Raw genomic sequence first — 288358 nt, 5'->3', positions numbered from 1 at the left:
AAAGTTACTAACATATCAAGTGTGTTAATGGTGAACCCTAAGTAATCAATATTAGTAGATGGTGTTAGTCTTGACTTAATTGGATGGATAATGAATCCCAGATGTTCCATCAATTGTGTTGTGGCAACCACTGCCTTACTAGCCAATTCATAAGTTTTCCCCACAATAAAGATATCATCCAAATATGCCATAACTCTATAGTTTTGTTGTCTAAGGAATGCCAAGGCTGGTTTAAGAATTTTTGTGAATAATCTAGGGGCTGACGTTAGCCCGTTTGGTAGCGCCTTGTATTGCCAAAGCTGACCCATCCAGTTAAATTTCAAAAACCGTCTGTGTTCACCTCTGATGGGTACCGTATAGTAAGCATCTTGAAGATCAATACTTGCCATAAAGTAGCCTGCCAAAACTAACTCTGTAGCAGTGCTAAAAGTATCCATTTTAAAATGAACATATTGTACAAAATTATTAAGCGTTGATAAATCAATAATAATACGGCAACCCCCATCTTTCTTATGTCTAATAAATATATTTGAGACAAATTCCTGTTGTTCATGTTTGGTTTTTTCAATTACTCCTTTAGTGAACAACCTTTGTAGTTCAATATGAGCTTTAGCTTTGTCTAATTTGGTAAGCATGTAAATTCTGTCCGGTGTATGTTGTACTGGAGGGTTTTGTATGTGTATAAACTCTATCAGATATCCCTTAATACTGCTAAGGATATACCTATCCATAGTTAAATTACACCATGCTTCCAAATGAAATTGCAACCTCCCTCCAAGTTCCGTGCTCCTTATTAATTTTTGAGGCACAGACTCACCTACCTCCATGGTTATCGGTGGATATTTTGTTACTTTCTCGGTTTCAACCGAGGTTGCGGAGGGCCTTGAGGTTGAGGGTGGGGTAGATGTTGAAGTGGAGGCTTGCGCATTTTCCATTGTGGGCGTCCCGGGCCAACCCCTAAAAAAGGACGCTGCTGCTGGTTACCTCTGGCCTCTCTCCAATTTTTCGTACTATAAATATTAGTACTTCCTTTTTTAGGAGTCCCATAAGGATGATATCGTTTGCCGAGATATCCTTTGGTCGCTCTAATTAGGCCCAAAGTTTTGGCCTCCTCTTCCAAATCTTTGACCTGTTTCGACAGGTCACCCCCAAACAACAAGGTTTGTGGTTTTATGGCTTTCTGCTTGCACAGGATTGCAAATTTTGGATCCAGAGCTGGCTGAATAGCCCCTTTCCTAATGTTATTAAGTTCAAATTGAACGTTGCAAAAAAGTGCTAAAGCGTCTTTAAGGTCATTTGTCATGTCAACGTTCTCTAGCGTACGGGCCAAAGCTGTTATACCCGCCGAGAGACCTTTAAGAGCGTTTTGTATTTTGATATCCTGACTCCTGACTGCCTGACCAACGTGTCTCCAAATACTTTGGTTAACACTGGCCACATTCAGAGCCGCACAATTTCCCGGAGGTAAATGTCTGTTTTGGTTTGCAGGTGATGAGTAGTCATGTACTCAATGCTGGCAGCCATCCTGGCCTCTAGATCTTTGCCAGTCTGTTCTTGCTGGAAATATTTGCCCACCATGTCCAGCAACTTTGTTCCCTCATCCTCCATATGGGAACGTGGCTCTGACTCTTGTTCAGAGTCTGACTCAGGCAGCCCTTGAACACCCTCTTCGGAGGAGGATGAAATGTCCAGCAGCCTTTTCTGGCAATGTGCTGAGGGACTTACACCTTTTCCTGTGTGGCTTTTATCCATATTCTGGAGCCTGGCACTGTGGAGAAGTTCCTCCAACAACCGCTCCAGCCGACTTACGTGCTCTCGGGCACTAGTCGATCGCGGGTGTTTATTTTTATCCCACCGCTCCTGCCGACTTTCGTGCTCTCGGGCACTAGTCGCACGCGGTTTTTGTCGCAGCCGGTCCCCATGCCTACCGGCTCTGGTTGCTCCCGGCCGCTCCAAGTGTCGTTCTTCGCCATCCTGGTACTCCTCGGAACATGTTGCTGACGGCCCAACATGCTGCAGCCACTCGTACTGGTTTCCGAGCTCTGCAGATGTGGTCGCTGCTGGCTGCTCTATACCCTGCAGCTGGTCATCCTTATTGCGGTATAGATAAGTATTATCCGGCGACTTCTCCACATCACTTTCGCAGTGATAGGTTTTCCGTTTTGCCTTCCCACCCGGTCTAGAATTTGTTTTTCCCGGCGCGGGGTTTAAATCTGGCACAGCTGTCTCAGTACAAGTTGCCTGTGCCGGCGGCTGCTGCTGCGGGTCCCCGGCACCTTCGCCGCTGACGTCCTGCAGCTTCTTCACAGCCTTTCTGCGTGTTGCTCTGTCCATTTCCTATACAGGGTGAAAATGCAGAGTCACTTACCTGCCGCCCGTCGGCTTTTTCAATTCTCCCGTTCAAGGGGACGTCCTCCCCAGGTGCAACGCGTTCAATGCGTGTATGCGATATGGCACGCATGCGTCGTAAGCGGGGTTCTTCACGAAGTCACTCACGTGACTCCGAAGTAAAATTGTGTATATTTTTAAGAAGGATCTGAGCGGTTTCTCTTTCTCTTTTTCTCTCTCTGTCTATCTCTCTTTTTCTCTCTCTCTACTAAGGGCTCATCGGCCTCGTTGAGACATCCGTGATTTGTCGGGTTGAGATACGGGGGTTGAGGTGTGCATCTGGCTTATTGAGACATCCGAAGAGTTGTCGGATTCAGAAATAAGTGGCATTGTATATTAAAGAATTAAGAAGTCTGCCAGGTTGAGAAACGGGGGTCCCGGTTAGCGGGTCTGCTTCGTTGAGACATCTGGGGCTTATTTTAAGGGATAAGAAGTCTGCCAGGTTGAGAAACGGGGGTCTCGGTTAGCGAGTCGGCCTCGTTGAGACACTTGGGTCATAAATTAAAGAGTTAAAAAAAAGTCAGCCAAATTGAGAAACTGGGGTCTCATTTAGCGGGTCGGCCTGGTTGATATATTTGGAGCGATTTGGAATTAAGAAGTCTGCTTTCTCTTTCTCTCTCTCTTTCTCTCTATCTATCTATGGGGAATGCTCTGGATAACAGTGAGGGGGGAACCCCCGTCCAACATGTGTTATTTGCATCCTAAGTATAATAAGAAATATAGAATGTTAAGTTACAAGTTGACCAAACGGTTGGGGGATGAAGCCTGGCCAGTAGGGGGCACATGGAATGTCGAGACAATTAAAAAAGCAGAGATGTTGATATGGGAAAGGAAGGCAGGAAAGAAATGGAAGAAAGGAATTAAAACATGGGAAGCAGAAGCAGTGAAGAAGCATGAGGAGAGTAGAGTTCGAAGTTGGATGGATACTGCATGTAAGAAGGGGATAGAGTTAAGAAACAAGGATAGCACTCGGAAAGGATGGAAAGTGTTGCAACTAGAATGCCAGTGGGCAGAGGAACAAGAGAAAATAATTAAAAGACAGACAGGAGGTGAGAAACAGGTGATGGTTAGTAAAAAATAAACCCAGTACTGGTAAATCCTCTGGAGGAGACTTCATGTCTGGCACGACAACCCTCTTTGGTAATGAAGATGAGGCGTTAGATAATCTTGGGAGATGTCCACCTCCCTATGCCCTACCAGTAGCAATGGCATCCTTACCTGGGACAGTTCCGTCAGTAACATCCCTATACCTTGAAGTTCTGACCTTACAAAGCTCCCCAGGATTGGGAGCACGGGAATGCCTTTCTGTGCGTAATTTGTTTAAGGCATTGATGCTACCAGAACAGCTGGCCATTGTTAAATGTACTGCACACACTGGTGCTGGGGACCCTATAGCAAAAGACAATGAGTTGCCGATAGTGTATCCAAACAGGCAGCCTGTACATCCCAATGCGTAGTGACAGCACGTAAACAGACGCTAGCAAATAGAACGGTCCTGCCACACATGAAGGAGGTATGTACATTACAGAGGGACGCCTCTTGTATATAAAAATAACTATGGAAACAAGAGGGCTGTGCCATTGATTCAGCACACCCCGCTTGGACAAGTTGGTGTATACGATACATTTTTACCCATCTTACCCATGCTGGTAAGGAGGGAATGATAGGATGACAAGGGAAATGTGGTGGCAGGCCTCTGAATGTAAAATTTGCCAACAAAGTAATCCAGGCAAATCAATTAAGATACCCTCGGGGGTGACGCCAATGCCATCACGATCGTTTCAATGCATACAGATTGATTTTATTGAAATGGCAAGGGCCCAGTGTCATAAATATTGCTTAGTGATTTTAGATTTATTTAGCAGGTGGAGTGAAGCTCTACCAACCACTAATAATACTGCTGAAACTACAGTAACATTGTTGTTAATCCCAGGTTTGGCCTACCTACTGTCAAAAGTTCAGACAATGGTCCTCATTTTAACCACTATTAATAAGGAAAAAGGTGCACATTGTAATATCCAACAGCAATTTCGCTGTATACACCACCCACAGGCATCTGGTATGGTGGAAAGAGTCAATGGGGATTGCAAAACAAAATTACCCCGGGGGTAAATCCTTTTTTCTGACAGGCAACTATGTTATAAAAAATTGGGGATGAAGGAAAATTTGATGGAGAAATGAGGATAGGGTAGGGACACTGAAAAGTCAGGGGCAGTCTGACTAATCATGATCTGGATCAATGTCCAATTAGGGTTAGGTAACCAGCATTTTGGTAAACAGAAGTCTTGTCAGAAAAAGGGAAAGTAAGTTACAAAGAGATGTCTTTGAAGATGAAATATTATATACTGCTGGTAAAACAATGTTTTTTGTATATGTACTGCTTGTAAAGCAATGTTTTTTGTATGTGGAATGTGTGAAATTCGAAGCAATGAGCAAAGTTGTGTGTCGCTTTAAGAAGTTTGTCCTTTAAAATGCAAATGGATGGTTTATAGTGTGCTCCGTTAAGAAACAGGCATGAATGGGGGGCAGAGCTATACTCGATCGATAAAATGTGTTGGTTGATTATAAATCTTTTGAACCAAGTTTAAAAAAAAGACTCATCCCGATTAAAGTGTTAAATGAGATTGGAAATGTCAAAATTACAGAGAAAAAGAAAATGTATTATTGATTACTGATTCTGAATGAGTTCTTTTGAGAAAGATTGTTTTGATATGATAACAGAGGTTGTCTTTTAAAATGCAATTGGAGCAAGATTACTGTTTTCAAGCAAACAAAAAGATGTTGAAGCATGTGCTGTGTGAGGGAAATGAAGGTAGATGAAAAGTTGTCTTATGACTTACCAAAGGGGGTTTGAGGGAACTCACAATGAGGGATAAAAGGTGAGAAGATAAAATAGATTGGGGAAGAGAACATATTTGGAGAATTGAATATTCAGGTGGAGAGAGCCTCTTCGGATATAATCGGATTAAAGAATAAGTTCACAGGGAAGTGTTAAGAAGGAACTGGAGATGTTGGAGGATCAAAGGTAGACAAAAGTGCTGGAGAAACTCAGCTGGTGAACAAGATTTACAACTTTTTATTGATAAAGGAAAAGCTGCTGTGTCCACCCCACAGAGAGTGGGGGGAAGCCACCTACAGGCCCTGGGCAATTAACTAATTATGTATGGTCGGCAATTAACCCATGTCTTGCCAGATCTACATTCCCAGGTTAGAGGAGCTTTGCTGGAAGCCATAAAAGCTATACGATGACGGGGGTGCTGGGACAAGAAGAAATTGAAACTGTTGAAAGAAACAACCAAGTGCTGCTAAGAACATGAACTGCTGTGAAGATTGAAGATCATCCTCGCTGGATACATTTGATTGACTGGGAACAGTTTGTGGAAACAAGGACGATGGGCTATTGATGCTCCCGTTATTCTGGAGTGGCCCAGCCCACATGGACTGAACTTTCTTCAGAATGGCAAACTTGCGGACTAACCCACATTTAAAGGATGGTACACACCTCCTTTTAAACAAGATTGAAGTCAAACATGACAAGCGCAGCAAAGATACCCTGACTGCAGACAGTAAGAGGTCTGCTAAGGCCAGTTAAATCTACCTGTTTTTGCCATAACCAAGGCACTGGTGTATATTTAGGAAACAGTATATTTGTGACAGGGCATTGTTATGTTGCAAATGCAGTGCCACACAAGAGAAGCATGAACCAGTTACACCAGCACATGGGGAATTCCAAGCGAAGCCGAATAAAGGCTGAGCAATTTTTATGATCCTTTTCCTGTCCTATGGTAGTATCTTAGTGTCATGTCCGGGGGAGGTTGGTGGCCATTTAAAATGTTTGGAGGGACTTGTGGAACGATTGTCCACTATGAATTGATTGTGTTACTAGTGTACTGTTAATTTGTGTGATGAGATGCTTATGGTCTTTCGCATGTACTCAGCAAGGACTGTAGTTGTTATCAAAATTTTGATAAAAGGATGGAATGATGAAGCCGAATTTTAGTTAAAAATATAAGAAGATATTAAATTGACTTCTGGGCCAGCTTACAGCTTATATTTAGTGTCAATTAGGCTTGCCCTCAGGTTGCAGTGTGTGGGATAATAAATACCATAACATTGTCTCCCAAGTGAGGAAGTGACAGAGAAAGAAACAGCTAGTCATATATTTGAAGTAAGATGCCATAAACCAAATGGCCAATGTTTATGGGGGAGGAGGCGACAAAGGAAGAGAGAAACAGCTAGTCACATCTTTGAAGATAAGATGCCATAAAACAAATGGCCAATGTTTTTAGTATATCTTGTACCATGTAAACAAATGCCTTTGATATGATGCATTCTGTGGAAACCTTTTCCTGTACCTCTGACCATGACTAATGTCTGTGGAATGTGCTAAGGGGACAAAAATAGTAAGATTAAACGAGAACTTACCAGTTTGAAGTTTGATCTGTATTTTATGAGGAGTTACGATGAGGGATTTCGTGAAGAACCCCGCTTCCAACGCATGCGTGTCATTCTTCAAAGCAGCGGTGTGAGGTCACAGAAAAACTATAATGACCTAACATAGTAAGATTATCAAAGATATACCAGTTTGTGATATGATCATAGGAGGGTGGGAGCGGAGGGCACGTATTCCCTCAACGTTCCTCCTCATAAAATACAGATCAAACTTCAAACTGGTAAGTTCTCGTTTAATCTTACTATTTTACTTCGGAGTCACGTGAGTGACTTCTTGAAGATTTCAAAGCTCTGTGACCTCATGCCGTGGAACGAGTCCATGCTTCACAACTGCCTTGGGTATTCGGAGAGAGCATCATTAGTAAGTTTAAAACACACTTATACAAAGACTTGTGTGGTAAAAAACAAAATTAAATTTATTAATTGAAATCATAGGCCTGTATTCTTTTGGGCAAATTATATGGTTGAACGTAAAATGGTTTCTGAAAATGATGATGATGGCTCCAAAACTGGTTTATTATAAAACCTTTGGAATGTCCTCTCGGATGACCATCCTGCCATTCTGAGGATCTGGTACGTGGGCACCTCCAGCATTTTCGCTGCAGATGTTGCTGCAGCCCTGGTGGAATGAGATTTAAAAACATCAGTATCTATTCCTGCCATCTTTAGGACATATTTGAGCCACCTTGAAATAGTTTGGGTCGTGACCCTTTTGTGCGGTTTCTTGTAACTGATTAACAAGGCCATTTCCTGACCTCGTATACTCTTAGTATTTTTGATATATAATTGGATGTGCCTTACTATACACAGTTGTTCGTCATATGGATACGCCATGAATACGATCACTTGACCCGATGAACCTGGTCTGTTTTGTTTGATTAGTTCCTGTATGATAAACACCAGTTTCTCGGGTGAGGTGATCAGGGAGTCCAGTCTCAGTTTGCTTAATGACTGGACTCGTTGAGCGGTAACTAGTGCCATGAGCATAACCATCTTCATGGTCAGTTTCTGAAGTGACAATGCTGTCATGGGCGACCAGCTCCTCAGCATGTTTAGAACGACACCCACATCCCAGATTTCGGAGTACCTGGTTTTAGGAGGATTTGCATTAAATATGCCCCTCATAAGTTTTATTACCAGGGGGTGCGTTCCCACCGTGTTCCGCTCCAATCCTTGTGCCAGATAATTGGAAAGTGCACTTCTTGCACTATTGATGGCACTGTAGCCCAATCGGTTATCATGATGGAGGCTCGTTAAGAATTCCAATACAGCCGGAATGTTGTTGGCCCTCTGGTCCAGGTTGTTGTGCAAGCAGTATAAGCCCCATTTCTTGATGTGTCCAAGGTACTGCTTCCTTGTTGACAGTCTTTGTGCAGATGAGATGAGATTCATCGTCCTGTCTGACAGCCCCATGCCGTGTAGTGGGTCTTTTAGACTCTACAAATCAACAGATCCATAGTCTTATGGCATGGATGGCTACCCCCAGTCACTGGATGAATTAATAAATTCGGGCTATGTCCAATAAGGGAACATGGTTCTAATACCATCCCCTGTATGACTGAATACCACGGTTGAGTAGGCCAATCGGGTACTATGAGAATCCCAGATGCCGAGTCTTGTTGAATTTTCCTTAGTACCCGATTGATGAGGCAGAACGGGGGAAATGCATAAAAGAGACAATTCCCCCAATGCAAAGAGAAAGCATCTGTAGCTTCTGCCCCAGGGTCTGGTTCCCAGGACACATACCTTGGTAATTGGTGATTCAACCTAGATGCAAACAAATCAATATCTGGTCTGCCATATTTTGCTGTAATTTCAGCAAATATATTTTTATTTAACATCCATTCCGTGTTTTCGTTAAATTTGCGTGACCTGGTGTCTGCCACTAAATTTAGCTTACCTGGTAGGTAAGTAGCCGATATCCATATGTTTCTTTGGATACACCATTGCCAAATTAAATTCGCCAATTGATCACAAGATGTCGATATGTTTCCACCCATGTGATTAATATATGCCACTGTGGTGGTATTATCAATTTGTAATCGTACATGCTGGTGCTTAATTGCTGAGCAATATGACTTAAGGCCATAAAAAGCCCCTAACATCTCTAGGTAATTAATGCCACGTGTGTTAAGTAATACTGCCTCTTCTTCCTTCCATCTCCCTCCACAACTGGAAACAGAGTTAGTGGCTCCCCAACCAATGGCGCTGGCATCTGTTTGTAATACCATAGACGGGTTGTCAATAATGATGGGGTTGGAGCAATACCTAATATTATGAACCCACCACTGTAGTTCAATGATAGCTTCCGTAGGCAGCTCCATAGGTCTATCAAAATGACCTTTGTTAAATTTGAGTGCTCTAATTTTGGCTCTTTGCAAATTTTGATAATGTAATGGCCCAAATTGTGTGGCCGGGAAAGTGGCCACAATTTTCCCCATTATTCGGGCTACCCGTCTAATAGAGGGTCTGTAGGTGTTAAGAAGCTCGCTGCAATCCTCCTGTAGGGCTGCGGCTTTATCTATTGGTAAAGTTATTAACATATTGACCGTGTTAATGGTGAATCCTAAATAATCCATATTAGTTGCTGGTATCAATTTACACTTAACTGGATGGATGACAAAACCTAGTTGTTCAAACAATTGTTTTGTGGCGAGCACTGTTTGATATGCCAATTCATAAGTTGTGCCAACAATAAAGATGTCATCTAAATATGCCATCACCCTATGGCTTTGTTTACGTAACAATGCCAAAGCTGGTTTCAGAATTTTAGTAAATAATCTGGGGGCTGATGTTAGCCCATTTGTTAAGGCTCTATATTGCCAAAGTTCCCCCATCCAGTTAAATTTCAGATACCGTCTGTGATCCCTTCTGATGGGTACTGTATAATATGCATCTTTTAAATCAATGCTTGCCATATAGAACCCAGTTGACACTAATTCTTTAGCAGTAATAAAAGTATCCATTTTAAAGTGAACATATTGAACAAATGTGTTTAGGGTAGAAAGGTCAATGATAATCCTGCAACCCCCATCTTTTTTATTTTTAATAAAGATGTTTGATACAAATTCTAATTTTTCATGAATAGTATGCTCAATCACACCTTTTGAGGACAATCTTTGTAGCTCCATGTGGGCCTTAGATTGTTCAGATTTTGTAAGGACAAAATGCCTTTCTGGTGTATGTTGTACTGGGGGGTTTTTGGGATAAGTAAATTCTATCAGATAACCTTGAATACTGCTAAGAATATACGAGTCTGTAGTGATTTTACACCATTCATAGCTGTAGTATTGCAACCTCCCCCCCACCATAGTGGGTCCCTTTTTTACAGAAGAACCACACCCACCTACCTCCATGGTTACTGGTGGTTGAATTATTTCTTTGGTTTTCTGAAAAAGGGGGGTTCTGGTTTGATATCCCTTCGGGGTTGTGTGTGAGGTTGAGGCTTCCGCATCTTCCAGGGTGGCCGGGCCTGGCCATACCCTAAAAAAGGCTGCTGTTGGTAATTTTGATTTTTGGAACTGCGACTGGTCTGAGCCACATTTTTAGGTCTTGTATGTGGCTGATATCGAGCTCCAAAATAGGCCTTTGCACTGGCCTTAATGAGCCCCAGTGTCTTTGCTTCGTCATCGAGTTTTCTGACTTGTGCGGTCAAGTCCTTTCCAAATAAAAGGGTTGATGTATTGGTGGTTTTTTGTTTGCAGATAGGCGCATATCTGGGGTCTAGTGTTGGCTGAATGGCAGTCTTCCGCATATTGTTTAATTCGTATTGCACATTGCAAAACAGAGCTAGTGCGTCCTGATGATTTTTGGTGAGCTCTGTTTTGTCTAGGGTGCGGGTGTAGGCCGTGATACCTGCCGTCAGCCCCTTAAGTGTTCTCTGGATCTTGAGGTCTTGAGTTCTTATGTTCCTCCCCATATGCTGCCAAATAGATTGGTTCACGGTGGGCACCTGTAATGCCTCACAGTTTCCCGGTGGCAGATGTCTGGCCAGAGTTTCGGTAAATATTTCCTGTTGTAGCTTGTGGCCAGACATATAGTTTATACTTGCTGCCATCCTGGGATCCAAGTCTCCCCCTGTTTGACTTGGCATGAAATACGTGGCGACCATGTCCAGCAGAGTCCCTGCTGTATTTGGATCATGGGCCTCTGTATTATCGGGCTCTGGCCCATCAGGGTCCTGCCCACTCTCCTCCGAGGAGTCTGAGATTTGTGGGGGTCCCTCACGGGGTACCCCTATGGGGCTTGCCTGCCCACTCTGGCAAGTCTCCTTCTCGGGACTGCCACTGTGAATGAGCTCCTCGAGCAGCTCCTTTAAGCGCTCTCTGTGCTGGGCTGCACTAGGCATTTTAGGCTGCCCCAAATCTTGCAGGCTTTCAGCAATGTGCTGTTTTCTGCTATATCCCAGCTGCTCCCGTCCCCGGTACTCACGGGTGCTGGTTTGCGGGCTTCCTTCATCGGGCCGCTGACCATACCGTTCCTGACTGTGTTCCCGGTCCGCGGTGTCTTGTGGCTGCTCCGTGTGCACCCACTCATAGCGGGTTTGTTTCGTCTCCCGCTCCTCAGCCGTGGTGTGTTGATATGGGCTGGTCGCCCGCTGCTGCACAAAGTCGGGCTCTTCCAGGTGGTGAGTCTTTCGCCAAACTTTTCCTCCCGCCCGGGCAATAAATTTTGGCGGTGCCAGAACGCTTTCTGGCACAGCTGGTTCCTCTGCCGAGGTATCCATAGTCGGCGGCTGCTGTTTCTGCCGTTCACCCGTGTTCTCCACGCGTTTGTCGGGCAGCTCTTTTGCGGGCCGCTTCCTCTTAACTCTATCCATTTTCCTGTTAAATCCAAAAATGTAGAGTCCTTACCTGCCTTTTGCTGGTCCTTTTGTACTCTCCCGTTACTGGGGGACGTCCTCCCCCTCCTGTTGACTCGTACAATGCGTGTAGCGATATGACACGCATGCGTTGGAAGCGGGGTCTTCACGAAGTCACTCACGTGACTCCGAAGTAAAACACCCTATTTAAGGCAATGTAATTCTGTTGTTCAGGGAAGGTGGCTGAGCACAGTTAAGTGTCTACATTGGTCACTTAGCTGGAAATCTCGCTCCCTTCCATCGGCCGATATTAAGTAAAGTTTTGAACTGGTCTACCAAACAGTTTGTGTGGTGTCTGTTTATTAAGAAGCGAACCTGGTTTAGTAGTTATAAAAGTAACTTTTTCAGGACCACTGGCCTTCTAGATGCACGGTAGTGTAGGTAAATGTATTGTGGTAGTCAAAATATAATTGTTGCAGTTGGTGTAAATATCTATAGATCCAATTTGGATTATTATTTTGTTAAATCAACCGAAAGTTCCAATCACACGAGGTTTTATTTTATATTTAGGAAAGTCCAAAAGCGGCGAAGGAAAATAAAAAAAATGATCTTCACCCTCCCCCCCCCCCCTCTCCCCCGGCCAGTGATGTGATGGACATGGGGGTCTGGACCAATCGCTGACAGGTCCCGCCCCCCGGAGACGTCATGTCCGTTGGCTTTTAGACGTCCCGCCCTTTCGGTTATATGGCTTTTCGGTGATCCATCCTTTCGGTGAGTTGGCTTTTCGGCGTCTTGTCCGTTCACTTAGATGGCTTTTAGGCGTCTTGCCCTTTCGGTTATTTGGCTTTTCAGTGATGCACCCTTTAGGTGAGTTGGCTTCTCGGCGTTGTTTACGTTCGGTTATTTGGCTTCCACTTCTTTGCTTCGGCATCTCGTCCTTCGACGCCACGTCTGGGTACCATTGGAAACTTTTTTTCTGCATCTACCCTGTCCAATCCGCCAAGATCCCCTCTCTTCCTTCTATATTCCAGCGAATACAAGCTCAGTCGACCCACTCAGTCGACCCATCATGTCAGTCCCGCCATCCAGAGAATTAACCTGGTGAACGTACGCTGCACTCCCGCAATAGTACGGGTGATCATTGGTAGAATTGACACAAATGTCCTTCCTCAAATTAGGAGACCAAAATTGCACACAATGCTCCAGCTGTGGTCTCACCAGGGCCCTGTGCAACTGCAGTAGGACCTCCTTGCTCCTAAACTCATTAGTGTAATTTGTCCCTAGGATGCGGGGATCGCTGGTCGGTGCAGACTCAGTGGGCCGAAGGGCCTGTTTCCGCACTGTATCTACAAACTAAGTAAACCATACTTTAATACCCTTCCTCGCAGTCCAAAACCCCAGCAATCCTGGTGTCATCTGCAATATAACAAACCCACATGTCTACATTTGCATCCAAATCATTTTTCATATTTCAAACAACAGAGGTTCCAGCACAGATACCTGCAGAACTACACTGGTCTCAGACCACCAGCATGAAGATTGTTCTACTGTCTACTATCAGTAAAGCCAGTCCTGAATTCATACAATGAAGTCACTGTTAATCCCGTACATCTTAATATGGGCAGCATGTCATGATGGCCTTACCTAAATCGATGAAGACAACATCCACCGCCCGACCCTCATCGATCCCCATCATTACCTCCTCAAACACTCGATCAAGTTAGCACGACACGACCTGCCACGTACAAAGCCATGCTGACTGATTTTAGTTAAAGTAAAATGTTCTCTTTGTATGTTCTCCCCGTGACCTGCATGAGTTTTCTCCGGGTGCTCCGGTTTCCTCCAACATTCCAAAAACATGCAGGTTTGTAGGATAATTGGCTGCTGTAAATTGTCCTCAGTTTGTAGGTTGCGAAAATGGAATAACATAGAACGAGTGTACGGGTGATCATTGGTAGAATTGACACAAAATGCAGGGGTAACTCAGCAGGTCAGGCAGCATCTCTAGAGAAAAGGAAATGGTGTCGTTTGGGGTCGAGAGCGTGGAGTCAGTGGGGTGAGGGGCCTGTTTCCAAGTGTATCTCTAAACTAAGATTAACCCTGTTTCTCTTCCCAATAACGCTGCCTGACTTGTTGAGTATTTCCAGCTTTATTAAACCTTTCGAGCAACGATGGTTTTTATTTTTGTTCTCATTTCCTCTCATTCCATTTCCCGGGGAACAGCGTGGACATTAAAGGCCTCTGGGCCTCAAGGCAACTCATCGGGAGCTTGATGTCCCCGCACCTTCTAAATCAAGGCCCTGCTTAGCCATAATGCTGCTTTTGGGAGCTCCTGTCATCTACTTCTACTGATTAGTCTGTGTTCGAGATGGACCACAGTGTAGATAAGGTCCCCAGGAGAGTCACCAACAGCGCAGTTTCATCTGCAAAACGTAATGTAGAATTCTTTCCACAGAGATGTCTGACACATCCCATCCAACACTTCACTGATGAAGTCATCAAATCAGATGGATGGCAGCGGGCAGCCTTGCCTCACTTGGCTCTTTCAAGAGGAATTGGTTCAGTGAATCTTCATCTGTTGTTAGACAAAGAATAAGAGTAAGCAGTGGGCAAACAATGTTTGGCTTTCAACCATGTGTTGCTACAGCCAACAGTAAATCACAGTCATGTTGTTTTTTGTGAAACCTGATTATCTGTAGCATTCAAAGAGAATACAAACACCTGACAATAGGGGATAGATTTGACACAGAGCCGCAGTTACAGCTGCTCTGAGGCTGACTTCAATCCATCTCCACTTTGATCCCCACGTTGAGTGAAAGATTGATTATGTTCGGTGTTTTCATTTCTCTTCAACATGTAACCGATTTTTGTCACTTCCAGAAAAAAGAAATATATTAAAAGTATGGAAACAAGGGTTTATCCAAAACCCTTTTCCCTCGAAAATCCAGTTTCCCTCTCCTGTGACTCTCAGTCTGAAGAAGGTCTTGGCCCGAAACATCACCTGAATTAATGAATGTTCTTTGTAAATCAACCTGCCATCTCGTATTCGCTAAACTGTTTACCCCGACTCGCCCAATTGATATTGGACGGCAACATGCAGGACGCCGCAGTTCCCGTCGCCGTTCCCGATGCCCATCAGAGCGCAGTCAGCCTCAAGCTGCCAGTGTTCTGGCCCGAGCAACCTCAAGTGTGGTTCGCGCATGTGGAGGCGCAGTTCCACCTGCGCCATATAATCGTTGATGAAACCAAATATTTCCACATCATAGGGGATCTTACGCAGGAGTCAGCTTCCCGTTGCTCCCCTTCCTGCAGAACCCACCCGCGACCGCCAAGTACGAAGGCCTCAAGGCCCTCGTCCTGCACACATTCAGGCTCAGCCGCCAGGATCGCAAGCCGTCTGTACTCATGGCCGAAATGTTCTACCTCATGGATGGCCACCGTCCGTACCTGCTATTTGAGCAGGCATTCTTGGAACAGATACTGGACGACGTCCGCCTCATGCTCGCAGGCGCGGATTTCGCCGTTCCTCTGCAGCTTGCCAGTGCGCCCTTCGCCTCAACGGGACCGCGATGAGGCCCCGCCCACGAGTTCCAACGTGGAGCCACAGCAGCGATCCGGGACCTGCAGTAGGCACCTTTGGTGTTTCTATCATCTCCGATGGGCGCGCGGAGGCCCAACGTTGCCGCCAACCCTGTGCGTTTCAGGGAAATGCCTCGGCCGATCGTCTGTAGTGGCGATCACGATTGGCCCGAACAACCACCTCTATGTCCAGATGACGCTTTCTCGTGGACTCTGGTGCAATTGTCAGCATCCTCCCTCCGACCGGCTGCGACACTCTTGCTGGTAAGCGAGGCCCGGTACTCACAACCGTCAACGGGACCACCATCCGAACTTACGGTACGCAGACCCTCTTACTCACCTTCGACTCCCGCCCGTACGAGTGGACGTTTATCGTGGCAGACGTCGCTCAGCCGCTCCTGGGGGCCAATTTCCTGCGTGCGTTTTCCCTTGTCATGGATGTACGGGACGGTTGAATGACTCCGCGATCGGCCATCGCCTCCACCCACCCCCTCCCGACTCACAGCTCAGTGTCGTCACCGAGGGCGATGCTCCATACGCCTCCCTGCTCTCTGACTTTCCTGAGCTCTGCACACACCATTCGAGCGGGACGGCCCCTAAACACGGCGTCGTAAAGCACATCCCCACCGTGGGTCCTCCGGTACATGCCCGGGTGTGCCACCTCCTGCCGGACAAGCTGCGCATCGCCCAGGATGTATTTAGACTAATGGAGGACATGGGGATTGTTCGGCGGTACGACAGCCCGTGGGCCTCCTCGCTACATATGGTCCCGAAGGCATCTGGGGGGTGGAGACCGTGCGGGGATTACTGGCATCTGAATGCCATGACCACGGTGGATCACTACCCGGTACCACATATTCAGAACTTCTCCATGCATCTCGAGGGCACCGCTTTCTTTTCTAAAGTTGACCTCGTCCGAGGTTACAACCAAAGCCCCCTGCACCCCGACGCCGTCCTGAAAACCGCCACGATCACCCCTTTCAGTCTGTTAGAGTGTCTCCGAATGCCTTTCGGGTTAAAAAAAACGCAGCGCAGGCATTCCTGCGGATTATGGGCCAGTTCGGGCGGGGTCTGCCTTCGTGTTTATTTATCTGGACCACATCCTGGTCGCCAGCCACTCGCAGGAGGACCACGTTGCCCACCCCTGGGCACTGTTCCAACGCCTCCGTGAGCACGGCCACATTATTAACCCCGCGAAGTGTCAGTTTGGCCTCTGCCCCATCTCCTTCCTGGGGCACAGTGTTACTCCCCAGTGCACAGCCCCATTACCCGCAAAGGTTGAGGCTATTCGGCAGTTCCTACGGCCGCTCACTGTGAAGGGGTTATTGGAGTTTGTCAGCATGGTGAATTTCTATCACCGTTGCGTGCCGGCAGCTCCTAACATCATGCGCCCCATATTCCAGTGTCTGGCGGGCAAGCCGCAGGACTTTGTGTGGTCCTCGGAGGTGGACTCGTCTTTCGAGGGTGCCAAGGCAGCACTGGCCAACGCTACTATGTTGGTACACCCACATGCTTCCACTCCCACTGAACTCACCGTGGACGCCTCAGATGCTGCTGTGGGTGGCGTTCTGGAACAACTCGTAGACGGCCGCTGGCAACCGCTAGCCTTTTTCAGTCACCAGCTGCGTGCTCCTGAATGTAACTACGACCGCGAGCTTCTGGCGTTGTATCTCACCATAAGGCATTTACGATATTTTCTCGAGGGCTGACCATTTACCACTTTTACAGACCACAAGACCCTCACTTTCGCCCTGGGCAAGATCACCGATCCGTGGTCTATCCATCAGCAGCAGCACCTTGCCTATATTTCGGAATTCACTACCGACATCCGTCACATCGCGAGCAAACTGAACATCATTGCCGATGCCTTGCCCCGCCCCGCCATCACCCCGTTTTGGCCCTCGACCACGAGCTGGAGGCGGCGCAGCGTGCAGACGCAGGCATGGAGAGCTACTGCACCGTTGTTTCTGGCCTTCGGCTGGCTGAAGTGCCTGGTGGAGCGGCGGGCACCATGGTCCTGTGCGACGTCTCCACGGGTCGAGCCCGGCCCGTAGTCCCTGTCAGTTGGCGACGCCGGGTTTTTGACGCTGTTCACGGCTTGGCTCATCCATCCATATGGGCGACGTCCGCGCTGGTGGTGGCCAAGTTCGTTTGGCACGAACTGCGTAAAGAGGTGGCTGCCTGGGCACGCGCCTGTGTCCCTTGCCAGACCTCCAAGGTCAGAGGCCATCCGACATTTCCACTGTCCGGGGGGCCCAGTTCACCTCTTCCTTGTGGTCTGCCCTGGCCCAGCTCTACGGCACCCGGTTCCATCAAACAACCGCCTACCACCCACAGGCCAACGGGCTTGTCGAGCGGTTCCATCGGCACCTCAAATCAGTGCTGAAGGCTCGGCTTACAGGCCCGGACTGGGTGGACCAGCTGCCGTGGGTTCTCCTCGGCATCCGCACCGCCCCTAAGGAGGATTTGGCTGCTTCCGCTGCCGAGCTAGTGTACGGATCTGCCCTGCGGGTACCCGGGGATTTTCTACCCACCGCCCGTGGCCAGGTTGCATCGGCCCTGGCATTGCTGGCTGGCCTCCGGGAGCGGGTGAGCACGTTGGCCCCTGTTCCCACTTCCCGGCACGTGCATGTGCCCGCGGTGTTACAAAAATGTGCCTATGTTTTTATTCGCAGGGATGCTCACCGCTCGCCATTGCAGTGGATGTGGACAGCCCAGTAGTTGTTGCTTCACCGCGATGTAGAGGTCGTCCACCGGCCGTTCCACCCGCACTGAGTGTGCCTGTTTCCCCCGCCCCTGTTATTTCCGCCCCGTTGCCTGATCCCGGCCTTGTTTTTGCCGGTCCCCCATGTTACGCCCGCCCCGCCTTCACTGACCACGCGTTAAGGTTGTTGCATCCGGGCCTCCGCTCAATTCCGTACCTCGGGTTCTAAGGGGTGTCCTGTAGCAGCACCTACTGGTGCCTGTGGGTAGTCGAGCCCTGCAGATGGCTACCACGGACACATGACCGTGGGGAGGGGTTAGTTTTGTGTGCTTTTCTGGGCCGTTGTGGTAGTAGCACTGTATTTAGCAGTCACAACATCATCGTTGTTTTCACCTTACTTTTGTAATAAAGTTCTTTGGAAACCAACCTGTCGTCTCAACTTGCTGAAACATTATCGATTAAACATGTGAATTAAATAAAATACCAGAACAAAAGGAGGCTACATATTTTGGGGTATTGGATAGAGCTACTACTCGTGGAAAAAAGCTGTTTTTTTGTCTGTGGCAGCTTTGACAGTCCAGAATTTGCTGAATGCTGCTGAATGCTGCCACTGCTAATTATGTACATCCCTAGGCATATGTCCCTCCACACAAACCCAATAGCAGTCATACCAGGCTGGTGAATCTGTGGAATTCATTGCCACAGATAGCTGTGGAGTTCAAATCAATGGGCATTTTTAAGGCGGATATTGACAGATTCTTGATTAGTGCGGGTGTCAGAGGTTCTGGGGAGAAGGCAGGAAAATGGGGTTCAGAGGGAAAGATACATCAGCCATGATTGAATGGTGGAGTAGACTTGACGGGCCGAATGGCCGAATTCTGCTCCCAGAACATATGAGCCAAACTGCTCACAGCACCAGAGATCCAAGTTGGGTTCTGACCTTGAGTGCTGTCTGTGTGGAGTTTGCACGTTCTCACTGTGAACACGTGGGTTTCTCTGGGTGCTCCGGTTTCCTCCCACATGTCGGGCATGCAGGTTAATTGGCCTCTGTATTTCCCTTAATGTATAGGGAGTGGATAAGAAAGTGTGATAACATAAACTAGTGTGAATGAGTGAAGACAATGGAGAGATGGTGCCAGTGAACACCTGAGGAGTTGGTCGTGATTCATTCATTCTGATGAGAACACTGTACACATCACTCTTCACCTGTTGCTTGAGTAGACCGCACAGGGACGGCACGGTGGTGCAGCGGGTAGTACTGCTGCTTCACAGCCCCAGAGACCCGGGTTCACTCCTGTCTGTGCGATGTTTGCACGTTCTTCCTGTGACCGCAAGGGTTTATGCCAGGTATTAGACACAAAATGCTGGAGTAACTCAGCGGGACAGGCAGCATCTCTGGAGAGAAGGAATAAGTGACATTTCGAGTCGAGACCCTTCTTCCGGATGCTCCGGATTGTTCCCACATCCTAAAGACGTGTGTATTTGTAGGCTAATGAATTCCTGTAAATTGCCCCTAGTATAGGTATGTTACAATACTTATCTTCAGCGGCGCTGCAATTCTGCCACTGGCCGTGTGCGTGATTTTGGCGCCTTTGAGGGGGGGGCGGCGGGGTTAAAACGTGTTTTTTTCCTACCTTGTCCTGGAATATATTTGGTTGGACTGCAAGCTTTTGCTGAAGAATTGTTCCGATTGGCGTTCTGTGTATTTTTTTTTAATCGCCCAACTAGTTCAGCGCTGGAGTAATTTTAAAATCAGCTTCTAAAGCCGCTGGTTCTACCGCGAGAGTCTGAAAGGTGAATCCACCGCCGCTCGCTACCCGCATTCCGCAGTCTTCCGAGCGCGGAATGCGGGTAGATTTTTCGCGTGCGCGGAATGCGACTTGATTTTTAAAATCTCAAAATGTTGTAACATTGCTACCTAGTATGTAGGAGTGGGGGGGGGGGGGGGGGCTTTCTGGAGTGCTAGTATGGGTGTTGTGGGCTGAAGGGACTCGTTTCCAGCAGGCTAGTATGGACATTGTGGGCCAAATGGATTATTGGGCTGGCAACTCAGTCACTCAAGCCTGGTATGTGGCAGCTCAGGCCTGGTGGGCTGGCAGCTCAGTCAATCGGGGTTGATGGGCTGGCAGCTCAGTTACTCAGGGCTGGTGGGTTGGCAGATCAGTCACTCAGGGCTGGTGGGTTGGCAGATCAGTCACTCAGGGCCGGTGGGCTGGCAGATCAGTCACTCAGGGCTGGTGGGCTGGCAGTTCACTCATGGCTATTCCTTGAAAATTTCATTTCAAGCAGAGTGCAGGCCACTAAACTAAATTTCATAGCACTTCAAGCAGAGTGCAGACCACCAAATTCAATTTCATAGCATTTCAAGCAGAGTGCAGGCCACCAAATTTTATTTCATAGCATTTTAAGCAAAGTGCAGGCCACCAAATTCAATTTCATAGCATTTCAAGCGGAGTGCAGGCCACCAAATTCAATTTTACTTTGGAGTCACGTGAGTGACTACGTGAAGAACCTGCCAGGACGCATGCGTGTCATATCGTCTATTGCATTGCGTGACGACTGGCAGGGTGTACGTGATTCTCCTGCCAGCAAACAGACCTGAAGTAAGTTTTTAAAAAAACTTTTCAGGTTAAATCTTCTTGCAGGAACCCCTACTTGGAGGTCCTGCTAAAAGTCCGGGGTGAAGTCGAGACGGAGGGGAGACTCTACCCCAGTCTCGAACTTCAGGGAACCCCGGTCACGGGGTATCCCGCCCACGGACCTAGGCGCTCGGAAGACCGCGGAATGCGGGTAGCGAGCGGCGGTGGCTTCACCTTTCAGCCGCTCGCGGTAGAACCAGCGGCTTCATATTGGTGGAGAACCCGCTCGGGAGACCGTGGAACACGGGGAGCAGGTGGCGGTGGATTCGCCTTCGAGCCGCTGGCGGTGGAGCCAACGACTTCATATTGGTCAGGTGCACCTGGACAGCCGCTACGGAGACCGCGGAACACGGGGAGTGGACGGCGGTGGATTCACCTTCGAGCCGCTGGCGGTGGAGCCAGCAGCTTCATTGGAGCCGGAGGCACCTGGACAACCTGCTCCGTAGACCGGGGATGCGAGAAGCAGACGGCGGTTAGTCGCTACTGATCCGCTGGCAATAAAACCAGCGGCTTCATATACCGCCCCCCCCCCCCCCCCCCCCCCCCCAAGCAGGATACCCCCCCCCCCCCCGACTTTGTAACGCGGCTATCCCTTTTATAGGGACCGCGGGGATATCCCGGCTGCAGTCACTGCGGGAATAACCAGATTGGGGGGAGGGGAGAGGTGGGGGGGGGGGGGTGGGGGGGGGGGGGGGGGGGGGGGGGGGGGGGGGGTGGGGGAGCCCCGACTGGAGAACATCGCGGAGAAGCCCGGCTATAAGGGACCACGGAGAGAAAGCTCGGGGGAGAAATACCCGCAATGGAAGCCTTTCTACAAGGACCACAGAGGGAACCCCAGCTGTAACAAACTATGACCATGAGACCAGGCTTGGTCCTGGCCATGAGACCAGGCTTGGGAGGAGCGTTGCCCCTGCAGCAGAAAGTTTAAAAAGGATATGCAGGTAAATTCCTTACTCGGTCGTTTTATGCTATTTTGTGAGAATATGTTACAGGAATGGACCAGATCCAGACTGACTGTGGAGGACCGCGGAATTGCGGGCAGTCAGCAGCGGTAGACTGCACCTGGATCGCTATTGATCAGCAGTCTCCGACCTGGCACCTGCACAGTCGGAATCGACACCACAGACTGGTGGGGCCAAGCAGAAGTCAGACAGACTGAAGATTCCGACGAGTCGGGCTGTGAAGACTCACCGCCGGCGGGAGCAATGTGATCGCATATCCTGCATGGAGCGGTTGATGGAGCAGAAGCTCCAATGTGACATGTATATGGAGTTTAGTCACCCAAGGCAGCACCTTATTGAGGGCTGCATAATGCATCTCCCTCAACAGAGGGGAGCATTAGAAGTCACTTCAAGATGGCGCCAATGTCTATGGCTGCCCGTCTGTTGCTCTCTCTGTTTTTTGTGTATTCTATTGGTGTTATACAACTAAAGTCTCTGCTGGTCTACGACCGTACATCTCTAATGGACATTCAGCGTAATGTCGGTGCCTTTGTTTACCACGGACATACTACACTGCCCCCGTTCCTCTTGGAAATCCAAACTCACCTGGAGTGGGTTTTAAGCCCGAGGAAGCGTCGCCGTCGCCGTGCAAACGTAGCGGTCGACTGGTGAAGTCTAAACTGGGTGGGCCAGGAGGTGGGAATCTCCTCGAAAGCCTTGAGCGTCGGGAACACCTTGCTCAGGGACATCTCCGGGGCCTTCAGCCTTCAGCCTGGTGCTCACCAACTGTCGACTGTCAACTGTCAACGGACGATCTCCTCCCCAACGATCGGGAGCTCTGTCCACCTGCTGCAGCACGGAGAACTGGCCTGGCTCACCATCTCGGTAGGAGGAACGAAGGAGGTCACCTGGTACACCAACTCTTCCGGGTGGGTCCCTTCGCCCCCACCCCTTCCTAATCTCAGGAGCTGCGGCGAGACGGGCCATGCCCCCAATGCTCTCCTCGGCCCCGCCACCGCGGGGTGAATCCCCGGAACCTGAGGACTCTGCACCGGGCTCAGCGATCAGCTGATCTGGTGAGTCCATCCGCCTCCAGGATTGGTTTAGTGAACGCCAGATCCCTGGCAAACAAGACTTTTATACTGAGGGATTTCTTCTGCTCACGTGGACTGGATTTCCTCTGTGTGACTGAGACTTGGATGGGTCCAGGTGAGTGCAGCGCTCTTGTTGAGCTATTACCGGCTGGCTGCTCTTATTTCAACTCACCGCGGATATCGGGCCATGGAGGAGGAACAGCGGCTGTTTATAAAAATAACTTTAAGTGCAGGCAATGCCCTCTATCATCTTCTTTCTCCAGTTTTGAAGCAACTTTATTTGAAGTGGGCCGCTCCAAACCGGTGCTTTGTGCAGTCATCTACCGACCGCCCAAGTATAATAAGGACTTTGTAAATGAATTCTCTGATTTTCTGGCTGGGATCGTGCCCAACTATGATCGTGTCCTTTTGGTTGGGGACTTTAACATCCATGTGTGCTGTCCTGATAAGCCGTTAGTGAAGGACTTTTTTCAGCCTTGTGGACTCTTTTAATTTTGTCCAGTGTGTGTCTGGTCTCACACACGAACATCGACATACACTGGACCTTGTTCTCTCTCATGGCTTGTCTGTGTTGAATTTGGAAATCTCTGATTGTGTGTTTTCAGATCATATGCCTGTATTGTTTGATGTCAATTTCTCCTGTGAAGCAATTTTGCTTGTGGTGTCTGCTCAGCGCTGTCGGTCTTTTAGCCCTTTTACTGCTGGCAAGTTCTCTGCTGCTTTCGATCAGCTCTGAGCCCCCTCTGCGTCCACTCCTCTTGGTACGGAGGAGATTAGTTCGTGGTTTCATTCTTCATGCAGGACTATACTGGACTCTGTGGCTCCGTTAAGATCGTTGAAGCCGAGGGCTAAACCTGAACCCTGGTTCAGTGCAGTGACTCGTGCAGCACGACGGGAGTGTCGTAGAGCTGAGCGAAAGTGGAGGAAGGACAGGCTACAGGTTTCACTTCAAATTCTCAGGGACTGTTGGCGTCACTACCAAAAAAGGCCAAGAGAGAGTACCTGTCTAAAATTATTGTGTCAAAGTGTAACAACCCTCGTGTGCTATTTGAAATCATTGACTCTGTTCTAAATGCCCCGCAACCTGTCTGTCTGGAAGCTTCACCTGAAATGTGTAATGACTTCCTGCACTTTTTTGTTGATAAGGTTGTTTCCTTAAGGGCTAACATTTCAGCACCTGCCTCTGACCCTTCTGTTTTGGTCCCTTGCCTGGTGGTATTCGACAAGTTTGAGCCTGTGACTATATCGTATTTAAAGGATGTGGTTTCCCATATTAAGCTATCGGGTTCTCCTTGTGATGCGGTCCCTCCACATCTTTTTAAGGAGGTTTTCCCTAGTATAGGGCAGTCGGTTCTTACCATTATTAACAGCAGCTTGTGTTCTGGGGTTGTGCCCATGAGTTTTAAACATGCGGTAGTGCAACCACTACTTAAGAAACCTGGCCTGGATCAAATCTGTTCTGGCCAATTTTAGACCCATCTCGAAATTGCCTTTTATTTCTAAATTACTGGAGAGAGTTGTTTATGCTTAGCTGAAACTATTCCTGGAGGAGCATGATATTCGGGAGATCTTCCAGTCTGGATTTAAAATCATGCACAGCATGGAGTCAGCATTGCTAAGGGTTTTTAACGACATCCTCCTGGCTAATGATTCTGGGGATTGTGTGGTTCTTGTCCTGCTGGACTTGTCTGCCGCCTTTGATACGGTGGACCATAATATCTTATTATCTCGGCTACAGCAGTTAGTGGGCATCTGCGGCAGTGCCCTGGGATGGTTCAGGTCCTATCTGGCGGACAGAACCATGTGTGTTAGCCTTGCTGGGTTTGAATCCTCTTCCGCTCCCCTGTCATATGGGGTTCCACAGGGTTCAATTCCGGGGCCCCTGCTTTTCTCGCTGTACATACTTCCTCTGGGTTCCATCCTTAGAAAGCATGGCACCTCTTTCCACTGTTATGCAGATGATACCCAGCTTTATTTGCTGCTGAGGGGAGAAGACGCCTTTTCTGTAAAATCGCGTCTGTCTTGTCTTGATGACATTAAGTCCTGGTTGGCCCTAAACTTTCTTGGATTTAATGAAAAGAAGACAGAGGTGATTTTATTTGATCCCAATGGCTGCCGTGAACCTCCATTTGTTGATTTAGGTCCATTGTCAAGGTACGTGAAACCAACAGTTGTGAACCTGGGTTTTAGGATGGACAGTGACTTTAAATTAGATCGGCAAATATGCGCGGTGGTTAAGTCCAGCTTCTTTCACCTAAGGAAGCTGGCGAAGGTGAAGCCCATTCTCGAGCGGCAGCATTTTGAGACAGTAATCCATGCCTTTATTACACCTAGGCTGGATTACTGTAACGCGCTCTATTTTGGTGTTGCTCGTTCTTCACTGGCTCGTCTCCAGTTGGTTCAGAATGCTGCTGCTTGCCTTTTAACAGGGACTCGAAAGAGGGAGCACATATCGCCAATTCTGGCCTCCCTACACTGGCTCCCGGTGCACTTTCGAGTTCATTTTAAGATACTGTTATTTGTTTTTAAATCTCTGAATGGGCTCGCCCCGCCTTACCTCTCTGAGCTGCTCCACCCATACGCTCCTGCCCGGTCCCTCAGGTCAGCTGGTCAGCTGCTCCTGGAGGTACCGAAGTCTAGTCGGAGGCTCAGAGGGGATAGAGCCTTCTCTGTTGCTGCTCCGGCACTTGGAACACCCTGCCGTTGCACATCAGACAGGCCCCCTCACTGTCCATCTTCAAATCCAGTGTTAAAACACATTTGTACTCCCTGGCTTTTGACCATGCCTGAGGCTTTGCTTCTGTTTGTGGTGTTTTTGATGTTTCTTTATTTTACGTCTTTTCCTACTATTTCTTTTGATTGTTATTTTTGGTGTGTATTAACTTTTTTGTCAATGATAAGTGATGTACAGCACTTTGTTGCAGCTATGTTTGTTTTTAAAGTGCTCTATAAATAAAATTATTATTATTATTATTATTACTTCTGGGTTGACTCTAAAGACAGGGGTTTGGCTGAAGATACCACAAGTGTGCAGGGGGTGCAGGAACAACGCAACCAGCAGCAGGAGCTTGACGAGGGCCATCGGGCTCAGGAAGGCCACATCATCACACAAGACCTCACATCTCCGGCAGCAGCACCCCTACGCACCCACCAGCAAACCACGATGCACTGAAGCTGGTGAAAGCTTGAAGGCCGTACAACCAGAACAAAGGTCTTTTTTAGGCCATAGTCCAGAACAGCCTTCCTGGAAGATGCGCCAATCCCGTACTCGAGCTCCTCTACCTCCCAGGAGCAGAAAAGCAAAATAAAGCACACATGGTTGATGCAGCTCCTGGGTCGGGTTGCATAAGTCCTCCCATCCGGATAAAGGTATGGAGCCACATCGATGACGTCTCCCGTCACGGATACAAGTTGGTAATCTTAAACTGGTTTGAATATTTACACTGGTTTGGGATAACATAAGATTAGTTTATACTACACAACAGGTATGGTGGAGTTTGCCTTTCAAGGCAGGCTCACAATATGGGATGTGGACTGATCAATGTCAACAGCCTCAACACACATGTGCAGTATAGACATTTCTGAATAACTTCCATGTGATCATTTCCTTTCACAGAAGATATTTGAAATTTAACTGGATGAGGCAATGATACACTTAGTAGAGTTGCAAAATGGGCCAACCAGTTTCCAGATTATTACTAAATCACTACAATCAGTGCTTTGACTGCACAGAGCTAACAAATCAGTGGCTTGGCCAATCTGGATGATATTGAACATACTGTATTTTACTAAATTAGCCTTATCAGCCACATGGCTATATTTGAGAAATTGAGGTTCTCACCTGTCCAGTTAAATTCAAATTAAGTTGATACCAACTGAAATTATTGATTATTGGGATACAATCAAACCATTTATTTGTCTGGGATCAGCTCTGAGACAAAAGATTATTCTCTTTTAGCTATTCTCAGCTGAAACTAACAAAGTCACAATGATGGACGAACAGTATTCAGCGTTGCTCCTCTAAAAACCTCTCATCTGTAAATCTTCAGTCATTTCCAAACCGATGCTATTGCCCAAAGATGGGAAATCTATTAATACCATCTCTAGTTACGAAGGCAGATGGGATTAGCATGACTAATCAAGTGTTCACTTATGGTATCAACTGCCAATGGACACAAGGTGCATTTTGTGTATTAGAGGGCATGTGGATATGCATAACCTGCATGCACAAGTCCAAGGTGATACACTTTGGTGGTGGTATATGTTAATCACAAAGGTACAATCAAATCAAAGTATCCGGTGATAGTTTTACCTAACCGCTTTTAGCACTGGTGTATTATCATGCAAAATCAATGACAACACAGAATTAATGTGTGATCACAAAGCATTTAATAACATTGTGGATCGATGGAACACTAACGATTGTGATGCTTCCATCCAGGTTCAATCAACAGTTGCAAAAAATACAAGGCATATTAGTGGCGAAGGGTGCATTCTTGCTACACAAGGGAGGAATGTTCTTTATGTCTTCCTCCATTTGGCCTCAATAGACGGGTCTTGCAAAATTCATCAAGATTCCCGCTTCCAGGTTTCATAGTCCCTGCCTGGGTTATATACCCATGATTCCTGCTGATGTGGGGAATGAGCATAAAACCACACGTGGTTATTTCCGGATAAAAAAGATGCTGGTTCAGTTGTGATGTTGAAACCATCCTCTGCATGATATAATCAATTCATAGAGTTACAGACTCTGAGAGACCGTTTCCTGCAGCTCGGGTTGTCTAACCATAAGCATTAGGAGTACCCACTGCAGATTGCAGGGATAGCACCAAATAGCAGCAAACAGAATAGGAGATGGGAAGTATTGTTTATTCTTCTGTACGTTTAACTCGGCACGGATGACTGACACATTGGAATACAGTTTTATGGGATTATAACATCAAGTTAAAATTCCATTTACTGTGCCTGAAGTACCTCCTCATCATTTGGCTGCGGAGAATATAAACCACTCTTTCCGGTCTCACCCTCTGACGTCTAGATTATGAAGGGTATTGTCAACTAAAAACCTCCTAGGCCTAGGGACGCAGAAATATGCGTTGTTAACATTGTTCTACGTCACTTCGCCGATAGGCACCAGCAACATCCCTGTCCTTGGCCAAACTCACGTACTAGTGGTTATGCCATAGCATTGAGTACAGCGCTACAGGTCCAGTCATTGCTACACTGGATAGAATGATCATATCTGTGGGCTATAATAACATGTTTTGTTTATGATTAGTCAAGCAGAGTAGACAGGCACACAGACCGAACTAGATGTTGCATATCCCATGGACCTTGGGTTGCGTGTGAACACGCATCTACACCAGTATGTCAAGGTCCCTAAGAGCCTCATAGACTCTGACTAGCAATATTGTTAGTTACATAAAACCTCGTTAGAAGGAATCACTACAAATCTTCTCCAGAGGGTTAAATGGGTCTGGCATATACAGGAGTGTACATTGAACTTGAGTCCCACTCTACCAGGACCACTATACCTCAGCAGCAGGCTTATGGACCACATCCTAACGGCTGCAGGATGGTCAAACTATTAATCTGTACAAATCTTCAGAATAAACCCATTGCCAGATCGGGGGTATTTGCCAACTCTATGTTAGGTATGGTTCATACTTCCTCCAGGTTGAGGGAGGTTACGATTCCCACTATTGTTCATTAATAGCATCAACATGTCTATATCTATGTCATGTCTGAATGCTATATTAATGTTCACTCATCATTGGCCCACTTATGCTGTGGACTCGTGGCGCCTGGACTCGTTTCAACGGCATGAAATCACAGAGCTTTAAAATCTTCACATAGTCACTCACATGACTCCGAAGTAAAATAGTAAGATTAAACGAGAACTTATCAGTTTGAAGTTTGATCTTTATTTTATGAGGAGTAACGTTGAGGGATTACGTGCCTGCCACGCCCACCCTCGATCATAAAGTTCAACTGGTATCCTATTTCTCTAATCCTACTATATTCAGTTAATTTACTGTAATCTGTGATTTCACACCGCTGCTTTGAAGATTGACACGCATGCGTCCTGGCGGGTTCTTCACGTAATCCCACAAAGTTACTCCTCATAAAATAAAGATCAAACTTCAATCTGCTAAGTTCTCATTTAATCTTACTATTTCATAGCATTTCAAGCAGAGTGCAGGCCAACAAATTCAATTTCATAGCATTTCAAGCAGAGTGCAGGCCACCAAATTCAATTTCATAGCACTTCAAGCAGAGTGCAGGCCATCAAATTCAATTTTACTTCGAAGTCACGTGAGTGACTACGTGAAGAACCCGTTCAGCATGCATGCGCGACATTGCGTTCACGCAGTGCAACAGCGACGCAGCGGGAATCAGGCGCTCCCACTACAGTTTAAAAAAGACGGACCGTCAGGTAAGTCTACTCTGAGGTTGTTTTTTCCTGGCAAAAAGAAGAGTTTTGCTTTATTCCAACAGAGAAAAAAAAATGAACAGAACAAGGCTCTCCAAGAAGCCTGCCCCTCGTTCGACTCCAACGGAGGAGCGTTCCATCAGTGGGAGGCAGGAGGCGGTAGGACCGCTAACACAGTGATCCGCCATCCCCGACACCGAGCCGAGCCAAGTCCCGCTATCACCTGAGCAGCGGACTGGATGTAAAGCCACACGGAAGACCATCCGGCCGGTGGTTTCCGATTCGTCGGACGGAGACGTCTCACTGCCCGCTCGGGGCAGAGACAGCCGCCTGAGCCACTTGGAGCGGCTCGTGGAGCGTATGCTTCAGCGAGACGTGCTTCGTGAGGAGCAGTTTCGCAGAGGGAGTTCAGGCACTCCCTCCACAGTGCCTCGTGCACTGGCCATCGCTTCCCCTTCATCCGAGGGCTGCCTTGGCGACCAGGGCTGGGCTGGTCAAGAAGAGGGGTCAATGGCTGAAGAAGTCGGGAGCATGCCAGGGGTACAGGAACAGGAAGAGCTGCTGGGTGTGGTAGACCGCTACGTGGCAACCCCACGTGAAGGACGGCCATTAGAGCCAAAACTAGTGGCCAGCATTAACCACCTATCCAACAAGCCCCTACAGGAGCAGGTGGTTAATGAGGTCTTTGGGGGCACGGTGGGTCAAACATACGTAATCAGGAACTAAAACTTCAGCGGATCCTCAGGCTCCTGACGTCAGCCATCACCTCGTTTGCTCGTTCCGTGGATGGAACAGAAATGATCACAAACCGCCCCCGGTGCTCACGCACTGGTCCCTCGTGGTTGTTCTGCAGCCGGTCAAACCGGCACCAATGCCCTCAGCACACTGGCCGCTCCTGGCTGCTCACTCTCGCCGCTGGGACCGACACTGGTGCTTACAGCACTGGTCCCTCGCGGTCTTCTGCAGCCGTTAAACCCAGCACCAATGCCCCCAGCACTGGCCGCTCCCGGCTGCTCGTTCTAGCCGCTAGGACCGACACTGGTGCTTACAGCACTGGTCCCTCGCGGTCGTCTGCAGCGGTAAAAACCTGCAGAAATGCCCCAAGCATAGGCCACCCGCGGCTGCTCGTAGGGCTTCAACCCCTCTGACCAACCCCGTACTCACGGTACTGGTCGCTCGCCCCGGTCCTCCAGCCGCTTCAATCGGCTCCGATGCCGCTAGCGACTGCATCCAACCCGGGACTTGTTGCTTCGCTTCCCGCCCGGCAGCAGTGAATCTTGCCGGTGCGGGGAGCGACGTCGGGCACAGCTGTTTCCTCTCCGGAGGATTCGCGTGCCGTCGGCTGCTGCTGATGTTGCTGACTGCCCGCTGTCTCCGCGGTTCTCCCCTCCAGCTTTCCCGCAGCTTGTTCATCCTGCAGTTTCCTACCTGCAAGGTAAGTAAAAAAATTTTGCAGTCTCTTATCTGCTTCTTTCCATTTACCTCTAGGGAGACGTCCTCTCCCATGTCTGACTCGTGCAATGCGTGTATGCGATATGACACGCATGCGTCGTAAGTGGGGTTCTTCACGTAGTCACTCACGTGACTCAGAAGTAAAATTGATATCATGCGACAAATTGGTCATCACAATCTGGCAATGGTGCGTCGAAAGACATATTTGGCTATCAGCAACTTACCTGCCAGGTAAGCTAAATACAGTGGCAGACACCAGGTCACGTAAATTTAATGACAACACCGAATGGATGTTAAACCCCAAAGTGTTTGCTAAAATTATTAAACAATATGGCACACCAGATATCGACCTATTTGCATCGAGGCTAAATCACCAGGTACCTATGTACATCGCTTGGGAACCAGACCCTGAGGCAGCAGCGGTAGATGCGTTCGCGCTGGATTGGGGAAATTTCTTCTTCTTTGCATTTCCTCCCTTCTGCCTCATCAGTCGGGTACTACGCAAAATACAAATGGACTCTGCTTCAGGTATTTTGATAGTACCCGACTGGCCTACACAGCCATGGTTCCCATTACTCTACGACATGGTCGTTGAAACCCCTATGATATTTCCCAGTAACCCAGAATTATTAACCCACCCAGTATCTGTCATAAGCCACCCATGCCATGATAAAATCAAACTACTGGGTTGCAGATTTTGAAAAGACCATTACTGGGACTGGGATTGGTATTGTCAGAAAACACCATCAACACCATGACAGCATCCCACTGAGTATCCACAAGAAAACAGCACTTGTCCAGCATCAAAAAGAGGGAGAAGTACTGCTTGGATACAGGAACCACCTATTCAACCTCAACAGTTACCAATGTACTGGAGTTCCTGGCAGCCCTTCACCACGATGAAGGACTCAGCTACAGTGCCATCAACACAGCTAGAAGTGCTCTGCCTGCCTATTTAACACAGGCACCAGGACAACAGGCCATGGGGTCCCACCCGCTGGTGGTCAAACTCACCCTGCACACTACGCCTTTCAGCTACTGCCCTCTGGGAGGCGCTACAGGACAATTGCCTCAAAAACAAACCGCTTTAAAAACAGTTTCATTCCCACTGCAATTAACATTTTAAACTCTGTACGGTGAGGAATAAGAATAAGCATGGCCCTTATGTATTATGTAATGCGTCTGTTTGTATGTATATCTATGCTATATGTTTAATGTTTGATGAAATGTTGGAAACTGTACCGAGCTGTACTGATAACAAATTCCACCAGCCTGGCTGTGTGGTCATTAAAATACAATACAAATACAATACAATACAATACAATGCTGATGGCACTTGTATCAGCTCAAAGGGTCCAGTCACTACACCTTCTACGACTGGACAACATGATCATTGCTCCAGACCAGGTCTCTTTCGTTATCCAGGGACTGGTCAAACAGAGCAGACCAGGAACACCTAACCCAGTCATGGAATTCCGGGCTTACCCGCCAGAACCGCGGTTATGTGCCATGACCCACCTACTGTCCTACATAGACACAACCAAAATACATCGAGGGAGTGAAAAAGCCATGGGTCAGTCACAAAAAACCTTATGTTCGGGTGACGAGCCAAACCATTTCTAGATGGCTCAAGCAGGTGCTGAAAGCTGCTGGTATAAACACTAACATGTACAAATCTCACTCCACCAGGGCAGCATCCACGTCAGCGGCCAAAAGAATGGACGTGCCAATAGACCACATCCTAGCTACAGCAGGGTGGTCAGGGGAAAGAACGTTCCAAACTTTCTATAATAAGCCGCTGGCAAAACCTGCTTTATTTGCAGAAAATTTTTTACAGTCTGCAAATATTTAATTTAAGCCCAGGGGATCAATTTAATTTCTTTTGTTGTTATTGTTAATAAATACCATTATTGTTTTTACAAACAGATTCATTGGTTGATTACGATAACACACTTCCTCCCTCAAGGACTTCGGCAGTGAGTGAAGTATGAACTGTTACACGGTTTGAAATTACAGAGCTTTAAAATCTTCACGTAATCACTCACGTGACTCCGAAGTAAAACAGTAAGGTTAAACGAGAACTTACCAGTTTGAAGTTTGATCTGTATTTTATGAGGAGTTACGATGAGGGATTATGTGCCCTCCGCTCCCACCCTCAATAATGTGGGTCAAACTGATAACTGAGGTCTCCTTTTCTTTACTATGTTTAATTCAATAACTGTGTCTGTCTGTGATTCCACACCGCTGCTTTAAAGTATGTCGCGCATGCGTGCTGAACGGGTTCTTCACGTAATCCCTCATCGTAACTCCTCATAAAATACAGATCAAACTTCAAACTGGTAAGTTCTCATTTAATCTTACTATTTCATAGCATATGAATCAGAGTGCAGGCCACCAAATAGCCTTTCAAGCGGAGTGCAGGCCACAAAATCGCCAAACAACTCATTGCATTGTCATTAAGGGCTAGCAAATCATTTATTGCAAGTACATAGTCTCACTAGTATAGTCTCACTCTGAGACCCATAATCATTAGCTTGTAAGGGGCCCAGCCCCACAGAGTGGTGGAGTTGGTGAAAATATGGACACTTGTATCAAAGGAAGGATTTTGAGTACTAGATCCAAGGCTAGCCTTAGCATGGAGTGCAGTATATGGCAGTGTTGCACAGCTAGTAGAGCTGCTGCCTCACAGCGCCAATACTCAGGTCCAATCCTAACCCACTGTGCTCTCAGTGTAGACTTTGCACATTCTCCATGCGAGCCTTCAGGGTTTCTCCAGGTGCTTCCGATTTTTCCCCATATCCAAAGACGCAGAATAATTGGACACTGAGGGCAAGGGGTAGGATCTGAAGCCTGGTGGTGGGAATGTGGGCAAAAGACATTAGTGTGGATGAATCTTTAGTTTAGTTTAGTTTAGAGATACAGTGCGGAAACAGGCCCTTCGGCCCGTTGAGTGCGCACCGACCAGCGATCCCCTCACGTCAAATAGGAACTATTTACCTTTATACCAAGCCAATTAACCTGAAAGCCTGTACGTCTGTAGAGTGTGGGAGGAAACCGCAGCTCCTGGAGAAAACCCACGCAGGTCACGAGGAGAATGTACAAATCCGTACAGACATCAGCCATAGTCAGGATTGAACCCAAGTCTCTGGCGCTGCAAGGCAGCAACTCTACCGCTGCGCCACTGTGCCGCCCATGGATGCTTGATGGTCAATGGTGGCCAGACGGGCAGAAGGGCCTGCTACTGCATGGTGTGCTTCTAACAGCTGGAGAGCATAACTAAATGAGGAAAAGGACAAATTAGGATGGCAGGTTGTGTCGTGTATCTGGCAAATAAAACAAAAGGGCAGACTGCTAGCGGAACTCAGCATAACCCAGGTCAAGCAATATCCGTGGAGGGAATGGAATCATCGACGTTTCGGTTTGGGTCGCTCGCTGCATCAGGGTTTAGAGGCAAGATCGAGAGGAGAGGTGAGACCGGGACCAGCAGGTGATAGATGGAGGAAGCAAGGGTGGATGGTGGAAGTAGTGCTCGGTGGGGAGAGGGCGAGTAGTGGAGGCAGGAGTGGTGGGTGGAAACAAGCAAGGAAAGGAGAGGGCAGATGGAGCCAGTGGGGGGGAGGGGAGGGTGAAGGTGGCAGAGGTAGGTTGGGGATAAGGGTCGATGCACTGAGGGGGCAGAGAATTAGTGGAGCCCCACCTCAATGGGTGGGAGAGGCAGTGTGTTGAACAACGCTACCTGGTACAGAGTTCAAAACCAGCAGAAGGTTCAGAAGGTGGAGAGCACGCCAGGAAAAATACAGGTGCTTCTTTGATGATGTAGACGCACAGATTCTCTTGTCCATAGTGGGATAAACAAGGACCAGAGGACATAGGCTTAAGATGATGGGGCGGGGGGGTGGAGAAAGATTTTATAGGAATCTGAGGGCTAACTTTTTCACACATGGAATATGGGTGAATGGAATGAGCTGCCAAAAAGAGGTAGTTGAGGCAGGGACTATCGCAACGTTGAAGAAACATTTAGGCAGGCACATGGTTTAGGGGGATATGGGCCAAATGCAGCCAGGTGAGACTAGTGTAGATGGGACATGTTGGTCAGTGTGGGCAAGTTGGGCCAAAGGTCCTATTTCCACACTGTAAGACTCTATGACTCTATGACTCTTTAACAGCAGGTACTAGAAGCAGACAATGGTGGCCAGAATGAGGAGGGTTGTTGATGTGTGCTACAAGTGTCAATGCAGGAACACTCAGTGGAGGGGTCAGAGGGTGGTAAATCTGTGGAATTAATTGCCATAGAAAGGCCGTCAATGGATATATTTAACGCAAAGATAGATAGATTCTTGATTAGTACAGGTGTCAGAGGTTATGAGGAGAAGGCAGGAGAATGGGGCTGGGAGGGAGAGATAGATCAGCCATGATTGAATGGCGTCATAGGCTTGATGGGCCGAATGACCTAATTCTCCCCTATATCTTATGAACATGAGTATCTCAGTAGACTACATGGGATATGGATCATGTGCAGGCAAAGGCAATTCATTTTACCTGGCACTATGTTCGGTATGGACATTGTGGGCCGAAGGGCCTCTAGCTGGGCTATGTTCCATGTACATTGTCCTGAATGGTGAACAGAGTTGGTGCCAAAGACGTCACCTGTACCGACCAGGATGAGCTATGGGACTTCAATGTTCAACAAGAACATTCCATGGGCAAGGAGTCAATGAAACAGCTTCTCTGGAGCCAGTCATCTGAGGTATAACACACTCTGTCCTGAGGTGATTTAATACTGGACAGAGATGGCAATAATGCCTCAGTTTTGATGAAATGCAGTGAGCAAACGCGATAATTCCCGATATTTTCTATCTTTCTATCTGCACGGCCAACAACTTCCGCTGTTATTTTCCCTTCAGCTCTCTCTTCTCTTTACCTTCATTTTTCTTAATCTTTGGAACTCTAAAGTAGTGTGTAGCTTTGGAACTCTAAACTAGCTGTGTCTCACGGTCACCCTAACTTGCACAGTTATTTACAGCGCAAAAACTAACAGTTTTCGCGGTTTTTAACAGGTTTGAAAGTACGCGTTTCTAGCATCAATAACATGTACCGGAAGTGACGTATGTACCCCAGTTGGATTTTGCGGCTCCGTGCGTGAAGACCTATGACCCAGTGACCTTTCATGAAATCACCTTATACTAGGACCATCCTACATACTAGCGACTATTCCCAATTTTTCTTACTGAATCCAATTAACCTACAAACCTGCACGGCTTTGGAGTGTGGATGGAAACCGGAGCACCCAGAGAAAACCCACGTGATAACAGGGAGAACATACAAACTCTCTACAGACAGCGCCCATAGTCAGGATTGAACCCAGGTCTCTGGCGCTGTGAGGCAGCAACTCTACCGCTGCGCCACCGTGCTGCCCAAACTATTACTTTTACTTGAAAACAACTCATTCCTCATGCTACAGGTCACCATAACAAGCCTGCTGTCCGCAATATAACATCTAAACTGAATTGCAGTCTATTGCCGTTCAGTTTTACCAACTGCCTCCTTTAACATTGAGAGCCCCCATCAGTCTTCCACAGCTAGCTGTCACTTAGATAAATACACTTTCAATCTCAAAACACTGAATTATTTCCAGTGTAAATACCTATTCTATGAAATTTTCCAGCCCTGTCACTTGCCATAACCTGTAGATTTTTCTTCTGCGTGGCTGCTTCGAGAGTCCTGTAGGGAGCGAGTGACGGCAAAAACCAATGAGCCTTGAATGTTTAATTTTATTTCTGTATAACAGAAAGCACGGAGTGTGCGATGGTTTAAATGACAACATTAATCTGAAACTTCATGCCTTTCTGCCCCAATCAAACAAGTTGTGTTCGGTGCTTTTTCAAACAGAATGTGATGGAACAAGGGCGGCTGTGAGAATCTATACAGTGGAGAGCGAAACCCGTGGCAAATTGTTTGAAATGCTGGAAATGTTTCATGCACAGAGCACATGCAAGCCTGTGGATTAACGCCTGGTAAAATGCCTCATAAATTAAACTGATTATGGTCTGATTTAGGTTACGTCATGCACACCAAGTTCCTTAACAATTTTACCACAGAGAGGAATAAAGTTATAAACGAGACCAATAAATTTGCCTGAATTGCTTGGTCCCAATTGCAACGTTATTACTCACTTTCAACAACCTGCGATATTTCTCAAATTTATACTGCAACCTCAATAAAATAGAATCATTGTGGATAAAACTTAAAAATAATGGTGCAATTATAGGGACTGCAAATTGAGACTTCCATTGTGTGGAGCTGTGATGCTGAGATTTTTCAGTGCTCAATCCATTCTTTACAATTCAACAAGACATGAAGGTGTTTGCTGCAGATTTGGCACGGTGGCGCAGTGGTAGAGTTGCTGCCTTACAGCACCAGAGACCTGGATTCGATCTTGACTACAGGTGCTGCCTGTACAGACTCTGTACCTTCTCCCCGTCACCTGCGTGGGTTTTCACCGAGATCTTCGGTTTCTTCCTACATTCCAAAGACGTACTGGTTTGTAGGTTAATTGGCTTGGTTTAAAAGTAAATTGGCCCTAGTGTGTGTAGGATAGTGTTAATGTGCAGGGATCTCTGGTCGGTGCAGACTCGGTAGGCCGAAGGGCCTGTGTCAAATGCTGTATCTCTAAACTAAACTAAACTAAAACTTAGAGTTTCACACACACATTTTCTCAGATTCAGCAACAGATCTGGTGGTCACTGGACCATACAGCCCTAACCTTCTACCTATTGTCATGGCAACGATCCAAACCGAACAACACAAGCAAGATCCCAGGAATGATTGGGTTACCGTATGATGGCCGTTTGACGGCACTGGGCTTCGACTCGCTGGGGGGGGGGGGGGAGGGGAACTTCATTGAAACTTACCAAATAGTGAAAGGCCTGAATAGAGAGTGGATGTGGGAAGGATGTTTCCACAAGTGGGAGAGTCTAGGACCTATTAGGCTCATTGCCACAGCCGACTGCGGAGGCCAAGTCAGTGGATATCTTTAAGGTAGAGATTGACAGATTCTTGATTAGTATGTGTGTCGGAGGCTATGGGGAGAAGCCAGGAGAATGGTGTTGAGAGGGAAAGATAGACCAGCCCTGATTAAATGGTGAGGTAGACAATGGGCCAAATGGCCTAATTCTGCTCCAAGAACTTATGAATTTATGAACATTGGATTAATACAATGATCATAATTGGCAGGAATATAATGTTGTTTACCTCACAACAAGATTGTTAGCAGAATGCAGAACAGTAGATAGGATTATTCAGTACCCTTGTAACTTTGTCGGTGCCAAAACATGGCGATACTTGTGTCCTGCCTAGAATATTTGCAAAACAAAGCATTTCACTGTACCTAGCTTAGTTGAGAGATACAGCATGGAAACAGCCCCTTTGGCCCACCAAGTCCTCACTGAACATCGATCACCCATTCACAAAAGTTCTACGTTATCCAACTTTCTCATCTACCCACTACACACTAAGGGCATTTTACAATTAATCTACAAACCCGCACGTCTTTGGAGTGTGGGAGAAAACCGGAGCACTCGGAGGAAACCCATGTGGTCACAGAGAGAATATCACAGGGAGAACGTGCAAATCCCACACAGACAGCACTTGAGATCAGGATCAAACACAGGTCTCTGGCTACATCAGGCCACAGCTCAACCAGTTACACCACTTGAGTTTTTATATTATATACCAGCCCACAAGCCCAATGCAACAAAGGATTCACCACTGTGAATTTAGAGTTATTGCATTCCGTCTCTCTCCCCGTACCTCCACCACCCTAGTCATCCCAACTAGTTTCACAGTCGTCCGGCTTAGTTCCACTGTTTCACTCATTAGTTTCACTCGTAATTACTTTCTCCACAGCCAACAATGGACCATTGTGGGCTCCACGTTTCTTCAATCATCGTTGCTAGCTTTGATTTGTCATTTGGCATTGCTTTCCTTCATTTGTTCTTTGTATCTCAAAATCTCTCGTTTCCCTCTCCCCTGACTCTCAGTCTGAAGAAGGGTCTCGACCCGAAATGTCACCTATTCCTTTTCTTCAGATATGTTTATATTAAACATTAAACTAAAAACCTAGTCAAACACTCATGAGAAACACACACAAAGACATAATGGAACATGTACACACACACACACACAAGCAAACATGCTGCAGGCTTTGTAAATGAGTAGATAAGCAAGGAGTAGATAGTAAAGAGCAGGAAAAGCAATATCCAGAACAGATCAGAGGACCACACACCACACATCCTATTATTCAACATGTACAATCAGGAAGATCATGATGCATTTAACCTGCGTCATTCCACTGTGCCATCCTGATCTAGACCAGCATCTCAAATCAAGTAGGGTCTCGACCCAAAATGGCATACAAACTGGCAAGGGGTAACCTATCCCGGGGGATCAGGGAAGCGAAGAGGCTGTATGGACAAAAACTCAATAGCCACTTCGCAAATGACAATGACACACGTCGCTTGTGGCAGGGATTTCATACCATCACTGACTACAAGCCCCCCCCCCGCTGCGGATATGCCAAAACAACCCCTCCCTACCAGATGAACTGAATGAGTTCTACGCACGGTTTGAGGTTAAAAACAGCACCCAAACACGTGCACTACTGCCATCTCCCTGTGACCAGTCGCTCAGGCTGTCTGCAGCCGGAGTTAAAAAGGCCTTTGCCAGCGTCAATCCACGCAAAGCTGCAGGGCCGGACAACATTCCTGGATGCGTTTTAAGAGACTGTGCCGAGCAACTGAAAGATGTCTTCACAGACATTTTTAACATCTCACTCAGCCAGGCAGTAGTGCCCAACTGTCTTAAGAGTGCCACCATCGTCCCTGTCCCGAAGAAACCAAACCCAGCCTGCCATAATGACTTTCGACCAGTGGCCCTAACACCCATTGTAATGAAGTGTTTTGAGCGACTAGTTATGCAGCACATCAAAAATAGTCTACCTGCCGACCTAGACCCACTGCAGTTCGCCTACAGAGCCAACCGATCCACAGAGGACGCAGTCTCAACAACACTGAACCTCGTATTGTCTCATCTCGATCGGAAAAATACCTATGCCAGGATCCTCTTCATAGACTTCAGCTCTGCTTTCAATACAATCATTCCTCAGCAGCTGGTGGAGAAGTTGGAGCTATTGGGGGTCCTGAACTTTCTGTCGTCCTAAGCCCCCTGCTGTTTAGTCTGCTGACACACGACTGTACTGCCAGACTCAATAACAACTTCATCAACAAGTTCGCTGATGACACAACAGTGGTGGGTCTCATCAGTGACAATGATGAATCGGCGTACAGGATGGAGGTGGAGCTGCTCACAGGTTGGTGCAAATCCCACAACCTCATTCTTCACGTGGGAAAAACTAAGGAGATGGTGGTTGACTTCAGGAGGGCGGGGAAACAACACCATACACCTCTGCACATCGACGGAGCTGATGTGGAAAGGGTCAGCAGCATGAAGTTCCTAGGACTACATCTGTCTGATGACCTGACGTCCACGGCCAACACCACAGCTCTGGTCAAGAGAGCCCAGCAGCGACTACACCCTCTCTGAAGACTACGTAAAGCAGGCCTCCCCACTACGCACCTACGGACTTTTTATAGGGGGACTGTCGAGAGCACATTAACCAACGGCATCACTTCCTGGTTCGGGAACTGCAAGGCGTACGAACGGCACCAACTAGACAGGATAGTGAAGACCGCCAGCAGGATTATTGGTGCTCCACTCCCCTTCCTGCTGGACATATACAGGAAGAGATGTATCAGCAGAGCCATCTCCATCATCAAAGACCCTTACCACCCATCGCATGACATTTTCTCCATCCTGCCATCTGGGAAGAGGTACAGGAGCATTAGCTGCAAAACCAGCAGGATGCTCCTCAGCTTCTTCCCACAGGCTATAAGACTGCTAAATGGACTTTGCCCCCTGTCAAGTATCGCGCACAAACCCCCAACCTGGACACACTGCAACAGAGCCACTGTTGTGCCGCTGCCGGTCGGAATGCCTGTTGAATGTTTAGTAGAGTGTTAAATTTGTTCATGATACATGTATTTTTTATTTCTATTTATTTTTCATGCACACTGAATGGACACTGGTTGAGCAACGTTTTTTTGTTTCCTCTGGGTATGCGAATACTCAGGAAATGACAATAAAGATATACAATATACAATACCTATTCCTTTCCTGCAGAGATGCTGACTAACCCGCTGAGTTACTCCAGCATTCTGTGTCTATCTTTAGAGCTATTGCAGCTGATTCTGTAATGCTATGGTGTTGGCTTGTTGCCTCAATACTGCTTTTCTGGTCCTGAGGTTCAAGACTGGCGATGGCGAACCAGAGCTGGAGATTGTTTCATCACTGCAAGCTGTGAAACGTGAATTCAATCATTCAAAGGTATCATAAAACTCAACAGTTTCGATAATATTCCTCAGAGACTGCTTTACAGGTTACAATAACTCCAATTTATAGTATGGTTTGACTGGATAGCACACAAACAGCGATTTCCACGGTATCTGATTACTTTTGGCCCGACCAATATCAATTTCATGCAACTTATTTGATCTTGAGAAATAACTCAAAATATGTTATAATAATATCTGCTGCCTAATTTACTGGTAAAAAGTCTGTCACATTTCAGTAAAATACTCTCTCGTGCATTTAAGGTTGGGGGAGCAGTGCTGATGGATTGCTGAAACGTTAGGCTGAGTATAGCTACAGGATGAGAATTAGCAGCCACAGTGCGAGACCTCTCATTGCCATCCCTGGCTGAATTCTGTCCTACAAACAAGGTGAAAGAAATGGAGGAGGGACACACAAAGTAACTCAGCAGCTTTGAGTTTTAGTTTTTTTCAGTTTTAGAGATACAGCATGGAAACAGGTTCTTTGGCCCATCAAGTCCACACTGACCTGCAATCCCCGCACATTAACACTATCCTGCACACACTAGGAACAATGTTTACATTTATAGCAAGCCAATTAACCTAAACCAGTACGTCTTTGGAGTGTGGGAGTAGATGTACGTTACCAAACAGGGCATTCTTTACAATGATAATGCAGTTTTAAAAAGACAGGTAACATTACATCTTTAATTTGTTTAGTTTAATTTTGTTTAGAGATATTTTTGCGGCACAGTAGAGTCGCTGCTTTACAGCGCAGAGTTTAGTTTAGAGATACAGTGTGGAAACAGGCCCTTCGGCCCACAGAGTCCGTGCTGGCCAGCGATCCCCGCACACTTACACACACTAGGGACCATTTACAATTATACCAAGTCCATTAAACTACAAACCTCCACGTCTTTGGAGCTTCCGGAATAAACGGGGAGAACGTACAAACTCCGTACAGACAGCACCTGTAGTCGGGATTGAACCCAGGTGTCTGGCGCTGTACGGCAGTAGTTCTACCCCTGCGCCACCATGCCGCCCGGGTCACTGGATGAAACAGTGTTCAAAATGTCTATTCTATCATCCTACTCCCAAACACCCCTCATCCGCCATCCGGCATCCATTTAAGCTGATTAAACACTGTTGCTTGGTGAACTTCCCTTGAAGGAAGCTTTAAGGGAACCACAGGGGTGTAACACAGAATGGATGGGGACATCTCTGTCCATTACAGTGAGTGTTCTGGTTGAACTATTGATAAGTGAGATGCTATCTATGCAAAATCCTCCAAACTCACTGGATGAAGAAAGGTCCCAATTACTCTCATTCCCCATGTTGGTTCGACTAAACGATTCGCATGCCTGGCACTAGACTTCCAAAACAGACCGTTTATTCTAAATTCCAGCAAGGGGAAGAGATTACCACAGCCACCTAGGGAACAATCTTTTCAAGATCTCCTTGAAAAAAAATACAACATCAGGTTACCTTTCCATGTTCTCCAGAGATGCTGCCTAACCCTGCCTGAGTCTTGTGTCGTTTTGTGAAAACCAGCATTTGCAGTTCCTTGTTTTTACAGCTAGTACATAGAAACATAGAAACATAGAAAATGGGTGCAGGAGTAGGCCATTCGGTCCTTCGAGCCTGCACCGCCATTCAATATGGTCATGGCTGATCATATTGAATGCTTAACAGAATGGGCTCTTCCCTCCAACGTCAGGTTCTATTCAAATGTTCTAAAAAGTGAGATCAGATTGTAATCCCCACCACACTTTGCTGCACCCCAGAGGGAAAGTGAATTGTAGGGTACACACGCTTGTATATCTTAGCACCTGTCATCTCTGCAGGGTTAAGGGGGTACATAACATAACATATGCATTTGCGCTCAGACGTAACATCTTTAGTTTAGATGAGTTTAATTTAGTTTAGTTTAGTTTAGCTTAGAGATACAGCACGGAAACAGGCCCTTCGTCCCACCAAGTCCGCGCCGACCAGCGATCCCCGCACACTAAAATTATCTTAGATACTAGGGACAATTTACAATTTTACTGAAGCCAATTAACCTACAGACCTGCACGACTTAGGAGTGTGGGAGGAAACCGGAGTGCCCGGAGAAAATCCACGTAGGTCGGGGGGAGAATGTACAAACTCCACACAGACAGCACCCATAGTCAGGATGGAACCCGGGTCTCTGGCGCTGTGAGGCAGCAACTCTACCGCTGCACCACCGTACCACCCTTGTTTGATGTAATGAATGCATCTCAATGTAAAAGGACAGTTTGCTGAATTCTAACTATGATGGCAGAACAAAAGAGAAAGCAAAGTCACACGGAGATGAAAGAAGAAGTGAAGCTGCAGCTTCAGGCCTGTTTTATTACACAGGGCTTTGGGGGCCAGTCAATGTTGATTAAATATTTTTCCACCTTGCCTCTTCATACTTGCGGAAGTTAATAAATGGAAATTCAATAAACTGCTGCTAAATCCACAGACACAAACCAGTGCCAAATTTAACTCCACCAGGTATAATTAACATTCAGATAATGTTCCTTTTGTTATTCAACAGAGACACGCCAACATATTGCCGTCTGGCCACAAACTTCCAGGGAAATAAAATAGGCTTGCTGCACTCTGCATTAATGAGATACATCCAGTAACAGTGCACTAAAGAAGTGACAGGTTATAATATTTTAAAACATTGATTTTACACGAGCAATACAAACCTGACTTCCCCCACTATAGTGCGTCTACTGGCTTCTTGCTTTCAACAAATCTTGATTATATGACGATTGTGACTCCCTTGATATAGTTTTTGCTCTCAGGCCAATGCTGGGGCCAAGTTGCTGCAGCTTAATTCAGGGAACTTTCACCTTAGTCGCATATTCCCCAAGGAAGGGGAAAGTCAGTAAATAAGTGTCATTAAAAGGCAAAACGCAACTGGGCGTGAGACTTGGTTAGCATGGATAAGTTGAGCTGAATGGCCTGCTTCCGTTCTGTATAACTCTAAGACTTGGATGAGCAAGAAAGTGCTATCCACTTCAGTCTGTAGCAGCTGTGGAACAACTTAAGTGGCACGGGGGTGGGGAATGTGGGGGGGGGGATGTGGGGGGGGGGGGGGGATGTGGGGGTGGCCGCCGAGAACAAAGGGGGGACATTGGGGACTGTAAAGGACACTGTGTAATTTGTCGGCGCCCTTTATTTGGCAACCCTTTGCATACTCGTGAATGCAAAACAAAGAATCTGACAGTACATGCCACATGTGATTATAAAATATCGTTCATTCATTCCTTCGTTCATTAAGCACCAGAGAACAGACACACAGCCCAGCACACTCCACTGAATGGGGCTTGCACTATGTTGCCTTAGTATGGGGTAGCATGCACATGACATAGATCCTATAGAAGTGTTTTGAAGAAGAAAGGAAAATTGCCTAATTGTCGACTTGGCTAGCAAAGATCCCACAAACAATATCATGGAAAGGAATTCATTTTTCATTATTCATCTGTACCTTGTGTGTTATTGCAGTTTGCAGATTGGCAATTATCAGATTCTGATTCAACTTTAATTGTCATTGTCCAGTGTACAGTATAGAGACAAGGATATGCAGTTAGCATCTCCCCGGAAGAGCGCGACATGATTTCAAAAATAAATGATTTCAATAAATAAATCTAGTGTACATGCATACAATCATAGTGTTTTTCCTGGGGGAGGGGGGTGGGGGGGGGGGGAATGTCCGGGGGGGGGGGGGGGGGGGGGGGGGGGGGGGGGGGGGGGGGGGGGGGATGGGCAGTCACCGAGGTACATTGTTGAGTAGTGTGACAGCAGCAGGGAAGAAGCCGTTCCTGGACCTGCTGGTCCGGCAACGGAAGAATTAGTTCTGCAATCCAGCAGCAACCACTGTACCACTGCCTGTAAACTTCCTTGGGGATAGTCTAACTTTGTAAACAGCCCACCAAAAAAGGCCTTTCTAAAGCCCAGCATAAAAGGTGTTATATAGTGGCACGGTGGCAGAGCAGTAGAGTTGCTGCCTTACAGCGCCAGAGACCCGGGTTCGATCCTAACTAAGGGTGCTGTTTGTACAGAGTTTGTACGTTTTCCCCGTAACCACGTAGGTTTTCTCCGGGTGCTCCGGTTTCCTCACATATTCCAAAGATGTACAGGTTTGTAGGTTAATAACCATATAACATATAACAATTACAGCACGGAAACAGGCCATCTCGGCCCTACAAGTCCGTGCCGAACAACTTTTTTTCCCTTAGTCCCACCTGCCTGCACTCATACCATAACCCTCGATTCCCTTCTCATCCATATGCCTATCCAATTTATTTTTAAATGATACCAAAGAACCTGCCTCCACCACTTCCACTGGAAGCTCATTCCACACCGCTACCACTCTCTCTGAGTAAAGAAGTTCCCTCTCATGTTACCCCTAAACTTCTGTCCCTTAATTCTGAAGTCATGTCCCCTTGTTTGAATCTTCCCTATTCTCAAAGGGAAAAGCTTGTCCACATCAACTCTGTTTATCCCTCTCATCATTTTAAAGACCTCTATCAAGTCCCCTCTTAACCTTCTGCGCTCCAGAGAATAAAGACCTAACTTATTCAACCTATCTCTGTAACTTAGTTGTTGAAACCCAGGCAACATTCTAGTAAATCTCCTCTGTACTCTCTCTATTTTGTTGACATCCTTCCTATAATTGGGCGACCAAAATTGTACACGATACTCCAGATTTGGTCTCACTAATGCCTTGTACAATTGGCTTTGGTAAATTGTTAATTGGCTTTGGTAAATTGTCCTTCGTATGTAGGACAGAACTAGTGATCACTGGTCAGCGCAAACTCGATGGGCTGAAGGGCGTTTCCACACTGTATCTCAAAACTAAACTAAACTAAACTAAATGATTTAAGGTTCTTTCAGTATTTTAACTTGGGCACCTAATTCGTCTTTGTAACAGATGAGGTTGGTTATAGAGTTAGGGTATTGAGTTGTGGGCGGGCTGATTTCAACAGTGTAAGGCAGCACCTGACAAAGATAGACTGGGAACAGATGCTGAATGGAAAAGCCAACAGCAATAAGTGGAATAGACACAGTATACAAAACGCTGAGTAACTCAGCGAGTCTGGCAGATGTTTCTCCTGAGATGCTGCCAGACCTGCTGTTACTCCGGCTTTTCTTTTGTCTATCTTTGGTATAAACCAGCATCTGCAGTTCCTTTTTATTAAAAAGTCGGAGCTAAGACTCAGCGTGTGTCCGTGAGGGTAAGAAGCAAACCTGGTGAGATTATGAAAGGAAATTGAAGATTTGGTCAGGAATAAGAAGTCAGGTACAAGCATTTGGCATTGAGTGCAGCCATTGAGGTTGATGGAGGTGAAGGTGAGAACAGAAGAATGACATGAGAGCAGAGGGAGGACATGAAATGGCCTTGGCAAACAGGACCAAAGAGATTCCCAAAACCCTTGAAAGTACATTAGAAGCAAGAAGCTCAGGAAAGAGTGGGTTCCATCAGGGACCAACCATCCTATGGAAGGATGCAATGGAAAGTGAATGAAACATTGCTGGAGCTCGTCATCGTTACGTCATCGTTAGTCACTTGTAAGGGTCCAGTAGACTGGAGGTATGCTAATGTTGTTCCTTTATTTTAAAAAAGGCAGCAGGAAAATACAGGACATTATCGGACTGTGGGCCTTACATTAATAATAGAGAAATTATTGGAACAAATTCTAAAGGTCAGGCCGAGGTCAGACGAGAAGGTTGTTGACTGCAACCTTCCCCCCATTGACGAACTGTACACTGCCAGGGCCAGGAAGCGAGCGGATAAGATCATCTCTGACCCCTCTCACCCTGGCCACAAACTCTTTGAATCACTTCCCTCTGGGAGGCGAGTCCAGACTATCAAAGCTGCCACAGCCAGACATAAAACAGGTGCTTCCCACGTAGCTCTACTCAACTGCCAAAAGTCTGTAGCCTCTTTTTACTCTGGTTTTATTTTTAATTATCTGTTGTATATCATGTTCTTATACTTTGGTGAGCAACGCACCAAGGCTAATTTCTTGTATGTGTACATACTTGGCCAATAAAATGTTGCATTCTTCTTTTTATTTTATAGTAAAGTACCCTTTATTGTCATTCAGACATTTCAGTCTGAACAAAATTGTATACCTTGCAGTTATAACATAGAATAAAATAACAAAACACACACTTAACACAGTTTAACATCCACCACAGTGAGTCTACCAGGCACCTCCTCACTGTGATGGAAGGCAAAAGTCTTAAAGTCCTTGTCTCTTCCCTCCTTGTTCTCCCTCTGCGTTGAGGTAATCCAGGCTTCCGATGTTGGGATCCCGTCAGGTGAAGGTAAGTCCAGCGGCCGCATACCGAGCTCCGCAAACGGGCTGGTTCAAACTCCGCAGTCGAAACTGCCGAAGCTGCCACCATCCAGTCCAGCGGACGAAGTTGTCGTTGCGGGAGCTCCGGAGAACCGGTCACCAACCTGGGACCTGCGAGCTCCCGATGATGTCATCCACTGGGCCCACGGCCGAGTACACTGGGCCCGCCTGAGTGCTTCTTTGCTTCTATGTTCACTCATAAAGACTGGGACTGATTTGAAGGAGTCACCATAGTTTTGTGCAAGGGAAATCCTTCGCACAATCTGATTAAGTATTTTGAGAAGGCCGTGAAGAAAATTGATGACGGCAAGGGACTCGGCAAGTTTTACATAAACATTAGCAAGGTTTTGTAGTGGAAGTCACAAAATACTGGAGGAATTCAGCGGGTCAGGCAGCATCTGTGGGGGAAAAGAATAGGTGATGATTCGGGTCGAGACCCTTCGTCTGACTGGGAGTCAGGGGAAAGGGAAACTAGAGGTATGAAAAGGTACTGAACAGATCAGAGCCCACAATGACCACAAAGACCAAAGAACCCACAATGGTCCATTGTTGGCTGTGGAGGAGGTTATAACTAGCAGGATGACTAGGGTGGGGGAGGGATGGAGCGAGAGGGAATGCAAGGGTTACTTGAAATTAGAGAAATCAATATTCATTCCACTGGGTGCATTACTCCAGCATCTGAAAAATGGGAAAACCAGGTAGATATGAAGAAGGCATTTGGCATGCTTACCTTCGTAGACTGATACAATGAATATAAGAGTTAGGTTGTCATGTTGCAGCCGTATCAAACCTTTCTCAGGCGGCACACAGTGATGTGTACGTATATTTCTGGTCACCCGCTGGAGCTTGCACATTATCGATTGAATTACATCCTTACGGAGAATGGATTGAGGCTCACTGTGATGGCAAACTTGCAACAGAGATGTTATTCTGTGTAGGAATAAACTGCAGATACTGATTTACCCAAAGATGGACACAAAATCCTGGAGTAACTCAGCAGGTCAGGCAGCTTCTCTGGAGAGAAGAAAAAGGTGACATTTTGTTCTTACACCCTTCTAGAGCTTGGTATAACTGGCTACCAGGATTGTAGTTTCTGATAAGACAGGGGGCTGCAAAAGCCGTGTCTGTGTGAAATACACTGAGGTGCCAGCTGCCTGAACAGTAATTTAATCCCTGTGTCTTTCACCCTATATAGTTGTATTTAAAGGGCATCCCAAAACGTCATCTATTCCCTTTTCTCCAGAAATGGTGCCTGACCTGATGAGTTACTCCAGCATGTAAATCAGCATTTGCAGTTCCTTCCTGCACACTGTAAAACTGTTAGCCCAGTGTCTTTTCATGTTCAGTCTTCATTCCTGTAGCTACAGTTCCATAGTTTCTTTGCTTTGTTAGTTATGATGTGTTTTGAGTTTTGAGTTTTTAGTTAAGGTCTGCAGATATTTTAGTGCTTTGCTCTAATACCTTACAACTGTTGTGCTTGAATAAAGATTTTAAAACGCTGCTAGTGGACTCGACAAATCATTGAGAATTCAGTGATCCTACATCACCAATCTCCAGGGCTGCTCGGTGGCGCAGCGGTAGAGTTGCTGCCTTACAGCGCCAGAGACTTGGGTACAATCCTGACTACGGGTGCTGTCTGTATGGAGTTTGTACGTTCTCCCTGTGACTGCGTGGGATTTCTCTGGGAGCTCCAGTTTCCTCCCACACTCCAAAGACATACAGGGTTGTAGGTTAATTGGCTTCAATAAAATTGTAAATTGTTCCTAGTGTGTGGGATCGTATTAGATAGTATTAGAGTGCGGGGATCACTGGTCGGCGTGGACTAGGTGGGCTGAAGGGCCTGTTTCCATACAGTAAACTAAACTAAAGGGGGAGGGGGTGATAGCATTAGAAACAGTGATGATGCCTGGAATGGAAGGTTGTAGTCATAAGGAGAGATTGGATAGGGTTAGTTTATTCTCATGCAAATAGGAGGCTAACTACTCATCACTGGGAGGAGGCTGAGGGGTGACCTCACAGGCGTTTACATCATGGTGAGGGGCATGGATACGGTACATCGTCAGAGTCATTCTCCTGGGGAAGGGATGTCTAAATCTAGAGGAGGCGTTTAAAATTAGAGGAGATAAAATCAAAGTTGGATAAGACTGGCTTACATAGATAGCAGAGGTTTAGAGGGATAGGGGCAAACGCAGGCAAGTGGGACTGGGGTAGATGGGACATGTTGGTCAGTGTGGGCAAATTGGGACGAAGGGCATGTGTCCACACTGCATGACTCTATGACTAAGTTTATCACACAGACGGTGTTATATGACGCTGTTTATCACACAGACGGTTTGTACTCACTAGAATTTAGAAGATTGAGGGGGGATCTTACAGAAACTTAAAAAATTCTTAAGGGGTTGGACAAGCTAGATGCAGGAAGATGGTTCCCGATGTTGGTGAAGTCCAGAACAAGGGGTCACAGTTTAAGGATAAGGAAATCTTTTAAGACCGAGATGAGAAAATCGTTTTACACACAGAGAGTGGTGAATCTGTGGAATTCTCTGCCACAGAAGGTAGTTGAGGCCAGTTCATTGGCTATATTTAAGATTGAGCTAGATGAGGCCCTTGTGGCTAAAGGGATCAGAGGGTATGAAGAGAAGGCAGGTACAGGATACTGAGTTGGATGATCAGCCATGATCATATTGAATGGTGGTGCAGGCTCGAGGGGCTGAATGGCCTACTCCTGCACCTATTTTCTATGTTTCTATACCATGAGCTATCAGAGGAGGGGAAGAGACAGATACAATTACCTTTAAAAGGCATTTGGTCAGGCACATGTGGGAGAATAGTAGAGGGATACAGGGCAGGTATTTCAGATTGGCCCAACTAATCTGGGCATGTTATAGCCATGGAGACAGGGGGTTGTTGAGCACAGAAACAGGCCCTTTGGCCCATCTCATCTATGCTGTCTAAGAGGTTGTTTCTGTGCTGTACAACTCTGGCTCCGTGATGCTAGGTTACCAGACTGACAGAGAGCCACACTCTGGCAATGAAGCCACAGAACCAGCTTGTATCTTGCAGAGAAGCACAAATCTATCTCATGAATCTCATGTAGAGGAAACCGGAGCACCTGTAGGAAACCCATGCAATTTCCAACAACCCGCAACGGGCAAACTCCACACAGACAGCACCTAATTTCAGGATCGAACACGGTTTAGTTTGGAGATAGTTTAGAGATAGAGCACGGAAACAGGCCCTTTGGCCCACCAAGCCCACGCCAGCCTTCAGCCCCGGCACATTAACACTATCCTACACACAGTAGGGACAATTTTACGCATATAGACCAAGCCATTAACCTACATATCTGTGCGCCTTGGGAGTGTGGGAGGAAATCGAAGATCTTGGAGAAAACCCACGCAGTCACTGGGAGAACGTGCAAACTCTGTACAGACAGCACCCGTAGTTGGGATCGAACCAGGGTCTCCGGCGCTGCAAAGCAGCAACTCGACCGCTGCCCCCTTAGTTCCCTGGCGCTGTGAGGCAACAGCTCTACCTGCTGCATCAGTGGGCAACCCAGTCATTCATTAGATTTATACGGGCCACATTTCACCAAGAACATTCCTGGTGAGTGCAGATTGAAGCCCAGCTCCTGATGTGACCATCAGGCCACATCCATGGCTGCAGTAAACTCTTATTTTCCAGTGTACGTGCGTCCAGAACTCTCGTGTTGCTGGCTAAACTTTGGTGTTATGAAAATAAGCTTAAAAGCTAATTTAATTTCAAGTGGTTTGCAAAGTAAATGTAAAAGCCATTTTTAGTTTATTTACATTTATACATAATTGCTGTATGACTGTAACATCCTGTTTGTGGATTCAGTACTTCCTAGTGTTGGTCAGTATTGTCTTTGTTTAATTTGTGATTAGGTTAGAGATACAGCATGGAAACGGGTGGCACGATGGCGCAGCGGTAGAGTCGCTGCCTTACAGCACTAGAGACCCGGGTTCGATCCCGACTATGGTGCTGTCTGTATAGAGTTTGTATGTTATCCCCGTGACCTGCTTGGGGTTTTTCCGAGATCTTCGATTTCCTCCCACATTCCAAAGACGTACAGGTTTGTTGGTGAACTCGTTTGGTATAAATTGGTTTGGTAAATTGTCCCTAGTGTGTGTAGGACAGTATTAGTGTGTGTGGATTGCTGGTCGGCGCAGGCTCGGTGGGCTGCAGGGCCTGTTTCCACGCTATAACTATAAACTAAATTAAACTAAACTAAACAGGCACTTCAGCCCAATGCCAACGCTGACCATCGATCACCCATTCACACTCGTTCTAGCTTACCCCACATTCCCATCTACACCTGACAGAACAAGGGCAGTTTACAGAGGCCAATGAACCTACAAACCAGCATGTCTTTGGGATGTGGGAGGGAACCGAAGGAACATGCAAACTCCACACAGACAACACCCGAGGTCAGGATCAAACTGACACTGTGAGGCAGCAGTTCTACCTGCTGCGCCACAGTGCCGCCCTGTCATTCATTTTTTATATATTTTATATTCATACGATTTAGCCTTAAAATATATTACAGTGTAAATCACTGTTATTTAAAAAGGTACGGCCATAATTTATGACAATTAATTTTAAAGTTAATGCATTGAATACTAGTGTTTAATGTACAGTAATGTTTGTTGGTGCAATTCTCATGCAACCAGCTCCCCCATTCTCCACGGTTGCTGGCTGGCTGAGCATAATAATGTGTTTTGCTTAATTAGTTAAATTAATGTGTTTTTTTGAATGCTTGACTGAATCACAAGTAGGACACAACTGGGACACAGAATAGGCTGGTACCCAGAACAGCGACTCAAAGAGCAGTGGGTTTTTCCTTTGTGTCTATACTGGGTACTCAGTGGCATCATCATACAAGAGGGATCATTGCACAGTATTGAGCTCGGGCAGATATTCGTAGCTTGGCCGCTGAACACGTCCATCTCTGGGTAAAGCAATTTTTTTGATACAACTGCCAGTCCACCAGCCGTGAGTGAGTGAGCTGCCAGCACAACAGGCTTGAGTGACTGAACCGCCAGCACAAGAATCCATTCGGCCCACAATGCCCATACTAGCCCTCTGGAAACCAGTCCCTTCAGCCTACAACACCCATACTAGCGCTCCAAACACCCCCCCCCCCCTCCACTTGCCATCAATATTGGAATTGGTGGAGAGGTGGAATATTGCGTTGGGGGACCAGCCCTCCCGTGTGAGGCTGAGACCCAACGGGTCCCACTTAGTCTAGTATTTTATATGAGTCAGCTTGTAAAATAGTGAACAAGTCCACGTACATTCATAAGGTGGTCAATAGTGACTGGGAAGTGCATCCAACTGAAGCCAAAACTCAATCACAAGAGCTTGTTTGAGAATGTCTAATGTCAATGAAACAGGAACTCATTTCTATTCTTAGAATTAGCTTAAGGCTATTGAACCTTGCCTGCAGTAAGTACAAGAAAATAAACATCTAACGTCACCTATTTATTATCCAACTACGACGAACAAAAAAAATCACAGATCCTTTAAACAGACTTGAATTTTTAATAATGAGGTTTTAATGCAATGTTTATCATGATGAAAAGAGAGTGGAAAAAGTCTGATTTATACCCTAATAATAATGTCATGGAGCATTTGGTAGTGTTTGTTATTCTTCTACAAACTGAAAACTGCCATATCACGTTATTTTTAAACAGGTTTCTTAACAAAAGATTTTTTAATAATGAGTTATTCAAATCCATTTATCATATAACTGGCAGAGCAATTCATAACGAGCTGAATTTGAACTTACCGACTTTAATTCCTTTTGTAGCAATTTAATACTGAGAGCAATTTAATCTTCTCAGTTTTAGTTCTGAATAGTTCAGCAAGATTATCATGCATTCAGATATTTTTTTTCTTAAGAATTCACTGATTTGATTCAAAAGGCCAATTTTGTATTGTTGGGCTAACATGAAACAGCAGTCTTGCCTGAACAGTGTGATTATGTTTGGAAGAATCTTGCACTCATTCTGCCAATGTTATCTCAGTCCTGTTAATGTTGTCGTCTGTGTTCAGTATCAGGTGTGGCCCCATGTAACTTCAGAAGTGGAATCAAATTTAACAACGTCGTGTAGCGGGCGGCACGGTGGGGCAACGGTAGAGTTGCTGCCTCACTGCGCCAGAGACTCAGGTTTGATCCTAACTGCGGGTGCTGTCTGTATGCTTTCCGGAAGTGGCGGTGCTGTTAACAGCTGCGGCTCGCCTGCAGTCCGTCTGTCTTTACTTTTTTCTGTCGTTTTTTTTGTCTTGTTTTGGTTAAGTTTTAGTTTGTTAGGTTGTGTTAGAGGGAGAGTGGGGGGAGGTGAAACATGTTCTCTGTCTCTTCCTTCGGGGGAATACGACTTTTTTGTGTCGTATCCCCCTTCTCTGCCTCCGTCTGCGCTGTTGCCTAATGGCGGAGCTGGCGGCCTCCAGCCTGCTACTGACCCCGAGGCTCCGGAGGCAGAGCCAGCCAGGACTCACCAACAAGAGGCTGGCCGTCTTCGGGGCTGAGGCAGCGGTGATCCGACTTGCTGGTACGGCGTTCTGGATTTCGGTGGCGGCCTGGAGCTGATGCAGCGGGGCTCGGAGCTGAGACTGCGGGACCCAGAGCTGGGGCAGCGGCCTGGAGCTGATGCAGCGGGGCTCGGAGCTGAGACTGCGGGACCTGGAGCTGGGGCAGCGGCCTGGAGCTGGGGCGGCTGCCCGGAGCGGAGACTGCGGGACCCGGAGCTGGGGCAGCGGCCCGGAGCGGAGACTGCGGGACCCGGAGCTGGGGTGGCGGCCTGGAGCTGGGGCGGCGGCCCGGAGCTGATGCTGTGGCGGGCCGTCTCGGAGCGGAGACGGCGTTCCAGCTTTCGGCGGCGGCGACATCACCACGGAGGTCCGCTGGACTGGAGGGTGGCATCTCCGGCCTGGATCGATCGCCTCAGCGCAGAGGGAGAACAAGGAGGGAAGAGATGGAGACTAAGACTTTGCCTCCATCACAGTGAGGATGTGCTTGATGAACTCACTGTGGTGGATGTTTAGTTTGTGTTTAATGTATGTTTTGTTTTAATGGTTCTGTGTATGACTGCAGGCAACATAATTTTGTTCAGACCGAAAGGAATCTAATTCTAATTCTAATGGAGTTTGTACGTTCTCCCACGTGGGTTTTCTCCGGGTGCTCCGGTTTCCTCCCACGCTCCAAAGACGTACAGATTAGTAGGCTAATTGAGAGGCAAGTGTTTTATTGTCAAATGTCCCAGTTAGAACAATGAAATTTGTACTTGCAGCAGCACAACGAATATGTAAACATAGTACATTTTAAACAATATAATAAACGAGAGAGAAAAATAAAGTTCAGTGTGTGTGTGTATATATATACACTCACTCACAAATACACACATATATATACATATATATGCACACATATACCTATATATACATATATATATATATATACATACATCTACATATACATATATATATACATATATACACACACATATATATATATATACACACACATATACACACACACACAAAAACCAAACAATAATAGTGCAGTAATAACAATAATCTATATTACTAAAACTCTGATCTTGACGGCTTTTGTCCCGCTGTGCTGCGATTTCTGACAGAACGCCGCCACCTACGGCCGTCATTTTTGGCCACCTCGCTCAGAGCCCCCCTCCGCCTTACGGGTGCGAAGGATCTTTCCCATCGATGACTAATCAGAGAGATATTAATGTTTTTAAAAAATCACCATTCTCTCTGCTGCCCCTGTTGGAGGGAACGGGAGGGACTATAAAACCAGGAAGTGGTGTGCCTCACTAGGTCTCTGCAAGATGGATGAAGCCAAGGGTCATGTCTCTCTGAGCTCTGAATAACACTGAACAAACGTCCACACAACTGTGAGTCCCCTTAATGTGGTTTGAAATGAAAATATGGTTTATTTCAAATAAAAAGGCACTGCCTGCAAATGGTTGTTTAGGTGCTTTGGCTTGAAGTTGAAAGGCACTACTTACTGCTAATGGTGGCTTGGGTGCTTTGGCTTGAAGTTGAAAGGCACTACTTACTGCAAATGGTGGCAGGTTCTTTGACGAAGTTGAAAGGCACTACTTACTGCAAAATGGTGGCTTGGGTGCTATGGCTTGCAGTTGAAAGACATTACTTACTGCAAATGGTGGCATGGCTACATAGGCTTGAAGTTGAAAGGCACTACTTACTGCAAACGGTGGCATGAAGTTGAAAGGCACTACTTACTGCAAATGGTGGCTTGGGTGCTTTGTCTTGAAGTTGATAGACACTACTTACTGCAAATGGTGGCTTGGGTGCTTTGACTTGAAGTTGAAAGGCACTACTTACTGCAAATGGTGGCTTGGGTGCTATGGCTTGAAGTTGAAAGGCACTACTTACTGCAAATGGTGGCTCGGGTACTTTGGCTTGAAGTTGAAAGGCACTACTTACTGCAAATGGTGGCATGAAGTTGAAAGACACTACTTACTGCAAATGGTGGCTTGGGTGCTTTGGCTTGAAGTTAAAAGGCACTACTGCAAATGCACTTACTTCCTGTTTGCACTGTATATTGATTTTAGATAAAATGATACCATTTACGGCTGTAATGTTTGGCCATCTTACTCAGTCCCCCTCCGCTGAGCAGGTGCAGAGAATTCTTCCCATCAATTAAAAATAAAAGTGTTATTAGTGTTTAAAAAATGTTGAGAATCTCTCTTCTGTCAATCACGCCATGAAAGCCACACCTTTTCCGGTGGGAGGGGGAGGGGTTATAAAACCCGGAAGTGTGGGTGTGGCTCAGTCTCTGCATGATGGGGGAGGGAGAGGTCACGACTCTGTCTGAGCTGTGAATCAACTGAACACACTGAATGTCTACTGAACTGTGAGTTTGGTGTTTTGTGTGGTTTTATGGTGGTTTCACCCTGCTTGAAATGGTATGAAGCTGCATTTGAATTTGGTGGCCTTGCACCCTGCTTGAAATGGAATGAAACTGCACTTGAATTTGGCGGCCTTGCATCCTGCTTGAAGTGGTATGAAACTGCACTGAATTTGGTGGCCTTGGATCCAGCTTGAAGTGGTTGGAAACTGCACTTGAATTCGGTGGCCTTGCACCCTGCTCATAGTGGTAAGAAACTGCACTTGAATTCGGTGGCCTTGCACCCTGCTTGAAATGGTAGGAACATGGATTTGAATTTGGTGGCCTTGCATCCTGCTTGAAAAGGAATTTCAAGGAATAGTCATGAGTCAACTGCCAGCCCACCAGCCGTGAGTGAGCTGCCAGCAGATCAGGCTTGAGGGACTGAGCTGCCACCCCAAGAACCCATACCAGCACTCCAGAAAGCCCCCCCCACTGGCCACCAATATTGGAATTGGTGGAGAGGTGGAATATTGCGTCGGGGGACCAGCCCTCCCATGTGAACATGGGACCCAACGGGTCCAACAGTCTTTAAGAGGGAACTGCAGATGCTGGAGAATCGAAGGTTACACAGAAAAGCAGGAGAAACTCAGCGGGTGCAGCAGCATCTATGGAGCGAAGGAAATAGGCAACGTTTCGGGCCGAAACCCTTCTTCAGACTGATCGGGGGTGGGGGGGGGGGTCGGGACAAGAAAGGGAAAAGGAGGAGTAGCCAGAAGGCTGGAGGGTGGGAGGAGATAGTAGGGGAGCTGAGGAAGGGGAGGAGACAGCAAGGACTAACAGAATTGGGAGAATTCGATGTTCATGCCCCGGGGGTGTAGACTCCCCAAACGGAATATGAGGTGCTGTTCCTCCAATTTCCGGTGCTGCTCGCTGTGGCCATGGAGGAGACCCAGGACAGAGGGAACTGTAGCTGGAAGCCATGGGGTATGAGATGGAGGCGCAGGCAGGCCCCGAGGAAGCAGATGTGGCTGTGGTATCGAGTCTGGGTAAGAATGTGGTCGTACAGTTGGAGGGCAGGAGGGATCACAGATGGGGGACAGTTAGAGAGGAGGTTGTGAAACTGTCTCCGGAGAGAAGAGGAGAACTTCTTCAAGGTAGGCATATCTTGAAGAGATAACGCAGTAGAGTGTACACAGTGTTTAAGAGGGAACTGCAGATGCTGGAGAATCGAAGGTTACACAGAAAAGCTGGAGAAACTCAGCGGGTGCAGCAGCATCTATGGAGCGAAGGAAATAGGCAACGTTTCGGGCCGAAACCCTTCTTCAGACTGATCGGGGGTGGGGGTGGGTCGGGACAAGAAAGGGAAAAGGAGGAGTAGCCAGAAGGCTGGAGGGTGGGAGGAGATAGTAGGGGAGCTGAGGAAGGGGAGGAGACAGCAAGGACTAACAGAATTGGGAGAATTCGATGTTCATGCCCCGGGGGTGTAGACTCCCCAAACGGAATATGAGGTGCTGTTCCTCCAACAGTCTAGTAGTTTATGTAGTTCATACAGTCTAGTAGTTTATGTAGTTCGGAGCTTATTGAGGTTGTAGTGTTTAATAGCTGACTGGCTGTAGGGAAGAAGCTGTTCCAGATCCTGGATGTTCAGGACATTGGTTTCTGCAAATTGTCCCTCGTGTGTAGGATAGTGCTGGTGCACGTGATGATCGCTGGTTGGCACGGAGGTCTGTTTCCACACTGTATCTCTAAAGAGTCAAGAGTCAAGTCAAGAGTCAAGAGTCAAGAGTGTTTTATTGTCATATGTCCCGGATGGGACAATGAAATTCTTACTTGCTGCAGCACAACAGAATACGTGAATATGTAAACAAGGTACATAACGGGGGAAGAGAGAAAAAAAAGAAAGTTCAATAAATAACAAATATAGTACAATAATAATATAGTCTTTTGCAGTTCAGAGCTCAGAGCTTATTCGTTGTTGTGTTTAATAGCCTGATGGCTGTAGGGACGAAGCAGTTCCTAAACCTTGATGTTACAAGTGTGATGGGTGTTCAGTTTATGAAGTTGGGGGTGTGAGGGTGGGCTGGAATCCCAACTGGACTGCTGAGCGGTGGGTGACAGACAAAGTCGCCCCTTTTATTCAAAGATTATATATGGCGCTAATCAGAACATTACTCACACCTGAAATCTGAAAATCAAATAAGAAGATGCTCGGCAGGTCAGTCACCACCTGTGGAGGAACAAGCAAAGTCAATCTTCCACATCAATGGCCCCTCATCAGAAAGATTCCAAAGAGAGGACATAAGAAATAGAGGCTGAAGTAGACTAATTGCCTCCTCCTCCTTGCTCCAATCTTCAATTAGCTATTTTACCTCAGTCCCATTTTCCTGCACCAAACCCACATTCATTAACGCTGTGGATGGGAAACGTTGAGGTTGGTTCTCTTTCCACAGATGCTGCCTGACCTGCTGAGTGTTTTCCACCATTTTGGGTTTCTATTTTACACCATAGAACTTCAAAGCCTCATCGAAGGTTATCCCTCATTTTAATTTGACCATAGTCTTCAATAAAGGTTAATGACTCTTGGAGGAACAAGGACCAGTCTCACCCTGGCCACTCCCTCTTCTCACCTCTCCCAGTAGGTGAGAGGTTGAGAAGTTTGAAAAAGCACACCTCTAGATTCAGGAACAGTTTCTACCCAGCTGTTATCAGGCAACCGAACTGTCCTCTCATCAGCTAAATTGCAATCCTGACCTCCCATCCACCTCAATGGGAACCTTTGAACTATCTTTGATAGGACTTTATTGGACTTCAATATTAAATATTTGCACTAAATGTTGCATCCTTTAACCTTTGTCGTTGCACTGTGGACGGCTTGATTATATTCATGTATACTCTTTGATTGGATAGTACGCAAAGAAAAGCCTTTCACCATATCTCATTACACCTGACAATGAATTGAGATAATCTAGCCTAAGCAGGCCAGGCAGTATCTGCAGAAGGAAATGGACAGACGACATTTTGGATCGAGACTCTTCTCTAAACTGATTAGAGTAGAGGAGAGAAACCTAGGAAGACTAGAGTTGAGGAAACGATAGGTATAGTGGGACAAAGCCTGACAAGTGATGGGCTTGTCCGGGGGGGGGGGGGATTGGCAGATGGGAAATGCAAGTGATAAAAGCTGGAGCTGGAAAGGAGACTAAAAGGCATCAGATTCCATGGAACTGAATTGTTCTCCACATTTGCCCAGCTGTCGGTTCCTGTTCACCTGCTCTGTTATTCCAGGGTGATAACTGCGGACAGCATGTGACGTTTAATCATTTCTTATTTGGCCGAAACTTGTTCATGTTTGTCTGCTCCTTGTGAAAGGCACTGACACTTGCAGCAGGATTCAGGTAGCATTCACCCTGCAGTTTATCCCAAAGGCTGTTCTTCACGTGTCATTCGCATCTACACGGTCGACATTGGAAGTTTTCTTAACCACACCGGTAAGTTCAACACTGTCAGATCAACGCAAGTGTCTTTACTTTAGACGTTATTTTAGCATTAGAGACATAGCATGGACACAGGCCCTTCAGCCCACCGAGTCCGCGATGACCAGCAATCACCCTGTACACTAGCACTATTCTACACACTAGGGTCAATTTACAATTTTACCGAAGCCAATTAACCTACAAGCCTGTACCACTTTGGAGTGTGGGAGGAAATCGTAACATCTGGAGGAAACCCATGCGGTCTCAGGGAGAACGTACAAACTCCATACAGACAGCATCCATGGTCAGGATCGAACCCAGGTCTCTGGATGGCAACTCTACTGCTGCTCCACTGTGCCACCCCAAAGTTTAGTCTCTGAAGCTCCAATTTTCTGCAGGGCCAGTAGTTTATCACTGACTCAGGAAAACCTCTGATCATTCCCCTTAAACAGAGGGGCTCAGGAAACAGGCCCTTTGGTCCACTGAGTCGGTGTCAACAGCGATAAATGAATCCTATCCTACACACAAAGGAAAATTTACAATATTTTTACAGAAGCCAATTAATCTACTAGCCTGTATATGAAGGAAACCCATATATGAACTTACAAATCTGTACATCTATGGAGTGTGAGAGGAAACCAGAGTTCCTGGAGAAAACCCACACGGTCACAGGGAGAATGTACAAAATCTGTACAGACAGCACCCGTAGTCAGGATCGAACCCGGATCTCTGGCGCTGTAAGGCAGCAACTTGCTGCTGCACCACCGTGCCACCCACTGCATCGCTGTGTTCTTTTTTATTTTCCAATGGGATTACAAGAACAATAGACAATATGTGCAGGAGTAGGCCATTCGGCCCTTTGAACCAGCACCAGCTAACATCAAATCTAATCAGCTCTATTAGATTTTGGCTAGGCCACAATTGAAGCTGTATGTGCAGTTCTGGTCACCTCATTGCAGGTAGGATGTGGAGACTTTGGAAAAATGCAGAGGACCATTATCAGAGTGATGCCTGGATTAGGGGGTAGTAGCTAAAACTGGACAGACTTGGATTGTTTTCATTGGAACACCAGAGTTTGAGGAGAGACCTGATAGAAATATATAAAAATGATGAGAGGGTGGATGGACAACTAGAACCTTTTTCCCAGGATAGGAAAATCTAATATCAGAGGGCATCACTTCAAGGAGAGCCAGGCAAAGTTTAAAGGAGGTGCACGGGGCAAGATGTTTACACAGAGGGTGGTGGGTTCCTGGAACACGTTGCTGGGGGTGGTGGTGGTGGAGGTACGATTGTGGCATTTAAGAGACTTTTGGATAGGCACATGGATATGCAGGGAATGGTAGGATATGGATTATGTGCTGGCAGATATGAGATGGTCTTGGCATCGTGTTTGGTACAAACATTGTGGGCCGAAGGACCTATTCCTGTGCTGTAGAATGGCGTCACCCCGAAACGTCACCCATTTCTTCTCTCCTGAGATGCTGCCCGTCCCGCTGAGTTACTCGATCTTTTTGTGTCCATCTTCGGTTTAAACCAGCATCTGCAGTTCCTTCCTACACACTGTTCTATATTCCATGTTAACTCTAGCCCACCATCTGACTACTTTTCCCAGTATAACAATCAGGAGAGACGAATGGAGGCAGAAGAGACTGCAGGTGCTTGAATCTTGAGCATAAAAGAAAACCGCTGGGGGAACTCAACAGGTCAGGCAGCATCTGTGGAGTGAAGTGGAGAGATGATGTTTCCGATCAGGAACCTTCTTCAAAACTTGACAAATAATTGGACGTTCTGATCTCTGTCATTTTATACCAGTTAAGTAATCAGAACTTTCCCATGACACTAATGAACCATACCAAAGGAACGTTTCATACTAAGACCTGAAAGGCAATTGTGAAAGGGTAGACAGTCAGAACCTTTCTCCCAGGATGGAAACATCAAATGCTAGAGGCCATAGCTTTAAGATGAGAGGGACAAAGTTTGAAGGAGATGTGCAGAGCAAGTTTTTTTACCCAGAGGGTGGTGAGTGCCTGGAACACGCTGCTAGAAGTGGTGAAGGCAGATACAATGATGGCATTTAAAATACTTTGTGCAGATAAAGTAATATTGATTTGTGTTTGGTGCTTTGGAAATACTGTATTCACCAACTAACGCTATTTAAAGAGCAGTGAGCAAAAACTGCCATTTATTTAAATCCCACAGCTTGACAAAATGTAAAATGTAGTTTGCATTTTTAAAGCCAGCTGTCACACACAAAATAATGATTTAAAGGCCCCTTGACAGCTTTCCAAATGTTGATTGCAGTTCATTATGACTTTTTTTACCAGCATTTACCGTACATCACTGAGTATTGTAGCGGCGTTGCCAAATTTATGTGGAATTATTGACAAGTTGCTTGCTTGTTTCTTACGTTTAAAATGTACAAAATGCCTTGAGCTGATGAAGCCGGTGCCATTAGAATTCAATTTGTCACGCTCTGCAGATTTCCGAGAGCAATCAGTTGAATGGATGTGGCCATCTGTACACACAGGCACCTAGAAATGTCAGAGCTATGACTTTCCTGAGCCAGGCTCAGCTCCTGCTTCATCAAGTCAAACATTGCAATCAACAGCAAGCTGTCTGCATCGTTAATTACATGGAACTGACCAGCCGTAATCCATCGGGGCCTGCAGAGAGAGCTGGTCCAGGGAGCAGATTTTTAGTTTAGGAAGGAACTAAACTGTGGCCATTCTATACCTAAAATGACCAGAGAAATGGACAGAAATCTCATTGTGTTCCACCATGTTATAGACCAGCGGTTCATAACCTGGGGGTCATGACCCCCATGGGGGTCGTTTGGGGTCGTTTTCTCCGGGTGCTCTGGTCCCAGAGGCATGTGGGTTTGTAGGTAAATTGGCCTATTTGTCCCAAGTGTGTAGAAAGTTGATGAGAAGGTGAGATAACATAGAACTAGTGTGGATGGGTGATCAATGGTCAGTGTGGGCTCGGTGGGCCGAAGGGCTTATTTCCAGGCTGTATCACTAAATAAACTAAATAAAATAAACACATGAATCTTTAAAGGTGTTCTAACTTATTCTAATAAACACTAATTCTCTTGCTAATACCTTTTCTCACTGCATTAAAGTCCTGATGATTTTTCGGAGATTTTGAGGTATTTGAGGATCATTGAAGAAATAGAATTTGATCAATAAAATCAGTGTACAGCAGTGGTTTACATCATAACAGCAGCAATTACATCCAACAGAAAGTGTCTCCATTTGCAGTTCATTGATATTCAGATTGTTGAGGTTTTAGTTTCATTCTTTTTCTTTCAATGAACGGAGATATAAGTGTTTGCTAAACAGATAGCTGTGGTTTTACAAAGTATTCAAATTTAGAAATAGTCACAGCTGGCTGAGTGATAGCATCTAGTTATTATACATTAATATACAGCTGTTACCAATTTAAAGAGCGTCCCAAGGAACTCAAATGACTAGAGGTCAGTGTTTTGATGATTGTACTGGAACATGGACATCAGTCACTGGTCCAACATTGCATGAACAGCCCTCCCCAATTTTAACATCATCACTTTTCTATGCTTCCAATTAAACATAAATAAGCGAGTCACACACACGATGACTTCTTCATCTCATCAATTAAATGAGCCTGAGCACCGAAAGTGCTGACTTCACAGGTTTGCTGTAGCTTTGACAAGTAATTACAGCCATACAGTCATAGAGTGATACAGCATGGAAACAGCCCTTTCGGCCAAACTTGCCCACACCGACCAACGTGCCTCATCGACACTAGTCCCACCTGCCTGAGTTTGGCCTGTATCCCTCCAAACCTGTCCTATTCATGTAACTGTCTCCTAGGTTTTTCTCAACTACCTCCCCGGCAACTCCACCTACCCCCTTTTGTGTAAAAAAAGTTGCCCCTCAAGTTCTTATTAAATCTACGCCCCCCACCATTCCTTGTGTCAATACTCAGAATAAATTAAAAAAAGATGGGATAAAATAAAATGTTAGCAGGTTGCGAATATTGGAGCCAAATCTAATTGTGCCCATATTCACACTCACAAATACATTACTAACAGCAAGAGTCATTTGGTTAATTTTAGGAACAGACAGCTCAGTTTATCATTGCCTTCTTGGTTTGCATTATTCCTATTTGAGATCAGTAAGTTCACACTGGAGATCAAAGACAGAAGATGGATGCTCAGTGTTCCTCTAACGTGAATCAAAGAGGTCTCAGTCATCTCCAACTTTACAATCGGTACTCTGGAAATCTCACTAATTCAATTCTTGTTTGTTGTATGTATTCCATTTCCTTTATCCCGCCATTCGTGACAACTTCAAATTGCCATGACATACGGCTTACTGCTATACACATGTACTGTATCTGAGATACATCTTTACGAATAAGTTTATTGGCCAAGTATATTCACATACAGGGAATTTGCCTTGGTGCTCTGCTCGCAAGTGACAATATGACATACAGTGACAATTAAGGATGACACATAAAACATTAAACATTAATAATAAAACATTATCGATTAAACATGTGAATTAAATAAAATACCAGAGCAAAGTCTACAGATTTTTGGTTATTGAGTAGAGCTACTACTCGTGGAAAATAGCTGTTTTATGTCTGGCTTTGGCAGCTTTGACAGTCCAGAGTCGCCTTCCAGAGGGAAGTGACTCAAAGAGTTTGTGGCCAGGGTGAGAGGGGTCAGAGATGATCTTACCCGCTCGCTTCCTGGCCCTTGCAGTGTACAGTTTGTCAATGGGGGGAAGGTTGCAGCCAATAACCTTCTCAGCTGATCGGACAATATCTAAGTGCTTATGTACAGTGATATTTGTACTGAACTGTGTACAATAATGAATTTCACTATATGTACAAGTGTCACTTTACATAAGCACCTAGATACATCTTAGATAAGCATCTCAGATGCTGTACAAGTCTACTGTATGCAACAATAAAGTACCACAGGCTGAGCAACTATCTTCCAAAATATTGGCCTTGCTGTCTCTCTTCTTGAAACTTCCAATCAACATTTGTTGCCAATTCCCAATTGGACGAGAGAAGTTGGTGGCAGGCTGCTTTCTTAATTCTCTGCAGAACTAGTTGTGAAATTGTTGAGGAGGGAGTTACAGAATTTAGATCTGGCAACGATTAAAAGATCTGCAATATATTTCCAAGTCAATGGGGTGTGACTGGGCAGGAACCTGCAGGCAGTTGTGTTCCCAAAAAAAACCTGCAAGCCTTTTCCCCTTGGTTGTAGAAGTCTCAGGTACCCACCCAAGTCACACCAGCTTCTCGTTTTCACCCAACAAGCAGCTAACAATGCCCTGCTTCCTTTATCATTGTAACTTTTTTTTGCATATCTTTCATTCATTGTTCTTTATCTCATCATCTTCTATCTCTCATCTCCCTTTCCCGTGACTTTCAGCGTGAAGAACGGTCTTGACCCGAAACGTCACCCATTCCTTCTCTCCAGAGATGCTGCCTGTCATAGTCATAAAGTGATACAGTGTGGAAACAGGCCCTTCGGCCCAACTTGCCCACACCAACAAACATGTCCCATCTACACTAGTCCCACCTGCCTGCGTTTGGTCCATATTCCTCCAAACGTGTCCTATCCATGTACCTGTTGAAACCTTTCTTAAATGTTGCAATAGTCCCTGCCTCAATTACCTCCTCTGGCAGCTCGTTCCACATGCCCACCACCCGTAGTGTGAAAAAGGTACCCTCAGATTCCTATTAAATTGTTTCCCCTTCACCTTGAACCTATGTCCTCTGGTCCTCGATTCCCCCACTCTGGGCAAGAGACTCTGTGCATCTACCCGATCTCTTCCTCCCGCTGAGTTACTCCAGCTTTTTGTGTCTGTCTCAGTTACGAGTGTTGGTCGAAGTAGCCGAGGCAAATAACCACAGAATGTTTTGTAAATGGTAACTAATTCAGTCACTGTGTGTTGGTGGGGGGATTTAATATTCAGGGTGTTCAATGGGACATCAGCACACCAACAACTCAACTTCCTTCGAAGGCTTAGGAAGTTAGGCATCTACAGATGCCCCATAGAAAACATTTTATCGGGATGCCTCACCGTGAATTGTGGATGCAACTCAAACCAACCTCCCTTCCATTGACTCTATTTACACCTCACGCTGTCTCGACAAGGCCAGCAGCATCATCACGGATGAGTCGCACCTTGGCCGCTCCCTCTTCTCCCCTCTCCCATCGGGCAAAAGGAACAGAAGTGTGAAAACGCACACCTCCAGATTCAGGGACAGTTTCTTCCCAGCTGTTATCAGGCAACTGGTTCACCCTACCACAACTAGAGAGCAGTCCTGAACTATTATCTACTTCATTGGTGATCTTTGGACTATCTTTGATTGGACTTTGTGTTCAAGAAGGAACTGCAGATGCTGGAAAATCGAAGGTACACAAAATTGCTGGAGAAACTCAGCGGGTGCAGCAGCATCTATGGAGCGAAGGAAATAGGCGACGTTTTGGGCCGAAACCCTTCTTCAGACTGATGGGGGATGGGGGGGGGAAGAAGGAAGGAAAAGGGGAGGAGGAGGAGCCCGAGGGCGGGCGGATAGGAGGGTGGGAGGAGACAGCTCAAGGGTTAAGGAAGGGAAGGAGGTCTCCTCCATTGCCAGAGTGAGCAACAGCGGAAATTGGAGGAACAGCACCTCATATTCTGCCTGGGGACCTTGCGTCCGGATGGCATTAACATTGAATTCTCCCAATTTTGCTAGCCCTTACTGTCTTCTCCCCTTCCTTAACCCTTGAGCTGTCTCCTTCCACCCTCCTATCCGTCCGCCCTCGGGCTCCTCCTCCTCCCCTTTTCCTTCCTTCTCCCCCCCCGACCCCCCATCAGTCTGAAGAAGGGTTTTGGCCCGAAACGTCGCCTATTTCCTTCACTCCATAGTTGCTGCTGCACCCGCTGAGTTTCTCAGCAATTTTGTATACCTTTGATTGGACTTTACTGGCTTTACCTTGCATTATTCCCTTACCAAGTATCTGTACACTGTAAATGGCTCAATTGTAATCATGTTTGTCTTTCCGCTGACTGGATAGCACGCAACAAAAGCTTTTCACTGTACCTCCGTACAGCTGACAATAAACTAAACTGAACATTAATCAAGGATCTGCGTAGTCCTCAAGAACGTTGAATTTGTGTGTTTGTGTTCTGATACAGAGAATATTCTATCATGCACCTTAGAGGGCCTTGTCAGTTGTAGAAAGGCTTTGTAGGCTCAGCAGATAAATGACTTGCTGCATGACCTAACCTCTCACTTCAAGCTTGTAGCCACAGAATTCATTTGACTGAGTTTCTGGTTCATTGTGTACGTCAGGGTGTTAAAGGTAAAGCACCCGGGTGACAGTAACGCTGCCTAACAACGCAATTGTGAAATTCTATATAAATGTAAATAGTTATTGATGTAGAGTAAATGTACTTTGCAAAAATAGGGCATTCTTTACAATGATAAATCATTTTTTAAAAGACAAGGAACATTACATCTTTAATTTGTTTAGTTTAATTTAGTTTGGAAGTATTTTGGTGGCACGGTGGCGCAGCAGTAGTCGCTGCCTTACAGCGCCAGAGTTTAGTTGAGAGATACAATGTGGAAACAGGCCCTTCGGCCCACCGAGTCTGTGCCGACTAGCGATCCCCGCACACTTACACACACTAGGGACTATTTACAATTACACACCTCTTACACACACTAGAGACTATTTACAAGTCCATTATGCCCCTGTCCCACTTAGGAAACCTGAACGGAAACCTCTGGAGACTTTGCGCCCCACCCAAGGTTTCCGTGCGGTTCCCGGAGGTTTTTGTCAGTCTCCCTACCTTCTTCTACTACCTGCAACCTCCACCTGCAACCTCCGGGAACCGCACGGAAACCTTGGGTGGGGCGCAAAACCTCCAGAGGTTTCCGTTCAGGTTTCCTAAGTGGGACAGGGGCATTATTAGCCTACAAATCTGTAGGTCTTTGGAGTGTGGAAGGAATCAGAGCTCCTGGAGTAAACCCACGCAGGTCATGGGGAGAACGTACAAACTCCGACAGACAGCACCCCTTAGTCAGCATCGAACGCGGGTCTCTTGCGCTGTGAGGCAGCAACTCTACCACTGCAACTCTACCACTGCGCCACACAAATTCTGTGCTGGCATTTCACAGGACTGCAGTAATAAAAATGTTGAAGATTGCTGATGTACTGCCTCCTTGTCATTAGAATAATTTAAAACCCCAGGCTAATGATTCCTCATCAAACTCCCACTTGATATGTTCTAGTCATGAGAAAGACCTTGGTAACGCAGCCATGCCTGAGGCATTTATGATGTATGGCTCCTTCTCACCAGTAACATTACAGCAGAGGAAATTCAACATCCCTGAAACAGTCCTGTATTAGATTGTAATGAAACACACCACATTGATGGAATGTTGATTACTCAGTGTTATTCTCAAAGGTGTTTTGCAGAGATCACCAAAAGAACCTTGACAAATTAAAATCAGTTTATTAATTCATGTTATTTAATTTAAAAGTGTAAAACTACAGCTATAGCAGTCATGAATATTAAATATATCGAGGGTGTTATTAGTTTGTAATTATTTTACACTTGATATCACCTTGATCCGTGTCAATAGAAACATCTCTATCTCACGTCTATGTGCAGCGTTAGATCCTCTGTTACTCGAGACCCTTCTTCAGACTGGTGTCAGGGGAGTGACAAGTAAAGCACCATACCATAGGGCGGCACAGTGGCGCAGCAGTAGAGTGGCAGCCTTACAGCGCCAGAGGCCCGGGTTTGGTCCTGACTACGGGTGCTGTCTGTATGGAGTTTGTACGTTATCCCCGTAACCATGTGGCTTTTCTCCAAGATCTTCGGTTTCCTCCCACACGCCAAAGGTGTACGTACAGGTTTGTCGGTTAATTGGATTGGTATAAATATAAAAAGGGCTGTTTCCGCACTGCATCTCTAAACACGGAAAAAAACAACTAAAAACTGTCCACTCGGACGTGCCCCGTAGTGAGAAGGTTTTGAGGCATAAATGTGCTGTTCACTTTAAGATACCCAGTCTCCAACCTACTCATGAAACTACAGAACTAAATGTGGCTGATATCAAGTTTCTGGTGTGGTGTTAATGTTGTGGGAACTTCACATAATGTCTGAGTGTCAGGAGTAGGTGGTTTGGCTCTCTTGTCGATGGCCATAGTTGGCACGGTCATGGAAAGGTTGTTGCCCTTTATTAGATCATGAGCATCGTCTAAATCTGGTTGTGGCAGCTATGTAGAGACCGATTTGTGGAGTTGCAGCAAATTGAACTTTGAATTTATTAGCAAACACCCTTAACCCTGAGGATGTAGACAGAGGGAACTGCAGTTGCTGGTTTACAACAAAAGACAGAGTGCTGGAGTAACTCAGCAGGTCAGGCAGCATCTCTGCAAAAAAGAAATAGTTTCTGATCGGAGGAAGGGTCTCGACTTGAGAATTTTCTCCAGAGATACTGCCTGACCTGCTGAGTTACTCCAGCATTATGTGTCTATCTTCGGTGTAAACCAGCATCTGCAGTTCCTTCCTGCACATTATGCCCTCTGGTTCTTAATTCCCCAACTCTGGGTAAATGATCCTATCTATTCCTTTCATGATCTTATCTTATACTCCTCTACAAGATCACCCCTCATCCTCCTGTGCTCCAAGGAATAAAGTCCTAACCTGCTCAACCTCTCCCTGTAGCTCAGGCCCTTGAGTCTTGGAAACATCCTCATAAATCTTCTCTGCACCCTTTCCAGTTTAACAATATCTTTCCTATAGCAAGGTGACTAAAACTGAACACAATACTGAAAGGTGTAGGAACTGCAGATGCTGGTTGAAACCAAAGATAGACACAAAATGCTGGCGTAACTCAGCAGGACGGGCAGGATCTATAGAGGGGTCTCGACCTGAAATGGCACCCATTTATTCCTTCTCTCCAGAGCTGCTGCCTGTACCGCTGGTTACTCCAGCATTTTGTGTCTGCCTTTGCAATACTGAAAATGTGGCCTCACCAATGTAATGCCAAAGCTGACATCTAGGCAGCATTCAAGCAAGGGCAGCCATTCTCACTTCACCTCTAGAATTCCTCTTGGGCTCATGTTTAGAGTAAAGGGCCTGTCCCACTTGGGCGTCATTTGCGCGTCACGATTTTGTACATCCCAAAATCCTGGGGCACCGCGCGTCACTGCCTACGTCACCACGCACCATGCGCGCATCACGTGAGCATCGTGACGCGCGAATGATGTTGCGTAAATTACGTGCAAATGACGCCCAAGTGGGACAGGCCCTTAAGACAACAATGTGTGAACTGAGTGCACCTAAAATAAACTCTATATTGTCAAGCAGGGATACTAGTGAGTATTGAATTGAACTGAATTGAACAACTTTTATTAGCCAAGTACATACAAGGAATTTGCCACAGTGCTTTGCTCGCAAGTAACAAGAAGATAAGTAAACAATTAAAAATAAAACATTATAATTTAAACATGGGAAGAATTAAATAAAATACCAGAGCAAAAGGAGGCTACAGACTTTAGGTTGTTGAGCAGTGCTGCTCGTAGAAAAACAGCTGTTTTTATGCCTGTCTGTGGCAGCTTTGACAGTCCAGAGTCGCCTTCTAAAGGGAAGTGCTTCGAAGAGTTTGTGGCCAGGGTGAGAGGGGCCAGAGATGATCTAACCTGCTCGCTTCCTGGCCCTTGCAGTGTACAGTTCATCGATGGACGGGGAGGTTGCAGCCAACAACCTTCTCAGCTGATTGAACAAGTCACTGCAGCCTCCGGATGTCATGCTTGGTGGCTGAGCCAAACCAGACCATGAAGGACAGATCTATGATGGTAGTAAAAAATTGGACCATCATTGCCTGTGGCAGATAGTGCTTTCTCAGCTGCCACAGGAAGTATATCTTCTGTTGGGCCTTTTTTGACTGTGGAGTCGATGATGGCTTCCCATTTAAGGTCCCTGGAGATGATGGTTCCAAGGAACGTAAATGACTCCACAGATGTGACTGTGGTGTTGTTGATGGTGAGTGGGAGGAAGGGAGGGGGAGCTCTCCTAAAGTCCACAATCAATTCCACTGTCTTATGAGCATTGAGCTCCAGGTTGTTGCGATGGCACCAGGATGCCAGCTGTGTCACTTCCTGTCTATAGGCAGATTCCTCCCTATCCTGGGTCAGTCCAATCAGGGTTGTGTCACCCGCAAACTTGAGAAGCTTGACAGAGGAGTCTGTAGAGGTGCAATTGTTTGTGTGGAGGGGAGAGTACGCAGCCTTGCGGTGCTCCTATGCTGAGGGTCTGCGGGTCCGAAATGTGCTTTCCCAGCCTCACATGCTGCTTCCTGACTGTCAGGAAGTTGGTGGTCCACTGACGGAGGGGTTCAGGTATAGTTAACTGGGAGAGTTTGGAGTGTAGTAGCTCTGGCACATTCGTGTTGAATGCAGAGCCAAAATCCACAAACAAAATCCTTGCATAAGTCCCCTGGCGGTCTAGGTGCTGGAGGATGAAGTGCAGGCCTAGGTTGACTGCGTCGTGCACTGATCTATTGGCCTGGTATGCAAACAGCAGGAGGTCCAGTAGGGGGCCTGTGCGACAGGCCTGCAATCCTTGGTTTTTAAGTGGCATTTAAGTGTCATATTAAGGATACATTCCATTGCTTGGTTTATGATTGTGGTTAGACTGACAAGCTGTGTGACTGTAAGGAAGTGTGGTAAAGATGCAGCTACTTTGGAAACACAGATCTTTGGTCCCAATGCTGAACTCGCCTGCCTACAGCCAGAAGTGTATCCATTGTACCCAGCCCTTTCATGACCGTGAATCAAATTAATCAAATGTATCAAATTAATTAAGAAGTGAATCAAATTAATAGGTTTTGGAGATTGGAGGCCACCTTAGGTGGAAGCATGGATGCATCGGGCAGAACACAATCCTATACATACACATACTGTGTTGGGTCACGAAAACAATAATGAAATAAAACATGCTTCCTACACTGTGCCCAATTGATTGGGATCTAGCTGCTTCAATTTCAATTTTTGCTTCCTTGAAACCTGTTATAACCATACGCTGGTATATCTGAAATAGAAACATAGAACATAGGTGCAGGAGGAGGCATTCGGCCCTTCGGGTCAGCACCGCCATTCATTGTGATCATGGCTGATCGTCCCCTATCAATGACCCGTACCTGCCTTCTCCCCATATCCCTTGACTCCACTAGCCCCTAGAGCTCTATCTAACTCTCTCTTAAATCCATCCAGTAACTTGGCCTCCACTGCCCTCTGTGGCAGGGAATTCCATAAATTCACAACTCTCTGGGTGAAAAAGTTTTTTTCACACCTCAGTCTTAAATTACCTCCCCTTTATTCTAAGACTGTGGCCCCTGGTTCTGGACTCGCCCAACATTGGGAACATTTTTCCTGCATCTAGCTTGTCCAGTCCTTTTTATAATTTTATGTTTCTATAAGATCCCCCTCATCCTTTTAAACTCCAGTGAATACAAGCTTAGTCTTTTCAATCTTTCCTCATATGACAGTCCCGCCATCCCAGGGATCAATCTTGTGAACCTACGCTGCACTGCCTCAATCACAAGGATGTCCTTCCTCAAATTAAGAGACCAAAACTTTACACAATACTCCAGATGTGGTCTCACCAGAGCCCTATACAACTGCAGAAGAAATTCAGAAAGGTCTCGACCCGAAACGTCACCCATTCCTTCTCTCCAGAGATGCTGGCTGTCCCGTTGAGTTACTCCTGCATTTAGTGTCTATCTCAGATTTAAAACAGATTTATCTGCAGTTCCTTCCTACACATGTTGGTATATCTATCTGTGCATTTTCTATGATGGTGTGAAACAGATTCCGTAAACAATTCAGTGTATATTAAATGCTACTTTTATTGTTCAATCCTGATTAACACATCTTGGTGGTGCCTTTAGAGTAGGGTTTTACCAATTCACCAAGTAATTATCATGAGTTGCACACGTGGCAATAAAGACAACCCCTAAATAATGCCTCCATAAATGTGCCTTGAACATCAATGGGGAAGATTATGAGATCCAACAGCAACTAAAAAAACAAGCAATGTATTAAAAATGTTTACAATGAAGAAACAATAAATTGACATGTTTAGAGCAGTCCATCAAAAAAATCCTATTTGAACTAACCAAAATGCGAATACCACTCTGAGTAGAAATATAGTCATAGAGTGATACAGCATGGAAACAGGCCCTTCGGCCCAACTTGCCCAGACCAGCCAACATGTCCCAGCTACACGAGTATCACCTACGTTTGGTCCATATCTCTCCAAATCTGTCCTAGCCATGTACCTGTCTAACTGTTTCTTAAATGTTGCGATAGTCCCTGTCTCGACTACCTCCTCTGGCAGCTTGTTCCATACACCCACCATCCTTTGTGTGAAATATGTGCACTCAAATATCACTGCCAATGCCCAATCTGCCAAAGACTCCTTTGGTCACCTAGTCATGACTGGCTCAGACCTTCACGGCTTTCATTCCACTTACATCCGTTTAACAGTAAATAAAGATGGCCGTAGCATGTTCAATAATGGTAATAAATAAAAAAGGGTTCACAAATTATCCATACTTTATTGTTATAAAGTTTTTCTCCTATTGTACAGTAATATTCTGCATGTTCTTGTGACTGAAAGTTAAATAAAATATGCAATAAGCTAGTTACATTTCTTTCTAGTTTTGTTATATAACAGATTTTGAAACAGATGGATGCTTGGCTGCTTTGCAAGGTGTGGATGTTTAGGATACCAAATGGAATCAAGAAGCTCAAGATCAAACAGAACTGACAATACAGGAAAACGTGTCATCAAAAGAAATGCAGTCCTTATTAAACGCATGTATATACCATGATTAATAGTCAGCTCAAAGACTGAAATAGTAATTGTAAAATTAGAACTCAGCCTTATGATCTTCAGAGAAAAACTGGGTTGATCCCTACAATAAACAAATGATAAATCCAAATAACCTATTTTATAAAACTGATGATTGGAAGCTCATTTTACAAAAGGAAAATGGCAAATAAAGTAGATCTGTGTCTCTTTTTCAATGACACAAATATTTGTTTTTACAGATAATGGCTTGCAAGCTCCATAATGCTCTGACTGGTAACTATGCCAAGCAAATCTATACAAGACATTGCTATGCAAATTTCCTAGTACTCTCATACATACCAGGGCCTTTAATACTGCATTTTTATTACTACATTTAGTACAATTATTTAGTCTTTTTTTAAATAATCTGCTTTGAAAATTGTCTTTACTGGTTGAGAATTTAAACGCTGAATTTATCCCATACCTCCAATCTCATCCAAATGCAATTAATTCGTCATCCTTAGATTGATAAATTAGAATTTCCAAATTTGAAGTTAGCATCAATTCAATTTATTTTTCTCAGCATTTTGAAAGAAAGGCAGCATATGAAGTTTATATTGTGTCAACCACAAATATAACAATCTGAAATTCAAACTAAATTAATCCACCAGATACTTACCCGGAAAATGGTAAGTAAATTTAAATGGATCATATTGTAAAAAAACAGGTTTGATTTCTTTGTGTAAACAGAGTTTCTATACACAGTTATCAGTATGACAGACTCTCAAGAAATGAATTATTTTCAGGCATCTAAACACTCATCACATTATTTTATGCCTAAATTGTAGGAAAAGCATCCCTGGCAGAAGAAAAGCTTCTTGGTGAATCACTAAGTGAGACCTGGCTACTAAAGACTGTCCAGTTAGTAAAGTTTATTCAACCTTTAAAGAATAAGTAAGGATGATAATCATATAACTATCTGGGAACAGAATTTTCAATTAAATGGTTAAACTATCAATGCTTTTCACGGCATAACTTATTTGAAGTGAATTTTGTTGGGATGAACATGGTGGTGCTCTGATTAACCTGGTCGATTTTAATTTACATAGCTGTCAGTTCTGTGTGTCTAGATGCATCAGCTTGACGATTCATCAGGCTCTCCCAAGCACCATTTTGTTTTGCAGAGTTGCTTTGACATTGAATACTTTGTGTATGCAAAAACAAAATAAAACAAACTTCAAGAAATTTTACATTTACAATACATAAAAAATTCAAAAAATACATGGGTTTTGGTAAAATATACATGCTTAAGTTCTGCCAGAACCAAAGATTTATGATGCCTACCTATACAAGGGATTGCTTAACCTACAAACATATTTACACAAAGCACTATGTTAGAACAGTACCACAAAACCAAATGAATTCATCCTTTAAAAATATTATTGCAGCACTCTGCATGTATATCATTGTTTTGGATGGACCTACAAAAGCAGCATCACCTGTACAGAGTTCAGTGCAATTCTTTCCACAAGTCTTTTTTTAAATTATAACCTATAACTTATACAAAGATTGTTGTACTTTACAACAGCAGTGGGAATAAACATTTTAATCGCAAAGATTAGACATTTTATCGCAAACATTTTAGACACCTCCCAAAAATTCCATTGCTACACCAAAGCTAGTTTAACTAAAAATGTGTTTGAGCTTTGAGAAGTTACAATAAGGCTTCTCCGCAGTCTTGTTTCAATACATGAGGGCCCCAAAGTCTGCTTCCTCTCGTTCACAATTCAAACTTTGTGCTGCATTTTCCACATCTTGACTCTCCAGCTTTGCATGCCCAAATTTCTTTGGCATGCCACTCGAGGTAGGACCTCCAGGGGTACCATTTACTTTACGATCATCAGTATACAGACCATGTAGAGCCTTCATCGTTATACTTCACAGCCACTGATCAGAAGTTATGGGATCCTCAGTCTCAACATCCTTTACAAGGACCCTTGCATCACACAAGTTTCTTCCATCATCATATCAGTATGCACATCACAAGGATTCTACAGAATTAGACAGATTGACAAATATAGGCATTTCTCTCTGTGTTATGGTGGGAGCGAGCAATGGGATAAGGAGGCTAAATCACTGAATATAATATTGGTGCACTTTGTCATTAATAATTAAGTTATTCAACCTTGCTTTTTTTTTTGAGTAATGCACTGATGAGTTTTGGGACATCCACATATTTCATTTGAATACTTGCTTCTATAAAGAAAATGGAAATCCCTGATATTACAAGCACAGAAAATGCAATATATTCTCGGGCCTGAGCCTGAACTCTTTGGCTGTTGGAAAAAAAAAATCAGTCTGAAATGCACCAATGTAGTATCTTCGCACCAGACTAACTGTTAATCGACTTAGTGAAATGAAGACAGATGTCATTATTTTCATTCCCTGCAGCTTGCTTCAAGTGCCATGACTGGGAGGATGCTGGAGTTCCTGACTTGAAAAGATAGGGTGGAGGAAAGGATGGAGATGAAGAGCTGAAGCACCCGCTCCTGCAGGTCGGGGGGCAAACAAGGCTGGGTAGAGTGCGTGTGGGACTGGGTGAAGGGCCAGGGGACCGCCGTGGAGGGCCGATGCAGGTATTATGTGTATTGGGTGGCTCGTTAGAAACGTGGCAGGGTGGCCAGGGTAAATGGATGGCGTTAACTGGGACAGAGAGATTGGGGTTAGGTGAGGCTGGGGTATGTGGTGGATCTGAGCAAGGGTCTGGGGGTGTGCGTGTGCGTGCATGCCCATGGCCGCGGCGGCAGCGGCTTGATGCTGCAATATAGCGTGGTGGACAGTGGTGATTGAGGTCGCTGTCGCCGCTGCTGAAGGCTGCTGGATGTGGAACTGCTGGAGAGTTGGGGCAGGAACAATGGCAGTCGAGGTAGGGAAAGACTTCACTTGTTTTGCTAGAAGCTGCTGTTGGATGTGCTGTTGAGCTGCCTGCTGCAATTTGCTGTATTTCTCCATTTCTTCAGGAGTGAATGTTATGGGCTGTCTGTCAAATGGAGCCACTGTTGAATCTACATCTTCTTGGGAATCCTCTTCAATCTCTGTGACTTCAGCTTCTGGAATATAATTGGAGAACGGTTCTGGATCTGGTGCAAAATGCATCATAACCGCTTCATCCGCGTCGGGTGGTCCCACTTCCGCAGGTGTCGTGATCACTTCGGTTGGTGTGCTCACATCAGCAATATAAGATTCTGAGATGACCTGATCAAACTGAGTTTCACCAGAAATGGTTTGGATTTGTTCAGTTACACCCAACGTTTCTTCACTGTCAGACTTGTCTTCTCTACTTGGATTCTCTTCCTGCATTATCCACACCTGACTGACTTCCTCCTTTGCCACTTCTTTAGGCTCTGCTAAGTACAGCTCCTCTTCTTTGCCCCCCTTCTCTGTGCAAAGATCTTCCAACTTCTTCATTGCGGGCTTTTTGACTGTAGGGAGTTTTCCTATCAAAGGAAGCATTGCCTTATTGCCCAGAGCTGGGGGAAGTTTAGGCCCAAAATAACCCTGTGGGGGATCTTTCAATTTAATTCCTACTTTATTATATGTCGATGCAGTCTCATTACTTGATTCGGTTTTCTTTTCAAACCTTCTAGACTGGATTTTTTCCAACAGTTGCTTAGCTGTTAACGAGTTCCTTTCTTCTGGCGTGCGTTCGCTCTCTGAGTGCACCTTTCCCGTACTGCTTGAAGTGCCACCGAGACTTTTGTGGAACAAACTACCTGATTTTGTCCCATCTCCTATGTTTTCCTCTTTTTTCGAATAGTCATCTTTTTTGCCCTGCATTCTGCCCCTGCTGTAACAGGGAGATTTTGATCGATATACCCGATCCCTCGAGAAAGACCTGCTGGAGGTTCGCCGACTGGACCGACGATCGCCAGAGCTGTCGTGGCTGTGCGATCCTTTATCCCTGGACACGGACCTCCGGGAGGTGCGGTGCCGCCCGCTGTCCCGGCGCGTGTGGCTGTAGCTCCGGCTCCTCTTCCAGACCCGCTGCGTGGTGCTATGACTGCGCCGCTTGCTCCGGCTCCTGCTGTGACTGCTGCTCCGAGTTCGGCTCCGGCTGCGGGTCCGAGCACTTTCTCTGCTGCTACTCCGGGATCTGCTCCTGTTCCGCCGATAGTCATCATCCGAAGAGGAATATTTATGCTTTTTCTCACGGTGCCTTGACCTTCTGTAGTCATAATCTGAACCATGTGATCGTTTAGAGTGATTTGATCTACCACTGTAGTCACTGTAACTGTCAGAATAGCTTCTTCTCCGACTGTATCTACTGCAGTCCGAGGATACATCAGATCCAGAAGAATATGACCTATGAGATGACCGCTGGGATGATGAGCGATGCCTTCTTGATCTTCTGGGGTAGCTTCTCTCACTTCTTGAATCATATTCATCACTGTAGTGAGAGGATGACTTTTGCCTGGATCGTTTTGCATGAGATTCATCGTAGCTGTCAGACTCTTCATCTCGACTGCTCTCCCGGCTTCTGTGCCTGCTTCGGCTATCTTTCCGACCAGACGTCCGTTTCTTTAGCTCGCTACCAGATCCAGTCTTCTGTTTTTTACTCACAGGTTCCTCAGAGACATCTGCCTTTTTACTCGCGTCTTCGACAGCGGCAGCTGAATGCTGACAATCTTGTGACCTGCGCCTTTTCTTCTGCGTGCTGCTGCTCTCCTCTGTAGACTTAGTTGCGGCCATCGCAACAGAGAGTTCTAAACCAGTCTCTTTGCTTTTCTCATCTAGGTTTTTGCTTTTGTGTTTACGCTTTTTTCTTTTTTTTTTTTTGATGTCTCTGCGTGCGTTTCACCATCCTTTGGCTTTTCCTTTTCCTCACCGGCTTTTTCCTTCAAATGTTTTCCTGATTTCTTGTGCTTCTTTTTCTTTTTATGCTTATGCGACTTCGCACCCTTGTCTTTCTTATTGGTACTTTTGTCATTTTCTCCAATTTGGGCTTCACCTTTGCTTACAGTCAGGGGAGGCTGGTCTAGAGGCTTGACGTCACTCTCAGCTCCTACCGTCTTTGATGGAGCTTTACTGGTGTTTATGTTCATTATCTCCTGCGACTCCTGACCAGTACTTTGTGCATTACGTTCATGCACATTCTCCTGGCATCTCTCTTTGTTTTTACCTTTGGTATCCCTATTCCTGGTCAGTTTAAATTCAAAGTAGAGTGGATTGCAACTATAAGAGATGCATGGCTCACTCTTTGTAACCATCAACAACTCTGAGGGCCACTGAAGAGTAGTACTGTCATCTTTACCCAAGACGGGGAAAAATGGCCCCGTTAGCTGTTTGGGTCCGGTGAGGATTTCTTTGTTTACTAAATGTTTACTTGATTTTCCTTCCTCACAAGCACTAGGTTTTGATGGCGTGTTGCTGCAGTTCTGTTTGCTTACAGCTTCAGGAGACTTGTCTTCTTTGGGGTCGGGCTCTAGGTCGGGACCACCATCCACAGTGTCACTGCTCTGTTGTAAAGCAGGAGTCTCATTTTTCTCTAGCTCCTCACTGCTTTCCTGAAACCTCAAAGTAGTTTGTAAATCAGGGTCATTTTTTGTGGTTTCTAAGGTTTTCTTACTATCACATCTGTGCAACTCTTCTGTTGCTTTCATAAACAACAGAAATGGAAAGTTGGGCTTCACTTTACAATGTGCCGGAGGAATGTAGTGATAATACTCTGGTTCTGACTGACAGGCATCATCCTCTTTCCCCATCATCTTTTTCAATTTTGATAGTGTATTATTTATGGAGTCATTTTCGCTTTCGGATGGACTAGCTGCTTCAACCTTATCAGGGACTACTGGAGTTTCGACCTCCATTGCCTTGGGTAGCACTTGACCAGAGGACACATTCTCTTCAGGGCTTGCTGCTTCAGATTCACTGGGCTCTTCTGCAACATCACTGAATACTGACGCTGAAACGTCAAGCTTGACGGCTGCCTTTTTCGCAAAAGAAAATGACACTCCCAGCTTCTGTAAGGGAGTGCCAGAATTGTTCTTAAGCTGAGCGATGTTAAAGGGTTGGACTGGTTGGTTGTTTTGATCCAACCCTGCTGAGTTTCCAGTAATACAATGGCTTATGTTCTCATCCTCTTCTCTGTAATCTTCCACTGTGTTGTCAGGCACAGTCCTGTTAACAGATGGTGATGTGGGACCGCTCGTCTTTCCTCCAGTACTTTCATCTGTGTCGACAACATTTCTGTCATCATCGTCTTCATCAATGGCCACTGTGGTAGTTTTAAACATTGGACCACTTCCTGGGGCACTGTACCAATAACACAAATCACAGGTAAACTCATTCACAAGGATGTAGTATCAACAAAGAACAAACCAGACAATTTATTTTTGACAGTTAAAAGAAAGTCAAGTGCCAAAGTTAAAAATGCCAATTAGCTAGAGGCAAAAAGGAAAAATTGCAAAAGTGAAGCACATGTTAAAACGACAGAAGAGCTCCATCAGCATGGGGAACAGGGGACAATGGTTCAGGTGTGGCCCCACCATTTGGACAGTTCTGACAAAGCAGCGCACCTGAAACACCTTGCCAGTTATTAATGGACCTGTTCTGCACGTCATAAAACATATTTTTGCATGACAGGACCCCACTGAAATGTAAATATGCAATAAAAAAGTTATTATTATTTTTTAATCGCGAGACAATTTAATAATTATATTAAAGTAAAAAGCGACTTCTAACGCCCTCAACGCCTACAATGTGAAGGATCGCAAGAACGGGACAAAACAAAGGGTAAGTCGTATATTTTACATATAATCTTGTTTCTTGGGATGGCTTTAATCTAATTTTACATTGCGAAAATGTGATTTGGGCCCCATACAAACCGGCAGTGTTTTTCCTGCCGATATGGGCTTCAAATTCACTGCAAATGCAAAGTTCCAATCAATCGCATTCCAGAAAAACCCACTCGCAAGATGATTTAAATGCTCTTTTTTTTGGACAATCATGTCATAAGAGCATCTACATCGTCTATATTTTGTGTTATTGTCTATCCATGGTCAATATTTTTATACTAAATATCAGTTTTAGCCCCATGTATTGTGCAAAAAAAAAAAAATTTTAATTATATTGAGTGGATGTTTCTAGATTAATTTATGGGAATTAATCATTAAATTCCTTCCATCTTGCATATAAATTCATGACAGTGATATTTAAAAATCATGTTATATTGTGAATTCTTGTGTGAATGGGATTAGTTTGTTATTTGGATACTTAGGCTATTTAAAAAATATTTCCTTTTCTTAAGAAATGGAACTACAGGACACAGGACATTCTTAGTAGTGGGCATGTCATGCGTGCTTTGAAGAGCAAAAACTTGTAGTTTACAATGCCAAAATTGAAAAGTTGAGAAAAAACAAGGTGTACAGAGTTGCTTATTGGTTACAATCTGAGGAGTATGATGATGCTACTGATTATGATATGCCAATGTACCATCTAGCAACTGATCTTTTCCATGAAGACTTGGTCTATTGCTAGAAATTGTAATTTATTTACCTATCTGTTATGGACTTACAACATATAATACAATAATATTAAAGTTCTGATCTTGGGAATATCACATTTTTGAATTTTCAAGGCAGTCTGGGTGTTTATTACTATTTCCGTCACAACAGTCAATTTTGTAATTAACTACAATTAGGTAATTAACAAATTATATGCTTTAATTTCAGTTCATCCAAGTAAGATGTTTTATATTTGTTTCAGAATGCTTCAATCTATAAGAACTGAACATTTCATTCAGTTCTCTTGATTTTTAAGAAAGTTATGGGCTTTTGACTGTCCTCCATCACAGCTTTTGTGTAAAGTTAATGGAAAAGCAATTTCCAAGTATGAAAATGGCCAAAACATTTTTAATACTTAAGGTATGAAAGTGAATTAGGTGTCAAATTAAACTTCTTTTTATGCTATCTGATGGGATAAACTGCAGACTTGATTTTTTAAATCTCAAAATTTTGTAACATTGCTACATACTTCACCAGACTAGGATGTCACCATTTATTATAACTTGTAAAAATGATGAGAAGGCAGCTCTGGACAATATAATACTCACCATTCCTGCTGTTTACGCAGTTCTGCAAGCTCATGGAGGCGCCGAAGTGCCCGCTCCTGCTTTTTCTCGTCTTTCCGTGATCTTGAGGCAACATTTCGAGCAAATTCTCTCTGTTTTAAGTCTTTTAATCTCTGTAATAGTGCAAGAGTGAAAAAAGCGCATCTCAATTAAGTTTCCTAAAACAGTGCTGTTGAAAACATCCCAGTGAAGTGCACCCTTCTTTAAAAAGCTATAGGTCCATCATCGATTTGTGGTCCAGCCCCGATCGGCTGATTGTATTTAGTGCCAGTGAATTGGAGATAGAGGCAGGGTTGGGATTCATCTTATGCTGAGAAGCAGTGGCCCTACAGATTCATTTCCAGAACAATTTCATCGAAATTATGAATTGTAGTGAAGAACCACATGGTGGAGTAATCAAATAGTATGTTGGCTTTCATTACAAGAGGTTCTGAGTCCTGGAGCAAGGATATCTTTATACAATTTTACAGGGCCTTTATGAGACCACAGCTGGAATGTCATGCAGTATTATAAAGAATAGCAGAACAGGTCAAAGGGCCAACTGACCTTCTCCTACCACCATCTATGCCTCAATACAGCTCATCAGAAAAAAAGCAGAAATTGTGTCTTAAAAGAAGCTGCCTTTTTCATTAAGCTCTTAAAACATTTACTTTTAATTTTATTTTTAAAAAGTAGTAAACTGCCACGTGGGCTTGATTATCTGAACAAGGAGGATGATATTTTAGGTCATATGAACAGAAGCTGCCCCTTTGGCCCATGCCTGTGTCGCCCATGATACCAAACATCTGCCCCCCTCCACCTCCACATCGTCTATATGTCTAGTCACTGTCTGTTCACGTGTCTGTCTAAATGACTGCTGAACACTGTTATCATATCTGTTTCCATCACCTCCCTAAGCAGCATGTTCCAGGGACCTGACACTGTATAAAAACATTTGCCTAATAATTCTCCTTTAAGCTTTTCCACTCTCACCTTAAAGCTGTGCTCTCTGGTATTTGACATTTGCACCTCGGGACAAAGATTACCTAGCCTATCTATGCCTCTCATAATTGTATACACTTTCATCAGGTTGCCCCTCAGCCTCTGAAGCTCCAGAGAAAATAATCTAAATTTGTCCAACCTCCTCATAGACAATATTTTCTAATCCAGCCAACATCCTACTAAATCTCGATGGATAGACAATTTTAGGAACCAAGCTCTCTTTTGAAAGTATGTTTTACCATACATTGGAAACTGAATAAAATCTCCACATTGTAAGATGTGTAAACTACATGGAGGTTGACTTAGAAAAAAATGTATGTTTCTTCAACAACTTCAATCATAACTGAAAAAAAACAAAGAGAAAGCAATGTCCTAGGTAAGAGGATTGTTGTTTGGGTTATTGTTAATATGCATCACCACACCAGTTTAAGGCAAGAGGGGCAAAATTTAATAGGAACTGGAAGGGCAATTTTTTCACTCAGAGGGTGGGGGTACAGTGGCTTGCAAAAGTTTTCATACCCCTTGAACCTTTCCACATTTTGTCACGTTACAACCACAAACGTAAATGTATTTTATTGGGATTTTATGTGATAGACCAACACAAAGTGGTGCATAATTGTGGAAGGAAAATGATACATGGTTTTCAAATTTTTTTACAAATAAAAAACTGAAGTGCTACGTGCAAAAGTATTCAGCCCCCCTGAGTCAATACTTTGTAGAACCACCTTTCGCTACAATTACAGCTGCAAGTCCTTTGGGGTATGTCTCTACCAGCTTTGCACATCTAAAGACTGACATTTTTGCCCATGTTTCTTTGCGAAATAGCTCAAGCTCAGTCAGATTGGATGGAGAGCGTCTGTGAACAGCAATTTTCAAGTCTTGCCAGAGATTCTCAATTGGATTTAGGTCTGGACTTTGACTGGGCCATTCTAACACATGAATATGCTTTGATCTAAACCATTCCATTATAGCTCTGGCTGTATGTTTAGGGTCGTTGTCCTGCTGGAAGATGAACCTCCGCCCCAGTCTCAAGTCTTTTGCAGACTCTAACAGGTTTTCTTCCAAGATTGCCCTGTATTTGGCTCCATCCATCTTCCCATCAACTCTGACCAGCTTCCCTGTCCCTGCTGAAGAAAGGCATCCCCACTGCATGATGCTGCCACCACCATGTTTCACAGTGGGGATGGTGTGTTCAGGGTGATGTGCAGTGTTAGTTTTCCGCCACACATAGCGTTTTGCATTTAGGCCAAAAACTTCAATTTTGGTCTCTTCTGACCAGAGCACCTTCCTCCACATGTTTGCTGTGTCCCCCACATGGCTTGTGGCAAACTGCAAACGGGACTTCTTATGGCTTTTTTTCAACAATGGCTTTCTTCTTGCCACTCTTCCATAAAGGCCCAATTTGTGGAGTGCACGACTAATAGTTGTCCTGTGGACAGATTCTCCCACCTGAGCTGTAGATCTCTGCAGCTCCTCCAGAGTTACCATGGGCCTCTTGGCTGATTCTCTGATCAATGCTCTCCTTGCCCGGCCTGTCAGTTTAGGTGGACGGCCATGTCTTGGTAGGTTTGCAGTTGTGCCATACTCCTTCCATTTTCGGATGATGGATTGAACAGTGCTCCGTGAGCTGTTCAAAGCTTGGGATATTTTTTTTATAACCTAACCCTGCTTTAAACTTCTCCACAACTTTATCCCTGACCTGTCTGATGTGTTCCTTGGGCTTCATGATGCTGTTTGTTCACTAATGTTCTCTAACAAACCTCTGAGGCCTTCACAGAACAGCTGTATACTGAGATAAGATTACACACAAGTGGACTCTATTTACTAATTAGGTGACTTCTGAAGGCAATTGGTTGCACTGGATTTTATTTAGGGGTATCAGAGTAAAGGGGGCTGAATACTTTTGCACGTCACACTTTTCAGTTTTTTATTTGTAAAAAAATTTGAAAACCATGTATCATTTTCCTTCCACTTCACAATTATGCGCCACTTTGTGTTGGTCTATCACATAAAATCCCAATAAAATACATTTACGTTTGTGGTTGTAACGTGACAAAATGTAGAAAAGTTAAAGGGGTATGAATACTTTTGCAAGCCACTGTATATAGAATGAACTTCCGGAGGAGGTAGATGAGGCAGATATTATAACAACATCTAAAAAGACACCTGGACAGGTACATAGCTTAGGTGGGGCATCTTGGTCAGCATGGACAAGTGGGCCAAAGAGCCTGTATCCTCCCTATATAATTCTATGATATTCTAAGACTTACAGATATAATAGTTTAACACGTGTAATAGTTTAATAAACAAGTTAGCCATGAAACTTGGATTTTAAGGGTTTTCTATATACAGTGGCCTCCATAATGTTTGGGACAAAAACCCATCATTTATTTATTTGCCTCTGTACTCCACAATTTGAGATTTGTAATAGAAAAAAAACATGTGGTTAAAATGCACATTGTCAGATTTTAATAAAGGCCATTTTTATATATTTTGGTTTCACCATGTAGAAATTACAGCTGTGTTTATACATAGTCTCCCCGTTTCAGGGCACCATAATGTTTGGGGCACAGCAATGTCATGAAAATGAAAGTAGCCATGTTTAGTATTTTGTTGCATATCCTTGATGAATGACTGCTTAAAGTCTGCGATTCATGGACATCACTAGTTGCTGGGTGTCTTCTCTGGTGATGCTCTGCCAGGCATGTATTGCAGCCATCTTTAACTTATGCTTGTTTTGGGGGCTAGACCCCTTCAGTTTTCTCTTCAGCATAGAAAAGACATGCTCAATTTGGATCAGATCGGGTGATTGATTTGGCCACTCAAGAAATGACTATTTTTTTAGCTTTGAAAAACTGCTTTGTTGCTTTAGCAGTATGTTTGGGATCATTATCTTGCTGTAGAATGAACCGCCGGCCATTGAGGCATTTGTTTAAACTTGAGCAGATACGATGTATCTATACATTTCAGAATTCATTTTAACTGCAGATGCAGGTTTATACCAGAGATAGACACAAAGAGGTGCCACGGGCTGTACTGTGGTGCAGCAGTAGTTACTGCCTTACAGCGCCAGAGACCTGGGTTCGATCCTGACGACGGATGCTATCTTTACTCAATTTGTACGTTCTCCCTGGATGCTCTCTGCTTTCCTCCCACTTTCGAAAGACGTACAGGTTTGTAGGTTAATTTGGCTTTGGTAAAAAAAATTGTAAATTGATCCTAGTGTGCGTAGGATAGTGCTAGTGTATGTGGATCGCTGTGCTAGTGTATGTGGATCGCTGGTCCGCGTGGATCCCGTGCGCCGAAGTTTGCTGGTACAGTCATTTTTAACACTCTTTTAAAGGACGTTTTAAAGCCATTTACTAGTGCCAAGTGTTGGTTAGTTATGAAATATTATATTATTTATGTTTCGGTCATGCAATTTATCATGCTGCTTGATTGTTTTTCTTTGAAGGAGAAGAATCACAAAGAATTTGGAATTGTGGATGGAAAGGCGAGTACCTACTTCACTTTGGTTGGGGGTCATTTTAAGCTCAAGACACTCATTTTAAGCTCAAGAGTCTGAAGATAAATGTGACGAATGTGCTTAGGGCAATTTCTTCTGAGTTGTTTTTTTAAATATTAATGGCATATATTAAGTATACAGGTAATTGTACCAAGGTACCATTAGTAGTGGAATGACTGATTTAGCACTGCCCGTAATTAATTTGTGCTCTAATTGATGTTGCTTCAGTCTTGCTTCTTCCTGACATTTAACTGCACCAGCTTCCAGCCATTAGCCTTAGCTACCCAGACCTCCCTATCTCCCAGGAGGAGAGCTTAAAATAGAACATAACCTACATTAAAGGCGACATCACCGGCAAGTCATGTAAAATAAACCCTCAAAAACCAGATTGCTTGTTGGAATAGATTAGCAGATGTGGAGAAATGAAACGATGGGAGAACATCACCAAGAAATGCTGACAGGAGCTCATCATACAAAGAATCCACAGGGAGTTTTGTCTTTTTTTATTTGTACATTTTTTATGAAGTATTAGGACAACTGTTCGCAATGGTGGCTTATGTTTGCTCTTTATCTGAAGGCAAAACAAATTAAACACACAAACTATTCACAATTAAATAAAAAGGTCAACAGTCAAAGTGCAACTTAGCTCACAGTAAGAGGTAAGGGGAAGGGGTAGGACAAGAGGCATGGGATAAGAACTAGCAAGTGACTGGTGGATCCAAGTGAGGAAGTGAATCACTTCTTTAGGGGGTAGAGACGAGAGGAGATGGTAACCAACGCTGGAGTTGGAGAAGACAAAAGGATGCAAGTGATGGAAACTGGCAAGGAAGTAAAAGGGGAGCGTGAAATGTAGAACCAGAGGGAGGGATTCTAGGTACAAGAGAATGGGGTGGTGGGCGAAGGAGAAAGAAAAATGGGGGATATGGAGTATGGAGGAGTGGGAGATGAGTCGATGCAGATGGGAGGAGTGGGAGATGACTGGATGCAGATGGAAGGAGGGAAAACAACTGGGTGACAGGAGTGAGGGAAGTGGAAATAAGACGTGTGCAATTGATGTTTAAGAAAGTCCTGCAGATGCTGGAAAAATCTAAGGTAGACATAAAATGCTGGAGAAACTCAGCGGGTGAGGCACCATCTATGGAGAGAAGGAATAGGCGACGTTTCGGGTCGAGACCCTTCGTCAGATGTCGGGGGGGGGGGGGGGGGGGGGGGGGGGGGGGGGACAAAGAAAGGGAAGTGGAGGCAGTAGGACTAGTGGGAGAACTGGGAAGGGGAGGGGAAGGAGCGAAAAAGCAAGGGCTATCTAAAATTAGAGAAGTAAATGTTGGTACCACTGGGGTGTAAACTACCCAAGCACAATATGAGGTGCTGTTCCTCAAGTGCGCAAGTGATGCTAGGTAGAGAAGGGGGAGGGGATATTCAAAATTCATTTTTATGCCAGTGGCTTAAAGGCTTCCTGGGCGGAATAGGAGCAGCTGTTCTTCCAGTCTGCGTGGCCTCACTAGAGCTGCAAAACGGGAGAGACAGGGTGATGGGATGTCCCAGAGTGGCCTCACCTGTCCTTCATTTTGACAGCAGATCCAGCAGAGATGGAGAAATTCTGCAGTTGTACAGGGCCCTAGTGAGACCACTCCAGGTATTGTGTGCAGTTTTGGTCCCCTAATTTGAGGAAAGACATTCTTGCTATTGAGGGATTGTAGTGTAGGTTTACAAGATTAATTCCCGGGATGGCGGGACTGTCATATGCTGAGAGAATGGGGTCGCTGGGCTTGTGCACTCTGGAGTTTAGAAGGATGAGAGGTGATCTTATTGAAACATATAAGATTGTTAAGGGTTTGGACACGCTAGAGGCAGGAAACATGTTCCCAATGTTGGGGGAGTCCAGAACCAGGGGCCACAGTTTAAGAATAAGGGGCAAGCCATTTACAACGGAGACGAGGAAATACTTTTTCTCACAGAGAGTTGTGAGCCTGTGGAATTCTCTGCCTCAGAGGGCAGTGGAGGCCGGTTCTCTGGATACTTTCAAAAGAGAGCTAGATAGGGCTCTTAAAGATAGCAGAGTCAGGGGATATGGAGAGAAGGCAAGAACAGGGTACTGGTTGGGGATGATCAGCCATGATCACATTGAATGGCGGTGCTGGCTCGAAGGGCTGAATGGCCTACTCCTGCACCTATTGTCTATTGTCTTCCTTTCTTCCCCCCCTCCCCCCCCCCCGACATCAGTCTGAAGAAGGGTCTCGACCCAAAACGTCGCGTATTCCTTCTCTCCATAGATGCTGCCTCACCCGTTAAGTTTCTCCAGCATTTTTGTCTACCTTTAATTCTCTAGTGATAGTTTGCACATTCTTCACCCTTTAGTATCTACTATATTTTTGGCATGCTTTTCATGTCTTTGCTGACATCTGCTGCCTTTTCATGTCATAAGAAATGACTGAAGGCTGTGTCACATTGATAGCCACCATGCCTAAAAGCAAATTAACTATGAGAAAACAATGCGTCAGTTATAACTCAGGCAGAGACTTGTTTACTCTCACACTAAGCTTTCTAGGGTTGGTTAATTAATTTCATAATCAAATCATTTTCAGGATCACAGCTGAAGAATGAAAGTTTAATTATTAGGACAGCTGAGAAAGAATAATTTCATTTCAACAATATTTTCCAGAACAATTAAACCATACAAAGAGTCAGAATGTATTATGAAAACAATCTAAAATCCCAAGTACCAATGTTCAAAGGCAATTATCACAGTATGAACAGTTCAGATAGAATACAAGGCCAATAAGAACACCAGCTACTTTCATTTTTAAAGAAAGGCTAAGGGAGCTTCCAAATCCAATGTTATCAAACTACTTATGTAGGTGAAAGAAAAAAGGTGTGTGTGTGTGTGTGTGTGTGTGTGTTTTGTTATATTCCGGACGGCAGAATGAAGAACTAAACTTACAGATTAATTGCCTCATTGTCACGTGATAATTCATGGCGTTGATTATGGAATGGCTTCAGCTCTGAGTTCAGAACTGAGTTTAATCCACTATCGATTTCAGTCCAACCGTTCAATGTCTTTTCATAGACACTCTTCAGCACAGTGTCTTTCTCCGTTTCTGCTGCAATTTCTGCTGCAGTCACTGGAAAGTCTTCATCTACAACTTGCAGTGTGTAGATTGAGTTCTCACTTCCCACAACAGAGTTCTCATGGGGCAACCGGGACAACGCATCTGCAACTGCGTGGCACTTGATATATATGATGGCTTGTGACCAATTTCCATTCAAGTTATTAAAAATTATCATTAAGCCAGACTGGGAAGCAAAATGACAGTAATGAAGGAGTTGGCAAAGTGGGTTCGTAAGGATTATTGCAAGAGGAGAGAATTAGAAGGGTTTAGAATCATAGAGTGATACAGTGCGGAAACAGGCCCTTCGGCCCAACTCGCCCAACAATGTCCCACTTTCCTGCACTTGGTCCATATCCCTCCAAACCTGTCCTATCCATGTACCTGTCCAAATGTTTCTTAAACAATGGGATAGTCCCCGCCTCAACTACCTCCTCTGGTTGAGGGCTTGAGTTAGAGTTGATGTCCTCAGCAGTTGAATACATTGGTTGAGGTGAAGGAAATCAATTACTTTAGTTTAGAGATACAAGTTGCTAATGTTTTGAAGATTGAAGTGTTAAAGGTGGTTCGAAAGATGCAAGGATTTGAACACAAGTTTGAGAACTTTATAGGCAAGGCACTTTTTAATAGATGCAGATAGGAGAGCATTGCGGTAATGGATGGATAGGATTTGGTGCAAGGGGCAAAAGAGCTTTAGATAAACTAAAGTGTACAGAGGATAAAATACAACATGGATTAGAATACAACTGAAATACTTGCACCTGCAGATAAAGCATTGATGAAAGTTTCAGCATGAGGTAGGCCGAGGCAGGGGTGCAGATAGGCAAATTGAGCTGGAAATTGTTGGCTTTGGTCAACAAAATCATTAAAAGAGCAATCTTATTGTTTGCCTTTGTACTGACCAACTGTAAATCTTTGCATTCTTATTTTTGACAAAATATTATGGATTGAAGTGGAAATGTCATGGAAGTTGGCTTTTCTGCCAGGTATGCAAAAAAGCATCTGAAAGAACAAAAACCGAAAGGAACCTCTTTCAAGTTGAGTAAAACTGATTCAGCTATCCCATGTCCCAAGTCAGAATCAGCAGAAATGGGCATTGCTGTGTCACAGATCTATTTTGAAGTGGGCTTGATCCTGCAGTCAACACTGCATCTATATGGAGAATGCATAGCAGGGAAATAAGAGAGAGGAGGAATGGGACGAATTGAACACATTTTGGGAACAGATATGGACCCCACAGCCCAATCAGCCTAAGCCAGTCAAGATGTCAGGATCAGTTAAAAAAAATCAAATCAAATATTACTTGTTAGTTCAAAGTGGTTTAGACCTTTCCCAACAAATTTTCCTTAGCTCAGATCGGAAACCTTCAGCAACTGACTGAACACAAACTTTTTCTATTAATCCCGAATGGTAAGTTTCAGAATATTGGTTCTGCGGATTGCATCAATTTACCTGCTTATGAGCATGGTCGTAGGAATTGATGTGGTTGTCAAACTCATGATGTTTTTGGTACTGCTTATCACACAATTCACAGTAAAAATTTGCTCTCAGGTCTTCTAAAGCTTTTGCAATTGCCTTTTCCTTTTCAGCATAGTCCTATGAATAAGAGAAAGATGGGAAAACATTAATATGTGAAACTGAGAAGAAAGTCATAAGTAACACAAATGAACTTTGCAAGTAAATACGCACTGGACCTTGGCAGTGTATCTAATGTCATTTAGTTCCTTACAGAGATGGTACTGGGTATATAAATTGATGATTCAGGACTTAATTTAGCAGCAATATGCCTATGTGGACTAGATGAAATGACGCTATTATGCAGGTTTTATGTCCCTGATTCACACTGGCTGTAATCTATTTTGAATAATGTGTATATTATAAAACAGCTCTGACAATAAGACAAATCTTTGGGGGAGCAAGCAGTGGGATACGAGTATTTCTATATATTCGATAACTTGGAGTCTGTATCAAGTTCCCTCAGGACAAATTTACCATCCCTGGAAGCAATGCAACTTTACTACCCCACCACAGAGGAGTAACATAATCTTCGTAAAAACAAGAATATTTGTTTTCCTGTTTCCAGCTTCAGCAATTCATAAAAATTGGCAATTCAATGTTATTTACCAAATGTGGCTTTGTATTAAGAGCCTCCAGCTACTAGAGAATAATTGAGAATGTTCAAATATCTAATGCAGAATCCTGATGGCCAGCACAGGGAAGTAGGTGAAACTCTCATACAAGTCACAAACTAATTTGACACAGATTCAGAGATAAAAAGATCAACTTAATATGTCACAATTCATGCAAGCGAAAGGAATCCTAGTTAGCAAAGAGTCCTAAATACAACATAATTTTCACCAACTCAGATGTAAAACTTCAGAAATAGTTTTATATATAGGTAGCATTTTAAACTGCTGCATGAAGAATACATGGAAATCATCGTACTTTCTTCAAAATATTACGTTATTTTTTAAATGGTTCTGGTAAATGCTGTCAGAAGTTGAAATCTGTCACTCAAATAATAGAAGTTGTCAGACTACTGACGTTGAGTAAGACCGCATATAGTTGTGCAAATTTCGAACGATCCAATGCTGTGATAAGTCTGTAGATAGACTTTAGCTCATTTACAACTCTAAAATTAATTTTACTGTAGGTTTGCTCAGGAAATCTTGAGCCTAACATCAATTATTTTTTACACTCATGCATGTTCTGTCTTTCTATAAAAGTAACAGACCTCTCCATATATTCAGAATGATGCTTAACCAGTGCTTCCACACCTCAACATTTTATTTTCCTGAAATAGAATTCCAAATTACCTGGAATTTGATGGTATTTCCCAGCCTGGTAAGCCTTCTCCAACTGCGCATGTGCGACTGCAACCCCAACTGTGCACGCGCGGATACCGGGCCCACTGCGCCTGCACGGGCAGACGGCGTCCCTACCACGTCACCGGCGCCATTTTCAATTGTGACGCTGCTGACGGGCCCCCCCCCCAACTGCGCTGGCGCGGATGGTTGCAAATATACGGGCACACACCTTATATCCGCAAATCATCCCGCGGGCCTGATTGGACCCCTTTACTTCTCCCCGCGCGTACACAGTGGGCCCGGTATCTGCTCGCGCAGTTGGGGCGGCAGTCAAACATGCGCAGTTGGGGAAGGCCGGAAAATTTTCAGAAATTATTATTTAATTTCCCTAAAATTACCTGAAAACAACCAGAATTTCCCGAATTTCGGGTAATTTCCTTCAAAGTGGTGAACAGAACTTGTGGATGAATGTAAAAAAGGAACTGCAGCATGGTTTACATAAAACGCAATAAAAGACAAAGTGCTGGACTAATTCGGCGGTTAGTCAGCATCTTTGGAGATCACAAACTTTCCATCAACTGCTTCTCGCAATAATTCTCCTTCCACCCTGTGATCTACACTCTGCCATGCGCTGGCCGGCACCAGCAGGCCCTCGCTCTGCCTCTCCCGCAGCTCCGGGCCTCACTCACCCAGACCAGCAATGGACCTCAACTTTAATTTATTCTCAGCTGGATCCACATTAGAGTCTGAAGAAGGGACCCGACCCGAAACGTCACCTGCCCATGTTCTCCAGAGATGCTGCCTGACCTGCTGCATTACTCCAGCATTTTGTGGTATTTTTATCACATAAATACATCTTTGGCAAGAACTATACGACTCTTGTCATAACACTGCAAGATCTTTGAAGTACAAACCTGAGAATATGATCTTCTCTTTACTTAAGAGGAATTTGCACAGCTTTCAGACACAACCCACAAATAATTTGAAAAGCAATCAAGCATATTAAAATAGGCACAACTTTTTATGTCAACAGCCCACACTGACAATTGTGCACACAAAATAATATGCTTGCTGAAACAAACAAGTCAAATAGAACAAAAATATTGATGGCAAAATATATAAAGTTGAAAAAAGTGTTATAGCTATCTGCTAAATTAATTCAAAAATCACTCATTTTTGATGTTCAGTATCTGCCATTTTTTATGGCCCAAATGTACACTTTTAATGCCTTTTAGTGCAAAAAGCTACATTATGCGCACCCAATAACACGAGGATCCAGGAATCTCTGTGTGGCATACGTAAAATGCACGTAGATAACTGATGTGTATGTTTAAGGAATACGTCAAACACATAATAACCAACTTCACACTTAGAACCAAGCACAGGGTGGTCATTTGGCAATGGTTGTGAACCACAATTTGTACCAGTGTGCAGACCACATTTGAAACTGGAACATGGGCAGCAAGGTGAAACTGCCTCGAATTATGCAGCATTTCATTTTTAAGAAAATCATTCTATAGTATATACTGCATTGGCTATACACATAATGATTACAACTGAAGCCTCCCATTGATTATTAATCATGCACGATTAAACTCAAATTAATACCAAACCTATAAGAGCATAAAATGTCATTGCTCAGCTCAAATATATGTGCAAGCTTTGCGAACATCAAGTGCATACTTTCACGTAGTGTCCCAGGTACTCTTCTACATGTACTCCTCGCCTGGCCAATGGGTCCTATAAATGTAAATTACATTGCAGTGTTCATCTTTGTGCAGCATGCCAGAGATCCATTCACTGAGTGCAGCTGAAACTGAAGGTTCTTAAATAAGTCAGGAGATTGATGCCTTAAGATCTAGAATTAACAGTCCGCTGTCTGTCACGCTATTTTCTTTCACAAACTAAGACAGTGCGACTTAAAACATTGGTTGCAGGTGATTGGAAATGCTTGAAAAGCAGCTTACAAAACTTTCAATCACAAACCTGAGCACTCTGTAAGGTTTGCTCATAGCAGCCCGAAAAATCTAAACAGAAATGCCACCATAAAAATACTTAAACACTATTTCTACCCCACTGTAGACAATGGATCTTGCCTACATTGCGGAACAATGCTTAGAATCATATTCTGCACGCTGTAGCTTTCCTATGTGCTCTATCTACTGTGCTCAAATTTGATGTGTTTATACTTATGTATAGTATTAACTAAACTGATTGGACAGTATGCAAAACAAAGCTTTTCACTTTACCTCGTGGAAATATTAAACCTAAATCTTCTTTCACTAGCCTAGTTAAATGTCAGTTTTCAGCAAATGGAAGTTTTTACCGCATTATCAGTTTCAGATCAAATGGATAAAACCTTGGGGACTCTGCTGACTATCTCCAACATTGGTCCATAAAAAAGTTATAAATTTTGATAAAATTCATAGGTAGATTTTTTCCACTTTATTTTGGATTATTAACTAACCCGTAAAACTAATGAAATGTCACCAATATTAAGCTTTAACTAAAAATTTGGCTTTGCAACAAAGATGCATTTTAATTTGCCAAAGAAATAATCACAATGATGCTCCAAAGAATGAGATAGCAATCACAAACTAAAATTTTCAGTGACTATCTCCTCTCTTTTATTGCTACATCTTACTAAATGTTTGGATGATCAGCCATGATCATATTGAATGGCGGTGCAGGCTCGAAGGGCCGAATGGCCTACTCGTGCACCTAATTTCTATGTTTCTATGTTTTACACAAACTTAGACAAGCACAAAGTGTCCAAGTAATTAGCAATTATCAAAACTCTACCTGGATTTCACCAGACCATTCAACTCAAGAATTAAGGGGCTGCCTTTTCTTATAATTTAAAGTGCTGGGTAGGCTGTTTCTTGTTCTAGGCCCACAAAATAGGCCATGCATCTTTAATTGTGCTCAATAGCAGATCCATTTACCAATTTATGTATCATCGTCCCAATGGGGAAATCTGTCCGATATAGTAGTTATTCGCATGGTTGACATATGATTCCAGAAATATTTAATCAACCTTTGCCAGACCAAGTAAAAGGAACACCTTCCAGTTTCTGGTACTATGAACAAAGTAAAACATCCTATGATGCTGCATAAAAGGTGCAAAAGTACAATATCAAAAGTACTTACCGAAAGATGTAAAGACGTAATTGTTCAGGAACTTTTTGTGAAAAGCACCAGGGAGAGATTTAGAAAGGGGAACCATGGCCAGCAGAGTTTTAAACAATGGTGACTTGGATGGTGGCAGAAAATACAAAAAAAATAAGAACAAGGATATAGAAAAGGAATCAAAATTACAATATTGGTGAGACAGAACTAGGGATGCTAGCAGATCTGACTGCTGTTACAAGGAAGTAGGAGGTCAATGATAGATTTAAATGAAAAGATGTTAAAATATAGGCTGAAAATCAATGAGAATGCAAATGATATACAAGAGTTTGGACAGAATAGATTTGGTGAGCTGGCATTTAGTGAATAATGGGAAGCTGGGCAGAAGTGGATTGGAACAGTTCAACGTGGAAATAGCAACGGCAGAGAATTATAGCTGATGAGCTGAGGTATTGGAGAAATTAAGTTATCTTTCATATGTACAGGTGCGCAACCTTTTATCCGGAGTTCCAGAAACCGAAAAGCTCCGAAAACCGGCCATTTTTTCCAGATGTCGTCTGCGCACCAAAGCTCGCGTTTGGCGCCAAACGTGACCCGAAACGACCCACGGTCAACCCAGGTCTGTACTACTGTAGCGGCTGCCTCCTCCCTGGAGACCGGGAGACGCTTAAACATCTGTAAATCATTGCTTAAATGTTAGTCAGTCAGTTTGGAGGGCTTTTATGTGAAGGGGTAAACTTTAATTCTTAGTCCCCTACCTGGTCGGAGAGGCGGGGAGCGGTCAATGCTTTACCGGGTCGCCGTGCAGTAAGCTCCGCAGCGCTGTGGCCGGTGGGGCTGCGGGCGGCGCCGGAGGCGCTCCAAATCCAGCGCGGCCCGCGGCCGGACGCCCCAGCTCCGCGAATGTCGGGAGTCGGCGGCGTCGCAGCGCTGGGATACCAGCGGGGTGCGGGCAATGCCTTACCGGGTCGCCGTGCGGCAAGCTCCGGAGCGCTGTGGCCACCGACACACAACATCGCGGAGCGTCGCTGGATTTGGAGCCGCGCAGCCAGGGGTAGAGTTGCCGGGGTCGGAGCTCCAACCGGCGCCGCCCGCGGCCGGGACGGAGCCCCCAGCTCCGCGGCTCCAAATCCAGCGACGCTCCGCGAATGTTGGAAGAAGGCGGCCACAGCGCTCTGGAGCTTGCCGCACGGCGACCCGGTAAGGCATTGCCCGCTCCCCGCTGGTATCCCAGCGCTGCGACGCCGCCGACTCCCGACATTCTCGGAGCTGGGACGTCCGGCCGCGGGCCGCGCTGGATTTGGAGCGCCTCGCAGCCAGGGGTAGAGTTGCCGGGGTCGGAGCTACAACCGGCGCCGCCCGCGGCCGGACGGAGCCCCCAGCTCCGCGAGGTTGGGAGTCGCCGACCAGGTAGGGGACTAAGAATTAAAGTTTCCCCCTTCACCCCTACACCACCACCACCACATAAAATCCCTCCAAACTAACTGACTAACATTTATGCAATGATTCTCCCGGTCTCCGGGGAGGAGGCAGCTGCTCCAGACTTTAAAAGCCGCCCGCGCTACCTACCTAATCTACGCTAAAAATCTTCCATTCTGAAATCCGAAAATGTCCGAAATCCGACAAGTGTCTGGTCCCAAGGCTTTCGGATAAAAGGTTGTGCACCTGTAGTGGTAGGTAAGAGCTACACTAGGTCAAGTTACAAGACATGGATTTCTGTCGCAATGACAATGCGTTGAACCTAACACAGAAAAATCCTTCACGTTAACTGCTATAGATTTGACAAATACCAAATTGTGTTGCGATTCCTTAGAAAATGAATTTAGCATGCTGAACAGAAGGCCAAAAAAAGGATTGAGTGACCACTTTCCCCCCCCAATTGATTATATTCTTATTTTCAGATGTTACTAAAAGATCAATTGCTATTACATTATTGAACCAAATGATAAATATTCTGTTATGAGATCTATTGATAAATGCAGACACACACAGCAATCATTGCAATACTTCAATCTGGGTTTTTGGACTTTAATTTCTTTATTGTGCGTTTTAAAGTTTAAATAGATTGTAAAACCAAGTTATAAATCAAAGGGCCACACAGCAAGTCGTGATTACACATAATTTTATGAAGATTGTGTGCACAAATGCCTTTGCTACAATGAACTCAGTGTAATGCAAGCTTGTTAAAACCATTTCTCATTTAACTAGACATCAAACACGATCTGATAGCTGCCATCTATTTCACATCAATGATCTTTTGCACAACAAAATATCAAGGTCAAAGAAACTTTGCTGGAAGATTGTAATTTTAGAAATAACAAGAATCAAAATAAAGGAAGCTGATTATCTTAAATTTGGATATTGTCTTTTAAATATGAAGTACATTATAGATGTCAATGTTTTGGCTTCGACCTATTCTTTCGGAAGACATGCCCATCCCAAACTCAAAAATGAATGTCTTGCTTAAAAGTTAATCTCCGAAAAAAAAAGTAACTTTTCAATCAATTTGGTACATCTAGTACATACTCTGCTATATTAAGCACAGCTGTAATATTAATGCTGACCCGAGTAACTCTTTCTTCAAGTGGGTGCATTTAAGAGATTATATGTGAAATTTAGTCCACTGTCCAACTGCTTTTCCAGCAAGGACACCATCGTGCTGGAAGTCAGTGTCTCAGCTCCTGATCCTAATCCCATTCACGAGCTGCTCAACCATCAATGATTCCCTGGGGAAATTCGCAACGTGCTAGCGCCAGTATTGGTGCTTCACATTTATCATAGGACTGAATATGTTCCAATCTTTCATAGGAAGATGGGTCATATGGGAGACATCGCAGCATCAGATATTCTACGACAGTGGACACAAAAAAAACGTATTTTCTTCCACAGGAGTAAATTATTAGCAACTGTAGTGCATAGACTTCAGAAAACAAATCCAAAATTCAAAAGGTTTCTTCAGCCGAAATGAATTATAAAAATATCAGCTTGGAACGGCAGACACAAAGAAACCATGTTTGATCAGACCAGTGTGAAATCTTTAAGGATGCTCTTTAGTGTGAGCGGACAAGGGAAAACACCAAATTGGCTCTGCATTTGGATTTCATGACCTGGTTATGCCAGGATTTCATCTGGAATCTAAACCAGGGCATGAAATTTGAATATTAAACCCATTGCAATCACAGAACTTACTATTTTAATTTATACCTGTTGGGTTGAACTTTGAATAACTTACAAAAATGCATTTGTGGCACTGTTCACACGGCAGTCCATACAAACTTATACTCAAGTTGAAGGAGATGCAGTGTAAATTAAAGGTGAGGGCGAGAAAACAAAATCAACCGGGGAGGGATAAAAAAGACAAACCAAAGGGGTTTGATTTCAATACTGAGGTAATAGGCTGGGTCCTAATGTAGAATGCACTGAGGACTTTGGTAACATCTTAATTTTCCATTTTTTAAACTGCCCACACACTGAATCACAAACTATGATGTGCTCCTAATTATGGAATGTCACAAACTCGAGTGGTAAGCAGAGACCATAGATACCCACAGATGGTGGATTAGTGGAACAGGTTACATTTTCACAGATACCTGCAAATACTCAAACAACTAGACCATGCAAGTCATGCTTATATTTAATACAAACTAGTTAGCAAATCTGAAGAAGGGTCTCGACCCGAAACGTCACCCATTCCTTCTCTCCAGAGATGCTGTCTGACCCGCTGAGTTACTCCAGCTTTTTGTGCCTATCTTCTCCCACAAGATAACTTTGTTTTATCACATCTGCTGATTTGGGGTAGCAAGCTTTGGTGTGAGAGTATTCAGCTGGTTCAGGAAGATATGGAGGCCCCCAAACTACTTTTACGATTTGAAGAAGGGTCTAGACCCGAAATTTCACCTATTCCTTTCCTCCAGAGATGCTGTCTGACCCACTGAGTTACTCCAGCTCTGTGTGCCTATTACAATTTTGTTTCTGCTTTGAACACTACACTTGAAATGTGAACCTGCATTTTTTGCTGGCTTACATTGTACTGTACTTGCCTGCTACAGAAGAGTATTGGATATACTGAATGAAATGGTGATGCTGAGTAAAGGTGTATGACTTTGAAAATAGAAATCAACAATAGGTTTTGGTCTATTATGGTCTAGTTACCTAGTACCTTTGATTATTAATTTATAGACTTCTTGACTGAATATTTATTTGCTGTGTTGTATTGATGGGCCTGTTTAGCTGCAGCAAGAGGCATTTCATTGTTGCAATCCTGGTACATATGGTAATTAAACTCACTTCTCTAGGTATGATAAAATGGGTTAGCATGATAAGAATGCTGGCAGTTAAATTAATTGGGGAAAAAAACGATCAAATGAGTTAAACACATCCAGAAATGACCAGACAAATTTCCAGAATGGCAAGATTCAAAATGCAAGCAAGACAGTGGTTACATTGCACGCTGAAACCTGGCTCTGATAACATTGTGAAAAATGGATAAACAATTGAACTGACGATCAAGTGCTTCTATTGAAATTGAACATTCGGAGTAGGAAGTTAGAATATTCAAGCAGCTAACTGGATAAAACAATTTGAGGCTTAAGTGGCAATGCTACCATCCACCCATGGGGTTAGTTTTGAATAAAACGCAGAACTATTGAAAGGTACTGTAAAAAACATAGGAAGTGTTTAAGAATGAACTGCAGATGCTGGAAAAATCAAAGGTAGACAAAAATGCTGGAGAAACTCAGCGGGTGAGGCAGCAACAATGAAGAGATAAATAACTGATATAAAAAATATATAAATAACTGATTTTATTTAGACTCACCAAGTGAACCAGAAATATTAAATGCTTTCATAAAATGTTCAAGAGAATGTAGATATGCCCGTCTCTGCTATTTTGATCAACAATTTACCTTTATTTGATTCAATTTGGGAAAACAATCTGATTGTTGTTGAAATTCAAACAATCCAAGTGATGAGTGCCAGCTTTTGTTCTGCCTCTCACTGTTTGACCTAAACAACCCTGTGAAGTTCCCACTGCAGCATAATAAAGGCATCGGTGCACAATATCATCAATTCAAACAATTTCTATGCGAATTCCATTAACTCGGAACTAACAGATGTTTTTAACCGACTGGCTAAATAAATGCTATATCTGCCTGGTATGAAAGTGCATTACTGCCATTGACAACAATAGTAGCCAATATTAGACATCTTCATACAACATATGTATTCTGCACCTTCTCTCTGAAGTGTAAGCTATTAAAAAACAGCAAGTGCACAAAGCATCAATTCATCCTTTCCCAGGCACCTCCCAAAAAGAAAATGAGTCAATTGCAAAAGGCTGACTTTAAGTGAAAATATTTTAGTTACCAAAGTAATTTAAAACAAAGGAGCAATTCCTATTTGATGAAAATACTTTAAAATCAATAATCTTACTAATCAATGAACATTATATATTTTCCAAACTGTATTAACATAAATATAAATATAAATATTTTTAATCTGCATTTGTAACAAGCATCCCAATCCTTGATATCCTAAATAATGAATTTGCGTTGAACAATGCAAAGCAGTGAATTGCACTGTGGACATATGAATTAAACTAAAAGGCATATAACTGGGAGCACATTACCAAATGTTCATAATTACCAAGGAACACACTGTTGAAGTGTGGAGTCTTGCCATAATGTGTGATCAAAGTACACTAAAATACATTTCATCCCCCAACGAAGAACTGCAGGTGAAATGACAAGGCAGCTATCCATTTCTTTTTGAAAGCACACCAACGCTTCTACTTCCTTAGAAGACTTGGACAGTTTGGCATGTCCTCAACAACTCTTACCAACTTCTACAGATGCGCCATAGAAAGCATTTTATCAGATGCATCACAGCATGGTTTTGGAACAGCTCCATCCAAGACAGCAAGAAATTACAGATACTTGTAGATGAAGGCCAGACCATCATACAAACCAACTTCCCTTCCATTGACTCCATTTATACCTCACGTTGGCTCTGCAAGTCCAACAGCATAATCAAGGACGAATCACACCCTAGCTACTCACTTCTCCCCTCACCCATCAGGCAAAAGATATAGAAGTATAAAAATGCACATCTCCATATTCAGGGACAGTTTCTTCCCAGCTGTTATCAGACAACTGAACCATCCCACTACAACCAGAGAGCAATGCTGAACTACTATCTACCTCTTTGGTGATCCTCAGACTATCCTTGATCAGACTTTGCTAGCTTATCCTTGCACTAAACATTATTCCCTAATCACTGTAAATGGCTCGACTGTAATCATATATCGTCTTTGTGCTGACTGGATAGCATGCAACAAAAGCTTTACACTATACCTCGGTACATGTGACAATAAACTAAACTGAAACTGCTTATGACAAACAGCGTGCTGTTGTTTATAGCCTTAATTATTATGTTAATCAAAAATATAAATTTTGATGAAATAACACATCAACATTGATTTAGCAAGCGTGTTGGGGGAGAACAGTCACAATGCAGGTGAAGAAGTTCAAATCAAGACAGATGTTTTATCCCATATCCCATAAATGGTAAGAATACAATGCAAAAAATTAGTTTGTAATATTTGTAAACTGATACATAACCTAGAGCAAAAATAATCCTTTATTGTCGATTTTAGTCTCAGATCAAAAGATAATAAGACACAAGATAAAGCATATACGGCAGTTTAAGCAGTTGTTGAGATATGCACAAATGATTAAGTGGAAAAATGCAGGGTGAAGTGGGATACGTGGCAGCACTTGTGGGAATTGTGATGCAAAGATTCTTCAGGCTGCAGATAGGCTGAAGGAATTCTGATGGTCTAAGAAAATGTCCCATCTGAGCAATGGGTAAATTTATAGCGGACAGATGACTGCCATCTTGGGAATCAAGGAAAGGAATGATTATGTGCAAGGAAAACAGTAGACAACAGCTGATTTCCCCTCTATCCCCACTCTTTGGGCAGATATTGTAAAAGCAAAACCAGGGATGATGATGATGAAAACCTATTGGTTCTTGTTCCTATGATACGGCTCCATATAAAAATTAGTTCAAATGGAACATCTGCATTGATGGGAATAATGTAATCACAATCCACTTGACATTTTTCAATACTGGGAAGTGTTCATGGTTCATGGCAATGAAGTTTAGATAGTATCGACCTAGAGGTTTAGAGGGATATGGGCCTAGAGGTTTAGAGGTTTATGGGCCTAACGGTTTAGAGGTTTATGGGCATAGAGGTTTAGAGGGATATGGGAAACGTGGATAAGAAGGACGGGTGGATGGTGCACCTTGGTCGGCATGGGAATGTTGGGCCGAAGGACCTATTTCCATGCTGCATTACTCTATGACACATTCAAGAGACCACAAATATGATATGAGCAAAATAAACAAGTTCATGTTAATTAATGGAAATGTTCAGCAGGTATTTGTTTTTAGGAAGGAATTAGATTTAAACATTTAAAATGTCTGATTTAGATGGTAACAGATTACCACAATAATACTGTTTAAAGATTTGACTAATCTACAGATTCTACAGAGGATTGGTAGAATAAGTTAATGCATGCTGTCCACTATTCAATGTCAAAAGGATTCACACTATCTGTTTTTAGTTCTGCGTAAATTACGATTTCTTGTTTTCCGATGTTGAGAGAATGGTGGAAAGAAATTGTCTTGTACAACTTTTTTTAAAGACACTACCAATTTCCAATTTTCATAAAAACATGAAATCCTATTGATTCTCCAACCAAAAGGTGATAAGATTTAAAAACACACTTTTTTAATACTAGTTCCTTATATACAACACATTTGAATTTCCTGACTAAAGAAAATTGTTTTGGAGCAATATAAAAATTAAAACGAATGGCAGGTCAGCAGTGTAACTTCTTCTAACAAGGAATGCAAGGAACAAATCTCTTCACTTAACATTTAAAAAAAAACAAAAGTATTATAATAATGGATTAATAAGGTACAGAAATGTACAAATGAAACACATAGTTTAACTCTTCCTGATACAAGTTCCCAGATCTATACTAAAATGGGCCTGAACATCGGGCTGCCGTAGCGGCGACTGCGGAGGGCTCAAAGGCCCCGACCATGGGTGATCAAAGAGGAAGATGACTGAACTTTATTGCCTTCCCTCACAGTGGGAAATGTTGATTCTGTGTGGGGATGTTCATGTTAAATTCTATCATGTATTGTGCTATCATGTATTTGTATGGCTGTTTGGTAACTCAAATCTCACTGTACCAATTGGTGCATGTGACAATAAATGTACCTTGAACTTGAACGCTCCCTTGGACAATGCCAACAGGTCTGTCACGGACATGATTTACAGTAATTGCAGTTTCTTTCTATTCTATGTTTTTGCTTAGCCTGGTGAACACAATCTAGTGAATAACCTTTCAGTAAGTCTTGTTTACAATAATTCTCAGTGAGAGAAAGAAAAATCAACAAAGCTTGCAACAAACAGTCTCCCTGAAGCATTCCTACAAATGAAAGGCAAAGCTGTGACCACTCTCCATTTTGTTCTCGTTTGATGTAGACTGACTATTTGATCAGAATCTGTCCATAATCAATCTTGCACTAATCAGAAGTTTCGATTAAGGAATAATAATTTTCTAAATGGCATTTATAAAACTTCGAAGCATCATGTTTCACCCAACATTCCCTACATCAGGCTTATTTATCATCCCCTTTCAAATGTGGCTATAATACAACAAAAAAATTAGGATAATTTCACAGCATAGATTGGGGAATGGTTGATGGATAGGAGAGGATAGGAACAGATCAGGTCACTTTCTGTTTGGGAGTTTGTGATTTGTAGGGTGTCACGGGATCGCTCCGGGGTATTGAGTAGTAGTGTGAACTCTGAGGGGCAGCAAAGAAACTTCGGGGAGCTCCAGAAAGATTACGTGGGCTAGGATATGACCGGTTGATTATAACGTTATAAAAAAGTGGAATTATTTACTCTACTCCAAAAATAGGAGTACAGTTTTAAATGGTAAATAAATGGTGAGAAAATAATGCAAGACCATTGTGTTCAGAGAACCCCCAGCATCCTTACACACAAATCAAAATTAACATGCAGGCACAGCGAGTCGTTAGGAACGGACACTACATGTAAGTCTTAACGCAAGAGGATTTGAATGTGAAAGTTATTCCAAATTTATAGAGGCCTGGCAAAACTGCATCTGGAATACTGTGTACTGCTCAGATCTCCCCATTTCTCACTATGCAAGTGATAGAATACAGCAAGACTTCCCTTTATCCAGTGCAATTCAAACCGCAGTGCCATTCTGCAGCACATCATTTGTGCTGTTGTGCTCTGACTAATACTGCAGTGATATCAAATTTGTTTTTCACTGAACATTACAGGGTAATAAACTCAGCATTACAGATCAGCTCAGTGGGGTAGAGACAAAGGGACAGACCATAAAGGATCCAACTGGAAATGTAATAACTCACTCAATTTATAAATAATAGTTTTGATAATCTCTGCCTTCCTGTATATTACAATTCTTCTTACCCCATTGTTCGAAAATAAACAAGGGCAAGTTACTAACATGACATTTAGAGAGGTAAAATACATATCATTGAAAATGAGTCATGAATTATGACTGCTGCATTTAATCCCAAGAAATCACCGAGCCAGTAAAAAATCTGCAATTTAAACTCCATGATGTATAATCCACACTGTTTATTTGATTATGCTGAAAGCTTTGGCAATATTTCTTCCTGATACATTTATGCAAAGCATGAGCTCCAATGCATCAGTGTGATGCAGAAAACACCAATGCCAGTTAAAATGTAAATAGATACTGCTGAATAAAGCCTTGAGTTTCATTTTGAAATTTACTGCAGACAAAATGCTAGATCACAAGACTGGACCTAAACATTCGTCATCAGCAATTAATTGAAGAAAACCTACACAGATCATTTCAGTGGTTTAAATTTTGATAACATTTGTGCATATTTTCTGATGCCATCGCAAATAGTTTTTCATTGTCATATATCACAAAATGGCATTCTTTCCTTATGTTGCAGGATTCCAACAGAATTGTATAACAAGCACATTAAATTCAAAGGACATTACTTCAATTGGGTTGATGTATTTTTCCCCAAAACACACAATATTATAGATCAACGATTTATTGTTCCAGACTCTTACAACAGTTCCAATAGAGTGATTTCACAGTTGACGCTTGTAAGTGTTGATTGTTGGTATATGCCCCATACAAAAGCACAATTATCTGCACCCACTGTGAGACTATGGATTCATTTAAGTTGAAAAGTGCACAACAGATCCTTACAATTTTATCAATTTTTGGTACTTGAATTTATGAATTTGCAGTTGTACAGGGTCTTGGTGAGACCACACCTGGAGTATTGCGTACAGTTTTGGTCTCCTAATCTGAGGAAATACATTCTTGCCATAGAGGGAGTACAGAGAAGGTTCACCAGACTGATTCCTGCAATGTCAGGACTTTCATATGAAGAAAGACTGGGTAGACTCGGTTTGTACTCGCTAGAATTTAGAAGATTGAGGGGGGATCTTATAGAAACTTACAAAATTCTTAAGGGGTTGGACAGGCTAGATGCAGGAAGATTGTTCCCGATGTTAGGGAAGTCCAGAACAAGGGGTCACAGTTTAAGGATAAGGGGAAAATCTTTTAGGACCGAGATGAGGAAAACATTTTTCACACAGGGAATGGTGAATCTGTGGAATTCTCTGCCACAGAAGGTATTTGAGGCCAGTGCATTGGCTATATTTAAGAGGGAGTTAGATGTGGCCCTTGTGGCTAAAGGGATCAGGGGGTATGGAGAGAAGGCAGGTACAGGATACTGAGTTGGATGATCAGCCATGATCATATTGAATGGCGGTGCAGGCTCGAAGGGCCGAATGGCCTACTCCTGCACCTATTTTTTGTGTTTCTATGTTTCTATGAGTTGGTTATCATGTACTCCAGTGACACAGTATGACTTAGAATCAGGGATTTTTGCCTGACAGCACCAATCACACACTCTACATGAATGTGTAAATGTGCAATTTCACAAGTTTTTTCCACATCCAGCGCAGATAGTTGTGTATCCCCTCTTGGAAATGCAGGAATTTCTGCTTCACAACCGTAAAATCTGGCACCATCTTTTATGTTAAAACCTCGATCAGCTAAAATGACATCACCGTGGTCATCACAGGTGGTCAAAAAAGTAAGATGAAAGTGTGATTGGTTTATCTGCGCCTCTGCCCCCCCCCCCCACATGCAGCAGATAAAAATGGAATAACTCCACATAGTGTTACACCTATCAAAAATTTGATGGTGTTATGGTGTTTATAGTTCGACCAAGTCTCAGCACGTGGCTCTAAACTGGTAGGTCTATAACAAAATAGATCGAGGCAATTTATAATCACTGCCACACGCTTTCCAAATGTCCGCCAAAATTGCATGGGCATGGTGTTTAACAGCAAAAAACTGACCATTTTGACGGTATTTTCCAGGTAAAAACGAACGTGTTGCGTGGGTGGCGAGTATGCTTGCTTGTCCTCCTTGAGAGACTCCATGGGTCACACACTTTGACCCTTTGATCTACCGTGCAATCACTCTATAAACCAGGAGGTTAAAATTAAACTACCGTATATCCTTTTTCATTATTTCTATTTGCTAACACTTTTGGTGGATTTTCTGTGGGGTAATGCAGGCCAGCTATAATTTTGATCTGATCCTAACACATGTGAAACCGTAACACTTTGCAACTGTTGTCCATGGCACAGTCTCCATAGTTGAAGGACAGCACAGTTGTCTATAGTTGGGAATAGAAATCTTTTTGTATTACAGTAATCAAATTATTTTATAATGTGGAGATTTTACTTGTGGACTCTGCTTTAATTCTCCAATCTCCCACTTTACTCAAGTCTAAGGTCATCCAAAACTACCATTTCATATCATTAAATTCGTAGGTTTCTAATTGATTTTAAAATTGTCACCTTTGTTATCAATTACTTTGCTTCAGCAATCTCCACAAACCCTGTAACCTGCTAAAATACACACTTATTTTGCACATGTATATCCCCGATTTTAATCATTTTAGTATCTCGATTTAGCAACCGTGAAGTTACAAGCACTAGTACTCTTTTACCAGACATCTCTACCATTTTCCTCCTTTAGGATCCTTTAAAATCTATATTTTCAGTTTCAAGAGTTTTAGTTATGAGTTCTGAAGTTTGACTTAATTTAACAGATGAACAAATTCAAATTGATCAAGCTTTCTTTAAGAACCTTCTGTGGGAAAAGTAATTTTGTACTATTTAAGTATACTCTATGCTTGTAAAAATTGTATTTCATTCTCACAATAATTGCATAAACTGAATGGCTTAGAGCTGGCCCAGATTCCGTGCACATATTGCGTAGTAATAAAGTGCCAGTCTAATGCATTTGGAAATTTAATTTCACCTCAAGAGTTCAGCAGACGATTAATTTAATTCTACCCTAAAGCAACTGATACGAAACACAATCCTAGCCACCTACCAAATATAGTAATTGAGCAAATAACACGTACTTCTGCAACAAAGGTTAACAGAGTCTCAATTACAAGCACAGATTTGGATTTCCTTTTGAATCCGTGTAGTAACTTGCCATAATTTGTTTTATTTGCAAAATAATATTTTGCTTGACAGTAGCATGAAGCCATTTCCAATGTAATGAGGTATTAATAATGTTGACCATTATTAAACTATTTAAATTATCAAAGCCAATGTCACATTTCACAAGTGTTTGCTTTACACACTAACACTGATGATTGCTTATTATTCATGAATCAGAAGAAACAAAATCATCTTTGTCTCTATTTTAAAACTAAAACACTTGCAATATTTAGATATTTATTTCCAAACGTGTAGAGCCCCGGCCAGATTGCATCTGGAATACTGTGTGCTCTCAGGTCTCCCTATCTGAATAGCAACATGACAGAAAGTTTATTCAGACTGATCCTTGGAATAAGCTGTATGAAGCACATCTGCATATACTTACTTTCATTTAGAAGATTAAAAAGTGTTCTCTTTGGAACAGAGAATATTTTCTTGGGGCTTTACAAAGCAGGAGGATAAGTAGTGTATCCAGGACAATGAGCCAGTCATACATTCAGAGGTCAACCACTCAGGACAGAAATTAGAAATGTGGTTACCTAGAGAGCAGCAAATCTTCGAAATTGTCTGCTTAGGTGAATTCCAGAGGCTCAGTCACTGGGTTTAGCAAAGGCAAAGCTCAAGAAGTTAAGTAAAGGAAATTGAGAGATATTAGAGTGGAAGGCCTGAGTTGTAAGGAGAGACTAGAATAGGCTGGTACTATTTAAACCCTGAAGGTGGCAGAGGGGTGACATTATAGAAGTTTATAGATGGATGATCACTTTCTCCCAGGGTCAGGTTGACTAAAACAAGAGGGTATAGCTTTAGGATGAGACGGGAATGATTTTTAGGGAACCTGACTAGCTTAGGTAGGCACCTTCTTCAGATTTGAAGTTGCGCCAAAGGGCATTCTTTCCGTGTTGCATAAATCTGACTCCATGTGGGGTTAATGCTGGAATGTGGCGCTGAAATAGATCAGTCACCATCTTATTGAATAATTGGGCCAACATCGTGATCTGAATGGTCTAATCTGGCTTTTATGCTGTATTTTATCTCTACTGATCAAGTATTGTGAGCAATTTGGCTTTCACTTAAATTAGCTTAAACATTGTGATTACAGATAAACAATAGCTGATAATATTATCCCCGTACTTTGTCAGAATGCATTTTCTTTCCAGGAACATAATAATATTTCAAGAGTGTTTAATTGCTATATGCAATGAAATTCTTACTTGCAGAAACATAACGGGCCTGTAAACACACTACTCATAGATAACATGATCAATTTAAAATATAAAAACGCTAATATTAGTGCAAGCAACCCCAAAGACAATGCCACCTGCTGTCTAGATATATTGACAAGCAAATCATTCAAATAATTCTAATATAACTGAGACAATAGGCAAAATGTAATTCACTTATCATATTTTTGACATATGAAAAACCTGCCTGTAATAAAAAGGTAAAAATGAAAGCAGAATTCAATGCAAAATTAAATATAATGAATAACAAAGTGCTGGAGGAACTCAAAATGTCAGACAACATCTCTGAAGGACATGGATAGGTGATGTTTCAGGTCAGGACCCTTCTTTAGACTGATTGGTGTAGATGGGCAGGGGTGTGGAGAAAGATAAAAAAGAGGTGAGGGCAGGGTAAAGCCAGGCAAACGTTAGATGGCTACAGGTCAGTAGGGTTTTGATTACCATCCATTGTGCAGGCCGTCAATGGATATTTTTAAGGCAGAGATGGATAGATTCTTGATTAGGAGGGGTGTCAGAGGTTATGGGAAAAATGCAGGAGAATGGAGTTTGAGAGGAAGAGATAGATCAGCCATGATTGAATAGCAGAGTAGACGATGGCCGAACGGCCTAATCCTGCCCCTATAACTAAAGAACTCATGATTGGGAGATGGGCAGAGATTAAAGAAAGGAGTGAAGGGTGTGTAAGATAGCGAGGAGTAAAATGAGAAGAGGAAGGTGTGGAAGTTAATAATGATTTAAAGATACAAAATGGATTCCGCTGAAACCAAGACAGCTTTCACCGTCTTCTATTAAATTGCTAAGCTAGCAAAAAGGCACTAACCCTTGCTTTCAGTACATTAACAAGGTCAGCAGACTGTCGGTGTTCCTCCTTCCAATAACATAAGCGAGATAACAAGCACAATTTCATTAATGTCTCCTCTATAACATAAACATAGGCGAAAATTCAGACTGACTCTTGTTCCACAAGATTATGATGTGCGTCGTAAGTGGAAAAATCCAAAATGGTTGTTCTGCAGAAACATAACCTTCTCATATAACCATATATGGCTGATCCTTCCTCTATCAGAAGAACCTGTCAATCTTCAAATGCTGTCAATCTTAAGGATCTGTCAATCTTAAGAAGCAAGAGGCTGTACTAAACTTTATAGATAACATATTGCTGAAATCATTGTCCCTGTGTGTGGGATTTCACTGTATAGTCTGTTATCAGCATACTCTAAAGAGTTTTTACCACATCCGCCTGGCGAAATAAAGATTATTGCTTTATACTGATTTTATTTGCGTTTCTGTCTGTTTAACAATATTTGGACCACGATAAAGGGATCAGGGTGAATAGGGAAATGGGCGGGAGAGAGGGTAAAATGGGTGTACGCCCAGGTGGGTTACAGAGAAGGAGGAAAAGGGGGGGGGGTTACCAAAAATTGGAGGTCAGTGTCAATAACATTGAGCTGCAAGTTACCCATGAGGAATATGAGCTGCCGTTCCTCCAGTTTGCATGCAGCCTCACTCTGGCCCTGGACATAAAGGTCAGTATGGTCGGAAGATAAAATTGTTAATAAGCTGACAGAGCACGTATTTGGCAAAACAGACATCTGGTCTACACTCGGCCTTGCTGATGTAAAGGAGGCCACCTTGGATCCGCTGAATGCAGTAGATGGGTTTGAGGAGGTGCATGTGAACTTCTGTCTCACCTGGAAGCGTCCCTGCACGGATGAGAGTGAGGAGGTGTAGGGGACAGGTGTTAAATCTATCTAAATATATCTTCTTTTAACAAAGTGGACAACTATAAAGACAAACATAGCAGCTTCAACTTCCTCTCAGAACCTCAATCTAGTTTTCAGAATTATACACAGCACTCTGCTTCCATCAGATGAATCACATCCACATATTTATGGATCCTATGATATCCAGGGAAAATTTGAATAATTTAGCTTGCGAACATATTTATAGTTAAAATCTCATGCCAGACACTGCCTTTTGGAAAGCCGATGTTGCATTGTACATCACTGATTCATCCTACAAATAATAGTCAACCACTTTTCCCCCATCGGTAATTATCCAATATTGCGATCCTAGCATTAATTTACTGTGTCTAGACTTCCCAGGTTATTCACATTGCATGCTAACTTAGCTCCCGACTCCTCCAAGCAACACAGCTAGAGGCCGGTTAAATATATCACAGCAACCTTCAGAACAATTATACAGAAAATAATCCCAGAGTGCCTAGAAATTCCATATGTGGTGTAAGAATATCAACTCTTTGCATTCTGCCTCTGAAACACAAAGCAAGTTGTCAATTTCTAGGCAACTTTCTCACAAGCTTCAACTCTTCATTTCCAACTCCAATATGAATCACAAACTATTTGATATCCCCATGGGGATATGCACCACATGTAAGCACTCCAAATGCCCACTGCAACGTTTGCTGGTCATCCCAAATTTCTTTCCCAGCCTTAGGTATTCCACTATCTTTGTTCAGTGCCAGACTTTATTTCACTCTCGCCATTCCCTTCCTACAACTTTCCACTGCCTCCCTGCACACAACCCAATTGCAAGTCCAAGTTTCTCCATTACATGAATATTCTGTGGTGGCTCCATGCATGCAGCATCCTCCTACACACTCAAACTCATTAACCTTGCTCATAACTTGCTAACACAGAACCTGTTTATTGCAGGGTAAATAAACTTTGACTTTAATCCATCCAAAGTCTCAGATACTACTATTCAAGTCCACACCTGCACTAACATTTCACCCTGATCTCTCTTTCATTCAGCCTCCTGCTATTTCGACACAACTCAAACGATCCATGGACAGCATTGCAAAGACAAAGTGGTTTTGAAAATGAACAGGAGGAGTGGGATGCAAATTAAAGGATAAGTAGCCTAGCTCCTCAAACATCTCCAACATTGATGCAGAAAAACATATTAAAAATTATACATGAAGTACAGGAAGGTTAGAAAAGATTGTAGATGTATTGCAGCGAGGCAATGGTAAGAGATAACCTGTCCCTATTTGGCTGAAACAAGCCTGGCTTACAAATCAGGATGCCAATTGCAACAGGAGGATTAGTATGCTGGGAGTACTAAAAATAAACTGCATTGATTAGTCAATAGTCAATAGTCAATTTAATTGTCATTTGGACCCCTGGAGGTCCAAACGAAATGCCGTTTCTGCAGCCATACATTACAAACAAATAGACCCCAGACACAACATAATTTACATTTTACATAAACATCCATCACATTGCTGTGATGGAAGGCCAAAAAAAACTTATCTCTCCACTGCACTCTCCCCCCCCCCCCGATGTCATAGTCAAAGTCAAAGCCCCCGGCTGGCGATGGCGATTGTCCCGCGGCCATTAAAGCCACGCCGGGTGGTGCGAGGTCGCACACCGGGTCTTGATGTTGGAGCCCCCGGCGTGCGCTCGCAGAGTCCCGCGGCCATTCCAAGCCGCGCGGGGCAGTGATGTAGGCCCCGCTCCAGGAGCTCTTCGACCCCGCAACTCGGGCGGGAGAAGTCGCCGTTGCAGGAGCCCTGAAAAGCGGTCTCCCTCCAGGGACCCGCGGGCTCCCGGTGCCGCCGTCCGCAGACCCGCAGTTGTAGCCTCCGCATCAGCAGCAGCAGCAGCAGCAGCGCTCCACACCCACTCCGGACTCCGCCAGCTCCGCGACGGTGAGGTGAGTCGGCACCAGAGTCCCCGGCTTCTTCTGTTGGAGGCCGCTCCTCATTGCAGCCCCAACGACAACTGAGACCCGACAAGAAAAGGTCGGGTCTCCAGTGCAGGGAGAGATTTAAAAGTTTCCCCCTCCCTCCCACCCCCCCACACACACACCCCAACAAAAAATAACAAAAACTACATATAAACATAGACAAAAAATAAAAAATAATAAAAACGCGGACAGGTTGCAGAGGCCGCTGCTGACCAGATTATCCGCATTTAGTGCATTCAAAGTTGTTTGAAGGGAATATTGGATGGGGTGGAATCCTTTGATCTGCAAAGGAGTGCAGAGCAAAATTAGACTGATTGAGCTGCTACGGGGCAGGTGTAAGGTTAGTGGGAAAGGACGAATGTAATTACAATTAAACTGAGGAAGTGTCTATTAATTTAAATGAAGAGGCAATGTACTATAAGGTAGAAAGCAACCATAGAAGACACTATCATTACCTGCTCCGAGAATCTATACGACAAGATATAGTAGATGGAGGGCATTGGATGATGGGCCCATCCAGACCTTCAAGGTGTAAAAACACACATGGTGGAATAGGAGCAGTATTGCAATATTGAGCAGTGATCTTGTACCTCCACCTTCCTTAACCTCCTTAAACATACCAGCCTCTATATCAAGTGTAGTCAATAACTGGGCATGCCAGACCCCGGGGCAGAAAACTTCAAAGATTTGCAATCCTAATGATTTTGGTCAACCCATGCCTCCTCAGCTCCACTCACCAGGTAGGAGAAACAGTCAAGGTCCTTTAAATATTTTAATGAGAATATCTATCATTCATACAAAATCAAGGCACACTGATCTAGTTCATAGTCTCCCTCAGGTCAATTCCATTGCAGAAATTAATCTACTACCTTCATTCCATTTCCTGAGGCAATATTTAGTTCCTGGGGTAAAGATATCAAGGCTGCGCAGTACATTCATATACTCCTTTCTAATTCCTTTGTCTTAAAAAACAAAATTCAATTTACTTTCCCCTTTGCCTGTTCCACCTGCATCTCAACCTCTTTTGATTTCTGCAAAAAGGCTTCCAATTTCTTCTGTTTAAGAAGGAACTGCAGATGCTGGAAAATCGAAGGTAGACAAAAATGCTGAAGAAACTCAGCGGGTGAGGCAGCACCTGCTAAGTTTCTCCAGCATTTTTGTCTACCTCCAAGTTCCTCTCATTGGCATGATTTTTCAGTCTTTCCCACTTTAATCAATACTTTGCTTCATAATGTTTCCAATCAAAGTTAACGGGTGTTCATTTCTCCACATTGCCGTGTTCCACATTTTTGTTCACCCACTTCAACCCACCTATAACACCCACAAGCCCGGATACATTTTTTAAATCCCTTCACCCATAATGTCAATACAGACCCCAAACATTAGTCCTTGTGGTCGTCAGCTAGTATTCACTGCCATACAACCAGAAAATGACGTATTTTACCTATCCAACATCGAATAACCAATCTTCTGTATATTAAACCAACATTGAGAATTTTCTTTTGGCAAAAACTTCACACACTGCCGACAGCTGAATACTGTTTGAAAACACAAATACTTAACATCCTGTTTAAGAAGGAACTGCAGATGCTGGAAAATCAAAGGTAGACAAAAATGCTGGAGAAACTTAGCGGGTGAGGCAGCATCTATGGAGCGAAGGAAATAGGCAACGTTTCAGATCGAAACCCTTCTTCAGACTTAACATCTTAACATCTGCTGACACTCTTATACACTTAAACCTTCAAAATTGTCCAACCTATTTGTCAAATATGATTTCCCACATAAATCCGTGATCACTTTATCTAATGATATCATTTTTGTAAGTGTTACCATATTGCCAAGAGTACCGGTGAAACTTCCCAGAATCTTGAGGAGCAGCAAAGCATGGACCTGACACAATTCCTGCCGTCCACCGGCATGTCCACAATGAGTGGATGGACTGCATGTTAGGGTTGCTGTTAGGCTAGCTAGGCCAAGCAATGCTATACTCAGCACCGATATATGGGCTTCGGGACTGCACGATGGCTGGCACAGTAGCCTTTGCCTGAAATTGTCCTGTATCGCAACAGAATTTCGGGATTCTATGCTCTCTCTATTCTGTGCAGTGTCATCCCTTTGGATGCATTGAAAGCTGCTGTCCAACCTTCTCCTTGTTTAGTTACAAGACTCAACCAAATCCAGAGATTTCTTGATGTCCCATCTTGATGTCCCATCAAGAAATTCAAAGATAAATGACCACCCATTAAGCTAGCTACCAAAGAGAAATCTCCAATGTGGGGAAAGATGGGCATTGAAACAAAGGTCAGGATGCAGAAGGTTTATTCATATCCAACAGAAGGTGAAGAAAGAGAAGTAGGGTCCAGGCAGTCTGTCAACATATGGAGGAGATGTTGCAAGTCCCCAGCAATGGCCAGCATTCATCATGCTGACCAAGTTATGTCGATAATTTACACGAGACGTGAGTGACAGTTAAATGATTATTTATGTGCAATAATTTGTCAGACAAGGACAGTCATGCAAGAGACTGTTCTTTAGACTCAAAGCAGCAATTCAATGATACTTTATTGTCACATGTACAGTGAAATGCTTTGTTTTGCACACAACCCAGTAAAAACATACAGCAGGCCTCACCTGGTACACGTTTTCAGTGCCAACAAAGTTACAAAAGTTCACCAAATATATTTGACTGGGTGGTGGGTCACCTACATTTGTTCTGACGGTTAGATACTGCAATCCAATATTCTGCCCTGATTCCTAGCAGCACAGCCTAACACTACTAAACAGTATGCATGTGTCCAATTTGTTGACTTTGTGGCTGGTATTACCAGACAAGTTTAGCTTAGCACAGAAAGGAAACTTTACTGGATTAAAGTTCAGTTCCTACAGTACAAAATGCTGCCTATGACCATGGCAAGATGGAAGAACACTTCCGTTCCCACGATTCCCACAGGCACTGCCTCAAGACACATATCTCAATGCCGAGTGGCCCAGCCCACAACACCAGCTCTCCTGAGCAGCCTCTCCACAAATGAGCCAAGAGGCAAATCATGGCTGGGTTTGCAATATGACAGAAGTTCACACCAGGATGTCTGAACTACAGCTCTGTCTGCAGCTCATCTCCACATGTATAATGCTATAATGAATCCGTGAGCGCTATTTTCTGGAAATGCATGCCGACTGCAAAGTGAGATACCACGGCAGAGAAAAAGATATGTGTAATTAGTGCCATGGGATCAAAAGATTTTTGACAGAGAATTATAAGGCCAGTGAACAACCATCTGCGAAATCAACCAAAGTACACTTAAATGCTGTGATTAAAAAGTCAATGTAGTGACAGTCATGTATAATTCTGCTATGTCAACCAAGCATGCAAACAAATGATCAGAGAACACTAGTAAAAAAAAACCTATATCACACAATTCCTCGTGGCATAGAATTGCACTTCTCAGCCAAGAGTCTCTGCCCAACTTAGAGCATGCCCACTCCGTTTATTTCCCTGCAACCTCTTTTCTCTATGTTCATCAACTCCCCCAATTCTCCTGCTACATTCTACACATTTTACAGTAGCCCATTAACTTAACCAGCATTTCTTTAGAATGTGAACGCAAAGCAGAGCACGAGAAGTTACATGGTCATAGGGAAAATGTGCAAACATTACAAAGAGCACACAAAGCCAAGGTCAAGCCTGAATGGCTGGAGTGGTGGAATAATACCATGAACTGCTGTGCTGCAGTGCTGTCTAACTAACTGTCCAATTTAGTTCTATTAAGTGGAAAACATTATCAATGGAATAAGAGAAAACTCCATACAATTGTCGTTCTCTTTTAAAAGACAAACTTCACTGCTCAAGCTGGTGAAAATGTTCTATGGAAAATGTGCATACTAGTGATTTGTTTTCATTAAAAAAGTTAATATATCTAATTTTGATTTTATAACAATTCTAAAAAAATTTACGGTTTGCATAAGTCCTATTGTCGCAGCAAATTTAAGTTGCTTTATTTCTTTTGGACCCGAACGTTGACATATTTAGAAAGGATCAGTTGCAATATTACCATTTGATCGTTCCAAATTGTCTGAAAAGTCCTAATTTCTGTCAATGGCAAATCAAACTAATAACTTTTCCCTTAATCACAGGTATAATTAAAAAATTTATTCTCCAATTAATTAATATTAAACGATTTGTAGATCACTAAAGATATCTTTATGCTTAACCATTCCCTAAAAATAAGGGGAAAGCAGAAATAAAAAGCTTTGGGTAGCCCTTGCAATTTTAATAACTTTTCATTTTCTGCACAAATTCCAAATTTAATTAAATGTAAATAAATTGTGGGGGTTTTGAATAAAAATGAATTGGAGAAATAATACAAACGACATCTTGAGAAGAAATTCAAAATTCATTGTTCATGAATGCAATATAAATAAAATATAAAGTTCAATTCAAATTTAATGATCAATATAGTGCACAATATTAACTGGATAAAATCTTAAACAGGTCAACAACCCTGTTGAGAGGCAATACTCATTTTGTGAACTTGTTAAAGTTACCTGACCCTATTACAGAACGTTAGTTTGACAAAAAGGCTTGAGCAGGAGAGTGCAAGATAAAATTAATATTAATTAATAAACCTATGAATTAGAAACATTATGCAGTTGATTTTAAATACCTGTATGATGTATTATACGACATAAAAAGTACTGAAGTGGCAAAGTTTATTTCACAGTTATAACAGGTATATAATGGTATTTTAAATTCAAAATTAGGTTCACACACTTTTCAAATCGAAAATAACTGCAAGCTTTCATGGCAATGAGAGGATGTTCACAAGAATATACCTTAATCACACCATTAAAAACATATTCAGATTCTATATTAAATATGAGCTAATTATATTAGGTATAATATTCAAAATGCAAATTATAGCTAGTTACAGACTATCAAAAGTCCCTGGAAATAGCAGCATCTTATTTCATACTGAATATTCATCTGTAATTTTAAATGTCACAATAAAGCCAAAATAAATTAAATACCAGCTCATTGCTTCCTTTCTTGAGAATCGGTCCTCTGAAAACACCTTTGATATTCCTGAGATGTCCATTGATGAGATGAGTTGAACTGATGACTAAATAACAGCATGCCATATGCTTGCAAATCTATTGTGCACAGCACATACGTACAACAGTTTGAACAGTCAGATCAGCAGCAGCGCGACTGCCCAGCAAACTGATATACAGTAAATCCTTTGCAACAAAGCAAATGCTCCCATCACTGCACACATCTCTGGTGAAGAAAATCCAGAAGAGACTGCACGTGCAGCAATCCATTTATTTTTCTCATAAATGTACAAAAATGAACTAAATTTGACCACATTTCCACTAGCATTTTAGAGGGGGGGAAATGCAGACAGTAGCTCGTAAAATACACGCCAGTGTAAGTAACTGACGAGGCATCTCACAAACACACCTCACAGGGGAATGAACAAAATCCTCTGGACCCGAAATGGCTGATAAAACTCTGATTTACTACCTACTGCCTCAGGCAATATAGCAATGACAGACCATGCCTGGCAATAAGAGTGTAAAAGAAAGAAAAAGTCATTTTCTTGATAAAAAATGACTGAATTCAGTAAAAATAAGAGAAAATTATTCTGATGCACTTGTGGCTTTGATATTCAGGAATTGCAAAAACAAGGGAAAATGCAGTCTTTGACAAACTCAAATTATCAATTATATATTTTTAATAAACCTAAGCAGAAATATATTCAATTTTACATTCAGCAATTTGAAAATATACACACTGGAATCTGTCAAACAACGGTCACACTAAATAATCATGGAGCACAGTTACTTAAACAATTTTGAGCTTGATTATTGAAATGTGGGAATACCATCACATCAGCAAAGGACTCGTATTACATCAAACTGATTCCAATTTTAATTTAAAAGACACTGTGCACAGTATATAACATTGACTGCTATAAATGTCATAATCCTCAACTTTCAGAGCAAGTGACAAAACTCGACTTGGTCCAATAAATAAACCTCGCCCCTTATGTCATAAAATCCCATGTAAAGGAATGATTTATACAATAAATTGCACAGTAGTTCTATTAATGCAAGGCAAAGCCATCAAATTCTCTCTAAACTGAAGGACAAAAATAATCGGCCAAAAACCTGTCAAAATAACGGCTGAGCTAATGGCACTTGCTGTTATTTACGTGAAAATTCTCACATTAAAAATCGGCAAATATGACGTGTGATTTCTGAAACTACCAAGTTGCAGTTTCAGATGCTCAACTTGGACACTTTTACATAAAAACTACGGCACTGTCTGCTCACAAAATTGGTTGAAAATGTTTTTACTCATTTTTTCCCCCCTCAGTAAAAACTTTCTTTCTAAAAATAACTTGACACTGAACTTACAATTCTAAACTGCATTTCTTCACCCAGGCATTATATTAACTTCAAAATACTTCAATTTGACCAGTTGCTTGCCTTGTTAATGAAGTTCGAGATGGCTCACACAGTTTCCATCTTAAAAATTGCACCAGAAATTATTATATAAATTAAATGAGTAAGCACAAAAATGTGCAGGAAAGAGAGTGTAGGAAACGTCACGTTTAAACTAACAGGGCAGGAAACCAATGCAAGGAGATAGAGGGCCATAAAAAGAGGACAGAAGCAAAAGGTAGAAGGGAGATAAGAAAAACAAACGTGAAAGCTTTGTGCCTTAATGCGACGAGCATTCGAAATAAGGTGGATGAATTGAATGTGCAGTTAGTAGTTAGGGTGACCAAGGCTGGGAGCTAAACATGCAGGGATATTCGATATTCAGGAAGGGCAGACAGAAAGAGAGAGGAGGTGGGGTGGCATTGCTGGTTAAAGAGGAGATTAATGCAATAGCAAGGAAATACATTAGCTTGGATGCTGTAGAATCGATATGGGTAGAATCGCAAAATAGCCAAGGGCAGAAAACACTTGTTTGAGTTGTATAAAGATCACCAAACAGCAGTAGGCAGGTTGAGAATAGCATCAAGCAGGAAATTAAGGATGCACAGAGTAAAGGTACAGTGGTTATGATGGGTGACTATCTACATATAGATTGGGCCAACCAAATTGGTAACAGTGCTGAGGAGGAGGATTTTGTGGAATGTATTTGGGATGGGTTTTTAAACCAATATGTAGAGAAACCGATTAGAAGGCAGGCCATCCTAGACTGGGTATTATTAAAGCTTTATTTCAGACACAGGTCCATATACACATCAAACAGTACAAAGAATTACAAAGATACATTGAGAAATTGCATATTAGCCTAAAATATATATAATATATTGCACCAATGCCGTCTTAGCCTAGAAGTGAATCTATAGCAGCTTTTCAGAGTGCTGACTAGGGCTTCAATTATGTGGTTCTCTGACTTGTCCAGGCGACACATAAAACTAAACATCAGCTGTCTTAAGAGTACCTCACAGGTTGGCACTCTAGTGGACACAAACAATTGACTGGCACTATGCCACCTAGGGACACGAAGTAGCAACCTCATTGCATCATTGTATGCTACCTTAAGCCTCTGCATACTCTTTTTCTTATACTTAGACCACAATTGAGCAGTATATAACGGTGTGATGTAGGTTCTGAACAGGGAACACTTCACATGGTCAGAGCACATATAAAACTTCCTTATAAGCATGTTGGCTTGAAGATAAATTTTACAGCGCTGTCGGTAGAGGTCTATGTCATCCTTCCAGTCATCGGATATGACATGACCTAAGTATTTAATTTCCTCACACACTGCAAGAGGACTGTCTGACAAATAAAAGGTCGGAAAAGTTGATTCCCTGTCCTCAGCGCTTCTAACTACCATTATGCGGCTTTTCTTAGCGTTATACTTTATGTCATAATCAAGGCCATACTGAGAGCACACCTTCAGCATCTGCTGCAGCCCAGCACTATATGGACAGAGCAGGACCAGGTAATCTGCATACATCAGATGATTAACAATAGTGTTGCCCACAAGACCTCCAGTTTTTAACCTATTTAACTGATTTGACAATTCGTCCATATAAACATTAAATAAAATAGGAGACAAAATTCCTCCTTGCCGCACTCCGTTACTAACACTGAATGGAGCAGATACAACATTGTCCCATTGTGTAATGAGGAAGGATTAGTTAGCGATCTTGTTGTTCAAGGCTCCTTGGACAACAATGACCATAATATGGTGGAATTCTGCATTAGGATGGAGAGTGACACAGTTAATTGAGAGACTAGGTTCCTGAACTTGAACAATGGAGACTTTGGAGGTATGAGACGGGAATTGGGTCGGATAGACTGGCAAATTATACTTTAACGGTTGAAGATGCAATGGAAAAGATTTAAAGTGCATGGATGAACTCCAGAAATTGTTCATCCTGTCTGGCAAAAAAATAAAACTGGGAAGGCAGCTCAACCGTGGCTGACGAGGGGAGTCAAGGATAGTGTTAAATCCAAGGAAGAGGCATATAAATTGGGCAGAAAAAGCAGCAAACCAGACAACAGGGAGACATTTAGAACTCAACAGAGGAGGACAAAGGGGTTAATTAAGAGGGGGGAAAAAGAGCATGAAAGAAAGCTTGCAGAGAATATAAAAACTGACTGTAAAAGTTTCTTTAGGTATGTAAAAAGGAAAAGATTAGTGAGGACGAATGTAGGTCTCTTACAATCAGAGACAGGTGAATTTATAATGGGGAAACAAGGAAATGTCAGAACATTTAAACAAGTAGTTTGGTTCTGTCACAAACAAATCACAAACAATCTCCCGGAAATCCAAGGGGACCAAGGATCGAGTGGGAGGGAGGAACTAGAAGGAATCCACATTAGTCAAAAAATGGTGTTAGGTAAACTGTTGGGATTGAAGGCAGATAAATCCCCAGGGACTGATGGTCTGCAACCCAGAGTACTCAAGGAAGTGGCCCTAGAAATCGTGGATGCATTGGTGATCATTTTCCAATGTTCTCTCGACTCTGGATCAGTTCCTGCGGACTGGAGGGTTGCCAGTATAACTCCACTTTTAAGAAAGGAGGGAAAGAGAAAACAGGGAATTATAGACCAGTTAGCCTTACATTAGGTGGGGAAGATGCTCGAGTCAATTATTAAAGATGTTATAGCAGGGCATTTGGAAAGCAGTGACAGGATCGGTCAAAGTCAGCATGGATTTATGAAGGGGAAATCATGCTTGACTATTCTTTTGGAATTATTTGAGGATGCACCAAATAGAATGGATAAGGGAGAGCCAGTGGATGTGGTGTATCTGGACTTTCAAAATGCTTTTGACAAGGTCCCACACAAGAGATTAGTGTGTAAAATTAGAGATGGTATTGGGGGAAGGACATGAATAGAGAACTGGTTGGCAGATGGGAAGCAAAGAGTGGAAATTAACAGGTCCTTTTCAGAATGGCAGGCAGCGACTAGTGGGGTACCGCAAGACTTGGTACTGGGACTAGTTGTTTACAATATATATATTAACGATTTTGACGAGGGAATTAAATGTAGCGTCTCTAGGTTTCCGAATGACACAAAGCTGGGTGGCAGTGTGAGCTGCGAGGAGGATACTATGAGGCTGCAGGGTGACTTGGATAGGTTGGGTGAGTGGGCAGAAGCATGGTAGATGCAGTATAATGTGGATAAATGTGCAGTTATCCACTTTGGTGGCAAGAACAGGAAGGCAGATTATTATCTGAATCGTGTCAGATTAGAAGGAGAGGTGCAACGAGACCTGGGTGTGATTGTACATCAATCACTGACAGTAAACATGCAGGTAGAGCAGACAGTGAAGAAAGCTAATGGCATGTTGGCCTTCATTGCGAGAGGATTTGAGTTCAGGAGCAAGGAGGTCCTACTGCAGTTGTACAGGGCCCTGGTGAAACCGCACCTGGAGTATTGGTCTCCTAATTTGAGGGAGGACATTATTGCTATTGAGGGAGTGCAGCATAGGTTCACCAGGTTAATTCCCGGGGTGGCGGGACTGACATATGATGAAAGAATGGGTTGACTGGGCTTGTAGTCACTGGAATTTAGAATGATGAGAGGGGATCTTATAGAAACACATTCGGCACCCTCTTCAAAATCAGCACATCCTTCCCGCATTAGGACGACCAGGCATCTCTCTTTCCTGCAAGATGGCGGCAGCAGCAGCAGCAGACGGAGAAGAGTATCTGTGACAGTGAGCGGGCTGTGCCTCCTGCACCCTCAGAGGGGCTCGGAGCAGTTCTGAGGTTGGCTATGGGAGGCAACCTAGGGCACAGAAGCTGAGCGGTGGCTGCGGGGGGAGGGGGGGAGTGAACGGGTTGTGGTATCAGCAGAGTGGGTGGCTGGAGGCCTCACAGAGGTTGTACGAGCACTTGGATGAGCCGCGGCCAGCTGCGGCACGGAGAGGCCGAGCAGCAGTGGATGACATCGACAGCATTGCCAGGCCAACCCTGCAACATTGACCGAGTGCCGCCGCCCGAACAACAGGGCCTTTAAGGCCAAGATAAGAGCGTACTCCTAAGGAACTTTGGAACTTAAAGGGCACCAGTTGGCGCCAGAAACATGACGACTATGTACTGCCTTGAAGTCAACTATTCTTACACTACAATGTTTGCATTTTTGTGCTTATCTATAACCGTGCTTACCTATAATATGATTTTACTGTGAATCTCACTGTACTTGGGTACATATGACAATAAAGTGTCACTAAATTCAACTCTACTCCATATGTGGATAGAATATATTTCTCCCACACCCTTCCCCCCAGGTCGATATGCACCCTTGCAATTTCTCACTCTCAACTCTCGCCCAATGTTGGCAGCCCTGCAAATGAGTCGAAAATTGTATTCTTCCAATGTTCTTCTCAATTAAAGCTGCTATCCTAATGAGTAAGAAGCAACTGCAGGTGCTTGTTTAAATCTAAGATAGACACAAAAAGCTGGAGTAACTCAGCGGGACAGGCAGCATCCTAGCGGAGAAAGAATGGGTGACGTTGCAGGTTGAGACCCTTCCGAAACGTCACCCATTCCTTCTCTCCAGAGATGTTGCCAGTCCCGCTGAGTTACTCCAGCTGTTTGTGTCTATCTGCTATCCTGATGATGCCATATTTCTTAATAGCCATTGTTCCACAATTCACCAAATATTCCTCCATACAAAATGCCTGGCAAAATCTATTGGTATGCAGTTCCTCCCATAAATGAACCTTTGAAAATAGTTATTCTAACTGTGAGTGATGTGGCAGTCATCACAAATATTCACTGGAGTCTTCATGCTCAATTTATATCGTACCTTAATTTTGTGAACTTTTTGCAAACTTGAAGGGAATGCGTGCCTGCAACTTTTAGAGATAAAATCATGACTATGAATCATCTCAGCTGCATATAGCTTTAGACTTAATGAACCAAATTACAGTGGGAGCTGTCATTTTTAAATTAATATGTTGTGTTTTAATGTACATCTCGGTGGAAGCATATTCTTAGCACATTAGTTGCAGGCCACTGCGACTATTGCCACAAACTGAGGTTACAAAAAAAAAACAACCTAAATGACTATTTTAAGGAATAATTAATTAATACAAGTAGTCATTGTGCATTAACATTGAATTAGCACCCACTGATAACTCCTACGGATAAGGATCCTTGGCAGCCTTAATGTAGTGCCCAACAGTTAGCATAGTACAAGATTGCAGAGGAGTGCAATGAGTGCAACACTATGCTCGAACTGGCATACAATTCATACGCTAATTTTCAGTAGAAGGTGTTAATGGCCAAAGATAACAGATTCACATAAATCTTTCAAACATAACCAGGTTACATAGCACCAATGCCATTTTTTTTTTCAACGCTTATGTTTACTTCATTTACAATTCATGAGGCCCCTGCCTGACCCCAAGAGTCAAGACTTCCGAGAGTACATTGATTTTCAGAGCCGAACTAACAACTTTAAAACAAGCTCCAAAAAAAAACAATTACAGGGGGCTCCAATCCACTGACAGGTTCTTAACTGACCTAATCATTAATGGTTTGGCTTCCAAGTCAGAAAGCTTACAGAACTGTTTGGCATTTGTCATGGGCAATCACTCTTCATAAATTCACAGCATGCTCTCTGCTATCATTCCAAAAGTACAGATGATCTATTTGCATTGTGTTTGTGCACATACAGCATCACGTAGAGAGATGGGAAGTGGACTAGCTGTACTGGTTAAAGACAATAATGGCCATAGAAAAATAAAATGTAATAATCCAAAAGATCGACAGAATTCACATGGATTATTAAATAAAGTCTTTACCTTAATAAGGATATATACTGTGGACCAAATAACGTAAGGGATTGGGAAGAATGTAAATGCAAATCTACATGACAAGTAGTAGATAGAAAATTATAATGGAAGTTTTCAACCACATTCAAATAAACGTAGGTAGAATAAAAGGAGGAAAGGAAAAAAAAGACCTGTTAATCAATGTTTACAGCACTCCCAAAGTAAAACACTGCAAATACTAGAAATCTAATATAAAACAAAGAGCTGGAAATGTTTAAAGAAATACAAAAAGCAAAAAAGTTCAGATGCTGGAAATTTAGAGCTGGTGAAAATGCTGGAGTCCAATGCTACTGGTGAACTTCTACCGCTGCACCATCGAGAGCAAACATCCTTACCAACTGCATCACAGTATGGTATGGCAACTGCTCTGTCTCCGACCGGAAGGCACTGCAGAGGGTGGTGAAAATTGCCCAACGCATCACCGGTTCCACGACTCCCCTCCATTGAGTCTGTCCAAAGCAAGCGCTGTCTGCGGAGGGCGCTCAGCATCGCCAAGGACTGCTCTCACCCCAACCATGGACTATTTACCCTCCTACCATCCGGGAGGCGCTACAGGTCTCTCCGTTGCCGAACCAGCAGGTCGAGGAACAGCTTCTTTCCGGCGGCTGTCACTCTACTAAACAACGTACCTCGGTGACTGCCAATCACCCCCCCCCCCCCCGGACACTTATTATTTATTTTTTATTCAAATCGTTTGCTATGTCGCTCTTCAAGGGAGATGCTAAATGCATTTCGTTGTCTCTGTACTGTACACTGACAATGACAATTAAAATTGAATCTGAATCTGAATCTGTCTGTTTCAAACCAACTCAATCTAGATAGATCTCAACAAGAAAGGTTGAGCTAAAATATTAACTCTCTACTTCTCCACAAGTATTGCCTGACCTGCTGAATAATAACAACCATTTTTTTCGCGTACAAGTCTCCTTATTCTCTTTAGAGTATAATAAGCATTTTGTTTTTATTTCAGATTTCGGGGATTGTGGTTTCTTGCATTCCATTTTCGTTTAAAACAAAGGCACAAAACAAAATATTGCTGGTTCTTAAAAGGGATGCTGTACCAGAAGAGATGGAACACTACGAGCTGGATAACAGTAGCGGTACTTCTTCAGACTGATGTGAGGGTGGAGCGGGACGGGGGGGGGGAGAAGAGAGGAAGAGGCGGAGACAGTGGGCTGAGGGAGAGCTGAGGAGGGGAGGAGAAAGCAGGGACTACTTGAAATTGGAGAAGTCAATGTTCATGCCACTGGGGTGTAAACTGCCCAAGCGAAATATGAGGTGCTGCCCCTTCAATTTACAGTGGGCCTCACTCTGGCCATGGAGCAGGCCCAGGACAGAAAGGTCGGATTCAGAATGGGAGGGGGAGTTGAAGTGCTGAGCCACAGGTAGATCAGGTTGGTTATTGCGAACCGAGCGGTGGTGTTAGGCGAAGCGATCGCCAAGCCTACGCTTGGTCTCACCAATGTAGAGCAGCTGACACCTAGAGCAGCGGATGCAATAGATGAGGTTGGAGGAGGTGCAGGTGAACCTGTGCTGCACCTGGAAAGACTGCTTGGGTCCTTGAATGGAGTCAAGGGGGGAGGTAAAGCGACAAGTGTAGCATTTCCTGCGGTTGCAAGGGAAAGTGCCAGGAGAAGGGATGGTTTGGGTGGGAAGGGACGAATTGACCAGGGAGTTACAGTAACATTAAAGTTACTGATGCAAAAACCTCAAGTTATAAGGACGAGGTGGATTGAACGTGGCAAAAGCATGAACAGAGACATGAAAATAATGACAAAGCTTTAAAAGGTATTCAACAAATTTTAAAATGATTTATTTACTTAATTTATTTAAAAGGCAGAAACATGCAGGATAATTAAAGGGAAAATAAAAAAAATGGTTGTAATGTCTTGTACAAAGGACTTGGAGACTAATTAAAAAAAGAGAACAAAGGGAATACAAAATGCTGCAGTAACTTAAGGGCCTGTCCCACTTCCACGACCTAATTCACAACCTTTTTTACTCATGGACATTTTTCATCATGCTAGAAAAATGCCCCGACCTACTTGATGCCACGAGTACCTACGACTAGCATCACGGCATGCTACGACCTCGTGACTACCATACTGCAAGTATGAGTCAAGGGCAAACTTTGCAGAGGTCGTGAAAGTGGGACAGGCCCTTTAGCCGGTCAGGCAGCATCTCTGTAGAACGTGGAGAGATGACGATTCAGATCGCGGCCCTTCTACAGGGAATTGGTTTAAAAAACGTCTGAAATGCAAAGAAAATTACCAGCTATTGAAAGGTTCTGGACCTGAAATATTAAACTGTTTCTTTTCCTGTAGTTGCTGCGTGACCTGCTGAATATTTTCTATTTATTCTGTTTTTATTATTTGGCATCGATGCTTTCCACGTTGCAGTTGAAACATTCCCTGAAAGCAGTGGCATGGCCCACCCATGAGTTTCAATACTTGAAATCACTTGCGTTTCTTCTATTCTGCATGGGTCAAGAACTATTTTATACAATCCATATATCCATCTTGCTATATGCATGTTACCTTCTGAATGACTGACCAAGTCACCATTCACAAACCCAAATGGGTTACAATATACTCTTCTGATTGTTAAAAGGTTCAACAATTCGACCAGTTCATTCTCATATAATTTACAGGTTCCGTCTTTTTGTCTCATTCTAATCCTACATTTAACTGCATTTCACCTTGTTTCCTTCTCCATTATTTGTACTAATTAATTCTCCGTGCTTTTTGTGACAGGGAGATGGCCTGCTTTGACCAATGCCCACAAGATCCCATGAGTGACATTAACATCCATCTACTATCATTGGATCGTAGTTACATCAATTTGCAGCTTAAATACAGTGCAATGTCGATGGTAAGAATAAAAGTTTAATAATGTAATTTGGCACAAAACACCCTATTACTGCAATTTCAGGCCCATTAAATCTTGCTGTGAGATCTGTAGAAATCCCCACTGTTTACTGCACAATCCTCCTTTGTCATCCGCAGCGCTATATGCAAGATGTTATACAAATGTTTATCTCAACGCTAAGATCACCTTTCAATTGTATAAAAAAAACCATGAAGTAATTTCTGAAAACGAAGTCATCAATATTTTGCTTCTTTTTCAAACACCATGAACTTATTCTTACAATTTCCTGAATTTTATTCGAAATTAATTACAATACAAGAGAGACAGAACAGATGGCAGATGCTGGAATCTCGAGTAAAAAAATAAACGTGCAAAGGAGCACAGTGCGTTAAGTAACATCTGTGGAGGGAAAGGAATTGTCAACAATGTAGGTTGAGATCCTGCATCAAGACTGAATGAAGGAGGAATGTTTAGTTTGGAGATACAGCATGGAAACAGGCCATTCTGCCCACCGAATTCATACCGACCATCGATCACCCATTCACACTAGTTCTATGATACCGCACTTTCACATCCACTCCTTATATACTAGGAGTAATTTACAGAGGGCAATTAACCTACAAACCAACACAATAGACAATAGGTGCAGGAGTAGGCCAATCAACCCTTCGAGCCAGCACCACCATTCAATGTGATCATGGCTGATCATCCACAATCAGTACCCCGTTCATGCCTTCTCCTCATATTCCCTGACTCCGCTATCTTTGTTACACGTCTTTGGTATATGGGAGGAAACCAGAGCACCCAGAGGACACCTACAGGGTCACATGGAAAACATGCAAAGTCCACACCAACACTACCCGAGGAGGGGATCGAACCTGGGTCTCTGGCACTATGAGGTAGCTGTCTACAAGTTGTGCCAGTATAAAGAGAGGAAGATGAGTAAGGAAGGGCCAGTAGGTGGTAATAGATGAAAGAGGGGTGAGCAATGATGGGGCAGGTGGAGCCAGAGAATGGAAAAGGATGGGGTAGAGTTTGGAGATAAAGTTAAGCAAGTGAGAGATGAAAACATTCAATTGAAAAAAAGGAGAGGTACAAGGAGCCAGGTTGAGGAAAGGGAGGGTGAACATGTTGACAGAGACTGGAAGGCGATGAGCAAGAACAGAAAGGCATGTGGAGGAATTTGATAGATCAGGGATAATTGTAATCATTTAAAGGAGAGATGAGCAGATGGAAAAGGACAAAAATGAGTGATGAGGAGCTAGATGGGGAGTACAGGAAAGGGAACTCAAATGATAGGACCTGTGGAGGATGAGAACGGGGAAAGAGAGAAAACAACACAAGGATTAAGGATTAACTGAAATTGGAGAATTCGGCCCTTCAAGCCAGTATCGTCAATCAATGTGATCATGGCTGATCATCCACAATCAGTACACCGTTCCTGCCTTCTCCCCATATCCCTTGATTCTGCTAGCCCTAAGAGCTCTATCTAACTCGCTCTTGAATGCATCCAGTGAATCGAACTCCACTGCCTTCTGAGGCAGAGAATTCCACAAATTCACAACTCTCTGTGTGAAAACGTTTTTCTTCATCTCAGTACTAAATGGCCTACCCCTTCTTAAACTGTGGCTCCTGGTTCTGGACTCCCCCAACATCGGGAACTTGTTACCTACATCTAGGGTGTCCATTCCCTTAATAATGTTATATGTTTCCATAAGATCCCCTCTTATCCTAAATTCCAGTGTAGACAAGCCCAGTCGCTCCATTCTTTCATCATACGACAGTCCCGCGGGAGTAACCTTCCTGTTCTTGCCACCAAAATGGATAACCTCACATGTATCCACATTATACTGCCCAATGTTATCCACCCATCCTGTCCAAGTCACCCTGCATCCTCATAGCATCCTCTTCACAGTTCACACTGCCACCTAGCTTTGTGACATCTGCAAATTTGCTAATGTTACTTTTAATTCCTTCATCTAAATCATTAATGTATATCATAAATAGCTGCGGTCCCAGCACGGAGCCTTGCGGCACCCCACTTGTCACTGCCTGCTATTCCGAAAGGGTCCCGTTAATCCCTACTCTTTGTTTCCTGTCTGCCAACCAATTTTCTGTCTGTCAATGCTCTACCCCCAATATCATGTGCTCTAAGGTAGACAAAAATGCTGGAGAAACACAGCGGGTGCGGCAGCGTCTATGGAGTGAAGGAAATAGGCAAAGTTTCTGGCCAAAACCCTTCTTCAAACTGATGCAGGGTGGGGGAACGGGAAGAAGGAAGAGGAGGAGCCAGAGGGCTGAGGGAGAGCTGAGAAGGGGAGCCCTCTGGCCCTCTGAGAAGGGAGCCCTATGGCTCCTCCTCTTCCTTTTTTCTTTCCGTTCCCCCACCCTGCATCAGTCTGAAGAAGGGTTTCAGCCGAAGCATTGCCCATTTCCTTCGCTCCATAGATGCTGCCGCACCCGCTGTGTTTCTCCAGCATTTTTGTCTACCTTCGATTTTCCAATATCTGCAGTTCCTTCTTGAACATCATGTGCTCTAATTTTGCCTACTAATCTCCTGTGTGGGACCGTAGAAATTTTCATACTATTGGGTTGTAGCCTAGCCAAGCAGAATAAAAGGTGTGAATGAATTACTTGAAGTTAGAGAAATCAATACTCATACCGCTGGGTTGTAAGTTGCCCAAGCGAAATATGAGGTGCTTGTCCTCCAATTTGCGTTTGGCCTCATTCTGACAATGGTGGAGGCCCAGGATAGAAAGGTCAGTATGGGAATGGGAAGGGGTGTTAAAGTGTTTGGCAACTGGGAGATCATGTAGACCAAGAGAGACTGAGCGAAGGCGATCAGCGAAACGATCGAACAATTAAACAGTCTGCGCTTGGTCTCGCCGATATCCGTGTCGGTAATGGTTCGAGTGAATTGGTGGACGTTAGTAGTGGAGGTGAGAAGATTGACAAGCTCTGAACAAGGGCAGGGAGCAGCATCAATGCACGAGTTGATGTAACAGAGAAAGGGTTGGGGAAATCGTTAGAATACGGACTGTTCCATGTAGCCAATGAAAAGACAAGCATAGTTGGGGCCCATGTGAGTGCCCATGGCTACATCTTCGATTTGTAGAAAGTGAGAGGAATTAAATAAGTTATCCAGGGTAAGAACAAGTTCTGCCAAGTAGATAGAGTTAGCGCTGGAGAACTGGTTGAAACGTTGTGGCAGGGAGAAGCATTGAGCTTTAAGACATTCTTGATGGGGGAATGGGGCTGAATGGATACTGCCATTCACAGTGAAGACGAGGCAAGGGAAGCCATGGGATTTGAAGCTTTCAAAATGACAGAGGGCATGGCGGGTGTCCCAGATATAGGTGGGAAGGGGCTGGACAACGCGAGAATGGATAGAGTCGAGGTATGAAGAGATTTCAGTGGGCAAGAGCAGACAGAATCAGAGGGCTGACCAGGACAGCACTGTTCATGTGGACCTGGGTGTCCTGTAACAGTCAGTATAAACAATAATAAAACAAGTATTTGGCTTTCACCCAATTAATTTTATTCCCTTTCATAAATATTAGAGTAAATCTACGGATTCAGCTGGCTCGTATTAATCAAGCCGTCTCTTAAATCCAAAGCTGTAAAATGAGAATAGCAAACAACCAATCCCTGCAGTTAATCTTTCACGAAGTTAAGATTTCTAGATTAATAGTTTTGGTTAACTACAAATGATTGAAAGCTTTTATTTTAAGTTATATAACAATTTATCCACATGCAGCCATATAATGTCAAGTTTTGCTATTTTCCAGCATGAGCTAATTTTCAAGAACTCAGCTTTGAATCAACCTGTTTAAAGAAAGGTCAGGTTCCATAATACCGTAATGACCGCATTATTCCCCCAACAGTAATAGTCGGTACAAACTATCAAAAACAATTGGCTTTCACCCAATTAATTTATTTCCCTTTAACGAAAAAAGAATTACACCTATTAATATGATTGATTCCCGTTAATCAGTTACTTAAGTCCGAGTGGTATTCGCACCTTATCAGTTGGCATTGCAAAAATAATCATGAAAATTACATCATTTTTGAAAAACCTAAGAATTCATTTGAGTAGAGGATAGCACCACCTATTGGTAAATTTAAATCTACACAAGGTAGGCTTTTGTTAAATAAAGTAGCGTTATTTTATTAATGTCAAACTCTATCTTTTTATACAAAGAACAGGAGAGCGCAGAGCACAAGGACACACTCGTAACAGACAATAATTTCAGCAGAACTTTCAAACAGGTCTATAATTTCCAATCAAATAGTTTCATACGATACTTCATATTGAGCCTGGATTTCAAAACGTAATGGGAGAATAATAATTTCAGCAACTTTTGAGAGCAGCACACTTTGCATTCCCATTTGACGCAAGCAATGTAATTAAATTCCAATCAAAAATATTACTTAAACAATGGAATTGAAAGAGTTTCAGCAACATGGACAAAAGCAGTGAAGTAATTCTACTTAAGGGACAGGCACATGATAAACACCTGTATTGCAAACTGAATCACATAGTGGAAAGTGTGCAGAGAAGAATTACGAGAATGTTGCCAAGACTTGAGGACCAGAGCTACTGGGGAAAGTTTGGGCAGGTTATGAATTTATTCCTTGCAGCCCAGGAGGGTGACAGGTGATCTTATAGAGGTGTATAAAATCATGAGGGGAATAGAAAGGTTGAACGCAGTCTTCCACCCCGAGTAATCAGGAACCAGAGAATATAGGTTTAAGGTAAGAGAAAGGTTTAATATGAACTCAAGGAGAAACTTTTTCCCGCACAGGGTGGTGGGTATATGGAAAGAGCTACCAGAAGAGGTAGTTGAGGCAGGTACTATAATGACATTTAAAAGATACTTGGACAGATACATATGTGAGGTATCTTAGTCTGCATTGATAGTGGGCCGAAGGGCCTGTTTCTATGCTACGTATGACTGAATCAATGACTCTGCAGTGCATCCAGTGATCAATGTTAAGATGACTGGACTTTTCACATATAGGAATGCATTGACTGATGAATGTCCTATTTAGACATTTTCACTATGGATGCTTAAGGTATACATCGTTGATTTATTAGCAATTGAAATCATAGGAAATTCAAACGCAAAATCAGTGAAGACTGAAAAGGTGTGGGAAGGCTGCAGGAGGAACATGAACGTAGCAAGAGGCAAGTCTGTGATTCAAACACGAGTCTCCCAGCCCGCCAATGAATCTGTGGTGGAGATCTGTCTCAACTTCGTGGGCTCTGTTCTGCTCCACTGGATGGCACAGTGGCGCAGCAGTTAGAGCTGCTGCCTCACAGCTGCGGCGACCTGGGCTCTATCTGACCTTGTACATTCTGTGTGCGACTATGTAGGTTTCACTGAGATGTTTCGGTTCTGGGTCCTCTCATGTGCCACATTGTGCTGATCGGTAGATTAAAGTTCACTGTTTGGGTGGGTGGTAGGAGCTTGATGCAAGGAATTCAAAGCTGAGTTCTTGAAAATTAGCTCATGCTGGAAAATTGATGAGGAAAAATGGCAATGGTTTTGATGGATATTTGATAATTGGCACAGTGGGCAAAAGGGTTTGTTTCTTTGTCAGATAACTATGGTCACTCAATAACTTCATGACTAATGTGGTCTAAGTCTCAACTTCATTTTCCTGTCTATTCTTTACAACATTAAATTATCCGCAAATCCAATCAGTCTTAAATACATTCAGCTCATATAGGTACAGAATACATTCAATTCATGATCCTCAAAATCCCCTTCTCTCTGAAATACAACAAGCCTGCCAGAAATGAAGAACTCCTATATGTAAACCATTATTTCACTTTCATAAAATCTTATTGATTCTACCTCACTGTATTATGATTTGCCAAGTATCATGTTGGTACTTCCAATAATGTATTCCTACATCCTCCAAATGACAAATGTTAATTATTTTTTGCTTTCTCTTCTTTAAAAGGTACATTAACAATGTGCTAATCCACTGGGATATTTCCAGAATCTCAGAAGCTTTAAGATTACATCTATTAGGTCTCTCAACTTTGTAACGAGATGCAAGGTATCAGGTGCAGAGAACTTGTCAGTCTTTAATTCCATTAATTTGTTTTGCACTTTTTCCTCTGATGGTTTTAATTTCCCCCTTAATCCTTTACAGTTATTAAATGCGTTTAGTGTTAAATAAATGTTTGCTCATGGTCTCAGCCATTTACTTTTCCTAATTGGTTAGATCATACTGGGCCCAGCCTGCACCTTGCATACAAACCTTAGCTGACCTGGGTGGCACTCGTGTGGCTACTAATATCCTCCAGGGATTCTAGTCATGGTCCTTCCTTTAAGTGGTGTGGTCCATGCACAGTGACTTGGCTGCAGACAGCGGAAACGATAACCCTGCCCACAAACTGTCCATTCCTATTCGGTTAAAAATCCTCTTTCAACTATTTGTTTTCAATCGTTGAAAAGCAACTAAAAATAAAATTGCAGATAACACTCATTTAAAATCATGTCAAAAATGTAAACTCGGAAAATATTAATAAAATAGAGGAAAAAGTAACATATACCATCACTACATTTTAGTGAAGATTAGTGACTGTATTTAAATGAAACCTGACTGCCTGTAGCAGCTATAGTTGGTGTAAAGCTGGGTAGCCAGATACAAAGTGTGCCTGGTCCCTCCGCTCAGTACATTGCAGGACACCTCTAAACCCAATCGCGAATCCAGTAGCTGGGTGAGACACCAGAAGCACCCGCGCTTCCAACCTATTTCATATTTATCCACAAGAGTACCCAGACATGGCAATCTGGATAGCACATTTAGGATTAACAAACTCATCAGGAAGGCTGGCTCCATCCTGTGGGCAGAGTTGGATTCATGGGAGGGGGTCTTGGAGTGGAGGATGCTCCTCAAATTGTAGAGCATCTTGGACAATACAACTCACCCCCTCCATGACACACTATTCAGCCTGAGGAGCACCTTCAGCAACAGACTGGTTCCACCAAGATGCAGTACAGAACGCCACAGGAGATCCTTCTTCCCGGTGGCTATCAAACTGTACAACTCCTCCCCCTTCTGTCATGGGATAGACTGACACCACCCCCCCCCCCTAATCTTTGCACATCCCCAATCCTTACCACTCATCACTTTAATTTCATGTTTCATGTATTTTGTGCTTTATGACAGTTGGCAGATCAATATCCCTCCTGGGATAAATAGAGTTCTATCGTAACACAGTGCATCGTGCTACATTTCTTGCTGGCATACTCTGCCATCTATTTTGTACGTCTAATTTATTTTAGCTATCTTTTAATGGCTTTAGACTTTTTCCAGCCTATCATTACGCAACACCATCGATACGATTTCCTTTCCATACCATTGTAAACAAAACAAGGTAAGTTTAGTTTAGAGATACTGCGTGGAAACAGGCCCGACGACCTGCCGAGTTGGCCGACTAGCGATTCCCCACACACTAACACGTTCCTACACACACTAGGGACAATTTACAATTACACCAAGCCAATTTGCCTACAAACCTATACGTTTTGGAGTTTGGGAGGAAACCGGAGATCCCGGAGAAAACCCACAGGTCATGAGGAGAACGTACAAATTCCATACATACAAGCTTTACCATTATCTTACCTTTCAAAAATTCAAAATTTTCTCCACTATCCACCTTAGTAATAGACCAATTTTAAGACATGATTGAGATCGAAGTTTCCCAGAGTCCAACTGAATGCATAATTGTGTGTGTTTTCAATAATCTTCCCAAGAAAACTATTGAATAATCCCTTCTAATGATGTGACAATATCCAAAGCAATTACTCTATGAATTAATAAAAAATTCCCCCTCAAATACGATTTCAAACTCCTTCCTCTCACCTCAAACCAGAGCCCTCTTGATATTGATACCACTGCCCTGAGGAAAACGATTTTGACGAACTAACCCACCTTATAACTTTATATACCTGGTTCAGGTCACCCCTTAGCTCCCTTCACTCAAGCGAAAACAAGCCCAGCCTATCACTCCTCATTACTGAAATCCTCCAATCTAAGCAACTCCTTGGTGAGTCTCCTTTGCACTCTCTCCAGCATAACTACATCCTTCCTATACTATGGCACTCAAAACTACTCACAATACACCAAGTGCAGTCTAACTAGTGTTAAGCTGCAACAAAATGTTCCAAATTTTATCCTCAGCTGCGTCCTATGAAGAGAAAAATGCCATATACCTGCGTCACCATGTTATCTGAATTTGAAGCCCCAGCTTCCTATGTTCATCAGCACTGCTTAGTGCCTTCCTTGTGTGTATGGGTGTGGATGTATATATTACTAGACTAAGTGGGACCCGTTGGGTCCCAGCATCACACGGGAGGGCTGGTCCCCCAATGCAATATTCCACCTCTCCACCAATTCCAATATTGGTGGCCAGTGGGGGGGGGGGGGGGCTTTCTGGGCTTTCTGGAGCGCTAAGGGATGGGTTTTGTGGGCTGAATGGATTCTTGGGGTGGCAGCTCAGTCACTCAAGCCTGATGTGCTGGCAGCTCACTCATGGCTGGTGGGCTGGCAGTTGACTCACGGCTATTCCTTGAAATTCCTTTTCAAGCAGGGTGCAAGGCCACCAAATTCAAATGCAGTTACCTATCATTTCAAGCAGGGTGCAAGACCACAAAATTCAAGTGCAGTTTCATACCACTTCAAACAGGATGCAAGGCACCAAATTCAGGTGCAGTTTCCTACCACTTCAAGCAGGGTGCAAGGCCACCGAATCACCGAATTCAAGCAGGGTGCAAGGTCACCGAATTCAAGTGCAGTTTCATACCACTTCAAGCAGAGTGCAAGCCCAACAAATTCAAGTGCCATTTCATACCACTTCAAGCAGGGTGCAAGGCCACCAAATTCAAATGCAGTTTCAGAGCACTTCAAGCAGGGTGCAAGGCCACCAAACACGTGCAGTTTCATATCAAAGGCTTTCGATACTGTGGATCATGCCTTATTGTGACAAAGACTATGCGCAATCGGTTTGTCTGATCAAGCTGTCTGTTGGTTTAAAAACTATCTATCAGGCAGATCCCAGTGTGTGCGAGCAGAAGGTATTACTTCTAGCTCTCTTAATGTATCCAAGGGTGTGCCACAGGGATCGGTTTTAGGACCTTTATTATTTACTATTTATATTAATAGTCTAGATCATAAAGCTCCGAACGCAAATGTTCACTTTTATGCTGACGACACAGTGATATATTGCTCTGCGTCTACCCCAAATCAGGCTCTCTGTCAGCTCCAAACTGCTTTTAACACTGTGCAACGTAACCTGTGTGATTTGAAACTTGTTTTAAATGCTAACAAGACAAAGCTCATGCTGTTCACTAAAGCTAAATCAAAGCCCTCGGACCTCCCTCCTATCACCACTTTGCAGGGCTCTGTGATTGAATCTGTGTCTCAATATAAATATCTGGGAATTATAGTTGACGATTGTCTCTCTTTTAAACCTCATATCCAGCAACTTGTGAAAAAACTAAAGAAAAAATTAGGTTTTTACTTTAGAAACAAATCTTGTTTTTCTTTTGAAGCCAAAAAGACTTGTTGCTGCAACGTTTATGTCTGTGTTGGACTATGGTGATGTTTTATATATGAATGCATCTTCAAAATACCTACAGTCTTTGGACACGGTCTACCACGGAGCACTGAGATTTGGTACTAATTTTAAAACCCTCACGCACCACTGCTCTTTGTATGCTCAAGTTGGATGGTTTGCCCTGTCCACCCGCAGACTCCATCATTGGCATATCCTTATTTATAAGACTATCCTCGGTGTTCTTCCTTCATACCTGCAGAAGTATGTAATTCGAAAAAGCACAGGAACTTATCAGCTCCGCTCTGAGGACTTGTTCTTACTAACTGTACCTAAAGTCCGTACTGAACTGGGGAAAAGGGCATTTAGTTATGCTGCTCCCTTCGCATGGAACCAGCTGCAGAATGAACTGAAAGTTAAGGAGCTGGTTTCTATAAACAGATTTAAATCCCTTCTTAATGATGTTGAAGCGGGCTCTTCTGTCTGTACATGCTTTGTTTGATGATGTTCTGCCTGTGACTCTATTTATATGTTCTCTGTTGTTTTTAAATTATTGTCTGTATCTGTGGAACTGTGCTGCTGCCTGTCTTGGCCAGGACTCTCTTGTAAAAGAGATTTTTAATCTCAATGAGACTTCTCCTGGTTAAATAAAGGTTAAATAAAAAAATAAATAAATAAAATACCACTTCAAGCAGGGTGCAAGTCCACCAAACTCAAGTGCAGTTTCATACCACTTCAAGTAGTGTGCAAGGCCACCAAACTCGTGCAGTTTCCTACCACTTCAAGCAGAGTGCAAGGCCACCAAACTCAAGTGCAGTTTCCTACCACTTTAAGCAGAGTGCAAGGCCACCAAACTCAAATGCAGTTTCATGCCACTTCTAGGAGGGTGCAAGGCCACCAAACTCAAGTGTAGTTTCATGCCACTTCAAGCAGGGTGCAAGGCCACCAAATTCAAGTGCAGTTTCATGCCACCAAGCAGGGTGCAAGGCCACCAAATTCAAGTGCAGTTTCATGCCACTTCAAGCAGGGTGCAAGGCCACCAAATTCAAGTGCAGTTTCATGCCACTTCAAGCAGGGTGCAAGGCCACCAAATTCAAGTGCAGTTTCATGCCATTTCAAGCAGGGTGCAAGGCCACCAAATTCAAGTGCAGTTTCATGCCACTTCAAGCAGGGTGCAAGGCCACCAAATTCAAGTGCAGTTTCATGCCACCAAGCAGGGTGCAAGGCCACCAAATTCAAGTGCAGTTTCATGCCATTTCAAGCAGGGTGCAAGGCCACCAAATTCAAGTGCAGTTTCATGCCACCAAGCAGGGTGCAAGGCCACCAAATACAAGTGCAGTTTCATGCCACCTCAAGCAGGGTGCAAGGCCACCAAATTCAAGTGCAGTTTCATGCCACTTCAAGCAGGGTGCAAGGCCACCAAATTCAAGTGCAGTTTCCAACCACTTCAAGCAGGGTGCAAGTCGACCAAATTCAAACGCAGTTTCATACCATTTCATGCAGGGTGCAAGGCCACCACATTCAAATGCTGTTTCATAACATTTCAAGCAGGGTGAAACCACCATAAAACACCACATAAACCATTCAGTAGACATTCAGCGTGTTCAGTTGATTCACAGCGCAGACAGAGTCGTGGCGTCTCCCTCCCCCATCTTGCAGGGATGGAGCCACACCCACACTTCTGGGTTTTATAATCCCTACCTCCCTCCCACCGGAAGGGCCATGGCTTTCATGGCGTGATTGGCAGGAGAGAGGTTCTCAACATTTTTTAAACACTAATAACACTTTTATTTTTCATAGATGGGAAGAATCCTCTGCACCTGATGAGCGGAAGGGGACTGAGAAAGATGGCTAAAAATGGTAGCGTTTTATCTAACATCAATATACAGTGCAAACAGGTTGTCAAGTTCAGACTTTTAATGCTGTGCTTTATTTCAAACCAACCACCATTTGCTGTGCTTTATTTCAAACCAACCACCACCAACCATTTGCTGTGCTTTATTTCAAACCAACCACATTTTCATTTTCATACCACACTCAAGGTCAGTAAAACCACACTCACAGTTTAGTAGACATGTGTTCAGTGTTATTTACAGCTCAGACTGAGAGACGTGATCCTCTCACTCCCCCATCTTGCAGAGACTGACTGAGGCACTCAACACTTCCGGGTTTTATAGTCCTTCAGGAAGGGGCGTGGCCTTCAGGAGAGAGAATCTCAACATTTTTTAAACACTAATAACTCTTTTATTTTTTATCGATGGGAAAAATCCTCTTGTCCTGCACAGCAGAAGGGGAGTCCGAGTAAGATGGCCAAAATCACAGCCGTAAGTGATAGCCTTTTTTCTAAAATCAATATACAGAACAACAGGAAGTGGTCAAGATCAGACTTTTAGCAATATAGATATACATACACACGTACTTGACTTCCAAAAATGCATTATAATATTCCTTAATATTACACTCTTGGAATAAAAATACCAAATTATTCACTACCAACCTCAATTAACATTTCAGAAAGAATCTTCAAGGATTTAATGACATTTCGATGAATGTAATTTTTCGTTGTAGCAGCAACATAATGTTGCGATGCTATCTCGATTAAATACCCTGTTACTTTTCTTGCATTAAATGTCCAGTCAAAATTCAACCAGGTACAATTTTTACAAAATCTTCATTATATCTCAATCTTGAAGGTGCCTACATTCAAGATTTACTCAATCGTAACCACCCGAAACATGAAAATTGACATACAAATGATATTTGAAGATACAGGTGCACAACCTTTTATCCGAAGATCCAAATAACGAAAACCTCCAACATTTTTTCGGTCCTTGAAGAAAGGTCCTTGAAAACATTCATCGGGGGTGGCCCGCAGAGGTGACAGCGGAACCTCCGGTCGGTCCTCGAAGAAAGGGGAACTAAATCCCCATTCATAAAAGAGAAGGTGAGGGTATATTGCGCGGGAGGGTTAATAATTGACAATATGCTGCTGCCTGCCCGCTGAGTTAAAAAGTTCCCACGGTAGACTCACGATACACAGTGTACCGTGAGTCTTGCGTGGGAACTTTTTAACTCAGCGGGCAGGGAGCAGCAGATTGTCGCTCCCTTCAGTTTCACCCCACCTACACCCCTCTGCTTCCCGGCCATGTGTGTGACCCCTTCCCTCCCCTCCCCTCTCCAGCTCCCTGCCCATTGCACCGGCGCGGGGGCTTTGCACTGTCTTCACGTCGGCGATGCCAGCATACAATGCCAGTCACCGGAGACGTCAGGACCAATGGGACACCGACCCCCAGGCCCACTGCAAGCACGGAGATCCCAGAGACCCACAGCCAGCAGCAGCCCAGCCCCGTTCCAACTCCAGAGGAAAACTGCAAACTGGCCGGAGACATCAGGACCACCAGAAGCCACTCTCCGATGGGCCGCTACGGCGACAAGTGGCAGTTCGCCCACAGCCCGAGCTGTGCCCCCTCATCGGGACACCGACCCCCAGGCCCACTGCAAGCACGGAGATCCCAGATCAGCAACTCCAGCCCAGCCCCGCTCCAACTCCAGAGGAACATGCTCCCCGTATGGGCAGAAGCTGATGGTGTGCAAGGTACGTCTTGTTCTTGGGGTCGCGCAGCTCGGGCTGTGGGCGAACTGCCACTTATCGCCGTAGCGGCCCATCGGGGAGCGGATTCCTCTGGAGTTGGAGGGGGATGGGGGTATTGTGCTGTTTGATTGCCCCCTGCTATCCCAGGGACAGGGAGACAGGACGTTCACCGAGGGCGGCCTGCAGAGGTGACAGCGGAACCTCCGGTCGGTCCTCGAAGAAAGGGAAACTAAATCCCCATTCATAAAAGAGAAGGTGAGGGTACATTGCGCAGGAGAGTAGGGATTCCGAGACAAAGTTGAGTGAGCGTTCACCGAGGGTGGCCCGCAGAAGTGACAGTGGAACCTCCGGTCGGTCCTGGAAGAAAGGGGAACTAAATCCCCTTCATAAAAGAGAAGTGGAGGGTATATTGCCCGGGTGGGTATATCGCCTACCTGGAAGAAACCGGACATTTTTTCCACGATGTCGTCTGCACACCAAAGCTCACGTTTGGCGCTAAACATGGCACGCCAAAGCTCACGTTTGGCGCCAAACGCACGTCGCCTCTGCTGCACACGGATATGAGTGTGAAAATGTCGCCTTAGGCCGCCTAAGGGCATGTAGCCCCGCTAGGTTGACACGACTGCGAGAGGTGATTCAATGCTGCGGTCACATTTACAAATTCAGGAATTCATTCAACACACTGCATTTCATACAGACATTTATTCTGCAAGAAAAAACTCCATTGAAGACTCAAACTCGCGACCGAGGAACTGCCGGGATCAAGGCGCAAACTCGCGACCTTGCGGATATGAGCCGAGCACTCTACCACTGAGCCAGCCATTAAAATCTACGCTAAAAAATTTCCATTCCGAAGGCCAACAAATTCCGAATTACGAAAAGTGTCTGGTCCCAAGGCTTTCGGATAAAAGGTTGTGCACCTGTACAGCAATATAAAATATTTGGCAAACTAGCAGAAAGTGTTTTGCAATATCTGGCAAAAACAGTACATTGATATACATCTGATGTTCTGTGAAATGGTGATTCATGATAGTTAAACTTCCGACGTGTACAATTGAAAGGATGAATTGATGAGACAAAACAGAAAACAGATTTCAATTTAACTATGCATTCATCCAGCTACAATATGTAATGAACAGAATTAATAAGTCAGTATGTCCCTTCATTAATGATATCTGTCTTAAGCAGTTTAGACATCCCAATAATTAAAACAGCCCAATAACTAAAACAGTTCTGACATCCTGGTGAAGCAATTAGCTTTATTGTAATCAAACTGTGTATTTTGAGAGTGGTAGTTTTGTTAAATTAGTGATCTATTGAGTGTAGTTTATAGACAAAATGTACTTTATAAATCTCAGCCACAATATTGAGTAGATTAGGCTATGTACAGCGATAGCTTACTCCCATTGGGCCATTTTTTATTTTAAACCCGCTATCAAGAATGTTGGTGGTGTCACTATCTTTGTTTTTTTCACACCACATTTCCTATCTATTCTATCTTTTTTTCAAAATACCACAACACATTTTGGATTGTTGTAGACAAGGTTTAATATAGGCTTTACTTTCTACCCAGACCATAACATCGTAATCAAATCACTGACCCCTAGTGGTCTTCATGTTTGTTATCCTCGACATCTCCCTGAACATCTATCAATAAATGCAATTTGTAATTCCAATTGGAAGCAAATGTTTGATGTTCCAAACACATCATATTAGTTTAAATTGAAGTTACTTAGCCTGTGGATGTTAAACTGGGTTCTTCTGTCAATCTAAAGTCAACTTGACTCAAACACTTGTTGCTGTTAAAATCAATTCTTTATTCAGCTGAGACTAGTCTCTTGAACCTTCCAACACAGAGCTGATGCTCTGGGGCAGGTCCAGAGAGTAACTTTGATACAAACTCATGGCATTTATATAGGTATTAGACATTTCAGATACAGAGGGTATGACAAGCTAGTAACCAATCATCTGAGTCCTTCTGGTGATTTACAACATCAGTCACATGATCCTCCTTCCCTGGCCTCTTTACAACCTTTGTTTGCCCGTGGTATAACTATATAACTTTGCTTATTTTATTTCAACATAGCAAAACCTCAGTAGGCTCTTATCAAAGACCACTCCTCAAAATATAAGATACATACAATGATCACACAAGTCATACACACTCCCCATACCAAGAAGAAAGATATTTCTATAAATCTAAACAATTTCTATATGTCTAAAGTGTACCTTTCTACTAAGACAATACATTTCATAATTTGTTTTACTACAATTTCACAGTTTGAAATACTTTTACCTATGTCTTTAAACCATTAATTATATAAGTTTGCTGAATTACAGTTTCTAAGTTCAAAACGCACATCTCCCATCCAAGGATACATGGGTCGTAAATCTGTCAATTTACTTAATTAGTGTTTGGTTCCAGGATACAGCTTCATTCACTTAACTTACATACTTCATACAGCTTAACTTACGGCCTCCCCTTCTCCTGTTATCTCTGGGAGCTGTATTTCCAATCTCTCTACGAGGCCTTTTACAAATATTACAAATGATCTTCTTCTCCAACTACTCCCCTTCACATACATCCTAATTCAACATAGTCAAGGCTAACTAAGGGGCCTATTATCTCAAACTCAGCACAAACCTCACAGCTCAAGAATGTCCACAAAGAAAAGAACAACTGCCCTCTGGACTAAGAAGAGGCCCCTTTTCAGTTATCCATTTTACAACACAATAATACCAAATACAATTTCCTCCAGTGCTATAATTGCCTCAGCAAAAAACCTAAGCTAGACAAGTTCAGGTTCAGACCTCCATGTTTTGATTCATCTTTGCCTGTATGTATGTGTCTGTTTGCACTTTATTTCGCTATGAAAACCCTAAGCTTTTCCCCTGCAAAGTACCTAGCTTATATAAAAAATCACTATCCAAGCGGTTCAATTTATATATTTCCTCATGGAAATCCTAACCCATTTTAAGGCAAATCATTTCAGTTATTCTTAAATTCCAGACTTGGTTTACACAAGATCCAGATTGCTATCATGCATGAACTTCAAAGTGACGTAATGTGTCCTCCAATGCTGTACTGCTCTGTTCTTTATATCTCAGGGTCTGAAGAAGGGTCTTGACACGAAACGTCATCCATTCCTTCTCTCCAGATGCTGTCTGTTCCACTGAGTCACTCCAGCTATTTGTGTCTATCTCAGGGCATTTTCCAAGTTCCATAACATACATGCATGTAGCTGACAAAAGTGATGCTCAAAGCTTTCAAGTTCAAAACAAAAGCATAGGTCACACCTACAGCAGTAGAAACGTACAAATACTGGTCACATGCCAGGTATCATTGTTATTTTACTCTTTTGCCCTTCCCAAGGTCTCCAAATACAGTAGGATACAATTTCATTAATTATCCTCTGGCATTTTGTTCATTCTATCGGAGGAGCATAGGTGAGTGCAGAAGGCTCCCATCACCATCGGGAGTAAATCGATCTTTGGCACTTTGGACTTTTAACATCTAGTCCTGTGTATTTGTAAACATTAGCCAAGCCTCAACAGTAACTGAACATTGCAGATTTTCCCACCCACCCTCCCTCTCTTCTATCCCCCCTCCCTCTCTACCCCCACCTTCCCTCTCTACACCCCTCTCCCTCTCTACTCCCCCCCCCCTCTCTCTCTCTCCCTACCCCCCCCCCCCCCCTACCCCGCCCTCCCTCTCAACCCCCCCCCCCCCCCCCTCCCTCTCAACCCCCCCCCCCTCCCTCTCCCCCTCGCTCTACCCTCAAATTCAGATTCACATTTATTGTCACATGCACCAATTAAGGTACAATGATATTTGAGTTACCATGCAGCCATACAATTAAAATAACACAACACAATTAAAATTAAGGATGGAGTTTAACATAAACATCCACCACAGTGATCACTGTGATGGAAGGCAATAAAGTTCAGTCAGACTTCCTCCTTTTGATCACCAGTGTTTGGGGCCTTGTCCCTCCGCAGTCGCCGCTACGGACGGCCCGATGTGCAAGCCCTCTTGCCGGGATGATCGAAGCTCCGACTCCTCTCTATCCCCCTCACCCTTGCCCTCTCTACCCCCATCCCTCTCTATCCCCCTCCCCCTCCCTCTACCTTCTCACTCTACCCCCCTCACCCATTCTCTCTACCCCCTCCCTCTCTAAGTGGATAGGGCGAGGCTGGGGAGAAAAGGAGCAAATGAAAGCGAAATTAAAGAAATCAACGTTCAAATCCTGGGTTGTAAGTTGTCCAAGAGAAATAAAAGGTGCTGTTCCTCCAATTTACGTTTGGCCTCACACTGACAGTGGAGCAGGCCAGGGACAAAAAGGTGTGTTTTGGAATGGGAAAGGGACTTAATTCATTGACCTGATCCATTATAATACATTTGACATCAACAATACATTTGTAAAGGTCCCAGAACCTGACTGCTATTAGACAAAGCTCCCAGGTTTACTATATTTAGATGAACAGTCTGCAGACATCAATTTGGATTTGTGTCATGATTATAAAACAAACAATGGAAAATAAGTTTGAAGAGAACCATAGACCAGTTTCCAGAATGTAAATGGAAGCAAGCAGATGGGAGACTGATCTCTTATACCACAAACCTTGCAGCACCTTTGACGCTGAGGATTCCAAGTGCCCCATCATCACTTTGTGCCAAAGCCACTAATTTACTACAACATTTCAACATTGGATATTTTCCAAATTGGAATTCTCAGATTTAGTCCACTGGCCAATGTTCCTGATCAGTAAACCATGTGCTTAATAGTGCAGGAAACCAGAGAGAGGTGTTCAAATCCCTCTAAGGCATCTGTGGGATTTAAATCCAACTACCTAAATAAATCTGAAGATGGGTCTTGATCCAAAATATCATTGATCCACTTCTTCCAGAGATGCCGTCTGACCCACTGAGTTGCAACACCTTGTCATTTTTGGTAAACCAGCATCTGCAGTTACTTCTGTCTCTCTCTTAATTAAGATGAGTTAGTATTAATTATAATATAAAATCAAGAAGGGGGGGGGGTTAGTGTGTGTGTGTGTGTGTGTGTGTGTGTGTGTGTGTGTGTGTGTGTGTGTGTGTGTGTGTGTGTGTGTGTGTGTGTGTGTGTGTGTGTGTGTGTGTGTGTGGGGGGGGGGGGGGGGGTCATGGTTAGTGTGTGTGTTTGATGCCACAGGCTGTGTTCCCCACCCTCCTGCCCCCCCCCCCGTCGAATCTATCTAACGTTAACGGGGGCGGTTGTATTCCTAGTATATCGTGATTTTCCATTATGCAAAACAGCATATTCTGTGCAAGCATGAAGAAACGTAAATTGATTCAAATTGTATTTACTTATTTTTCACACAATTTCCATGACAGCTAATTTTATTGCCATTCTCAAATGCTTGGTTAGTGCTTGTGCATTCTGCATTGGTGCAGTCCCATTACCTGCAGCGCCTTACCGTGGGAGTCCTATTCCTATACTCATGCTGATAGCACCAGAAGTGATCTGGAGATCATAACCCTTTGGTAGGTCCTGCACTCTTTTAATGATATGTCTTTTCACACTATTTCAAGATTGAGTCATTATTATACTGTAATATGAGCAGCGGCTCTGATAACTTGGAGCAAGGTGAAGGGGAAAAGATTTAATAGGAATCTGAGGGGTAACTATTTCACACAAAGGGTGGAGGGCGTATGGAACAAGCTGCCAGAGGAGGTAGTTGAGGCTGGGACTATGCCAAACTTTAAGAAACAGTTAGGCAGGTGCAAGCATAGGACAAGTTTGGAGGGATATGTGACCAAGCACAGGCAGGTGGGACGAGTGTAGCTGGGACACGTTGGCCGCTGTGGGCAAGTTGGGCCTGTTTCCACACTGTATCACTCTATCACTCTATGGCAGGACAATAAATTTGCCACTAAGCTAATACAACTATTCACCAATACTCAGCCAATTTCATAAATGCACCGTTACTGATTCTTTGATTTTCTTTCTGCGGTTTCTAATGTTGCTTACGAGTATGATCAATTCAAGTATGATCAATTCAACAATCACAAACGGGTTTACTCTTCCCTCCAATAAACCAAACACATGGAACCAAACCCAATTCCTGATGTGATCAGAAAACCTGGGAAGACTGTTCAGGGGTGAAATACAAATACTTTCCAAAGCCACAATTTGGAATCATTAGGACAATGGAAGTAGGTACAAAGGACTAGCACCCTCCAAGCACCCATTCCAGTTACACACCAATCCTTTACATAGATCATTACCATTGTTCTGCTAGCATTGAGATAAAGGCTTGTATACCACCGGGTGGCGCCAGCAACGGCTGCCTCGCCAACAGTCTGTTTTGTCCTTTTCCTTCATTGTTGTTTTTAGTATGTGTTAAATGTATGTTTTAGTGTTCTTTAGCTTATTTTATGTGGGGGCGTGGGGGGAAACTTTATTTTAATCTTACCTCGACGGAGATGCATTTTGTTTCCGTATCGTATCTCCATCCATACTGCGGCCTAACATCGACGAACTGGCGGCTTTTGTCGGGGACCGACTTCGGGAGCTCCAACCGCGGGAGCCTGCGGACTTCCCATTGCGGAGCTGGCGATCCCTTTGCCAGGGATCGACCTCGGTACTCCAACCGCGGGAGCCTGCAGACTTTAACATCGCAGAGCTCACGGTCCCTGGTTAGGGACCGACTGCTGGAGCTCCAGGCCGCAGGAGCTTCAATCGCCCCAACGCTGGAGCTTCGATCGTCCCGACCGGATGGTTCGATCGCCAGCTGCGGGAGCTTCAATCGTCCCGACGAAATTGATTGAGAATAAAGAGGGAAGAAGATTAGACTTTATTGCTTTCCATCACAGTGAGGAATGTGGGGAATCCGCTGTGGTGGATGTTTATGTTAACTTATGTAGTTGGTTGTCTTGTTGCTTTTTTTTAAGTATGTCTGTATGATAATCGAGTTTCACTGTACCTTAGTTGGTACATGTGACAATAAACTGACCTTGAAACCTTGAAATACTGGATTTCTATACCTCACAGCAACTGTTCAAAAGACAATCAAGAACAAGGTATAAATCTTAGTATAACTAACGAAGCCCATGATCCAATAACTGTGCATATGGACTATAAAACCTCTAACAATTAATCCTGAAAGAAATGTATTTTAATACTGTTCAACTTTAGGGATCCCCACCTCCTTAAAGGGTCTGTCCAGCCGTCAAAATATAAAATATATTAGTTCTAAATTTATAAGCAGGCTTAAAAATATTTTGTGTATAAACCCAATACAATAGCATTTTGACATTAGCCAACTCCTGCTAATTTGGTAAAAGTCTAATCATAAAAAAAACTATAATATGTAGCATTTCCTGCAGTTACTGAAATTAAAAACACATTCACAAAATAGACATATAAGAGGATCCAGTCATGGCAAGTTACAGCTGTAATATTAGGGGACTTTTGTAAATTCCAGGTTTGCTTGATATATTAAGATTTATGCCTCATTGTAGCCAGTACACATAATGGCAATTCATTTTAAACTAAGATTAATGGGCAAGCTACAGTATTCACACCTCAAAACATCGGTCATTACCTTATACTTTTGCCTGAGTTCTTCAGTATCTTGTTTCTCCACTTCCATGACACGGCGCCGCTCTGTTGCATCATCTGCGTAATCAAGCTACAATAAAAGAAAAAGTTCTCACAAAATGTGTATGGTTGAATGAAGTGGGAAACAAAAATAACGCAAAACAAATATTAACACATGCTTTGACTCGATCCTTTGCGACAGGTTCTTCATGGATGGAGTCATCACTGACAAAGCCGGCTTTGTGCATCCATCCTAATCTAACGTAGATAGTCAATATACTATTAGGTATAGAATTTGTAGAAAGTAACTGCAGATGCTGGTTTATGCCCAAGACAGACACAAAGTGCTGGAACAACTCAGCGGGTCAGGCAGCATCTCTGGAGAAAAAGGATGGGTGACTTTTCAGGTCGGGACCCTTCTTCAGACTGAAGTTACTAGTTTCTGAAGTTATGTAGCAAGTTTCAGTGACAATACGAAAGTATGTATTTCTCAATCGAAATGGTATATAACTGGGAGAGGAACCCGAGGTTGGGGATTCAAAATGCTTACCAATATTAACCTACGAACAGGTCAAAACATTGGTAGGTATATAAACTGCTACAGAGTATACTGTAGATGGCACACATTACAGTCATGAAGATGGAGAGAATGACTATTATTCAGAAGCAATTTAAGTTGAATTAGACCAAATGTTGCATGTACAAATGGCATAAACAAATCACTAATCCCTTTATTAAAAAACTTTTTGCAGGTATTTTCCAAGAAAGGAAATAGCGAGAGCGTCACTACCCAACTCCCAGAGCAAGATGGTGGAGTAATTGAGGTGAACAACAGTAAAACTCATGTTTCGTTTTTACCATCCCATGTTCTAAGCACTTTTGCTAAATCCTGTTAAAAATTGAAAAGGATAAATTTGAAAAACAAACTATTTCAGGACTTGAAGTTATTACTTGTTTATCAGACAATCAACTGCATAAACCACTTATTTTCGCTCATGATAACCCATCTCAACCTCATACATGCTAAACTTAGATGTGCAGATCGTACCACAAGGTCGAGGGGGAGGTCTCTGACAAATCTAATAACATTCATAAAGGTTCATGCAAACTGACTGGCACCAAAATAGTATGTATGCAATTAATGTAAATTTTAATAAATGAACTTGCATATGCGACGAAGCAGTAAGAGAATCTTAAAATAATCAATTATTAACATTGTTGCAGTTGCACATAACAGGGTACCAAAAATGCATGCAATATTTCTGGATGAAGAGTCAAAATGATTTTACAGTAGGATAGATAATGAAAGAGAGAAAACTGTTGGGAGATGGATTGCAAAGAAAAAAGTTGGGTTCATATGTAAGATCTTCAGTGTGCAGGAAACGATGTCTGTCAGGACGAGGGACCTTGGTATGCCAATTCAGAAAAAGGGCATGGAGTCTGAACAGTATCTCCACTGTGACGTATATGTAATGTAATATGTAATGTAAATGCCAGTGCCCCTTGAGGCCAAAAGCAGAAGCTGGCGAATGTACCTGTGCCTCGTGACTGAGGTCGTGACCTTCTAGAAGTTTCAGTAATTGCAGATTAAACCTTTCCAACAAGATGTCGGACGTGTATTCATTGTGCTGGTCACAACAGGGTCATAAGGAAGCCATTACATCCACCACATCACCCAAAGCCACCAGAACAAATTATTCAGCTTTCATCATGAGCAGAAATTGACTCCTTTATTCACTTATTACAAGGAAAGATAAATACTGGGTTGACACAAAATGCTGGAGTAACTCGGCGGGATAGGCAGCATCTCTGGAGAGAAGGAATAGGTGATGTTTCGGGTCCAGGCCGTTCCTCAGACTGATCAGAAAGATAAATACTAGTACACATGGTTTACCATCCTTCACCAAATGGTCATTATTCACAAATCTTATCAATGTAGGAGTAATATCCTTGCCATTATCTGACTTCCTCATACATTTTCCTGGAAAATGAATAACCTTGCTTACTAACATTGCAGAAATTTGCAATAAACACAAATCTATTTTTAATCATGGAGTTAAACTACACAATAGAATTCCTATCAGCCCCATCACACCTCTGAATATAAGGAAGGATACCCATTTGCTTAATCTCTTGCTTCATCTTGTAGGCTTCAGTTCACAGTCAGACCACTAGATGGGGCATGCTGGGAGCTTAAAAAATCCAAACTGATTTATACCAACCAATAGAGATATGAAACGGCAGCAACATCAAATGTAACCCCGAGGGTAAAGTGAGAGGTTTTTCTACATCAGTTATGTTTTCCCTTTCTTTTTAAACCACAGGAAAACAAAATTTTCAAATCTGCATGGTCATTTCAAATTTTGAACATTAAGTAGAAGTGACTACAAAACGATGTCTGGATACTTTCAAGAGAGAGCTAGCTATGGCTCATAAAGATAGCGGAGTCAGTGGATATGGGGAGAAGGCAGGAACGGGGTACTGATTGTGGATAATCAGCCATGATCACATTGAATGGTGGTGCTGGCTCAAAGGGCCGAATGGCCTACTCCTGCACATTGTCTATTGAATCAGATTTCTAAAAGTATGCACACATTATTAATGTAATAGCCCAATAAATCATTCAATTGACTCCATTTATACCTCGTCATGGGCGAGACGCTCGTGTGGACCTGAGATTCTGAGACCGATGCCGTCTGGAGCTATGCTCCCGGTAGGGCCACCCACGGCGGTAGGTCGAGGTAGAAGTCTCTGACAAAGAGCAATCCAACCAAGACCTCAACGGTGGAACAGGCGGAGGACGATGGCTGACCCTAGTGAAGCGTCACAACGGCTGGGTAGGCGGATGAAGGCTGCAGCAGAAAAGGGCCTCCAGTCGTCTTGGACTCCATGCCACTGGATCCTGACCCAGATCTGTCAAGGACTGTGGGGTGGCTGTCTGTGCACCAATCTCCCCACTTTAAACAAAGTCACACACAGGCGTCCTCCATATAGGGAATAATACCCTGGAGACACCCATGGTCAGCCATGACCGAGGGGGGCCTTAGAAGAATACCTCACGCTGCCTCGGCAAGGTCAGCAGTAAAATCAAGGACAGGTCACACCCTGGCCTCCCCCTCTACTCCCCTCAGGCAATTGGTATAGAAGTGTGAAAATGCAAACCTCCAGATTCAAGGACAGTTCCTTCCCACTGTTACCAGGCAACTGAATCACCCCACCACAAAGAGAGAGCAGTCCTAAACTATTATCTTTGGTGACCTCATTGGTGACCCTCGGGCTATCTTTGATTGGACTTTATGTTATTCCCTTATCATGTATCTGTACACTGTAAATGGCTCGATTGTAATCATGTGTTGTCTTTCCGCTGACTGGTTAGCACGCAACAAAAGCTTTTCACTGTACCTCGGTACATGTGACAATAAACTAAGCTGAAATGAACTGAAAGTGCAAGCATACATTTTTACAAAAGTGAAATCCAAACTCAACAGTCAAGTAACTCAGTATGATTGAAACATAATGTATATCAAAATTTATCAAAATCTATCATTTTCTTTAATTTAGTTTTCAGGATCTGGGTGGGTGTCAGTGACAAGGTTAATATTGACTGCTTTTCCCTGGTTGGCCCTAAGATGGTAGCGATGAGCCACCTTCTGTTGCCGATCAAGACATTCCGACACACATTTACTTTAGACTCTAGACATACAGTGCTGCTGCACCCGCTGAGTTTCTCCAGCACTTTTGTCTACCAGTGCGGAAACAGAACTTTCAGCCAACTGGGTCCACTCCAGCCCAGCGATCAACACACACACCAGCACTATCTTACACACTAGGACAATTTACCATTTTACTGAAGCCAATTAACCTACAAACTTGTATGTCTTTGGAGTGTGAAAGGAAACTCCAGAGCACCGTGAGAAAACTCCATACAGACAACACCCATAGTCAGGATCGCACCCGGGTCTCTGGCGTTGTAAGGCAGCAACTCTACCGCTGCACCACTGTGTTTGGGAGTGTGAGAAGAGGGGAAGTTGAAGGATTTAAATGTTAGGAAGAGTTCAAGGATTTAAAGCGAGCAACAATGATGGATGGCTGCTATATTTTCAAATAGGATGGAGTGAGGATGGGCAACTTGGAGATGGGTGGTGTTCCACACAACCTACTGCCTTGTCCCTCTTGGGCTTGGAAGTCGTGGGTTTGGGACAGAGCAACTTAGGTGAATAATTTTGTAGATGGTACACAATGCAGCCAATGTGCACCAGTGGTGGTGGGGATGAATGTTTAGGATAGTTGATGTGGTACCATTTGAGGATGTTGCTTCGTCATAGATGGTGTGGAACTGATGATATTGCTAGAGCTGCGCTCATTCGAACAACAGCACTCATTCCATTCCATTCCTGGCTGGTGCCTTGTACATGGGTCCTTTGGGTATCAGGAGAAGAGGAGAATAGTCAGCCTTCGACTCCTCGGTTTTTGATTACGTGGCCGGTTGTGGTGAATTTATGCTCTATAATGGAGGACTCAGCGGTGATGTCATTAAGTCACAATGAACTGCAGATGCAGTAATTTTGAGCAAAATGTCAAGGGATGGTGTCTAGACACCTTTTTAAAATTATTTGGATGTTGAAACGAGTAACAGCTGATGCTGGTTTACAAAAAAGACACAGAGTGCTGGTTTACAAATAGAGAGCAATAAGAATTCACCTATAACCTGCCACGTTTTGAACTGCCCCTCCTCTCTTCCAACTTTCTTCTTCCCCCCACCCACCCTTCCACAATTAGTCCAAAGAAGGGTCCTGACCCGCAATGTCACCTATCCATGTTCTCCAGGGATGCTGCCTGACCTGCTGCATTACTCCAGCACTTTGTCTTCTTTTGAAAATGAGCATTGCCTGGCTCTAAGGCACATATGTTATTTGCCACCTTTCAGTTCATGACTGAACATTGTTCAGGTCTTGTCCCATGCCATATGAATTGCCTCATAAATGACAAAATGAAGACAAAAAAACATTCTTAAAACAAACCAATTTAAACCTACCAAAACTTGGACCTAATATCTCTAATATAATTTGCATACCCTATCTCCTTTGAGATTTGATAATCATAGCAAAAATCAACGAGGATCTACAAATATAAACGCACTTGGGCTCCTTTGATATTTTAGAATACATTTTAAAATGACAAGATGACAATTACAACTAGTCTTGGAGGACAGTTTAATAGCTTAAATCTGAATGGATATATTGGAAAGAAAATGTAACTGTGAATATCTATAACTTCAACGTAATAACCCAAAGTAACACGATCTGGTGGTCAGGGAGTGGTTTCAAATATTATTGCTGTCATCAGTGAGTGAGGGAATAAAGATCTGAAACTTCTTAAAGAGCAAAGAGAGGGCTGTGTTTTATCTAACACAAGGTTCCTTTTGTTGCCTAGTCTGGAATATAAGTAGTAAGCATCTTAAGATACAAAACACAAATTTTTGATTGGTTATTTATGTTGTCCTGCTTTCTTATGATCAAATAAACTCTGGTACATTTCCCCGATAGATTAAGATTTGTACATTAAATTGCTTGAGAAACCTCTCATTAAAATGGTCAGCAAAGAGCTGCGGATAAAGGAAACCTGATAAACAAATAATCAATGTTAGAAATAAGAAGACCAGCATGCATTTCTGGATGTTCCACTGAAAGAGATGTTACAAAGGGGTCGCGCTGACATTTCTATTTTAATGTTTAAAGTTTAATTTAAACATTCCTTCCGCAAATGCAAACTGTCATGTGGAATGATTCCTGCAATAAGCATGTTTTCTTTCAATCGTCATTATTATCATCGTTAAAAATATCAACAGGCACGGTGCCTTACAATTAATGCTATGTACGACAGTGATCGCAACTTCTACGGAAGTGTGGATGGCCGTTGGCTCTCTAATGGCTCATCCACCCTTTGACAGGTCTTGTTTTTGGTCCTGCTGAGGGTCCACAGCCCCCTCCTCACCTGGCAAACCAGGTGGGGGAGACGGTTTAGTCGCCGACTATCCGACTATGGGGCAGGTAGCACAGGATTACATGGTACCCGTGGCGGCCCCCCCCCCCCCAACCCGACCCCCAGAACTTTCAAGCCCAGCGCTTTTAATGAAGACTTTCCTTTACTATTTCCATAGGAGTTTTGCAGTTTATTTCAACATTGGAGACAATCTGTTGCAAGGTTACCAACACATAATTTAGAATAAAATTTATTGTCGCAATCAATTACATTTCAATCAATTACAATCATTTAAAAAAAAATAATTAACTGAAAGTTTGTGATGATTACAACTGCAGCATTCTTACCTCCATTTCCATCCGACCCATACCCATGACATCATACTTGACAATAATAGGAATGGGATCCGTCCTTCCTAAAATAGGAAAACAATAAAGTTGTAACAGGTGTAGCCACATTAAGCTATGATTACGTGCTCAAGAGGGACTGGTGGGTATAAATCTTGCCTTGGAGTGCAGAGGCCAAGAAAGCTACAGTGAACCGAACAGAAGCCATTCTCACAGCTTAGCTTTAATAACACTGATTGTAGGTTTTCTAGATCAATGAAGATTAGGTAACACACAGGTGAAAGTCTGCACACTAATCAACATTTTATTCAAATCAAAGAATGGGAAGAATTTGTTCATATCACTGGGCATGCTTAAAACGACAGCTGCAAATGTGCTGTTATCTAATTATTAAACTGCTGAAGGATCTTCATACAGACTTCTTACAACCAAATGATGATAAAAATTAAATTTAGCTGACGCATGCCAAGAATTTTATTAAACCCGAGGGATATATTTTTTCATTTACGCCACATTGAAGTTTTATCTTTAGTTTTTAAATGGGGTTGGAACAGGTATGAATAGGAAAATGAAAAAAATACTCTTGAAGTGAAAATGATTAAACATATTCTAAGATTTTAAAAAAAGTTTAGGAAAATCCAATAACTCATCCATGAACATTTACAAGAAATTAAGCAGCATGTTTGCTATATATAAACACTAGAGTCCAATTAAGTAGTTTGAAAGCACATTTTGGTTGCAAATACATAAATGCTGCACTCAGCTACTACAGATTCAACAAACAGCACCTGTACTCTATTTACTTTTTTAAAAAGTTGGATTTAGAAAGTAATTTGCTCTTCCGGTATTAAGATTTTTAAGGCCAAACAAGCCTTAAAAAATGCAATGCTTCAGTCCTAGTTGCCTAAAAAATAAAATTCTGATAATACATTTATAATTGTATTTAAGCCACAACAGACAATTGATCAACTTTGCAACACAGGCATTTAGCCATCACTTTCAGGTTTAGACCAAACATGTCAATGCAGATGTCTAAGCTGTGAAAAGGACTTATGCAAAGAAAATTCAACTTTCAACTGTACTATTTGAACTATGTTCAAGAATCAAAAAGTTTTACCACTCAACCAGCCAAACAAAGCAAATGGGACAGCCTAGCACTTTACTACCACATATCTAAATCGGAAGGACACATTCAGCAGCTGTCCGCTGAGTGTGATGGAACAGACTACTTACCTTTAATGATCAACACATTTGGGGAATTGCAGATTAGTTTCTGCACGGCAAAATGGTGTAATTTGAAATAAAAATCAGGATTTTCTAAAATAACCACTCACACTGATTTTTTTTTTTAAATGATTCATTGAGCCAACCACAAAATAGCATACTGATTGGGCTCACACTTAATCTGTACAAGTCAAATACTAAAAGTGTGTTTATTGAAGTCTTGATTTGTATAATTTACTTGGGTGCATTATGCAGGGACTCAGATTAGGTTGCTGTACAGATTAAGAATATTTTACAATTGTTAGTAATAGTAGTGACTTTTTAGATTTAAATATTTATTTGCAGTAGCTTGTGCAAGTACCCAGCAAATGGGTAAAATCAACTCTTGGACAATACTACACGTTAATATTGAATAGATTTGATTTTTTTTTTTAAATTGCACAAATAACAGTCGCTTCGCACCACTTAATCCCTAATGAACAACAATTAACACTCAGGACAGATGCATTTAAATAATTTTACTAAGAAAAAAGGTGATGAATATCAAGCAGCAGAATGAACGCTAAACAGAGAAGGAAAATAAGCCTTTCATATTGGTGCACTGATGACAAAGAGGGAAAGTAATTCAGTCTGAAATAAAATTACCACTAAGTTTACCATCACCACAACATCTCCACGATCAAAATGCTGTAAAAAAGAAATACCACTTGTTAGGTGGGAACAGTGAAGAAACAAGTGTTGTTTAGCAAATGAGGACAGCATAAGATACTAGTGAGAACAGGAACAGCTTCTGCTTTACAGACAGCAGGATTCAGGTCCATTTCAAGCAGTTATTTCCTTGCCACAATTCATTTTTTGGCAATATTTAGGAATGTATATGTGGCTTCTTCTCATCCAAGTATGTCTTTCACTCAATGTTTGTTTTTCAATGACACTAGGTATCTATGCTTTCACTCTATCAATCTAGACAGATAATTGTCATATGCTCTTAAACAACTACTTCAGAAAAGGTTCAACTGCTTTGATGAAAAGATATCAGATAAAATATATTTGTGATCGTTGAAATTTAGGTTAGCTCTTTTCTCACTTAAACTCGAGGATACATTTTTGATATTATCCCAGTAACACACTGAAGTCAAGAACATCTGTACCAATGATCTAATAACTTGTATTTACAAAACAAATGTTAATATTGTGAAACTTTCAAATTAGTTCACATGAATGATTTCAAACAAAATTTGACATTTTGCCACACGAGGAGATTGTCAGATAATAGGCAGGTTTTATGATGCAGTTTAAAGAAAAAGGTAGGAAATTTAGGGATGAAATTCAAAAGCTTGTGGTCTTCCAAGCTAAAAACATAACTGGCAGTGATTTAAAAAAAATATCACAATAGAGTATGAGGAGGTATGGAGATGAGGAGCAGCACAGCCACAAAACAACTGGAAAACAAAGATGAGAATTTTGAAATTTAAGTTGTCATCAGGAGCTGATGCAGGTCAGTTACCCAAGCATCGAGGCAGAAGGATGGGGGAGACTTGGTGTAAGGTGTCATGTTGACAACAGTGTGCAGAAAGCAACTGCAGATGCTGGCTGATACCAAAGATAGACACAAAGTGCTGGAGTAACTCAACGGTTCAGCATTTCTGGAGGACAAGGGTGGGTGACGTTTTGGGTCTGAAGAAGGGTTCCGACCCAAACATCACCCATCCTTTTTCTCAGAGATGCTGCCTAACCCTCTGAGTTGCTCCAACATTGTGTCTATTTTGACAACACTTTTGGATGAGCTTTATTCTGCATAAAGAGTATGGAAGGTTAATTTGAAGCACATCCAAAGAGTCAGATCTAGAAATAAAAATGGTTGAGGAGTTAAAGGACATGCAGGCAGACTGAATGATAATATGTGTACATGACTCACAATTAATTCATTCAATGTACCACTCAAAGATGCAAATAATCTTGTACAGCAAGTGTTCAGGGAATCATTCCGAGGTTACATCTTTTTTTGTAAACTCCTGGATCTCTAATTATAGTATTCAATCAGATGAGCCAAAATTTGCTGGGAAAATGAGAACAATCCTTCAGTACACAAATACACTGTCGTTCAGTACACAAATATCCCAGCAATTTGTGGTGAGGAAGAAACATCCTGCAATTTACATGTGACAAGTCACAGCAAAAATTATGCCGCTCCTCTTAAACAAAAACCCCCGGTCACCCTCTTCTCCTCTCTCCCATCAGGCAAGTGGTACAGAAATTTGAAAACGCATTCCTCCACATTCAGGGACAGTTTCTTCCCAGCGTTTATCTACCTTATTGGAGACTGAAATATTGTTAATCGATCTTATCTTGCACTGTACCATGTACCCTAAATCCTCAGTCTGAAGAAGAGACTCGACCCGAAACCTCACCCATTCCTTCTTTCCAGAGATGCTGCCTATCCCAGCATTTTGTGTCTACCCTTAATCCTTTATATGTGCACTGTGGACAGCTTAATTGTAATCATGTATAGTCTTTTCTATGACTGGATTGCTCACAAACAAAAGCTTTGCACTGTACCTCGGTGCAGGTGACAATTATAATAAACTAAACTTAAACTTTCAGAAAGCTTACTGACAACCGCTCTTACAAAAAAAAACATAAAACTTTAAAAATTAAGGATTGCACATAATAATGTAAAGAGCCTTTCAAATGATTCCCATTTACTTTCTGCAAATCTACCCCATTTCTTTCCAGATTTATATCAATACACAGGGGCACAATTTGGAAAACTGCTATCTCATAACTCCAGCTCTCTCCCCACATCCCAAGGACGTAGAGGTTCTTAGTTTACCACTGTAAATTGCTCCTAGTGCATACACGAGTGGCAGAATCTGGGGGGAGTTGACAGGAATGTTAGAATAAAATGGAAGTAGTGTAAATGGTCGCTTGTTGGTCAGTTTCGATTCAGTGGGTTGGAGGACCTATTTCAGTGCTAGTGTACTTTACGATAAGTATTACTGTTTAAAAGATGGACTATAGCTAATGTCATTTATCCAGGTTATGGACGTGCTCTTGATCTTGCAGTTTCCGCACTGTGTGCAACTTTATTTTTGAATTGAAGGGTAATTAACACAAGCCACAAACAAATGGATATCCAGCCAATTCTGCAGCTATGGCCTGGACTTCGGGAATAATGCAAGTTAAACTATCCTTTCTACTATTATTCCACAAAGCAGACAGTGACTACATTTGCCTGTGTGCACAGTTTAATGTTCATATCATAACATTGCCCCATGATTTAGCATTCCTTTACAACCCATTTTGTTTGCAGCCCTAAACCATTACGTCACTAGACCTGTTGTGAATTTACAATTAATTGTCCAACTTCCTAGTGACATACTGACGTAGCTTCTAAAGCTGCAGGTTCCCAATAAAAATGGACCAAGTTCAATCCTGACCTCCAGGGCTAACTGTGTGGTATTTTCAATTTTCCATGTAACATTGTTTTTCCCCCTCAGTAACGTGGGCTTCCTCCCACATCCCTAACATATGCAGATTAGTAGAAAGTGAGCGGTAGAATCTATAGGGGGAGGAGAGTGGATGCCAAAGTAGGGAGACTAGATTACAGGAACAGGATTGGTCTGTGAGTCAGCATAGACTCTAGACTGTAATGGTATCCTGCTCATTAGGAAATGTGGTGAAATATCCAGTAAAAGTTATTCTTTACATTTTAGGTCCCTTGGAGATTGTAATAAATTGTTTAACTACAGTTATTGTTCAGCATCTACTTAGCACTAAGATACAAATAATTATTCCAAAAAAAAGTTTTTATTTTATATAGATCCCATTACTTAGAACTCATTATGTTTTAAGTTTTATAAAATTATAAATTAAGTTTGTGGATTTGCAGTGTAAGAGTTCTTCATTGTAACTAACATTAATAATTATGGGCACTAGTAATCCCCGCAGCAGCAGGCAACAGTAAAGTTCGCACCAGAGCAACTGATCAGTGTGCAAACCACTTTTCAAGTGCCACTGTGCGACTGAGTGCAAATTCTGAATTATTGCTTCGTAGAAACAGCCCAGCTACATCATGAATTAGTCTGAAGGGTCCCGAAACGTCGCCCATTCCTTCTCTCCAAAGATGCTGCCTGCCCCGCTGAGTTACTCCAGCTTACTGCGTCTATCTTCATGAATTGTAATTTATTATGTCTCTCCTGTTGAGATGAAATTGCCTCCATAAAAAAAAATTGAGATTCTTAACTTGTTACTAGCATATTTGTTGTTTGTTGGACGGAGTGGGAAAGAAGTGCAGCAGTAAATTTCTGGGTCCATTTCTTTGAAACAACTTTATCGGTGCTTTGCTGTTTATCGCTACAATGCATGAAATATGGATTCAAATAAAGCAAAAATCTGCTAAACAAAATATGGTTTTTAAGTTGAAAAAATGTTGTTTACGGAACTCAATGCTCACAATTAGAATATTAGTCTTCACCATGAGTTGGTATATTGTGCAGTTGAGCTAGAGAGAACCAAGGGAACACTGTTGCATGCCTTTTCTGGAATACTAATTGAAATATTATTTATACTAAGTACGTGTCAGTTAACAACAGTTAAAATACAATTCTGTACATTAACTTATCAAACAGACTGCACACCAAACTTGATTTGCATTGTTCACATCCTTGTTTAAGGAAAGCACATTTAACAGTGAGTTACCATACTTTCTGCATAGAGGGGATTGAATTCAAGAAAATTATACAATTACCAAATAAGGATTATAGCCCAAACCGCTGTAACAGAAATGCGTCAATAGAAATCTTCAATAGAAAAGCAGTCGGCATCTTCATGGTCATAGGTGGCAGAATCACACTGGTAATATCCTTGCAGTAACCAGGGCTTCAATGGTCTGCATTATCTTATTCTTTGTCGGCTCGTTAACATAAGTTGATATTTTACAATGCAGATTCATGAACAGAAAATTAAAACTTCAGACTTGCAACGAAATCAGTTTGCACAATTGCATTCAAGATATTAGTTTGCTAGCTTTACAAAGACCTAGAAATTTAGAAAATAGCACAAGCAATTTCAAAATGGAGTCCTAAGTAAAGACCCTAAATGCAGCTAAAGAATATAATATTCACAAAGCTAGAAAAATAAACAACATTAACAGATCTCTGACAGGATCAGGAGGCAGTAGTTATTCAGCATTGATTATGGAAAAGAGGCATTGATAATGGAAAAGTGAATGCTTATTCATTGCAAATGCATGTCATCAAGTTACTATTTGCATTTTTGCTCACAGAACATTTAGGAATTCAATGTCTTTAAAAAGATATTGAATGGATGATTGAAGGAATCGTCTGAGTGGATATAGTTATTTAAAATATTCATAATGTTTATTTGATTTCTGAAAAAATCGTTTGGATGGATGAAATTAAAGTTTAATCTGAATCCTCCATTTTAATCACAATCAACATGTTGATAAAAACTGTTACTTTGGGCAATATATTTAATTTGTAATTAAAGGATTTTTCTTTTACCCTTTCATTCATTGTCTACACAGATGAAATGAAAATTATCTAAATCCTAATGCTACATTTATGCAATGAGGTGAAAAGTTATTATAATTCACAGAGGCACATTAGAGCTCCAGAGATGTGGTTCGATCCTGACTACGGGTGCTCTCTGTACGGAGTTTGCACGTTTTCACTGTGAATGTGTGTTTTCACTGGGTGCTCTAGTATTCTTCCCACGTTCCAAAGAGCTGCAGGTTTGTAAGTTAATTGACTTCTATAAATTGCCCCTAGTGGGTAGGATGCAAAAGTGGGATGACGTAGAACGAGTGTATGGGCGATCGTTGGTTGGTGTAGATAGGGTGGACTGAAGGGCCTCTTTCCACGTTTTCCACATCTTTAAAGTATTAGCTTTTTTATTAATTGCACAAAAAAAGCATTTGGGCACTGTGGAATGGTAATCTAGAGTTTTGTCACATTTATAAGAAGGAATTTTTCTGTGTACAAAAGCATGAATTCTTAATATGAAAGGTCTGCAATCGGTTATAAGGGAGTCGATGCATATGGGAAAAGTCTGTTTGACTTTGTTTAAAATTATTGGAGAATGTTACAATACATAACTTCAAATAAACATGGACCACATAAATCTATCGGCTCGCCTGGAGTTTATGCTACACACAAGATACTGAACCTTTAGTGTTAGTGCAAGAATTACTATTGGGTTTATCCAGCAATCCTGCCAAATCACCCTGAAAGTCTGCACTCCTCTTCAATTTTATGCATCAAAACCTGCAATAGATAACACTTAATAGAGACGTTATCATTCTGAAACTTATCATTAGAAAGGTATTTTATTACATGTTACATTGCTTTACCTCTCTGCATCACTACCATTCTCTCTAAGATGCAGGGACTCTAATCTATAACTAGCCCAGGTGAAATTTTGTATCACATGCTCTCTGATGCCTTTAAGCTAACTTTATTATAAAATACTGTATTATGCTAGGAAGTAGCCAATGTTTTACCAAAGTAAATATTTTGATTAAAAACAATTGTAGCACTTGCATATAGATTTTGATGATTATCAAATCTATTATTGGTTATATTTTGTTTGTGTGTGTATATACCCACTGAAGTATTAAAATGCTGCACATACAAATGATAGATTTTTACAAACCTGGCTGGTTTGCAGTTGGGGTTTTGTGTTGGAGAGTAGTGGGGAGAACCTGAGAATGGAAACCATGGTTCCAGCAAATACTTTGTTCCCTTAATGTGTGGCTAATACTCCTGAGTGAAAGAATACTTAGAAGAAAAGAAGATCCACACGTGCATTTGAAATACATTTGGCAGCAATGAAACAGAGCAACCAATTCGATAAACTGCCTAATTCATTTTTTGTCATGCTTGAAAGTTAAAAAGAAAAATTCAAGCATTATAACTCTTATGTGCATGAAATGGTCCTGTTACACAGCACGATCTTGTAAATTTTTGTGCTTCCTCAATTTTAAGTGAGCAGCACAAACCATTAGAATACATATTAATAAATTGAGCAAAAGCAGAATGTAAGTATTAATCTTAAACGACAAAAGGCATGTGCTTCCAAGACATAAATTAGTTTTAAACAGTGAGCCAGTGTAACAAAACACGCTGCATGTGCAAAGGCTCCAGACACCCCCTAGACAACACAGGAAGAAAATGTTTAAATATAATCAATTAACATCAACTCACGAACATGAATCATAAATCTTAGGGATTTTTAAACAAATTATTTCTGCCCTTAGTCCACAAAATATGACCCCATATTGTAAAACATTTGGGCAATAAATAATACAGATCAACTTCAGCTGCAAATATCGTGTTGTGACACTTCTGAATGTGACAGTGTTAATATTCAACAATTTTAGACTGATGTGGCATAAGCGCCAAATTAAAAATTGTCTAACACCTTCAACTTCCAACAGCCAAGTTGGCAAATGCAATGCTCAGATGTTTAATGGTTTTGTCTTTACTCTGAGCTAAACTAGATGGCATGAGCAATAGTAAGAATGTGTACCCAATACTGGTGGGAAACTTGAGAAAATAACCTAGCATGTCCTACACAGTGGTGTCATGTTGAGTGAAGACAGGAATAAAGACTTACCAACAGTTTGCAACATATTGTCATGCCCAACCATTACACTACCAATAGTTTAAGTGGTGTTATGAAGTGGGGTGGACTAAAATTTGCACTAAAGGTCTCGAAGAAAACAAGAGAAAAAAAATGAAAAAAATAACCTTGGACACGTCTCATGGTCCCAGATGAATTTTCCATTAACCCACTATATTTGAACAATAATCCAGAACTATCAGTCACTATGGGTTTAGACTCGAGAATAATTAGGATCACATATGAGTAATGATAGGGTGAACAGAAACACTGGCTTGGTACAGAAGGCAGAACAGCTACCCAACTTTTAACTTGTAACAAAAAATTCAATGAAAATTAAATGAAACTTTTGCCTAGTTCCTTGGAGAATGTTTGTTAAATTGTAGTGTTTACTCAATCTTTACAATAATATATTCATTCAAGTTACATCAAAGTATTTTATTGTAGAGATCATTTGTCATCCAGTGAATTTAGTTCAACAGTAGGATGGTGAGAATGAACCATCCTTTGTGCAGATCTAATTGATACAAGGTGGCATGCCTACTGGAAGGGAAAAAACGAGCAACCAATTTTTAAAATGAACCAAACCAAAACACATTATAACAACTTGTTATATCTGTGATATTACATTAGAAAGATTTTTGCTTTCAAGGAACACAAAACAAACACGACATAATGGGTCAAAGTACGCCCTTCCACTGGACACTCATACTTAAAAATGAAATCATATTTATAAAAATACCTTCTTGATGAACTATAGGCATTGAGAGTGAAATTGTACTGTTTTAATCAAACCACAAAACAACTTAAGGTTAGAACAATTGGTTAGAATTTGTTCAATTGGTATTGGTGTAAAACAGGGTCCACCTCAATCAACTTGTGCATAAATAAGACAAGATTGGCTAAACACTTGAGGCTATAACTGGTAGTTCCTTAACCTTCACTCACACTGCCCTATGCAATCATGACAAGAAATTGCTACAAACTCTAGAACATATGCCCATTCCTTTTCTTGCCCAGGTTTGAAAATACTGATGATTTTATTCAGTAATTCACCTCTAATTTCATCTACTGTCTAACCAAATTCACAAATGGATATAAATCCATATCATATAATTTGTATTGGGAGTGTATTGCTATACTCGGAGACTATTGAGGTACTCTGCAGCAGTGAACAAATAAGCTAGTGACTTACCCAATTGTCTGATTTAATGTATGGAAACATCCATTCCCAACTCCACCCTCCCACCAAGATGAACTTCCCAAGTTCGCCACCTTTATACTAAATGCTCACTTCAAATTTAATATAAAGATTCTTCAAGTACACTGCACAGAATTTCAGTTAAACATACAAGTTGTAAGATGACAAAGTTTCAGAGTGAGTGGCCAGGAACATGGGTGGGCAGAAGGACAGCCGATGCAAGGCTGAAGAAAACGTGGGGGTTAAAGAAGAGGCAAGATGAAGGCAATGGGGCCACAGAGGAAAAGAGCCACTGGAAAGAAGAAATGAGGCGGAAGCATTTTGTTGCATGGTGTATTACATAATTCAATTCTACCATGTTTTGCTTACTTCTAAGTAGGAATCAGAGAATTTGTGCAATTTCCTTTCTGTCGCTTTGGCACGGACTTGCATTAAATGTGACACTAAACTATCAAATCCACTGAGGATGGCTGAATATTACTAAAAATTCAAGAACATTTGTAATGAAACTAGAGTTTTCCAGCTAACTACATTAGCCAGAAACAATTTTAAGGTATCTGTATAATCATGGATAAACCATTTCATTATATTTTAACTAACTGAATGAGGAATCAATCAGAATTCAAATGCATTGCTTCACTCGATGTAATTTACTAACATGTCATGTTGGGACATTTAAGCTTGCCCAAGTCGGGCTCGGGACCTTTCATGCACAATCCCACTCCCCCGTCTCCACACAATATAGAGTTCAAGTTAATCTGACAGAAAAATTAAGAGTGAATCAAGTGGAAGAGCAAACACCACAAGCAACAACAGGGAAGGAAACTAAATAATTATACATAGGAATTTTAATCAAATCAGCAGGAGCATAACAGCATGCAATTTAGGAAGGTTACTCATGGGATGCAATGCAAAACATAATAATGAAAATATCTTCATACCTTACCTGATTATTTTTGCTAATATACAAACAGAATCTGAGTTCTGTTCAAAGCATAAATAAAATTTACCCTGAAGCAGAAGTTGTGCAATTCTCAAGTACTATGTTAATCATGATTGATTTGCTCAAAACTAGTGCACCCACAGCTACATGCACACAAGCCATTGTTAAAGTGTAGGGTCTCGTTGCTCAAGCAGTTTTTGAATGTCCTGATTACAAACAAAAACTGATTAAATCTAGAAAAATAGGCACTTACCTGATTCTTAACAATAAGGTACACAACAAAGCTGCATCTTAATCACCTCAAGAGCACTTACCAGTACAGGTACATTTGTTGCAATTTTCTTTCATGATTAAAAAAGATAAAAAAGAGCAAAAATCATTAATCTCTGGTTTTGTGGCTGTGACTCTCTCCCTTTTGGCTAAATAGGATGGGACAAGAGCATTGGTATTATGTTTTCAATCTTAAAAAAAAGGCGATTTTCCCATTACCAGAGTTGGGTCATTCTTTAAAGCCAAAATACTACTTTAACACAAATATGTCGTTTTTTCCAGACAGAAATGTTTAAATTATGTTTAAATTCAAATTCTCGTTCAAGTATTCGTATAGAAATATTTTACACTGGAAACATTCACATGAATAGTAACATTGGTCTTAGAGAATGACCTAGCTATGGTGAAATTTTCTGATATTACTAAAGTGGGTATTGAAAAAGCAAAAATTCACACCAATGTAGCAGAAAAAAAAGCCTCACAAACCGTGGAACATGGCAATGATTAAAATGTCACAATTCATCGCTGCCTCTTGCCATCTCCCCCCATACAACAGTACCAAGGTTCTGCTGAACGAGAAAGCAAAAAAAAGTCACTGGGTCAATAAAGAGCAGTGGGAGAGGGACAGAAGGAGAGAGTATAGATAGAGAGAGAGAAAGGTGCCTATGCAGACATTATGGGTAGATGTGGTGATACTAATACAAGTTCCACAACCCAAGGATAAACTGACGAGGCCATGCCTGATTGTATTTAAGAACTATTGAGAGTGGCCTTAATGCTGGATTCCATGTTTGTCAGAGGACATACTCCAGTAGCTCTAATTACCACTGGCTGACATGCAATGTTGGTGAAGGTGGAATGTGGAAAAGAATATCAAATACTCAAGATGCACAAATCAAATTTTAATGCACATTATCCTCCTGATATTCTGGTCCAGCCAGCAAGATTGTTAACCATTCATTCAATGCAGTTACCCATTCAATTTCAACTCAAATTTCTGGCTTCTTCAATTTGACCCAATGTGAATGTCCACCTTCCCGCAGTTTATTTATTCAGCTTTATTATTTCAAGTAAGTTATTGGGGCAGAAGCAATCAGGTTTACAATCAATGTAAAAAAAAAAAACTTATTTTAAGCATTAAGTCATGGACATGGTTTCAGAGAAGTGAAGCTATGTGGAGCGAATGACTTGCATTTATAAAGCTTTAACAAATAAATATTGGGACCCAAGATTATATTTAATACACTTGCTCTGAGACCATACCAACATCATGGTCATTTAAAAAAACAAAAACTGGTCAATAGTTATTAGAATGCATTTAAGCAGCCACATTTGCCTGATCATCATTTACTGCTTGTGACGCCACAAAGATGATTTAGAATTATGTATTGGAAATTGTAAGAAAAGTACTTGAAATAGAGCTTTACAAAATCTTCCAAAACTACTTGTATGCCAAACACGTATCAAAGGCTTGGAAAAAAAAAAAACAGGTGCCACAAAGCAGTATTTTTCCCCATTAAACTCTAGAAATTGAGTTTAAGATGTGTAAAAGAGAACCATCCATGGTATAATGCCATCACACAAGATGTCCTAATGTATCTAATCTTCTCTCGTTAACCTTTAAATTGCTACACTTGCCTAACTTCACGCCAAAACATTAACTATTTATTCTATAATACACAGGAACGCAAAAGTTTCATATTCTGGAAATCATTTAAGATGTGATAGTTATACTCAGCATGTAAAGAAGAAAACAGTTAATAATTTTGACTGATAAGTGATAATCTACTTGAAATATTATCTTTCTCCACAGATCTGTTCAATGTTGCCAATATCTTAGCTTTATTGTATATTATGATCTTTTACACTTTGCTTCATCAGCTGAGATGAAAACTAAAAAACTTATCACTATTGATTTAAGTTGCCTGAATTTAAACCTGAGATGAAAACTAAAAACGAATCACTATTGATTTAAGTTGCCTGAATTTAAACAATATTCCATTTTTGATTTACCAATTTAAAATGTAATTCAAATTCATAAATTAGTTATGGGAAAGATACTGACTGCCTGCAATTATTGGAGTTGTCAAAATCTAATGCAAATGTTTGAATTCAGAAAGTAATACTAAATCAAGACAAGTGGCCAATCAAAAAAGGAATGTGTAGGAAGGAACTGCAGATGCTGGTTCACACTGTAAACACAAAATGCTGGAGTAAATCGGCGGGACAGGCAGCATCTCTTGATAGGAGGAATGGGTGACATTTCAGGTCGAGACCCTTCTTCAAACTGAATTGGACGACTGCAGGCAATATGTAGATGGCCTAACATGGGAGAGGGCAAAGCTTGAACTACTCTTAGTGAGGTGGGCAGGGCAAATGACTGAAGTGTCAGTGGGAAAACCTTTTGGGACAAGCGATCACTGTTCTATTCGCTGTGAAATAGTTATGGATAAGAACAGGGCTGGTTAACAAGTTCAAGTTCTAAACTGGGGCAGAAATAACCTTGATTGGTTTGGACAAGAACTTGCAAATGTTGATTGACCCCGCTGCTATGCAGGCAAAGGAATGTCTGGAAAGTGGGATACTTTTAAAAGTGTGATAATGAGTGTTCAAGGCATGCATATTCTTGTTAGAATGAAAGGCAAGGTAAATTGGAGTAAGGAACCTTGTGACAAGAGAGAATGAGGATCTGGTGGAGGAAATATTATACAATAAAAGTGCTCAAATGATAATTTTTGTGTGAGGAATTTACGTTAATTTGCAAGAGAAGGGCTTGGAGTTGGGGCTTTCAGAAATACATGTCTCCACAAAGAAATAAAGAACACACACACACACATAGGGGAACAAATCTGAAGAAGGGTTTCGGCCCAAAACGTCGCCTATTTCCTTCGCTCCATAGATGCTGCTGCACCCGCTGAGTTTCTCCAGCAATTTTGTGTACCCACATAGGGGAACAGATGGCTTATTATAACATGGAGATGTTGATGTAAATAGGAATAGCTTTGTTTGCTTTAAAGCAGCTAAAACTCTGTCAGAAGTTGTATTTGGTTTAGGTTGGTGTTTAGAGTGTTGGCTGTTAATGGGGTGTCTTCCCAGGACATGGGCACCATTTGTTCTTTGTTTGTGACACATTTGTGTCATGAAGGGGATTTATGGTTGTCTATATTGGGTCGTAGGCACCAAGGCTAGATATTAGTCTGTGATTTGGTTTGTGCTGTTTAAATGTATTTATGTTGGGATAAGAGATAAGGCATAGGTGATGGTTGTGTGACCTTTGTATAAGGGTGATTTCTTATATTTATAGAAGACTGAGAAAGTAACTCTGTTTTGATCTAACCTAAACGTGTGGGGTCTGCATATAGTAATCTTCAAATTGCTGTGTGGAATGCTATTAGTAAGAAGCTGTAAAGAGGCCTTACATTCCTTTCCTCCAGAGATGAGCAAGGGGGAGGTTATAATACAGAATGAAATTAGACCTGAGCTTGGGAAGAAGCAATCAAGTGTGACAATTAATGGCCTTTGTGTGCTTGGAGTTGGGAATTGTGTGATTAGAATTAACTTAAGTCTTTGCCATTTTGTAAGAATGGGGCAAAACATATTTAATCTTTGTAATCCATAACTGTATTTTAACTATGAAGTAAGGAACTTATTTGTGACGTGTATTGTGTTTAATTAGGATTGTGAGTATTAGACCTTGTTTAAATCTGAAGTTTTAGAAATAACTTTCTTTTCCAAAAGTGAAAATATATGTTTTGTGTGTATGTAGTGTGTGATTGCTGTATGATGTGTATGATGTTTATATTATATTCTGAGAGGTGGTCTGTATATTTCTGTGGTTTTACTTCATTGAAATAAAATGATTTTGAGCAAGAAAGTTAAAGAAAACCACAGAGGAGAGAAGGTTGTAAAGGGGCTGGAAAAGAGAAAAGCATGTGACTATACATCAATCAATGGAAAGGATTTAGTTGATTGGTTAATGCAAATAAGTTAAATGTATGGTAAACCATAATGATTGGTTAATAGTTTGCCACTCCTTTTGTATCATAATTGTCTATTACCTATATAATGTGTTACATTTATACCAAAGTCAGTAGTTCTTTCGACTTGCCCCAGAGTTTTTAAGCTCTGTGTTGGAAGGTTTAAAGAATTATCCAGCGCTGTCAGAATAAAGAATTGATTTTAGCAGCAATGGTTTGAATCAAGTTTTCTTGAATTAGACTGACAAAAGAACTCAGTTTAACATGGTCAAGAAAAAGGAGGCACCAGGCGGGTGTGGGCAACTGGGACCAAGTGCTTCTCTGGAACATTTTGGATTGAGGAGGATTCCCAAGGCGGAAATCAGAAGGGCAAAAGGGGGGCGAGATAGCTCTGGTTGATAAGATTATGGAGAATGCATAGAGATTATGTATATTTAGTGAAAAGGAAATTTTAAGGAAATTCCAGGAATACTTACTTTTTTTACTAGCTTAACTATGTTTTATGATTAATGCACAATAACACCTAGACTCCTATGTACTTCACCAATTTAATTTCTTTCCATTTAAGTCATATTTTGCCTTTAGATTCCTCTCACTGAAGTGCAGGACCTCACACGTTCTCACATTAAACTTCACTTCCCAAGTTTTCACACACATTCAATCTATCCAGTCACAATTCGAGAAAAGGAACTGTAGATGATGGAATCTTAAGCAAAACAAACTGAAGGGTCCCAACCCACTTATCCATTCACTCCACAGATGCTGCTTGGCCTGCTGAGTTCCTCCAGCACATTGGATTTTGTGCTAGAATCACTATATCTTTATAGCATGCCTTTCCACTTATTTTCACATTATCTGCAAATTTAGACTTTACATTTTACCTCCATGTTAATAATCTAAACAGTAAATAAGTGAAGATTAAGAATTAATCCCTTACGTATTCCACATTCTTCTAACCTGTGAAAGACTCATTTATTTCAACTATTTTCTGTGTGATGCCCAATTTTCACTCCACATTAACATACTCCAATTTCATGAGCTCTTACACATAGTTTTTGGCAATTTAATTGCGTTTGGAAGTTCCAATACACACCAACTGGTTCCCCTTCTCTCTCTCTGCTTGCTACATCTTAGATATCTGAAATAAAAACAATTCCACAACTATTCATGCCAAGCATCAATTGCGGGAGTGAAACGGGGTGACAGTTCACATTAACGTGCAGATCTCACAGCTCCATATTCTGTACTCTTCTAAACTGGAGAGCCAAATAGAGATTGGTGAATGCATTAATAAATAAAGAATGCACCTTTCAAACTGGGAGAGCACTGCCAAAGTTTCATTCAGTTTCCATTTTAATTCTCCTTCCCACGGCACTCTGGGCTCTTTCCGTTCATCTCCATAACCTAATTGCTTTGAAGTGCTGCAAGGCTCAAACAACAGCACCTCATCCATCAATAATGCAATACAGAGTTGAACCATTTTAGATCATAATCACTCCTCCCATTTTTTTCAGATTCTGGAGCAATCAAAAACAATTTCACAAAAAGCTCTTGTCAAGGTATTTGAGACCTGAAATATTATGCTCCATTTACTCCACAGATAATTCCCTACCTGCAAATTTCAAGCATTTTATTTTCATTTCAGACTTGCTGCCAAAGCAGGATCTGCTCAGGTATTAGTCATACAGCACGGAAACGGGCCCTTCAGTCTAACTGTCCTAAGCCAGGCATTCATGATATTCACATTAATTTCCATGCTCTCAGGTTTTATAACATTCCTTGCAAAATTAAATTAAATCTAACTTAAATATAATTATTTCATAATTTAGGGGGTTAAAATTACAACTAAAATTAATTAAAATACTGAAAATAAATACGCAAGCAAAACTGCATTTATTACTATTTTTAAAAAATGCAGGTTATGTTAATCTCTCACTTTGGAGTTGACCAAGGGAAAAGCACAGCATTTCAAAATTAAGGCCAACAGCATTTAATGATTCTCTTTCTTGTTAATGTTCATAGCATAACTAATCAAAACAGGGAACTAAAATCTTGAGTTGAAAAGATAGATGAGATCAGATAACTAATTTAGTTTAGTTAAGAGATACAGCGCCGAAACAGGCCCTCCGGCCCACTGAGTCTGCACCGACCAACAATTCCCACTCATTAACACTAGGGACAATTTTTACAATTTCAACCTATAAACTTGTGCGTCTTTGCAGTGTTGAAGGAAACCAGAGCTCCCAGGGAAAAACCTATGCAGGTCACGGGGAGAACGTACAAACAAGCTCCCGTAGTCAGGGTCGAATCCGGGTCTCTGGCACTGTAAGGCAGCAACTCCACTGCTGCACCACCATGCCATCCTAACTAGTATCCAAAGGATAAAGACATTTTCCACAACCTGACCTGAAATGATTATACATGGGAGTAATTTTTAAACCAATAATCTTTCACCTTGAAGGTGTGGGTCCAGGTTCCAGACTAGCATGGCTGGAGTTTGTTTTAGTCTAACATTATGTGATGCTTCACCAGGTAGTGACAAAGTATTTAATACTTCAACAGTAAAATGCACAGCCTTAATGACTGTGACACTGTCAATAAATACAAGTTGTACAGGTTATACAGGTTGTCCAAGAAGGTTTAAAAGGATTTAATTTATGGTCTGTAGTGTTATCTTTTGGTACCACATACAATGCTTTATCACACACCCAGTGATAAAACGTTTGGGGAAAGAGTTTGTATCACATCATGAACTGAGGTAACAATTTGGGCCAAATTTTTCAAAATCATCCCCCGCCAAATCTTCATGTTTAATTTCCCATTTCTTAACTTTAATAAATTGGAAGCAAACCAGCTCGCATTTGGTTTTCAAGTGTAACAGTTTAACTCTTTCCAAGATACATGTTTTAATGCAGACTTTCAATTCATCTGTTTTAGTACCTTGGAGTTAATCATACTGTCTTTAACAAAAATCTCCAGCTGGAATTAAAATAACACCTCCTCCCCCACAGCTTGCAACGCTCGATCCAATGCTTCAATGCCTGCTTTGTGAGCCACTGTACATTTCAGACAAGTTTACATTTTTTCCTTTGCAGTTTCCCGAACAATATTAGATGTTAGAGTCTCCGTCAAATCCAAAGGTCAAATGTGTAGTCATAGTGCTGAAATAATGCCGGGTGACACCACGCCAGTGTAATTATGTTTTGCCTCTGAATTCCAGTCAGAAGTAGATTAAAGGGCCTGCCCCACTTACGAGACCTTTTCAACATGTTAAAAATTCAGCGGCGACCAGAAAGATGCTAATGACTCTTTGGAGAACTCTCACGATCATACAAGCTGTATGGTCGTGAGAGGTCTCCTATGGTCGTGAGAGGTCACCCACATCATGTTGCCAGGGGTCGCCTGTATGGTCATGAGAGGTCTCCTATGGTCATGAGGGGTCTCCAAAGCGTCGTAGAGTCTTTCTGGTCACCGCTGAATTTTCAACATGTTGAACATTTTCGGCGACCTATGACAGGTGCCGGCAGATGCCGAAAAAGTCGCGTAAGTGGGACAAGCCCTTAACAAGGAAGGTTTATTCCATTCCACCAGAAGTATCTAAAATAATAATTGGTCATTGTAAACAGCCACTTTAATACTGTCTCAGGCAATTCCTTAGTATCTTACTAAACTTTTTTTTTTCTGTTGGGAGAAATGTCTGTTTAAATTAGTTATAAAATAAAGTGCTGGTCGGTCAGATTCAAAATTCCAGCAACGGCTGCTCCTTGGGTCTCCATTAAATCATAGTTGCTCTCTCACAGAAACTTGGCATGCAAACTTTCAGTTTCTCTATGTGGTTCAAGCAGGCCAAAACTACTTAGGTTTGTATACTCAAATATTTAGCATCTCAAAATTAGATCCGAAAATAGTCATCAAAGTTCAATGGGGACAGTATTTTTGTTATGAAGCTATGAGCAGGTCACACAAACATTTTATTTTCTCATATACAGTGCCTTCCGTAATGTTTGGGACAAAGGCCCATAATATATTTATATATCTCTGTACTCCACAATTTGAGATTTGTAATAGAAAAAAAATCACATGTGGTTAAAGTGCACATTGTCAGATTTTAATAAAGGCTATTTTCATACATTTTGGTTTCACCATGTAGAAATTACAGCTGTGTTTATACATAGTCCCCCCATTTCAGGGCAGCACAATGTTTAGGACACAGCAATGTCATGAAAATGAAAGTAGTCATGTATGGTATTTTGTTGCATATCCTTTGCATGCAATGACTGCTTGAAGTCTGTGATTCATGGACATCACCAATTGCTGGGTGTCTTCTCTGGTGATGCTCTGCCAGGCCGTTATGGCAGCCATCTTTAGCTTATGCTTGTTTTGGGGGCTAGTCCCCTTCAGTTTTCTCTTTAGCATATAAATGTCATGCTCAATTCGGTTCAGGTCGAGTGATTAAGAATTGACTATTTTTTAGCTTTGAAAAACTCCTTTGTTGCTTTAGCACTATGTTTGGGATCAATGTCTTGCTGTAGAATGAACCGCCGACCAATGAGTTTTGAGGCATTTGTTTGAACTTGAGCAAATAGGATGTGTCTATACACTTCAAAATTCATTATGCTATTACCATCAGCAGTTGTATCTTCAATTAAGATAAGTGAGCCAGTACCTTCAGCAGCCATACATGCCCAGGCCATAACACCCCCACCACTGTTTTTCACAGATGAGGTGGTATGCTTTGGATCTTGGGCAGTTCCTGCTCTTCTCCATACTTTGTTCTAAGTTAATCTTTGTCTCATCTGTCCACAAGACCTTTTTCCAGAACTGTGGTTGCTCTTTTAAGTACTTCTTGACAAACTGTAACCTGGCCATCCTATTTTTGCGGCTAACCAGTGGTTTGCATCTTGTAGCCTCTGTATTTCTGTTCATGAAGTCATTGACAAATCTGCACCTGACTCCTGAAGAGTGTTTCTGATCTGTCAGACAGGTGTTTGGGGATTTTTCTTTATAATAGAAAGAATTCTTCTGTTATCAGCTGTGGAGGTCTTCCTTGGCCTGCCAGTCTCTTTGAAATTACTAAGCTCACCAATGCTCGCTATCTTCTTAATGATGTTCCAAGCAGTTGATTTTGGTAAGCCTAAGCCTAATGGGGGGAACTATGTATAAACACAGCTGGAATTTCTACATGGTGAATCCAAAATGTATAAAAATGGCCTTCCTTAAAATCTGACAGTGTGCACTTTAACCACATGTGATTTTTTTCTATTACAAATCTCAAATTGTGGAGTACAGAGGCAAATAAATAAATGATGGGCCTTTGTCCCAAACATTATGGAGAGCACTGTATCTTTAGATTTTCAGCATCAGCATTTTGCTTGTACATATTTTGCTGTTGCCATTTTCGGCTCCTCTGAGTCAATCTTTATATTCTTTACATAGAAATACTACTCCCTATTGCCTTACAGCATCATCCATTGATATCTTCTCTATCCTCCTACCAGTACCTATGTCCCGATTTCCCCCATGGCTATATTAGCTATTTGTAGATCTCCAAGACTTTGCTTGTTACAGCAAGATCATTTATCTGAAATGTTAAGTTATCTACTTCTCTCTCTAGATGCTATTGGACCTGAAGAAAACATACAATACATTCTGTTTTGTGTGTAATTTGCAATAATTTAAAAACTGATTTTGAGAAACACTAAATTGCAACAGAATACTTATCCAATGCAAGAATTGAAAACAATCTCCCCAGCTATATCAAAATAGTTTAAAAAGTGTTGAAATTGCAAGTGCTCAAATTTTTTTATTATTGCTCCATAATTTTTTAATTGGGTAAAAAATACATATGAAACCAAACTCTAAATAATCACATTTGGTGAACACCAACTCTATAAAATTAACTAATTTGATCAGTTATTTGAATGTAAACTTTTCTGTCACAACTGGTTAATTCCCAACTTGGCTCCTGATCATTATGAACGAATAGCCAATCAAAATACTTCCTGCAGTACAAAGATGTTCATTGTTTCTCAGTACACATGACAATAATAATAAACTTAAATCTGAAATGTACCAGATTTGATAATAGGGGCTAAATTCTCCTAAAAAAAAATCCAAAGGCAATAACCCAACCCCTATTGGTGCAGCGTTTTAATTATATGAACCTGGATGCAACAATAAATAAGAAAGTGTCAGCTTTAATTTTCCATCAGCAGCAATCGTTTCACTTGATCTTTGATACACATTTACACAAGGCAACAATAGGTATAATTTTGCACCAACTTTCTATATCCCAAGGTGAACATGTTAATATGGACAGGAATGGGTTCAGGTCCAGTTCAGATGTCTGGTGCAAAATAGTTTATCTCACATGATGTCCGGCTATTTGAAGAAAATATCCTAATGATGCCAGACTATACAAAGCTATGAGATACATGATTCATCGGTGTCCACAAGACAAAAACGAGTTGGAAGAAATTTCATTTGTAATCTTATACATGCATCAATCATTTGGTCTACATCCTAATCTTTGAATGGAGTACTGATACAATGTCATTATGAAATTGGTACATTTGATGTTAGGCCAAGGAAGGGTTAAATGGCATCAGCTATTCTTCCATGCATTACATTTATAATGCATGCTGGAAAATAAACAAAGCACGTAAATAAGTGTTAAAAAAAGAGAATGCAGGATTTCACAGCAAGATAAAATCAGAAAAGTACAGCAAAATCAATATTAACAACATATAGACCATGCTAAGAACAAATAAAGTCTGGCACGGGTAGACAGATTGCTATACTTCATAATTTCTTCAGCAAGCAATTGCTTAAAGTAGAGGGTACATGGAAAAAATAAAATCTGTACCTGGAACTCTAATTTTGACCATATTAAAACAAAGTCATTCATTACATCACTTTCCAGACATTTCATTTCACTAAAGGATACAGGCATATTTTGCTAAAAGAATCTTACATCACTCCTTTTTATACAGTGAATATGTACACGTGAGCAATGCCGTTGCCAAAATTGAATTAGTTTTCCATTTCAGCTGCCCAGTGAGAGAACAAACATTCTCAAATTTCAATCGAAATCTTGGAATAGAACCCCCCCCCACCCCCGCACATTTCCACTTCACCAATATATTGCCAATTCCTGACAAGTTGTGTTATGGGACTGCTCCCACAAGTGAAACTAATGTGTGTGTGCAAATATATCAAAACATTCTCAAAACAAGCAGGGAATAGAAATGTTTGCTGCTACCATGTAATCTGATCTCAACCTCTGCTCCTAAAGTTACAAGTTTTAATTGTACCTTTCAGACACATTAAACTTTTCTTTCAACAATACACTATGACAAAACTGCTTGCAAAATTTATTCCCCACGCTATTTGGGTCAATTGTCTCATCTATTTTAAGTTAACAAAATGGAACAAAATAAAGAATAAAGAAAAATCATTAAGTGCAATCACAAGACCCTAGTAATATGTCACCAATAGAAAATCTCTTATGGAAATTCCAACTTTATTGACAGTTGTTTTTATGCAAACTTCTGTGCTGTATGAGAAGAACTTATTTTACGAAATAATGTGCAACTATAACTGTCCTCATGTAGAAATTATAAAGAATTCTGGTACCCAAGGAAAGCAGGAAATTTCTCCAATAGGGTGATTTCCACGAATGCCATCTAGTCATTTGTCACATGTCATTATGTGGAGCTGGGATGTGCATAAACTAGCTGCCACACGTAATACCAAGAATTAAACTTCAACAGCATTCACTAGTTACCAAGCTTTTTGGCAGTCTGGAAGTATAACTAGTCTATTATAAATGGGGTTTTTTTGCTCTTAAATCTGAAAAATTTGGAAGCAGGATGGATCAATGCTTTTGGTGCTCTTAATTTATTCGACACCCAGGCATTATTATTCACTTCAATCAGGGTATAGTTATTTAAAAACATGCCAGCATGGACCATTCCAAGTCTACTCTGGGCAAACCAAATCCACACCAAAATACAAGCCGCCTCTTCATTCTGGATATCAAAGGGACTTTCAAGGACCAGTATGATTAATAAAGCTTATTAGATTATAACAGTACAGTTACCTGCAATTATGTTCGTACCTGACATGGGACTGCTTGAGCAGGGAGAGTATAGAAACCAGCAGCTTCAGTATTGTGGTTAGAGAAAACAGTGGTCAAAGCAAAACCAAACACCAGTTAGTTTCAATGTTAGGACAACATACAGTGCCCTCCATAATGTTTGAGACAAAGACCCTTCATTTATTAATTTGCCTCTGTACTCCACAATTTGAGATTTGTAATAGAAAAAAATCACACGTGGTTAAAGTGCACATTGTCAGATTTTAATAAAGGCTGTTTTTATACATTTTGGTTTCACCATGTAGAAATTACAGCTGTGTATATACATAGTCTCCCTATTTCAGGGCAGCATAATGTTTGGGACACAGCAATGTCATGTAAAAGAAAGTAGTCATGTTTAGTATTTTGTTGCATATCCTTTGCATGCAATGACTGCTTGAAGATTGCGATTCATGGACATCACTGGTTGCTGGGTGTCTTCTCTGGTGATGCTCTGACAGGTCTGCATTGCAGCCATATTTACCTTATGCTTGTTTTGGGAGTCCCCCTCTGTTTTCTCTTCAGCATATAAAAGGATTGCTCAATTGGGTTCAGATCGGGTGATTGACTTGGCCGCTCAAGAATTGACAATTTTTTAGCTTTGAAGAACTCATTTGTTGCTTTAGCAGTATGTTTGGGATCATTGTCTTGCTGTAGAATGAACTGCTGGCCAATAAGTTTTTAGGCATTTGTTTGAACTTGAGCAGATAGGGTGTGTCTATACACTTCACAATTCATTATGCTATTACCATCAGCAGTTGTATCATCAATACAGATTAGTGAGCCAGTACCTTCAGTAGCCATATATGCCCAGGCCATAACACCCCCACCACCGTGTTTCACAGGTGCGGTGGTATGCTTTGGATCTTAGGCAGTTCCTTCTCTCCTCCATACTTTGCTCTTGCTATCACTCTGATATCAAGTTCAAGTTCAAGTGAGTTTATTGCCATGTGTTCCTGATAGGACAATGACATTCTTGCTTTGCTTCAGCACACAGAACATAGTAGGCATTTACTACAAAACAGATCAGTGTGTCCATATACCATTATATAAATATATACACACATGAATAAATAAACTGATAAAGTGCAAATAACAGATAATGGGTTATTAATAATCAGAGTTTTGTACGAGCCAGGTTTAATAGCCTGATGGCTGTGGGGAAGTAGCTATTCCTGAACCTGGTTGTTTCAGTCTTCAGGCTCCTGTATCTTTTACCTGAAGGTAGATATAAGTTAATCTTCGTCTCATCTGTCCACAAGACCTTTTTCCAGAACTGTGGTTGCTCTTTTAAGCACTTCTTGGCAAACTGTAACCTGGCCATCCTATTTTTGTGGCAACCAGTGGCTTGCATCTTGCAGTGTAGCCTCTGTATTTCTGTTCATGAAATCAGTGACAAATCCACACCTGACTCCTAAAGAGTGTTTCTGATCTGTCGGACAGGTGTTTGGAGATTTTTCTTTATTATAGAGAGAATTCTTCTGCCATCAGCTGTGGAGGTCTTCCTTCGCCTGCCAGTCCTTTTGTGATTAGTAAGCTCACCAGTGCTCTTTTTCTTCTTAATGATGTTCCAAACAGTTGATTTTGGTAGGCATAAGGTTTGGCTGATGTCTCTAACAGTTTTATTATTGTTTCTTAGTCTCATAATGGCTCCTTTGACTTTCGTTGGCACAACTTTGGTCCTCGTGTTGATAAACAGCAATAAAAGTTTCCAAAGGTGATGGAAAGACCGAGAGCTCTTATAGCTGCATTAAGGAGGCAATTAAAACACACCTGAGCAATTACAAACACCTGTGAAGCCATGTGTCCCAAACATTATGGTGCCCTGAAATGGGCGGACTATGTTTAAACACAGCTGTAATTTCTACAAGGTGAAACCAAAATGTATAAAAATCTATTACAGATCTCAAATTGTGGAGTTTATAGGCAAATAAATAAATGATGGGTCTTTGTCCCAAACATTATGGAGGGCACTGCAGTTGGAGAAGCATAAACAAACTGGAGGATCCCATTAAAACCAACGTGCGTCATTTCTAGTCCATTCTTTCACTTGATCCATTCTCCTATCACAGCTTTGGCTCGATAAGTATTGAGTTCTCAGATAATTGTAAATGTTAAGAAATAAGCATTTATAAAATTCAGGCTTGTGGGCTAAATGCCAAGATTTTTAAACAAAAGAGAATTGTATAAATGTCTAACGAACTTAATAAAATTGTGCAGAAAATCTGGGAGCTTCTTTAAGAAATAGATTTTCTCCTATTAGTGATCAAAACAAATCAAACCAAATGGGAAAGAACTGCCAGCCACAGCATATCAAATATTATGCAATCTATACACCCAAAGATCAAGATGATCAAGATCAGTATCAGTCTATAATGTATACAACTAGTTTGTGGAAGTGGGGGTGGTGGTGGGAAAAGGGGGAGGAAGTCAAGAGACAGCAGCCAAAAACGTTAAATCCTCCCCTGAAGGAAATGCCAATTTTTTTTGAAAAATTCAAAACACAATAAACAATAAAACTTTATTTTTTAATGTGTCATGGTTGTAATTATTTAAAGTAATCATTTGCTGGGGTCTCTCCTTTAATTGAAATTTTAGAGCCAAATTAATTCCACCACTATCCAGAGAATAGGCAAAGAGGGAAAAAATAGAAATACAAGAAGAATGTTAAAATTAAAAGTATGTTTCTACATTCAGGCAATAAATATTCAAAATTTTTATCATAAATTTTAAAGGAAAACCAATTAGAAAAAAGCAATCACTTTTAAAAATATACTTTGACACATTCACAAAAATATTTCATCACTTTAAAGATATTTGGTGTTGACACTTCTGAACTTACCCTGAAGAGACTTTCCCAATCCTTGCCCAAGCTTCCACCCATGTTTCTGAAGCAAACGATGTCCAATGTTGTCCTGATGGACAGAACAGAGAATAGACCAAAAATACTCCAATAATATAAACTCTCTTTCAGTCAACATTTTATATTTTGTGTTCGATGGATACACATGCAAGAAGTTGCTAATGGGAATGGGGTAGATAGAAACCCTAAGGAACACAATATCATAAACTGCTCACACAATTTGGAATTACTTTGATGGTGTGCATCGTCAGTGCAAAATAATTAAATAATGGGGGGGGGGGGGGGGGGGGGGGGGGGGGGGGAAGGGCAGCGTAAAAGAAATGTAAATCAAAGAACTGAAAACAGAAAAACTGACAAAACAATGCTCTCTTTAAAACCATATCCGTCATCTTAACAGCACCAATTTGCAACAGACAACTGAACTTTTTTCTTTTAATTTGGTTATGTTGCGTGCCAGACTTCATGTCTGCAAATTACTGGAAGTGCAAAATCTGCCCCACCACTAGAAACCAAACACGATCATAGCAAAATCCAGCCTAGACTTGATTGGGTTTATAACCAGCATGCAGCCATTATTAACGTAAAATGAAACAGTGAAGTTAGTAATTTACAAAATGAGCACAAGCACAGATTGTGATGCACTTCATATTTAGGGTAACAAAATATGCTGAAAATTAGAATGGAACAGGCCTCGCAACAGGTTTAATAGCAAGAACCATTAGTGCATGTAGAGGGGTGGGGGAAGCAGCAGCGTAATGTCTCATCTTCCTAACCACTGATTGCTTAACTAGCTACAACTTAAACAGTGCGGACTTTGAACATCTCATTCCAATGTTACAAGCAATTATAATGGTTGAACCAAGCCTTACAACATTTGGCAATCAAAGGGACATTATATTGTTAGAAGTGCAATCTGTTGTTTTGCCAATTCAAATAATCTTCCTGGAGTCAACATTTCTGTGTGTTGCATGCCAACATACATTCTCAACATTAACCTTGGCCAAAAATACAAAAAAGGTATTACTGAAGTCTCTTCCAAAACATTTTTTAGTGACAGCCTAAAAATAAGCAGCTTGCAAAGTTATTAGAAAAAGCCAAATTTACTAAAGGTCGGTCCCATTGTTAATTAATGTGTTACACACACTGTTTAAGCAACTTGAAAAAGTTTCCATATAGTAACGCAAAAAACATTAGCTATTCCATACAAGTTGCTTTAATGCAGTCAAACTGACCTTTGGAGACACTTTGGGAGCTAGATTAATGATACTGTGTGCAGGGTATATATGACCACTGTAAATGAAAGCAAAAGTGCCCATACTGTGCAGTACCAAGGTGGCCAGATTGCCTGTTTTTTTACCAAGCGAAGGCTGTAACACAAGCAAAAGATTGTTTAACTGCTCCCTAGCAAAGACTTTATTTCAAAATAAATGCTGGTCCCAGTCCCAGCCATTAATCTGCCCATTACTATTGAAAAAAACAAGGGTATAAGGTAAAGGCAGGTTCAAGCTTTTTAAAAGAGGATAAAAGCAATAATTAAAATGTTTTAAATTCAGCTGTTTCATGTAACAAAAAGCTAATGGTCCAAGTAAAATGGAAAACAAAATGTAACGTTTAAATTAAAAATGACAAATGTGGAGGAAGGTATGGAGAATAAAACAATGGGTTGAGCTGTATTTAAAGGTTCTTATTAAAACTGACTTGGCAGCTTATATTTAACATTTCTAATATTTCCTGTTAATATTATGCAAGTCCATCTTTGTGGAATGTGTGTTATTGGCCCTATGTGAATTAGAAGTTAAATGCCTGCCAAGTAAACTTCACACATCGGACGGCAGTGATCTTCTTCTAAACAAAACACTTTGTTTTGGCATTTGCATTGCAACATTTCCATCCTTGTCAGGGCTTGAGGGCCAAACACGCAAGCTATACATACATGGCAGCTGAACAGATATGGCTAAAAGTAAGTAAGAAAATCCCAAAAGTAAGTAAGAAAATCTACAAAAATCCCAAACTATTACAACACTCCATTTAATTTGCTTATTTGGAGTGCTAGTAAAATACTCGCAAACAAATTTACCAAAGGAAAAAAAAAAGGCTCAATATGCTTTATTGCAGTGTCAGGTCAGACTTAAAAGATATCTTCAATCTGTGTTACCACAACAGTTTGGAACACATGGCCGTAGCTAATTTCAAAAGCTGCTTAAATCATGTTACTTGGGTTTGAGCTTCCAGTAGATTAAATGCTTAACTCTGATTTGTGACCTATGACAATATTAATTATGGAGATCCAAAAAGCTTCCAGTTATGTAGTCTCAAAGAGCTGGGTATAACTCAATCACATAAAATGCACAGCATTAAACTTAATGTTCATCTTTAAACTTTTAAAATAAGGAATCACCTTTTACTCGGAAATATATTTAAACATGAGAAAAGCTGTGTCCGGTGCATCAAAAAATATTATAATAGCCACAGCCATTACTGTTATTCAAACACTAAAGTGAACCATGGGTTGGGAAGGTAACAAAGATATTTAGTTTACTGAATCTATCCAATCAAGCTCCTGAAAATTTTAAATCTATAATCTTAAATACCATTAGACATAAAACAAGGTTTACCCCCTTCATTCTCATCCTTTGATGGATAATTTATTTTCTTTCTACATATAAGAATAAAAGTCTGATTTGAATCTTTGAATTAAATATTAATGCTATTTTAGATTTTCAACAAAGGAAGTGAGACATTACCCTGACTGCAATATTAATTAATGCATTAAAAAAAATAAACAGACAGATGAAGCAAGAGGCTAGTTCAAAGCAGTGCAAGTGGAGTGAAAGCATTTCCATACGAACCTGACTTTAAAAACTGGGCTGTCAAAAGAACAGTTAAATGTAACACAAAGTAAGAAACTGTCCAAACAACTAATGGTCTGCTTCTGTTCAATTCACTGCTTGCATGTAATGTTTACATTAGGTAATAGTGAAGCACAATGTAAATCCACGATTCAAGACCAACTAGCCGTAAGTCAGTGCAGCGTGCCATGACGACACAATGGAGGAAAAACAAAATATATTTCTATGTATATAAAATATATATTACGTGTGAGGCGATAGATATATATAAAATCAGGAAAGCGTGACAGAAAGGTGGGCACTACTTTACCGTTACATGCAAGAACACTTTAGAGCGATTCCCAAAACAAACATTATGTTTAACTATAGATGACACATGATGATGGATAGGACAGCCAAATGGTAATGCTACACCATACAGCTACAAGATATGAAATATTTATAGTACAGGGAACATGCGGCTACTGTTAAATGTCAAATCAGCAGCCATATTATCGTAACATTTGTCTGCTTAAGAGTCCACAGATCTTGTGCATGTGAAAAATGACAAAACACAATTTGATTGCTGTAGATATGCTATACCAAATAAAGCTAGTAAATAGAATGGAACATTTTCAAGCCAATTAAACAGCCCTTGAAACACACCATTTAGTCTAATACTGGATAATTTACAATTACAGATTAACAGTGAAACCAGAACAACATTATTATTAGTTTTGGAAATCCAAAGGTTTACACATTCGGTATGTCTAGAATTGACCAAAATTCTAAAATAAATTTTGAATTAAGGTGAACATCTTAATGCTAGTTGTTTGGAAAGTGGATTATTTTCGTGTGAGGCGATAGATATATATAAAATCAGGAAAGCGTGACAGAAAGGTGGGCACTACTTTTATTTTCTATTTAACAAATTTAGTGCAATCCAGATGTATTTATTTTTGCAATTAAAATGGACAGTTGAAGAATGTAAAATCTTCAAATTTTTAAGTTAGATTTTCTAAATTATATGTATAATCAATCCTAATAGCATTACCAAAAAAAGTGTGATATGCAAAATGAAATGCCCATTTGGAATAAGAATATAATATTTAGACTTGCGTAAATCCAAAATAAGACTTGTATAAACTGGACATTAACTTTCAAATAAAATTAAAACACTGTATGCTGGTAATTTGAAATATGAAAAGAAAATAATTAAAGTCAGTTCTAATGAAAGTCACTGTTAAAAAAATCTTGACTTTCTCACTTCACAGTTGCTTCCTGATCTGCTGAGTATTTAAGGCATTTTCGGGTTTTCAGTTTAATTACTTCTCTTCATCAAATTGTATTGAGGTTAACAAGAAAGTCGATATCTAGGAAAACTAGATTGGGCAAATTTAGTGGGTACTATTATAGGGAAAGGTTCACTCACTAAACTTCCACATTATTCCCTCACTTTATATCCCTAATTGTTTCAGAAGAAAAAAAGGGAACTTGAAAACCACTCAGAGAATTGCTGCACTAATCTTATTGTGCCCAAGTTATCCTTGATGTGCCCCAGCTGTTGGGTAATATCATGCAAAATAATTTACTGCAATGTGAATCATCTCAAAACCGGTGGACTCTACAATATAGCCAAGCTTGCTGTTTGTACTAACTGAACACTGTAGCATAGCATTTAGCACATCTCAAGACAATGCTGCAGGACATTGTTGATTTAGAATTTATAGAAATCATTTGCTCACTGTTAAAAATAACTGCTTCTTTGCATTGAATGTTTCGATGGAAAGACATCTCAACCTTTATACGATTACCATTTTGTTCTTCACCGCAGAATTAAAATTGTACACTGCTTTTAAAAAACTTAGAATTTGTGTAGCTACAGAATAACAAATATGCATCCACAAATGTTGGTTCTCAATTCATAGGAATATTATTAACGGAGCAGTTACCTGTTTGCAAAAATAATGGACCAGAACATGTTCGCAAATGCAAGTAGTCTATGCCAAACTGCTGGCATTTACCCCTCATAAGAATCAAGAGATTCAGTATTCATGAATCGAAATAAGTCTTGAGTTTGCTGTCCAAATTCTACTGGTCACTTCCCAGTTCCCCCCTCCAACACTGAATTCAATAGCAACAGTGGATTGCAAACTAGAAGATTTTCTTATTAACCTAAATTAGCAGTATTTAAATCAAGAAGCTTTTCAGTTTGAATGCAGAATAACACTGAGGTACAATGGTGAACATTCATGACATTATTTACTTTTTTAGTTAACAAAATCAGTTTTAAGGTTCATCATTGCCTAATAATGTAATTATTTCAGTAATTTATTTTGTTAAAATATGTGTTTAATTTGTTTTTAATACTTTTACAGCTATCTTACTGTCAGGGAGATTCAAGATCCTTTGGAACTTTGACATAAGGAAAGTTTGGAGCTTTGGATTGAGCATGAGTCTGTTTATTAGTGAGTGGGGATCTTTGAGTTTTGAGACTTGTTCTGCACACTGTAGACTGCCATCTCCTTGGTCCGGGGCGCAACAGTGCATTCTACAGTGCAGAACTGCTCTCTCCAGCATCAAAGATGTTACAGGCAATAGTCAACATTTATAGTGTTAGAAAGGGACTAGTGTGTATGCTAGTCATGAGCAACACCTCAGGTTCAAAAGCTAAGGTTTGAGACTAATGGGTCTGTCCCACTTACGTGACTTTTTCGGCGACTGCCGGCACCTGTCATAGGTCGTTGCAGGTCACCGAAAATTTTCAAAATGTTGAAAATCCAGCGGCAACCAGAACAAGGTTCTTTGGGCGACTACTCACAATCACACAGGCTTCATCCCGCGACATGTCGCCAGGGTGTCGTCTTTATGGTGGTGAGTAGTCTCCCCAGTCGCCCAAAGAGTCGTAGCATCTTTTGGCGACCTGCAACAACCTATGACAGATGCTAGCAGTCGCCGAAAAAGTTGCGTAAGTGGGACAGGCCCATAAAAAAACCAGCAGTACAGCAGAATATTGCTGTACTACTTTAACAGAATCAGGTGTTTGGAACAATAGTGAGTTTACCTCTACAACTCCCATAAGGGGTCCATTTCCACAGAAGAAAGATAAAATTAGTTACTATGGGTTGCTTTCATGATGACACCTTGAACATTTTATTTCCATTCAGAAGGGCAATGGAAGAGAAGAGCAAGGGAAGAGCTAAAATAGAGTAAAAAAAACTACCAGGAAGGTTATGCATTATGATTAATATTTTAAGATAAATACTGGTTTGAATGAAGATAAATTTGGTAGAATTTGTATTATAGTTAACCAGTGTATTCATTCAAATGAATGCTACCTACCCTTGTGTTTCTTATGTTCAACTTGCACACCATAAAAAATTGATAAATTAAAATTTGTTACAAATGCCAATTTTTAAAAAATAACAAAATATTTACTTAGAGTAGCTGAAAAAATGTTTATCGGAAAAAATGTTGAAAAAAGATAAATGCATGTTAATTTGCTCACATTTTATGAATTCCTAAAACTTTTGTGCAGTTTAGATATTGAAATGCCAACTCGTATTGAACTGTAAATTTTGTGAAGAAGGATTAATTTGCTTTGGTGTATTGTTTAATTTCAAAGACATTTTGGCCTGCAATTGCTCTGGCCAATAAAAAAAGTGACTCAAATTTACACAAATAAAAATCACATGCAAAATTGAAAATAAAGTAAATTAAGTTTGCGGGTGACAAAATGTTCAGATATTTCATTGTTAAAAAGAAAAAAAGAATCAAATACAAAGTTAGGTATGATGGGATTAATGTTATTAGATCACTAATTGAAAACTTATCCTGCAGTATTATCAACATGCATCATCAGCTATTGCCATTCCATAAACAAACATCATGCCAGAAAAGTCTCACGGTAGCTATTTGCTGTATTGGAAGGACAGGAAAAGGAACCAAGAAACCCCTTAAAAAAAAATAGCAGAGCGTGCAATACAAACCAGTTCATGGCTGCTTAGCAATTATGGCCCAACTGCTGCAGAAGAGAAATGGTTGACACCCGAAGTTGTGTGCAAAATTTGTTACATGGAAACCTGGGTACATCTTGAATGAGAACAGAAATAGATAATGATCTCCTAAATTCTTACACTTTAATAATGGATGGGGATTTGCACACATTTTAAACACAGAAAATTGGCTCAAACTTTATGCACCTCCCATACTATGTCCTATTAAGGAAACAAGTTAACTTGATAATTGTTAACTGTAACTTTATTGGAAATGGAACGCATTACCCTCAACTATCTAATCGTTGGTCACGTGATTAATGACAGGGATAGTGATAAAACCGTGGCAAATTTCTACTGTGCATCTTGTGGAGGGCAGATATTACAGCTACACTGCGGGTGATGCATCAGTGCCAATCAAGTTGGCTGCTCTGGCCTACACAGCAGTTTCTCAAGTGTTGCTGGAACTGAACTCATCCAAGTGGAGTCAGAGTCATACAGGGTGGAAACAGGCCCTTCAGCCCAACTTGCCTCATCTACATTAGTCCCACCTGCCTGTGCTTGACTCATAACCCTCGAAACCTATCCTATCCATGTACCTGTAAAATGTCTCTTAAACATAAAATGATAGTAGCTGCTCCAACTCCCTCTTCTGGCAGCTCATTCCATATACCCTTTGTGTAAAAATGTTACCCCATCAGGTTCCTTTCTTTCCCACCTCGCCTTAAACGAATGTCCTCTTGTTCTCAATTCCCCAACTCTGGGCAATTACCCAATCTATTCCTCTCATGATTTTGCACACTTCTATAAGGTCAACCCACATCCTCCTGCATTCCAAGGAATAAAGTCCTGGCCTGCTTAACCTCTCCCTATAGTTCAGGCCCTCGAGTCCTGGCAACATCCGCTTAAATCTTCTCTGCACCCTTTCCAGTTTGACAACATCTTTTCTATAACATGGTAACCACAATAATGGCAGGGCAACATGGATTGGCTTCATGGTTCCTTTGTTCACATAATTTGGTCCACTGGAAAAGGAATAGTATTTCCAGCTTGCCTTCACCCCTTAATGATGGGTCAAGGTCAAAGAGTGCTAACATCAGGGGAAAAATAATGTTTGCTCAACGGGTGCACATAGACATCTCGGGTACAAACGGTAAAATGTGTACAAAATAACCAGCAGGTAAAGGAGATCATCATATATTTCCAATCCTTTTATAAATTGAATCAAGCCATTCATCTTACATTGCACGTGAAGTTCCAACCTTTACCATGTGAGTGCAATGACAATTACTACACACAAAAGCAAAATGCTGAAAAACCAAAGCACTGGATTAACTCATGTAATGTAAAACTGAATTAGAACTACTTAATTTAACAATTATAAAGAAGACTTCTATATGGTGGGATTATTTACTAAGCATTTTATTTAAAGTAGCAATGAAGCATGTGTACTATTTATCCATGAAGTACAAACAAAATGTTGATTTACCTTAAGATGCATTTTTCATGTCCTGTATATAGTAGCAGCAGAGCATTAATAAATGTTATATTACAAAATCCTGAAAAACTTAAAATTAAAATAAAGGAGTTTACTAAACACTACATAGTCGTTGGGCCAAATATGCATTTTCACTGCTATACACTGTAAGGACTACATATTCAAAACTGCTACATCCATACCTTCATTGGGGCACCTAATTATTATTCTCATTTTGTAGAAATTATGCCAAATCATTTTGCCAAATTAGTTCTCAAATCAAAATTAAAATCCTTACCGATTCTATGGGCTTGTCCAAGGATGCCTGTTCAATCTCCAGATGTCCTTCTTCATATTGATCAAAGTGATTCCCCTAAAAAAAAGTAAATAGATAAAGATACTGTTAGAAACACTATTTCACCTCACTATGCAAGATACCTTTGAAACAATTCAGGCAGACAAATGCAATCAATAAATACCAAAAATAAATCAATAATCAGGGTTACAGAATATTGTGCCTTAATTTAATTAATTTTAATTGTACAGTTGACTGAAATTAGTACCGAAATTAGATGGTTCACCTATGAATAGGTCAAAGCAAAGATTTAAGTTCTAAACATTACGGTTTCATTTAAAATCTAATTTGACCAATGAATATTCTCAGAACTAGGTATACAATTACAAATTTTGTACCACTATCCTTCCAAGTGCTTACTTAGCTCTGACACAACCATTGCATTTCTTATTTTATTCAATTCACTTTTTACCATTCAGTTTAGTTTACTACCTTTGATTATTTTTTTGCAAATTTGATGTTACTTCTATATTTTCTACCACACACATAATGGAGGGTGGAGGCAAGTGTGATTCATTAGCTTTGGCAAGTCAGTTGGATGGCATCATTACATTCATAATGTTTACATAAACTCCATAAAAAAAACTTAGTGAATCCACTTAGACTATCAGCGAGTTAGGTTTAGGTTTATTATTGTCACGTGTACCAAGGTACAGTGAAAAGCTTTGCTTCCAATCCTATACAAACAATCGTCAAACTCAAGTATAAAAGATAGAGCAACGTACAGTGCAGATTATAGTTTGCAGCATTGTTATGCATCAGTTCCATGACAGAGCATTAATCCACGATTAGACAAAGTCTAATGTCTGCAACAGGGTATAGAGATGCATTGGACAGTATCCTAGCAGTATCCTACCACATGGAAGGACCATTCAGAAGCCTGCCAGAGGGGATGTAGTTGTTCTTAAGTCTGATGGAGCACAATTTCAAGCTTCTATACCTTCTGCCAGATGGAGCAGGGAGAATGAATGAATACTTTTATTGGCCAAGTATATACACATACAAGGAATTTGCTTTGGTGCTCCGCTCACAAGTAACAACATGACATACAGTGACAATTAAGAATAACACATAAACATTAAACATTAATAATAAAACATTATCGTTCAAACATGTGAATGAAATAAAATATCAGAGCAAAAGGAGGCTACAGATTTACTCGAGCTACTACTTGTGGAAAAACGCTGCTTTTATGTCCGGCTGTGGCAGCTTTGACAGTCCAGAGTCGCCTGGCAGAGGGAAGTGCTTCAAAGAGCTTGTGGCCAGGGTGAAGGAGCTAGTTATGTCCTTGGGAGATAATGACTGGGGTGAGGCAAGTCTTTGATTATGTTGGCTCTTTTCCAAGGCAATGTGAAGTGCAGATGGAGTCAATGGCACGACATCTGTCCTGCGTGATGGACAGGGCTACATATACAACTCTGCAATTTCATGTCGTCTTGGACAGAGTTTATTCCCAAACTAAACTGTGATGCAACCCAACAGTGTGCTTGGTATGGTGCATCTGTAGATGTTTGTAAGTCATTATAGACATGCCAATTTCTTCAGTTTCCTAAGGAAGTGGAGGTGCTGGTGCACCTTCTTGGCAGTCGTGTCAATGTGGTTGGTCCATGACAGATTGTTGATAATATTAATGTTAAGGAACTTAAAGTTCTCAACCATTTTTACTTCAACACCATTGGTGCAGATTGGGACAAGTACTCCACCATGCTTCCTGAAGTCGATAACTAGCTCCTTCGTCTTGCTGACACTGAATAGGTTATTGTCCTGACACTATATTACCAAGTTCTCTATCTCCTTCCTGTAATCCGAATAATCTTTGATTGTAATCCTGCCCGCCATAGTGGTATCATCTGCAAACTTGTAGATGGAGTTAGAGCCCAACTTGGCCAGCAGTCGTGAGTGTACAAGGGATATAGCAGGATCTGAGAATGCATTCTTGTGGGGCATCAGTGTTGAGTTATTGTGTAGGAGGTGTTGTCACCCATCCTCATTGATTGTGATTTGTGGGTGAGAAAGTCAATGATCCAGTGGCAGAGGTGGTGCCGATTCCCAGGTCCAGGAGTTTGAGATGAGTTTGGATGGGATTTCGGTGTTGAGGGCAGAGCTATAGTCAATAAATAAGAGTTTCTCTAGGTGTTTCAGAGATAAATTTAGGGCCAGGGAGATGGCATCTACTGTGAACCTGTTGTGATGGTAAACAAACTACCGTGGTTCAGTGGGAGGCTGTAGTTAATGTGCTCCATCACCATTCTCAAAGCCATGATGATGGATGTCAGAGCCACTGAATGGTAGTCATTATGGCATGCTATCTTAGTTTTCATAACCAGAGCTGAGTAAATGCAAATTTATGAAAAATAACAATGTTACTTTTGTTGCAAAATCAAAATTTGGTCAGCCATAAATGATTTACAAAGGGACTACAACAAAAGTTGTGAATATTCATAAAATATTTTTAAAATATTTTCATAACTATTGACTGCCAGCCGCTTCAATAGACAGACCATTTCCATAATCCTAAATTACATTGATGATATAGGTAGAAATACATTTTTAATGTTACACTGGACAAACATTGAACACAAAAACAGACACTCAAAAAATTAAACGCAGACTACCACATAATTGTTCTGTGATATGTGGCAACTGTTGCATCAAACCAAACCATTGATCGATATATCTTCGTAAACAAGAGCTGTTTTCTAATACTGCTCCAAATTAACAAGTAGGTCAAATGCTTTCTTTGTTTCCAAATATAAGAATACAATAGTACAGCATACAAAGAAACCTTGCAAGAGTGGCCACTGGGGACTAAAAATATATATTTTTTAATCATGAAAGAATATCAATACTGGGCTCTTTGTTTCTGTTACATCTTTATGGTCACTGAAATCATTGTGCAGCTGTTGCAATCTTTCTGTCCTTCTCAAAATACATTCATTCCCTTGACAATCAGTACCAGACAAAAACCCAAAAGCATTCAAGTATCGCAACCATCACATAATGTAATTCGATTACAGAAAGCCGCTAGGTTCTATTTAATCACCAAGGCAAATTGTACCTGTAACAACATTTTTTTTTCATTTGAAGTATTAAAAGTGGGTACCTTAAACAGGTCCCCAAGCCATTGCTGTATTTAAAACATTTACTTGTCATCACTTAAAATGAACTGAATTGTCTCATTGCTGGCTTTACTGGAGGGCTTAATTGGAAATCAAATTTAAACTAGTTGGCACTTCTGCATAAAGATAGACAATAGGTGCAGGACTAGGCCATTCGGCCCTTTGAGCCGAATCAGATTCACTGTGATCATGGCTGATCATCCACAATCAGAACCCCGTTCCTATCTTCTCCCCATAGCCCTCGACTCCGCTATCTTTAAGGGCTCTATCTAACTCTCTCTTGAATGCTAGGTTCCCTTCCGCCCATTAGTTGTTCAATCGTCCATCACTATCTATACCTAGGAAGGGACACGCCCCAAAACGCTGCCTGTCCTTTCCCTCTACAGATGCTGCCTGACCTGCTGAATTACTTCAGCACCTTGTATTTTGCTCAATATTCCAGCATCTGCAGTTCCTTGTGTCGCCATCTATTCAGAGATACGGGGAGGCTTGGAAACAATTGACTGGTTGTGGATTGCTAACTGTCAATAATACGCTGACTTCACTGTTTAGCAGGCATGTAGTCACAAGTTTGCTCCTCATTTTCAGATACACTTGTTGCTGCTGTTTTCCTGTTAAATCTTTCCCCTATCACTTTAAACTAACGTTCTTATTTCTTGATTCCCTGAACTCTAGGTAACAGGCTGTGCATTCACCCCATCTATCCCCTTCATGATAGAGATAAACATCTCAATAACATCACCCCTTAACCTCCTGCAGTCCAAGAATTAAAGTCCTAACCTGCCCAAAGGTTATCCAGAGATGATGCCTGACCTGCTGATCCAGCACTATGTTTTTCACTAAAGATTCCAGCATCTACAGGGTCTAAAGTCAACTGACAGCAAGCTAACCAGTCTTTTAGATAGGAAATACATGTAGATATTTTCCAAATAGTGGGCTCACATAGTGTTCTAGAAATTACATTAATGGGACACCCAAAATCCACAACCGTCTCAATGCTCAGTTTATGATCTAAAGCATCTTACAAAATCCCAAATTGCTTTTGAATTTCAGCTTTCTAATTTGTATAATTCGTAAGACCGAGATTTTCAAATTTCAACCATCGCTGGAAACTTCATGATGGACCATTGCTTGGAAAGTTAACCAAAATGTCACACACGTGACCAGATGTCATCAAATAAAGTAATATATATAAAAATTCTTGTAAGAAATTAATCTTATTCATTGCTATTTTCCTACCTACAACACTATAATGCATGTCTGCTAAAGATATGAACATTCTAGCTTTTTAAAATTCACAGTGCTTGTAAGATAAAACTGAGTTATGAAAATAAAATTCCTGGTGTGGCCACACATGTGACCAGTTATATTTGACCTCTGACCCTAAACAAACATTGTCAGTATAACAGAAAAAATTCACGATAAACTTCTGACAAAATAAAGAATCATATATACAGTATACCCGTAATGCTTTCAGAATTAGAAGAGATGTATTCCACAATTTTTCATATTTTTGGTCACACACGTGACTAAGAATGGGCCTTATGCACATTGAAGTCATTTGAAGAGGCAATGGCCCTCCTATGCTTAGGATTACCATCCCTCCTCAGGAATAAATAGTAGAGGAATTAAAAATCAACGCCCAAACTCAATTTGTTCAGCAAATGAAATCTGCATTCCTAATCACTGTAATTCTGCATTCTTATTCACCAATATTCAGAACCTGGATAGTCTGGAATACCAGATGCAATGAGGTCATTAGATTAATTATATTCTATCAAGATAATATCAACAATCACTGGTATCAATTTGCCTCAGTGTTTTCCATGTTTTAGTTTAGAGATACAGTGCAGAAACAAGCCCTTCGGCCCACCGAGTCCATGCTGACCAGCAATCCCTGTGCAAACACTATCCTACACATAAACTAGGAACAATTTTTACCAAAGCCAATTAATCCACAAACCTGTACACCTTTGGACTGTGGGAGGAAACTGGAGCACCCATAGAAATCCCACGCGATCACAGGGAGAATGTACAAATTATACAGACAGCACCCATAGTCAGGATCGAACAAAAATCTGGTGCTGTAAGGCAACAACCCTACCACTGCGTCAGCGTGCCACCCTAAGTTCTCAAAGTTTTTCACTGTACCTCGGTACATGTGAGAATAAACTAAACTGAACTGAACAAAGGTTCTTATAAACTATAAGGAGACAGTCTAGGAAGAAACTGCAGATGCTGGTTTAAACCAAAGATACGCACACAAAGCTGGAGTAACTCAGGGGGACAGGCAGCATCTCTGGAGAGAAAGAATGGGTGACGTTTCGGGTCGAGACCCTTCTTCAGGGTCTCGACCCAACCCGAGAGAGAGAATGTCGGAGCTACCTGATGTTAGAGAATTTTCCACTTGACTTCTTCAAAATAGTGCTAAGCCATCTTCCTCTATCACAGCTTTAATACAGTCTGAAGAAGGGTTTTGGCCCGAAACGTCGCCTATTTAATTCGCTCCATAGATGCTGCCTCACCCACTGAGTTTTTCCAGCATTTTTGTCTACCATCGGGATTACTCTACAGTTTTACAATGGGGTGTCAGCCTACATTGTTATGCTCGGGTATCTGGAAAGGGAACTCCAGCACTTTGTGTCAGAGGCCTGTGTGCTATTAACTAAACTGCAGTTGGCACTGTCAAAGATAACTGCAAAAAGTAAGTCATTAAAACTTGTAGGTAGACAAAAATGCTAGAGAAACTCAGCGGGTGCGGCAACATCTATGGATCTAAAACTTGTAGTTTGTTTCAGCTTGCAAACCATGCTGACTCATGGATCTAAACTAGTGTACATGATTAAACTGTTCTATTGTATTTTTGTTAATAAGAGCCGGGTACAGTTATTTCAAAATAATATCAATTACTTTACATAAGTCCACTACCGAGAGAGTAATAATGCAGCTTCAATGGAAAACTTTGTACCCATTTACCTGATTACAGGTTAACCATTACAATTAACAGAACGTAACACTGAATACTGAGTGCTCCCATCCTTACTAAATAAACAACATAACAAGCCTTTTCTGTGATAGAGTATATACACGTTTTAGAAATGACACTGCAAAAAAGGTCTTAAAAGAAAGAGTTAGTTATTAATTGATTGTTGTCATATTTAAGCTTTCCTGTTGTAAAAGGCCAATTGTAATGCATGATGGGATATGGACAACTCCCATCGTGACAAGTTTTTTTTTTTAACTTAAGTTGAATAGTTCACAGCTCTCTTGCAAGGTTTTTTCATGTAAGTTGAAGAGGTTAATCAGATAAGAAGGGGCCCAGAGGATGCCATTGGGGTGACTGGCTTTTGGCAAAGAGTGAAAAATAACTCCATATTTGGAGGTGGCTGATGGTTTTTGTACATTACATCACATGCAATTGGTTTTATTTCTGTACGTATATAAACTCACGTTTTCTAGTATGTCTGTGTGTGTGCTGCTGGAGATTCAGACGTGAAACTGTTGCCTCTGGGTCTCTAGGTCCACACCCGTCAGACAAATTAAAGCTTTGTATGGTCTTAAGAATTTGTACTTTGTCTATCTTTTTAAGTGAACTTTTTCATAAACATTGATCACATCAGAACTTCCAGTGAATGGAGTTGCTATTTCAGTACATTACAGAAGGAAGAGCATGCTGTATGGATGTTATATTTCTTACAAATCTGAGATCTTAATTCTCCTCTGAAGGATGCAAATGATCTCATGACACAATCTAAAGTCCTGGCCAATACTTACCAGTTACCCAAAATCATTTTTTTTTTTAATTATGGTTTTTTGCTCTGCAAGCCATCCAAAAGCTGTAATACTGCTTACTATAAGATAATTTTGACTGATTACAAAGACTGAAAAGGAATCATTGATCCTTGGGAAAATATGGTTAACACATTTCCTCACGAATTACATTCACACCTCCAGTCACTTGATAATCATAAATTTGCATCCTCCAAATGTCTTCAACAAACTTTTCTGCATGAGATTTACAAGCTGTCATTAAGTACAGGTAAGGTGCCAGACTGTGCCTCTCTATTCAAGAAGGGCTGCAGGGAAAAAGCCTGGGAACTGCAGACCAGTGAACCTAACCTTTGTGGTCAGAAAGTTACTTGAGTATTTAGTCAAGTCAAGTCACTTCTATTTAAATAGCACATTTAAATGGTCAATGGCTGATTATGGATAGTCAGCATGATTTTGTACATAGCAGGTTGTGTCGCATGAATCTGATTGTTTTATTAAAGATGTGACCAAAAAGGTTGATGAGGGCAGAGCTGTAGAAATTGTATACAAGGATTTCAGCAAGGCATTCGACAATGTTCCACATGGTAGGCGGCTCTGGAAGGTTAAAGCGCATGGAATCCAAGGAGAGGTAGCTGAATGGATATATAATGGAAGGAAGCAGAGGGTGATAGTGGAATGTTGCTTTTCAGACCAGAGACCTGTCACTAGTGGCGTGCCTCAGGGTTTGATGGTGGGCCCATTGATGTTTATCATCTATATCTATTATTTAGATGAGAACGTACATGGCATGACTAGCAAGTTTGCAGGTGACACAAAAGTGGGTGGTATTGTAGATAATGAAGATAGTTGGCAAAAATTGTAGCAGGATCTTGATCGGTTGGGCAGGTGGGCTGAGAAATGGTTAATGAAATTTAATACAGAGAAGTGCGAGGTGTTACATTTTGGGAAGTCTAGCATGGGTGGGAACTACACAGTGAATGGGAAGGCTCTGGGGAGTGTTGTAGAGCAGAGGGATCTACAGTGCCCTCCATAATGTTTGGGACAAAGACCCATCATTTATTTATTTGCCTATGTACTCCACAATTTGAGATTTGTAATAGAAAAAAATCACATGTGGTTAAAGTGCACATTGTCAGCTTTTATTAATGGGTATTTTTATACATTTTGGTTTACTCCAGCTTTTTGTATCTATCTGAGGTACAGTGAAAAGCTTTTTGTTGTCTGCTAACCTGTCAGCATAAAGACAATACGTGAAAATAATCAATCCATCAATGCTCTGACTGCTAAAAGCCATTTTGACCACCCTTTCGCTGTGTGACGGCACTTTCAAGAAACTATGTACCTGCACTCATACTGTGCCCTCCATAATGTTTGGCACAAAGAGCTATCATTTATTTATTTGCCTCTCAACTCCACAATTTGAGATTTGTAATGGAAAAAAAATCACACGTGGTTAAAGTACACATTGTCAGATTTTATTAAAGGGTATTTTTATACATTTTGGTTTCGCCATGTAGAAATTACAGCAGTCCCACTGAGTTAGTCCATCATTTTGTGTCTATCGTAGGCATATGGATAGTATAGGTTTAGACAAGGATATGGGCCCAACACAGGCAGGTAGGTCTAGTGTAATTGGGACATGTTATTCGTTGTGGCCAAGTTGGGCTGAAGGGCCTGTTTCCATGCTCTATGACTCACACGCAACCCTTCTTTTAAAGTCCACGTATATACATACTGCATCACCTCAATTAACCGCTTATTTCTTTTAATAAATACTGTTAAAACACACTAAATCTCTTCAGAATTGTCTGTTCCTGTAAACAGCATCCAATAATTTCCTGACCATCAATGTTCAACTGGCTCTCTTTTTACTTATCCATTTCCCTCACTGCAATATGAAACTAGCAAAGAAAAAGTGCCTTAACAGATACCCTACATCTAATGATGACTGGAAGGCTGTAGCCAATCTCACTGCTAATTCTACTGTTCCTCCTTTCAGCAACCCGAGATACATTTCAAATGGTTGGTCCAGGTAATTTTCCATTATAAAATATGTCTGCTCTATCCATGGCCTCCCTCTTTAGTGAGCTAGTCATACCATTTGCTTCCAATTTCTCTCAATATGCAAGTCTACGCTATTGTTTGTGTTAGAGATCACTATTATGTTACCTTAATCTTTTCCCTTAAACTCCCATTGGCTGCAAAATTAATCTTTTCAGTCTCTCTTCCATAACCTTCCTGATTACTAATTTATTCTTCTGACATTTCTTACACGCTTTTTCTGATTTATTTACCTTTATTGCTCTCTTCCTCATTGGATTTCAGCAGACTATAAACGCTATTCTTTCCATTACAAGAATTCCCCTTTCCTACAGTTGGCATCATTTCTCCTATACAGAGAATAAATTAATAATGTTGTTACTCCTTTTGAAATATGCAGATGAAGAGCTTTCACTACCTTATTCTACATCAACGGATCCTACATATATATATATTTTTTTTTTAATCACAAATATAATAATTATTCCTTTGTTCTTCAATCTGTTCTTGGATCATATCCTTGAACCACCTAGAATATCCTTTCTATAGAGAACAGTGCCCTTTTATTTGGACTGCTGAATAACTGATTCCTGGCCTGAGCATTGCAGCAATGTCATGGCTATCTTGCAGTTTATGCTTTTTAGATGCAGCATTTATGCACAGAGCAATTTGTAATGGATCACAATCATATGACCCTGATAACTTTATGTCTTTCAAATAAGCAACTATTGCTAACTATTTTACCCATACTCATTCTGAGAATCAGCAAGTTGTCTATTTGATTGAAGCAACTTAAAATGTGACTGTTACACTATCTGATACAACTGGATGCCATGCTCGGCAAAGAGATCAAGACATAAAAATCTGTAAAGTCTCACATCCTTTAACCAATGTGAAGAAGCCAAAAGTACAAAGAAGTCCATCAATTCCAATTCAATTCAATTCAACTTTATTGTCATTGCACAGATACAAGTATGGGTACAACGAAATGCAGTTTAGCGTCAGTCCGTAGTAATAGTGCAATATAGAAATAAAAATACAGAATAAGCAAACAATGTGGACGGAGAGACTGGAGAAATCTATCGGCGGGACTCCAAGTTCAGCAATGTGATAGTGTTGTTGCAGAAGCTGTTCCTCATCCTACTAGTACGAGACCTGAGGCTCCTGTGCCGCCTCCCTGATGGGAGGAGGGCAAACAGTCCATGGTTAGGGTGGGAGGGGACTTTGATAATCTTCCCGGCCCGTCTCAGACACCGTTTTCGGTGGAGGGCATCCATGGCAGGGAGCGGGGCACCGATGATGTACTGAGTGGTTTTCACCACCCGTTGTAGTGCCTTCCTGTCCGCTACGGTGCAACTGCTGTACCATACCGTGAAGCAGGTAGTCAGGATGCTTTCGATGGTACAGTGGTAAAAGTTGGTCAGGATTTGGGGGGGACAGGTGAGCTTTCTTGAGCCTCCTCAGGAAGTAAAGGCGCTGCTGTGCCTTTTTAATCAGCTTGGAGGTGTTGAGGGACCAGGACAGATCCTCCGAGATGTGTACCCCGAGGAATTTGTAGTTGGAGACGCGCTCCACCTCAGTCCCATTTATATGGATGGGGGTATGTCTGCCCCCTCTGTTCTTCCTGAACTCAACAATAATTTCCTTCGTCTTCTTGGAGTTGAGGACGAGGTTATTGTTGGCACATCAGGTTGTCAGGTGCTGGACCTCCTCCCTGTAGGCTGACTCATCGTTGTCACTGATCAGTCCTACCACCGTGGTGTCGTCAGCAAATTTAATGATGGCGTTGGAGCCATTCTGAGGGATGCAGTCATGGGTGAAGAGGGAGTAGAGGAGAGGGCTGAGCTTCAGTGTTATAGTGGAGGAGGTGAGGTTGTTGACCCTAACAGACTGTGGTCTGTTGGTGAGGAAATCCAGTGTCCAATTGCAGAGGGTGGTGGAGATGCCAAGTTTGGTGAGTTTGGTGATCAAGCTAGCGGGGATGACAGTGTTAAAGGCAGAGCTGAAATCAATGAACAGCAACCTGATGTAGGTGTTATTGCTGTACAGGTGGGTCAGGACAGAGTGTAGGGCCGCCGATATGGCGTCCTCTATAGTCCTCTATAGACCTGTTGGTCCGGGAGGCAAACTGATGGGTGTCCAGTGCGGGGGGGAGGCTGGCTTTGAGGTGAGCCAAGATCAGCCGCTCAAAGCACTTTGCAATGACGGGTGAGTGCCACTGGGCGGAAGTTTTGATATCCCAAATATTATTCAGATTGGGAAAGTAATAATGCCTGCTTTTGATGAAATGCAGCGATCAAACATAATTAAGTTTATTTAGAGTGTATACATCTCCACGACAAAAAGGTAAGCACTTCCGCGTAGATTTGCACCCACGTGACCTCAAAAATTTAACTGGAGGACATTCTATCACTTCTTTTGGACTGTTAGTGAATGGGCTGTGCTTCACTTTCACATGGCCATTAAAAACAGCTCAAAACAGCCAGTTTTTGAGCTGCAATTTACTGTGCCAAGTGGGTGTGACCCATTCAGGCACGCTACCGGAATTGACAGTCCAAAAGAAAGATAGAAACTAAGGTAAATTCAAGAGGGTGCTAAAGGTGCAAAACAGTGGAAGTGCTTAGTGGACATTTGTCGTGGAGGTTTAAAGATCCAAAATATCGGGAATTATCGCGTTTGCTCGCTGCATTTCATCAAAAGGCATTATTGACTTTTTTTATCTTTATCACCTCATTTGTTATATGAAAAGTTTTAAAAGTGAAAAATCCGTCAGTAAAATTGCAAAATCGCCCATGGTTCTCAGGTGGGTTTAACATGCAAATGAAAACGCTTCTGAAGCTACATTTACCATTTAAATAATCGTAAACTATCAATGCGTTTTCATTTTGCATTTCGCCGCCACCACAGCTCCGAGGCCGAGTCGGGTCGCTGCTGCTGCCACAGCTCCAAGGCTGAGTCGGGTCACCGCTGCCGCTGGAGCGCTGCCACAGCTCCGATGCCGCCAGCTCCCCTATTAGGCCTCGGCACAGACGGAGACGGGGAATACGACAGAAAGAAAGTTGCATCCCCCCGAAGGAAGAGACCAAAACATGTTTCTCCCACCCCACCCACACATATACACAACTTAATAAAAACAAAATTAACTAATAAACATGACAACAGAACAAAACGAAAGAAAAAACAGACGGACTGCAGGCGTGCCGCAGCTGGTGAGCCAGCGCTGCCATCTTGAACTATGTGACTATTTCACAATTCTGAGACAGAATTCCAAAGATTCATAACCTTGCGAAAGAAAAACTCCATCAGATATGAATTTTCATGTCTATCCAAAAGTCTCTTGAATGCCATATGTTATCTGCCTCAACCACCACGTTCTAGTCATATACCATCCTTTGTGTAAGAAAAGCTACCCTGCACATTTCCTTTAAACTTTTCCCTTCAAGCTATGCCCTGCAGTATTTGACTTTTCCATCCTGGGAAAAAGGCTCTGACTATCAAGACACTAGTTGCCATGGATGGAAATTAAACTTCTGTTTCTGGCTCGAAGATAAACACAAAAAGCTGGAGTAACTCAGCGGGTCAGACAGCATCTCAGGAGAAAAGGTCAGGGGAGAGGGAAACGAGAGACCCCAGCAGTTCGTTCCTACACATTCTGTTTCTTGCTCAACAGTCCAGAACTTTAATTCCCAGTTCAGTAACTTAATTACACATTATTCTGCCCCCATCAATTTTGAGTACATTATTAATCCAAATATATGGCAATTTAAATTAGCATCAAAATCGGACTGTATAAAGAGGGAAAGGGGCTATATTCATATATAGAGACTGCAGAGGCTGGAATTTTGTGCAGAAAAATATGAAGAGGATGCTATGAGGATGTAGGGTGCCTTGGACAGGTTGGGTGAGTGGGCAGATGTATGGCAGATGCAGTATAATGTGGATAAATATGAGGTTATTCACTTTGGTGGCAAGAACAGGAAGGCAGATTATTATCTGAATGGTGTCAGGTTAGGAAAACGGAAGTACAACAAGACCTAGGCGTCCTTGTACATCAGTCACTGAAAGTAAGCATTCAGGTACAGCAGGCAGTGAAGAAAGCTAATGGCATGTTGGCCATAACGAGAGGAGTTGAGTATAGACAATAGGTGCAGGAGTAGGCCATTCGGCCCTTCGAGCCAGCACCGCCATTCAATGTGATCATGGCTGATCTTCCCCAATCAGTACCCCGTTCCTGCCTTCTCCCCATATCCCCTCTCCGCTATCTTTAGGAGCCCTATCTAGTGTCCAGAGAACCGTCCTCCACCGCCCTCTGAGACAGAGAATTCGACAGACTCACAACTCTCTGTGAGATAAAGTGTTTCCTCGTCTCTGTTCTAAATGGCTTACCCCTTATTCTTAAACTGTGGTCCTTAGTTCTGGAATCCCCCAACATCAGGAACATAGAAACATAGAAATTAGGTGCAGGAGTAGGCCATTCGGCCCTTCGAGCCTGCACCGCCATTCAATATGATCATGGCTGATCATCCAACTCAGTATCCCGTACCTGCCTTCTCTCCATACCCCCTGATCCCCTTAGCCACAAGGGCCACATCTAACTCCCTCTTAAATATAGCCAATGAACTGGCCTCAACTACCCTCTGTGACAGAGAGTTCCAGAGATTCACCACTCTCTGTGTGAAAAAAGTTCCTCTCATCTCGGTTTTAAAAGGATTTCCCCCTTATCCTTAAGCTATGACCCCTTGTCCTGGACTTCCCCAACATCGGGAACAATCTTCCTGCATCTAGCCTGTCCAACCCCTTAAGAATTTTGTAAGTTTCTATAAGATCCCCTCTCAATCCCCTAAATTCTAGAGAGTATAAAACAAGTCTATCCAGTCTTTCTTCATAAGACAGTCCTGACATCCCAGGAATCAGTCTGGTGAACCTTCTCTGCACTCCCTCTATGGCAATAATGTCCTTCCTCAGATTTGGAGACCAAAACTGTACGCAATCCTCCAGGTGTGGTCTCACCAAAAACATGTTTCATGCCTCTAGCATGTCCAAACCCTTAACAATCTGATATGTTTCAATAAGATTCCCTCTCATCCTTTTAAACTCCAGAGTGTACAAGCCCAGCCGCTTCATTCGCTCAGCATATGACAGTCCCGCCATCCGGGGAATTAACCGTGTAAACCAACACTGCACTCCCTCAATAGCAAGAATGTCCTTGCTCAAATTAGGGGACCAAAACTGCACACAACTTAAGAAGGACCTATTTGCACCTATACTCGACTCCTCTTGTTATAGAGACCAACATGCCATTTGCTTTCTTCACTGTCTGCTGTACCTGCATGCTTACTTTCATAGACTGATGAACAAAAAAAAAAAAAAAAAAGCTCATCAGCGCCTCTACTTCCTGAGAAGATTACGGAGAGTCGGATTGTCAAGGAAGACTCTCTCTAACTTCTACAGGTGCACAGTCGAGAGCATGCTGACCGGTTGCATCGTGGCTTGGTTCGGCAATTTGAGCGCCCTGGAGAGGAAAAGACTACAAAAAGTAGTAAACACTGCCCAGTCCATCATCGGCTCTGACCTTCCTTCCATCGAGGGGCTTTATCGCAGTCGATGCCTCAAAAAGGCTGCTAGTATCATCAAAGACCCACACCATCCTGGCCACACACTCATCTCCCTGCTACCTTCAGGTAGAAGGTACAGGAGCCTGAACACTGCAACAACCAGGTTCAGGAATAGCTACTTCCCCACAGCCATTAAACCTGGCTCGGACAAAACTCTGATTATTAATAACCACTTTCTGTTATTTGCACTTTACCAGTTTATTTATTCATGTGTGTATATATTTATATCATGGTATATGGACACATTTATCTGTTTTGTAGTAAATGCCTACTATTTTCTGTGTGCTTAAGCAAAGCAAGAATGTCATTGTCCTGTACAGGGACACATTACAATAAACTCACTTGAACACTTGAACACTTGAAGGACCCCCCAATTCCATTGTACTTCCCCTTTTCCCAATTTGATGCCATTGAGATAGTAATCTGCCTTCCTGTTTTTTATACCAAAGTGGATAATCTCGCATTTATCCAGATTAAATTTCATCTGCCATGCATCTGCCCACTCCCCCAACCTGTCCAAGTCACCCTGCATTCTCAAAGCATCCTCCTCACAGTTCACACTGCCACCCAGCTTTGTGTCATCTGCAAATTTGCTAATGTTACTTTGAATCCCTTCATCGAAATCATTGATGCATATTGTAAATAGTTGCGGTCCCAGCACTGAGCCTTGCGAACCCCACTAGTCACTGGCTGCCATTTTGAAAGGGACCCGTTAATCCCTACTCTTTGTTTCCTGTCTGCCAACCAATTTTCTATCCATGGCAGCACTCTACCCCCAATGCCCTAATTTTGCCCACTAATCTCCTATGTGGGACCTTATCAAATGCTTTCTGAAAGTCCAGGTACACTACATCCACTGGCACTCCCTTATCCATTTTCCTAGTTACATCCTCAAAACATTCCAGAAGATTAGTCAAGCATGATTTCCCCTTCGTAAATCCATGCTGACTCGGACCGATCGTGTTACTGCTATCCAAATGTGCCGCTATTTCATCTTTTATAATTGACCAGCATCTTCCCCACCACCGATGTCAGGCTAACTGGTCTATAATTCCCTGTTTCTTTCTCCTGCCTTTCTTAAAAAGTGGAATAACATTAGCTACCCTCCAATCCACAGGAACTGATTCTGAGTCTATAGAACATTGGAAAATTATCACCAATGCATTCACGGTTTCTAGAGCCACTTCCTTAAGTACCCTGGGATGCAGATCATCAGGCCCTGGGGATTTATCAGCCTTCAGTCCCATCAGTCTATTCAACACCATTTCCTGCCTTATGTGAATTTCCTTCAGTTCCTCCGTCACCCTAGATCCTCTGGCCTTACTATATCAGGAAGATTGTGTCCTCCTGAGTGAAGATGGATCCAAAGTACCTGTTCAACTCATCTGCCATTTCCTTGTTCCCCATAAATTCACCTTTTTCAGTCTTCAAGGGTCCAACTTTGGTCTTAACTAATTATTTCCACATACCTAAAGAAGCTTTTACTCCTTTATATTCTTGGCTAGCTTACCTTCGTACCTCATCTTTTCTCCCCGTATTGTCTTTTCAGTTATCTTCTGTTGCTCTTTAAATGTTACCCAATCCTCTTGCTTCCCGCTCATCTTTGCTACATTGTACTTCTTCTCTTTTATTTTTATACTGTCCCTGATGTCCCTTGTCAGCCATGGTCGCCCCTTACTCCCCTTGCAATCTTTCTTCCTCCTTGGAATGAACTGATCCTGCACCTTCTGTGTTATTCCTAGAAATACCTGCCATTGTTGTTCCACTGTCATCCCTGCTGGGGTATTTTTCCAGTCAACTTTGGCCAGCTCCTCCCTCATGGCCCCATGGTCCCCTTTATTCAACTGTAACACTGACACCTCCGATCTACCCTTCTCCCTCGCCAATTGTAGATTAAACCTGACCATATTATGGTCACTACCTCCCAATGGCTCATTAACCTCAAGTTCCTTTATCAAATCGGGTTCATTACATAATTACATAGAATTGTCTTCTTCCTGGTAGGCTACAATACAAGCTGCTCTAAGAATCCATCACAAAGGCACTCTACAAAGTCCCTTTCTTGGGGTCCAGTACCAACCTGATTTTCCCAGTCTACCTGCATGTTGAAATCTCCCATAACAACCACAGCATTACCTTTGCTACATGCCAATTTAAACTCCTGATTCAACTTGCACCCTATGTCCAGGCTACTGTTTGGGGGCCTGTAGATAAGTCCCATTCGGGTCTTTTTACCCTTACAATTCCTTAGTTCTATCCATATTGACTCCATATCTCCTGTTTCAATGTCACCCCTTGCAAGGGACTGAATTTCATTCCTCACAAACAGAGCTACCCCACCCCCAATGCCCAACTGTCTGTCTTTTCGATAGGAGGCATACCCTTGGATATTCAGGTCCCAGCCCTGGCCCTCTTGCAGCCATGTCTCTGTAATTCCCACAACATTATACTTGCCAATTTCTAACTAAGCCTCAAGCTCATCCACTTTAAGAGCAAAGAGGTCTTCTGCAGTTGTACAGGGCCCTGGTTACACTACACCTGGAGTATTGTGTCCTAATTTGAGGAAGGAAATTATTGCTATTGAGGGACTGCAGCGTAGATTCACCAGGTTAATTCCCGGGATTGCAGGACTGTCATATGATGAAAGAATGGAGCGACTAGACTTGTATTCACTGGAATTTTATACAAACATATTAAATTATTAAGGGATTGGACACGCTAGATGCAGGAAATATGTTCTCGATGTTGGGGGAGTCCAGAACCAGGGGTCACAGTTTAAGAATAAGGGGTAGGCCATTTTGAACTGAGATGAGGAAAAACTTTTTCACACAGAGAGTTGTGAATTTGTGGAATTCTCTGTCTCAGAAGGCAGTGGAGGCCGATTCACTAGATGCATTCAAAAGAGAGTTAGATAGAGCTCTTAGGGCTTGCGGAATCAAGGGATATGGGGAGAAGGCAGGAACGGGGACTGATTGTGGATGATCAGCCATGGTCACATTGACTGGCGGTGCTGGCTCGAAGGGCAGAATGGCCTACTCCTGCACCTATTGTCTATGTATCTATAAAACAAACATCTGGAGGAAGTCAGCAGGTAAGGCAGTATCTGTGAAGGGAAATTAAATATGTTTCAGGTTGAGTCTGAGGAAGGGTCCTGACTCAAAATATCTGTTCATTTCACGGAAGCACATACAGCAATACTATATTTACTCAGTATTCAGACGGGTAGATACAAGGAACTGCAGATCCTGGAATCTTGAGTAAAACACATGGTGCTGGAGTAACTCAGCAGATCAGGGAGCATCTGTGGAAGGTTTTGGGAGGGTAGCCATTGTCAGGCAGTTTTGCTAAGAAACCTCACAATATAGAAAAATGTATTATATAAACATTTGTCTCAATGAAAGGGGGTTAGGGGCTGGAGACTCACACCAGCGAAGTTATTTTTCCTATGAATTTCAAAATAAATGTCTCGTTAATAGTTTATGTTGCTGTAAAGTAAAAATATTTAATAAATGTTATTACACATGTCAATAGAAGCAATTGCTCGTCAATTTCATGACCACTGCTGGGTTAAGTAGCAGCTATGGTCTTAAGAGACAATGACTTCTGGTTATTGCAGGGAAGTTACATGGAAATCAATGTTTTTTGCCAAGACTTTTTCCAAGGCAGCCTTTTTCCTGCTCATTAATTTCCAATATAACCTAAATGATTCTCACTTCTGATCAAATTCATGTTCTAACCAATTTGGCCTACTTAATACAAATAGTATTATTCCTAATTCATCAATCACATTATTATCAATTTACATCAAGGAAACACATGGCAAAGTAGGACTACCTGTCATTTCTCATATTCCCAGGCTGCCCAAAGCACTCCATAGCCAATGAATTACTTTATCTTTTAAAAGTAGTTTGTTATCTTGTGGCAAAATTCTCCAGCAGCTTCCATGCAATAGCAAATAAGACAAGCAGCTATTCTATGGCATTGCAATTATCAAAGTTAACAACTGAAGAACAAACTGTTCTTTCTCAAAAAATAGTGTTTCCTGTCCAGCTGAAAGAGGAAGATCAATATAGATAGGTATAAATTAGATAGGCAGTCACAACCCTTTCCCCACGGTGGATATCCCTCCCTCTATTTCCCACTGCCAACCTCCCCCACTCATCTCCCTTTATTCCCTCTCTCCCCTTCTCCCTTCCTCTCGCTCAATCCCCCCACTCTCCCTCTTCACCTCCCCAGAATATTTCCCCTCTTCTCCTACCCAGTTTGCTGTGTGTGTGTTTGTGTGTATGCTACTGCCCGCCGTGGGGGGGGGGGGGGGGGGGGGGGGGGGGGGGGGGGGGGGGGGAGGGGGGGAAGGAGTCGGCATTCGTCACGGTGGGCACCAAGATCTCCTCCCAGAGGGCCGTGAGGGTGAGTTACCTCAACGGCGGCGACGGACACAGGGGACGGGTAGACGGGACAGCCATTGCTGCAGAGGGCGGGCGGGGGAGAGTGGTGAGTGATGAGGGAGACGGGACCAGGGCTTCCACTGGGCCTCCACTGAACTCCCCCCACGCAGCCGCCGCCGGTGGTGGGGGTAGACGATAGACAAGTTACTGTGAAGAGGGGAAAGAGGATTTTGTGTGTGAGGCGGGACAGGCTGCCGCCGGTCGGGCAGGAAGGGTTGTTGCCATCCCGGCCGTGGCATTGACGGACAGAAGAGACCAATCTGCGTGGCGCTGACTGAAGGAATCTGCGCACACGCGTTTTTTAAGATTTTTAAACCTCGATAACTTTTACAATTTACCACCGATCGGAACAAAAATTGTTGCACTCACAGCACAGGAGAACGGTGAGTAACCTGGCAAAAATCATAGCGCTATCGCGTACCGTTTGTGCACAAATAGAAAAACCCCGCAAACCAGAAGAGTACACGGTCAGTTTTATATATGTACTAGACTAAGTGGGGCCCTTTGGTCCCATTCTCACATGGGAGGCCTGATCCCCCAACGCAATATTGCACCTCCACCAATTCCAATAATCCACCACTCACGCATAGCCCCCAAAACTGCACAGGCGCGGCTGACGGGTTCCCGTTGTGTGACACCCTATTCCCCTCCTCCCCCACCACTCTGCCCCTTGCCCTCACCCCCCCCCCCCCACGCACTCACTCACCCCAACGCCAACCCCAACCCCCCCCCTCATCCAATCTTAGCGGCTCTCCGGTGGCACAGCTATTCCCTCCCATTGGGTTTCCATTGTGACGTAGAATTCAATTCAATTCAAGTTTATTGGTCACATACTAAATTATACAGGTATAACCAGTAGTGAAATGCTTAAGTGCCTGCCCAGTTGTGCATGATTCCCCACTTACACATAACCCACATAAAACAATACCCACATATAACACATAATAAATATGTACCCCATAGATACCACATAACCTACATAATACAATACCCACATATAACACATACCCCATATATACCCCTCCCCCAGAACACGCAGGTATTACTGCGCAGGTACAACTGACGGGCACGGCAAGTGGAAAAGAGATTTATTAAAGCTTAAAATGTGAATAGCTCTTAAAATATAACAACAATTTAAACGTTAAAGAGGAGATTTATTCAGTCCATTCTTTCTCGTTGCGTCTCTTGTTGTGTTCTGCAGCCGGGGGAGGGGGTCGGCTTCAGTCAGTGGCCAGTGGGGGTGGGGGGGGGGGGGGGGGGGGGGGGGGGGGGGGGGTTTTCTGGGGGCTTTCTGGAGGGCTAGTATGGTTGTTGTGGGCCGGAGATAACAGGTTTCCAGAGGGCTGGTATGGACATTGTGGACCAAATGGATTCTCTGACTCACATTATAGATAGATAGATAGGTGATGGGTGCCTGGAACATGCTGCCCAGAGTGGCAGTGGATATGATGACGGTGTTTAAGTGGCTTTTGAATATGCACATGGTTGTGCAGGGAATGGAAGGATAGACAATAGATAATGGGTGCAGGAGTAGGTGAATCAGGTGCAGGCAGATGAGATTAGTTTATCTTGGCATCATGTTCGGTCTAGGTGTTATGGCATAAAGGGTCTCTTCCTGGCCTGTACTTTTCCACTAAAACTTTAGCTTAATTTCTAAACAAATGACAACCAAAGTCAAAACGGAAGACTGGAGTTAAATGGTGGTACTAGTCTATGCAGTGTAACAAAACTTTGTTTAGAAAAAGAAACCCAAGTAGGCCATAAAATGTAAGCTGAAATAACTGCAGTTCCAGGCTAAGACACATCACTGGTGTGTTTAATAATGCACAGCTAAGCCAGGCATTACAGAACACAATACACCAAGTACATCAAGATATCCACTGAGCAATGTAATAATAGAGAAAGCGGCTGATACCTTAGAACAAGTTACTGGGTAGTATTTCAATCCAGGAACTCCTACGGCACTGAGAGTAATGAATCACATTTGATGACTGAATCAAAAACGTTAACTCGGTCTCTATCGTGTATTTACAGAGTGGTTGCTATATGCTACTAGACCAAGTGCAGGCTCATTGGGTCTGCTACCCCAACGCGAGGGAGGAAGGGGGCATTTCCCTGTTCGTCTCCGTCTGCTCCTGGACCTGGAGCAGGTAGTCGACGGCCGCACCAGGGTTGACTGCCTGCCCCCTTTCCGGGCCTACATCCTTGCCCGCGTGTCCCTGGAGAGGGAACATGCGATGTCAACGGGGACTTTGGAGGCCTTCCCTGAACGCTGGTCGTCACGGGAGATCAAGTGTTTTGTTGATAAAGTTGCCGTTATATTAATTTGATGATCGTTTGTTTGTAAACTGTCAACATAGGCAGTCTTTGATTGTGTTAATACTCTGTTTATTTTTATTTTTTGAATAAAAGTGTTTGTATAATAAAAAAAAGGAGTGTCCCGTCCTGCCTTGCGAGTCCATTGTGATCATTCAGGTTTTTTTTCCCCGAAACGGATGAGTTTTCCGGCTTAATAAAAAATAATTAACGATTAAAAAGTGCGGAAATATAGGTGGGAATGCGAAGGGAAGATGTTTATCGCTTCGACGGGAAAATATGAGTAGAATGTGAGAAAATGGGAAGGCTATGGCCTAGCGTTTGGTCGAAAATAGAAAGCTTCTGCAGCATTTTTTGACTACCACACACATACAGCCACAAACAAGATGAAGAGTTTTAGTAATAGTCTAGATATAGGTAGTACTCATCATCAAATCACAAGAGCTGGAAAGCATGTTAACTTCATAATTTCAAAAAGTTACGCTTCATTTTAATGAAAAAAATTCAAGTATCACTTGACTTCTAATCTGGAAAGAAATTCACACCCTGCCCACCCCAAGGGGCGATGGCTGTCCTGCCAACAGTCTGTTTGTTTTTTCATTCTTTTTGTTATTTTTTTAGCATGTTAAAAGTTTGTTTTATGTGGAGGGAGGGGATAGGGGGAAACTTTTTTTCAAGTTCTTACCTTGCCGGAGATGTGAATCATTTTCGGATCACATTCTCCGGCGTGCTCTGCGGCCTTCCATCGATAGAGCAGGAGGCCTCCTCGGACCGACTTTGAACCCTATCACAGGGTACGGACTTAACATCGGAGCTGATCCCTTGCCTGGGATCGCTCCCACCGCGGACTTTACCATCAAGCTCGCAGTCGGGAGAGGCTAGTTGGGAAGCTCCAACGTCGCGGAAGGTTCAACCAGCCCCGACGCGAGGTTCGATCGCCTGGCGCGGGGGAGTTGACATCCCCCCGATGCGGGAGCTCATCATTTCGATGCGGAGGGTCCGAACGCCGCCTGTTACGGGAGACAAGATCGTCCCGTCAACGGGGGCTCGAGGCCCACGACCGAGGAAGAACTAAGGGAAGTACTTGAACTTTATTCAAGTTCAAGTGAGTTTATTGTCATGTGTCCCTGATAGGACAATGAAATTCTTGCTTTGCTTCAGCACACAGAACATAGTAGGAATTTACTACAAAACAGATCAATGTGTCCATATACCATTATATAAATATATACACACACATGAATAAATAAACTGATGAAGTACAAATAACAGATAATGGGTTATTAATGATCAGAGTTTTGACCGAGCCAGATTTAATAGCCTGATGGCTGTGGGGAAGTAGCTATTCCTGAACCTGGTCGTTGCAGTCTTCATGCTCCTGTTCCTTCTACCTGAAGATAGCGGGGAGATGAGTGTGTGGCCAGGATGGTGTTGGTCCTTGATGATACTGTCAGCCTTTTTGAGGCAGCGACTGCGATAGATCCCCCCCGATGGATGGGAGGTCAGAGCCGATGATGGACTGGGCAGTGTTTACTACTTTTTGTAGACTTTTCCTCTCCAGGGCACTCAAGTTGCCGAACCAAGCCACGATGCAACCGGGTCAGCATGCTCTCTACTGTGCACCTGTAGAAGTTAGAGAGAGTCCTCCTTGACAAACCGACTTTGCGTAATCTTCTCAGGATTTCGCCTTCCATCACAGTGAGGAATGTATATGAGTCACTGTGGTGGATGTTCATGTTAAAATGTGTTTTTTGAGTGATCTGTTGCTTTTAATTGTATGACTGACCTGGCGAATGAAATTCCTCATGTTGCAAAACATACTTGGCGAAAGAGTGTGATTCTGATTCTGTTTAATATCCGTACAAATTATTTCATAAATGCCCAGACGTTTAAGAAAGAACTGCAGATGCTGGAAAAATCGAAGGTAGACAAAAAATGCTGGAGTCGTGCCTGAAGAAGGGTCTCGACACGAAATGTCACCTATTCCTTCTCTTCGTAGATGCTGCCCCTCCCGCTGAGTTTCTCCAGCATTTTTTGTCTACCTTCATAAATGCCCACATTGGTTCTACTTCTGACACCATGACCTACACAACACATTGTACTATGACCCTGAGCTATTGAGATACAGAAGTGATACAAAGGACTAACAACACACATTGAATTCTAAATGATCAAATTCACAGGAAAAAAAAGGGAAGTTGTAAATGTAGATCAAAAAAAATGAAATTTAGGAATGCCATCCCAGTAATTATGCAAACGGTTTCTGTGGGCTAGGTACACAGTGGGTATAATTACAATCTGCCCATAAAGAATGGTATGCACTGATTTTTATATTTCAACAGACTCCAAAGTTTAATACAGAACATCTACATACGGCAAGTTCAAGAGCAACAAGGGATTTGGTGCTACCCTGAAAAAGAATAATAATAAATTTTATTTATGGGCGCCTTTCAAGAGTCTCAAGGACACCTTACAAAAATTTAGCAGGTAGAGGAAAAACATGTAAGGGGAATGAAATAAATAGTAGAGACATGACTAGTACACAAAGTAAAGACAGAAATCAATTCAAAACACAATATGAGGCAATTAATGCACAGATGAAAAGGGAGGGGGACGTGGGGCTAAGGATAGGCAGAGGTGAAGAGATGGGTCTTGAGGCGGGACTGGAAGATGGTGAGGGACACGGAATTGCGGATCAGTTGGGGGAGGGAGTTCCAGAGCCTGGGAGCTGCCCTGGAGAAGGATCTGTCCCCAAAACTGCGGAGGTTGGACTCGTGGATGGAGAGGAGACCGGCTGATGTGGATCTGAGGGACCGTGAGGGTTGGTAGGGGGAGAGGAGGTCAGTGAGATATGGGGGGGCCAGATGGTGGAGGGCTTTGTAGGTGAGGACCAGGATTTTGTAGGTGATCCGGTGGGAGATGGGAAGCCAGTGAAGTGGTTTGAGGACTGGAGTGATGTGATGCCAGGATTTGGTGTGGGTGATGAGTCGGGCGGCTGCGTTCTGGACCAGTTGGAGTTGGTTGATGTAGGTGGAGCTGATGCCAAGGAGAAGTGAGTTGCAATAGTCCAGTCGGGAGGAGATGAAGGCATGGATGAGTCTTTCAGCAGCGGGAGGTGTGAGAGAGGGTCTGAGTTTGGCGATGTTGCGGAGATGAAAGAAGGAGGTTTTAATGATATGGCGGATGTGAGGCTCAAGGGAGGGTGGAATCAAAGATCACGCCAAGGTTGCGGGCCTGGGGAGATGGGGAGACAGTGATGCCGTCGATGGTGAGAGTGGGGTTATTGATTTTGCTGAGTGTGGCTTTGGAGCCTATGAGGAGGAATTCTGTCATCGCTGTTGAGTTTGACGAAGTTATGTTGCATCCAGGTTTTTATAACTGACAAACAGTTGCTATGGGAGAGGGGGGGGGGGGGCGGTTGTGGAGGGGGGGTTTGATGCCGAGGTAGATCTGGGTGTCATCGGCGTAACAGTGGAAGTCCAGGTTGAAGTGACGGAGTGACCAAGGGGGAGGATGTAGATGATGAAGAGGAGGGGGCCGAGTACGGAGCCTTGGGGAACGCCTTGAGTGACTGTGGCTGTAGCAGAGGTGTGGTTGTGGAGAGAGATGAAGTGGGATCTGTTGGAAAGGTAGGAACGGAGCCAGCTGAGTGCAGAGCCTTCAATGCCGAGGTCTTTGAGTCTGGTGAGCAGGATGTTATGGTTCACTGTATCGAAGGCTGCGCTCAGGTCGAGGAGGATGAGGATGTTGAGGGAACCAGTGTCAGCAGAGGTGAGGAGGTTGTTGAGGACTTTGAGGAGAGCAGTTTCTGGGCTATGGAGGGGGCGAAAGCCAGATTGAAGGGGTCAAGTAGGTTATAGGCAAGGAGGCGGGAATGAAGTTGCGACGCAACGATACGCTCCAGGGTTTTTGAAAGAAAGGGGAGGTTTGAGATTGGGCGGTGGTTAACTAGAGAGGAGGGATCAAGACCAGGTTTCTTTAAGATTGGTGTGACAGCAGCAGTTTTGAAAGCGGAGGGGACAATTCCTTGGGACAATGAGGAGTTGAAGAAACTAGTGAGGTAGGGGCAGAGAACGGGGAGGCAGGACTTCAGCAGGGGAGTGGGGAGAGGGTCAAGGGAGCAGGTAGTGGGTTTGGAAGAGCTGATGAGTTTGGAGATTTCAGTAGGGGTGACCAGGTCAATCTGGGAGAGGAAGCAGTGTGGAGGAGGGGTAAGGAGGTCAGTGGAGATGTTGAAAGGAGGGGCCTTAGTAGATGGTGGAGTAGATGCTGGGGAGTCGGGTACAGGAGATAAAGATTGATAGATGGTGCTGATTTTATCAGCGAAAAAGTGGAGGATTGAGTTGCAGATATCCGGAGTAGAGGTAGGGAGAGTGTAGAGGGAACTGCAGATGCTGGAGAATCGAAGGTTACACAAAAAAGCTGGAGAAACTCAAGCAGCATCTATGGAGCGAAGAAATGGCAACGTTTCGGGCCGAAACCCTTCTTCAGACTGATCGGGGGCGGGGGGTGGGCGAGGACAAGAAAGGAAAAAGGAGGAGAGAGCCCGAAGGCTGGGGGTTGGGAGGAGACAGCAGGGGGGCTGAGGAAGGAGAGTGTTGGCTCGAGGCTTGAGGAGGTTGCCCACTGTGGAGAAGAGGGTTCTGTGGTTCAGGCAGGGGTCGGTGAATATGGAGGAGAGGTAGGCAGATTTTGCAGCAATGAGGGCATCTCTGTAGTCAGTGAGGTGGAGTTTGTAAGCTTCAAGGTGGACTGTGAGAGATGATTTATTTGTGAGTCGTTCGTCGGCGACCAGTCTGTTTCAGTTTATGAAGTGCAGGTGTGTACCAGGGTGAAGATGTGTTGAAAGTTACGGTTTCCAATGTACCCAGATTCTGAAATGGCAAACAATGCCATCCATGGATGGACACAAAATACTGCAGTAAAGGGCCTGTCCCACTTTCACGACCTAATTTACAACCTCTGCCGAGTTTGCCCTTGACTCATACTCGCAGCATGGTCATCACAAGGTCGTAGATAGGACATAGGAGGTCGTAGGTTGGTCGTAGCAGGTTGTGATGCTAGTCGTAGGTGCTCGTGGCATCAAGTAGGTCGGGGCGTTTTTTCAACACGATGAAAAATGTCCACAAATAAAAAAGGTTGTGAATTAGGTCGTGAAAGTGGGACAGGTCCTTAACTCAGCAGGACAGGCAGAATCTATGGATAGAAGGAATGGGTGACGTTTCAGATGGGACTCGAGCCAAAACAGCACCCATCCCTTCTATCCAGAGATACTGCCTGTCCCATTTTGTCTATCTTCGGTGTAAACCTGCACCTGCAGTTCCTTCCAACACACCATGCAGGGATGGGTTGAGTTTCTTGGCAGTTCTGAATGCTAACTCGTGCAAAGCATCGTCAATTCCATCATGCTTTGTTAATGGCGGAATGAATTTGGGGTGCCAGTGGTGAATCACTGGCTCAGGTCAATGAAAACCTGAATATTTATGGTGGGGGTTGAGAAGATTGGAACACTGCTGGTGACATTTCTGTTCAAAATGAGACTGGCGCAAAAAAAGTAATTCTAAACTGATTAGCACAAGATCTATTTTTGGAAAAACTGTTTGAATCAATTGAAGCAGCACATTTGTAAAATCAATCTAATCAAGCAGAATTTGCAAAATCATCTGACATATTTAGTGTTTTCTGAGGAAGTCTTAACCAGAGTTGAGCGTGAGGAAACAGTAAATGTCCTGCATTTGAATTGCCACAAAGCATTCAACATGTCTCACAAAGGTTAAGGCATTAAATAAAAATACATGGCATTGGAGGCAATATATTAGCAAATAGAGAATTGGTTAACATAGCATAATGGAGAACATTAATTTGTGCATTATGGAAGGAACACAGCATTGTTTCTATTGAGAAAAACTGTAGAAAGATGCAACAAAGGGATTTGGCTGTCATTGCAGACAAACACAGGGAATTAGTCTACCAATTTCAAAGGTCGGCTAGTGGAACATTGGTCCTTCTTAAGAGATAAGAGTAGGAAACTAGTGAAGTCTCACTGCAAATTATACCACATTAATGATATCACATCTAAAGTACATTAACACCTTTTGTCACTATTTAAAGGTTATTCATTGTTAGTAGATCAAGAAAGATTCATGGAGGGATTTCCTTACAAAGAAATATTAAGTAGAATGCAACTCACTGGAGTTTAGAAGAATGAGAGGTGATCTTTTAGAAATACATAGGTGGGAACTAGGGAGACTAGACAAAATATTTCCTTTCACAGGAGTCCAGAACCAGAGGACAGTCTGCACTGTGTACCTTGCAGAGTCCCACTGTATACTCACTAGGTACTCAATGTCTCCCCACATGCTCTTTCTTCTTCCATTTTGAACAGTCAAAAATCAGAAAGTTTGGGGATGATCAGTAATGATCACATTGAATGGCGGTGCTGGCTCGAAGGGCCAAATGGCCTACTCCTGCACCTATTGTCTATTGTCTATCCACGAGTTGGTGAGAGTGATACACTTTTTTCCAAAAGATGATTTTATCAATATCCATAAAGCATCCTTTCTGCCATCTGCCGTTTTGGTCTCCAAATCTGAGGAAAGACATTCTTGCCATAGAGGGAATACAGAGAAGGTTTACCAGACCGATTCCTGGGATGTCAGGACTTTCATATGAAGAAAGACTGGATAGACTCGGCTTGTACTCGCTAGAATTTAGAAGATTGAGGGGGGATTTTATAGAAACTTACAAAATTCTTAAGGGGTTGGACAGGCTAGATGCAGGAAGATTGTTACCGATGTTGGGGAAGTCCAGGACAAGGGGTTAGTTTAAGGATAAAGGGGAAATCCTTTAGGACCGAGATGAGAAAAACATGTTTCACACAGAGAGTGGTGAATCTGTGGAACTCCCTGCCACAGAAGGTAGTTGAGGCCAGTTCATTGGCTATATTTAAGGGGAGAGATGTAGTCCTTGTGGCTAAAGGGATCAGGGGGTATGCAGAGAGGGCAGGTGCAGGATACCGAGTTGGATGATCAGCCATGATCATATTGAATGGCGGTGCAGGCTCGAAGGGCCAAATGGCCTACTCCTGCACCTATTTTCTATGTTTCTATCTTGTAAATATCTTTGCCAATCTTGCCAAAATATTTGGAGAAACGTCCTGATCATTTTGGGCACTGACCAAGAGAACTTCAGCTGGTTGTGTGCCCCACTAATTGCATTTCAGATTCCAATGTACAACCACAAATAGAATAAGATACAATGTAGCTAGGGGTGCAAGACATGAAATTTTCCCAGATAATGAAAAAAAAAATTATTTCATCAATTTTATTCTTTATTATACAAAAGACCCTAATTGCCTTATTACACTCGCTCACTTGTACAAATTTAATCTGCTTCAATTTAGTATACCATTATTTTGAAGAATAAATGTATCAAATTATATTTAACTTGGAACATCATTCACCATTAAATTGAAGGGTGCAACGCTAAAAATACAACGGAAATTCAAAATGGAATAAAATTACAGTATCTTAGAGATTGTTCCTATAAAGGGCCATGTAAATGCAAGTTATTACATTCACATTTATTCAAGATAAGTAATAGTTTTAACCTGGGGTAAATGACAGGAGCTCAGTAGAGATATTATAAACCTAACTTATTTCATTTCCTCTACCCACACCATCCCCCAAATCCAGTGGCAGACACATGTCATCACATAACAATCATGAAAATGCTCATGAGCAGCTCCAACATATTTCCACTCCCTTCCTCAATAAGCAACAGCAAACGAACACAAGGTTAAGATGACTAATCTTGCTCAGCAGCTGAAGTATTAGCTGCAAAGCAAGAATTCTTTTTTTGTAAGCCAACATCTGCAGCTCCTTTTGTCTTCATGAGCAATTTGAATGAAATACACAGCACTAATCTAACCTTCAACATCTTCCTGCAAACAAGAGACCAAGTTGCCTTCACCATATACATATCGAGATTCACAGGAATATCCCTACACGTCACGGAATTACTTCAGCAAGATATTGTCAGAGCTAAAATAGCTGCTAGTAGACAACTATATTACAAAAGTTATAATACAACATTAAAAAAAAATTAATAAGCTGCTCAGCTGCCTACAGAGAAATCTACTCCACCAAAAATTAAAACTGCAAACAAATTAGGTTTACTGAAGGAAACTGTTCTTCCTAATATTACGCAATGACACCAATGATGAAAATCAGGAATATGCTATGGTAAACAATAATCACAGAAATCATACTAACAAAATCCTTTTTGGAATATCGCAGCATCTTTTAGGAGTTAAAAGTACGATGGAAATGTGACAGGGCAGGAAGGAAGACAGAAGAATGGGGAAGAGAGACAAGGGGAAGCAGGAGAGAGGAGGGCCATGCACGAGGAAGTTGGATGCCAAGGAAATGGGAAGCAGTGAGGAGACAAGGTGGAAACGGGGATACGAGGGAGGAGGCGAAGTGAAGTGTGGAAAATGGGGGGGGGGGGCGGCGAAGTGGAAGGGGAAGGGGAAGGGGGGAAGTGGAAGGGGGAGGGGAAGTGGAAGGGGGGGAGGGAGGGGAAGTGGGAGGGGAAGTGGAAGGGGGGAGGGGAAAGTGGAAGGGGGGGGAGGGGAGGGGAAGTGGAAGGGGGGGAGGGGAGGGGAAGTGGAAGGGGGGAGGGGAAGTGGAAGTGGGGGGGGGGGAGGGGGAGGGGAAGTGGGAAGGGCGATGGGGGAGTGGAGGGGGGCGAAGGGGGGGAGGGGAAGGGAAGGGGGCGAAGTAGAGAAGTGGAAGTGGGGTGGGGGGAAGTGGGGTATTGGGGGGGGCGGAAGTGGAAGTGGGGGGGGTATTGGGGGGGGCGAAGGGGAACGAAGGCGAAGTGGAAGTGGAGGGGGGGGGCGGAGGGGAAGTGGAGGGGGGGGGGGGGGCGGAGGGGAAGTGGAGGGGGGGGGGAGGGGGCGAAGGGGTGGAGGGGGGGGGGAGGGGAAGTGGAGGGGGAAGGGAGACGGGGGGGGGAAGTGGAGGGGGGCCGGAGGGGAAGAGAAGGGGGGGGGGGGGAGGGGAAGGGGGAGGGGGGACGGGGGGGGGAAGTGAAGGGGGGGGGGGGGGGGGCGAAGGGGAAGGCGAAGGGGGGGGGGGGAGGGGGGGGGGGATGCGGGGGGGGGGAAGTGGGGGGGGGGGGGGAAGGGGAAGTGGAGGGGGGCGAAGGGGAAGTGGAGGGGGGGGGCAGGAAGGGGACGGCCGCAAGTGGAGGGGGGGCGAAGGGGAAGTGGAGGGGGGGGCGGGGGAAGTGGAGGGGGGGGGGCGAAGGGGAAGGGGAGGGGGGGGGAGGGGGGGGGGCGAAGGGGAAGTGGGGGGGGGGGGCGGAAGGGGAAGTGGGAGGGGGGGAAAACAAGGCGAAGGGGAAGGAAAGTGGAAGGGGGGGGCAAAGGGGGAAGTGGAGGGGGGCAAAGGGGCAAAGGGGAAGTGGAGGGGGGCAAAGGGGAAGTGGAGGGGGGCGAAAAGGGAGGGGGTGGAGGGGGGCACAAAGGGGAAGTGGAGGGGGGGGGGCAAAGGGGAAGTGGAGGGGGGGCAAAGGGGAAGTGGAGGGGGGGCAAAGGGGAAGTGGAGGGGGGGCAAAGGGGAAGTGGGGGGGGGGGGGCAAAAGTGGGGAAGTGGAGGGGGGGGCAAAGGGGAAGGGGAAGTGGAGGGGGGGCAAAGGGGGAAGTGGAGGGGGGGGCAAAGGGGGAGGGAGGGCCGGGGGGGGGCGAAGGGGAAGTGGGGGAAGTGGAGGGGGGGGCGAAGCGGGAGGAGAAGGGGAGGGGGGGGGAAGGGGGGGAGGGGGATCGAAGGGGAAGGGAAGTGGAGGGGGAAGGGGGGAGTGGCGAAGGGGAGGGGGAGGGAAGGGGGAGGGAAGGGGAAAAAGGGGGTAGGGGGAAGAAGGGGGTGGGGTGGAGAGGGGGAAGTGGGAAGGAAGAAGGGGAAGGGGAAGTGGAAGATGGGGGGGGAAGAAGGGGAAGTGGAAGAAGGGGGGCGAAGGGGGAGTGGAAGGGAAGGGGGGGGGGAGAAAGGGGAAGTGGAAGGGGGGAATGGGGGGAAGGGGAAGTGGAAGGGGGGGGGGAAAAGGGGGAAGTGGAGAAGGGGGGGGGAAAGGGGAAGTGGAAGAAGGGGGGCAAGGGGAAGGGGAGGGGGGCGAGTGGAAGGGGGGGGCAAAGGGGGAAGGGGGGGACGAAGGGGGAGCAAGGGGGGGAAGAGTGGAAGGGGGGGCAAAAGGGGAGGGAACGGGGGGGCAAAGGGGAAGTGGAAGGGGGGGCAAAGGGGGAAGTGGAAGGGGGGGGGGGGAGGGGGGAGAGGGGGAAGGGGGGGGGGGGGGGGGAGGGGGGGGGGGGGGGGGGGGGGGGGGGGGGGGGAGGGGGGGGGGGGGAGGGGGGGGGGGGGGGGGGGGGGGGGGGGGGGAAGGGGGGGGGGGGGGGAAGGGGAAGTGGAAGGGGGGGGCAAGGGGAAGTGGAAGGGGGGGCAAAGGGGAAGTGGGGAGGGGAAGGGGGGGGAAGGGGAAGTGGAAGGGGGGGAGGGGGGAAGTGGAAGGGGGGGGCAAAGGGGAAGTGGGGGGGGGGAAAGGGGAAGTGGAAGGGGGGGGGGGAAAGGGGAAGTGGAAGGGGGGGAAAAGGGGGAATGGAAGGGGGGGAAAGGGGAAAGTGGAAGGGGGGGGAAGGGGAAGTGGAAGGGGGGGGGAAGGGGAAGTGGAAGGGGGGGGGGAAGAAGGGGGGGTGGCAAAGGGGGGGCAAAGGGGAAGTGGAAGGGGGGGGCAAAGGGGAAGTGGAAGGGGGGGCAAAGGGGAAGTGGAAGGGGGGGGCAAAGGGGAAGTGGAAGGGGGGGGGCAAGGGAAGGGGAAGTGGGGGGGGGGGGGGGCAAAGGGGAAGTGGAAGGGGGGGGCAAAGGGGAAGTGGAAGGGGGGGCAAAGGGGAAAAGGGGAAGTGGGGGGGGGGGGGAAGGGGAAGCGGAAGGGGGGAGCAAAGGGGAAGTGAAGGGGGAGCAAAGGGAAGGGGAGCAAAGTGGGGGGGGGAGGGGAAGTGGAAGGGGGGGGGGGCAAAGGGGAAGTGGAAAGGGGGGGGGGAAGGGGGAAGTGGAAGGGGGGGGGAAGGGGAAGTGGGTAGGGGAGTGGAAGGGGGGGGAAAGGGGAGGGAAGGGGGGGGTGGAAGGGGGGGGGATAGTGGAAGGGGGGGGATAGTGGATGGGGGGGTAGTGGAAGGGGATGGGGAAGAAGGGGAAGGGGAAGTGGAAGAAGGGGGAGGGGGCGAGGGGGAAGTGGAAGAAGGGGGAGGGGCGAAGGGGAAGTGGGGGACGTGGAAGGGGGGGAAAAGGGGATGTGGAAGAAGGGGGAGGGGGCGAAGGGGAAGTGGAAGAAGGGGGGAGGGGGCGATGGGGAAGTGGAAAGAAGGGGGAGGGGGGCGAAGGGGAAGTGGAAGAGGGGGGGGGGAGTGGAAGAGGGGGGGGAAGTGGAAGAGGGGGGAAGTGGAAGGGGGGGGAAAGTGAAAGAGGGGGGGGGAAGTGAAAGAGGGGGGGGAAGTGAAAGGGGGGGGGGAAGTGAAAGGGGGGGGGAAGTGAAAGAAGGGGGGGAAGTGAAAGAGGGGGCGTAGTGTGGAGGGGGGGGGGAGTGGGAGGAGGGGGGGAGTGGAAGGAGGGGGGGGGGGGATTGTGAAAGAAGGGGGGGGGGCAAAGGGGAAGTGAAGGTTAGGGTGGGGACACTGTTCTGGCCACACGGGGAGGTAGGACAACGTGTGTGTGTGTATGAGGGGAGGGTGGTGGAGATAGAGGAATGGAAGGTGTCGACACCGGGGAGGTTCTGGGGTGGGTTGCGGACAGTCGGGGGTGTGGAGGGGGAGAGAGATGGGGGTGCGGACCGAACCCGGGTGGGGTGACGATACCGGGGAGGGGAGGTGGTTGTAGCCGCCGAGGGAGGTGGAGCGGGATACGGACACGTTGGGATTGAGGGCTGTGCGGACACTGAATGTGTGTCAGCGGTCCCAGTTGCAAGCGCGGCCTCCGCACTACAGCGGGGTGGGAGCACTGAGCCCCTGGCACTGACACCGGCCGCCCTCACCGCCCTCACCACCCCGCCGCGCCCTGAGTGTCGCCGCCTCACCCTCATCACCTGGAAGTCCCGGTCCTCGTTGAAGCGAGCGAATTTGTCCGCCATGTTGCCCGCACTTGTTTTCCTCCCTAGGCCGTTCGCCGGCCTCCGCCAAACCCCGCCCCTTCCTCTGGCAGAGCCCGCCCCTTCCTCTGCGTCACCCCGCCCCTGCCCTGACAGCCAACCAGCGTCGCCGCCCCAGCCGCGGCTGCATGATGGACGGCCGGTCTGCCCAATCATGGCGTGTGACGCGGCACGGGGCATGCTGGGCGTTGTAGTCCCTATGTCTGCAGGGTGAGTGCCCTGCTCTTCAATGCTGTGTTGCAGCTGGCAATACTGCAAGTCACTGGCATGCTCTGGGCTCCGCTTCACTGCGGGCGGCTTCAAGCATTAAAGATGCTGATACTAAACCTAATGAAGGGCAGGACGTTGCATTGTCTGCAGGGTTAATGCTCTGCTGTACAATGCAGTGCTTGCAGTTATTATTGCACTATTATTGTTTGTATTTTATCTGTGCGTATATATATATATATATCTCTACGTGATTATGTGCGTATATACACACTGAACTATTTTCTCGTCATATTGTTTACAGTGTACTATGTTTACATATTCTGTTGTGCTGCTGCAAGCAAGGAATTTCATTGTTCTATCTGGGACATATGACAATAAAACACTTGACACATGAGCTTGCAATACTGCAAGTTACGAGTATGCGGTGTGCGCTCTTTGTTCAACTTCACCGCGGGCGGCTTCAAGCATTGAAGGTGCTGACACTAATTCCAATGAAGGGCCTATAAATGAGTCCTGTGCATGTTTTCTGATTTGCCATCTATTTATAGAATTTTGTCTTTTTACTATTTTTGGTGTAGGCAAGACTGAGAGGGCAATTTGCAATCTAACTATAGTACTATCATTTTCAGCATGGTGCAGAACTAGGTTTAACAGCTGGTGATAGTCACCCAACACATTCTCAAACAAAATGTTTGATTAGCTTAGGAACCTATGGTATTATATGTTTCCAAATTCCAGATAACCTAGATTCTTTATGTTCCATTCTCATTCACACCAGTTCATCCAGCTACCCTCTTCTTTTGTCGACCTTTTCCACCCCTCCAGGACATGAAACCTTGCTCCACATTGTTGCATCTGCTCATCACCCACATTCCTAACCACCTGGGTTTCTTCTCACTTGGCTCTTTTTTTTAGTTTTGCGTTAGTTTGGAGATACAGTGCGGAAATAGGCCCTTCGGCCCACCGTGTCCGCGCCGACCAGCTACCCCCTTGCACTAACCATATCCTACACCACTAGGGACAATTTTTACGTTTACCAAGCCAATTAACCTACACACCTGTAGGTCTTTGGAGTGTGGGAGGAAATCGAAGAAATCGGAGAAAACCAACACAGGTCACGGGGAAAACGTACAAACTCCATACAGACAGCACCCGTAGTCAGGATCGAAACCGGGTCTCAGGCGCTGTAAGGCAACAACTCTGCCTCTGTGCCACCGTGCCCGCCGTTTTCTATACCGGCCCTATCCTGTCTTCATCTGCCTATTATCTACCCAACTATCATCTATTGGGTTGTCTCAACACTCCCCTTCCCCCATCATCTCCCTCCCCCTCCATCTTATTTCATCTATCACCTTCGCACCTGTACTCCACAATTTGAGATTTGTAATAGAAAAAAACACGTGGGTAAAGTGCACATTGTCAGATTTTATTAAAGGCCATTTTTCTACATTTTGGTTTCACCATGCAGAAATTACAGCAGTGTTTATACATAGTCCCCCCATTTCTGAGCACCATAATGTTTGGGACACATGGCTTCACAGACACAGCCTCAGGGGTGCTTAAATGCCTCCTTAATGCAGGTATAAGAGAGCTCTCAGCGCCTAGTCTTTCCTCCAGTGTTTCCATCACATTTAGAAATTTTTATTGCTGTTGATCAACTTGAGGACCAAAGTGAGTGCCAATGAAGGTCAAAGAAGCCTTTATGAGACTGAGAAACAGGAATGAAACTGTAGAGACATCAGCCAAACCTTAGGCTTACCAAAATCAACTGCAAAGGGACTGGCAGGCCAAGGAAGACCTCCACAGCTGATAATAGAAGAATTCTCTCGATAATAAAGAAAAATCCCCAAACACCTGTCCGACAGATCAGAAACACTCTTCAGGAGTCAAGTGTGGATTTGTCAATGACCATTGTCTGTAGAAGACTTCATGAACAGAAATACAGAGGCTACGCTGCAAGATGCAAACCACTGGTTAGCCGCAAGAAGTACTTAAAAGAACAACCACAGTTCTGGAAAAATGGCTTGTGGACAGATGAGATGAAGATTAACTTATATGAGACTGGTGGCAAGAGCAAAGTATGGTGGAAAGAAGGAACTGCCCAAGATTCAAAGCATACCACCTCATCTGTGAAACACAGTGGTGGGGGTGTTATGGCCTGGGCATGTCTGGCTGCTGAAGGTACTGGCTCACTTAACTTCATTGATGATACAACAGCTGATGGTAGTAACATAATGAATTCTGAAGTGTATAGACACATCTTATCTGCTCAAATTCAAACAAATGCCTCAAAATTCATTGGCTGGCGGTTCATTCTACAGCAAGACAATGATCCCAAACATACTGCTAAAGCAACAAAGGAGTTTTTCTCAGGTAAAAAATGGTCAATTCTTGAGTGGACAAGTAAATCACCCGATCTGAACCCAATTGAGCATGCCTTTTATATGCTGAAGAGAAAACTGAAGAGGACTAGCCCCCAAAACAAGCATAAGCTAAAGATGGCTGTAAAACAGGCCTGGAAGAGCATCACCAGAGAAGACACCTGGCAACTGGTGATGTCCATGAATTGCAGACTTCAAGCAATCATTGCATGCAAAGGATATGCAACAAACTACTGAACATGACTACTTTCATTTACATGACATTGCCGTGTACCAAACATTATGGTGCCCTAAAATGGGGGGACTATGTATAAATACTGCTGTAATTTCTACATGGTGAAACCAAAATGTATAAAAATGGCCTTTATTAAAATCTGACAATGTGCACTTTAAACACGTCATTTTTTCTATTACAAATTGTGGAGCACAGAGGCAAATTAATAATTGATGGGTCTTTGTCCCAAACATCATGTATGTGGTTATGCCGCCAAGTATACCGACCTTGAGAAAGACTAGTCCTACATCCGACAAAATATGCCTTAACGTTGCCACCTCTGAACACAAGGGACACGCCGTGTCCCCATCTGATGGCAGCACATCATAAATAGGCCTTATAAGGAAACTTACATGAGCCGCCTCCATGCACCACAGGTCCATCCAGCTAAACCTCCTCTTTTCTACACTTTCCCAGTTCATCCACTGTCCCTGCTTACCCTGAGCTACTGCCCTTACACATCTCACTGCTTCCTCCTGATGATGTACCTGCTCTACAACCAATTTCCTCCTCTCTGTTGGACCTGCCTTACTTCACACTGGTTTCCCAGTGCTGAGCCCTAAGCCTCCTTTCCCTTGTTGCACCCTACCATCAATGTCTGTATGCCTCAGAGCTGCTTGTGTTTCTTCTACTGCTTGCTTTGAGTTCCACTTTCTCCCTCTAGTTACACTTGGCACCAGATTACTAACTAAGGTATCCTTTCTCCCTGATAATTGCAACTCTAACCTCACCTTAGCACACATAAACTCCTCTGTTAGACTAGACAATGGGAGTAGAATACCTTTCCCATATAAAGCCACGTTACTAAGAAACCGTGGAACTCCAAACCATTTCCTAATATATGAACTAACCAATCTCTCTAACTTTTCCACCTTAGAAATTGGCACCTCATATACTGTCAATGACCACATCAACCTAGGGAATAGCCCAATCTACAAACACCACAACTTCAACTTGCCTGGAAGCCCTGACTTCTCTATCCTTTCTATCCCATCAGTAACATCTTTTCTAAGTTGCTGAACCTGTTCAGTGTCATCCAACTTCCTGTTATACCACCTACCCAAACTTTTAACTGGTTTCTCCATTATAGACGGGATTTCTTGTTCATCTACACAGAACCTTTTCTCTACTACCTCTCCTCTTGCCAAAGAAATACTCCATGACTTAATAGGCTAGATCTTCAATCTAGCCTATTTTAAGATTATCATTTAACTTCTCTAATAACCTTCTTGTACAAGCTGCTGTTGTGGTCACCAAGGTCATATCATCGATATAGGCACTGATTGGATGGAGACACAGTCTGTCCGGCCGTCTCTCCCCACCGACGACCCACCATGATGCTCTAATCACTAACTCCATCGCCGATTGTAAACGCTAATGGGGAAATAGTACACTCTGCCATAATGCCCATCACTCGTCTCTGCCGTGCTCTCGTAAAGTCTGCTGTACTAAAACACATTCAGACATCTTGGGAATGTGCTTTCACTAAATTTATTATTGATCCAGGAACTCAAAAGAAATCAAAGGCACTCCAAATAAGAATGGCGCAAATCCAAATCTTTTCTTTAGAGCTTGGCTGTCTGAACCTGGTGCCATATTACACTACTGTGTTCTAAGCAACCTGTGAAATCTGGGATTCCTGCTTTCTGCACTGCGATATCTATTAACCTGTTCCTTTCCAAATAACCCGCCAGCCTCTGTGCCACTATGCTAAAGAAAATCTTGCCTTCTACATTTAGGAGACATATAGGCCTAAACCAAATTAACTCTGAAGACTATTTCTCCTTGAGAATGAAAATTCCCTCTGCTTTACGCCAAATCCTTGGTACAACCTGCTTCTCCCAAACTATACTCAAGAGCCTCCACAATAATCTAAGCACATCAGGTGCACTTGTATATACCCAGTAAGGGGCTCCATTCGGCCCTGGGGCCGAAGAAGCATTTGCACGCCTAATTACGGCTTCCACTTCCTTCCACTTTTGTGGCAAAATATCTAACATACTCTATCTCTCTTAAGGGAAGTATATCTGGAGGGGAAACCCATTTCCATTTTCTTTTCTGGATCCGAGTATGTCCTTTTAAAATATTCTTCTAACTCTTCCTTTAAAGCTTTGAGCTTTCCACTTTTTTTCTGACTAAACATTCTTTTACCAAATTTACATGGATTCCTATAAAATGCTGACCTGACTCGCTCCTTCGTCTCTCTCTTCCTCCTAAGGTGTTCTGCCCTCCTTTAATATTGCTAACCGATTTCTTCAATCTTCTTGCAAGAATAATTCCAGGAATGAGTGGGTTAGCATAAGATGAGCGTTTGACAGCACTGGGCCTCTACTCGCTGGAGTTTAGAAGGTTGAGGGGGGACCTCATTGAAACTTATAGAATTATGAAAGGCATAGATAGAATAGATGTGGAAAGGATCTTTCCACTGGTGGGAGAGTCTAGGACCAGTGGTCATAGCCTCAGAGAGGCGCTCTTTTAGAAAGGAGGTGAGGAGGAATGGCCTCATTCAGAGGGTAGTTAATATGTGGAACTCATTGCCATAGAGGGCTGTGGAGGCCTAGTCAGTGGATATTTTTTAAGACAGATAGACAAATTCTTGATTAGAACAGGTGTCAACGGTTATGGGGGAGAAGGGAGAAAAATGGGATTAAGAGGCAAAGATCAGCCATGATTGAATGGCGGAGTAGACTCGATGGGCCGAATGGCCTAATTCTACTCCTATAACTTCTGAACTTGTGAACCTCATTCCTCAAAGGAAAGGCCTAGTGTTTTGATTAGGATCTTGATCGTGAGTTACCAAACTTGAAGAAATAGTCCTCGAGTCTTACAGCATGGAAAAAGACCCTTCCTTGCCCATGCCGAGATCACGATGCCCCATCTAAACTAATCTAATTTGCCTGTATTTGTCGGTAACTTTCCTATTACAGATGCTAGGCTTACTTGTCTACAGTTCCTAGGCTTTTCTATGCCATCCTTCTTAAATGGAAACATAACATTAGCCAGCCTGCAGGGACACTGCAATGTATTCTCTAGTTTCCCACAGAGTCCTTGGATATATCTGACCAGGCCCAGGAGATTTCACTCCAATAAATGTGTCTTTTCCATTTTCTTCCAAATATTTACTCAAAAAAGTTAAACAGGTTTGTGCTTTTATTTAGAAGTAAATGTTGCTAATATGTTACCCTTGCCATGAACACAGCTATTATATTCCTCCTTTAATTTCAAATACTTTGATATTGAAATGGAGGGGGACTAGTTTTAATCTAAACAGGATAAAAATTATATGTTTAGATGCAGTTTGGAAATAGCACCATCACTTTACCTGTGAGTCGGAGGGCTGTGGCTTCAAGTGTAAGTCAAGCAATAGAGCTGACTATAGCACTGTACGTTGGATGTATCAGAGGAATTATTTATTTATTTCACATCTCCCACTTTAAGTGTTAGCTATTGAGTCATAAACCTGAATTTACCTTTACAGATAGACACAGGAACGATGATCTGAGAAATTAACCTCTGCATGTAAACATGTACCAAAGTATTCTGGGGATGCATGCCAATGTGCTCCTGTATATTGTACAAGGCATCATGTACATCAGCGTATTCACAATCTGTACATGGTTTCCACATTAGCTCTGTAATTTAGGAAGATGCCATGAAACTTCAAACTAGCCCTTGTTCTGCCCATCATTTTAAGCTTGGACAGCAGTGGTTCTTACCTGGAACAATTGTTGGACGTAATGGGATGATCGAAGATGAACTGCTGTGAAGAAGCTCAGATGGACATGGTACTAGAAGCACCTTCTTCTTCACCATTACATGGGGTGACAAAGGTGGGCATCTTGCTTGAGGATCATTGCAATCAGGAGACTCCCACAAAATAAATGTAATCTGATTAATGATCTACTCCGTCACTGAATTAGAAGTGACATATTTGCTAGCTTTGACTCCATAATAAAGCTTATGCTTTAATATGTGCATTTCTGTTAAAGCCTGTGTTATGATGCATGGCCACTCTGATTTTTTTAACATGAGGATTTCAAGAGGATAACAAAACGATTTCAGTATAGGAGTAGAGAGGTTCTTATGCAGTTGTATAGGGCTCTTGTAAGACCACATCTGGAGTATTGTATACAGTTTTGGTCTCCTAATTTGAGGAAGGACATCCTTGTGATTGAGGCAGTGCAGCGTAGGTTCACGAGATTGATCCCTGGGATGGCGGGACTGTCATATGAGGAAAGATTGAAAAGACTAGGCTTGTATTCACTGGAGTTTAGAAGGATGAGGGGGATCTTATAGAAACATATAAAACTATGAAAGGACCGGACAAGCTAGATGCAGGAAAAATGTTTCCAATGTTGGGCGAGTCCAGAACCAGGGGCCACAGTCTTAGAATAAAGGGGAGACCATTTAAGACTTTTTCACACAGAGAGTTGTGAATTTGTGGAATTCCCTGCTACAGAGGGCAGTGGAGGCCAAATCACAGGATGGATTTAAGAGAGAGTTAGATAGAGCTCTAGGGGCTAGTGGAATCATGGGATATGGGGAGAAGGCAGACATGGGTTATTGATTTGGGACGATCAGCCATAATCACAATGAATGGAGGTGCTGGCTTGAAGGGCCGAATGGCACCTATTTTCTACTTTCTATGTATTCTACTCGATTATCGATATCATTACTGCATGCCCAGCATCTCTTATGCATTGAAATGTGGAAGTATGCACTTCAAAGTTTTCTATAGTACTATATGCTGCAAAGTCCTTTTGTGAATCCAATCAGTTTTACACTTCAATGTAATCCTGTGATGTGATAAAAGCATGTGATTGAATTCCTAAATCATGCTCAGCTAAACAGATTATCCCTAGATGAGGACTTAGACTTGTTGTGGTGTCTTCAAGAGTCTCCTGGTTAATGAATAGTCATGCAAATCGGAATCTTTATATGTTTTCTTCCATTTGATGAGAACTCTTTGACTCCAAATGATTACAAAGTGAAAAGATTGCAACTGAATTTATCATTGTATTCTTTATTCTGCTTTCCCTCATTTTTTGTCTGACCTGCGTTAAATACATTTATACTACTTGCATTTTCCCCCTGTAGAAACTTCCGCATTGTGGCTATTCTTTCGGTAGAGTGGGTTCTTCTGAATTCTTTATTGGATCTCTCGAGGGCAAATATAATTATGGTTTTTGGTTATGGCCTTCCAGAGAGGTGGAAACAACATTGTCTGAACAATCACGCTTGGATTGTTTTCTCAGATGTGAATTATTTTCTCTGGATCGCCAGAGGTTGCGGGGAGACCTCACAGCAGTATACAAAATGATGAGAGACATAAATAGGGTAGACAGTCAGAACCTTTTCCCAAGAATGAAATAATTAAATACTAGAGAGCATAGCTTTCAGGTGAGGGAGGGGACAACAATGTTGAAGGGAGATGTGCGGGGAAACTTTTTCACGCAGAGGGTGGTGAGTGCCTGGAATGCACTGCCAGGGGTGATTGTTGAGGCATATACGAGAGTGGCATTAAAGAGACTTTTGGATTGACATATGGATATGCAGGGAATGGAGGGATATGGATTATGTGTAACTAGATAAGAGATGGTAGTGTTATCATGGTCGGCACAGACATTGTGGCCATTCTTTGGGTAGAGAGGGTTCTGAATTCTTTATTGGATCTCTTGAGGGCAGATATATAATGGTCTCTGGTTATGGCCTTCCTAACAGGTGGAAACAACATTGTCTGAACAAACAGACTTGGATTGTTTTCTCAGATGTGGATTATTTTCTCCGGTTGTGGTAAGACCTCACATAAGTATACAAAATTATGAGAGGCAGAGATAGGGTAGATAGAGCATCAGTGCTTTTTTCCGAGGATCAATGGGATTGCTTTAAGATGAGAGGGGCAAGGTTTCAGGGTTGTGCAGGGCAACTTTTCTTTACACAGAGGGCCGATGAGGCAGATACGATAGTGGCATTTAAGGGGCTTTTGGATAAGCATATAGATATGCAGGGATATGTGTTATGCATAATAGATAAGAGATAGTATTGTTATCATGGTCGGCACAGGCATTGTGGACCAAAGGGCCTGTTTTTGTTCTGTACTGTTCTATGAGATTATTTTAATGTTCTTTATATTCACTTTATCAAAAGCATTCATGTTCTAAACCTTTGTTGGATCATTCCTCAACATTTGTTACCCAGTTTTCAACAGCTGACAGCTGACAAGTCTATTAAACCTTTCCTTACACATATGTCATTGAATTTCCTGCAACATCATTGTAAGTTTTATGTGCATGTTCCCATGTGTCTCTAATATAGTTTTTTTTTTAAACAATATTACAACCAGCTTAATCTAGAAATCTGCAGTTGCTTGAAAAGACTGTATACATTTAAATTTATATTCCATAAAGTGCTGGAGGAACTCAGCATGTCAGGCAGTATCTGTGGAGGGAATGGGCTTGCGATGTTTTAGGTCAGGCTAGTTAATGACTGCTCATTAGCTAGCTGGGCTCTTGAGGACATCACTTCCTTATCTATGTACCTCCCATTACCCTGACATCAGACTGAAGAAGTGTCTCGACCCAAAACGTCACCCATTCCTTCTCTCCAGAGATGCTGCCTCCAGCATTTTGTGTCTATCTTTGATTTAAACTAGCATCTGCAGTTCCTTGCTACACACTTGAGGACACAACAACAGGTTTGGATTCCTCCAGCACTTTGTGAAATACAAATTAATATTTATACAGTCTCTTTGTCCACATTATTGCCAGGCTTGATTGTTCTTTGAGATATTGCAATGGCCTTGTTTATAATTGATTTAGGGTATCTTAACTTAAGATGGTAGTGCTCAATCCCTCTCTGAAGCCCAAGATCTGTTCTCGTTTTCCAGGTGCCCTATTCTAACAAAATGTGTGTTAATGAATCTGATGTTCATCTGCATTTTAATAAGGTTAAACCATTGTTAAAGTTCATCCAATTGGTACCAGATCCTCAAATTCTCACACGTTATAGAACATTATGGACATTATAAGGGCGGCACAATGGTTCAGCAGTAGAGTTGCTGCCTTACAGCACCAGAGACGTGGATTCAACCCTGACTATGGGTGATGTCTGTATGGAGTTGTACGCTCTCCCTGTGACCGCATGGGCTTTCCCCGGGTTGCTCCAGTTTCCTCCCACACTCCAAAAACATACAGGTTTGTAGGCTAATTGGCTTAGGTAAGAATTGTAAATTGTCCCGAGTGTATGGTCAGTGTGGACTCAGTGTGCCGAAGAGCCTTTTTTCTCACAGTTTCACTAAACTAAACTAAAATCGCTTGGATGAAGGCACCAAAGGTATGTTGCTAAATTTGCTGATCACACAAACATAGATAGAAGATCATTTAAACCAGAAAATGTTGAAAAAACTCAGCAGGCCAGGCAGCATCTGAGGAAAAAGAAACAGTCAATGTTTTGAGTTTGCAATCTTTCACTTACAGGCGCCTGCTGAGTTTTTCCAACAATATTTTTGCATTTCAGATTTTCAGCATCTACAGTTTTCTTTTGATTTTCATAAGGGAAAAGGTAATTTGTGTGAAGGACATAAAGGATGCTACAAAGAGTTTTAGAGAGGTCAAGTCAGTGGACAAAGGTATATTAAATGGAGTATCGTGGAAGAAGGAACTGCAGATGCTGGTTTAAACCAAAGATAGACACAAAAATCTGGAGTAACTCAGTGGGACGGACAGCATCCCTGGAGAGAAGGAATGGGTGACATTTCGGTAAATGGAGTATCATTTTGGAAAATATGTTGCCCATTTTGACAAGAATTTTCATTTCAAATTGCTTAATATCTAAAAGGTGAGGGATCGCAGATGTAAACGGAACTTGTTGTGTGGGTTTTATAGAGTGTAATTAGGGAAATCAACAGAGCGTTATTATTTATGTCTAAGGGTATCAAATTCAAAATTATAAAGGATATCATTTAATTATATATGGCACCTGCGAGGTTCCATCTGATATACTGTCAACATTATTCTCCTTATTTAAGGAACAATGTTTTCAAAGTAGTTCAGACAAGGTTTACTGGACTAGTACCTAGATTGGCCTGGTTATCTTGTGAAGAAAGATAGAACAGGCTATTCTTATGTCCACTGGAGTTTAGAAGAGTGTGAAGGGAATATCTACTAATTGATTGAAAGATACAGCATGGAAGGTGTCCCGTTGGCCCACCAAGTCCATGCCGTCCATCACTAGCTCTGAGTGAAGGGGGCGCTGTTCTGGCGGCAGCCATGGCAGCAGCGCGTCAGCCTTTCAGTTTTGTTTTTTATTTTTAGTATGTTTTAAAGTGTGTACTTAGTGGGGTGTTTTGTGTTTTGTGTGGGGGGTGGTGTGGGTAGTGTAAGGGGGAAACCGCTTCGGTCGTCTCTTCCATGGAGAGGCGACTTTTTCCAAGTAGCCTCCCCCGTGGCCTACCATCAAGGATCGGCGAGGTCTTTCCCGGAGACATGCCCGGGGCTTCAGCGGCAGGCGCAGCGTGGACTCTCGGCGTGGAGCGGGTGAGCCCTCGCTGGGGCTCGCCGGAGGGGAGTGCTCCGTTTCACTGGCCCGGGGCAGCCGGCAGCCTGAAGTCGCAGCCTGAAGCCGCGGTCTGCAGAGTTCCGGCTGCTGCGGCGTCTACAGCCCGGGATCCCTCGTGGGGGACCCGGGGGAAGAAGAAGCCGCCATTGCCGGCCCGCGGATAACTTCTACCGCGGGCCCAGCATGGACTTACCATCACCCATGAAGGGGAGTTTCGACCGCCGGCCCTGCAGTCTACGGTGCTTCTGGCTGCGGCGGGGACTTTAAATCTCAACCGCCGGCCTGCGGCCTACACAATCTTGAAGCCGCGGTCTCCGGTGAGGAAAGACCGATCCTGGACTGGACTCTGGACTCTGGTCTTGTCCACGGGGGGGGGGGGGGGGGAAATGGAGGAGGACGGCCAACATTTTTTGTGCCTTCCACCACAGTGATGAATGCTGTGGTGGATGTTTATGTTACATGTTGTGTCCTGTTTATGCATTTTATTATTTTGTTAACCCATCTTTATGCTTTGTATGGAACTGATTTTTAAATTTTGTAAAGCACTTTGGGGTCAATGAAAATTGACTATAAATGTGCTATATAAATAAACATTATTATTATTATTATTATTATTATTATTATTATTATTATTATTATCCACTTTCACATCCACTCCCTGCACACTCGGGGCAGTTTACAAAGGGCCAACTGGCCTACAAATCCGCTCGTTTTTGGGATGTGGGCAGAAACAGGAGCACCTGGAGGAAACCCAAGCGGTCACAGGGAGAACATGCAATCTCCACATAGGCAGCACCCGAGCTCAGGATCAAACCTGGGTCTCTGACACTGCGAGGCAGCAGCTCTACCCGCTGCATCATGTGCCGCCCAGATTAGAGAAAACAAATAAGAAGCCGAGGGATATTGGCAGGGTAACTGCGGAGGGGATGTTTCCTGATGTGGGAAATCTAAAACTGGAAGGCACCATTTAAAAATAAAGGGTCTCCGCCTTAAAAATTAATGAGGGGTGTTTTCTTTTGCTCTCCAAATACTTGTGCGTTTTTTTTACAAATCTTTATCAAAGGACAATGGAGTAGAATCTTTGAATAGTTATAAAGTAGAGATGGATACTTAATAGCAAGTTAGTGAAAGGTCTGAAGAAAGGTCCCAACGTGAAACATCACTTATCCATGTTCTGCGGGGATGCTGCCTGACCCGCTGAGTTACTCCAGCACTTTGTGTGCTATAGAATGAAGGTTACTATGCGGACAGGATTGCTGAGTTGATGTTACATTCAGATCTGCCATAACGGCCTGACAACGGCAGGCCTCCGTGGTCATGTGAAGGACTCTTCAGCAATAACAACTGGGACTTGAAAATGATGCCAATCAGATGCCATGTACACTGTCTCAGTGTATTACTACTGTACACTTGTACTGTATCTGAGATGCTTCTCTAAGATGTTTCTAAGTGTTTATGTATAGTGAAACATGCTGATCTGTATCCAAAAATGAATTTCACTGTACCTCAGTACATGTGACAAATAAAGTGCCATTGAAACACCATTGAATGGCCAGGAGGTGTTGAGGAGGTGCGTGGTTTACTTGTGCTTCTCACTCATATATACATCATCATAAGATCATAAGTGATAGGAGCAGAATTAGGCCATTCAGCCCATCAAGTTTACTCTGCCATTCAATCACGGCTGATCTATCTCTCTCTCCTAACCCCATTCTCCTGCCTTCTCCCCATAACCTCTGACACCAGTACCAAAATTATATCTATTTCTGCCTTAAATATATCCACTGACCTGGCCTCCACAGCCTTTTGTGGCAAATAATTCCACAGATTCACCACCCTCTGACTGAAGCAATTCCTCATCATCTTCCTAAAAGAGTGTCCTTTAATTCTGAGGCTATGACCTCAAATCCTAGACTCTCCCACTAATGGAACCATCCTCTCCACGTCCACTCTATCCAAGCCTTTCCCTATTCTGCACATGTCAATGCCCATTCATTCTTCTAAACTCCAGCGAGTACAGGCCCAGTGCCGTCAAACGCTCATCATATGTTTCAAACTATTACAAGCTCATGTAACAAACGATTCCTATTTCAAGCACGTACACATTTTGCCTTTGTACTAAAGTTCTTTTTATTGTCATCTGTATTTAAGGACAGTTATTTTCTTTCAGTGCCGCCTTTTGAGATGAAATTTCAAACTAAGGCCTTAGCTGCCTGTTCAATAGATCTAAATGTTTCCGTAGGTGTTCTCGTAGTGATCTTGACAGCAACAATTCCTCACTCACCATCACCAATTCAAGTTATATTGTCATTCAATACCTGCTGCCAGGGGTGCTAGTTGTAGCAGATATGATAGTGATATTTACAAGGGTTTTACAAAAAGCATTTGAGTGTGGAGGGATGGAGGGATATGGATCACGGGCAGGCAGATCACATTAATGGCATCATATTAGTCACGGACATTGTGGGCCAACAAGCCTGTGGCTGTACGGTACTGTTTTATGATTGATGTTAATATTTTTGTGTGACATTATTGTGCACAATTTTCTATGTTTCCAACAAGCAATTGAAAAGCATTTCAGCAGCTATAAAACACTTTGGGCTCTCCTTTCCTTTTATGTGTCATTACAAAAAATGTTAAGTGTGTTCAATGGATTTTTTGTGCTATACAAGGGAAGAACACAAATCCTCATATAACCTAGAGACATTTGCTTCAAGGTATATGCAGATCACTAATGTGATTCTGGCACTGAGAATTATTCATTGATAACTATTCAACCTGTCATAAGTGCAACATATTCAGCAATGTGCAAACTGAATCCGTTTCAACAGCTTCTGAAATCAAATCAAACAAATATGTTTGTCCCAGGCACAGTCAATTCCAAAGTTAAGAACATTTAGCATGAATGAGGCACTCAACCTTGTGATGTTACGTGTACCATTGTTGCAGAGACAGCCTCAAAATGACCAAAGATGATTGAAACATTTAAAATCCAATTATATACATCAACCCCATGCTCCCCAGAGATGCTGCCTGACCCGCTAAATTACTCCAGCACTTTGTGTCTTTTTTATATGCTTCAACCAGTTACCAATTTGTGAATATAGACACAAAATGCTGGAGTAACAGGCAGCATCTCTAGATAAAAGAAATGGGTGACGTTTTGGGTCGATACCCTTCTTCAGAGTCAGGGGAGAGAGAGACACATATGGAATGGTAAGGTGTGACAATGAGACATCAAAGGGGACGAAGATAAAGGTAAATGGAGAATAAATAATTGTTAGCTAGGGGAAGGTGACAACGAAGCGTACCCCATTTCTGCCTTCTCCCCATATCCCCTGACTCCGCTATCTTTCCCTCTTTTAGTCTTCAGTTTAGACTTTAGAGGTACAGCATGGAAACAGGCCATTCGGCCCATCGAGGCCGTGCCAACCAGCGCTAGCACTAGTCCTACACACCCGGGACAATTTACAGAAGCCAATCAACTGACAAACTTTTACGTCTTTGGACTGTGGGAGGAAACCGGAGCACCCGGAGAAAACCCACACTGTCACTCTGTACAGACAGCACATGTAGTCAGGATCGAACCCGGGTCTCTGGCGTTGTAAGGCAGCAACTCTACCGCTGCACCACCGTGCCGCCTGACTAAATTGATTCTAATTAGGGTCCCTGTGCTGGGAATGTTAGCTGGGGAGCGGGCATCATTTTCATATCATTCCAGTGGACTCTATCGCTGCGCCCTAAAAGGATATTTGTGAATTACTTGGGTTTTTACCACTTTACAGTAGTTTCAACAACACTAATACTGACATGAGCTTTTAAAATTCCAGATTTATTTAGATACTTGAATTAAATTCCCTAGGAGCATTGATATGAATTTCGGACATGAATGTGCATCTCTGGATCAATTGTCCATCTGGAAACAAGTCCAATGAGTGCACTGTCACTGGCCCTGCGGAGATTTATTCAGGAAATAACATGTTCTCTGTCGCTGGAACTTATTGAGCAACTGCGTGAAGTTCAGGCATGACTTCAGATGATATCCAAGGATTGCATGGTTCCATGGGATTAATCACGGGATACCGTGACACATCAAACCACTTCAGTTCATTACAGATTACTTCTTCCGGGAACCAGCACTTTCACAGTGCCAACAGCGCCAGGGTACATCTACTATGGTATTCATCCTTCCTTTCATTCATTTCCTTGGCTGGTTCAATAGTTTAGTTTTGATTAGTTTCACTGTCGTCCTGCTGAGTTACGCTGTTTTACTCGTTATCTCCTTCTCCACAGCCAACAATGAACCATTGTGGGCTCCACCTTCCCTTGATCATCGTCATTGGGTTTAATTTGTCCATTTGCATACCTTTCCTTCATTTGTTCTTTGTACCTCTAGTTTCCCTCTCCCCTGACTCTCAGTGTGACGAAGGGTCTCGAATGGAAATGTCACCTATTCCTTTTCTCTAAAGATGCTGCCTGACCCGCTGAGTTACTCCATCATTTTGTGTCTATCTTCGGTGTAAACCAGCATCTACAGTTCCTTCCTACACAACGGGGCGGAATAAAGATCACCTGCCAATGGCGTGTTCTGGTAGACCATACTGATGGCTTGAGGCAATTATTTGACTTCAGACTCTAGACTTTAGAGATACAGCGCAGAAACAGGCCCTTCAGCCCACCGAGTCCGTGCTGACCTACAATCATCCCGTACACTAACACCATCCTACACACTAGAGACAATCTACAATTTTACTGAAGCCAATTAACCTACAAACCTGCACATCTGTAGAGTGTGGGTGGAGATCGGAGCACCTGGAGAAAACCCACGTGGTCACAGGGAGAATGTACAAACTCTGACCAGACAGCACCCGCGGTCAGAATTGAACCCAGGTCTCTGGTGCTGTAAAGCAGCACCTCTACTGCTGTGCCATTGTTCCGCCTGACTAAATTGAATATAACTAGGGCCTCGGTGAAGGCAATGTTGGCTAGGGAGAGTAAGGTTTGGTTCTAAGAGCATGCCTGGAGCCCCCAATGAGGATCATGACTGATCCCTTACCTATTCCTCTGACTACGTGTAATCATATCCTTCCCAAGGTGTGGCCACCAGTACTGCACACAGTACTCCACTGTGTCCTAACTAATATATAAACTTGCAACATGATGTTGCTGCTCCTATATTTAGTGCAGAAGTTCTTATATTTAGTTGAGGAAGACAAATATCTCATGTTCATAAGTTATAAGAGCAGAATTAGGCCATTCAGCTCATCAAGTCTACTCCGCCATTCAATCATGACTGATCTATCTCTCCCTCCTAACCCCATTCTCCTGCCTCCTCCCCATAACCCCTAACATCCTTACTAATCAAGAATTTGTCAACCTCCACCCTAAAAATATCCATTGACGGTCTCCACTGCCTTCTGTGGCAATGAATTCCAAAGATTCATAACCCTCTGTTCAAAGAAATTCCTCCTCATCTCATTTCTAAAGGTACGTCCTTTTATTCTGAGGCTATGGCCCCTGGTCCTAGACTCTCCCACTAGTGGAAACATCCTCTCCACATTATTGTCTTTCACTATTCGTCCACTCTATCTAGGCCTTTCATTATTTCAACAAAGCTTTGTTCATCATCCTGCCACTCTACTTAACCTGCCTAAGGACATGCATCCGAAGGTTCCTTTGTTCATCAATAATTCCAAATGCCCTACGATTTATAATGCTGCACGGTGGCACAGCGGTAGAGTTGCTGCCCCCGTACAGCGCCAGAGATCAGGGTTTGATCCTGACTATGGGTGCTGTCTGTACAGAGTTTGTATGTTCTAAGTAAAAGTAAGTAAGTAAGTAAGTAAGTAAGTAAGTAAGTAAGTAAGTAAGTAAGTAAGTAAGTAAGTAAGTAAGTAAGTAAGTAAGTAAGTAAGTAAGTAAGTAAGTAAGTAAGTAAGTAAGTAAGTAAGTAAGTAAGTAAGTAAGTAAGTAAGTAAGTAAGTAAGTAAGTAAGTAAGTAAGTAAGTACAAGGAATTTAAGTAAGTAAGTAAGTAACCCAAGTAAGTAAGTAAGTAAGTAAGTAAGTAAGTTATGAATGACATTACAGAAAACACTAATCATTAATAATAATAAAACATTAATGATAAAACACCATTGATCAAGCATGTGAATGAACAAAATAGCAGATCAAAGGGAGGCTACAGATTTTTGGCTGTTGAATAGAGCAGCGACTCGTGGATAAAAACTGTTTTTATGTCTGGCTGTGGCAGCTTTGACAGTCTGGAGTCGCCTTCCAGAGGAAAGGGTTGTGTGGGTTTACTCCGGTTTCCTCTCACATTCCAAAGACTTGCAGCTTTGTAGGTCAATTGGCTTCTGTAAAAATTGCTCCTGGTGTGTAGGATAGAACTAGTGTACATAGTGATCATTTGTAGGCATGGACTTGGTGGGCCGAAGGCCCTGATCCCTTGCTGGATCTCTAAACTCTAAACATACCATTTATATCCTATCCTTATCTGACCTTCCAAACTGCTTCACTTTGCAATTGTCAAGATTATTTTCCATTCCAAATTTGCTTTTGTTTCAGCTGTTGCCCCTCTGCTCTCTCCTTTCAGCTGGGCACACTATACAGAAGCTCCTTCAAACCTTATAGCTCTGCTGGGCTGAATCTTGTGATGGAATGTTGTCAACTACTTGGACCGAAGATTGTTCAGCATCTCTGAACAACAAGGTCTGAAGAAGGGTCTCGACCCGAAACGTCACCCATTCCTTCTCTCCAGGGATGCTGCCTGTCCCGCTGAGTTACTCCAGCTTTTTTTCTTTAACTTTGGTGTAAACCATCATCTGCAGTTCCTTCCTACACAAATAAATTAGATAAACTGGAGGAACTCAGAGTGTCAGGTAGCATCTGTGGAGAGAGAAATGGACACATCCTCCAGACTGAAGAAAGATCCTAACCTGAGACATTGTCTATCACATTATGGCCGCTGAGTCCCTCCAGCAGTTTGTATTTTACTCAGGACTCCTGCGTCTGCAGTCCTTTGTGGGTCCAGATGAGGTAAACATTGATTCAGAGAGGGATTTGAGCAACCTCAGCTAACTGGCCTCTAACAATGGCTCATTGTGGGCTCCTTGGCCTTCGGTGCCAGTTCTCATTTTTTCTGTACTTTGTCTCTTGTTTCCCTCACCCGTGACTCTCAGTCTCGTGAGGAGGTCTCGACCCGAAACGTCACCTATCACTTTTCTACAGAGATGCTTCCAGACCTGCTGAGTTACTCCAGCATTTTGTGGGTAGGCAAAAATGCTGGAGAAACTCAGCGGGTGAGGCAGCATCTATGGAGCGAAGGAATAGGTCGCCTTTTCTTTCGCTCCATAGATGCTGACTCACCCGCTGAGTTTCTCCACCATTTTTGTCTACTGTCGATTTTGCCAGCATCTACAATTCTTTCTTAAACTCTCCAGCATTTTGTGTCTCTCTTCAAAACTTCCTTGAGAATGTGTACTGAGCAGTCAGCTGTACTGTTACAGACTGGGTGATATGAGGGAATTAAACAGTATTTGATACTGTTTACCACAAACTGCATTCACACCGATAACATACAAACTGGGGACTGTTATCTGACACCAACTCTTTAAGTATACCATGACTTGCAAAAAACTTGCGTTTGGCCCAAATCCCTCCAAATCTGTCCTATTCATGTACCTGTATAACTGTTTCTTTAACGATGGGATAGTCCCAGCCTCAACCGTCTCCTCTGGCAGCTTGTTCCATACACCCACCGCCCTTTGTGTGAAAAAGTTACCCCTCAGATTCCTATTAAATTTTTTCCCCTTCACCTTGAACCTATATATGTCCTCTGGTCCTTGATTCCCCCGCTCTGTGCATCTGCCCGATCTATTCCTCTCATGATTTTGTATACCTCTATAAGTTCTTCCCTCATCCTCCTGTGCTCCATGGAATAGAGACCCAGCCTACTCAACCTCTCACTGTAGCTCACACCCTCTAGTCCTGGCAACATGCTTGTAAATCGTTTCTGAACCCTTTCAAGCTTGACAATACTCTTGGTATAACATGGTGCCCAGAACTGAACACAATATTCTAAATGTGGTCTCACCAACGTCTTATACAACTGCAACATGACCTCCCAACTCCTATACATCTGAAGAAGGGTTTCGGCCCGAAACGTTGCCTATTTCCTTCGCTCCATAGATGCTGCTGCACCCGCTGAGTTTCTCCAGCTTTTTTGTGTACTTTCGATTTTCCAGCATCTGCAGTTCCTTCTTGAACACTCCTATACACAATAGTCTGACTGATGAAGGCCAAAGTGCCAAAAGCCTTTTTGGCCACCTTACCTACCTGCAACTCGACCTTCAAGGAACCATGCACCTGTACTCCTAGATCCCTCTGCTCTACAAAAACCACTAACTTTTGTATCATCAGCAAACTTGCTAATCTTACCCTGAATGTTCTCATCCAAATCAATGATGTAGATGACAAACAGTAACGGGCCCTAGCACCGAACCCTGAGGCACACCACTAGTCACAGGCCTCCAGTCTGAGAAGCAACCTTCCACCATCACCCTCTGCTTCCTTCCATGGAGCCAATTTGCTATCCATTCAGCTATCTCTCCTTGGATACCATGCGATCTAACCTTCCAGGGCAGTCGACCATGCGGAACCTTGTTGAAGGCCTTACTGAAGTCCATGTACACAACGTCTACAGCTCTGCCCTCATCAACATTTTGGTCACATCTTCAAAAAAATCAATTAGATTTGTGAGATACGACCTCCCACAAACAAAATCATGCTGACTATCCCTAATCAGCCCTTGCCCATCCAAATGCCTGTATATCCTATCCCTTAGAATACTCTCCAGTAACTTGCCAACTACAGATGTGAAGCTCACCGACCTATAGTTCCCAACATTTTTCCTGCAGCCCTTCTTGAAAAGGGTGGCATAACATTTGCCACCCTCCAGTCTTCTGACACCTCTCCTGTACAGATAGATAGGATAGATAGGTTCTTTATTGTCATTATAACATGTAAACATGTACAATGAAATTAAAAATGCCAACCAGTCAGTGCACCATTCACACATTATCTAAAAGTTAACGATACGTAAAAGAAATAACATGAAAAAAACAAGCATAAACACACAACCATACATTCTTCTGTCGATTGCACAATCCCTTTGGTATGTAGCGCACCTGCGCTCATTTGGTGGCTATATTAAGTGTAGTTATTGCTGTGGGATAAAAACTGTTTTTGAGTCTGTTTGTCCTTGTCCTCATTGATCTGTACCGTCTGCCTGACGGCAACAGTTCAAACAGGGAACGTCCGGGGTGGGAAATGTCCTTTATAATGTTCTGGGATTTCTTGAGACAGTGGGAACTGTGGAGGTCCTCCAAGGTGAGGAGAGGGCAGCCGACAATCTTCTGGGCATTGTCAATAGCCCTCTGGAGCTCTTTCCTCTTAGCCGCTGTGCACCTGGTGTACCACACGCATACACAGTATGTTAGGATGCTCTCAATGGAGCACCAATAAAAGGACAGCAGCAGTCTCTGAGTGATGTTGTTTTTCCTGAGCACCCTCAGGAAGTGCAGTCTCTGCTGGACCTTTTTCAGCAGCGCAGAGGTGTTCACGCTCCATGTCAGGTCCTACTCAATGTGGATTCCCAGGAAGCGGAAATCCGCCACCCTCTCCACACAGTCCCCTCTGATGATTAATGGTGTAATGTCCGTTTTCTTCTTCCTGTAGTCTATTATGAGCTCCTTTGTCTTTAAGGTGTTGAGGAGCAGGTTATTCTCTCCACACCACACTGTCAGCTGTTCCACCTCATCCCTGTAGGCGTACTCAGCCCCCCCAGAGATGAGCCCCACCACCGTGGTGTCATCCGCGAATTTGACAATGGTGTTACTGTGGTGGGCGGGGGTGCAGTGATATGTGTAGATGGTGTAGAGCAGGGGGCTCAGCACACAGCCCTGTGGAGAGCCGGTACTGAGGCTGAGGGCCGTGGATGTATGATGGCCCACTCTGACTCTCTGGCTGCGACCCGACAGGAAGCTATTTATCCACATGCAGGTGGAGTGTGGAAGTCCCAAGTCCCCCAGTTTGTCCACCAGTTTGTGGGGAAGGATGGTGTTAAAAGCAGAGCATCCGAGCATCCGCACGTAGCTCCCCCGCTGCTCCAGGTGGGACAGTGCAGCATGGAGGGCTGTGGCTACAGCGTCCTCTGTGGATCTGTTCGCTCTATACGCAAACTGGTGGGGGTCAAAGCTTCGGGGCAGGAGTGATGTGATATGACCTCGGACCAGTTTTTCAAAGCACTTCATCACCACTGGTGTGAGTGCGACTGGCCGGTAGTCGTTGAGGCTGGAGATGTGGGTTTTTTTGGGCAAGGGGACTATGGTGGAGGACTTCAGACAGGGTGGGACAGTGGACTGGGCCAGAGACTGGTTAAAAATCCTCGTAAAGACGCCAGCCAGCTGGTCTGCGCAGTCCTTCAACACACGTCCAGAGACGCTGTCAGGTCCAGCTGCCTTCCTCGGATTGATGGCCCGCAGCGTGCGCCTCACCTCATGCTCCTCTATTTTGAGGGTTAGGCTGCTGTGGACCATATGGTGTGATGTGGCTGTCTCTGCTGGCTCCACTTTAAAGCGAGCAAAGAAGAGGTTCAGCTCCTCTGCCAACGAGGCGTCACCTTCAGCAGCTCCAAGGTTGGTCTTGTAGTTGGTGAGATACTGGATCCCCTGCCACACCTGCCTGCTGTTATTACTGTCCAGGTGGTCCTCTATCCTCCTCCTGTAGTCTAATTTGGCCTCTCTGATGCCTCTCTTCAGGTTAGCTAGGGCCGTGCTGTATAAAGCCCTATCGCCAGACCTAAAAGCGGTGTTCCTCTCTTTTAACAGCCACTGGGCCTCCTGGGTCATCCAGGGCTTCTGGTTGGGGTGGACCCGGATGTGTTTGTCCACTGTGACAGTGTCCATGCAGTTTTTAATGTAACACAGTACACTGTCTGTGAACACCTCCAGGTCCTGGTATTCAAACACATCCCAGTTGGTCCTGTCGAAGCAGTCCTGCAGCTGCTGAGAGGCACCATCAGGCCAAGTTGTGATGGTCTTTGTGATGGTAGGAGCAGGTTTCCTGAGGAGGGCATATGCAGGAATTAAAAGCAGGGACATATATGGTCAGACAGACCATAGGCCGACTCGTAAATTTCAACCAGGGCGCCAGTCTACCTCATGACAGAAGGGGAGGAGTTGTACAGTTTGATAGCCACAGGGAAGAAAGATCTCCTGTGGCGTTCTGTACTGCATCTTGGTGGAACCAGCCTGTTGCTGAAGGTGCTCCTCAGGTAGACCAGTGTGTCATTCTCTTTCAAAGCCGGTGGTATTTAAATCCCCTCGTTTTACAATCTTTGTTTTACAATGAAATAATGTTTTGAGGTCCATCAAAGATTAATCTCATGGTATCAGGCCTGTTGTCCCCACTTCATCAGTGGATAGTCTAAGTCTTCCTATGTAAAGTGGTTGCATCTGAAATGGTCCAACCTTTCAAAGTGTATGTAGATTAACCTATTAGTCTGCCTTTACCATATCTATCACCACACATATTATGCATGCTGCACATTCCATATGGAATCCAGTCCAGATCTTCATCCCTAACCCGGACTATTGATAACAGGACTTCACCGTCTCACAGTCAGACTTGATTCTGACTACGGAGACGATAGCATGTAATGTTTGCTCCGCGTGTGTTACAATAAAGACTATGAGTTGTTACTCCTGTGTATGGGTCTCATTACACAACAGGATACCAGTTGACTTGCTTACGCAACCTACCTTTCTCTGCTGTCTCAGCAATTCCTTCAGCTACAAACCGGAATAGTCACTATTTGCTCGTTATTTGGCAAAGATTGTGTTTTGCTCCCAGCATGAAAATGTGCGTTTAGTAGCCGGTATAAGGCAGCCACAATTACCTGTTGTTTCAAAGACCAATGCTCAATTGTTTAGTTATATTAGGATAATAGAAACATCGACTCCTACATTGTAATAGTTGGATTAATGCGTTGGTGATTGGAACCGTTGCACTGGTTGGCTAATAGTGGCTTGTGATCAAGAGACTTTTATCGTCATCTGTTCCGAAACAGAACAATATTCTTACCCGCAGTAGCGGCAGCACAACAGTATTTGTTTCCCAATACCTCCACCTAGGCTGTTCTCTTTGAGTGACGGTAGACACAAAAAGCTGGAGTAACTCAGCGGGACAGGCAGCAGCTCTGGGGAGAAGGAATGGGTGAAGTTTCGGGTCGAGACCCTTCTTCAGACTGAAACGTCACCCACTCCTTCTCTCCAGAGATGCTGCCTGTCCCGCTGAGTTACTCCAGCTTTTTGTGCCCACCTTTGATTTAAACCAGCATCTGCAGTTCTTATCCACACTATCACTTTGAGTGACACTGATGGTTTACAAGCCTGGTATCTTATCTGTATCGACTTTAATGTTATGCAATTCCCTACTCTGCATTTGCCAATGAACAAGCCACTCCTCTGCTTTCTTTTGGATTTGATTTACCAGCTGTTGCTGTACATCCTCTCCTCAGACAATCACTTTACGTATATAATGCTTCCTGAAAATCACCAACATCCCAGATGCTGGAATTCTGAGGTAGAAATGGAGAATGTTGAGGGTATCAGCATGTCAATCCTATTGAGTTTTTCTGCATTTTCCATTTTTACAGTATATACAATGTTTGCTGCCTTAAAGGGAGAGATGTGTGGTGAATGTGTGGTTCCATCTCTATCACCACTATGGTGCAGACTTTGTCTCAGGAATGGATCTGTTGCCTTCTACAGCTACAGTCACAATTTTGCCCGGCGATGAGCAACATTTATTGGGATTTTGCAGCACCATTTCAATTTTTTGCAAATCTTGTCAAATTCATTCTGAAGAAGGGCTCCAACCCGACACGTCACCTATTCCTTCTTGTCAGAGATGCCACTTGACCAGCTAAGTAAAGGCCCTGTCCCACTTTCCTGAGTTACTCACGAACTCTCCCGAGTTTTCCCCTTGATTCGAACTCGGAGAATTACGGTAATAGCCGTTCGTAGGTACTCGGGGGTATTTTTTTAACTCGTGGACAATTTTCAACATGTTGAAAAAACGTCCCGACTTACCTGAGGCCCCGAGTTCCTACGGCTGGCATTACGAGCCGCTACAAAACATCTACAGACTCCTACGGGCTCGCTACCGACATTACCCGTCATTCCCCGAGTTTGAATTTAGCCTTGCTAAATTGCAAAGAAAGGTGCATTCTCCTATTTCTGCTGCTCTTTGAATTCTCCTGGAGAACACATAACTACTATTTACATTGTATTGAATGGTATTGTATTCAAATTTATTGTCATTGTCTCAATTTGAGACAACAAAATGAATTTCCCTCACAGGCAGTATCATAAAAAAAATCACAAAAAAATAAATAAATAATAAATAAATAATAAAACATATTAAAAATAGAATTGAAATTGAATTTAAAAAAAAAAGCACAAACACAGAAAGTCCACGACACAACATAACATAAATGGCACCAAGGTGAGGATGGCACCATAGTCCAGCCAGCCTCCCCTCCATGTTCATCCGTGGTCGGGGCCTTCCAAGCACCCGCAGTCGCCGCCCCGGGTGGCCCGATGTTCAGGCCCTCACGCCGGGCTGGTGGAACGCCGACGCCGAACCCCGACGGTGAGCATCCTCCTCCTCAGCGGCCCGGACCTCCTGATCAGCCGCCTCCCGCTGCCGGAGTCTGCAGCTCCTGAGTCCGCAGGCTGAGCCGGGCAGAGTCGCAGGACCCCGCGCTGTCCATCAGCGCCGCCCGCGTTGGGAGCTCCGCAAACCGCAGCTCCATGATGTCGGTGCAGCAGGTCCAGCACTCCGGGCTCCAGACGGCGACCCCCGGTAAGGCATCGCCAGCCCCGCGATGTTTCAGCGCTGTCCCGCCGCTGCTGGAGCTCGAGTCGATCCCGGCAGGAAAGGCCGCGCCAATCCAGGTAGGTAGGCCACTGGGGGGGGAGGGGGGGGTGAGGAAGCGACTCGAATAATAGTCGCGTCCTCACCAGGAAGCGGCTGAAGGACGGTATCCCCCGCACCGTGCCCTCTTCCCCCACATAAAAAACACAAAAAAAACACAAAAAAACACACTTTTACATAACTAAATAAACAAAAAAACAAAAAGATACCGGGCTGTAGGTGGAGGCTGCTGGCACCAGCACCACCGGAAGTACAACACATGTTCAGATTGGCATGTATTGAAATAATTCTCCAAATTCTGCATTACTTCAGTGAACGAATCATCTTTGGCCTCTATGGGCCTTTCAGATTAGCACCTGTGTGATAAACTTCAAAGTGAGTTACCATCATTAGAAAATCCTTCTCCATGCTCTCCCAAGTTAGTCTTCCATGCCTGTGTATTATTACAACGTCGCACAATATCAAGAATCAAGAGTGTATTATTGTTATATGTCCCAGATAGAACAATGACATTCTCACTTGCTGCAGCACAACAGAATATGGAAGCATATTACACCATAAATAATATAATAAAAGAGAGAAACATTAAGGTCCGTGTGTGTATATACACTCTGTGGATTGTCACCTTGTTGTGGTGGAGAAGCTTGTGTGGACCTGAGATCCTGAGAACGTTGCCGTCTGGAGCTATGCTCCTGGTAGGGCCACCCATGGCGGTAAGGTCGAGGGGGAGGTCTCTGACAAAGAGCAATCCAACCAAGACCTCAACGGTGGAACAGGCAGAGGATGATGGCTGACCTTAGAGGAGCATCTCTACGGCTGTGAAGGCGGATGAAGGCTGCAGCAGAAAAGGGTCTCCCATCGTCTTGGACTCCATCCCACTGGATCCTGACCGAGATCTGTCAAGGACCGTGGGGTGGCTGTCTGTGCACCAGTCTCCCCACGTTAAACAAAGTCACACATAGGTGTCCTCCATGAGAGGCCAGTCTTACTCGTTTCGATACATGATACATATACTCACAGATATGCACACAAAAAACAAACAATAATAGTGCAATAATAACAATAATAATCTATGTAGTTCAGAACTTATTTGAGGTTGTAGTATTTAATAACCAAATGGCTGTAGGGAAGAAGCTGTTCCTGATGTTATGATTTACAGTTAAGAACATTTCTATTCTCCTCACATAAGCTGTGAAGGGCTGATATGCTTGATTACACATTCCGAGGCTCCCAATGTCCCAATGTGCCTTGTCTCATCTGAGATATCTGGTCCTGTTTCCTGTTGATACAGTGATACCACTGTGCTGGGGGGCACTCTGCATGCTGCTCATTCCCCTTCTGCCAAATTCACCTGGCCTCTCTCCAGTTATTGGCATCTCCCTGTCTCTCACAGCAGCACGAACTGCAGCTGATATTTTAGCCGTCACTCTCTGGGCACTAGCTGTGGGTTCTCTGATTCATAGAGCACCATGAAATCTTTGACATCCCAATTCATTTGGGTTCACTGGCTGTGGAGTTTTCAGATTCTTTATTCAACGTTATAAGTCACTGATCCTAGGCAGATTTTCCAAATAACTTCTTCATATCACATCCTCCTTTTCCCTTTGACCTCAATTCATGTCAGCAGGTTTCAGAACGCTCCATATTCACTGTCGTCCTGCTGTGTGTCACTGTTTGTATCACTCGTTGTCACCTTCTTCACAGCCAACAATGAACCATTGTGGGCTCCACCTTTCCTTCATCATCATTGCTGGCTTTGAAATGTCCTTTTGCAAACCTGTCATTCATTTATTCAATGTATCTTTTCATATATCTTGTTTCCCTCTTCCCTGACTCTCAGTCTGAAGAAGGGTCTCGACCCAAAACGTCACCTATTCCTCTCCAGAGATGCTGCCTGGCCCAGTGAGATACTCCAGCTTTTTGTTTAAACCAGCATCTGCAGTTCCTTCCTACATGTAGTGAATTTGGAGATGACCTTTACGGCTATTGTAGAGCTTGCAAATACTCCATTTAATTAATTCCTATTGATACTGGGAGATTCACACCAATTACGTACTCTCTATTGAACAGCTCACCACCTTGTATACTTTCATTAAACATGCAATTTGTTAGTAATTCATACGCATTCTACATTTCAAGAGTCAAGAGTGTTTTACTGTCAAATGTCCAAAACAGAACAATGAGATTCTTACTTGCAGCAGCATAACAGATGTAAATATAGTGTAGGAAGGAACTGCAGATGCTGGTTTATACCGAAGATAGACACAAAAAGCTGGAATAACTCAGCGGGACAGGCAGCATCTCTGAAGGAAAGGAATGGGTGACACCAGATCGGAACCCTTCTTCGGACTGAAAGTAGAAGTTGGGGGGGGGGGGTAAACTGGATGTGAGAAAAGGCCAGAACTCAAATATAATACTAGACCAAGTGCAGACCCGTTGGGTCTGTTCCCCCAACGTGCGGTTGTGGGGGGGAGACGGTGGCATACAGCGTCACACACACTAACTATCTCCCCCCCCCCCCCCCTGCACTCACGCTAATTACCCCCCTTGATATAATATTAATATTATTAATTTGCTCCTTTTACCCCATAACCACCGTATCTACTGACGCATAGCCCTCAACTTGCAGTCACATCTAGAGGGAGGGGGGGGATGAGAGTGAGGGCAGATAGAGAAGGGGCAGAGACAGAGAGAGAGACAGACAGGAACACAGAGGGAGGGGCAAGAGGCAGAGGGGGGGTGGAGAGAAGAGGAAGGGTGGGTGGGTGAGGGGGGGGGGGGGGAGAGAGGAGGGTGAGAGTGAGGGGGGAGAGAGAGGGGTTCTGAGGGGGGGGGGTGAGGGGGAGAGGTGGGGAGGAGTAGGGAGGGGGAGGGGGAGGGAGGGGGGGAGTGTGTGGAGGGAAGAGGGTAGGGAGTGTGGAGGAGGGGAGGGGGTTTAGGGGAGGGAGGGTGGGGGAGGGGATGGAGGGGAGAGAGAGAGAGAGAGAGGGGAGAGAGGGGGGAGGGAGAGAGGGGGGGGGGGGAGGGGGGGGGGGGGGGGGGGGGGGGGGGGAGAGAGAGGAAGGGGGGGAGGGGGGGGAGGTTGGGGAAAAAGGGGGGGGGGGTGAGGGGGGGGAGAGAGGGTGTGCTGAGAGGGGGGGGGGTGACGTGAGGGGGAGGGAGGGGGAGAGGTGGGCAGCAGGGGAGGGGGAGGGGGGGGGTGGAGGGAAGGGGGTAGGGGTGTGGAGGAGGGGGAGGGGGGGGAGGGGAGGGGAGGGACGGTGGAGGAGGGGGGGAGAGGAGGGGAGGGGGGAGAAAAAGAGGGGGGGAGGGAGGGGAGAGAGGGGGATGAGAGGGGGGGAGGAGGGGGAGAGGAGGGGAGAGGAGAGAGTCAGGCGGGGAGAGAGGGGTAGGGGACTCGGGGGAGGGGAGTTTCTATGCTGTGTAGAGGGAGGGGGGAAAGAGAGAGAGATAGGGAAAGAGGGGGGATCTGAGAGAACAGGGGGGAGAGAGGGGGCAAAAGGGGAGAGAGAGCGGTACTGTAGTGTGTAGATTAGGAAAGTATTGTCAAAGGAATAGAGGGGAAAGTCAACAACAAAGATGGCTTGGTATGGACTCGGTGGGCGGGCCTGTTTTCATGAACTTCAGGATGTCATCTGCTTTGAGACAATAACACGCGTCTGAATTGCAGTCCAATGTACAAAGGAAGAGAAAACATATGGGAAATAAAAAAAAACATGTTCTTATGAGTTAGATTTCATCTATAAAAGAATAATATGTCTGATGAAAGAGAAATACAAGGTTGTAGAGGCTAATGCTAAATATAGATATAGATAGATATGCCATTTATTGTCACTATACATGTACAGTGAAACTGAAAGCTGCTCGTACTCAGTGCATACATAAAATTTAGCACAAAAAACAAGAAACAGAAAAAACAAAAACAGAAGGGGGATGGGGGGGGGGGGAATAGGTGCACAAATTCTACGGCGCTACATACATATATACATATATACAGATGGAAGTCCGTGTTGGGCGGTGTAGTCAGTGCATGTGTGGATTTGAATTTATGGTAGATATAATTCTCGGGAAGCAGCTATTCCTGAGTCTGTTCACTGGATTTGATGCACCTGAGGGCAGCAGTTGGTATGGGAGCTGTCTTTGGTGAACCAAAGGGCAGAGGTGTAGATAGGGAGGGGAAAAATGCGCTGTCCTGGTTACCCTCTGAAGCCTCTCCCTGTCTGCCATGCAGCTGCCATACCAATATCGTATGTCAGCAGGCTCTCGATGGACGAGCGGTAGAAAAATGCAGGTTAGAGTCCAGGTTGTGCTTCATGAGGACCATCACTCTGAAACTATGATGACCATAGAACAGGTTTATGCACAGCGTAGAGAGTTGAAAAAGGTACCAACAGCACTTAGCAAAAGGGGAGACAAAAACTTGTTCTGTGTGCATTAGATTAGTACAGTATTGTGCCCAAAGGAATAGAGCCTGGAAAGTTCAACAACAAAGATAAAAGAAAAGCTTGCCATTTGTATAGTTTATTTCATGACTTCAGGATGTCCTATCTGCTTTACAGACAATAACACGCGTCTGAATTGCAGTCCAATGTACAAAGGAAGAGAAAACATATGGGAAATAAAGAAAAAAATGTTCTTATGAGTTAGATTTCATCTATAAAAGAATAATATAAGTCTGATGAAAGAGAAATACAAGGTTGTAGAGGCTAATGCTAAATATAATAAGCATAGCTGGAAAGAATACAAGATAAATGAATCTTCGATGATTAAATCTGTGGCAATTTCTCACAATGGAACATCTGGGTGAAAGTGGCGCTGATAATGAAAAGAAGCGTAGGTGGACAAAAGTGCTGGAGAAACTCAGCGGGTGAGGCAGCATCTATGGAGTGAAGGAATAGGTGAAGATTCGGGTCGAGACTCTTCTTCAGACATGCCTGCCACCACTGATTGTGACGCGGGTTAAAGTGCATGCCCCAATCAGTCTGAAGAAGGGTCTCGACCCGAACCGTCAACTATTCCTTCACTCCATAGATGCTGCCTCACCCGCTGAGTTTCTCCAGCACTTTTGTCTACCTTCATTTTTTCCAGCATCTACAGTTCTTTCTTAAACAAGAAAAAAAGCATTGTAATTTCTGAGTAATTGTGAAATTGAGTAGAGGAGTGAGCCATGCTAACTGCATTTATGATAAAGCATTTGGGCAATGGGATTTGTGTAGATGAGCAGAAAAGGTTGACATGCAGGTGATAGATCAAAGGACCTCTCTGTAGTGCATCAGTTCCATAGACAAAGTCCAATGTCCACAATAGGGTCGAGGTGAATCAGACAGTACCCAGCTTAATGAATTTGTGCTTAATGAAGTGCATTTGATCCAATTTGAGATACCAGCTACCAAGACAGATGTGTACAGCAATTCATTCTTCCCCTGCACAATTAAAGCATGGAATAGTCTTCACCCTACCATAGTTACCCAACCAGATGCAACTAAATTTAAGGTAGCTCTTTTTTCCCAAGAACCCTTTCTGGCTTACGTCCTCCCTCCACCACCTCCAGTTTAAATTCAATTTGGAATATTTTGGAGGACCAGGAAACCAAGAACCATGAACCAAGGGCTGTTCAGAAGCCTGATAACAGAGTGGCTGCTCCCTAGGGTGGTGGTGTGTGCTTTCATGCTTACCTACTTTATGCCCCACCAGAGCAGAGAGAAGAAGAAGTGACCGGATGGCTCATGTCTTTGATGATGTGGCTGCTTTTCTGAAGCAGCATGTAGTGTGGATGGGGTCAAAGTTGGGGAATCTGGTCTGTGCGATGGACAGGGCTACATCTACAAATCTCTGCAATTTCTTGCAGTCTTGGGCAGACCTGTTCCCAAACTATGCTGTGATGCAACCCAGCAGTATGCTTTCTATGGTGTATGTTTAGAAGGTTATACAAATCATTGGAGATATGCCAAATTTCCTCAGTCTCCCCAGGAAGTAGAGGCATTGGTGTGCCTTGTTGGTGATCGCATCAATGTGGTTGCTCCACGACAGTCCATTGGTAATCTTAATGCCAAGGAACTTGAAGCTCTCAACCATTTCAACTTCAGCACCTATAAAGCTGACTGGGGCATACACTTTACCCTGCTTCACAGTCAGTGGTGGCATGCATGTCTGAAGAAGGGTCTCAACCCGAAACGTTACCCATTCCTTCACTCCAGAGATGCTGCCTGTCACGCTCAGTTACTCCAGCATTTTGTGTCTATCTTCGATTTAAACCAGCATCTGCAGTTACTTCCAGCAAGTTGAGTGCATGTTACACTGTTCTCCGCAGATCCCAGGTTTTGGATTTAAATGTAATTGAGTGGTCGGTATAATTTCAGAAATCAAATGAAGTTTATGATGTAAGGGTATTAAAAGTAAAGAGTGATGTTGGGAATGATAAGGGGCAGGTCTTGTAGAGAAAGCAGGGACTCTGCAGAAGGACTTGGACTGGTTGGGAGAGTGGGCAGAGAAACAGAATCATGCAATTTGGTAGTAGGCATAAAGGCATTGACCATTTTCTAAATGGGGAGAGAATCCAGAAATCGGAGGTGGAAAGGGGCTTGGGAGTGGTGGTGCAGGATTCCCAAAAAGTTAATTTACAAGTTGAATCAGTAGTAAGGAGGGCAAACGCAATGCTAGCATTTATTTCAAGAGGACTAGTATACAAAGACAGGGATGTAATGCTGAGGCTATATAAAGAGCTGATAAGGCCACATTTGGAATATAGTGAGCAGTTTTGGGCACCATATCTGAGGAACGATGTGCTGGCTCTGGACAGGGTCCAGAGGAGGTTTACAAGAATGTACCCAGGAATGAACGGGTTTACATGTGATGAGTGTTTGACGGCACTGGGCCTGTACTCACTGGAGATTAGAAGGATGAGTGGGGACCTCATTGATTTGTGGAATTCCCTGTCACTGGATGGATTTAAGAGAGAGGTAGATAGAGCTCTAGGGGCTAGTGGAATCAAGGGATATGGGGAGAAGGCAGGCACGGGTTATTGATTGGGGACGATCAGCCATGATCACAGTGAATGGTGTTGCTGGCTCAAAGGGCCGAATGGCCTCCTCCTGCACCTATGTTCTATGCGTTTATGTTTCTATGAAACTTGGATAGAGTGGATGTGGAAAGGATGTTTCCACTAGTGGGAAAGTCTAGGACCAGAGGTCATAACCTCCAAATTAAAGGACATTCCTTTAGGAAGTATATGAGAAGGAATTTCTTTAGTCAGAGGGTGGTGAATCTGTGGAATTATTTGCCATGTAAGGCTGTGGAGGCTGTCAATGGATATTTTAAAGACAGAGATAGATAGATGCTTGATTAGTACGGGGGGTGTCAGGGGTTATGGGAAAAATGCAGGAGAATGGGGTTGAGAGATAGATGTTTGAATGACAGAGTAGACTTGATGGGGCGAATGGCCTAAATCTGCTCCTATCACATATGACCTAATATTGATGTCAGAGCCGGAGAAGATTTTAGTGCAGCTTTAAACACTGAGAATGATACACCTATGTGGAAATTACATGATCTAAATCAATCACAGTCCCCAAAGCATTCAATAACTTCATTGCAGGAACTTGATGTGTAATATATACATGTTAGACAGAAATATTGGATGCAACAGCTTGGGCCTAATATCTATATGCATCCACTTTCTAAATTGAATACACCAAATGCACGCTAATATGATCTTTAAACTATATAGCCAGCAGAATGATCCAGACCCCAAACATTGTCTGTCCATTTCCTTCCACAGATGTTTTCTGACCCATTGAGTTTCTCGAGCAGTCTGTGGTTTGCTGTGGAGGAAACATTGCCAGGTCTGATCAAAGCAAAAAGCTAACGATGATGCGATATTCACGTTTCTTTTTCTCCTCTTATTGAGTAGTATGAGTGCATTTCTACTACTTTTCAGCTGTGGTCAAACAAGTAAATGGCCTGTTCCACTGTACGAGGTAATTCAAGAGTTCTCCCGAGTTTTCCCCTGATTTGAACTCGGAGAATGTCCGTAGCAGGTACATAGGAGTTCGTGAATGTCTCCTAGCGGCTCGTACGAGTAAAATATGTCCTTGCTTCATACCCACAGTTATTATTTTTTGCCTGCTGAACCCGACTAGATTGGCAGGCAACTGAAACTAAACTGCCTTTGAGAATCCTGTGCATTATGCTAGTATCTAACATGGATTAGGCTTAGTCGGTGATTAATATTTTATGTTACTTTTGTCCTTGTGCCAGAGAACATTACTGGGTTGATAATGCCTCCATGTTATTAGGCATCTCAGGTTGGCCACTGTGCATTTAACACAATACTCTTGGGAAATGCTCTACTTATAACCCATTCAGTCTTCCTGCAAGATCACGTTAGAGTCAGCTGCCAACATTTACAATAAACCACGTCCTGGCTTGGGTGCAATGCAGAACATATACTAACAGATGCACAAACAATACCCCACAAGAAATTACGTGAATTGGAGATGCAGCCCAGACCATCACACCAACCAACCTCCTGTCCATTGACTCCATTTACACTTCACACTGCCTCAGCTAGGCCAGCAGCTTAATCAAGAACTAGTCTCACCAATTCCTGTTCCAGGCGTAACGTCGAACAATCATTATTCCAGGCATGCACTGGCCCTATCCCCGAACTCTACCATCATGCCTTTTTTGATGATTTTAACACGATAATGCCTTTTTCATGATCGAATGCCTAAATCAGCCTTTTTTTGCCATTTTGCTAAAAGGTCATGCTATTTTCTCTAGTTGTACCATGATTACAATGATGTTTTCTATGTTAACACGTTAATATTAATGTTATTATTAACGTGTTAACATAGTATAACTCACAGGAAAATTTCCCCCATTGGGGTGAAATCAGGGGCGCCACCGTCGGCCATTCATTCGTTCGTGCCGCTGCCCGCTGGTTCAGCCTTCTCCAAGATCTATTTGAGAAAGAACTGCAGATGCTGGAAAAATCGAAGGTAGACAAAAAATGCTTGAGAAACTCAACGAGTCAGGCAGCATCTATGGAGAGAAGGAAGAGGCTACGTTTTGGGTCGAGACCCTTCTTCAGACTGATGTGGGCGGGGTGTGAAAAAGAAAGGAAGACAGCAGGACTAGAAGGAGAGCTTGGAAGAGGGAGGGGGAGGAGGGAAAAGACAAGGATTATCTAAAATTAGAGAAGTCAATGTTGATATCGTTGGGGTGTAGACTGCCCAAGTGAAATACCCAAGCTTGTCTCCACACTACATTTACTGCTGGCTCCAGTCGCAAATCTGAGTTTTCGAGTGATCTGGTGCCTTTGTAACAATCTGAGCTCAATGCTCTTAAGACAGTGGAGTTGATTGTAGACTTTAGGAGAGTTCCCCCTCCCCTCCCCCCACTCACCATCAACAACACCACAGTCACATCTGTGGAGTCATTTACGTTCCTTGGAACCATCATCCCCAGGGACCTTAAATGGGAAGCCATCATCGACTCCACAGTCAAAAAAGGCCCAACAGAGGATGTACTTCCTGCGGCAGCTGAGAAAACACAATCTGCCACAGTCAATATATGGTCCAGTTTTATACTGCCATTACAGAGTCTGTCCTCACCTTCTCCACCAAGGTCTGGTTTTGCTCAGCCACCAAGCACGACATCCGGAGGCTGCAGCAAATTGTTTGATCAGTTGAGAAGGTTGTTGGCTGCAACCTTCCCCCCATCAATGAACTGCAAGGGCCAGGAATCGAGCAGGTTAGATGATATCTGACCCGCATCCATCCTGGCCACAAACTCTTTGAAACACTTCCCTCTGGAAGGCGACTCCGGACCGTCAAAACCGCCACAGCCAGGCATAAAAACAGCTTTTTTTCCACGAGCAGTAACTACTCAATAACCAAAAATCTGCAGCCTCCTTTAGCTATGGTTTTTTTAATTGTCTACTGTATATCGTGTTGTTACTTGTATGTATACATACTTGGCTAATAACATTCATTAAATTAAATTAAATTCAATTCGATCCTGCCAAACCTGTCCTATCCAAGTACCTGTCTAACTGCTTCTTAAACGTTGGGATAGTCCCAGCCTCAACTACATCCTCTTACAGCTTGTTCCATACACCCGCCACCCTTTGCGTGAAAAAGTAACCCCTCAGATTCCCGTCACCCCTCAGATTCCCATTCAATCTTTTCCCCTTCACCATAAACCCATGTCCTCTGCTCCTCCATTCATCTACTCTGGGCAAGGGACTCAGTGCATCTACCTGATCTATTCCTCTCAAGATGTTATTTACCACTATAAGATTACCCCTCATCCTTCTGCGCTCCATGGAATAGAGACCCAGCCTACTCAACCTTTCCCTATAGCTCACACACTCTAGTCCTGGCAACATCCTTGTAAATCTTCTCATAACCCTTTCAAGCTTGACAACATCTTTTCTATAGCATGATACAATATATTACAATACAATACAATACCATTTATTGTCATTTGAGCCTCAGTGACAAATGAAATTCCGTTTCCACAGCCATATAAACAAAGGCAATGTCCTACAGACATACACACAATTTAATTCACACAAACATCTATCACAGTGAACCCACTGTGATGGAAGGCAAAGTATTTTCTCTCCCCTGTTCTCCATTTCTCTCCCGATGTCCAAGCCCCAGGCGGGCGATGATAAGTCCCACGGCCATTTTAGGCTGTGCCGGGCGATTTACGGCCCCGCTCCCGGTCTAAAAGTCACAATGTTGGAGCCCCCGGCGGGCGCTGGAATGTCCCACGGCCATGAAGCCGCGCCGGGCGATGTACGTCCCCGCTCCGGGTCGTTCCAACCCCGCAACACGGGCTGGAGAAGTCGCGTTGCGGGAGCTCTGGGAAGCGGTCTCTCCCCCCGGACCCGCGAGCTCCCGATGTCCCAGTCCACCGGACCTGCGGCTGCGTTGCTGGAGCCTCCGAGCCCCAGGAGTCGAGTCGCAGCAGCGAGTCACCACCTCTCCCCACGCTCCGAGGCCGGCCAGCCCCACGATGGTGAGTAGTCCGCAGCTCCGCAGTCTCCCGAGCCCCCGGGTCGTTCAGGTTGGAGGCCGCTCCACGGTGCTAGGCCCCAACGACAACGGAGACCCGACAGGGAAAAGGTCGGGTCTCCCGGACAGGGAAGAGATTTTAAACAGTTTCCCCCTGATGCCCAGATCTGAACACAATACTGTAAATGGGGTCTCACCAGCACCTTATACAACTGTGTCTTAGTTACAGAAGTGCAAAGTAATTCATTGTAGTGACGATTGAATGGTCAGCAGCCCACATTTCTATAACCTTCCACTCCTGAGCTCCATCTTTATCTACTATATTCCCTTTAATGACCCAATTATAATTTGATTGCTTATGATCTCAGCCAACTATGGAAGTGAATGAAAAAGCAGGAAGATAGACATAAAATGCTGGAGTAGCTCAGCGGGACAGGCAGCATCCCTGGAGAGAAGGAATGGGTGACGTTTCAGGTCGAGACCCTTCTTCAGACACAGGAACTTAAGATGCTGGTTTTCAATAAAGAAACAAAATGCTGGAGTAACTCAGTGGTCAGGCAGAATTTCTGCAAAAATAGTCTGAGGAAGGATCTCGGCCTGTAACATCAGGTATTCTTGTTGTCCAGAGATGTTGCCTGACCTGTTGAGATAGTCCAGCACTTTTGTTTATCTGTTGCGAAGCAAATGCTCTGTTAGCCAAACAAATAATGGTATTCATTAACAACCTGATATAGTATATGATCCATTGGTTTAATTATGGGTAGTCTTAGGCTGATGAAACAAAAGAATGATATGGTCTGTGTGGCTTGATGCAATGTGAGTAATTATAGAAAATGGATGAGAGCTCAGGGCAGCACTGAGAGAAAACAGAAGTAGTTCATCCGGAAGGGGAGGTTCAAATATTCTGGGCAATTAAATGTTTAGTATCATTTAGTTTAGTTTAGTTTAGAGATACAGCACGAAACATGGCCTTCGACCCAGCTAGCCGACACAAACCAGCGATCCCCGCACATCAACACTATCCCACACACTCTAGGGACAATTCTACATTCATACCGAGCCAATTAACCTGCAAACCTGGACGTCTTTGGAATGTGGGAGGAAACCGAAGATCTCGGAGAAAACCCATGCAGTCATGGGGAGAACATACAAACTCCATACAGACAGCAGGCTGTACTAATCGCACATGTTCAGCCTAGTAAATCATTAACGAAAAAAATCGCTGCAAGACCCAGTGCCGCCTGGTAATATTAGTTTTTGGGTGAAAGCCCCTCGACATGGAAAAATCAGTTATAATACACTCAGGAAAGGAACTCTCTGATTTCGCAAAGATGGACTGCAGTCCAGGGTTTTACCAAAGCAAACAATGCACGTATCTTAACCTGGAACAAATCTCAATGAATGTTATAACTATAACCCTGAATATCAAGACACTTATATGAAGAGGTTCATAGCCTTCATTTTACCAGAGTGGAGCGATATCCCGCAGTATTTTTGTCGTTATTTGGAGATTGCTAATCCATTGTGCTATGACCTGTCAACGTTCTAAACCAGCGCGTTCCACATGAACCCACTAGAAAGCCGATTTAAATGGGCATTTATTTACAGCAATTGAACACTAAATTCCTTCCATTTGGCCTATAAATTAATGTAAATTAGATATAAAAATCATGTTATATTGTGAATTATTTGTGAAAGATCTTTGGATACTTAGGCTATTTAAAAATGTTAATCTTTCCTTAAGAAATGGGCGTTTGACTATCCAAGATCACAGCTTTTTTGTAATGTCCATTGAAAATCAATAGGGAACAAGATGCTAATTTCTGAGTATGAAAATGGTCATAACTTTTTTAATACTTGAGATATGAAAGTGAATTTGGTGTCAAATTAAACTTATTGTTATGCTTTATCTGATGGGATAAATTGCAGACTTGATTTTTTAAATCTCAAAATTTTGTAACATTGCTACTCTAGGGACAATTCTACATTCATACCGAGCCAATTAACCTGCAAACCTGGAAGTCTTTGGAATGTGGGAGGAAACCGAAGATCTCGGAGAAAACCCATGCAGTCATGGGGAGAACATACAAACCCCGTACAGACAGCACCCGTAGTCGGGATCGAACCTGGGCCTCCGGCGCTTCAAGCACTGTAAGGCAACAACTCTACCGCTGCGCCACCGTGCCGCCTGTAATCTTGGTTTTAGGTGAAATTGCCCACTTCTGACATGGAAAAATCAGTTAGTGGACACTCAGGAAAGGAACCTCAACATGAAAGATGGACTGCCTGTCCTCATTTACCAACGACTGCACGATCTGTAACCTGGAAGAAATCTCAATGAATGTTAATTAACTGTGTTTATGGGTTATTCATGACACTTATATGAAGAGGTTCATTTAGCCTCTCATTGTACCAGTGGAGCGAGTTGGCAGCTAGTTCCTTTGTCGTTATGGAGATTGCCTATTCCATTGTGGCTCTTGACCTGTGCTGCTGGTGAAAGCGGTACCACTGCACAAGGATTAAGAATATCAACAAGCAAGCATTTATAAATCATGAGAGGAATAGATCGGGTAGACGATCCGAGTCTCCTGCCCACATTAGAGGAATTGAGAAACAGTGCACATAGGTTTAAGGTGAGAGAGGAAAGATTTAATAGGAACCTGAGGAGTAAAGGTCCTGTCCCACTGGACGAGTTCATTCAAGAGCTCTCCCGTCCTTTCCAAAAAAACTAACTCCCGTGGTAAAGACACGGTGAGAGAACGTAGCCAGGTATGTCGGAGCTCGGGGGATGTCTCTCAGCTTCAAGATTGTGTACGCGCACGGCAGGTACTCGGATTTAAAGTCCCGCCGCAAGTTCGGGAGGAGACGGGAAGATTTTGTTGAAAAAGCTCCCCTCGAGAGCCCCGATGTACCTGCGAGCGGCCATTACGGTAAATCTCCAAGTTCGAATCAGGGCAAACTCGGGAGAACTCTTGAATGAACTCGTACAGTTGGACCGGGCTTTAACTATTTCACACAAATGGTGGTGGAATGAGTTGCCAGAGGAAGTAGTTGAGACAGGTACTATCGCAATGATTAAGAAACATTTGGACATGTACATGAATAGGACAAGCTTGGAGGGATATGGGACAAACACACGCAGGTGGGACTAGTGTATATGGGATATGTTAGCTATATGTGGGCAAGATGGCCAAAGAGCCTGTTTCCACATTGTAAGACTCTATGACACTCTCTCAAATATTCAATAAATGGTCATAATTTTCACCCGATACTGCGACCAAAGCGGATTACCCCTTGGAAAGATTGATACACCAAGATAGTCTTGTGCACAGAAGGTAGACTCAAAGTGCCCACTAAATAACTCAGTGTAAAACAGCATCTCTGGAGAAAAAATAAAATTGAAAGGCTGACGCGCTGCTGCCATGGCTGCCGCCAGAACAGCGCCCCCTTCACGATTGTTGCCGGTAAGCAAAGTATATCTGGCCGGGCTGCCGACCAACGGGACCACGTGGCGAGGTGCTGCTGCTGCACTCCATGGGCTGCACTACGTCGTGAGGGTGAGGCGGGGCCGGATGCAGCGCTCCGACCTGACAGTCCCCTCGACCTGAGTAATAGCAGTCAAATACGCGACAAGGGCGGCCCCGCATGGGACAAACCAATTTAGCCCAATATACGGGATGTCCCGGCTAATACGGGACAGTTGGCAACCCTATCTGAGGCACAAGAGCCTGGCACTTGAAAACATTCAGTCAAGAAAAAAAGCTCAGATTGTACAGTTTTAGTTTGAGGCCCACATCTGGGATTTCCTGATCTGTTTATTAGTAATTTTGGACAGCATGGTGATGCATCAGTAGCTTTGCTGCCTTACAGCACTAGAGACTCTAGTTTGATCCTGATTACGGGTGCAGTTTGTACGGAGTTTGTACGTTCTCCCCATGACCGCGTGGGTTTTCTCCGGGTGCTCCGGTTTCCTCCCACACTCCAAAGACGTACAGGTTTGTAGGTTAATTGGCTCCGGTAAAGTTGTAAATTGTCCCTTGTGTGTAGGATAATGTTAGTGTATGGGGTGATCGCTGGTCGGTGCAGACTCGGTGGGCCAAAGGGCATGTTTCCCCCCTCTATCTCTGAAGTATAAAGTCTAAAGTCATCTTTCAGCTAGTGGAGATCCTCATGGTTTGTGATGTCTGTAAAATATCCTTCATTTCTGGTGAGGGACAATAAGAGTGCAGATCTCTAGTCTGAAGAAGGGTCTCGAGCCGAAACTGTCACCCATTCCTTCGCTCCATAGATGCTGCCTCAACCGCTGAGTTACTCCAGCATTTTTGTCTATCTGTCTTTTCCTCAGCCTCTGTTGCAAAGGTGAATCATTCTAACACAAACCCAACGATACATAGATGCTGCCTCACCCGCTGAGTTTCTCCAGCATTTTTGACTACCTTTGATTTTCCAGCATCTGCAGTTCCTTCTTAAACATTTTGTCTACTCCACTGCGAAATCTCTTCAAGGAATGCCTACTTTGAAGATGTTTTCCTCCTCCCCCCGAAGACAGTTTAACAACCTCCTCCCTCACTGCCACCCCTCTGTGATTCCCCCTTCCCTCCAACTCTACGACCACATCCCAACCCAGACCCGGTACCACAGCAACGTTTTTGCTTTCTCGGGACTTGCCTGCGCCTCCATCTTGTACCTCTAAAAAAAAAAAATCAGTTTGAAAAAGGGTTTTGGCCCAAAATGTTGCCTATTTCCTTCGCTCCATAGATGCTGCCTCACCTGCTGAGTTTCTCCAGCATTTTTGTCTACCCTATACAGGAGTCAAGAGTGTTTTCTCGTCATATGTCCCGAAATGGAACATTGAAATTCCTATTTTCAGCAGCACAATAGCTTTGTAAACACAGCATCCAGTAGATACCATAATATTTCAAAAGATGAAGTTCAATAAATTAAAACAATATATAGTGCAAAAATAAAAGCATACCACAAAGTCCCTGGTGCAGTTAAAAAGTTTGATGTTCAGAGTTCACTTGGAGTTCATAGTGTTCAATAGCCAATGGTTGTTGGAAAGATACTGTTCCTGAACCAGGACATCACAGTTTTCAGGCTCCTGCACCTTCTTCCTGATGGTAGGCCCAAACCCTCCACACTCGTGCCTCTCAGCCCTGGAGGCCCAGTCACCCATGACTGTGTGGACAAAGACAACACCGTCAGTCTGAAAAAGGGTCTCGACCTGAAATGTCACCCATCCCTTCTTTCCAGAGATGCTGCCTGTCCTACTGAGTTACTCCAGCATTTTCGGTTTAAACCAGCATCTGCTGTTCCTTCCCACACATTCAATCTTTACGTTCGCTGATATCAGCTGAATCAAGAACAATAATGAGATTGTATGTGTATTGTGAATACAGGCCTGCTATGCTGCTGCAAGTAAGCATATCATTGCTGTGTATTTGGTACACATGACAATTAACACTCTTCACAGTCTTGACTCTTGAAAGAGCTAATAATCAAATCAAATAATCAAATCTAAAATTGAGTTGTTCTTCTACAAAAGCATGGACTAGTAGAACAAAAGAATGGCTCGGTGCCAAGTCTGAATGACTTTGTAAAATATGTGGAACACAATATGGAGGACAGGTTGTCTTTTCAATAAAGACATTAAGATGGCAGCCTGCTTAATAACATGTGCTTCTTTTCAAGGCCATAAAGAAGCCAAGATTGAAAAAAAATAGCTGACGCCCCAGAGATAAGTAATAACTTGTTATTGGATGAGCTCGATTTGGACCCAGCTTTCCTATATTGTGAAAGGCTACAGAATCTTTCAGTCATGCAGCTGCCATATTCAGACTTGGTAGGAGTGTTTTACTGATAAGAAAAATGTATAATTGTGCTCTGTCCTTTGTTCTGTGACTGGGAGCACGAGAAGCACTGAGCAATGTTTGTGCTCATTGTAGATCTTTTGCCACTCCCATCTGACGAATCAATTAAAGATTGCCATGGTCTACCTTCAACGTTTGTTGCTATCAGCTTTTTAAGAAACAAACTTTCACACTATGCTGCTGCAAGTAAGAATATCATTGCTGTGTGATCAGTACACATGACAATTTTACTTCGGAGTCACGTGAGTGATTCCGTGAAGAACCCGTTCAGCATGCATGCGCGGCATTACGTGCAGCAGAGCAACAGCGGCACAGCGGGGGTCGGGCTCTCCCGCTATGGAGGTGAAAGAACGGACCGTCAGGTAAGCTGACGTCAGTTTTCTTTCACAGGGAGCCTTCTGCTGTCCGGCAGAGAAGAAAGGCTCTGCAACAAACCTGTCCCCCGCTCGACTCCACGGAGGAGCGTCCATCTGGGGGGGGGGGGGAGCGGGGGGGCAGCAACAGAACAGACCTGTCCCCGCTCGACTCCACGGAGGAGCATACCCAGCGCTCCACTATCCCGACACCGCGCCGAGCCCAGCCCCGCTTGCGCCTCAGCAGCGGGCTGGAAGTAACGCCACGGAGGCGTCCGGCCGGTGGCTCCGACTTATCGGACGGGACGTCTTTCCACCCGCCCGGGAGGAAAGACAGCCGCCTGCACAGACCTGCCCCCCCGCTCGACTCCACGGAGGAGCGTTTCATCTCGCGGGGGCAGCAACAAGGCGGTAGGACCGCTTACCGGGCGGTCCGCTACCCCGACACCACGACCGAGCCCAGCCCCGCTAGCGCCTGAGCAGCGGGCTGGATGTAAAAGCCAAGGAAGAGGCGTTCCGGCCGGTGGCTCCGACTTATCGGACGGGGACGTCTCTCCACCCAGGCGGGGGAGAGACAGCCGCCTGAGCCGCATGGAGCGGCTCTTGGAGCAGGAGCTCCAGCGAGGTGCACCCCAGGAGGGGCGCTCTCGCAGAGGGGGTCAGGCACTCCCTCCACAGTGCCTTGTGCACTGTCCATTGCTTCCTCCTTTCCAGAGGATAGCTTTGGTGACCAGGACTGGGCTGGTCAAGAACAGGGGACAATGGCTGAAGATCTCGGGAGTATGCAAGGGGTGCAGGAACAGGAAGAGCTGCTAGGTGTGGTGTGTGGTGGACAGCTACGTGGAAACCCCACGTGCAGGAGGCCATTAAAAGCCTGACGACAGCCATCACATCGTTTTTTCCTCGTTCCATGGACAAATACGGAGAGACCACAACCTTCGTAAACAAGTCATAAGACCCGCCATAAAATCCTACATTGCGGGGTTGTGCATACCCCAGCCACTGAGCCAGACCCACTGCTCTTTGGGGAAAAAACCTCACAAAGCATATGAAGGACATGCAAGAGGTTTTACAAAACTTTCGGCTCATGAGGGCAGGGCCGGGACGAGTAACCAAAAACAGTAATTCCTACGCAGCAGCACCCCATCGCGTCCATCAGTCAACGTCTACCATATCGGACTGATGAAAGCTCGGGGTCCGCATCTATCACCGAAAGTCTTCTTTAGACCAGGGCCCAGAGCGGACCCCATGGAAAATGTGCCACCCCCCAACGTCACCGCCACGTCAGACGGCGTGCAACACTATTTGGACCGGCAGGAAACAGAAGAATACCCATAACCATGGAGGTAGGTGGGTCTGGTTCCTACCAGTATATAGAGTAATACTACCACATGGGAGTCTATCATGAGTGATCAGTATATACTCAATGGCATTAGTGAATACAATTCATACTAGAAAAATTGCCACCAGGTCAACATTCACCCCAGAGGGTATTTTTCCCCTCTCCGTTAAAGAAACAAGAGGGACAAGCTGAACTGGTGAGAATAATTACAAAGGGTATCATGGGAAAACCTGAACCCTTGCAATTCGTATCAAATATATTCACTAAACCCAAAAAAGATGGTGGATGTCGCATCATCATTGACTTAACTTCACTAAATATGTTTGTTAAGTATATACATTTCAAAATGGAACCGGTTGTTACTGCCAAACAACTAAATTCCAAAGGATACTTCATGGCAAGCATTCATCTTAAAGATGTTTACTATTTAGTACCATTCACAAGGATCATCGCAGATACCTGAAATTTACCTGGATGGGGCAGCTATAGCAGTTTAAAGCGTTACCCAATGGGCTCACATCAGCCCAAGAGTGTCACCCAGACACTAAAACCAGCTCTGGCAATATTCAGAAGACAAAAACATATTGTCATGGCATATCTTGATGATATCCTAAATGGTAGGCAAGACCATGAATTTGACTTTGTTAGCTGTTTAGCTACCAAACAGTTATTCGAAACCCTGGGGTTGTCTTACATCCAGATAAATCTAAGTTGAAGCCATCCTCTATCATGGACTACTTGGGCTTCATAATTAATTCAGTCTACGTGACTGTAACATTGCCAAGAGACAACATAGTTGAATTGGCACAATCATGCAACAATTTAATGGTCAACAAACTACCAACTACTCGACAAGTAACAGAGTAATTGGGAAAATGGTAGCAGCATTTCCGGCTACATAATTCGGACCTTTGTACCAAAAACGACATACAGGTCATTATGATCGTTTCATGAAGTTACCCACTGAAGTAATATCAGAACTACAGTGGTGGGCAAAAAACGTTTGACATAGTTTCAGCCTATTATCATCACTAACCCTACGTCAGTTATCCAAACAGATGCCAGTGCTCAAGACTGGGGAGCAACTAACTCTATATCCAGCACAAGTAGTAGATGGACTAACCCAGAATCATCGTTACCACTTACACTGGGCATTAATTATCTAGAGATGTTGGGTGACTTTTATGGTTTAAAAGCATATGCATAAATATGCATCACTTGCATGTATGGTTATAAATAGATAATACTACGGTGGTGGCCTACATTAACCATATGGGCGGCATAAAATCGGTATCATGCGACAAGTTGGTCAACACAATTTGGCAATGGTGTGTCCAAAGACATATTTGGCTATCAGTAACTTACCTGCCAGGTAAGCTAAATACAGTGGCAGACACCAGGTCACGTAAATTTAATGACAAATATCGAATGGATGTTAAAACCCTCAAATTTTTTTTCACAAAAGGTATCAAGCAATATGGCACGTCAGATATCGATTTATTTGCATCGAGGCTAAATCAGCAGGTACCTATGTATGTCGCTTGGGAACCAGACCCTGAGGCAGCAGCGGTGGATGCGTTCGCGCTGGATTGGGGAAATTCTTCTTCTATGCATTTCCTCCCTTCTGCCTCATCAGTCGGGGACTACGCACATTACAAATGGACTCTGCTTCAGGTATTTTGATAGTACCCGACTGGCCCCTACTATAATAATATACAATATAATAATCTTATTTATATAGACACATTTTTAGTCAACTTGCATTGACCCCAACTTGCCACATAAATACATTACATTTACGGGAAAGGTGGGTGAAGTGTCTTGCCCCAAGGACACAACGACAGTATGCACTTCCAAGCGGGATTCGAACCGGCTACCTTCCGGTCGCCAGCCGAACACTTAGCCATTGTGCCATCTGTCGTCCCACTGTGCCATCTGTCGTCCCACACAGGCCTACACAGCCATGGTTCCCAATACTCCATGACATGGTTGTTGAAACTCCGATGGTATTCCCCAGTGACCCAGAGTTGTTAACACCCATTGTCGGGCACAAGCCACCCGTGTCATGAAAAAATCAAACTCCTGGGTTGCAGATTCTGCACAAACCATTTCTGGGACTGGGATTATAATAACAAACCGTCGACACCATGTCAGCATCCCTCCGAACATCCACTGAAAAACAGCACTTGTCCAGCATAAAAAAATGGGAGAAGTACTGCTTGGATACAGGGACCATTCAACCGCTACAGTTACCAACGTACTGGAATTCCTGGTGAACCTTCACCACGATGAAGGACTCAGCTACAGAGCCATCAACACAGCTAGAATTGCCCTGCCTGTCTATTTAAAACCAGCTCCAGGACAACAGGCCATGGGGTCCCACCAGCTGATGGTCAAACTAATGAAGGGTATTTACAACTCTAAACCCCTAGACCAAGGTACACCCATATATGGGATGTCAGTGTGGTCCTGACATACCTCAGGGGATGGCCACCAGCCAGATCCCTCAACCTGGAACCATCTATGCTCAAAACACTCATGTTAATGGCACTTGTAGCTGCACAGAGGGTCCAGTCACTACACCTATTGCGACTGGACACCATGCTCACAGCTCCAGACCAGATCTCTGTCGTTGTCCAGGGAATGATCAAAACAGAGCAGACCAGGAACACCTAATCCAGTCGTGGAATTCCGGGCTTACCCGCCAGAAACACGGTTATGTGCCATGACCCTATTATCCTACATAGACACAACCAAAATATTCGAGGGAGATGAAAAGCCTTGTGGGTCAGTCATAAAAAACCTTATGGTCGGGTGACGAGCCATTTCGGGATGGCTCAAGCAGGTGCTAAAAGCTGCTGGGATAAAAACTAACATGTACAAAGTTCATTCCACCAGGGCAGCATCCACGTCGACGGCTAAAAGAATGGACGTGCCTATAAACCACATCCTAGCTACAGCAGGATGGTCGGAGGAAAGACCGTTCAGAAATTTTATAATAAGCCGTTGGCAAAACCTGTTTTATTTGCAGGAAAGATTTCCAGACTGCAAATATTTAATTTAAGCCCAGGGGAACAATTTAATTTCTTTGTTGTTATTGTTATAAAATACCATTGTGTTTTTCTACAAACAGATTCATTGGTTGATTACGATAACACACTTCCTCCCTCAAAGACTTCGGCAGTGATGTAGTAATAACTGTTACACGTTTGAAATCACAGAGCTTTGAAATCTTCACGGAATCACTCACATGACTCCGAAGTAAAATAGTAAGATTAAACGAGAACTTACCAGTTTTAAGTTTGATCTGTATTTTATGAGGAGTTACGATGAGGGATTACGTGCCCTCCGCTCCCACCCTCAATAATATGGGTCAAATTCATAAACTGATGTCTCCTTATCTTTACTATGTTTACTTCAATAACTGTGTCTATCTGTGATTCCACACCGCTGCTTTGAAGTATGCTGTTCATGCGTGCTGAACGGGTTCTTCACGTAATCCCTCATCGTAACTCCTCGTAAAATACAGATCAAACTTCAAACTGGTAAGTTCTCGTTTAATCTTACTATTTTACTTCAGAGTCATGTGAGTGACTACGTGAAGAACCCGTCCAGCACGCTTGCGCGACATAGCATCTCACGCAGTGCAACAGCAATGAACGGGAGTACAGGCGCTCCCGCTACAAGTTTAAAAATGGGACCTTCAGGTAAGTAACTTACTCTGAGGTCGTGGTTCGAATACCTTATTCTCGTTTGTGCACTCACAGGATGAACAAGGCAAAACAAGGGAAAAAGGTCGTTCCCCGTTCGACTCCGACGGAACAGGAGAGTTGCATCAGTGGGGGGCGACCGGCGGCACCTAAACCGCGGTCCACAGTCACCGACAGCAATCCTGAGCCGAGCCCAGCGCCGCTAGCACAGCCTGAACAACAGCAGCAGGCTGGAGGTAAGGCAAAAAGGAAGTCGGACCGGCCGGTTTTCTCGGACGAGACCGGCGAGGAAGACTCGCCGCCCGAGAGCAGCAAAGGTGGCCGCTTGAGCCGGATGGAGAGGCTCATGGAGCAAATGCTCCACCGAGATTTGCTCCGGGAGATGGGGCAAGCTCGCCAAGGGAGCACAGGCACTCCCGCTCCAGTGCAATACCATGCACTGGCCATCGCATCACCCTCAGCAGAGGGGAGCGTTGGGCTGGTCAGGAACAGGGGTCACTGGCCGAAGATATCGGGAGTATGCACAGGGTACAGGAACAGGAAGAGCTGCTAGGAGTGGTGAACCGCTACGTGGCTACACCATGAGCGGGGCGGCCGTTGCAGCCCAAGCTGGCGGCCAGCATTGACTACCTGTCATTCAAACCACTGCAAGAACAGGTAGTCAATGAGGCGTTGGACCTCTACTCGCCTCCAGAGAACTGCGTTTCGCTCAATGTACCTGCCGTCAACAGTCAAATCTAGGGGGTACATTGGGCAGGGCATCAGAACCCAGGAATTGAAACTGCAGTGTATACTGAAGCTCCTGACCAGCAATTACCTCCTATGCTCGTTCCATGGACGGGGTAGACATGACTATTAATCAGCAAGATACCCTGGCTCTACTGTGTAACACACAATACGAGATCAATAACCTCCACAAGGAAGCAATAAGGCCTGCCCAGAATCCGAAATTTGCAGGACTGTGCAGAACACCAGCCTCAGAACCGCAGATCCTGCTATTCGGCAAGGACTTGCCCAAACAAGTCAAAGACTTGGATGAGGAATCAAAAGCATTTGGCCTCATGAGGGCAGGACCCGGGACGAGCAGAACCACTCAACCCAGACGGCAGTACCCCATCGCATCCACCAGTCAACGTTAATTCCATGGGACTGGTGAAAGCTCAGGGCCCGCACACCATCCCCGGAAGCCTTTTTTAGGCCAGGGCCCAGAGCGGGCCCCATGGAAAATGCGCCACCCCCACCCAGCACCACCCCGACAAATGAAGAACCAGAAACACAAATAGTGAATACACCAATAACAATGGAGGTAGGTGGGTCTGGTTCCTACCAGCATATAACAAGTGGGGGAACTATATTAACAGGGGGGAGACTGCACCTGTTCGTGGAAGCATGGAGGACTATCACACTTGATAGTTATATACTTAACAGTATTCGAGGATACAAAATTGAATTTATTCAAGAAAACATGCCACCAGTTTAGCATGCACCCCAAAGGGGTTTTACCCTCTCACTAAAAGAAAAACTGGAGGGACAAGCAGAACTGATGAGGTTACTTACAAAGGGTATCATCGAAATATCTGAACATGAACCTTTGGAATTTGTCTCGAATATATTCACTAAAACCCAAAAAGATGGTGGATGTCGCATCATCATTGACTTAACTACATGGAATACTTTTGTTAAGTATATACACTTTAAAATGGAAGCATTTGTGACTGCCAAACAACTGATTTCCAAAGGATACTTTATGGCAAGCATCAATTTAAAAGATGCCTACTATTCAGTACCTATTCATAAGGATCATCGTAGATACCTAAAATTTACCTAGCTGAGGCAACTGTGGCAGTTCAAATCGTTGCCTAATGATCTAACATCAGCCCCAAGACTGTTTACCAAGATATTAAAACCAGCTTTGGCAATATTAAGAAAACATAAACATATTGATGATATCTTGATGATATTTTGATAATAGGCTATGGAATTAGCTAAATCATTTGTATTAGCTACTAAACATTTATTTTAAACCTTGGGATTTGTCTTACATCCAGATAAATCTAAGTTGATGCCATCCACAACTATGGACTGGCTGGGATTCACAATTAACTCAGTCCACATGTCTGTAACGTTGCCAAAAGAGAAATCAGCAGAATTGGCACGTACGTGTAACAAATTAATGGTTAACAATCGACCAACCATCCGTCAAGTGGCACGAGTAATTGGGAAAATAGTAGCAGCATTTACAGCTACCCAGTTTGGACCTTTGCACTATCAAAATTTACAAAGAGCAAAGGTGCAAGCGTTAAAACGAAATGCAGGTCATTTTGACCGAAGTAATATCAGAGCTACAATGGTGGATAGAGAATGTTTGGCATAGTTCCAGTCCTATCATCATCAATACCCCAACGTTAACTATACAAACCGATGCTAGCGCTCAAGGCTGGGGAGCAACTAATACTATATCCAGCAGAGGTGGTAGATGGACTAACCTAGAATCGTCACTACTACAGACACTGGGCATAACATATTTGGAAATGTTGGGTGCGTTCTATGGTTTAAAAGCATATTGTACAAATATGCACCATTTGCATGTTCGTTTGCAAATTGATAATACCACAGTGGTGGCCTATATTAACCATATGAGCGGGATAAAATCGATATCATGTGACAATTTGCCCAACACAATCTGGCAATGGTGTGTCGATAAACATATTTGGCTATCAGCAACTTACCTACCAGGTAAGCTAAATACAGTGGCAGACACCAGGTCATGCAAGTATAATGATAAAACCAAATGGATGTTAAACCCCAAAGTATTTTCTGAAATCACAAAGCAATATGGCACACCAGATATCGATCTCTTTGCATCCTGACTGAATCACCAAGTACCAATGTATGTCGCTTGGGAACCAGACCCTGAGGCAGCGGCGATGGATGCATTCGCGCTGGACTGGGGGAACTATTTTTTCTATGCCTTTCCCCCATTCTGCCTCATCAGTCGGGTACTACGCAAAATACAGATGGATTCTGCCTCAGGCATTTTGGTAGTACCCGACTGGCCTACACAGCCATGGTTCCCAGTGGTCCTTGACAGGGTCATTGAAACACCAATGACCATTCCCAGTGGCCCAGATCTACTGATTCACCTCGGTGTCAGGCAAAAGTCATCCATGCCATGACAGAATTAACCTACTGGGTTGCAGATTCTGAAAAGACCTTTACTGGACCTGGGATTGTCTAGCAGGACCATGGACACGATGACAGCGTCCCACCGTATTTCCACCAGAAAACAATACCTCTCGAGCATAAGAAAATGGGAAACATACTGCTCAAGAACTGGGACAACCTACACAACAACCACCGTAACAAACGTAGTGGAGTTCCTGGCCAGCCTTCACCACGATGAAGGACTGAGCTATAGCGCTATCAATTGTGCTAGGAGTGCACTGTCAGCCTACCTAAGACAGGCACCAGGACAACAGACCATAGGGTCTCATCCGCTGGTGATCAAATTAATGAGAGGGATCTTCAATACAAAACCCCCAAGACCTAGGTATACTAAGATCTGGGATGTCAGTGTTGTCCTGACATACCTAAGGGGATGGTCACCAGCCAGATCCCTCACTCTGGAACAGCTAACCCTGCTGATGGCGTTAGTCTCAGCACAAAGGGTCCAGTCCCTCCATTTACTCAGACTGGACAACATGGTCATAACACCAGACCAAATAACTTTCACCATTCAGGAGCTGGTAAAACAGAGCAGACCAGGAACTTCAGGTCTTGTTATGGAATTCCAGGCGTACCCACCTGACCCACGGTTATGTGTCATGAGTCATTTGCTGTTATACATCAACACAACTAAAGATTCCCGAGGGAGAGAGAAAGCTTTATGGGTCAGCCACAAGAAACCACATGGTCGGGTGTCGAGCCAAACCATCTCCAGATGGCTCAAACAGGTACTGGGAGCTGCGGGAGTGGATACTGACATTTACACATCTCACTCCACCAGGGCAGCATCCACGTCAGCGGCTAAAAGGATGGACGTCCCATTAGACCACATCCTGGCTACAGCGGGGTGGTCCATGGAGAGAATATTCCAAACGTTCTACGACAAGCCGTCAACAGAACCTGTTTTATTTGCAGAAAGAATTTGGGACTCTGCAAACATATAATTTAAGCCCGGGGGAGCATTATTTTTATTTTTGTTATTGTTTCAAATAAATACCATTATTGTTTTACAAACAGATTCATGGTTGATTACGATAACATACTTCCTCCCTTGGATGACTTCGGCAGTGAGTGAAGTATGAACTGTTACATGGTTTGAAATCACAGAGCTTTAAAATCTTCACGTAGTCACTCACGTGATTCCGAAGTAAAATAGTAAGATTAAACGAGAACTTACCAGTTTGAAGTTTGATCTGTATTTTATGAGAAGTTACGATGAGGGATTACGTGCCCTCCGCTCCCACCCTCAATTATAGAGATCAACTGGTAACTTAGTTCTCCTTATCTTTACTATGTTTATTTCAATTATTGTGTTGTTTCTGTGATTCCACACCGCTGCTTTGAAGTATGTCGCGCATGCGTGCTGGACAGGTTCTTCACGTAATCCCTCATCGTAACTCCTCATATAATACAGATCAAACTTCAAACTGGTAAGTTCTCGTTTAATCTTACTATTAACACTCTTCACACTCTTGACTTGACTCTTGAGATGAATTATGGGAAAAAGATAGGCACAAAGTGCTGGCCGAGCTCAGCGGGTCAGGCAGCATCCCTGGAGAAAACGGATGGGTGAAGTTTCGGGTCCTGAAGAAGGGTCCTGACCTAAAACGTCACCTATCTTATTTCACCAGAGATGCTGCCTGATCCGCTGAGTTACTGCAGTGCTTTAATCTTAAACTAATCCAGTCCTGACTTATGCCTGGTCGGTGGTGGAAGAGCTCTGGGATGTTGAGTCAGTACTTGAGTCAGGGACTGCAGGAGGTCAATTTCCTGAGCTGTTCTTGTAGCCACAGTGTCTGGTCCAGTTGGTGTCCTGGTGCAGTATAGAGTCCCAGAATGTTCATCATAGAGCATTGGATGATAATTATGTTATTTCCAGGGCGGCAAAGTGGCGCAGCGGTAGAGTTGCTGCCTTACAGCGCTTGCAGCGCTGGAGACCCGGGTTCGATCCTGACTATGGGTGCTGTCTCTATGGAGTTTGTACGTTCTCCCCGTGACTGCGTGGGTTTACTCCGAGATCTTAGGTTTCCTCCCACACTCCAAAGACATACAGGTTTGTAGGTGATTTGACTTGGTATAAATGAACATTGTCCCGAGTGTGTGTAGGATAGCGTTAATGTGCAGGGATCGCTGGTCGGCGTGGACCCGGTGGGCCGAAGGGTCTATTTCCACACTATATCTCTAAACTAACCTAAACTAAACTAAACTGATACTCAAGCCAGACACAAAGTGCTGGAGTAACTCAACGGGTCAGGCAGCATCTGTGGAGAAAAGGAATAGGTGGTATTTCGGGTCGAGACCCTTCTTCAGACTGAGAGTCAGGGGAGAGGGAACTGAGAGATATAGAGGCTAGATGTTTTTGTTTTGCCATTAGTTTATCTTCAAAGATTGGTTTTGGCATTGACTTATTATTGTCATGCACACTGAGAAATGCACAGTGATTTTTCAGTGAAACATTTCGCTTCGCATTTTAACCTGGCAGATCAATTGATGGCTGATCAATAGTTCAAACCTGGCATATCAATAGATCAAATGACACCTTAGTGTAACAGGTAATGCAATAGAGAAAATAAACAGAGTGCAGACTATAGTGTAGATAAAAATGCTGGAGAAACTCAGCGGGTGAGGCAGCATCTATGGAGCGAAGGAAATAGGCAAGGTTTCGGGCCAAAACCCTTCTGAGTTTCACCAGCATTTTTGTCTACCTTCGATTTTCCAGCATCTGCAGTTCCTTCTTAAGCAGACTATGGTGTTGCAGCTGCAGAGAAAGTGCAAATAAAACACAAATTAAATTGTTGGAATCATGCTCTTTTTAAGAAGAATTGTTGGGAGGAACTATATTGATTTAGAAAGAAGTACAGATGGACTGCAGATCATTTTATGACAAAAATATTCTGCTTCCATATGATTGCAGCAACTTTCAGAGTTGAGCACATTGTACTATAAAGTTTTTTCACTGATTGAAACTGGTAACTTATTCTAGTCCGGTGATTGTTCTCATCTTGATACCTTGCAAAACCAATGCAAAACAAAATGTGTTACACAGGAGTCTCATTTCATTGTTGTTGTAAGTCTTTAGCTGCAGGTACATCATTAAAGAAGGACATTCGAATCTCACCAAGTAGGAAAGGGAAGAATTGCTTGATTGGAATTGACTGTTGGAGAACCACTTTACCCACTGATTCTGGTGGTGCTGTGAGTCAGCTGCCTCGCCTGCAGTGGGTTCATTGTTTCGACTTTTTTGTTTTTTTTAGTTTGTCCAAAAGTATGTTTTAGTGTTTCTCTGTCTGTCGTGTGTGGGGGGTGGTGGGAGGGAATAGGGAGGACATCCAGTGAATTGGCCTCCACTGCCTACTGTGGAGGGTAATTCCACAGATTCACAACTCTCTGGGTGAAGAAGTTATTCCACATCTCCAGTAAAGTAAAGTAAGGTATCCTTTATTGTCATTCAGACCTTTCGGTCTGAACGAAATTTTGTGCCTTGCAGTCATACATACAATAAAAATGACAAAAACACACAAAAAACACAAATTTAACATCCATCACAGTGAGTTCACCAGGCACCTCCTCACTGTGATGGTAGGCAAAAGTCTTAAAGTCTTTGTCTCTTCCGTTCTTATTCTCCCTCTGCGCTGAGGCGATCCAGGCTTCGGATGTTGTGACCCCGCCGGGTGATGGTAAGTAAGTCTGTCCCACGGCTGAATCCAAGCGCATTGAACGAGCAAGTGTAAACTCCGCGACACGGGGTGGTCGAAGCTGCTGAAGCTGCCGCCCTCCAGTCCAGCGGACGAAGCTGTTGTTGCGGGAGCTCCGGAAAAACAGGTCACCAACCTGTGACCTGCGAACTCCCGACAATGTCGTCTACTTGGCCCATGGCCAAGCCTCCGAGGTCGGGTCTGCCGCCGGAACACTGCCACAGTTCCGGGGTCGGGTCGCCGCTGCCGCCAGAACTCCGGAACGCTGCCATGGCTCCGGGGTCGGGACGGAGATGGGGGATACGCCAAGAAAGGTTTCTCTCCAACCCCCCCCCACGCATACACAACCTAATAAACCAAATTTAACTTAAACAGGACAAAAGAACAACAAAAAAGAAAAACCAGATGGACTGCAGGCGAGCCGCAGCTGCTAAGGCAGCGCCGCCACTATAACTCAGTCCTAAATGGCCTACCCCTTATTCTCAAAGTGTGTCCCCTGGTTCTGGACTCCCCCAACATCGGGAACATTTTTCCTGCATCTAGCCTGTCCAATCCAAACATCATATGTCAGTCTCGCCATCCCGGGAATTAACCTGGTGAACCTACGCTGCACTCCACAATAGCAAGAATGTCCTTCCACAAATTAGGAGACCAAAATTGCACACAATATTCCAGATGCGGACTCACCAGAGCCCTGTACAACTGCAGTAGAACATCCTTGCTCTTAAACTCAAATCCTCTCGCAATGCTATTAGCTTTCTTCACTGCCTGCTGTACCTGCATGCTTATTTTCAGTGACTGGTGCACAAGCACACCCAGGTCTCGTTACACCTCCTCTTTTCCTAATCTGACACCATTCAGATAATAATCTTCCTTCCTGTTCTTGCCACCAAAGTGGATAACCTCACATTCACCCACATTATACAGCATCTGCCATGCATCTGCCCACTCACCCAACGTATCCAAATCACCCTGCAGCCTCATAGCATCTTCCTCTCAGCTCACACTGTCACCCAGCTTTGTGTCATCCACAAACCTAGGGACCTAATTCCCTCATCTAATTAAATATATCTTGTAAATAACTGAGGTCTCAGCACTGAGCCTCGCGGCACCCCAGTAGTCACTGCCTGCCATTCTGAAAAGGACCCGTTAATTCCTACTCTTTGCTTCCTGTCTGCACCCAGTTCTCTATTCATGTCAATACCCTACCCCCAATACCATGTGCTCTGATTTTGCACACTAATCTCTTGTGTGGGACCTTGTCAAAGGTTTTTTTAAAGTTCAGATACACCGCATCCACTGGCTCACCCTTATCCATTCTACTTGTTACATCCTCAAAAAATTCCAGAAGATTAGTTAAGCATGATTTCCCCTTTCTTAGAAGAAGGGTTTCGGCCCGAAATGTTGCCTATTTCCTTCGCTCCATAGATGCTGCTGCACCTGCTGAGTTTCTCAAGCATTTTTGTGTACCACTGAAGATTAGACTTTATTGCCTTCCATCACAGTGGGGAATGCGGGGAATCCACTGTGGGTGGATGTTTGTGTTAACTTTGTATGTAGTTGTGTGTCCTGTTGCTTTTTTTAGTATGGCTGTATGGTAAATAGAGTTTTACTGTACCTTAATTGGGACACGTGACAATAAAATATCCCCTTTGAACACCGGCCTCCAGTCGGAGATGCAACCTTCCACCATCACCCTCTGCATCCTTCCACGAAGCCATGAATTTCAGGAGTCTGATGTTGGATATGTACATGGTACATGGCGTGTCCAGTGCAGTTTTCTGTAGCTGACAGAAAATTGCTGCCATTTGCTGTTACGATTGTGTGTGTAGTAGAAAAAGCCTGCTCTCTGTTCTATCGTGAACGGCATTCTAGACTTTTTAAGTAACACAAAGTTATCTCCAGTCCTTTAACCTTATCTCAGTTTTGAAGGACTTTAACCTTCATTTGAACTTAGTATCTCCTTTCACTTTTTTCAAAACTGTTTGGTGGTGTAATTAATGATATTTCCCTGCCACAAAGCTATTGTGCAGGCAATTGGTCAGCAAACACAGTGTATCTGATAGTTTTATCTGTACTTGCTGCCGCTTGAAGTGTTTTGGAAAGAGCTGAATACAGCGGCTTTGGAATTCACCCTGCAATGCCATTTCATCCAGCGTCTCTCTTTCCATTTCAAATTGCCAACAGCTGAGGCAAGTGTGCTCACAATTTAGTCTCTGTTCCTGCAACAGGGCAGCACATTGGCACAGCTGGTAGGGCCACTGCATCACAGAACCAGCGACCCGGGTTCAATCCCCTCCTCGGGTACTGTTGGTGTGGAGTTTGCACACCATTCCCCCTATGACTTTGTGGGCTTCCACCGGGTGCTCCGGCTTCCTCCCAATTCCCAAAGACGTGTGGGTTTGTAGGTTAATTAGCCTCTGTAACTTTCCCCTGTTGTGTTGGGAGTGGATGAGAAAGAGGGATAACATGGAACTAGTGTGAACGGGTGGTCTGAAGAAATGTCACCCATTCCTTGTCTACAGAGATGCGGCTTATCACGCTTTTTGTGTCTATGAACGGGTTAGTGTGGATTCGGTGGGTTGTAGGACTTGTTTCCACGCTCTACATGGGTTTCTAAACCCAAGTTTGATCCAGACTTCAGGTGCTGTCTATGTGGAGTTTGCACATTCTTCCTGTAACTGTTTGGATTTTCTCTGGGTGTTCCGGTTTCCTCTTACATCCCAAATAATATTTCTTTCCCAGCAACCATCAGGCTCTGTTTAAAATTGCACATCACTAACCTCAACTATAAACTATATACAAATATTGTATATTATCAATGTGTTCACCTACCTGCCTGTTATGCTGGTCCAAGTAATGTACTGTTGTAGATACATACGTCAAAATGTCAAAATGTAATCTTGACTCTTACCTCTCCATTTCCCACATGGCCCCTCCAATATTGAGACCCTGTATTACATTCAGTGAATTTCTATGTCAGACCTATGAATCCATTTGGTCAAGATTCCACTCCCCTTCCAACTTAGGCCTTGGCTGATCCAGACAATCCACGATGGTCTATTGTGATCCGCTTTCCTGCCTTCCCTTGCTGCCTCCAAATCTGGACTCATTCCTGAACATGTGCGACCTGTCTTCAGTGGCTTAATAACGAGAGAGTGCGGCTGAAATGGCCACCAACAACTACTTGCACCCAGGATCAAACACACACATTTCTCTAATAATAATAATAATAATAATAATAATAATAATAATAATAATAATAATAATAATAATAATAATAATAATAATAATAATAATAAATTTTATTGTCATTGCACATCAGTGCAACGAGATTGATCTATGAAACCTTCATGCCCACAACTGACAACAGGGATCAGTGATGATGAGTTGAACAGAATGAAGAACATTTCTTCCTCCATGAACATATTGGACCATAGTGACAAATAACCCCTGACAAATATAAGTGTGGTAGTCATGGAGTTATAGAGTGATACAGTGTGGAAACAGGCCCTTCGGCCCAACTTGCCCACACTGGCCAACGCGTCCCAGCTACACTCGTCCCATCTGTCCATATCCCTCCAAACCTGTTCTATCCATGCTCCTGTCTAACTGTTTCTTAAATGTTGGGATAGTCCCAGCCTCACCCATCTCCTCTGGCAGCTCGTTCCATACACCCACCAACCCTTTGTGTGAAAAAGTTACCCCTCAGATCCCAATCTTTTCCCTTTCACCTTAAACCTATGTCCTCTGGTCCTCGATTCACCTGCTCTGTGCATCTCTCCCCCTGAAATATTTTTTGTTCCCTGAACTATTTGTATATCTTTCACAAATGTAGATCCAACATAGATAATGGTTCTGTCACACTTAAAGTGCATTTTCATTTAATTTTGATAGTCCTGTCCACAGAAACTTCACTAATAGGAGATCAATTCTTCACTGGATACACAGAAAGCAAACTCGGAATCGCTACTAGATCAACTCTAGTTAATGTCATATATGAAAGCTATCATGAATTATCGATCCTTCAAAACAGTTTTATATTCTGTACAGCTGATCAACCCAGGCCAATAGTGAGTGAAAACCATGAAACCAGTGGCAGATTTTTTTCTTCCCCATCACCTAAATGTTGCATGCTTTCTAATCATATTATATTGCTGTTGTTATTTTAAAGGGTGGAACAGTGGCACAGCGGTAGAGTTGCTGCCTTACGGCACTTGGAGCACCAGAGATCTGGGTTCGATCCTGACTACGGGTGCTGTCTGTACGGAGTTTGTACGTTCTCTCCGTGACCTGCGTGGGTTTTCTCCGAGATCTTCAGTTTCCTCTCACACTCCAAAGACATACAGGTTTGTAGGTTAATTGGCTCGGTATGAATGTAGAATTATCCCTAGAGTGTGTAGGATAGTGTTAATGTAAATTGTCCCTGGTGTCTGTAGAATAGTGTAAGTGTGCGGGGATCGCTGGTCGGTGCAGACTCGGTGAGCCGAAGGGCCTGTTTCCACACTGTATCTCTAAACTAAACTAAACGTATTTATTCACTTTGAACAATGTAACAGGAAATGCATCTTACCTGTGGAAATTAGGTCTTTGATTTAGTTATTTATTTAGTTTAGTTTTGTTAAATTCCAATTATAGCACAGTGTAACTCTTCATGAGTTTACGAAAGAAATTAACCGAGTAACTTCAGCAGAGTTTTTCAAAGGAACTTATCCTGAACCCAGATAACAAGCTACTGTGCAAAGCCAAAGTAAGAATATTGATAGAACTACAGGTGTTGTTTTATACCAAAGATGGACACAAAGCGCTGGAGTCACTCAGCAGGTCAGGTAGCATCTCTGGAGAAGAAGGAAGGGTGACGTTTCAGGCCAAGACCCTTCTTCACTTTGGGGAAAACATACAACTAATGGTAACGCCCTTAATGGCATTGATGTACAGAGGGATCTTGGGGTCCAAACCATAGCTCCTGAAAGTGCTAAAACAGGCGGACATGGTAGTAAAGAAGGCTTATGGTCTGCTTATCTTAATTGATCAGACCATTGAGTATAAGAGTCAGGAAGTAAAGATGCAGCTTTATAGGGATTTGGTTAGGCTGTATTTGGAGCAACGTGTGCAGTTTTGGTCACCTCATTACATGAAGGATGTGGAATCTTTGGAAAGAGACAGATAAAATTCAATACAGCACATGCTATACTTCTGATTTTCCAACTGTGCATCTCTCTCTAGAATTACCTATATCCAAGCAGCATAAAGGCAACTTGTGCAATTACTCTTTTTTAATGAAATAAACAGTTGCAATTAATGCGATAATCAAGTTCACATGAGTTTATAAGAATTTTTATAAATCTGGATTTTCCATTTATGTTTGGCAAGTTATTTTTCCTCTAATCCCTTTCCAGATGGTCTCAGTCAACGACATCAGGCTGGTATCATAAGATCAAAAGAGATAGCAGTGGAATTAGGCCATTCGGCCCATCAAGTCTATGCCATTCAATTATGGCTGATCTATCTCTCTCTCCTAACCCCATTCTGCCTTCTCCCCATTACCTCAGACACCCGTACTAATCAAGAATCTATCTATCTCTGCCTTAAATATGTCCATTGGCTTGGCTTCCACAGCTTTCTGTGGCAAAGAATTCCATAGCTTCACCACCCTCTGAGTAAATAATTCTCCACGTCTCCTATCAGGGTCTCAGCTTGGCATACTGATTCCGTGCTGTAATTGTTATATGGTTATCCCTGCGGTACTTTAGTCAAGATTAAAAGTTTAAGCCAGGCTAATTGATGACTGAATGTCATACTCATCTATGATGATGGATTATTATATTCAATCTGAACAGAACATCTCGTCTTGGAACAAGTGGGATGGAGGTGGAGGAACTTTTATACACTGTACGGGCTTTGTTTATCTCGTTCAGAGTTTGAAATAGTTTTGGATATTTAAGCCTTCAAGTTCATTGGCGTTAATATTATCAACGATCTGTAGTGGACAAACTATGTTGATGCAACAGGCAGGAAGGCACACCAACGCCTCTACACCACCAACGCCTGAGGGGACCAAGGACATTTGACATGTTTGCAATGACTCTTACAAACTTCTACAGATATACCATTGAAAATATAGTCGGCTTGCATCACAGCTGGGTTTGGGAACAGCTCCGCACAAAATCGCAGGAATTTTGAAGAGAGTTGTAGATGTAGCCCAGTCTATCACACAAACCAGACTTCCCACCGGTGACTTTGTCCATCTACGCATCATACTGCCTTAGAAAAGCAGCCAACATTATCAAAGACATCTACGATTTCTACGATTCTAATTTCTGAATTGTCCTTCTATAAGAAATGCATTTCTATAACGTTCACAGTAGCAGATGCATATTATTAAATGCAGCAACTGTGCTATTGATTAAAGATGTTCAGTAGCTTTGGTGGTATAAGCATTTTTTTAAAAGGTTGATTTTTTATTTCTATGCTGATATCTGGATTGTATTGGGTAATGTAGCATTCTTTTGGTTTCAGCATACATAGAGAAAACAGAAGATAGACACAAAAAGCTGGGGTTACTCAGTGGGACAGGCAGCATCTCTGGAGAGAAGGAATGGGTGACGTTTTTCGGATCGATACCCTTCTTCAGACTGTATGGGTGACATTTCAGCTCAAGACCCTTCTTCACTCTGAAGAACCCAAAACGTCATCCATTCCTTCTCTCCAGAGATGCTGCCTGTCCTGCTGAGTTACTCCGGCATTTTGAGTTCCTTCCTATACATAAAGAATAAAGCTCTTATTCTGTTACCCTGACATTAGTTTTGAGGTTTCTGCAGTGACACGAGTCAACATGCATTTCAATCACTCCCTCAGTCATGAATGAGTGGAGAGCTGGCCCAGTGCCAAGCCAGTCTCGGCCTTGGCTATACTGTTTCCAAACTGTAGATCAACTTGTGGTACAGATCTACCGCAGATCAAACAAAAATGCTGCAGATACCACGACTGTGTGGGATGAAACAGATGCTGGAAATAGCAGCACATTAGGTAGCATCAGTGAAAGTAAAAACAGCGTTAGCATTTATGGTCATCAAAACATTAATTCTGTTCCTTTTCTATAAATGCTCTCTGACACCAGAAGTAGAGGACATAGGTTTAAGGTGAGGGAGGGGGGGAAGATTTAATAGGAATCTGAGGAGCAACTGTTTCACACAGAGTGCGGTGGGTGGATGGAAAGAGCTGCTGGAGGTGATAGGTGAGGCGTTAAAAAAAACATCTGGACGGGATGACCCAAAATGCTGCAGTAACTCAGCTATTCAGGCAGCATCTCTGGAGTAAACGAATAGATGAGGTTTTGGGTCGAGACCTTCTTCAGAATGAAAGTCAGGGGACAGGGAAACGAGAGGTATGAAAGGGTACAATGAAGAAAAGAATGAAAGGTACATGTATAGGACAGATTGAGAGAGATATGGGCCAAACTCAGGCAGGTTGGACTAGTGTAGGTGGGACATATTGGTCGACGTGGGCAAGTTGGGCCAAAGGGCCTGTTTCTACGCTGTCTCACTCGTAGACTTGTTAATTATTAGCTTCTGCATAAAACGCTCTGTAGACATTGCAAGTATTTCTGCTTTCTATTCTTTAAGTATTTGGAAGCTGCAGAGAATAATAATGGATAGTAATAGGCCTCTGCAGAGGCAACATAGATTGACAATTTTCAGTTCCACCTCCAGTTCTTGACCCAAATTGAATAAATAAATATTTGCGAGATATTGCGGAGTTAACAATGAAAAACAGTACAGAAAGGTGTTGAGAAATAATTTGAAATCAGACAGAAACTTGCATAGTTCCTATTAAGAAACATTTGCAAGCAGTGCCGTTGACATGGGCATGGGGCGGCACGGTGGTGCTGCGGTAGAGTTATTGCCTTACAGCGCCAGAGACCCGGGTTTGAACCTGACTATGGGTGCTGTCTGTACGGAGTTTGTACGTTTTCCCCGTGACCTGCGTGGGTTTTCTCCAGGTCCTCCGGTTTCCTCCCACACTCCCAAGACGTACAGGTTTGTAGGTTAATTGGCTTGGTATCATTATAAATTGTCCCTAATGTGGGTAGGATAATGTTAGTGTGCGGGGATCACTGGTCAGCACGGATTCGGTGGGCCGAAGGGCCTGTTTCCACACTGTATCTCTAAACTAAACAGTGAGCTCATGTCTTCGATATATAAGCAGCGTCTTCGATATATAAGCAAAAATGGCTATGCCTATTTTTCTTGTTAAAAATACACACATCACTGGTGTTGGAGGTCCAATGTATAACCTAATTTTCAACAATAGAAACTGTGGGAAAACTCAGCAAGTCTGGCAGCATCTGTGGAAAGAGATGCAGTGAATGTTTCGGGACTGCGAGTCCACTCAATAACCAAAAATCTGTTCTGGTATTTTGGTTTAATTCACATGTTTAATCGATAATGTTTATTATTAATTTTTAATGTTTTATGCGTCATTCCTAACTTTCACTGTATGTCATGTTGTCACTTGTAGATGGAGCATCATGGCAAATTCCTTGTATGTGAATACTTGGCCATTAAACATATTAATTAATTAATTAATTAATTAATTCATTCATTCATTCATCAGAACTGGGAAAGAGTGAGAAGCAAGTGGGATGGAAGGTGGGGGAGGGATGTGTAGGAGAGAGCGTTTGTGATCGAGTGAACATTCTCACAGATGCTGCTGGCCTGCTTAGTTTCTCCAATTTCAATTTTGTTTTCTTGTCATCCTACAGTCTTAAATCTAGCCAGTCGGACAAGCCCCACTACTTTACCTTTAACAGCTCATTATTCAGGGCTTGGGGCAATTTACTCTCGGTGAGACCAAGCGTAGGCTTGGCGATCGTTTCGTCGAAAACCTCCGCTCGGTCCGCATTAACCAACCTGATCTCCCTGTGGCTCAGCACTTCAACCCCCCCTCCCATTCCGAATCCGACCTTTCTGTCCTGGGCCTCCTCCATTGCCAGAGGGAGCACCCCCGGAACCTGGAGGAGCAGCACCTCATATTCCGCTTGGGCAGTCTGCATCCCGGTGGCCTGAACATTGACTTCTCCAATTTCCGGTAGCCCTTGCCAAAGATCCTATAGCGGAGCAAGATGGGTTACTCTCACGCAAACGTGAGGTACGCTCATGGGCGGATTCATGGGTGATTATAGGACACATTTTAGCAACCTGACTCCGCCATCTTGGTCCGCCATCTTGCTCCCGCCTTCTTGCTCCCGCCTTTTTGCTTCCGGCCAAAGATTGGATCAGCAACGGGGAGAAGGAGTGCGGGGCAGGGGCAGCGGGGAGAGAGAGTGCGGGGCAGCGGGGAGAGGGAGTGCGGGGCAGTAGGGAGAAGGAGCTTGGGTCCAGGGCAGCGAGGAAGAGAGTGCGGGGCAGCGGAGAGAGGATAATGTTAGTGCGGGGCAGCGGGTCAGCAGAGAGTGCGGGGCAGCGGGGAGGAGTGTGGGGGCAGCGGGGAGAGAGAGTGCGGGGCCCGGGGCAGAGGAGAGAGAGAGTGCGGGGCCCGGGGCAACGGGGAGAGAGAGTGCGGGGCAGCGGGGAGAGAGAGTGCGGGGCAGCGGGGAGAGGGGGTGTGGGGCGCGGGGCAGCGAGGAGAAGGAGTGCGGGGTCCGGGGCAGCAGAGGAGAGAGAGTGCGGGGCAGCGGGGAGAGAGAGTGCGGGGTCCGGGGCAGTGGGGAGAGAGAGTGCGGGGCCCGGGGCAGCGGGGAGAAGGAGTGCGGGGCCCGGGGCAGCGGGGAGAAGGAGTGCGGGGCCCGGGGCAGCGGGGAGAGAGAGTGCGGGGCCCGGGGCGGCGAGGAGAGGGGCATAGGAGGGGGGACATTGTAGTAAGGGGGCAGGCGAGCAGAGTGCCGGGGGGGATAAGGCCTAGTGTGTGAAGTTGCAGGGAGGTTTACAATGTTTCTTATTTACAATGTTTCTTATTTAATGTTCCTTGTCTAGTCTGAAATAAAGTTCATTATTGGATTAGAAGAAATATAATTGTGTGTGTTATATACATTTATATAATTTTCATGTATGTGTGTTTATAAACATTTTATTCTTTAACAAGAATCAACAGAATTATGAACTAACAGAATTATGAATCTAACCCTATATCACGCACAAAAAGTCCTCCCCTGTCAATCACCCTGCGAGTTGGGTCGGTTCCGGTTACTACAAAATCAACTCAAACACTGCTTGTGAGCCATTTAAAAAGAAATGATTTAAAAAACATTAAAAAAG

At 43.3% G+C, this 288358-nt stretch overlaps 1 protein-coding gene across 1 annotated transcript; it reads right to left on the bottom strand.

Annotated features, from left to right (window-relative positions):
- Positions 1-73256: 73256 nt before the first annotated feature.
- LOC129710387 (G patch domain-containing protein 8-like) lies at positions 73257-223514 on the bottom strand. Its single transcript, XM_055657351.1, is given in 9 exon segments — positions 73257-78345; positions 78348-79824; positions 81623-81753; positions 90686-90829; positions 148720-148806; positions 155045-155112; positions 181283-181355; positions 189902-189976; positions 223400-223514. Coding segments are annotated over 9 exon segments (4476 nt in total). The 5' UTR covers positions 223445-223514; the 3' UTR covers positions 73257-75969.
- Positions 223515-288358: the final 64844 nt, after the last annotated feature.

This window comes from Leucoraja erinacea, chromosome 27 (assembly GCF_028641065.1).
Source record: "Leucoraja erinacea ecotype New England chromosome 27, Leri_hhj_1, whole genome shotgun sequence".
Classification (NCBI taxonomy): domain Eukaryota; kingdom Metazoa; phylum Chordata; class Chondrichthyes; order Rajiformes; family Rajidae; genus Leucoraja; species Leucoraja erinaceus.
Note: the sequence above shows the minus strand (reverse complement) of the source record. Positions and strands in the feature narration are given on the sequence as shown.